A 242,042-nucleotide genomic window follows, 5' to 3' on the forward strand; every position below is an offset into this window, starting at 1 on the left:
ACTATCATAATTATGCTGCATGGCTATATAAAGATCATGACATTTAAAAAAAAAATAATATTGAAAAATATTTTGTCAACACTTAGGGGTCTAAATAACATCATGTTTATAATGTTTTGCGGCTATTTTCCTAAAAAGTTTTTGGAATGCTATTTTCAGATCCGTTTTCTGCCAAACGTTTTGTGTTTGTGCGTAGATACCGGTACGTGTAACTGCGTGCCAAACAAAACTACTCATTGGCACAGCTAGCTAATGCTGCCATTTTACCGCTTTTACCATGTTTAGAGAATAAGCACGCAAATCAATGTGGTTTCTTGTAGGAAATTCCTTCTATCGACGGGGCACCATCAAAGGGTACTAGTTGTATCGGCGGATGTTAAGGTTAGCGAGAGTTTTTCATGCGCTTGATTTCAGAGGGCGTAAGTTCATAACAGAAACAGCCATGCAGAAAATGAACAAGCGTGCATCGGGACGTAGGCCTACTTACAATAGAATATCGATCCACGGTCAAGACATGAAAAGGCTATGAAACTTGGCTTAGCTTCGTGCCCGGAGCTCGGATGCCGGGTGGCACAAGCCATTTTCGCAATTTTCACAAGGATTTTATAAATTTTAAAATTGATTGGGGGCACTTCGTCAAGCTACGCCTGGAAAATGTGTTGATTTTGAATTTATAGCCTTGATATCTTTGATGAAATCAATGCTGATATTCCCTGATTACAATGTAAGGGTAGGCAACAACAACAATATCAAAAAGCAATTATTTGTAAATCGAATTTGGGATGAAAATCAACAAGACAGACTTAGCAGGCCTACAAAGTGAAAAACAATCAATCACGATTCACTGCACTCAGCGAATCAATCAAATAAAACTAAAAAGAAAGGAGCAAGAAAGAATAAAGAAAGAGAGAGAAAGAAAATGAACGAAAAAGAAAGAAAGAAAGAAATGAAAGAAATGAAAAAAAAAGAAATGATAAAAGAAAGGGAGAAAGAAAAGAGGAAAGAAAGGAAGTAAAAATGAGAAAAGAGAAAAAGAAAAGAAAATTCAGCCACACGGAGACTCGAACCCACAAAAATAGTTCATATTAGATTCCCAGTCCAACGCTCTATCCACTCGCCACAGATCAACTTACACAAATTGACTGTTCTCAAAGCGGATGATATAACTATAATTGGATGCAATTACATATGATTACAATCGCGTCCGCATTATGGCTCTTAGAATAAACACGCATGTCGGCGCTGAAATTTTGAACGAACTGATGGAGGAAAACCTCGTTTTTGCAAAACTAGCTTCAATTTGGAGTGAAAATCAAATGGAATAGCAATTGGCAGAATGTTGAGAAATAATGTAGGTATTCAGATGTCTAAATTAACGCTCGTAATCAAGATATCGATAATTTCACAAACCAGCTTTTTCTCAAGCAAATTCTCCAAAATTTTCCCCAAAACGGGCTTTTAAAATTTAATCGGTACTGTATTTGGTTCTTCCCCATGGCAACATTATTTCTTTGATCGATTTGTAATACAATACTGAAAAAGAAGAAAACAATCGCTCGGTGTGGATTTATCGGGAGCGCACATTTGAAAAAAACCTCATGGAACGTGTTTTTGATCTTGTGAACATGGTGGGTAAAAATGCTTTAAACGAAGGATTTTAAAATTTATTCTAATAATTTGTATATAACACACAAAAAATGTTAAGCTACATCCAATGCACCAACATTTCACTCGCTGCGATATTTGATTACTGAGAAAACTCTGTTTTAGAGAACAACTTTATACGTCTTTTATACGTTTTTTATACGTCTCTTTGTGTAACCTTAACAGTGGCGAACCCTGCCGCACACCGTCAACATCCCTATATCTTCGTGTTAAAAATTGCCGTGGTAGTACGATAAATCCTCACGTTTTTCAACAACTACGCATGGTGATTTTGAGCTATTTTGTTCGAGATAGGCCGCATGCGACTCAGGCTATGCATACAATTTGAGATTTTGAGAGCCGGCCACACTGTTTCTATTCTATGTTTTACGATTTTCGCATGATCAGTATATGGCTGGCGTAACCGCCATGGCGTGGAGCTGCTACTGCGTAGCTTACTTTTTCGCTTCATGGAGCTAAATTGACCAATCATGTTAGATCTTTTCATTACGCGGAGCCAGTTGATGCATCATCGTTCCAGAGAGAAAAACTCTTGCCAAAATTAATGTTTACTATGTGGATTTTAAATGAATCGAATCTAAATAAACCACAAACAGTTGTACAGGATCAATACCATTGTTTGATTAGTGTATAGTCAATGTTACCTTGCACGCATGTGCCATGTGTGTGGCGTGTTTGTTTGTTTGTCTACTGTGTCAGGCCAGGATCACTGACACCCACGGTACTGATACTGTCATACTATCACGGTGATCATATTGTTGAATGTTGTTGACTTTAAAATAATCATGATGCAGTCATGTCTACAGTATAATTCACCACGACCTTTGAAGGACTTAAACCCCATTAAAAGCTATTAAACCAAGATAACACTCAATGAAAACAGCTCAACTATGTTACATCAGATCTTCTCTGGTTAAATACACACTGCACTTGTGTCTGTTTTACCTGTGCAATGAACAATGAGCTGGTATTATAGTTTCAGTTGGGTGAATGATTATAAAAGCGAACGCAAAGGTAACAATACTGTCTGGGCTTTTGTTTACTTAAATGAGACAATAGTCTGCTTATTGTTAACCAGCGTTCTTGAAAATGAGAAGCATAATGGTTTGCAGACTTAACACGGTTTAGAAATAATTTGTTCATATTTTTTGGTGTTATCTGTCGTTTACATATCCTTGCTAAAACACGAAAGTACCAATATTTCCAAACACCTAAATTAGCTAAAAATTTAGGAAATGTTACAAAACTATATTTTCTAGCATTTCCGATAATACTTTAAATATTGACTGGTTATTTTTTACACAGTGACGTCATATAGGCAATGGCATAATACTTCTAACATACACTAGGTCACGCGTCAATGGTGAGCGCACTGAGTATTGTGTATAGGAAAACGGGCAGTACCGTAACTACAGTATGTATGGCCTACTACTAGTATATTAAGTAAATCCGAACTGGTTTGCTGAAGGTCGAATTCGCAGGCCACGCCGCAAGAAGATGTACAAATCAGCTCCATTACACTGCAGATCGCAGAATTGTGTGCATGGTTTACCACCACTCTGCCTAGCTATATAGTTGTGTACAATACTGTATGAGTTTCTTGTGAGTGCATGTCCATCTTAATAATAAGTCGGTTCGTACTTTTCATAAATTACTTTTTGAATCATAACTATCGTGACCGAGGATATCTTGCAATTTCTTGATGCTCTTCTGGCAAATTCTTAATGACTAAATTCGCTTCACGTAATGAGTAAGTCGTACTTGATTGGTCAGTTTTACCTCCGAGTAATGAAAAACTCTAACATGATTGGTCAATTTGGCTCCACGGAACAAAAAGTCAGCTACGCCAGTAGCAGCTCCACGTTAATGGCGGTTGCGCCTACCATATCAGTATCCCATATGATATTTCTATTGTAAGAACATTTTATTTGTTGTCACGTAAATCACAGGTTTCGTTTAAATGTACTAACTGGAAATTAAATGTACTAATTAGTGAGGACCGGTATTTTGCTGTGGATATGTTTAACTGCAATTTGCGGGTAAAAAATTTGAAATCCTGGGTAAAAATTGTGATCATATTCAACTCTTTGAGAAATAATAATATAAAGGAATGTATGTAAAATCCAGCTGCAATACAATGTACATTATTGACACACTATCACGCTCTTTATCTTCGTCAATAATAGAATAATCGATTTCAATCGAATTGAATGCATGAGTTTGTAGTTGACTACTGAGCGACCTAAGCGATCGATTGCTAGCCAATCAGATAGAACTCCTTTTCTTGCGTTCAGTGAAATACCACTCGCCTGTCGCTCACTACCACTCGCCCGTCGCTCACCAACGGAGTATTAAATTTATATTTATCGTATAGGACGTCGACGGTGTGTGCCGTCACTTTTTAGGGGGGGGCAGGACTACGTGTGTATTATATCACAGTGAACGTTGCCAGAACAGACATTAGAAATCGAGGACAAAATGATGTTAGTTAAATCTCTAGCATTTAAACACTTTAATGTCTAGCATTTAATATTTAAACACATAACATATCACCATGTTTTGAAATGTTCAATATCTACACACTATAGCGTTTAAATGCTAGTCATTAAACTTTTTAAACGCTAATCTGTTCTCGATTTCTAAAAACTGTTTTTGCAGCATAGTGTAGCTCGTAAAAACGAGTGTTTTTTGCTTTAAATCATCAAAGAAAAATTAACGTTTTCTATTAGCAACTCAGAGAAAGTAAAAATAGCCGAGTTTTGTAAATTTTGTTTCAACTCACCAAAGAACACGAACTGATCAACTTTAACGATAACTCCTGCTTAAAATTGTATACGATAAGAGATATTTTCATTCATTTATATACATTATTTTCGACATGTTAAGCTCATGTAAGAAAGAAGTTAAGCCTGCTACTATTAAAATGCTGCTGAATACAGTGCCCAGGCCCATGTAGATGCGTGTAAATGTTATAAAGTTTATACATAAGTTCCAACTCGTTTGCTTGAGTTCCAACTCATTAAATAATGATGAAGTTATTTTTCTGAAGTGGTGTTTGATCTTGTTTACTCGTTGTAATTTACGTTTCACTTCTGAACAAACAAGCATATAGCTTGCTTGATCAGTTTCCCATCCAAAAACAAAGCTAGCCAATGCAATGCGAAATGTGTAAGCACTCAATTGAACCATAGACTCTGATTCCGAGTCTATGATTGAACATGATTTAATAAGTGTCAATCCATAGACTCTGAATAACGTTATTAAATCAAAACACTGTGGTTGCCGACACTAACATTTATTCGTGCACTTGTTGTTAGGGCAATTAAAAACACAATGTAGACCATAGACTCTGTGTAGACAGAGTATAGAAAACAAGTGCAAATAATACTGCCTACTGAACAGATAAATCGGGGGCTTTTAGAAAGTTAAGTGGTGTAGCATTTAACCATTTTAAAAGGGCATTTCGTGATCCACAGGGTAAATACTAGAACACGGACCTAGATCCGACAACGGATCAACGGATCCACATAAAAAATGGTAAAATCCTAAGTGTTGAATCATCCCCCCACTTTTCTCCAAAAAAGTTGAGATTTTTATAAAATCGAGGAAAAGTTGTCCAAATATTTCTTTAAATATACCCTTTATTTAACCACTGTAGTGTAGCACTGACGCCCAGTTATGCCCGACAGTCACTCCCTGAATCCGCCCCATCACTCACAAGGTTATCCCCGCGCGCGTCCACCATCGACCATCTCATCAAGCAAGTACATGTACAACAACGTGTGCTACCACAGACAACACAATATAGCGGTAGCTCACACCACGATGCATGCGCAATCACTGCAATGCAGTCAAACTTTCCGTAAACAAACTAGCGCGAGCGGTGCTGCTAGTACTTCACGTATTGCGCCCAATGCAGCCTAGTGTGCCGATATTCATTTTTTTACCGATTGCTGATTATTAAAAATGTAACGGTTTGATATAAAATTGGATCGGTTGAGCCCATATTTATTGGTCGAGCTATGAGTTTTAAAATATTTTACAACTCATAGCGAGACCAATAAATATTGGGCGTAAAGCATCCAATTTTATCATTATTATGTTTTGGATCCAATATTATCACAACTTGGATCCATCAAAACATAATAATGACGTAAATTGGGCGGGATGATGACATAAATTAGGCGGGTTGATATGAATCTTCTTTTGATAACACTGAAATCACGCAACGCAATGCAAGTGTTACAATACGAAAATTGACAACATATTTCTAAAAGAAAGAACAATGATGGTAGTAGAATATCTAGTACATTGTGTACATCATCGAAAATAACTAAATCAGATATAAATACGATGTCTAAAATTGCATAGGGAATCCCCGACTACGTCATAGGGATGTCCCAAAAACATAAACATTCGCCCTGCTATTTAGATAGGAAACCCCAACGGTTGGGGTTTCCTATCTAAATAGCAGGGTTTGAACGGTTTGTCAAAGTACTGTACGAGTTTATTTGTTTCTATTTTTATCATCGCGAACCATGTACGGTGCTAATCCTCTCTTTGCTCCAATGTATGTACTGCAAAACTATTCACGATGAAAAAACGGGGGCCACCGCGCCCGCGATTGCTACCAGGCCATGTGCAGCTCGCTAATTGCTAATTGCTAGCCTGCTCAGCTAAGCCCTCAGCTGGCTCACGTAATGGATAAAGTATTATCAGACTGATTTGAAATATTCATAATCGTATTTTTTCAAGGTAACTATTAAGAACCTAAAATAACTGACACATGCACACACCATGATTGATCAGAAGTGTTTTACATCTGATATTTAGCCTATTAGCTTTGAATTGATGCGGGCTTTGATGATCGACATTTTTACAGAATGTCCACTCAAACGCAGTAGGATGATAATAAACATATTACACGTATGTACACATTACATGCATAAACAACAAGTTTCTGAACGCTTTCAAGTCGCCAAAAAAGTGTCAAAAAGTATGCACCAAGTCGCGCCATTTACAGTCTCATTTGTCAAAAATCTTCAGCTTCTGAGGGGGCCACATCATCCCCCCTCAGACACCCCCCTGGCGCCGCTAAACGCGCCGCGGATGGCTGCTTTGCAGCCATATGCTTCGCGGGAAGCATAGGAATCATGGATCTTCTCTTCCACCAACACCTTTCCTTGTGTCTTTCTTGATCACACACACGCATGCATGATACACGTACCTGGAATGAATAAATAAGGAAGTATCAAAATAGGAATGAACAGCTATTCAGGAAAATATAAAATCGTTAATCGTGTTTGAATTACTACGGTATCGTAAAAGGACAAGACGGCAAGGCCTTCGATATCAGGCCATTTCTATAAATGGAACAGCTATCGATGTTACTTTCTGGAATATATAATGGCAGCTTTTATATTTTTTGATGAAGGATTTAATATAGGCCTAAAGGTAAGATTTTTAAGCCAACTACATGCCCATCACGATACTACTTGGTGGTCGACTCGTCGAGAAACGTCAACGGTGATGATGATTCTGTGGTGGGTTTTGTCATAGATTATCAAAAACACGTTTTGATAATCTATGGTTTTGTGGAGAAGAACGTAGAACGTGAAGAAAAAGCTTCATAATTATGCTAATTGATATTAGCTCATGACCTTCTCTTTCCTATCCCACGAAGTTCGTACCCGTGAAGACTGATGAGTGTTTTGGGCTATCGTCGTGACCGGCGATGGACGGAGCTCGGGAAGTCATTTGGTTTAGTTTCATGCTGTAAAGTTTGTTTCTCTCTTCAACTCTGGTAGCAGAATAATCTGGGTTAGACCAGAGAAGAAAGAGAATCACACTGCAGTGTAGGCCTACTAGAAAATAATTAAATTACTTGCAACCACTTGGCTTCAAGTTGACTACATTTAACATCCTTTATCATCTTGTTGACATGCACTTGACATAACAATACATCGATATTGATCAAGAGTCGGGATATTTTAGGCTTTCTCGAAAAATATAGAACCCACGATTCCACGCAAAGTCAACGCAAAGTCAACGCCAAGGTGCCGGTACGATGTTTGGGATACTCGTTGATCATGTTGATTGCCGTCCGTGGTCCGCGCGTTGTCACACGCGTTGATTCTGTAAAACACACGGGTTGATAATCGTTGTATTTTCGCAGTGATTTTCGTGTGATTTTCGTGTGATTATCGTGGCCACGGGTGTGTTTCGTTTAGTTTCTTGCGACCTGTACTGTATACAGCAGCTCACACTGGGCCCAACAGCTATCCATCACAAGAAGGATGAAATAACTTTCAGCAGAATTATATAACGGCTGTAACAAATCGCTGCAAAGAAAGAAAGTTAAATTTCAAAGCAAAGTGTCAAGGATACATCACTGATGGAGACCAAGCCTTGATAATGGTATTGGAAGATGGCCTGCCCAATGCCACAGGCCTGCAGTGCACAATACATTTCTAAAGAAACTGCACATCATTGTTGTGTAAATTAAACAATAAGCCCCATGCCCTTTAAACATATCATGTATATCAATGAAGGAAAATACAGACCATAGCTTGAAATTCTGAAAATTTTTTCTTTGAATTTTTCCACTGGCTATCATACTCCAGATGGTTGAGTGGACGAATTCCAACTTGGCAGTTAAAGGGAAGCGCCTGACCAGCATCGACGAAATAAACGCATGGCTGGGAATAGTGTTGGTGATGGGCGTGGTCAATTTAAATAACCGCGTAGACTACTGGACAACCAACCTTGGACTGCGAAACATGCTGATAAGTCGGACCATGTCACTAGGTCGATTCGAGCTCCTCTCCAGTAACTTGGGATGTTGTGCCAGGATTAACAATCCTGACCTTTGGCCAACCTGCACATCTAAGCAGAGGCAGCACCAGTATAATAAGAGAAAGAAATATCCCACCTACCCAGTGAAGCCAGTATGGGATGAAGTGCTGAACAATTGCAAGACCAAATTCCTCGCCAAGCAAGATCTGGCTATTGATGAGGCGATGATAGCGTACAAAGGCTTGAAGAGTTTTGTTCACAAAGTGTTTATGCCCATGAAACCTACCAGGGTAGGCTTCAAAGCATATTCACTTGCAGAAAGCGAAAGTGGCTTCATGCTTAATTTCTTTCTCCATCAGCCATCAAAAACACCACAGAAGATGGCAGATATCGCCTACAGGGTAGTGGAGCCATTTCTAAACCTCTATCATCATGTGTAAACCAGCAGGGGCAGTATTATGTTGCCGAGTTTAGTAAACTTACCATTGCAGATGTCTGTTCTGGTGAAGAAATAGATGTGTTAGATGGTTTACCAGAATCAACTGGGTCATCAGAGTTTTCATTTGACTTGAAAAATTAGTTATCCAGATCTGTTGGTTTAAGTTCAATCATTGCAGATATTGTGTACAGTGAAACTCTACAGCTCTTAAATAAGAAAGAAGCTCTGCAGATGAAACCAACATTGGAAAGTGGTAAACAACAATGGCTTGTTGCAGTCAAGCAATGCAAAAAAGGCCTATACGAGTTGACGGTGCATACAGAACAATGTGGCTTGCACCTATCAGTTGTCTTTGACTTAAGGGTTCCAGTAGTACCCAGTGAACATTATCTTTGCATCAAGAAATGTTCAATGGTTGATGAACATGTAGAACTAGGGGCTCAAACTCAAAGGAAATATTAAATCTTTCCATGAAAGTGGATAAAACTATCACGTCAAGTCAGTGCGTTGCATGTTTTGATGTCCTCACCATCAAGATTTTCTCTGGTGTTAGTTCTTCCAAAGAAATGTACTGGTCCTCTAACTGTTTCATCTTTGAAGATATAAATAGCTTTCTCCACCAGTATTTGCATGGAGCACAAGGGATAGACACACAAGTTATAAATACAATCAACCTTACACATGCTTTGCCTGTGCTCAAGGAAAAATATGCACATTGTTAAACAATGAGACCATCAATTCACATGCATGCATAGAATAGGGTTGGGAGTGTTGGTAAAAAATCTCTCTCAAGATGAAAACATGGCTGTGTGTCAGAGGTTTGCATCAATGGAATATAAAGACGGTAATTCCATTTGGCTCAGTGAAATATTTTGTGCAAGTGAATAACAATGTTAATGTTGCCATAGTTATCCCCTATGAGATCCCAGCAGCTAAGTCATCCAGCTTCGTTGATGAAAGCATGGCAAGGATGAAGCCAGATTTGGAGAAGATGCGATCACAAAGGTGAAAATGAAATACAACGGTACATGCAAGAGCCAGTCGCACAAGAAAGTGAACATCCAGTGGCCTGGTGGGAGACAGAATGGGCAGTTATCCCATTTTGACAAAGGTGGCTATCCGGTATCTACCAATCCAAGCTACTAGCGTGTCAAGTGAAAGAGTATGCAGCACGGCAGAAAATATCATCATGAAGAAGCGAGGCGCCCTGAACTAGGACACTGTGGATAATGCTGGTTTCTCTTCAAGAAAACTATAAGAAATATCATGAGTAAAATAAAAGGTAACTATTCTGATGAAGTCACAGTTTTTGAATGAGATGATGGGTATCAATGTATGCAACAGCTCACACTGGGCTCATGCAGCTATCCATCACAAGAATGATGAAATAACTTTTCAGCAAAATTATATAATGGCTGTAACAAATCACTGCTAAGAAAGAAAGTTAAATTTCAAAGCAAAGTGTCAAGGATACATCACTGATGGAGACCAAGCCTTGATAAAGGCATTGGAAGATGGCCTGCCCAATGCCACAGGCCTACAGTGCACAATACCTTTCAAAAGGAACTGCACATCATGGTTGTGTAATTAAACAGAAGATCCATGTCCTTTAAACATATCATGGATCTCAACTATGAAGGGAAAATACTAGAGAAGACAGACCAGAACTCGAAATTCTGAAGCAATCGCACATCATCAACAATGCCATGAGTATAAAGCTCGATCCAGCGGAGGAATGCCTATAGGGGAAGATAGCAAGCCTCAAGGTCCACAAACCATTCTGAAAGCCTTAATGATATCCTATCTGGATGCAAGCAGTCTTCTAATGCAATATGTGTAGAGTCACAGTTTCTGAATAAGATGATGGGTATCAATGTATACAGCAGCTCACACTGGGCCCAACAGCTATCCATCACAAGAAGGATGAAATAACTTTCAGCAGAATTATATAACGGCTGTAACAAATCGCTGCAAAGAAAGAAAGTTAAATTTCAAAGCAAAGTGTCAAGGATACATCACTGATGGAGACCAAGCCTTGATAATGGTATTGGAAGATGGCCTGCCCAATGCCACAGGCCTGCAGTGCACAATACATTTCTAAAGAAACTGCACATCATTGTTGTGTAAATTAAACAATAAGCCCCATGCCCTTTAAACATATCATGTATATCAATGAAGGGAAAATACAGACCATAGCTTGAAATTCTGAAAATTTTTTCTTTGAATTTTTTCCACTGGCTATCATACTCCAGATTGTTGAGTGGACGAATTCCAACTTGGCAGTTAAAGGGAAGCGCCTGACCAGCATCGACGAAATAAACGCATGGCTGGGAATAGTGTTGGTGATGGGCGTGGTCAATTTAAATAACCGCATAGACTACTGGTCAACCAACCTTGGACTGCGAAACATGCTGATAAGTCGGACCATGTCACTAGGTCGATTCGAGCTCCTCTCCAGTAACTTGGGATGTTGTGCCAGGATTAACAATCCTGACCTTTGGCCAACCCGCACATCTAAGCAGAGGCAGCACCAGTATAATAAGAGAAAGAAATATCCCACCTACCCAGTGAAGCCAGTATGGGATGAAGTGCTGAACAATTGCAAGACCAAATTCCTCGCCAAGCAAGATCTGGCTATTGATGAGGCGATGATAGCATACAAAGGCTTTAAGAGTTTTGTTCACAAAGTGTTTATGCCCATGAAACCTACCAGGGTAGGCTTCAAACCATATTCACTTGCAGAAAGTGAAAGTGGCTTCATGCTTAATTTCTTTCTCCATCAGCCATCAAAAACACCACAGAAGAAGGCAGATATCACCTACAGGGTAGTGGAGCCATTTCTAAACCTCTATCATCATGTGTAAACCAGCAGGGGCAGTATTATGTTGCCGAGTTTAGTCAACTTACAATTGCAGATGTCTGTTCTGGTGAAGAAATAGATGTGTTAGATGGTTTACCATGTTAGTTCTTCCAAAGAAATGTACTGGTCCTCTGTTTCATCTTTGAAGATATAAACAGCTTTCTCCCCCAGTATTTGCATGGAGCACAAGGGATAGACACACAAGTTATAAATATAATCAACCTTATACATGCTTTGCCTGTGCTCAAGGAAAAATATGCACATTGTTAAACAATGAGACTATCAATTCACATGCATGCATAGAATAGGGTTGGGAGTGTTGGTAAAAAATCTCTCTCAAGATGAAAACATGGCTGTGTGTCAGAGGTTTGCAACAATGGAATATAAAGACGGTAATTCCATTTGGCTCAGTGAAATATTTTGTGCAAGTGAATAACAATGTTAATGTTGCCATAGTTACCCCCTATGAGATCCTAGCAGCTAAGTCATCCAGCTTCGTTGATGAAAGCATGGCAAGGATGAAGCCAGATTTGGAGAAGATGCGATTATTGAGATGAAAATGAAATACAATGGTACATGCAAGAGCCAGTCGGCAGTCGCACAAGAAAGTGAACATCCAGTGGCCTGGTGGGAGACAGAATGGGCAGTTATCCCATTTTGACAAAGGTGGCTATCCGGTATCTACCAATCCAAGCTACTAGCGTGTCAAGTGAAAGAGTATTCAGCACGGCAGAAAATATCATCATGAAGAAGTGAGGCGCCCTGAACTAGGACACTGTGGATAATGCTGGTTTCTCTTCAAGAAAACTATAAGAAATATCATGAGTAAAATAAAAGATAACTGTTCTGATGAAGTCACAGTTTTTGAATGAGATGATGGGTATCAATGTATGCAACAGCTCACACTGGGCTATCCATCACAAGGATGAAATAACTTTCAGCAAAATTATATAATGGCTGTAACAAATCACTGCTAAGAAAGAAAGTTAAATTTCAAAGCAAAGTGTCAAGGATACATCACTGATGGAGACCAAGCCTTGATAAAGGCATTGGAAGATGGCCTGCCCAATGCCACAGGCCTACAGTGCACAATACATTTCAAAAGGAACTGCACATCATGGTTGTGTAAATTAAACAGAAGATCCATGTCCTTTAAACATATCATGGATCTCAACTATGAAGGAAAATACTAGAGAAGACAGACCAGAACTCAAATTCTGAAGCAATCGCACATCATCAACAATGCCATGAGTATAAAGCTCGATCCAGCGGAGGAATGCCTATAGGGGAAGATAGCAAGCCTCAAGGTCCACAAACCATTCTGAAAGCCTTAATGATATCCTATCTGGATGCAAGCAGTCTTCTAATGCAATATGTGTAGAGTCACAGTTTCTGAATAAGATGATGGGTATCAATGTATACAGCAGCTCACACTGGGCCCAACAGCTATCCATCACAAGAAGGATGAAATAACTTTCAGCAGAATTATATAATGGCTGTAACAAATCGCTGCAAAGAAAGAAAGTTAAATTTCAAAGCAAAGTGTCAAGGATACATCACTGATGGAGACCAAGCCTTGATAATGGTATTGGAAGATGGCCTGCCCAATGCCACAGGCCTGCAGTGCACAATACATTTCTAAAGAAACTGCACATCATTGTTGTGTAAATTAAACAATAAGCCCCATGCCCTTTAAACATATCAATGAAGGGAAAATACAGACCATAGCTTGAAATTCTGAAAATTTTTTCTTTGAATTTTTTCCACTGGCTATCATACTCCAGATGGTTTAGTGGACTAATTCCAACTTGGCAGTTAAAGGGAAGTGCCTGACCAGCATCGACGAAATAAACGCATGGCTGGGAATAGTGTTGGTGATGGGTGTGGTCAATTTAAATAACCGCGTAGACTACTGGTCAACCAACCTTGGACTGCGAAACATGCTGATAAGTCGGACCATGTCACTAGGTCGTTTGGAGCTTCTCTCCAGTAACTTGGGATGTTGCGCCAGGATTAACAATCCTGACCTTTGGCCAACCCGCACATCTAAGCAGAGGCAGCACCAGTATAATAAGAGAAAGAAATATCCCACCTACCCAGTGAAGCCAGTATGGGATGAAGTGCTCAACAATTGCAAGACCAAATTCCTCGCCAAGCAAGATCTGGCTATTGATGAGGCGATGATAGCGTACAAAGGCTTCAAGAGTATTGTTCACAAAGTGTTTATGCCCATGAAACCTACCAGGGTAGGCTTCAAAGCATATTCACTTGCAGAAAGCGAAAGTGGCTTCATGCTTAATTTCTTTCTCCATCAGCCATCAAAAACACCACAGAAGATGGCAGATATCGCCTACAGGGTAGTGGAGCCATTTCTAAACCTCTATCATCATGTGTAAACCAGCAGGGGCAGTATTATGTTGCCGAGTTTAGTAAACTTACCATTGCAGATGTCTGTTCTGGTGAAGAAATAGATGTGTTAGATGGTTTACCAGAATCAACTGGGTCATCAGAGTTTTCATTTGACTTGAAAAATTAGTTATCCAGATCTGTTGGTTTAAGTTCAATCATTGCAGATATTGTGTACAGTGAAACTCTACAGCTCTTAAATAAGAAAGAAGCTCTGCAGATGAAACCAACATTGGAAAGTGGTAAACAACAATGGCTTGTTGCAGTCAAGCAATGCAAAAAAGGCCTATACGAGTTGACGGTGCATACAGAACAATGTGGCTTGCACCTGTCAGTTGTCTTTGACTTAAGGGTTCCAGTAGTACCCAGTGAACATTATCTTTGCATCAAGAAATGTTCAATGGTTGATGAACATGTAGAACTAGGGGCTCAAACTCAAAGGAAATATTAAATCTTTCCATGAAAGTGGATAAAACTATCACGTCAAGTCAGTGCGTTGCATGTTTTGATGTCCTCACCATCAAGATTTTCTCTGGTGTTAGTTCTTCCAAAGAAATGTACTGGTCCTCTAACTGTTTCATCTTTGAAGATATAAACAGCTTTCTCCCCCAGTATTTGCATGGAGCACAAGGGATAGACTCGCAAGTTATAAATACAATCAACCTTATACATGCTTTGCCTGTGCTCAAGGAAAAATATGCACATTGTTAAACAATGAGACCATCAATTCACATGCATGCATAGAATAGGATTGGGAGTGTTGATAAAAAATCTCTCAAGATGAATACATGGCTGTGTGTCAGAGGTTTGCATCAATGGAATATAAAGATGGTAATTATATTAAATTTGGCTCAGTGAAATATTTTGTGCAAATGAATAACAATGTTAATGTTGCCATAGTTACCCCCTTGAGATCTCAGCAGCTAAGTCATCCAGCTTCATTGATGAAAGCATGGCAAGGATGAAGCCAGATTTGGAGAAGATGCAACCATAAAGGTGAAAATGAAATACAATGGTACATGCAAGAGCCAGTCGGCAGTCGCACAAGAAAGTGAACATCCAGTGGCCTGGTGGCGAGACAGGCCTGAACTAGGACACTGTGGATAATGCTGGTTTCTCTTCATGAAAACTAAGAAATATCATGAGTAAAATAAAAGATAACTATTCTAAAGTCACAGTTTTTGAATGAGATGATGGGTATCAATGTATACAACAGCTCACACTGGACCCAACAGCTATCCATCACAAGAAGGATGAAATAACTTGCAGCAAAATTATATAACGGCTGTAACAAATCGCTGCAAAGAAAGAAAGTTAAATTTCAAAGCAAAGTGTCAAGGAAGTGAAGCTCTACAGCTCTTAAATAAGAAAGAAGCTTTGCAGATGAAACCAACATTGGAAAGTGGTAAGAAACAATGGCTTGTTGTAGCCAAGCAATGCAAAAAAGGCCTATACGAGTTGACGGTGCATAAAGAACATGTGGCTTGAACCCTTCAGTTGTCTCCGACTTAAGGATTCCAGTAGTGAACATTATCTTTGCATCAAGAAATGTTCATGTAGAATTAGGGGCTCAAACTGTAGAGGAAATACTAAATCTTCCCATGAAGGGAAAGTGGATAAAACTATCATATCAGGTCAGTGTGTTGCATGTTTTGATGTCCTCACCATCAAGATTTCACTGGTGTTAGTTCTTCCAAAGAAATTTACTGGTCCTCTAACTGTTTCATCTTCGAAGATATAAATGGCTTTCTCACCCAGTATTTGCATGGAACACAAGGGATAGACACACAAGTTATAAATATAATCAACCTTATACATGCTTTGCTTGACGTGCTCAAGGAAAAACATGCACATTGTAACCTTAAACCTCTATGTAGGGTTACATAGAGGTTTAACCATTACCATGACATATAGCATGTTTTTGGAATGGGGGGTGGGGGAGGCTCAAACCTGAATGTTCTGATAAAAACATTGATTTCACCAACCATTGTTCTTTTCAAAGTAGATCACATCTGTGACCCCTTCAATAGCAGCTAATAGCTTTCAGTGGTGAGAGTACAGTGTAGTACACTGGGTGTACCAGCAAAAATTTCTGGAATTTCAAAATAACTTAATATCTTACGAGATTCTTCAGGTTTTGAAGAAACTCCTTACAAAGCTTTCAATAGCCCAATAAACCATTCAATGCAGTAGAAAGTGGAGACAATCTACTGACGAGATTCTTCAGGTTTTGAAGAAACTCCATACAAAGCAATCAATAGCCCAATAAAACCAACAAATACCATAAAACGCAGTAGAAAGTGGAGACAATCTACTGACGAGATTCTTCAGGTTTTGAAGAAACTCCATACAAAGCTTTCAATAGCCCAATAAAACCATTCAATACCATAAAACGCAGTAGAAAGTGGAGACAATCTACTGACGAGATTCTTCAGGTTTTGAAGAAACTCCATTCAAAGCAATCAATAGCACAATAAAACCAACCAATACCATAAAACACAGTAGAAAGTGGAGACAATCTACTGACGAGATTCTTCAGGTTTTGAAGAAACTCCATTCAAAGCAATCAATAGCACAATAAAAGCAACTAATACCATAAAACGCAGTAGAAAGTGGAGACAATCTACTGACGAGATTCTTCAGGTTTTGAAGAAACTCCATACAAAGCATTCAATAGCCCAATAAAACCAATCAATACCATAAAACGCAGTAGAAAGTGGAGACAATCTACTGACGAGATTCTTCAGGTTTCAAGAAACTCCCCACCCTCTATAAAAACGCAGTAGAAAGTGGAGACAATCTACTGACGAGATTCTTCAGGTTTTGAAGAAACTCCACCACCCTCTATAAAAACGCAGTAGAAAGTGGAGACAATCTACTGACGAGATTCTTCAGGTTTTGAAGAAACTCCATACAAAGCATTCAATAGCCCAATAAAACCAATCAATACCATAAAACGCAGTAGAAAGTGGAGACAATCTACTGACGAGATTCTTCAGGTTTCAAGAAACTCCCCCACCCTCTATAAAAACGCAGTAGAAAGTGGAGACAATCTACTGACGAGATTCTTCAGGTTTTGAAGAAACTCCACCACCCTCTATAAAAACGCAGTAGAAAGTGGAGACAATCTACTGACGAGATTCTTCAGGTTTTGAAGAAACTCCATACAAAGCATTCATTCCCCTTCTATAAAACGCAGTAGAAAGTGGAGACAATCTACTAATGATATTCTTCAAGATTTGAAGAAGTTCCATACAAAGCCTCTATTTTTAAGCATAAAGCAGCATAATTGGACATACCATTTTATTGGAGTATCTTTAACCATATTTAGTTAACCGATTCACCCTTCCAGCTTTTGGGAGGGTGGGTGGGATTTTTGGTCCATCAAGATCGAAGGAACAATTGCAAGTGCATCACTAGGAGAACTATGGACATAACAAAGGAAGGAAAAAATAAGACAGGAAACCTGAATGGCTGCACACCACTAAAGTGACAGCTGACTGGACAGAAAAACTGAGCTTGTTGCTATAACAACATAACAACAACCCCTAAATTAAAACTGAATTGACCAGGAGACCAAAAACTTTAAGTGTACTTGAGAATGCTCAAGTGGGAATAAGAGGATAAGCCTCTACACCTAGATGCACATGACAGCCTAATGTCCCCTGCTGCTGAGACAATCTAGTTTTTAAAAGATTTGCAACTTTAAAAAACGGAATTATATGTTGTGGCGGCCATCTTGGATTCAGTGTGATTGAAGACATCAGTGTGTTAGATTTGTACAAATTTGAATTCTCTGACCTCTTAAACCTATTCAAAGACACTAAAATCATTATCATATATGCTTTAGAAGCTAAGATACAGCTAATTATATGTTGTGGCGGCCATTTTGGCGGCCATCTTGGATAAAACGAATTCCCCAAAGAGGATTTCTTCGGATTTTGGATATGATGTTCTATGATATATTCTGCTTGTCTGGTGCAAAAATCAGCTTTTTACCAATTTTTTCCGGGTAGCCACTGCTTTTCCTCTTCAACGACCATACTATTAGGGGCTCAAACTGTAGAGGAAATACTAAATCTTCCCATGAAGGGAAAGTGGATAAAACTATCATATCAGGTCAGTGTGTTGCATGTTTTGATGTCCTCACCATCAAGATTTCACTGGTGTTAGTTCTTCCAAAGAAATTTACTGGTCCTCTAACTGTTTCATCTTCGAAGATATAAATGGCTTTCTCACCCAGTATTTGCATGGAACACAAGGGATAGACACACAAGTTATAAATATAATCAACCTTATACATGCTTTGCTTGACGTGCTCAAGGAAAAACATGCACATTGTAACCTTAAACCTCTATGTAGGGTTACATAGAGGTTTAACCATTACCATGACATATAGCATGTTTTTGGAATGGGGGGTGGGGGAGGCTCAAACCTGAATGTTCTGATAAAAACATTGATTTCACCAACCATTGTTCTTTTCAAAGTAGATCACATCTGTGACCCCTTCAATAGCAGCTAATAGCTTTCAGTGGTGAGAGTACAGTGTAGTACACTGGGTGTACCAGCAAAAATTTCTGGAATTTCAAAATAACTTAATATCTTAAATACCGGTACAGATGCATCGAACCTGCAGGGTGAAGTTGCCAATTTCAAAACAGGTTACTTAACATTTTTAAATGCAATCCATCTCAATAAAAAGCGCGCAATATATGTTTTATGTTTTAACTAGATATTACTTGTGTAATTGTTTTTGGTGTTTTTATTTTGAAAATTTGTAAATTTAACTTTGAATTATTAAAAGATTTATGTATATTTTCTTAATGTTCTTATCTGTAAGATAATTGTTTTTAAAATGATCTCTTATATTTTGTAATAACCTGTGTATAATAATGTTCTTTTAGATATCTATCTTTTAACCCTGTTTTCATGTTTATTGTTTAAACCACGGACGTGTGGAAGAACAAAAAAATTTTGAACATATAACCGTGTATAAATAAAGTGAATGAATGAATGAATGAAAGTGAAGGAAACAAAACAAGAACAGAAATCCATACATTTCTTCAACTCTGCAAGAAGCACAGATATCTGTGAAAAGTCTCGTAAGAAAGCATGAAAAAGATATACACACACCATGGGTATGCTTCAGTGATACAGTTTGTGAAGCAATATTTAAATGGGTATGATTTGAACATTCAAATATTTAGAGAGAGAGGCTGAAATGGGTGACGTTGCCTTTAGTGAAGGAAACAAAACAAGAACAGAAATCCATACTTCCAGATATTTCTTCAACTCTGCAAGAAGCACAAATATCTAGCGATTCCATGGCCAGTGTGAAAGGTCTTGTTACCAAGCATGAAACAGATAGACACACACCGTGGGTATGCTTCAATGATACAGTTTGTGAAGGAATATTTAAATGGGTATGATTTGAACATTCAAATGCAGAGAGAGAGAGAGAGGCTGAAACAGGTGAAGTTGCCTATAGTGAAGGAAACAAAACAAGAACAGAAATCCATACTTCCAGATATTTCTTCAACTCTGCAAGAAGCACAAATATCTAGCGATTCCATGGCCAGTGTGAAAGGTCTTGTTACCAAGCATGAAAAAGATATACACACACCGTGGGTATGCTTCAATGATACAGTTTGTGAAGGAATATTTAAATGGGTATGATTTGAACATTCAAATGCAGAGAGAGAGAGAGAGGCTGAAATGGGTGAAGTTGCCTATAGTGAAGGAAACAAAACAAGAACAGAAATCCATACTTCCAGATATTTCTTCAACTCTGCAAGAAGTACAGATATCTAGCGATTCCATGGCCAGTGTGAAAGGTCTCGTAACAAAGCATGAAAAAGATAGACACACACACTGTGGGTATGCTTCAATGATACAGTTTGTGAAGGAATATTTAAATGGGTATGATTTGAACATTCAAATGCAGAGAGACAGAGGCCGAAACTGGACACAAGTGAATTTCAAATTAAAACTACCATGAAAATATTTTTGTTCTTTTCTAAACCTACATGACATTGTATAAACTTGTTAGCAAAATTGCAATTACTTGTTTACTTCTGAAACATCATTCTATCCAATTCCCACCCACAAAGGAATGATCCATTTAATTGCATTTGTAGTGTTCGATTCCATACAAAAAGGATCATAGAATTTTATTTATTAATTTGTAACTTGTTTACTCATTTCCACTGTTTATTAAATGTGGTTGGACGCGGCGAATGAGCCGTAAACTCGGCAAACTTCATTTCGAGCTACATGTGAAAATATATGCAAATCGCGTATTGTGGCGAAGTTGAGATTTTTGGGGATTTGAAATGTTTAAGCTTTCTTCTAAACACATACAAAGTTTTATTTTAATGAAATAAGTGGAAATATGAAATAATCTACATTTTTTGAGGCCCATCTGATGAATGGTCATTATGCTTCCCTAACTTTGAACGCGTTTTTCTCGGTTTCGCTTTTGATTCATGACAACCTATAACAAGCCATAACTTCGCTTCTGATTGTCATATGAAGTTCATTGAGGTGTCATTTAATCCCTGAAACATGCTCTTTGCAAATATGTAAAAAAGTAAAAATGACCAGAGGGGGACTTTACGGCTTATTCGAGGTGTCCAGGCACAAATTATTAATTAAATACTTATTTTCCCTTTCCAGAAGAAATCTGGCTTCTGAATCCAAGTCTGTTCATACTAGCACAGTTGCAAGTGCTGTTGTTCCGGATCTTGACCCTGATTCAAGTCTATCAAAGGTAATCTTTAGTTGCTCATTTAATAAGGATCCTAGTATTTTAATTTTGCTGAACCATGAAATGGTATCAGCCTATACAAGTGTGTACTTGCTAGCTTACTAGGTTACTGACTAACTTTTTGGTCTGAAATGGACATAATATCTCAAAATGCCACGAAGGTATGACGCCCAAGTGGTGTTAAATGAAAGAGGAAAAAGTAAAAATATAATAAAAATATTTCCCCACCAGGGGGCGACACTCATCAGACCCGGGTCATTATTCATATGGGTCCTTTTCATATCTCAAAATGCCAAGAAGGTATGATCCCCGGAGTGGTGTCAAATGAGAGAGAAAAAATTAATGATATATTTAAAATTATTTCCCCACCGGGGTGACACTCCTCATAAGGCCTGGGTCAGTATTCATATTTATGGTCCTTTTCATATCTCGAAATGCCAAGAAGGTATGACCCCCTAAGTGGTGTCAAATGAAAGAGAACAAAGTAAAGAATAATATATTTCCCCACTGGAGTTACCCCAGGGCTAATGTGCTTACTATCGAGCGCTTTTGAAAACATCAAATTGTACCATAGTCCGGTGCTTTACCAAATGAGCCAATGGGGTTGAGACACAAATATAACTATGTGTATCGATGATTTACTCAAAGCCCTTGGGTGAAACCATACTTGTTATTATTATATGATTATTGTTTTTAAAAGCATAAATGAATAAATAATTGTGTGAAATATATCTGATTTGTCACGACTATTATCATCCTGCGTTAGATCTGAGCAATTGGGTAAATATTAAATATCCGTAAGTGACATCAGGAATCAATGAGAAAACAAAAGTTGCTGCAATCATTGCTACCATTGGACCAAGGTGTTACACAATGCTGAAAAACGTCACAGCACCAAAGAAGCTGAAAGAACTGAAATTGGTGAAATCTGTGAAGCCCTCAAGGACTACTACTACCACTCACTGAAACCAACCCTGGCCTGTTGCTACAGATTTGACAGAAGGAAGCAGCGGCAAGATGAAACCATCACTGATTTTCAGGCTGATTTACAGAGGATGGCGTAGAAATGTAATCTCGGACGGCTAAAATTGGCGACATAGTTTTAAAAGCAACTTTTCAAGTACATTGCGATTTATTTGCCTTTTTTTTCTTGGATGTGCTATTTCAGTTGAAATCCATAAACCCCCAATGGAAGACATGACCTTAATCTTTCACAAAGGAATTTCAAATGGGGCTACCTGAATGGGTTACTCCATTTGAAATCTACAACCCATGTGTGGGAGATTAAGGTCAAGTCTTCCATACGGGTTGTATGGATTTCAACCGGAATAGCCCAATAGTAGAAAATCCTGAATATAGAAAGCGTTTTGCAAATACACTGACATTGATCCATTATAAGTGTGTAATATCTTGAAATTTCACATGATGAAGCAAAAATGAGTATTTTGTTTTAAAAACGTTTAAAGGTAAAGCCAAAGGAAGTGATTCCTTTATATTGATCCAACTAATTGTCAGGATCAATATAATCCCAATTTCAGTAAGATTTTCGGTACACTTTTAGCCTGTAAATATGGGAAAGAAAATGTATACATGCTTTTCATTTAACAGATTATCCGTTCTAATGGATCACATTGAATGCTTAAAATGAAAGAAAAATAATGTTACATTATGAGGGTTTGATGCAAGAAAGCCCTCTCTGCAATAGCTGCCTTATAAACTATTTGTAGATTTCTGCATTCTATCTTGTACATATGTGATGCGATTAAGCAAAATCAGCCCGAACTCGGAAATATTGATTTTGAGATATAGCCACACAAAAGAAATATTTCCTTTTGTTTCCTGTTGTTTTGGAAACTCTTTAATTGCTCACATCTTTGGAACTGGTTATTCAATTTCTATGGAGTTTTCTGCAAAATGCTTTTTACTACCCTATAAGAAACTGAAAATTTAATATTTCCGAGTTCCGACTGATTTTGCTTCATCGCATCACATATGACACCTGGCAGTTATTGCAGATAGGTCTTTCTTACACCACACCCTTTTGATTTGTTGATGGAATGTACAAGAATTGCACTAATTATTAACATAAATCAACTACTTGATATGATATGCACTTAAATCTACTCACTGTTTACAGCCAAGAGTCAGAGCCATCTTCATACCAATGCTTGTATTATGTGTACCCTGGCTTTATTCACCTGCACAGGTGCTTTGGAACAACATGGTCGCTACATACATGTAAGATACTTAAAGGGGTATTTCGTGATTTTAGCGCCCTCTTTTGGGAATGGTTCAATAGACAGCCACAAGATTTCCAAAATTTCAAATTCAAATAAGCCGATATCTCTGTCAAGCGACCGAATCTGCAAGTAAGTTTATGCACACATATATTATGTAGTCCTAAATTTCTGATGGAATAAATATCTTTTTTTGAAGTTGGAGGGGGCTGAGGCTGTGGATCACAAAGTGCCACGTGAAGATACATGGTAGCTATAATGCTATCAATAAAACATAGCTCTCTGATCAAGACACACACCCTGTTAATGAGATGCATATAGCCAGGGCTCTTATGTTCCCTTTGTGATGCTTCATAAGCACCTAACACACCTTTAACTCGTTATCGGCCAATCAGATGACCGGTCTGTTGTTACCGTTGTGAAACGGCCAGAACTTCACTTCCGTGTTTAAGCTCTTAAACGGTACGCAAGGTCCAAACTTCTCTGGAAGCTAATGTAACTTCATACTTAAAACCCGATTTCAAAACATTGATGACATTTGAGCATTTCAGTAAACCCGATTTCAAAACATTGATGACATTTGAGCATTTCAGTATACATTTTTGCACTGTTCCATGTAAATTACATCACTACTCGATGATTGGTGATGGATGCAACCTCACTTGGCTATTTTAAGAGTTCAGATGCAAAATCCAATATATCCATTCTTTTCAATTTGAGATATACTCAAATGTAAAGTAAATAAAATATGCGCTGTTTTTGATCAGATCCAAAAATTTACTGTGGAATTTCTAAAGTAGCTGTGTCAATTTGGAGCGAGTTACAAGGCAGATGTTGGTGGCTTTAACTCAAAAGTAGAAGAAAATGCTGTTTATCAGTTTTTGAATCAGAACTCTTCAAATGTTAGGTACAGGCCTTGCAAACAGTGAAGCAAAATATAATTTAAGAAATCATCAAGTTCTGCTGTGTTTTAATTAGCATATTAAACGGCATTATGAATACCATACAGCAGCGGTCCCAACCTTTTCTTTTTTGTAAAGCGACTTCTTGAAAGTGGCACCATGTGATAATTACATCACACGTCCCATCTTACTCCTGCATATGTAATCTTGTCAGACCCCCACTTGGTATTAAAAGCAACTGGCTGGGAATCACTGCCATACAGCGTGAGTCTTCTGCTCCGAGGCCCTCTCTGAATCTGTCAGCCTCCTTTGTTCACCCGTAATCGTTTTCTAACCCAATGCATATTTTAACTTGCGTACACTCACACCTAACATGGCTAAACCAGCCTTCACTTAAATTAACATCGAAGTGGCTCGTCAAGTTTTTCTTCACATTGTATTGATAATAACATTGCCTACATCACCTTGCAAAGCAGTGCACACAACTGCTTACTGATATCTGCAGAAAATGCAATGTCTTTTTCCGGCGCATTGGCTCTCGTCATCCTGTGCTGATGTTGAACTTGGTCGGATCAAATTCTGTCCCCCTGAATGGTGACCCTTCCGCATTCCAGGCCTTCTTCAACATATCTTGTGTTTCCTGGAAAAAGTAGCACATAAAAAAACCACACAATAAATATATATGTGTTTTTATAGACCACTTGACATCATTGTTTATCAACAAAGGCGAGGGACTCGTCTATCGATATGCTCGAAAGAACCGCTACACTATTCAATGACTTTCTTGTGAAATGTGGTGGGCGATTTAAAATGCACGTGCCCTGAGCAAGCTACGATGCGTACGCACACTGCAGGGCAAAGAACAATGGAAATTGCCATAATTCGCGCGCATACTGCCGGGCAATGATGTCACATGCCAAGTGGTCTTTGTATTTTTATAGCACTAACTTGGCAATATTAAGTGATATTGTTTTATATTTGTTCTTAAATGTGTGAGAAAAACATTGATTTGATTCAAAGGGAGTCTCCGGCAAATCATAACATTATGCCTTATATATTAGAAAGTAATTATCAAACTCATATTGAACATAAAAAGTCAACTCTCAACACGCGATATTCAAAATTCCTGCGCCGAAATTGTCTAAATGCAATGACGTAATGGTTGTTTGTGCTCAATTGTCGTCATTGATTACTGGGACATTGTTACACTCGACAATTTCGGCGCCCGGGAATTTTGAATATTGCTTGTTGAGAGATGACTGTTTTTTATTCGTTTTTATGGTCAATAAGAGTTTGTTTTAAATAAAACTATGTGATACATGCTTGATAATTATTTTTCTTACATATAAGGCATAATGCTGTGATTGCCGGAGACACCCTTTAAGACCACAGTCAAAATTACAACTGGGCTTGTATACCTGAGTGCACCCTTGTTCCCAGAACGTTTTGAAAAATATGAGGTGGGCTTATAATAGCCTAAAGTGGGCTTATTATACCCGTGTGGTGCACTACTGAAAATAGATCATGACAATCTTTCACCGTATGCTTTAGAACGTCAAAAAAACTGGATGTCAGCCAACAATTACTTGTGAGCAATATTCATTTAATAAACAAGTAAATTCTCCTGTTGCACAATAATACCTGGTAATGGTGAACTTTATTTGATTTATACTATAGCTTACTATTACCCTTTAATATGATATGAATATCAAGATGCTCAAAATCCAGTGAGTTTTTAAGGTTCATAGTAAAATTTCTGTTGATTGTTTGAAGTCCATAGGAATGATTTTTCCATAGCTGTTCTTGTTTATGAAAAGTTTACACCCTCCGGTTTCCCTAGTTGTGCACGGTGACAGGAATAATAGACAAAGGGATAGGCATCCTAGTCTGCTGCCCTCTTTCGAAATATGTATCCTAGGTCTCACAATAGGCGGATTAGCGGCCATTTTGTCTTCGACATCACGTGTCCTTATATTTTAGTACACAAATATATAAGTTAACAGGTTTACTATTTTAAAATTATATTTTGAGTATACAATATATTCTGTGAGTAAATAGATCAAATGACGATGATTGTTTAGGTATTATATGCTTGATAGAATTAAACTGTTTGACCAGCTAGTATTCTCCTCCGCCGTCAGTGTGATTCCAGTCACTCCACGTGCACGTGTTGCGAAGGTGGAGGAGTCTAAAGCTGTATTGACTTAACACGCATGCGTTAAAAATATGTAGCCTAGGTCGAACAATAGCGTGACATAGTTTCCGGCATTGTTCCTATGCACTTTCACCCTCCTGACGGTGATTCCCAATGCAAATCCAAATCAACGCAAAAAAGGTGGCAAATGTGTTGCAAAAACTACATCTCTATTCCCAGGCGATTTACTTCAATGCAGTGGTAAAGGTAGTAGTAGAGGACTTCCATCTCTGTGAACCAAAACTTCTGGTGTCCAGCCCTTAGCGACATGGGTGCCACTTTAGTTATCATTCATCAGCAGTTTTGTACTATGATTGCCCAAGTTAATATCTCAAACCTCGGCCCAGTGACTGGTCATGTCGTTTAAGATAGCAGACATCGACCTAAGTCAAAAATGATGCTGAAATGGCCTGTAGACACAAGGCCTATTTCCCGATAAAATTTTGAAGTAAAATATGCTTTGAAATCTTCAGACAGTTTTCTGCAATGACTCTACAATGTGATGTTCAAAGATGGAGTGAATTCAAGCTGAGCTACTAATCCCCACTCACTCTTATCAAAACACGCATTAATGAGAGCACAAAGCTTTGTATACTATTGCACCACTAAACACTCATTAACTCATTACACCCAAAACCCAGGTGTACAGAGCACTAGAAAAGTTATCATAAGATCCTAACAAAAAGGACTGAACAACCAAAACTTTGCAATCAATGGTATTACTCAACCATCAATACTAATACAGGGTGAATGACCAATAAGCCCAATCGGCATTGGAAGTTTGCAATGCATTGTAGGGCAGTTTTAGGACACTTTGTCCTTTGACCTTTCAGAAAATTCAGAAATATTGGGTTTTTGTACGTACAAAATATAATCTAAAATGTTTTACAATATTTAAAACAAATATAAACTAGAGCGATAACCGCACCATAGCTGAACCATGTGGCTTCGGCAGTATATTGTGGTAGGCCTATACCACTGTCATCATTGCATTTAAATTTCAGCTCAATTGAAGCATTTTGAAAACTTGACATTTGACCCTTTATTGCCCCTTAATGAACTTAAATGAATTTTAAAATATTTTAAACATGTTTAGAATGTCATAATGATCATTGCGTTTACATTTCAGGTCAATTGAAGCATTTTGAAAACTTGACCTTTGACCCCTTTATTGCCCCTTAATGACCTGAAATGAATTTTAAAATATTTTCAACATGTTTAGAATGTCATAAGGATCATTGCATTTAAATTTCAGCTCAATCGGAGCATTTTGGAAAACTTGACCTTTGACCCCTTTATGACCCCTTAATGACCTTAAATGAATCTTAAAATATTTTTTAAATGTTTAGAATGTCATAAGGATCATTGCATTTAAATTTCAGCTCAATTGGAGCATTTTGAGAACCTTGACCTTTGACCCCTTTATGACCCCTTAATGACCATAAATACATTTTTAAATGTTTAAAACATGTTTAGAATGTCACAAGGATCATTGCATTTAAATTTAAGCTCAATCGAGCATTTTCGTTAAAATGCCCTTTTTGACCCCTGTGACCCATGGATGACCTCCGACGCTTGGAAATATTTTTATTATATTCTTTATGTTTCCCTCTTTCATATGACACCACTCATGGGGTCATACCTTTGTGGCATTTAGAGATATGTCCATTTCAGACCAAATGGTTAGTCAGTAAGCTAGTAAGTAAGCTAGTAAGTAAGCTAGTAACATTCGCTCTTATAGGCTGATACCATTTCATGGTTCAGCAAAAATATTAGTGTTTTATAAATTAATTATTTGGTATTTTTAATGATCAAAATTGTGTCAATAATAAGAAAATTAATAATAATTACGTAAATTTTCCCGATATGTCAGAGGTCAAAGTGTCCCAAAACTGCTCTCAAAAACCGGAAGTTAGAATGGCGATTGGGCTTATAAGGACAGTGACTACACTGGACCTGGGCAACCTATTATAACCTTTGGGTTACAACAAAAAATGCTTTTAAAAAGACATGGTGATGTGCAGGAATAACAAACATAATAAAATGCCAAATCAACTACAGGCCTACTATTCTAATGTGACAATATAAAGGCCATGAAAACATTTTATATGAAAATACATGTTTCAAAAATGTTGTCAAAATATTATTGTAAAATATTTTTTTAAATTGTTAACATTGTTCGTTTTATGCAAATCCAAGAAAAATGTTTAAAAAATTTATATAACCCAAAATTTAAATTGTTTTTTGTTTCCTGCGTAGTTCAAAGTAACTTAAGAATGTTTACTTTCTGTATTCTGCTAGTACTGCTAGACGGCCATCAGCCCGACGACGGTAGAGTGTTTGAACGTTGCGACTTTGCTCACCTGAGCGTACAGGGAGCGCTCTACACCTCCGCCTTTACGCACAAACTCATTGTGTATGCTAGCGCTACTTTTGAATTCGCTAACACACTCCACATTTAACATTGACCCCCATGAACAACAGGCCTACCTTCTGCACTCTGGGAATATACATACCAGTTCTTTGCTTGACGGTTTGCCATGTCTTTTCTGCTCAAAATCATACATGACTCTCCTATAGTCGCTCTGCGATTCCTCATCCATTTCATGTATGTGCTGAGTGTTGTCTATGCTCTTGCCGTCAATATCTGGCTCACCCTCTATGGCATGTTTCCACCATGTTTCAGTCCTTTTCTCCAAGTTTATCTATAAAAAGAAGATATATGCAGGTCTTGAAATTATAAGATGTTTCTCTCAAATTCAGATGCTGAATTAAACAAACATTATTCATACATGCATGTGAAATATGTTTCCACCATAAGACTTGCATTCGGCAATGAATTTAAAAATCTTCACAAGCCTTGAAACATACTTTTTTTTTACTAATAACAGGCTGATATGAATCACAACTTGCATTTTGAATACAATTACATTGCAACAAAAACTAGAGCAACTGTGCTTCAAGAAGCACGAATATCAGGTGGCAGCTTTGATTTTAACATTTGACCATGAGTGACCTGACATTAACCTCTTTATGTTCCCCTCACATCAATAATGCTTTGCACCAAGTTTAAGCCTAATAAAGCAAATTGTAGCATGTGACCTCATTTGACCTTTGACTTCAGGTAACCTCATGTTGACCTTTTTATGCTCCACTTATATCAAGGATGATTTGCACCACGTTTAAGCCAAATCGGGCTGATTTTAGCACGTGACCTCATTTGACCTTTGACCTTGGGTTGATCCTCAAGCTATGGAACAATTTATATTAAGCTTGGGCCAGTGGTTCTTCTGACCATGTTTGGTGGTCATAGCATGTAATTTAAAGGAGTAGCAGCATTTTTAAGATTTTCACTAAATTACCCCTAATATCCGCTATATGACCTTTGACCCCTGTCTGTGAACAACTTATATCAATCTTGGGTCAGCGGTTCTTCTGGCCACATTTGGTCGAAATTGGGTCAAGCACCTTGCACTAGTAGCATTTTAAAGATTTTTACATAATGACCTCTAATGACCCCTACATGACCTTTCACCCCTAATTGGTAACAACTTAGAAGGAACTTGGGTCAGTGCTTCTTGTGGCCAAGTTTGGTCCAGTTCGGCGCAAGTGGCTGGCACTAGTAGCATTTTAAAAGATGGTTTGACGAAAGATATGGAAGAATCAGAAGATTTCCATGCTCAACAATATATCAGTGTGGCATTTCATGCCACCTGATATAAAAAATATCAGCTTTATGTTTGATTTTATGGAAGAAGGTTAAGGGATCGGATAGCAATGTTTGCACAGTATATTTTGTGGGAGCTGAGAGCACATCAGACATATCGAATTGCATCCTGAATATGAGGAATGTCCTTATGATATCAAGCAATTTTGATTTTTTGAAATTGGCGATATGAAACACATTTTATGGCAAATTATTTGATATGTCTGATTTGCTCTCATGTCCCACAAAAATACTGTGCAAATGATTCTATCGGAGCCTTAAAGCACACCTGCACATATTTGCCTGGGTCCAGACTCCACATAGATTCTTCAGTGTTAATTCTACTATTCACTTTTCCTTCTAATAATACAGTAGGTCCTCCTGGTTCTTTGGTTGCCACCTGCGAAAAATCGAGACAAAGGAGTGAGAAGAGAGATGTTTTTTTTTAAATATCAAGACATATCAAAATAAACAGCATTTTCATTATGGTAAAGCTGATGGGTTGATGCCCAGATATAGATGTCCTTATTGACGCTGGCCCATTTCACAATTCCTGGAATGTGAGGTTGGAGCGCATTCCATGTGCGGGCTGTAGATGGATTGAAGGACCGTTAAATACTATCAAGGTTAGATCTTGGAATTTGAACTGCAAGACCATGAGATCTAATGGAGCAGCAAAGATGAAGGCCAGTCTTGAGCTGGTCAGGAACAGCCCTGTACATAGCGACCAAATCGGTCGCAAATGCGACCAAATTTTTACCAATGCGAATATATGCGATCATGTTTCCAAGCAATACTACACTGATCATTATGAAAGCTTAAAAACTACATACAAATCTGTACTTCACCAATTTTGAGTAAGCTTGAAAATTCGTTCCGACTTCCGATAATCCAATTTCCCGAAGCATGATTTACACCTGCAGTACATATCCGTGTATATATCACCTGTGTTCGAAGAACGTGGGAATCGCCTACAGCAGCGTATCTAGTGATGTAGTGGTATTTCCATGACCCCGAAACATGTACAATGCATATCGCTCAGTGTATTATGTACATGTACATGTTAATCCGACTACTTTTGATAGCACCATTCTTGGCAAATTTACTTACCATGTTTATATATATATTTAACATTTAATACTGTAACTGACACCTTGACTGATTTATATACTGTAAAAAGACTTTAATTGATGGTGCCTAGATTTTCAACTTCGGAGCCTATCTGCTTATGGCTACCAAATTATTATTCCTGTGTACAGGGTTGATCAGGAAGTAGTTGGCACAATTATAGCTCCGGAGTATTACCATAGTACATTCAATGGAACATAGTAGTAGCACCAACTGCAGTTTTAATCATGGCATTTGACCTTGAGTACACATTAGGCAGCACAGAAGAACAAACAAGGACTGAACAATGCTGTGATAAAACTAAGAAATAGGAAGTAGAGAGAAAACATGCACCACAATATCCCTTCTATGATATGATGATAGCTGTATGTAACCACTTGTTGGGGGTTATTCCCTAGAAAGATCTGAACCCCATGCCGATTAACTACCTGCCGATTGGCCAAAATGAATATTGTGTCCAATTTTGAACCAATCAAGGAGGTTATTAATAAGATCATCTACAAATGCAAGTTTGACCATAAACAGTTTAAAGCCTAGTCAATTTTGGCAATTGAAATGAGCATTTCAAGTTTAATATCAACCAATCAGAAATGCTGTTAGATAACCAGTGGTGTCCAGGGGGTTAAACTATATAGCTCAATACCTTGATGTGTTCTGCTTTGATATCTACTGAGAGTTGTTTGGCTGTTTTGATGTTGCTAGGTACAAATACTTTGATATCTACATCCTTGAGTGTCTGACTCCAAGCGTAGGCATCCCGAAGTGCCCCATTGTAGGTGTCAGCTGAGGTCAACGATGCTTTGGTTTTGCTCCTGTGTAGTTAAAAAAATCAATCATATTGTGATTGGTAGATATGAAAAATCAGATTACAATCATGGTATGTACCTGTTGCACATAACCGTAATATAATATTCAATGAGGCGGTGCATGACCCGCTAGATCCCCTGCCCATCGCGGGAGATTAAGAGATATCGTATTGACAAGCTGTTCCTAGCAATTTAACCAGATTTGACTCCATGACCCACCTCTGAAATCAAGCACAGCCTACTTGAAGTTGAGATACATAAAAGATGGACACCCATACTTGCTTAGATCAACAGATAACATGTTAAAAAAGATTTATAGCAATTTAACCCTATTTGACCTTCAAAATCTAACCTTAAGATCCACCTCCAAGCTCACCCGCTGCCTACTTGAGGCAAAGCAATACTGTGAAGCTTAGATCAAGACATAACCCTATTTGACCTTCAAATTTGACTCCATTTGACCTTTGACCCATGACACTCTTCCAAACTGAGATACACCTGTGCTGCGAAGATGGACACTCATGCACTTAGATCAAGGGATCTTGCATTGATAGTAATTAGGATTTATAGCAAGGTTATATAGCAATTGGGATTTGGCTACATTTTGTAAAACAGGTTGTTTAATTCAAATAAATTAGTGCCATATTTTTCTGGAACTGGGAGAAAGCACACACTTACACGTCTGTTACATTTTCTTCACTATTCTTCTCCTTCGCCTTCTCATTTAAAACGGAGCCAGTAGCAGGATCTTTTGTTTGTTGAGATGAACCTTCACCTTTGGCCTTCTCATCGGATCCAACCTCTACTTCTTGTGCCATAGATGGTGCTGGCCCTTGTTGAATCTCAGCACTTGGAATCTTGGCCATTTGCTCATACTTCATGAAAGCCTATAGATGCATTGTGGAATAAAATGTTGGGTTTAAACAATGGAGGAAAACTGCAATAGTCGGATATAACTTACTTGTGAGTGTAATGTTGGGTATGACCAACATGGGCACCCTTGAGCATTCAGAGAATATCGGGGTCAACCTTTACAATGTAATTTATGCAGGGATCAAAAAATAAAATTTGTTGCGATTTGGTTAGAACCTATTCAAAAATATTCCCTAGGTGACAAAAATTCAGAAAATGTATAAGTTGTGGCAATTTGACCTTGGATGACCCCAAAATGACCTTGACATTTTTTTCTTCCTACAGTATGGTAGTCGTACCCACCAAATTTTATGAACCTGCAACAATATATGGCCATTTGACCCTGGATGACCCCAAATGACCTCACAATGACCTTGCGATTATGCAAATTAGGTACTTAATTACCATATTTTGCAACAAAAACCTGCTAAAATTTGGAGACCCCCAATTGCCACCCCTCCATCAAATTGCATCACTATACGCCTTACCAGTTCCGAGAAATTGCACTCACAAGCTCAGACGGACAGACGAACGGACGGACAACCAGGAAACATAATACCTCCGGTGGAGGCATAAAAAAGTCAAAGGTTGAAATTTGGGCTCTATAGGGGTCAAACACAGCCAAATTATCCAATTTTGATGAAAATGTTCTCAAAATGTTGGTCATGTTATATTATTTCAGAAAAGAAATAGTTTGCACTATCAACAATGTTCCGTTACTATTCTATGGTCGGACGGACCTTTCGGTTGTTCAGGTGCTTTCGGTCATTTGGGAAACAATTGTAAAAATCTGTAAATAATTTACTTTTTTTTTGCAATTAGTTTAACTTTATTTTGCATTTTGCACGCTTTTTTTCAGTTAAAATAAATCTACTTATTGCCCCAAACAGCTCATTTTACATGCATATACAACAGATTCCATATATATGGTCGAATCCAACCAAAAGTGTACATGGGCCAAAAATAAAAGTCCAAAATAAAAATGCCTCCATATTTTTTTTTTCCTTTTGCCCATTGATTGAAGGCATGTTGGCCTTATTATAGGAACCAAAAGTGCCAAATGTTACTAATCTTGAAAAATAAATCCAGGACGTGTGATAGTAAATGTGACATCATAACCCAATGTTACCTACGAATACCACTGGGATGCTTTCACTATCGCAATAGAGGTAGTCATTGTGACGTCAACGACGCCATCTTGTGGGTACGGAGTGCCTTGTTGCTAAGATCGCCGCGTTGACGCTTGACTGAAGAGGTGCGTCACGCGCTGCGACTTCAGCGTAATCGGGGGCGTAATGTCTAACGCATGACATGCAGAACGGCAATACCCACAAGATGGCGGATCCCGATGAAAAGGCTGATGGCCTCTATACTAATCAATCTAAAACAAATGGTATATTGCCGTTAATGCTTTTTTCGTGTATTGTAGACCACAGGTGTCAGGAAAATGCTAGCTCAACCAGAAAATATTTGTTTTTTATTTTCATAACGCGAACAATATGATCTTATTCAATTTATGCTAGTTTATTTTTGAAAATGAAGTTTACATGTAGGTCAGTTTCTGTATTTTATTTATAAAATGAGTGTGAATCAATTTACATATTATGTTAATGAATGAATAAAATGGTTGTTTTTAGATCTGTTTCAGCTGGTACGTCCAAATGAATAAATGTTATTACATTAGATCAAAAAAATTTTGATGCTTTTAGCAAGATTTTGAACACTTCATTTTGATACAAGTAGTTGAACAGCAAATTTACATACTAAATGATTGTTGAATGAATCTGTATAATGGGTAATAATATTGTCCAGGGGTACCACTTAAAGTTTTTGACAATTAATTTCCATTGGTAGGGACACATCATTACACAATGTCATGTATTATGCTGTATTCGTAAGCAACATTTCAGTACATATTTTTCAACAATTAAGCCGTATTCAGTTCTGCATGGCAGGCATGTATGTGAATTCGAAACTTTCATTGACATATGATTTGATAGCGAACATACGTGCCTTCTTTATGTACCGATATGGGCATTGGCATGAATGGCAGTGTTTTACAATACTGTCATGAAGTCAAATTGTATTTGTAGGCAACATTCGGCTACCGAAAGCTACCTTACTTATTTTGTTAATATCTCAGTTCTAGTTAAATGCAGGCTATCGAAACTTGGTTGTATTAAAGAGTGTATTACCCTGCACCTATTGCTTAAATATTATTTACTATTCTCGCAGTTCGTGGAAATGATAATTTGTTTAATACTTTTAAGTTATGGCCCTGAACATGCTGTGTACACTTTTCATTGGATTCGACCATATGAATGCCAATTTTGGCAAAATAAATGCTGATTTAACATGCATGTATTCAGCAAACTAAAAAAAAAAAAAAAATGTTAAATCTGGATTGGCAGGGCCAATAAAATAATTTTTGCTGCCTTACTGATATTCTGGAATAATCAGCTTGCCCAAATGATACATGACATCAGGAGGGAGAGAGATGATGCCCATAATTCTAGATTCACTTCCCATTTAATTTCCCTGAACATACCTGCATTACTAGTCTGCGTGCCATTCCGGGAGGCAATCCCATAGTATCCCTGTCATCACGCATAGTACGATAGAAATCAGTCCTACACAGAAAAAATCATATAGAAGCAAGACATCATTAATGGGTAAAACTGAGACTCAAGGTGTGCAGGAATAAAGTAAAATCTTTTCTCCCAGTCAGACAGGACTAAAACCAGCATGTGACCACGACCACCAGGGACCGCTATCATTGGCTAAAATAGGTTGTAGCCCTGTATGGTCAGGTGATGGTTTGGGGAGTCCAGTACGGTACCAAAATGTATGGGGTTATTTTTGGCTGCTAGGAACACATGATTTTGGAGGCAAAAAAATGCACCCTGATTTTCCAAAAATGCAAAAATCTGTGATTTCCCACCAAAATTGTTTTATAATTTTTTTTGCAGATTTGGAGAGTCCCTGGACCTAACATCAAGTGGTGTAATCAGTAAAAAATTTTGTACACAAGTATGGTATATCTTAAATAGATTTTGAAGTTACAAATCTGCCAATTTTGATACAAACTTGTAATTTTTTGATAATTTTTTTATACAACCACGAATGAAATGCAAAAAAAAAATGTTTGGAGCCAAAATACCCAAATAATCCAATTGCATATTCTTAGCAGCCCAAGTTTTTTTTCTATGGTCTTGAGAATTTAGACCCGATCCCTTGTTCAGGCAATGCAAAACATTTCACTTCAACTGAACACACAGACATAGTGCGACAATTGAAATAAACACAAGTCATCACAATCAAGTTTATTTTTGAAATAAACACACATTCAAGTAAACATTGGATATTATTTAGATGATATTATACTACGGTACTGCAAATGTTAAATAATTTGGTACTTGCAAGAAATATTTTGATTCCTATCAGGAATCTCTTTGGAGAAATATCAAAAATATTAAGGTAGAGACTGACCGATCAGATCGGTAGCTTCCGTATCGGGCCGATTATTAGCTTATCGGTAGTGATCTGCATCGGCCGATTTTTCCTTCTTCCGCCGATGTAATGCACCGATCACCCAATATCATGAAAGTAATTGTTGAAGCTTAACAAGTATTCATTTATTGGTATATTTCTTTGAATTAGACTAGTTAAATCAAGCGAAATTTAGCAAAAGAACAAGCTTTGTAGGCGATAAACATAAAATCATACCGTGATTCAGGCACGCAGCTGAGATAATCAGGTAATTCCCCGCATGCACATTACAATATATTGTAGTTCTTCCTTCCGGGTTACACACGTGCGTGTCAGATTGGAGAGAGCTACGGGCCGCGTGCAAAACTCAACACTTCCGGGTTACACACGTGCGTGTCAGATTGGCGAGAGCTACGGGCCGTGTGCAAAACTCACACTGACTTGAACGTAAACACAATATTAAAATGGGGCGATCGAATGATTCGATGGACTGGGACATCAGGGGGAAAAGGTAAATTGAGCTTATAATAATCATGGTCAAATTCAGTATTTTAAATGCATATGGGAGTGTGTTTTTTTGTGCTCAGAGCATACATAATTATGGTAATACTTTGCGTACAAGTACCCTTTCAACATACGGGTGAAATTTACTCACAGTGATGGCAGCCATTGTTTACAATTGGCAAACTGGTAATCAGCGATCGGCGATCGAATCGGCAGATCAAAGAGATAATTGATCGGCCAATTCAGATAAGGACCTGATCGGTCAGTCTCTATATTAAGGGACTCCCCGATTATGTGTTGACATAGCATTTGCAATTTTCCACAGAAATGAATAGTAAATTTGTAACAAATAAATAGGGCCTCACTCATTTCCCTTGATCGTGTCACATATATTGATTCCTTAAAACGTATTTCACTCATTCTGAGCATGTGCAGAAAGCGTCACTGCACAACTTTGGACGTCATAATGTAGTTCAGATAAAATTCATCCTCTGGGCGGCTCACAGAATTCAGGCCACAATCCTAAAAAATTTTTGACCATGCTTTATGAACTAAATCCATTTGCATCTAAGTTATGAGATGATACTTTGACTCATTTACCAACGTTAGGGGATTATTTTTAAGATGGATGCGCTCAGGGCTGGAAAAAGTGCACAATTTCCGGGAACATAGTTAAGGGGTACTACACCCTGTGGTAAATTTGTGACTATTTTTGCATTTTTCTCAAAAAATAATAACACACTGGTAACAAAAGTTATGTATATTATTGGGGCAAGGAATCCAACTACTACACTGAAATTTCAGTGACTCAAGACAAGCGGTTCAGTATATATGATAGGAAATGAGGTACATCGTGGCGGTACCTTATTTCTTATCATAACTAACAAATCCGCTTGTCTTGGGTTACTGAAATTCCAGTGTGGTAATTGGATTCCTTGCCCCTATAATATACATAATTTTTGTTACCACTGTGTTATTAGTTTTTGAGAAAAATGCAAAAATAGTCACAAATTTATCGAGGGGTGTAGTACCCCCTTAAGATTTTCCCCCATTTCCCACTATTCCTTATGTATTTCTTTATTTAGAACTCAAACATTTCCCTCCAAATCACAAAATTTCCCTGGAACCAGGTTCCCAAGTTCCCCATTTTTTTCCAGGCATGGATGCGCTGTAGTGCTGGTATTGCTAAGCATTTTCATTGTCGACAATCGACAAAATTAAAAAGCTGACATCGACAACTGTCGACAATCAGGCCTTATTAATAACCCCCAAAATCATCCCACAAACCTGGCAAATTTTGCGACAATCCGGGTGCAAAATTCGACAACCTACATTCTACAACACGCTGCGGGAATACCATGAAAGCGATACAAACTGGCAATGAACAGGCATGAGATTTTTCTTTAAATATGACCCCCTGAGATCAATGTGAATCCGGTGAAACATTAGGGGGGGGGGGGCAATCAATTTGTTTACGAAAACGAAGTTGATGAAAATAAAATACCTGTAAAAATTACAGCGATAAACACGAGTCCTGACGTGTCTCCTCTGATTTCGTCTTGGTGCTCGCTAGAATTTAATATTATATATATATGCTATCATTGAAAATCAGGGACTTTCCCTGTTTGTTTGCCAAATAGTATGCGTGGGAAATACAACTGGTCAATACAAGATACAACAGAACAGGCTTTTCCATACAGTGAACAATTTAAACAAGAAATGGAATCCAATGTAAACATATATCTGCACTAGCGATCTTTAGTATTGATGCTTTCAGGCTTTAAATGATAGCAAGAAATGGAAATCGCCCCAAAGGAAAGATTTTAATCGTGAAATTGATCGCCACATCTTATGGATTCACATTATCCTCCGGCGGAAATGTCAAACTGTCAATTACAACGTCTACTAGTGGACTGGTTTTTAAATCCACTCTCATCAAACTGATCAAAACTGTAAACTACAATTTTATCGAAAAAATCAAAAGATCAATCGAGTCGCCTTGATGGTGTATTTCCGATCATTTTGCAACGTGGCTGAAAAATATTTCCAAGACACAAGTATCGCCATTAGGCATGGCCCGGTAACCTGGATAAAATTTAACGCAATCGATTCGTCCAATCCTAGTTCACCTGAGCATGTGAGTGATCACGTGGTTTGCCGAATGAACGGTATCGGTGTCGGAACAAGGATTGTTACTTGTAAACAAATCGTTTCGCCGGCACGTTTCAAGAAATTAAATTTACGATCTTTTGATAGGGATCGTTTTATTTTAACCTCTGGCATGAGAGATGTGGGTTAAAGATAAACCAGAGCTGTGTTCTCATTTTGCAACTAAAATAGGCTTCTCATAAAGCTTAAATTTGCGGGCCATTATGCTGGCCATCCACGTATTTGAAACATGGCGGATATACCAAGCACCCTCACTACGTTCGGGTCTGTGAGGGTGCTCGACCAGGCATAGCCAAATAGATCGAAAAAGTCATGATGAAAATGCTAAAAGAAACATTCACGAGAACGTCAGGTAAATCGACAAAGATGTAAAGAATAAGAGATCCTGAAAATACCTTGGTTAATTTTTGTTAGGATGTTAAACTTTTCAAGCTTTCTTAGCCAAAGTTTTTGTTTACTTTTTGTTGATACATGCAAAGCTCTTGTCGACAATCGGCAAAAGTGCCAAGTTTTGTCGACAATTTTGTAGGTATCCCAGGCAAACCTTGGTTAACACATTTGCTAGTCAGCGAAATTCGCCGAGACCGGGACCCAAACACAATGCATATTTACATAGAAATTTGAATTTTTTTCGAGAATAGGTCGGGAAAGGAAACAGGTCTACATATTTTATGTTTTCTATACTTCACTTGACCCAAATATATGATTTTTTATGGTGATAATCAAGTTGCACATGGAATTTTAGAGGGATTTTGATAGCAGTTCCATTAAAAAAAGCTGCAATCGCCATGAGACTAAGATCTAGAAACACCCCTAAATGCCGTTTTGGGGAATTTTGCTATCTGAATCTTTTTGATGAAAGTCAATCTTTGACAAGATGAAACTTTGTTACGGAAAGTGCTATGACAAAAATGTTTTCAGTTTTGGCTTTCTTTACTCAAGGGCTTTAATTTGATATGTAAAATGGTGCAGTTTGATGGCAAATTTGAATTCACCTAGCATACCTAAATTTTGTCGACAAAAGTCACAAAGCCTTGTCGATAACGACACTAATGCACTGGGTATTTTCTTTGATATACTTTGAGGTTTGCACCAAAGAAGCGTCCTCACTTAATATATTCAAGCAAAGAGATGCAAACAGTAAGTAATTAGTTTGCATGCACATGTACGACAAGGTTTCCGAATTCGCCGACCATGATTGAGACGCATGCATGTGACGATTTTTTGGACACACTTTCTACGTCATGTAGTAACTTTTTGACGCTCCAAGTTAATGCAAACTAACCTCCTATACAAAAACTCGAACACTACATCGAGGAAATTATCTATCTGTCTCACATTCTGCAAAATATCCCCCAAGTTTTGGTCGAACTGCTGAGCCGACATTTCCACTTCTGTAAAGTTTCGGGATTGTTTACCTTCCCACAATGCCACGCTGCTAATGCCCTGAAAACCCGGAAGTGCATCAGAAAGCAACACAGAAAGTCATGCCGAGTTCTTGATGATGTAGGAGTTTAAAGGTTTTACTTTTGTACGAAATCAACAAAGATTTGATATGTTGTTATTGTGGGGTTGTTTTGTTTTATCTGAATCTTAAGTTGTACAACAAATTCGTGTTTTAATCTTCGGTAAGTGCCGTAATATTATCAATCAAAATAGGCGTAACCTGTCCTAAAGTTCACACAGTCACCAGTGCAGTCATTGCAGTGACAGTCATTGTTGTCAGCTGTGTGTCAGATCAAAATGAGTGAACATTGAAAGATATGGGCTGCTGCAGTGTGTTCTTAATTCCAATACGTAACATTTTAATATACACACCAGGCAGTACAACATGTAGTCACGTATAGGCCTAAATCAATCATTATCTCATGAATCAGGTTTCTAAAGTAGGTATGATCATCAAATTTTCAAGCATGATATTTCACACTGAAATTGTTTTGTTTAGAAAGTGATTATTTAACTTAAAAAATGAGGGGTCAACCATGTCTGTAGGACAAAAATTAGCGAAGTTATGGGCAAATGTATTTTTCCAAATTCTGTGACCATCATTGACGGGACCTTAATTACATGTACAATGAATTACTGTACAAAACAGCAAGCACATGCAACATTTTTCAGCATGGCGATCCATTTTACAGAAAAGCGATTTTATTTTATGATAAACTATCACTGCATGATGACTAGGGTAGTGTACAAGGATAAAGTACCAGTACTTTTAAAACTACGTCGCCAAGTTTCTGAGTTTTTGAGTTGAACGTCGCCCTCTATGATAAGCAATGTGGACATACCTATCGATGACATGTCATGAAATGAATGATATAATATGCTGATCAAAATTCAAAAGCACCCAATAAGTATTGTAATGGATTTATTCATACAGTTGGTCATGTTGGTAAAACAGAACTTCAGAAGTAGACTGCAGAACTCAGTCTTCAATGATAGTCAGTAATTTATCTTTTGGTCGTTATCGAAGACTGAGTTCTCGCATCTGTCTTTAAGCTTGTGTACGCTCGGCGCAGAGCACAGACCACGGAAGTAATAAAAAATTAACTTTCGCATTTGTTTTCAAACCACTTGTGAGCTTTGAGACAAACCTAATATATCAATTGTATTTCGAGAACTGTCTTGTGAAAAACGCTGCACTATGTACATACATACTTTCAGTCATCTGGGAAAAGTTCAAATTGAGATCAATTGAATCATGTCAACCAGAAAAAAACTCACTTTTGGTTAGATGTTATCACCGATCGATTAACCTCGGATGATCCTAAATCATCCATCCACCCAGCTGAAGGTCAAAGGTTATGGCCGTAACTTTGGTGATAACATCTTACCAAAAGTGAGTTTTTTTCTGGTTGACATGATTCAATTTATCACAATGTCTTGTGAAACCTCCATCACTGGTCAGAAGCATCACAAATTATTAATTCAAGTCATATACCATAGTTTGTCTACTATAGATCAGACAGGTAAACAATGTGACTCTTAAGGGGGTACTACACCCCTGCCCAATTCTGTGCCTACTTTTGCATTTTTCTCAAAAATTATAGCGCATTGGTGACAAGTAAGATACATGTATGTATATTATAGGGGCAAGGACTACAACTACTGCACTGGAAATTTTATTCCAGTACAGACAACAGTTGTGGAGTTACAGTCAAAAATGAGGGAAAACCAATATTTGATCAATAAATCAATAACTAAGTTGCCTTGAGTTGCTGAATTTTCAGTGTAGTAGTTGTAGTCCTTGCCCCTATAATATATCTTACTTGTCACCAATGCGCTATAATTTTAAAGAAAAATGCAAAAATAGTCAAAAAAATTGGCCAGGGGTGTACATGTAGTACCCCCTTAATGCGGGTCTACTATTCAGCTTACTATATATATACTATTATTTCTATTTTATTGTTTTATAGCCCAAGAACCCTAACCACCCATTAAAAAGAGTAGAGATTTGGTCATCCTCCAGCAATAACAATGGCACTGAAAGGCACCAAAGCTTTGCTGGTGTGGAGCCAACGTTGTACTGAAGGTTACAAGGATGTCAAGGTGGACAACATGACAAAGTCTTGGAGGGATGGACTCGCATTCTGTGCCATTATACATCACTTCAGACCAGATTTAATGTGAGTACAATGTACAAGTTTAATCTTGAAACATGTTCATTATGTTTGGTAAATTAGAAAGAGTTTTTTAATCTGTCAAATACAGTTGAAAACTAGAGTCAACAGACTCTGAGTACAAGCCGCCGCAGTTGACCTTTGACCCCTAAACTTTGACCTTTGGGGTCATAAATATTATTATCTTTTAACATGTTTAGAATGTCGTAAGAATAATTCCTGTTGAATTTGAGCTCGATTGGACCAATTTTGAAATATGACCTTTGACACCTATAACTTGACCCTTGGGTCACGGATGGGAATCAACTGCTCTTACATTGTGCTTAGGATGTCATAAGAAAGATTCCTGGTGAATTTCAGCTTAATCGAACTTATACATGGATTTTGATTTTTTAAATTTTTGATTGACCTTTTGATCCCCTTAATGACCTTTGACCTCAATGAAAAAAAAACCTTATGTACACCGACAAAATGTATTGTTCCAATTTTAATTAAAAAATTCTAACATGTTTAGTTCTTGAGATAAAAATTCTTAAAGTTATTCAGCTAAAAACAGGAAGTGACCCCTTAATGACCTTTGACCCCCAAAATAAAAATACCATGCATACATCAGGGAACACTTATTCATGTTTGTTGGTTATATTACTCTGGTCTGTTTACATTAAGAGATAATTTTTTTGTGAACATTTTTGATAATTTTAGTTTTTGACCGGAAGTAACCCCTTAATGACCTTTGACCCCAAAACTGTAGGCATCCTAAAGACCCTGGCTAGTAGCGATGCATGTGTGTTAATGGCGACTCTCTGCTATATAATTTGCAAAGACAGTGATTTTTTGAATATTTTTTACAAATTTTTCAGACTTTACCGGAAATGACCCCTTAATGACCTTTGACCTCAATTCTTTTTGATAGGTTTTAAGCACTGCCACATGTTGATTCATATGCATGAGTCACATGATCATTGCATGTAATTTGTGGAAGGAGTAGCATTTTTTTTTTTATCTACATTTTTGACCATAAGGTCAAGGTCAAAGGTCACAGCCAGCTCAAAGTCAAATGGAAGGTTTTGCCTAACCCAGTGGTCATTTGGGTCACATATGGTTGAAATCTGTCAATGCCTGGCGGAGCTAGAGCATTTTGATTGGTTGCCAGAAGAAAGAAAGAAGAAGAAGAAAGAATTGGAAGAAGACAGAACAAGCCGACGTTCGTCGTCGGCTTGTAAAAACTTACTATTTTCTTGCTGACATGCAGTTTCATCAGTGAACCACTTATTTTCAAAGCTTGTTGTTGCCCCGGTCATCAGCTGTTGGATCATCACAACAACAAGCTTTGAAACACTAAATATTAGTAAAACAGAATAGTGGTTACTGGTTTCCAGGTCTCAAAATACATAATTATTTGATTACGAGGGCTCTATTAACAGATTTTTATCAAAAGTAGCCCTGTGTACATACATTTTACAATACATTCATACAATTCTGGATCAACAAACTTCATTCCCTTCAACCCGAAGGCCTTAATCTTATTGAATAGGTTCCCCCCTCTTTTTCACGTGCGCGTTTTATAGATGCGCCTTCACACTGTGTTGTTTTTAAGTCGTGATATTTTTCATGCTTGTTTTTTTACGCGTTACGCATAAATTTTCTTGCTTGTTTTTAGATTGTTTTCTTGTGTCATTTCATATGTAATAAAGCCTGAAGAAGGTACGCCCAGTACCGAAAATTTGCTGTACAACTGTTTCCCGTCTTTGTTTGTTTTATTTTATGTTATATATTTCACGGGAGTGCATCTTTAGAGATCCAGTTAAAGTATGTGTGTTTCGTCAACTTTCTGTCTACAAATTACATTTTACCATCGACACATATATTTTCCCACAGAAGTTAATCTAGTTTGTCAAATTTGGGCTAATGGCCCGTAGTAGCCCTGTGTGATTTGAACCCCGATTTCCCATTCTGTATCAGTTAGGTCCAATATCAAATTCTCAGCGGCACACCCCCATTCTTTGGTTTGGGTATTCACTATAGAAGTGACGTAATAATCGGATTAACTACCATAGCAATAGAGGAAAACTATTTTTGAATAGATCGCACTTCACTACAACGTTCACACGGTACCTATGCATTGAACCATAGATGTCAAAGAAATGCTGATCACTTGCACCAGGGATTATATTATGCTTGCACCTGTAAGATTAGTATCTTCGAAAAGAGCGGTATTGTATTCAATCTATGATTATAATTACAGACATACACAGGTGATTAGTGCAACCTGTTTGTAGTGAAGGGTGATCTATTCAAAATTGTTTTCCTCCATATTGCTATGGTAGTTAATCCAATTATTTATGTCACTACTACAGTGAATACCCAAACTAAACTTCAGGTACCCCCTGATCTGACTTTGTTGCAGAAAGACTGTCAACTACCTTAAAAACTGCATTATCAACCTTGAATTCAAGAAAGGAAAATAGGTTATTTGGGGGGATTTCCTTGGTGAGTGATGACATGAATTCAGGCCTAAATGAGAATTGTCAGGTTTAAACCTGAACTGTTTTCTCTCTTATTAGCTCAACTTTGATATAAATGCACTTTTGAACAGGTGTTTTCATAGTGGTTTTGTGAAACTCTCTTCCATGCATAAAAATTCATTTTAAAAGTGTAATATGTATATGCTTGGGTAAATGACTGGTCTTTGTTTTTGTGATTTGACCGAATCCTAAATGAGATTTTGGCTTTTTCAAAAATCAATTTATAATATTGTTTGTTATATTTTTACCTTCAATTTTATATTTCTAGAGAATAGAAATTTAAAAACTGCATTGTGCATGCAATGCATTGCTCTTTTTAGACGTTCTACTAGAAACAAGACTTATTTTATTTTACATCAGCAGACTGTTTTGATAATTTGAAGTCAAAACTAACTGTATAATTAATGTGCAGTCAAATCCAGAGTCAAAATGCACATTTTTTCAGTCACACATGTTGAACATCAATCATTATCATGATCACCCTTTTGTACATGCAATAATATATGACACAATTGTCTAATTAAACAAGGATCATTTGACACATCATTCATCAGTAAAATATCATATAAAAATATATGCTGTGCATTGCACTAGACTGGCCCACATAAAAATGGGAAACCATATTTGACCTGTGTATACTGTGATAAATTATCATACCCCAGTAACCCCACATATAGATCACAGCCTTGTTTGATTCAGAATTTGTCAATAAATCACTTCCTGGCAAACACAGGAATCTTCTCGGGGAAGGGGGACATTGGGACAAATCACAGAAAATGTTTTGGGCCATTATCACCCAAATTTGCCCTCAGAAAACTCTGGAATTTCCATGCCATGGAGAATGGAAAATTTCCAGTGTTTTTAATTCTGGCCCTTAAAAATGGCACGGTTTGAAATTTACTCATTCCAGAAAATGCAGCGCTAATGTTTTGCGATGAACGCAGTATTATCCTATTTTGTCAAATGAAACATCCTAAGGGACCGTTCATTATTTATAGGGGAGGGGGGGCCGGGAGGATTTCAAAATTGAGTTCATAAAGTTACCCTTACCAAACTTGAATGCATTCCTGTTGCATTCTGCATGCATTCGGCAGCATTGTGGTAGAATGCATTATGAATCCTAACAACCACAACCTATATAACCACAACCATAAGGTCACCATGCTTAGCTTTTGTTGTCGAATGCATTCTGAATACAAAATAGCATTCGAGTTGCCCTCAATATGCACGAAATATTTAAATGAGCTCCGAATGCATTCGAATGCATTCAACGAATGCATTCGAATGCATTCGGCTAATGCATTCGAATGCATTCGAGCATGCCAATACCACAATAATTGCATTCAGTCTCCTGTTGCATTCATGTGCATTTGAATGCATTCGAATTTAATACGATCGAATGCATTCAAATCAATACAATCAAATGCAACTGAATAATATGGGAAATGATGGAAACTAACGTTTTATGCATAGGCCTATGTAGGAAGATTGAGAAAAAGCTTACCTTGTTTTATGCATACGTTTGCTTGATGATGCTTTAAAGCAGGCTTGGGTGATATTTTGATTAATCAAAAATAATTGATTAAAAAATTAATCAATATCTATTATTTTTAACAATCACCCAAGCCTGCTTTTAAGACACTCAAGATCTTCTATGTTTGTTGATCCTATGTGTATTCTCTTATCTATTTCACTTCAAATAAAATTATGAAATAAAAGTACATTTTTGCAAAGGGTGATTCCAGTTGAAATCCATAAATCCCCTATGGAAGAGACATATACCATGATCTCCCATACAAGGTGTAGATTTCAAATGGAGCCACCCATTAATCCCATTTGCAATACAATTCATTTACACATGATTTTCACATTTATGATAATTAGGGATTCAATCATGTTTCACCGTTGTTCATCACCGATTAACAACGATGCGTCCGCACACTGTGTGGCAATCCTCCGCTGTGGGAGGTTTAATTGCCAAACACTGTATGGTGATCCTCCGAGCCCTCGTCCGTCACACACTGTGTGGCAATCACACATGGAGGCTGTGACACGTACATTATCTACAAAATCGAAATACAATTGAAATGTATTAGTAAGGGGCTGTGCAATAACTATGAGCCCCCATGGGGTAAAATTCCAAACAGCGCTCCAAAAATTGCTTGCTCCCCCCCCTCGTCCTGCCAAAAATTGCTTCCCCCCCCTCGCCTGCCAAAAAATCTTTGCCCCTCCTTGCACATCATGCCAAATTTTTGGGATCCCAATTTGCAAACCTTATTAATGGTCTATAGATACATGTTGCGAGCAGGAAAATTTGCATATTTAAGCGTTTCCAAGCGTTTTATTCAAAATGCACCCCATAAATGTGTGCCAAATATTGCTCCCCCCTTTTGCTTGCCCCCCCCCTTGCTTACGTCCCCCCTCTTCCAGCTCGCCAAAACTTTCTTGCCCCCCATTTTACCCTCCCACCAGGGCTCATAATTATATTGCATAGCGCAAAGAACTATACTATAAAGTGTATAAATTCCCACTTACTTGCTTGTACTACGTCGTTATGTATACGTATGTACATACACTCTATATGTACAGCATACGTCAGAGATATGTAGAACAGATACTATACACCTGGATTACATCTGGCATAATATTACAAAACTGTAAATTTGAACAGGAACCCATAGCTATATGCCACAATGACCATTTATATAAGCTTATAAGCTTACCTTAATTATTAGATTCATGAATATTCTCCTCTTGGATCCTGTTGCAATTAATACCATTTCCTATACTAATACTGCACATTGATCTAAAGATAGTCCAGAGCCTTGGTGTGTATTTTATTCACAAAAATCCAAACATTTCCTGTGGTAATATCACAATACCAGCAGCTCACATCAATACAACCAGGAAGCTAGTGGAGACTGTAACTGCCAGTATCAACTGCCACTTTTGTAGCATAATTTGAAAAAAACATGTGATGATCATGTGATCATCATTTGTGGTTGGATTAGAATGCAACACGAATGCAAAGATTTTTGTTGAAAATAGTCTAAGTCCTTAGTTGTCAGATCCGAATGCAAAACTACCACAAAATGTAGATATTGCATTCGAAAGGATTAAAAATTTTGTGGTCTGTTGCATTGAATGCATTCAAATGCAAAATACCACAAAATGCCACATCACTACCACAATGGTAAGATACTGAATGCATTCGAATGCATTCTGAATGCAATAATTGCATTCGGGTTTGGTAAGGGTACACAACCCCCCTATTAGCAGCATCTAAAATTACATAACCCCCTATTGCCGCCAAAAAAATACATAACCCCCCCACATCGAGAAATACACTTTGCTGGTATACCATGGCCGGATTCACCTTTTGATGGCCCCTGGGCATGGCAACATGATTGCCACCTCTGGCTCTTCGTATAGAAGACACCACTCTCCCCACAGTTGTAATCCAAGTTTTTTTCGAAGCTGTCCCCAGAAAATATGCTATTTCAATGCTAAAATTCAATGAGAGATGTATCGGAGTCACCGAACCAGGGAGTCCAGGGACCAGGAAAAATTTCCAAATCGTCCCACTGATCTGCTACTAAAAGAACATTACTTGGACAAGTGCGCTCGAAGCGCGCGGAAAAAAAGCTAAAATGAACAAAATTGAGGACAATATGGGCAATTCCACGGTAACGGAATTACAATTCAGAGAAATTTTGGCCCCAGTTTTAAATGCTGTGGCTTAGTATTATGGTCAAACTGAATATGAAAACTTTTATCAGGTCAGATAATACCTCTGCTATCATATAGAAATAAAATTTGAAACTTCCTGCATGTGGAAAGATCCAAGACCCAAAGAGTACTGGTAACGGAATTACGGCACAAATTTGGGTCTTATTTTTCCTTGACTTTCAAAAGAATTTCTATGAAATCTATCAGGTATTGGCCTTAGGTTGGTTTTGATTTTTATTACCTATGGTGTCAACTATAGCCTGGCATGAATTGTTTCGGCTATATTTTATGGATATTCCAGTACTAGACCTTTTCCCAAAAAGGCAGCGGTAACGGAATTACGAAAAATGGTAACGGAATTACGTCTCTGAAATATACCACAATAAATAACATTTCTTAAACATTAGATTGTCAGAAATGGCTTTGTTAACACTTCACAAGTTCCCAACTTTAATATCGACCATAATACAAGTCACCTGTATTTCAAATTTGGTCATGTGACTTCTGTAGATACGATAAAAACTATATCAATAATGGAAAATACAATATTTCACATATAAATTGTACCCTGAAATGTAATTAACCACTTTCATTGAATTCCTTGACCTCAAAAACATAGAAAACAGCATCAAAATCAGTAGAATAGGACATAGAATAAAAAAGAGACAGAGACATTCGACGCGAAATGGTAATTGTCAGACCCCCCCACAGACCCCCCTCTCCAAATTGTTTTTTGGGCTGCATCAACTCATTTTTTGGCCAATTTCAATGAAAATGGTGTCAAAATGCTCAGGAGATCATACTGCACCAAATAAGCTGGAGCCCTATAGAATTTAAAACATCACCCTTTTTTTTACCCCTATACAGCCCATCCATAATTGATTTACTAAATTTGTTGATTTAGAAAACAACATACAATTTCAAATTAATTATGGTGAGTGGTGATCATATGCAAGTCAATCTTTGTTTGTATGGTGTCAACTAAACCCTGGAAGGATTTTGTTGGGTTACATTTTATGGATACTTCCACGGTCGACCTTTTTCCCAAAAAAAAGGCAGCGGTAACGGAATTACGAAAATGGTAACGGAATTACATTTTCAGACATTTACCTGGAAAAATGGAAATTTTTTAACATTTTAAACATCAGATCATCAGAAATGGATGTGTTAACACTTCAAATGTTACCAACTTTGATATCAACCATAATACAAATCCTGTTTGTCAAATTAAAAACTATTAGGGGGATATACCTCCTAAAAATTGCTTATTTGGAAAACGACATGACACTATTTTTTTTAAATAAAATGGTGTATGATGCCAATATGCAAGTCACTTGTTGTTTGTATGGTGTCAATTATATCCTGGCAGGATTTTAGGAGGTTATGTGTTCATGGGTACTCCATACACAACCTTATAGTTCTAATAATAGGCAGCGGTAACGGAATTACAAAAATGAAAATGGAGTTACATCCTTGTAAGTTTACCTGGGAAAATCACAATTCTTGAACATCAGATTATCAGATATGGTTGTTTTAACACTTCAATGTTAATATCAACCAAAATAGAAGTCACCTGTATGGTAAACTGAAAACTATTGGGAGGATATACCTACTAACAAATTTTGTTTATGTGGGAAAACAATATAAAATTTCATGGTAATTAATGGGAGTGGGCGACATTCATGTGTAATTGTAAGTCAATCTTTGTTTTTATGGTCACTGGTTTCAAACTCTGTAGTCCTGGCTCAGTTTATGGGATAAAGCATCCTATAAATCCTTTACTTGATCAAACTGTAGCCTCCGGCAATCAGGTTGTAATTATGTAATTCCGTTACCAATGTAATTCCGTTACCAATGTTTTAATAGGAATACATTGAACTATTTCAGAAATTGGTGTTTTAGGCTTTAAGTAGACTGATAAAGGAAGAGAATTTACAATTACAGAATAATTCAGCAAGAAATAAGCTCATGAGGAAAACTTCTTTCATATTTCGGTAGCGGAATTACAACAAAAAATGGGCAGATTTGGAAATTCTCTCCTGCAAATACCATAACCACTTGTACAAAGTGCTTTACCAAATAAGATCCCAGGGTTAAAACATGTAAAAGTAGAAAGTATACATAAGAATAAGTTTTTGATTCAAGGATTTATTGAATTTTGTAAAATTTAGCCAAGGGTCCTTAAGTCAAGCAAAAAAAATGTTCAAATTTCAAATCGGATTTTCAGGAAAACCACTTAAGTTATTCCAAAACGGTTTTCAGTTCCTTACAATTTATGAATTTGTCCACACAGGAAATGTAATTTCATAGAGGTTTGATCAACTTTAAATTTTGCTGTTTTTGCCATCTCTCATACGGAATTGCCCATATGTGCCCTAAAATCATTCCAAAAGATGATGCATATAGGGCTTTCACAACTTTTGGTTAATATAGTCCCAGTATTTTGATCCAGTATACAAGTTTTATGCTTTTTCCAAGCACCAGAGGAGCTGCCCTAACACTCATATTTATGATTTACATTATAGAATGGATGGAATTATAACTATCATTTTTGAGATTCGTGTTCAAGTTCACTCGGATGGAAAAAAAAAAACCAGAATTTACAAAGGCATGTCTCGCAGATCTACTCAGAGAATGGTTTTTCTGAGATAAATGCGCGCAGCAATTTGGCATTTTGATACTATAACAAAATGGGGTTAATTTAGGGTCTAAAATAGACCAAAAGGAAGATGCAAATCATAAGTTTTGTCACAATACATCTGTCGACTGAGCAGGGGAGGGAACCGACTTGCCACCCTGGCATATGGCTATTGTGCTGATGAACAGTGGCGTAGATTTCTTTTTGACATGAGGTGGTTGGAAAAAATTTCTTGAAGTATTATGTGAATCCAGCACCTTTTGGTGAGAGAATAAGTTCATGACACAAATGCGTGCGAAGCGCACAAAAATATTGCCATATTGAAGCTAAACTCAAAATACAGTGCAGGAATAAAGTCGCGCGAAGTGCGCAAAAAATTGAGATTTTTGTGGCTAAAATGGCCAAATATGAGGTAAATATTGTAGTGAATCATAATCATAGTGAATAATTTAATATTAAATTTCACCTGACCCCCCTATCAGGAAAAATAAAATCACATAACCCCCCCTGTTTGTTAAAGTGAAAATCACATAGCCCCCCCTACATTTTTCCCGGCCCCCCCTCCCCTGTAAATAATGAGCGGTCCCTAATCCTTTAATTAGTTCTAACTGGCACTTAGAATATTTTAATATTTGGTCAATTTTTGGAAATAAGGGCCAAAAATATGCATTAGGGTGTTTTACATAAACAATCAAGTCCAAAGACTTGTAATATGAACACATTTCTCAAGATCTTTTATAACTACGGTAATTAAATCAAAATGAACATAAAATATTAGACTTGTTATGAACTGTTAAAACTCATAGCCTGTACTATAATTTATAATGTTTAGAGACTTGTGGCAAGTTTTAGAATTTTGTGACTGAAATTGTAAGAAATCTTACAAAATTCCCTGTTTTGGGGCAATTTTCCTTCAAATTGCAGAACTATTAGATTTTGACTTTCATTGCCAGTTAGGACTAACTATATTTTAAGGATTAAGATGTCCTATTTTTTTTTTTTTGTTCAATGGCAAAACAGGATAATATTTTTTAATCCAAAACAATTTGTGCTGTATTTATCTGGAATTGGGAGTATAGTGCCCGGTCACAAAAAATAATTTGCTTCCATGAATCATAATATTGTGAATTCATACAATATCAATTTCCAATAACAACATTTGATCAACATTTCATCATCATATTAAACTGTATAGCCTAGGGAGCCATATCATGAGTGACTAAGAGTTTTGAAAAACTAAAAATGATCAGCCCACTCATAGGCCTACATATAGTAGGCTCAGGCGATTGTTAAAAATAATCGATTTCGATTAATTATTTTTTTTAATCGATTATTTTCGATGTATTGAACAGCACATGACTGTAATAGGTTGAGCATCATTTGTTGCATAGAATCCCACTATTAAACATTGCTGTACATTTTAAGTGGAGAAAGATATGTTTAACAGTTGTTTCACTTGTTATTCTGGTGTAGTTTCAGCTAATAATCACCTATAAAGATGCAACTACTTTAAAAACCACCTATCAGTTGAAAACGTTGCTTTAATAATCTATTTGCTTAGAAAAACAGTCAATTATTTTCGATTAAATCTCGATATTTCTATTACAGTATTTTTAAATAATATGAGTACCCGATTAAAAAAAAGAATCGATTATTTTCGATTAATCTAAATATCGCCTGAGCCTGACATATAGGCCTATGTAACTCTTCTGGTGCAATTTACTTGGGCTGCTTTTATAGACCTAGGGGCACTCATATTGGCACGTATCATGTGCCTGTCAATAGACCCCCCTTTTTCTGCAAATCTGACAACCAATTACCCCCTTTTTTCATCAGCTTGCACCCAATGGCACCTGTTTTTGAGACATTTACACCAAGTCTGCAAATCTTTGCATGCTCATTTTGAACATATTTAACATTTATTTAACAATTTTAGCTTCAAAATGAAAACTTTTTCTCCAAAGCCCTACTCCAGCTTGAAGAAAGTGTTTACAATGTGTTTATAATTGATAATCAAGAAATTCCTTCTTTTCATCACAATAATTTTAGAAAGGGAGCAAATAAGAAAAATAACAAAAAATTTGAAAATCTCCAACTGAAGAGCTTATTTCCAAACCATAAGTCCACAACCCCATGTGTCTCATTTACTTGTGTGATACAATCACAATTACTTTGACAAGTTTGACATTGGCAACAAAGAGTTGTACTGTCAACAAGCTATTATTTACCATTACAATGCGAACTAGTGGCAAATGGTGGTCATAGACCACAAACCTAGCTGGGGTATGTTGGTGTTTTGGAGGTATCTGACCCCTGCAAAATGTTCCAAAAATGTTCCCCTGGTTATGAGGTTTGTTGTCACTGAGTTTGAGTCCCATACTTCTTACAGATGTCCAGGAAATGCAATTTTAAGATTTGACCCCAGATGACCTTTGACCTGACCCCTGCAAAATGTTCAAAATATTTTCTTCTGGTCATCAAGTTTGTTGTCACAGAGTTTGAGCACTGTATTCCTTACAGATGTCCAGAATATACTTTTCTAAGATTTGACCTCTGCGTGACCTTTGACCTGACCCCTGTAAAATGTTCCCCTGGTCATGAGATTTGCTGTCACTGAGTTTGAGCCACATACCCCTTGCAGAGATCCAGAAAATGAAATTATAAGATTTGACCCCAGGTAATCTTCAACCTGACCCCTGCAAAGTGTTCCAAAATGTTCCCCAGATCATTACGCTTTGTTGTCACTAAGTTTGAGCCCTGTACCCCTTACAGATGTCCAGGAAATGCATTTCTAAAATTTGACCTCTACATGACCTTTGACCTGACCCCTGCAAAATGTTCCCTGGTCATGAGATTTATTGTCACCGAGTTTGAGCTCCATACCCCTTACAGATGTCCAGATAATGCAATTGTAAGATTTTAACCCTTAATGACCTTTGACCCCAATTCTGTATGCAAGTTGTAGGCGTGTGGTATAGCCGATGCATATATGCAAATGACATCATTGTACTATATAATATGTGGCAGAAGAAGCATTTTGAAGATATTTGGTTAAATACCGAAATGCCCCCTTAATGACCTTTGACCCCAATTCTGTTTAGACACTATGGGCACTGGATATAGCCAATACATATGTGCAAGTTACGTAATTGTAGGGTGTAACATGTAGGAGGAGAAGCATTTTGAAATTTATTGCCAGAAAGAAGAAGCAAGAAAGAAGAAAGATCGGGTAGTAAAACAGTACCTAGCTCGGGGGGTTGAAAACCCCCCAGCTAGGTAATAATACTTTTAAAATATGTAATTAGTGGCAAATGGTGGTCATAGACCACAAACCTAGCTGGGGCGTGCTAGTGTTGTGGAGGCATCTGATCCCTGCAAAATGTTCCAAAAATGTTCCCCTGGTCATGAGGTTTGTTGTCACCGAGTTTGAGTCCCGTACTCCTTACAGATGTCCAGAAAATGCAATTTTAAGATTTTACCACAGATGACCTTTGACCTGACCCCTGCAAAATGTTCAAAAAATATTCCCCTGGTCATCAAGTTTGTTGTCACCGAGTTTGAGCCCCGTACCCCTTACAGATATCCAGAAAATAGATTTCAAAAATTTGACCTCTGCATGACCTTTGACCTGACCCCGGCAAAATGTTCCCCTGGTCATTAGATTTATTGTAACCGAGTTTGAGCCCCATACCCCTTACAGATGTCCAGATAATGCAATTGTAAGATTTTACCCCTTAATGACCTTTGACCCCAATTCTGTGTACAAGTTATAGGCGTGTGGTATAGCCGATGCATATATGATCCTGCAGTGTTGCCAGTCACACACACTTGTAATTTGCTCTGCATATTTCTCATCAATATAACCTGCAATCTACAGTTACCTATATATATTTCATACTGAGTGAATCTGCTGAACACCAGGAACATTTTGATATAATTTTCTTTCCAGTTGGATATATATATCTTGAATTATTTGTGGATTTGTATATGATATTTGTTCATCTTCTAGTTTGAACTTGTACTACAGTGTATAGTGTGTTGTTGGTAGACACCAACCACCTCATTGATTTATTGATTACCTACATCCTGTCTTGCTCTTTTCAATACAATGCCTACAACAATGGGACTAATGAGTAGGACAATGGACATGGCATCATCTTCTGAAATTGTGAACTTTTCTTTTGCTGGTTTCAGCAGTAGTGATGTTTTTGATGACTCAATGTGGATAATTCAACCCAATTATTTATGAACGCCTAATTACGGAATTTAATACCAGATATGGTACACCAAAAGAGAAAGGGAAACAACAACATGGATGTATTTATAGATGTTGGATTTCAACTACTGAAGACACCTTGGAAAGAGTGACAATCACTTGCTACAAATCTACTCATACCCTATCTATCCAAGGGAGTCAACATTACCACTGGACCTCAACACACTTAGTGCAAGACATTGGGGAAAAACTGAACCTCTTGAACTCTAGTTGCGCAAGTTCAACTGTACCCCCCATGACATCTACGCCGATCACATCTTCTCAACCTAGGCTGCAAGCCAATGTTTCTACACAATTGGACTTGACCCCACATCCTGTTAGCACCCATTCTACATGTAGTATTGGAATACAGACTGATGATACCATCACATGCTCTACTGCCACACAGACTGATATCTCTACCACGTTCACAGCTCCCAGCAGTAGCACCCCCCAGCCTCAGAACCTGAGCGTTATAATTAACATGCCCGATGATGAACCCACTCCCCCCAGCAGAACGGACTCTGTTATCATCGACATCCCTACAAGCAATGTATTTAGTGCTTTGGAAGTTGAGGACATGCCTGAAGATTTCCCACCCCTTCCCCTTCCCTCTTCAAATCCCACTGCCGGTGCTTCAAGTACATTTAGACGGACTTCAAAACATACTCAAAGAACGGCCAGTAGTGAATGTGTTATCAACATGCCTGATGCAGCATCAATTTCTAGTTTCTCTATGCCAGCACCTGAAGCTTCGACTACTACACAGAAATCAAGACGCCCACGACACACCGTTCTAATTTTGGGGGATTCAATCCCCAAATACCTTGATGGAAGAAGAATGTCGCGACGCCTCAATGTTGTAAATGAATGTATTCCAGGCAGCAGAATTGAAACTTGGATTAGACTAGCACCATCATACATTAGGCAGTACAACCCCTCCTCAGTCATAGTCCACTGTGGGACCAATAACATTCGGACTACCCTCCCACAAGAATGCCTTGCAGCGCTTACACAACTTATTCATGGAATTAAGCAGATTGACTCGCAGATCTCTGTCGCAATATCTTCGCTAACTATACAAAAACACAAAGGACGCTTTGCCTGGATTAAGGAATTCAACTCCAGATTATTTGAGACTTGTGAACATTTAAATTTGAACTATATTGACAATAGCAAAATTATTCATAGGCATCTTGCAAAGGATGGCATTCATCTTCGTCGATCAGGGACAACACAGTTGGCTAGCAACTTCATTTCTTTTTAAGACTCTTCAGTATCAAACAAGCTAAAACGTAAAGTCTAATCTTGATGAAAATAATAATATATCTAGTTGCCAAGAAAATATGTTTTGTGGACATTGTAGTTGTAAAATTGGTAAGTCTAAACATATATCTTGCAATAATTGTACTCTTGATTTTCATGCCCAATGTGTTGATAGATCACCGACATTAACAGATACTTCTATGAATTGGTTATGTAATTGCTGTTTTACACGAATTGCTAATGACGAGCTCCTTTTGGTGAATGTTTTGTTGATTTAAAGTGAAAAAAGAAAAAAGGCCTCAAAATGGCTCATTTAAACATTAGAAGTATTATTGACAAACTTGATTATCTGGATATTTTTGTGCATGAAAACAATATTGATGTTCTTTGTCTGAGTGAGACCTGGACAGATAAAAGTATTGATGACTCTGAACTTATGATAAGTGGCTATAATTTTTGTCGTCTAGATAGAAGTAATGGGATGGCTCATGGTGGTGTAATGTGTTATGTAAAAGAACATTTATGTTTTAAAGAAAATGTTGATATTCATGATGATGAGGTAGAGGCAATTTTTATTGAAATCAACTTACCTAACACCAAACCTATTGCTGTAGGTACTGTTTATCGTCCTCCAGATTCTACTGTTGACTATATTGATAAATTGGATGTTTTGTTTCAAAAGTGCAATGATATTTATGATGATGTGTATATATTAGGTGATTTTAATTTGGATGTTCTAAAAAGTGCGACTCTAAAAAGTATCTAATCTTGCAAAAAAATGCCAAATGTCTCAGCTCATTAATGATTACACTAGAATTACTGATAAAAGTAGAACTATAATTGATTTGATCTTTGTGTCTCGTCCAGAATTGGTCCTTTCGTCAGGTGTACATAGTCTAGGACTTAGTGATCATTCATTAATATATGTTGTTCATAAACACAAACAAATTAAATTGCCTCCAAGAACTGTCACATCAAGAAACTTCAAAAATTTTGATGAATCACACTTTGTGAACACAATTCAGAATATTGATTGGGAACAAGTAAACTGTATTGATGATGTTGATGACGCTCTATTTAAGTGGCAATCATTGTTTAATGAAGCATGCGATGAACATGCACCTTTTAAAACTAAGCGTATAAAGGGGCATCTCCCTGAATGGGTAGACAGTAATTTTCTTAAATTGTGTAAGGATAGGGATTATTTTTATGCCAAGGCTCATAAAACCAATGACCCTGATGATTGGGAAAAGGCTAAGTCAGTTAGAAATAGAGTTAATAATATGAAATTTTATTTGAAGAAGAAGCACTTTGAAAGGGCAATTAATGATAATGTACATGATAGCAAAAAATTATGGAAAACACTTAAAAAAGTAATTCCAAGTAAAAAATGTAAGCCAAATGTGCCTCACATTATAAGCCAAAATGGGCATGGTAATATTGCTACAGGCAAAGATACTGCTGACTCATTTAATCAATTCTTCACCTCAGTTGGTGAAGAACTTAGTAAACAATTTGATAATATTGATATCATCTGCCCATGTAATGATGGGAAAAGTAGTATATTTCGATGTAACCATAGTGAGAGTTTTAAATTCTATTCTGTATCCTATGATTTTGTATATAACCAAATATGTAATATGGATAATAATAAGTCACCAGGTTTAGATAAATTCAATGTAAAACTGCTCAAATTGGCTGCACCTTATGTGTCAAAATCACTTGCTCATATTTGTAACATTTCTTTAAACAGTTCCAAATTTCCTGATGAGTGGAAGAAAGCCAAAGTCACTCCAATTTTTAAATCTGGTGATAAGAATAACGTAAGCAATTACAGGCCGATTTCTGTCTTGCCAATTATTTCAAAGATTATTGAAAGAACTGTTCATAACCAATTATATGATTATCTTTGTAGTAGAAATATTCTTTCGGATTCTCAATCTGGTTTTAGATCCAATCATTCTACAACAACAACTTTACTAGATGTTCAAAGATTATATTCTTAATAATATGGACAATGGTTTTGCAACAGGAGTTATATTTTTGGATTTAAAAAAGGCTTTTGATACGGTAAATCATGAAATTCTAATTTTAAATAAACTTGCTGACTATGGTATTAAGGGTAATGAACTTGGTTGGTTTAAATCATACCTAAGTAATAGGGCTCAAGCTGTGCATGTGAATTCTTTTCTGTCAGATTTCAAAACTTATAATACTGGAATTCCTCAAGGCTCAATCTTGGGTCCTCTGCTATTTATAATTTTTGTTAATTGTTTACCTGATGTTGTAACTTGTAAGACAGTAATGTATGCAGACGATACTTCTCTTATGTGTAAAGCAAAAAATGCTGATGACCTAAAAATGCAACTTGAATCTAACCTAAAAACTGTTGCTAACTGGTTTAAAGCTAATAAGCTCACATTAAATACTGATAAAACTAAGTTTATGGTTTTTGGAACTAATCATAAGCTTTATCATTACAAGGACATAACTCTCACGTTTGATGACAAAATTATTGAAAGAGTTGATGTTTTCAAATATCTTGGTATTAAGTTTGATAGTAATATGTCTTGGTCATCACACATTGATTATGTATCTGGAAATATCTCCAAGAGAATTGGTGTTGTAAAACGTGCTAAGTATTTCCTTCCTCATAAAACCTTAGTTATGCTCTCTAATGCTCTTGTAATTCCACATTTCGACTATGCCAGCAGTGTTTGGTCTAATTGTTCTGCAACCAATCAATATCAGCTTCAAGTGCTTCATAACAGATTAGCTAGAACAATTCTCTTTGCTGATATTAGAACACCAGTAGATGACATGTTAAATTCTTTAAATTGGATTAAACTTTGTGATAGATGGTCTAATCACATGATTATTCTTACCTTTAAATGTATCAAAAATATGTGTCCTGACTATTTATGTAATCAATTTGACTTTGTCCATAATGCTCATGATCACAAAACAAGGAGTCATTCTTCTAACACATTGATCATGCCTAAATATAATTCTAATAGTGGTAAACGTACATTTATTGTAAGAGCTGCAAATTTATGGAATAACTTACCACCATCATATCGCATAAACCTTGAAACTCTGTCTTTGCATCAATTCAAGACGAGCATCATTATTTCTGCTAAATCATAATCATTTATTATCATATTGTATGTATTTTTGATTTATATCTGTACTTGAGATGCATTATTTTCTTTCTTTCACATTATTATTCATGTTCTTATATATATTTTAAACATCATGTTATTTTGTAAATATTCTGTAAAAATGTTGTAAATATTGTTGTATGAGGGCCTGCTTGGAAAGCAGTGCTTGCCACTGAAGTAGTTTAAATCCCTCAATAAAGATTTCACAAATCAATATGCAAATTACGTCATTGTGCTATTTAATATGTGGCAGAAGAAGCATTTTGAGTTAAATATTTGGTTAAATACCGGAAATGCCCCTTTAATGATCTTTGACCCCAATTCTGTTTAGACCCTATGGGCACTGGACATAGTCGATACATATGTGCAAGTTACGTAATTGTAGGGTGTAACATGTAGGAGGAGAAGCATTTTGAAATTTATTGCCAGAAAGAAGAAGAAAGATCGGATAGCAAAACAGTACCTAGCTCGGGGGGTTGAAAACCCCCCAGCTAGGTAACAAAACAATATTGACTGGGCCAACTTTAGGAGAGTTTCGAGGTGGATGTTTCATTAATTGTGAATATTTCCACATGAAATTGATGAACTTCAATTTTTAAACTTAGCCTGCAGGGCTGCACGATAAAATTGACAACAATCATGCCATTTGTTATTTAGCTGGGGTTTTCAACCCCCGAGCTAGGTACTGTTTTGCTATCCGATCTTTCTTTCTTTCTTTCTTTCTTCTTCTTTCTGGCAATTATTTCAAAATGCTTCTACTCCTACATGTTACACCCTACAGTTACGTAACTTGCACATATGTATTGGCTATATCCAGTGCCCATAGTGTCTAAACAGAATTGAGGGCAAAGGTCATTAAAGGGCATTTCCGTATTTAACCAAATATCTTCAAAATGCATCTTCTGCCACATATTATATAGTACAATGATGTCATTTGCATATGCATCGGCTAATACCACACGCCTATAACTTGCTTACAGAATTGGGGTCAAAGGTCATTAAGGGGGTAAAATCTTCCAATTGCATTATCTGGACATCTGTAAGGGGTATGTGGCTCAAACTCGGTGACAAAAAATCTCATGACCAGAGGAACAATTTGCACGGGTCAGGTCAAAGGTCATGCAGAGGTCAAATTTTAGAAATGAATTTCCTGGACATCTGTAAGGGGTATGGGGCTCAGACTTGGTGACAACAAACTTAATGATCAGGGGAACATTTTGGAATACTTTGCAGGGGCCAGGTCAAAGGTTATCTGGGGTCAAATCTTCTAATTTCATTTTTGGGATATCTGTAAGGGGTATGGGGTTCAAACTCTGTGACAACAAATCTCATGACCAGGGGAACATTTTGCAGGGGTCAGGTCAAAGGTCATGCAGAGGTCAAATCTTAGAAATGTACATCTGTAAGGGATACAGGGCTCAAACTTGGTGACAACAAACTTAATGACCAGGGGACATTTTTGGAACATTTTGCAGGGGTCAGGTCAAAGGTCATCTGGGGTCAAATCTTAAAATTGCATTTTCTGGCTGGACATCTGTAAGGAATATGGGACTCAAACTCGGTAACAACAAACCTTATGACCAGGGGAACATTTTTGGAACATTTTGCAGGGGTCAGATACCTCCACAACCCCAACACGCCCCAGCTAGGTTTGTGGTCTATGACCACCATTTGCCACTAGTTTCTATTGCTTCAAACAAATATTTTTATGACACACTGGCATGTCATAGACCTCAAGAGAAATTCCTGTGGCATAGTCAGCAAAGTAACACGGTGTGTGTGCATGCTGACTTAGTTGATACATGGTTGATATTGCCAAATGTGATGTGATCAAGCAAAATGAGTCGGATGTCAGGAATATCGATTTTGAGATATAGCCAATAAAAGTATTCAATTTCCTATTTTTTATTGTTCTGAGCAACACTAAAAGTGGCCATACCACACCAAAAGTGAACAATGAATCTAATTATGATGGGGTTTTTCAGCAAAATAAAGCTCTGAGATTGGCTAATAATGAAATAGTAAACCGAATTTTGATTGTGACTGATAGACATCAGACTCATTTGTGATTGCATCACAAATGATTTCTGCTGTTTTTGGAACAATCTTGGCACTTGATTTGTAACATTGACATAGCAGGGAAGGATGGGTGAAATTGATACGTTCATTATTGATGTTGTGCTTTATATGATGATTGGCAGAATTATGTATTGGGTGATGATAGGGGGAAATAGTCACTAAATGTAATATGCACTGTTATTTTTCAAGGGTTAAATTTTTGCCAATTTCATTAGTGTACAGCATAAGGTGTCCCATAAAAAGGTTACATGTTGAAAATGAACCGCATTTTGTGATGGTACAACAAAACAATGTAATTTTTTCAGATATTATTTATTCATCATTCTTGTAACTGTTTGCTAAGTTTCAATTCCATATCTTAAAAGCAACTTAAATTTCGGAGCGCAAGATGACAAGGTTGTCAAGAGTGGCTAACCATCAAAATATCGCACAACAAAAGTTGAACACATCACACACACCTTTGCTTTTTTCTTTATTACTTTTTTATGTTTCTCTTATTTTTCATTGTTGAACTTATTGCACAAACGAAACATATTGAAAAATTAAATATTGTACACTGAAAATAAACCAGTTTTTTGACTCTTGGTGGTAACAAATAAAGGACGATGGTCATTAGAGAAGGACAGGTTTTTGGTGACCTGCACGCTGTATCTCCATCAACATATAGTGAAATGAACATCAATCTTTTGCATTTAGGCCTTGTTTGGATTTTGTTGACTTGAAATCGCTACTGTTTGTTTTTACATTTTGCTTTTCTTAAAATAAGCTTGTTAGTCAGTGACATAATACAGGGATCAGGGGATATGATGAACCTTTTAAGCAGGATCCTTGCCTCCTTCCTTCTACCCCCACCCTTATAATAAGCCAGTAGTTACTGTACTGAAGGGTTTTTTTGGCCAGATTTCACCTTGCATCAATTAAGGAGTTGAGTTTTAAAGTTGTACTATATGAAAAATATTTTCAAGGTTCATTTAAAACCATAACCAGTTGGTAGCCAAAAGGGGACAGAGGGGGATGGGGTGGGGTATGGACCTGTGCCCCTTCGTACCAACAGCCCATAGATACATTGTGACCTGTTGGTACATTTCTCTGTTTGATGGTCTGTTTTAAACCGAGTTTGCGTCAATTTTCCCAGTAAAGTACCGTACTGACTCGAGTATAGTCCCACCTCATTTTAGGGTGAACATTTTTCAAAATTGGGGGGTGGGACTATACTCAAATTAAAAAAAAAAATTCTGGGAGTAGATGTGCCATATTGCTTAGAAATTTTGGAGGATACCCAACAATATAATCGAAATCTTTAAGGCTGTTGGTACATTGCAATTTTGTGCCGCTCTGGTCTTAAAAGCTAGCTACGCCTGCCTGTACACCACTGGCCTTATAGTTTGACCAGCTTCCCAGGATCAGCTTCCTCCATTCATTACCATTAACTCTTCTCATTTCCGTTGATTTAAGTTGACATATCAGTCCGTTTTTTGCAGGGTATGTTCTGAGCAGTAAGAATCCAATAGGCTATTCCAGTTAGAATCCATACACCCCCTAGATAGAAGTCATTGACCTTAATCTTCTACACAGGGAGTGTGAATTTCAAATATGGCGGTGCCTGAATGGGTGACTCCACTTGAAATCTACAACCCCCCTGTGAGAGATTAAGGTCATGTCTTCCATAGGGGTGTATGTATTTCAACTGGAATAGCCCATTTGCATGAATCCACAGAGTTGCTCTTCTTGACTTCTTCAAGAAGTGCAACTGCAAGAATTTGAAAAAGGTTCTCCCCATTCCTGCTGTTTTGTTTGTTTGTTTATTTGTTTGTTTGTTTGTTTATTCAAATGGTGGGTCATTTCAGATCAAATAATATCCGTTTCAAGAGTTCTCATAATCATATGGAAGCCCTCAATCATTCCTGAGTCACAGAGTTACGTCTGGGTGTACATGTATGTAGTGTAAAAAGGAAATACCATGTCTGCTACAAGGGATTCCAAGTCTCAATCCTTCCATGTGTCTAAACAGCGCCTCACATGTGGTGTCAATGATCAGCTATGTGGCAGTGATGGTCATACATGTATGTGACCTGCTACCCATGTGTGACCTGCTACTAGGGGTGTGATTTTCGGTAATTTTGTGCCCGGTGCCCGGCACATTTTTCGGCGGGTAACCGGTGCCCGAAATTGCAACAAAAAACCCTTTTTTTTTTTAAGTTATTTATTTTTTCGGTTTTGTAGTGTCCCTGGACCTAGACCTCAATGCTAGGATCATTCACAGATTGACCTAAAAAAAAAAAATAATAATAATAAATTGCACGATGTTATGTGTTTTTAATATGAAAATTGATACTTTGTTTTCATGTCATACTCTACTAGTGATATTAGTTAAAGTGGAAGAAATTACATTATGGGAAGCGTATCTTGACTATCTTCTTTGGGTTGTGTGTGTGTATTACTTTGGATAATAGAAAGATTATGACTCTTGATCTCAACACAAAAATATTTACCTCCATAATTTTCAGCTGTTACTACTTATACAGCTTACATCAGGTCAGTAGTCCGAAGAGTCATTAGTCTGAAAACCCAATAAGTTATAAACCCTTACCCTAGCCCTAAACTTGCCCTAACCTCAATCTATAACCTAAGCCCTGATCCTAACCCCAAACAACCCAAACCCTAATCCTAACACAATTACCCTATCCCTTGCACTAATCCTAACCCTAATGCTAACCCTAACTTTATCTCTAACCATAATCTCAACATAACATGCCCTAAACCCTAACTTTAACCCTTTTTGGACTACTGACCCTTTGGACTATATGCATTGGTTGAAAAAAAAAGCATCTATTTTCTTGTAAAATAATATCAACATCATATGTGCCATGCATATATCAAGATGTTATCAACATTATGTATGTATTCCACAGTGTATCTATATTATATCAAATGTCAATTGATACATTTACCTTCCAACCATTATCTATTACATTATCTAAAAAGCTTTTTCTTTTCTGTTTATGTTTCAGGGATTTCGCCTCACTTTCCAAGGAAAATGTTTATGGAAACTGTAACCTGGTAAGTTCCAGTGGCCAATTCCAGTTGACATCCATCAACTCCCCCCTCTTGAAGACATGACCTTAATCTCCCTCGCAGGGGGTGTAAATTTCAAATGGAGTCAACCATTCAGGTAACCCTATTTGATATTCACACTCCTTGTATGGAAGATTAAGGTAATGTCTTCCATAGGGGGTGTATGGATTTCAAATGGAATAGCCCATTTATATCTTGACTGGGTGGAGCTACTCTGAGATACTTCATGCGCAACGCTGCTGACATGGCGCAAGCGCCCCTGCTTGCGATAGAAGATAGAAGGCATCATAGTCTGGAGAAACTGAGCTACAATCATGGAAAAAATATTGGACGCTGCCGACATGGCGCAAGCGCCGACTGCTTGCGATAGAATATAGAAGGCATAGTCTGGGGAAACTGAGCTACAATCATGGAAATAAATGTTAGCACACTTGGTTGTCTTCCCCCCTCCACTCCCCAAATTCAATGTTTGGGCAAGCCATATATGGTCATGTGTCCTATGGTGGGGCACATTTGCGTTACAAGCACTGATTTTGATCATTTGCCTTCATTTTCACTTAAATTGATACATGTCTAAAACTATACATCTCACACCAACAAAACCATACATTTTTGGAAAGGTTATGTACCAAGGAATCCAACAATGCAAAAATTGATGTTGGTATACAGGGTGTGTAAGAAAATATATAGGGTGATATCATGAAAAAAATAATTTTACTAGAAAATTGATAATTTATTGCATTTGCTACTGATATGGAATACCTCTAATGTAATCTAATTTTGTGGCAGGCAAAATTATGAGCTTTAATAAAATGTATACTTTTGCTATGTTATGATTGACCAAAGTGGTGATACAGGGTGTGAAAATGTACGTAACTTTACGCACCAAATATTGATTACATTTTTGAAAATATTTTCTTTAGAGTGTATCCTATTATTTTAACTGCATATTTCAATTCCTGGGGTAAAATGCTTTCCAAAAATGTATACTTTTCCTATCTTAGGGTGAATAATTCTCAAGATACACCAAATTTAAAGCCAAAACGCGTGTTGTGACTGAAAATGTAGGCATTTGTGTGTAGAGAATAGGGAAAAATTGTGGGTCTTGTGACTTACGGTTCTCAGTGAGTACTTGTAAACATAAAATAGATCAAATTAATAGTTGAATATGAATAATGAATGAACAAGCTTTGATTTGAGATATGATTTGCATGTATAGCACAGAATTTGGCAATGATAAAATCTAAAATTCATTAAGATATCATGTTTCCACAACATTTCTCATAGAGATTACACATACTCCTCCACCGCTTATCCTCCACCACTTATCCTCCAGGTTTATCCTCGTTAGCATTTTAATATTTTTCACTAATTAAACAAATGATAATTTCAAATTGTGAAACATACTTGAAAAGTAGAAAAATCAAGCTGTATAATGAGCCCAAACTTTATGCAATTGGACAAAGAATAGCTCTGTACCAACAAGTTAAATCTGAAAGAGGAGAGAAAAATGTAACGCCTCCCACTATTTTGGGGTCCCACCATATAACACATGACCATATGTTGTTGGCATGTCTGTGAGACCATCTGGCTTTGAAAGGTGGGGAGTGGGGAAGGATGAGATACAGGGGGAGTCTCTGCTTCACTTACATTGCATGCATGTTTCACCAGCCTCTCCCAATTTTGATAGTGCACACATTTCAATTGTTTAGTACCTAATAGTGGGCCAACTTTTTTTTTTTCTCCAGGATTGTAGTTCTAGGTGGACCCAATTCATTTTCCATCCATTTAAACATATCATAGAACATGAAAGCGGAACCTATTTGTCACCAAGATCCAGACAGCCAGAGGAAGTTGCCATGGGAACATTTCTCAATCATGCATGTTCTGTGGATCTTTTAGGTTTTATGGTGGGTATAAGAGAAGATGTATCCTACCTTTCCCAGAATCCTTTGCAATATGGTGCAGGGCAAAAAAAAATACCAGAGGCACCTTTACCTTGGTGCCCTGCAAAATATGTAACTTTGGCTGTATTCTTTAGCATATACGAGGGGGTATCCAAAAGTTTTTGACATCACCCAGAAGCGAAGGAGCTATATTGATGAAATTTTGTCCGTGTAATTACTGGTCCTTATGTACATTATGGTCCAAAAATGGTCTCATAAGTATGTTTACTTTTTTACAGGTGGCACCAGATGGGCAGTTGGCGCATAACCTGTAAAATGGTGAAAATTGAGGCACGCAGCGTGATTAAGTTCCTGCATTTGAAGGGTTAGGCCTACAATGCTCAGAAAATCTATGATGAAATGAAAGCTATCTCACGGTGATGATTGCCCATCATATGGCACTGTTGATTTTTGAAAAGGAATTTCAAAACTGGCCACATGTCCCTCACAGATGAGCCAAGAAGTGGGCGTCCATCACTTTTGGATGATGCGCCACAGTGAAAAAAATTCAAGAAAGTGGAGGATCTTATCATGAAAAGATTATGCGCCTACTACTGCCCATCTAGCGCCACCTGTAAAAAAAAGTAAACATACTTATGAGACCATTTTTGGACCATAATGCACATAAGGACCAGTAATTACACTGACAAAATTTCATTGATATAGCTCCTTTTCTTCTGGATGATGTCAAAAACTTTTGGATACCCCCTCGTATATGATTGTTTTAGTGCCCTACCAGGCCTTAGCAGAATTGCCTGGCTGCCCTCGCAAATGCCAAAATAAACTTTTCTCCCGGATGGTGCATCACCTCATTTCATCAAATGACACTCCTATTACTTTGTATGTGTTCCATTTTTTTTTATGTTGAGAGTAGATTGGCTAAACATAATCAAGAAATAAACATATTTTACAAGATCCAAATGTGCTCTGTTCATTAAAACATTTCATCACTATCGACCCATATTGAACTATATGTAGATAGCAAATCAAATTGAAATGGAAGAAATGAATGATGGGAAGTATTAGATAACTTAGGCAGGTATATCAAGGAAAATTGACGTAGGGAAAAATGATGTTTACCTGATTTAGCCAATGTATTGAGTCAAAATCATTATGCCATTGGCATGGCTGAGGTAAGAGAAACATGTTTGCTGTTTTAGGTGTCAAAAATAGGCCATAAAAGAGCAGACAGTTCAATTCTTTTAATAGGTACATTGTATGAAATGTCTGTGAAATGAATAAGCATCAAATCATGAGATCGAGGGTAAGAGCAAAAGGCTCTACATGCAATAGCTGCCCAATGGACATTTGATGATTTATGGATTCTATATACATCTAAATATATGACACCTGGCAGCTATTGTAGATATGGCCTTCTTGCACTAACTCCTTGAAATATTCTTTTTGTTGGCAATATTTCAATAGAATCGCTTCCTTGTATAGCAATCCCTAGTTTCTAAGCCTAAAGGAATCCTATCATCGCTTTCTATCCATCTACCATCGTGACTCCCACAACATCCTGACAAAACTGCCACAAAACCTTGGATCTTGTTTGATTGTAGAATCGTACATCACTTCAGGTTCCCCAGATTCTAACTCAACAGGCCACATTGCATGTGACATGGAGCTGTTGTCAGATCCGGTTGTCAGATTCCAACAGAACATGATCATGAATCAAAGGGTATAGTTTAATCAGGCTCCCCAGATTCTATTTCAATAGGCCACATTACATGTGACATGGAACTGTCATCAGATACCAACAGGACATTTGACTCTGGTTTGCAAACACAGAATTAGAGAAGGAGAACCGGGACTCAGCCGCCATCTTGATACAGGCAAATTTGGTTTCCCTCAGAATATGAATGAGGCATTCATTGTCATGCAATCACGACATCGCATGATGGGTGCATTTGAGGGACGCACTTGATATGACCTGCACGCGATACCAAGATGCTAAAGATGAGACGCTGAATTGTTTTCATTCATCTCTGTGCACCGTTGGCAAGGACCGGAATACCCCCATTTTTCTCCCCATAGCTGATGGCACGATTATATGTGGTGGTATAGGGAGTCCAGGTTCTTCTTCTCCAACTCTGTGTTTGCAAACTAGACATTTTCTTTCTTAAGATTCTAAAGGAAAAGAATTGCAAATTAAACCCTTCGATAAACATGTAGGTTCTGTGTGGGGTTACGCTGGAGCCGCATTGACAGTTTTAGTTTTGCTCACAGAAAGTACTTCCTGACCAATGACTTGGATGGTACTATTTGGTGCACTAAAGTAATGATCTATTTCATTGGCCGATAATCAATCACTCAATCTCTTGTCAATCACACATCAGATGCCATTGAACTATGAATTCAGCCAGAGGTGGTTTGACCAGGGATAAGAAAATATAGGGACCTGACAGCCACCTCAGCATGTAGGTAAAGCTATGCTAGCTGCCAGTATCCTGCCATTCCATACCCTGGAACACCACACATTGTACGCCCTGCTGATCGTGTAGTCCCAGCGTGTAGTACATGATGCTGTGGTTCAGGGATACTGGCATCCATCGACAAAGAGGTGGCCAGCTCTCTGGATGGCAGCTCCCATATGTGTACCTAATTTGCAATACCCAGCAATTTATTTTCATTCAGATTCTGTAGCATGCAAATGATAACCAGCCAAATTCAGTCAGAACCCTGGTTAGACTAGGAGGGCTCCAAACTCTTAATAGCTCAATGAGCTTAGCTCATTGAGCTATGAGCTTAATAAGCTCATAGTACTGGAAACACTATGAAATATGATTTTCAAAATACATATCTTGGAACTGGCCAGTGGAAGTGTGCCAACTTGCATGGAATATAATATACATAGCCTAAGTATGAAGTTGCAGTTAATTAATCTCTGTAGAAACAGTAGCCATACACACGATAGATATGACAAAAATAAACTCTTCCTGATTTGCAGCTAATTATAGAATAAGTGTAATTCAAAGTATCATCTTCACAGCCACAAAGTTAGAAGCTTGTTGGCTTTCAACAAAATCAGTTTTGTTCAAGAGCTTCAAGAGATCAGGATGGCAGGTTCGTTTTGCATACCTGCATACTGCATATTTCTAGAGTTTCTTAGTGGCGAGTTATAAGCATCAAATGTTGCAGAGTTACACACCTGATGGCAGAGTGGAGTATATTTGTGCTTGTGGCGTGCGGTAGAGTTGAGTGTGGTTTGTTGATGAGGAGTGTGTGATGGATGCGCCAACATCGCCAAAGTATGCACTCCAATAAAGTAGCTTATACTCGCCACTAAGAATCTCTAAAAATATGCAGTAGGCGGGTCTGGAAAACAAACTTGCCAAGATCATGCAGGATGGGAAACTTTCTCAATGATTTGCTTTGCTAACCCATCCAAAAGCTACAAGAGGCTACATCACAAAGCAACTTCAAGGGCAAATATTCCATGTGATCCAATTGCATCATCATGTGAACCTACACGTATGTGACCTGCTCCCACAAAATGAGCATTTAAAGTCACCAAGGCACTATTCAACAGTCCATTAAATGTGACAAAATTTGATAGAAAACTGGTGGAAATATTAATTTTTGAAGACTAAAGTAATGAACCGTCATAACGTGTTCAGTATGCTTTTAAAAGGAATAAAATAAGGATTTCAAATATGGAATATCTCAGAAAGTTATTTTGTCAACTTTGTGCTCATTTTGTGAGAGCAGGTCACATAGCGCTGACTCTTAACTAGAGTCTGAAGTTTACAGTTTTCTAAAATTCATTTTCCGTGTTGCAATCAGTGTTGTAAAATTTGTAAATCCGTGTCATGAATAAAACTTAAAAAGTATAAACAATGATATTAATGTCGCAATAAAGTGTTCAATATCGCGATCAATATGCTCTGATTGGAATATTCTCACAATAATAGGCCGACTATTACGATGTTTGGAGGGATATAGGGGGTTCATGCCTTGGTAATAAACTTTTATTTCGGTATTATTAAACAGTATTTTTATCATAAAAATTGATATACACAACTCATGATTGTTTTTAACGTTTATTTCTCTTATCTTTTAAAAATTTTTGTCACATCATACAAAAATGTCATTTTCCGTGTTGTACCTCCGATTCCGTGATTTTCTTCCGTTTTCCGTAAAACGGAAAACTTCGGACTCTACTCTTAACATGCACAGGGATGACTCTTTAATGGTAATTTCCATGTAAGCCCTACAATGTACTTCCAAGAAAGTTGACAGATTTGTTTGCACCATTCACAAACAAGGTAACCCGTAACTTCCTCCCACAATGGCAACTTGGTCCACTTTTGGAGCCAAAATTAGAAAATGCCATGGTCCTGTATTCCAAGTTGCCGGTTAATGACATATCGACTGCTCTGTGCCAGAAGTGGGGAAGTGCAATAGCTGCCATGTGTAGATGAGTACAATATACTGTGTGTAAATTGTCAAAAGTTCACAGGGCAGCTATAGCACTTACCCACTATTGGCACTGAGCAGTCGATGTATTTGCCTCTTTGTTCACTGTACTATACACCTGTGAACTTGCTTGCACTATGGAGCTCAAACATCAGTGCTCATCTTCAGGACATTCTTTCATGCTAGCCATAGGATTCACCATGAAAAGTCCCAAGTTTTGAGATATTTTCTCAAAATATTAAGAGCTATCTCAAGAACCACTGAACCAATACTAGGCTTGTTTGTACTCATTTTAATGCATTTGTCATACTGATTCCAAATATGGTCATTCAAATGTACAGTTCTGAAATTTTTGAATTTTTAAAGAAAATTTGGAAATTATGGACATTTGAATGTGTTGGTACTAAAACTCATACTCCACAACTTAGGTCAAATTTTGTCCTACAGTTGCTAAATTAATGTTATTGGACTGTGCCATTGGAGATGAGATTAATTTGACTCATATTGGACTATTCGGGCTATTTCATGTAAAATTCATACCCCGGGATTCATACACCCTCTGTGGAAGACATGATCTTAATTTTTCACACAGGGGGTGTAGCTATCAAATGGAGTCACCCATTAAGGTAACTCCATTTGAAATTCACACTCCCTGTGTGGAAGATTAAATCAAGTTGTTTCTTCCATAGGGGGGTGTATGGATTTCAACTGGTGTATTAAAGTCCATTGTGGGGGGGGGGGGGCGCCCAGAATTAGAGGAGAACCGGGACTCCCTATACCGCCACATCCAACTTCTGCCGTCAGCTATGGGGAGAAAATTGGGGGTATTCGGGTCCTTGCCGACGGTGCACGGAGACGAACGAAAACAATTCTGCGTCTCATCTGAAGCATCTCGTTACTCGCATGCAGGTCGCATCAAGTGCGTCTCTCAAATGCACCCATCATCCATGCCGCGCTTGCGTGACAACGAATGCCTCGAGCGCATTCCAAGGGAAACCGAATACCCCCAATTTTTGCTCCATGTCTGTGTCAAGATGGCGGTCGAGTCCTGGTTCTCTGGTTTTAATTCTGGGGGTAATCTCTGGTGCAGAAATATTAGAAATTGAGTCATCAAGAAAAACAACACTGTTGATAAGGACAGATGCTAGGGATGGGAAATATGACAATTAATGCTCCACCTGTGTGCATCATGTCCCCGGGGTCATCAATTCATGCATCCCCTGGGTCTTATCATACCACCATGGAACAGTACACAAGGAAAAAGGGTATGAAACTAACAAATAAGATCAGGAACCAGAGAAGATATTTTGCCCTTCCCAGAATCCTTTGCAATATGGTGCATCACTTCATTACAGCAAATGACACTCCCATTACTTTGCACAGGTTCCCTTTGTTTTCAATTTGAGAAGAGACTGGCCAAAAATGGCCGACAGTCAAGAAATAAACATATTTTGCAAGATCTCCATGTGCTCTGTTCATTTTTTTGTCACTAGTATATATATCGACCCATGATGCACTAGATAGCAAATCAATACAGACAATTGACCTTTTCGGTAAATCCCATAACCCTTTGCGAGTACACCTGAGAACTTGTCATTTGACGTCACGCCGACTTGCAATGCGCAGTAACGATGTTCGATAAGCGATGTGCGCCTCGGCGCAGAGCGGCGTGATGCAAAATGATGAGTTCTTAGGTGTACTCGCAAAGGGTTATGGGATTTACCGAAAAGGTCAATTGAAATGGAAGAAATGCATTGTGGGAACTGTAAGATATCATCTCGGATTAGGTGATCTATTCTTGCTACCACCAGGCTTTCACTGAATCACAGGGACATACTCGGTCACGTCTCGGGATCGTTGAAAATATTTTGACCATAGAATGATTGGAAAGTGTTTGCGATAAGTCAAATCAGGAAGTGTTGAACATATATCCTGTAAGCCTCTGATTCGGCTGTGGAATCGCTTGGCTTAAGTTCATCACAAAGTGACGTCAAGCCTCAGTTATTTTATAATATCTTCAAACTTGACTTGTAGTAGCATGACTAATAGGGTGACGTGGAACTTAGAAGATGATTTCAACTGGTATGCAACTGTTTTGGGTTGAAAATGAACAGAATATCTTGCCTTTTTATAGCGTTTTAACTAAAAAAGAGGTTGGGAGATTTGTTGTACATAATATTTGGTTATAGGCCTTGATAATATCTGTGTCTATTTCATTTGGGAGTAACCAGTGGCGGCGGAAGCATTAAAATGTACATGTAGGGGGGTTGGGGCGAGCATATTGTGTTCCGGGTTTACTTGGAATTTTTTGCGTGGGTGAAGGAAGATGCACAGGGCATTGCTTAATTTTTTCTTCTATTGTGATTTTTAAAAGGGACGTCCCGCCCTTGCAAAAAAAATAAAGGGGTTTAGTTAAATTGCTAGCACCAGCAACTTGTATTCTTTAATTCACCTCAAGTTCGGAAGTGACATCGTGATTTGTCAATTTTGCGTAGCAAGCATGCTAACAAACCACCCTTGTACATGTGCATGTACGCTCTACATCTGATATCAGATTTCTTTTGATATCAGATTTTGTCTATCATATCACTCCCAAGTTTGCCATTTGTTCACTTTATTAGTACCATTACCATTAGCACATTTAGATGCTTGTCCCAAACATGTAAAAATCTTGAATTTTGCTGTGTTTTGGGAGTTTTGGGTTTGACCAATCACTGATAAATGATAGTTCAAATTAATAATCTCACTCTGAAGATATTTTTTTAATTACTGTAAATGAAAACGAGGTGTCATGGTCTGAAAGTTTGTTGTTGTTTTTTTTCTTTGAACATTTTATTTTGTTTTAATTTTGTTTCATCTTTTTTTTAAATTATTGTTTCATTTTTGTTTTCTTTCATATTTTTTGTCATGGTTATAGTGACCATAGCCAGTAGCAAAAAACAAATAAACAAGAAATTCAAATTACCTGTCCATATATCTCTGTCTGGCCGGATCTCATGCTCCATATAAGTCACGTCCACACACAGAGGGCTTTTTGCTTTAAAAGCAATGTGGTTTTCGAGCAAAAAAATCCACCGTATGAACTATCTTTTAAGTCCAAGTTGTTCTTGGGGGCTTTCGTTGTGTGAACAACCCATTTTATGATTCTCAGGTGTTGAGTTTCTTTGTTTAATCATAATTATTTAATATAGTTTTATTTGATGATCCACTAGAGAGGTTACAGTAAACCTCCAGATGCAGTTAAAGCTGACGTCATCAGGCATCACAAAACTCCATGATTCCAGTCTTCAATGGAGTCGTGTGGACACACAGATAGGGATTGACTTTGGAATCACAATTCTCGAGTATGCCAATTCTTGAGAATTCTATGATCACCTGAACACGCCTATAGACAGAATTGCCCACAGGTTTTTAATTATTGTATAAAAGTTACGAAGATGATGACAGCCTGATATGACAGTGCGATATGAATATTTGACCCCTGGATTTGACCATAAAGTCTGACTTGAAAGGTCTGCATTTGTTTCTTTTATTTTGATTGTTTGTTTGTTTTTTTGCCATTTTTACTTGATCAGCTTATTCCATTTAAAATCCATACTACCGGTGTGGAAGATGTTGCAAATATCTTCCACAAGGGAGTATGAATGTCAAATGGAATGAACACATTGGCAGTTCCATTTGAATTTCATACCCCATATACCCCATAGAGGGTGTGTGGATTTCAACTTGAATAGCCATTTGTCCTGAGGATGTGTGACCCATTGACCCGGACTTGTTCTCTTCCTCTTTCCCTTTAAAACCCTGGGCATGAGCTTGTACATGTAAGTTTCCTCTGGAGTTCAGGGGGAGGTAGTATGCTAGGTTGAACTTTTCTGATATCAGCACTCAACATTTTGTATAATACCAAGTCCAGGTATGATGGATAGTCCCCACCAAATGAAGTTTGGAAAGGGGGCTATGAAGATGAGCTCCAATGTATGTGTGTCTGTGCAGAAAATGTTAACCTTTTGCAAAAATTATGGAAAATGTTGGCAAATTTTTCTAAAAAATGATTAAAAATCAGGAAAGCTTTCCTGATTTTTGGACCACCCCTTCTAACCCATTTTTCTGAAATTTGCAACCCATCAAGTTAATTCAATCGATAAGGCGTTTGACTACGGTGCAAGAGGTTGTAGGTTCAAACCCCAGTAGTGCATATAGCGTACTATAAATTGTGCTTTTTTAACCCTAATCTAAAATCCAAGAGCCTGAAAGTGCTACCCAAATCTGCGGCACAAATCTGCCACACATCCCATACCCACCTTTACCTATGAACCTCCATGCACCAAATCCATTTGACGTTCAGTTTCATGTGTTCATTTATCACACGGCTATAATCTACAATAAACAGATATTTATTGGAATGAGTCAAATCGATACGCGTGGAAACACACACATTGATGGTTTATGATCTTATGTGGACACATTGTATATGGTGACAATGTCTTCCGAGTCTTAGTTAATGACCAAATGAATGACCAGTGATTGGAACGTGACACAAACCTAGGGAATTTTTGTTTGTTTGTTTGTTTGTTTGTTTGAGAGTGTTGCAAAGTGGTTATGAAGTGCACGAGTTCTCATAGGAATCTAGCAGTGATCTAGCATTGGGCACTTTTCACATTAATCAAATGAAAAAAATATGTTTGTAATCCATCAAAAAAACCCTTTTAAATCAATACATCAAAGTGTGGTTCAAAAATCGTATTACATGGGATCGCCCTTATTAATATAACAAAGTTTGGGTGATGGACTTCCATGCATGATGCATGTAAGGTAGAAAACATAAGGGGCTGGCATTTTCTTTGGAAGGGGGTCCCAAATTTACAAAAAGTCAGCGTCAATAAAATTGTGACCCTCCCCTATTTTGGCAACAAAATTGTATGACCCCCCCCCCCCCACTACCGATGCAACTTACCCCTTTAAACAGGCTAAAATTGTATTGAAATCAGTCTTTTTGAATAAAATAAACCCACTATCTGTGGTCGTCTTGTGACTCCCTACATTTTGGTCATCAAAAATTGTTTGACCTCCCCCACTCCTATTTTTCTTTCCAAAAATTTTGGACCCCATTATATTTGGGACACCCCCCTCCTTCCAAAAAAAAACCACCAGCCTCCTAATTTGATCAAATTCGACTTCACACCTTTTATTTAGCCCTTGAAATAATACAAATAAACCACTTTTCAGATAGCAATAGTAATGTAGAAGTCCAATATAGACCACTTGACATGTGACATCATTGCCCGGCAGTAATGCACGCAAATTATGGCAATTTCCATTGTTCTTTACTCAGAGCTGTGCGTATGCATTGTAGTTTGCTCAGGGTATGTGCATGTTAAATCGCCCACCACATTTCATGTAGTACAAGAAAGCCATTGAACAACAGTAGCAGTTCGTCAGGGGTGGAATTTCGGCGGGAGTCCGAGAGTCGACTCTCGCAGAGACTCCCGTAAAAGTCCTATTGCGAGAGTCCATGTGGACTCTCGCTGGAAATGATCGGCTCAGCGAACTTACGTTTAAGTTCAACATGCCTTAAAACTCAAAGCCTGCAAAATATAAAGGAAAAGTCGCCAAAGATGCAATGACATATTAAGTGAGAGTATGATGACACATATATTAAAAACTTAACTTTGTTAGTTTAAGTTAGTTGTTTGTTTGAATGCATTTTACGTGTACACGCCTACATATAATACCTTTTGGACTCCCGCAAGATTGTACAACGAGAATCCATTTACGGAATCCATGGACTCTCATAAAACTCTCTTGCGAGAATCCACTTGGACTCCTGTGGCACTTTACGAAATTCCACCCCTGGTTCGTTCAAGCATATCAATAGACCAGTCCCTCATCTAATTTGTAGACTGTAGAGTTAAAATGATCTGGGAGATCAATGTTAGGGATTTATTTTGGGTGGTATTGAAAGTACTGTCACTGTAGTCTGAGACAACTCTTTAGTAACATGGTCTGAAAAATAATCAGCCTAATATAGATTCTACAAGAATAGTCTATCTGCACATGCTGCTGTAATGATCCACGCCCATATGAAAATTTCAATAATAAAAAAAAAGACCTTTTTTTTCTTCAGATTTTGGGGTTCGAAAAGGGTAATACAAATGTTTTGTAGGTTTAACTTGATGTATTTTCCTTTTCAGGGCCCCCAAATGAAGTAGACTGTGTAACTTGGTGTCTACAATTGAGAAAAAAAGAAGAAACAATTTGACTTTTCGGGTATTATAGTCTAGTCCAGGGCTGCTGTCAATATTACAGATCATCAACAAGAAATGTCTTTAAAAAAGATAACACAGTGATTAAAGGACTCCTTTTTTGAGAAAATAAGACGTTTAAAATTGATATTCCGCAAAAAAACAACTTAAGCGGCGAGTTCCTTCGAACGAGACAGATTTGGCCTAGAAAAACGGTGACGTCATGAAATGAGATGTGCCCGCTGTGAGAAAAGGGACTATAAACGCTCTCAATGGACAGAACGTATACTGTTGTTGTTCACAGAAAAAAATTCCAAATTAAGTATTACAAATGTAATGGTTTTTAAACATATGGATAAAATCAGCCGCTTCTTTTTTTTTATATATTAGACAATTGTGATATTACAATTCATATATATATCAATATCATGAGAAATATTAGGCCTAAAAAATAAATACATAATTTGAGCTTAGAATTTCATCTGAGACTAGCATTTAAACCGTGTTAAGTCCACAAACTCATGGATCTGATTTCCCTGTATATTGCAATGCTATAGTTTCAGTTGGATGAAATATTACAAAGCAAATGCATAGTAACAATACTGCGTGGGTATTGTTCCCGAAAAGAAAACAATAGTGTGCATATTGTTATGCAGCATTGTTATGGTACAACTCATTGTTGCTAATGTCAAACTTGTCAAAGTGATTGTGATTGTATGATGAGAGCATGATAAAGTGCCCGCTTCATTTACCTATGTCATCAGTCAAACGGGGGAAGAACACGTACGCTTCAAACGGGGGAAGAACATGTACGAGGCTGAACTTTACCCACACAATTTCTCCTTTTTCAGGAGAAATACGCACAAAAAATTGCAACAAGTGTCTACTTGTAATGTAATAATTATTCTCTTCGAATAGACTTGTTTTTGCAGTAGACCTGCCCTTTAAGGTATTATAGTCTAGTCCAGGGCTATTAAAAAGTAACAAACAGACCAATATGAGGGGTGCTATTAAAGTTACTGTCATGTTCTGTTTTCTATCTTTCATCAAGGCCTACCATTAAAACAATAGGTTTCCAAATTTTGAGTTATGTTGCTCCAGGGGTTTTGATATGAGAAGCAAAATGCAGAAACATGTACAACAATACTCCATTGGATAGTACATACTTCAGGCTGTGGTTACCACAACGGCACAATTCACAATGCTTTTGTTCACACCATTTAAAAGGGCATTTCGTGATCCACAGCATCATCCCCCCACTTTTCTCAAAAAAAAGTTGAGATTTTTATATGACTGGAAACCTCTTGCTAAATAATGTTTATGTCCAAAATATTTCTTGCAGATTCATTCGTTTAGCAAAGATATCGTGAAATTTGAATTTCGTTCTGGTATACCAGAACCAAATTACAACACATTGTCTATGGAGCAGTGCAATACACATAATCATGCATAACTCGCAAATGCAAAATTGGAATCAACTGAAATTTTGGGAATAAGCTTTTTTCATGGATATCTACTGAAAAATGTCATAAAAAGAAGATGTTAGGATAACAAAATACTCCTCTAAATGAAACATCTTGGGTGTTAAATTTTACTGGGGTAAAATGAGAAAAATATGAGCTTTCATCTTCCATGCAGAAGCACTGGGACTGTCTTTTGGAATTTGAAGGAGAGCATTAAATAGCTCTTCTGGAGCCTTCAAGGAGAGCTGTTTAGAGCAGTTACAATTGAATGTAAGCAGAGAATGGTCAATTAAGGAGAGCTAAAAATCACTCTCCTATATCAGGTATAAGGAGAGCAGTAAAGAGCAATATTACTCTTGATCTCCTCAAAAGGCAGTCCCTGCAGAAGATTTCATCAGCATTGCACTGATCTAGCTGCTGCCCCTCCACTGGTAATCCTCCTTACTCTCATCCCCAGTATTCCTTGTGGTAGCTGGTCATAAACATGATCAGGGTCACCACTAGAGGGGGGTATGGGGCTGATACATCCCCCCCCCCCTTCTTAATTTTGTCGGCAAAACAATAGGATTGTCGGCAAATTACAAGAGTCTTATAAAAATAAAATGTGTGGTTGTTAACAACTCAACTTGGCTGTTGTTAATATTATACAATATTTATTGTTAATGTAAATTTAGTTACTAATGAAAAGAAAATGTTGAGGAAACATTTTGATCCTCACACCACCCCCTCCCCCACCAACTTTTTAGTTTCTTGAGCGCCCTGGCTAAAAAAAAAGGATCTACAATTCACAATTTTATTAGGCAAAAAATATTTCTGTCTGCAAAATATGCTGTGCACACCCCCCCCCCATCCGATTGATCTAGCGACGCCCCTGTAGGTGATTAAATCTTCTGACAGAAGGTGAAATGTCTAAACCAGGGCTCCGCAAAGAGCGGCGCGCGCGCCACCTGTGGCGCGCCGTGGCTTCCCGAGTGGCGCGCGGCGCCGCGTAGATCGAAAAAAATAATAATAAACAATGTGATCCCCATGTTATCCTGGTAAAGACAGGCTAAAATAGTACAAAATGTTTCACTAAATGGCGTCATTTGCACATTAAATTAAAATAAAATCAATAGCTTCAGAGGGGGGTAACCCCCTCTTACTACCCCCGCGAATTCGCAGCCATTGAGTGGCGCTTTGCAGGTTTTTTTAAATTTAATGTGGCGCTTCAACAAATCTATTTGAGGAAGCCTGGTCTAAACTGAGTCAATTACTGGACTTGTAAAACATAATTTAGTATGAAAAATAGTTGTCCTGATGAACTCATTCAAAGAGCATGATGAGGAGTGATTCACCCCTCATGCCAGTACCTTGATGAACTTACACTTTTTAGGGTGCCGGCTATGGCTGGGCTACTTATTTGGCATGACTTTGTAAAAAGCTTCTAATTTCACTCTTGCTAGATTTACTTCGCAATTGTTTTGCTTAAAGTATGCCCAGCTTAGAAATAAAACCACAATTTGCTTGGATTTGTTTTTATTATTGTTTACAAATATGCACAGGATGAAATCTTGTGTGTATATTCTTTGTTTGAAATACAAAATTAATGGACTCATAAAACACCAAATAAACCGAGACCTTTGTATTGCTTAAACCAGTTTACCGCCTCTTAGAACCTGATAGAGAGATGGTGCTATTACATTCGCAGAGTAGACCTACATGTATGATCCAGGTGAAGAGCGACATGTTATTTAAAACAGTTACCTGGTCTGGTCTTTGGGCGACAGAGCATGTACTGGTAATGGGGTCTTTGGTTGACAGCGATGGTGAAAAAGGGGGTCTCCCTACATACGCGTCACCTCCAAAGTGGGAGTGCCCCCCTCCCGAATTTCAGTACATCACGTCAAAGCTCCCATTGGGCGCCCCATTCCTTTTTTAAAGGAATTTTTATTACAGCAAGTTTTTACCTACATTGACCAATCTTATCAAAATTGCCATTTCATTCTGATTTAGGTCAACATTAATTGGACATTTATGATAACCTGTGTGCTTTAAAGTTGGCATGTATAATTGCCTATGGACAGTCTATAGGTCGTCAAAGTCAGGTAGAACTTGCTGGTGAGTGTAAAGTTGGGAATGACAAACAGGTAACCTGTTCTGAGCAGCGTTCGAAATAGGGCCGGTAAGCCGGCCATTGGCCTGTAACTTTTTGGCCTGGCCGGTAACTTTTCTGACTGGTATCTAGTTGCCGGCCCGGCTGGCCGGTAACTTTTTAAGCTCAAGCCCGGCTGGCCTGTAACTTTTTGAGGCATATTTCGAACACTGGTTCTGAGGTGTGTTGAATAAGACTATATAATCGGTGCCCTCTGAGCACTACCCTTGAGCACTCCTAGAATTCAGGGTCAAAGTTTACAAATGGGTCAAAACTTCAAAATGTCAACCTTTGACCTTTCTACTAATTACTGATTGGTCATATAAATAGGTCAAAATATATATTTTTTTAAATCCTTGTGACCTGAAGAACATCTTGGTATAGCTTTTAACCAAAATCAAGCAATTTTGTCAACCTTTGACCTTTCTACTAATTACTGATTGGTCATATAAATAGGTCAAAATATATATATTTTTAAATCCTTGTGACCTGAAGAACATCTTGGTATAGCTTTTAACCAAAATCAAGCAATTTTGACTTTTGACCCCTGTATAACCTTTGACCTCAATTCTTTTATTGTTCCTAGGGTGCGCTCACTGGGCACCTGTCATTTTTGACCTCAACATATTAGACATCAACTTTAAACAAGAAAATGTTAGTCATACACAACTACTTTACACCCAGGGGGAAAGAACAAAAGGCATCTACTAGACCTAAGGGGTTGTGCTATAATTATGAGCTCTGGGAGAGGGTAAAGTTGGGAGCACACATTTTTGGCCAGTCAAAAGAGGGAAAGCAGTTTTGGCAAGCCAGGGGGCAAGCAATTTTTGGCATACATTCATGGGGCACCTTTTAAATAAAATGCTCTAAAAAGGCTTATCAAAACACTGTGAAAATGCCTAAATATGCAAATTGCCTTGCTTGCCGCACTTGTTATTTATCTACTAGACCATTTTAGGTTTGCAATTTGGGACCCCAAAAATTTGGCATGTGCAGGGGGCAAAGATTTTTTGGCAGGCCGAGAGGGGGTAAGTGATTTGGGGGGGCCATGGGGGAGGGCAAGCCATTTAAAAAAATTACCCCCAGCTCATAATTATTGCACAGCCCTCAGCTAATATCACAAAATACAATGTAGTGGTACGAACTTTTAACATGTTGATCAGTCCCTGCACTTGGCCTCATATGAAACAGTCAGTTTTTATGTGTATTTTAAGCAGATCCATCAAAGTTATCACTAATCTGATTAGTTTTACATGAAATAGACATTTATGAGATACCTGTATGCACAAATTGACACGTACACAAACTTGATGATGAATATCATTGTACTAGTAGTTCAGTCAGTCTCAAAACACTGTGGAGAGATGTGATCCGATGATTTGAGCTCTGAAAAATCACATCAAATATTTCATCTTTTCAGGGACTGCCTTTTGAAAATTAGAAAAGAGCTGTAATATGCTCTTCTGGTCTCTTCGAGAAGAGCTTTGGAAGTGCTGTTTGCACCTGTGGCCATTAAAGCGTACAGAATTTAACGAGTCATCTAGAGAAGCTATAAATCGTTCTTGCAAATGCAACTTAAGAAGAGCTGTAGAGGAGTGATTGCTCTCACTCCTCTCAAAAGGCAGTCCCTGGTTTAATATACATGTACCTTCTTCAACCCGATTATCTTTGCATCAAAGCCACCAGGAAGCTTCTAGATCAATTATGACGACCAGATCCAAGCAGTCACAGAAGAAATCTAAGCCAAATTTGCTTGATTCCATTACCGAAGAGACAAATTCTGCACCTCTACTTATCGATCCCATAATCAATACCAGCCCGGGAAATACAGATGATGCATTAGATGATGTGTGTGAGCCTGAAGTCACAGGTGAGATGAGAGAATCACTCGAACAAGTTCTCTCGGATACCAATTTACTGCAGCCACTTGTTTCCATTTTTTCTGCGGTGCTCTTAACGCCGGAGATTTTCAACCCTCTTGTGGATGCAGTATCCAAGGCTTTGACTAAAAAGATTTCAGAAAAGTTAAAGCCTGAAATTTATCAGAATGTTTATGAATCTGTTTCCATGGAGATACTAGATATCAAAAAAGAGATGGCTGCACTCCGACAAGAACTAAACGAGGTGAGAAAGGAGAAAACTCAACTAGAAAACCGAGTTGAAGAGGCTGAACAATACAGTAGATGGAATTGTCTTCTACTACACAGTGTCCCTGAAAAACCTGAGGAAGATACCACAGATGTCACTTTGGAAATCATCAAAGACAAACTGGACATTAACTTCGAATTTCATGATTTCGACTGCACCCACTGGTTGGGAAAACTGAACAAAGACCAAAACACATCTGCGAAACCAAGACCGCATCCGATAATCATGAAATTTATATCATATTTAGACAGAGCACAAGTCTACCAAACAAAACCCAAGTTTAAGCACTCGGCAATGCTTATCACAGAGAACTTAACGGCAACATGTATGAACCTTTATCGGGAAGCACCGCGAATGGGAAAAGATGCTCGCATATCCATTACTTGGACTCAAGACGGGAGAATTATGGTGCATACCAACATGGAACAAAAGGTAACCGTCAATAAGCTGGCTGAAGTAGATAAATTGTAATTATTGTTGATAGCATGTCGTTGTACCTTAAGACAGTTTACTGCTAATAGAACTCATTATTAGTTTGTTTGTCATTTAATATTGAACGATTACCTTTATACTTGATTAATTTATTATGTTACTGGTTTCATGTACTCAGCATTTCATTCATATGCATGATTACTTTAATTTCATTGACCTAGCAGACATTGTCTACATGTAGTCCTACCTGGCATTCTGTCATATCACGCTTGCCTCCTTAACTCTTGGTCAGTATGTTCAATAATATTGATGAACACTGTTCATTCTCTGTTCAAAATGCTCAAAGTAGGCTAAAAATGCTACATTTTGCCTTTAATTTGTATGGAAAGACAAGAGAGAAACCGATTTGAAGATACAGATCAAGGAAAAGAAGGCCTCTCCCAACAAATTTAATTAACAACTTTACTGTCTGCCTTTGGGTCAAGGGAGAGGAGTTTCTTCATCTTATTTAATACAATCTTTAATGAGGCTCTGAGGCATGGGATTAGGTTTAGGATTAAAATCAGTGATAAGGTAAGGGTTCCGTTAGGGGAAAATGTATGAGTACAATCACATATTTTTGCTCTGTATTTTTAAAACCTTACCACATCAGTTTCTTCCTATACTGTACAAACCAGGAGTGATCAGGGTTGCCAAACTGGTGATTTGTTAGCCCAATTGGGTGACCTTTGACGATGATCTTTTTGACTTTTGACAATTTCCTGTCCTTTGAAAATGGTTAAGAAGAAAATTGAACAACTTTTCAACATTTGGTGACCACGACTTTCAGTAGTTCAGTGTCCCATAAAAATGAATGGGTAAGAAAAAAAAAATTGTTGATAATTTGACCCACGATTTGGGCTAATTTTTTAGCAACCCTGGGAGTGATCAAACATTCTGTTACTCTGTTTCCATGACTACCTTGCTACACCTGTGTTAGTCTTGATGATGCAAGAAATCGGTAAAGAGATACCATCAGTTTTTAACTCATCCGTGTTTATGAATTGTTGCAGCGCTTCCTGAAATGAATCTTCAACAACAAGAAGCAAAGAACGTTATTTTTATAGGTGTACCCTCGTCCCCATTATTGACACACAATTTGAACTCGGTTTAACCAGAATGGGCCAGGTAGTACTTGTGTTGTGTCAGGAAAAAACAACAGACTGTTAACAGATGATAGTAATATTGTATAGGATGATGTCATATGTTTACACCGGGGAGGGGATGGGACATTTGCATACATAAGGATATGTCATACACTTGTCAATAGAGACTCCCTTTTTTGACTGCAAATCTGCCTTCAATGACCCACTTTTTTTTTCAAAAGTTTATACCTAATGCCATTTTAGTGCTTGCTGCTTGGATGGTTCACCTAATGACCCCTTTTATTTTTCAATATGACTGGACAATTATTACTTCTGTAAACCCTGTCATTGGCTGATACACAAGATGGCATTTTCTAGTCCAGCAAATGACCTGTAAATCTTTTTAAACCTTTTTAAAGGAAATCTGAGACTGACCAATCAGATAAAACCTTCAAAACTTGTCAATTTGATATTGATTTTGCAGAATTTTTCTAGGCCAGTTCTGAAGACCTTTAAATCTTGTTTGAAGAAATTTAAGAGTGAACAATCAAATTAATCAAGATATCATCATGATCAAGTCTCAAAATTTGTTTTGCTGACATTTCTAGTCCAGTTGTAACCATAAGGGTTTTAGTTTTGATGATATGATATTGGCCTACATGTTGTGTAGTTTATCTGTCCAAGATCAGTGCAACAAGTTGAACTTGTCAAAGTTTTCTTTGATTCAGTAACATGATCAGGCAAGTTGGGAAGGATAAAAACTGATAGCAAGATAGGAGGGGGTATCAAAAACTTTTGATACCCCTCGTATATGAATATATTTGAAAGTTAGAGTTAGTGGTTGATCACTGATACTGACTCACTACCTTACAGAATGGGCTGTACAATTTGAAATCCACGTTCCCCCTGTGGAAGATTTAGCTAAAATCTTCCACAGAGGGAGTATGAATTTCAAAATTCAGAGGGAGTATGGGTTTCAAAATGATAAACCCTGACCAAAAAAAAAAAAAGTGCAGTGATTTATAGTGCGCTACGCACAGGCACAATGCCTAGACGTTGATCCACAAGCTTCAGCACACTTTAATTACACTTGAAGAACATAATCCCCCTGTGGATGATGTTTTCAAAATCTTCCACCGGGGTAGTGTGGATTTTAAATGGAATAGCCCAATTAGCAACTGAGAGAAATTTTGAAAAATTGAAACTTTATTATTTTGATTGATAAGCTCACACTATTAGGCCTCAAACAGACAAACAACAGCACTAGACAAATTAGCTCATGTGACATACAACATGAGAACATGATACTATCTTGTGTTGTCGTTCAGTATGTTCATTATTTTTATTTTACCAAAGTAAAGTTTGGATTCCATTGTCTTTGTATCAGTATATCAGTAATAGACAGGTTAAAAAGTCAAATCAAAGTAGGATGGAGATTTTCAGTGTACTATATTAACGACATTAACCTTTCTCAGAACTTTGCTATTGTCGCCAATCAAGGGTGTGATTACTAATAAATTTTGACTAACTTCCCCTTAAGATTCATGATATAAGTAAGACATCAACTAATTACCGCAATCAAATCAAATAATTAAATAGCATAACTAGTTAACTAGAAAAGTTCTTCTTTGATCCAAGCAAAGCCCTTGGATTAACCTGTTCAACGCAGGTTGGCAGGTGGCGACTGTGGACGACAAGTTTCAATTTTCTTTAAAAATGTCTGAATTGTACAATTTTGTGAATATTTTAAATCTGTATGGAAGATGCAATAAAATGAGTACAAACAAGCCTAGTATTGGTTCCGTGGTTTTTGAGAGTTGATGTAATTTTGAGAAATATCTCAAAACTTGGACCTTTTATGTTGGAGCCTATGGCTAGCATGCAGGGCATTAATTACCAGGGACTTGTGTATTTTTTTCTAGGGGAAAGAACTGGAAAGGTTCATTGCATTCAGAGACTATAGGATGGGGGGGGGGTACTCAAGTTTGGTTTGGGTAGGGGTGTGCCACTGAGAATTTGAAAGTGGACCCATCGATATATACCAAAAGTCAAAATTTTTGGCCAAATTTAACATAAATTGATTAAGTTTTTACAACTTTATCTCCAAAATTTTAGCTACAGTGAGGCAAAATTGGGCTATTTTCTGAGAAAAAAAACACCCATCCATATACCAAAATTGGCTTAGAAAAGGGGCCATTGGTATTCTAAAAGGCTGAAAATGCTACCCATGTTTGTGTCACCTCCCCGTATGTTTAATTGTACTATTAACCCCCGGGAATGCAAACTGTCTAGAACAGTTAAAATCATGAAAATTTTAACACCGCAAAAATACTGCGCTATATGGCAATTGATAACTTCATTTACGTAGGCACTGTCATACTAGAAACTCATAGTCAGCACACAGTTCTATAACCTTGTATAGTTGCATTCATAGAATGACATAACATTTGAATGTGTCGATTACATAAAACTCATACTCCACAGGTTGGAGTCAAACTTTTGAATGACTGTTGAATGGTACTATGTCACCGGGAGTGAGGCTATGTAGGTTTCATACCGGGGCTCACTATATAGCAAGCTAGACGACTGGGGGAAGTCACATCATCATTTTGTATCAGTGTATCACAGTAGTAACAAGCTTGTGTGTGTGATTACTGACAATCATCATGCCAATGATTGCAAGCATCATGCGGAGCAGTTTAAAACTACGGCCAAAGCGCCGTAGTTAAACATGCGAAGGATAATTGGAATATAGTAATGTTATGTGCTAATAGGCCACTGGCTATACCTGCTCGATATCACCTGGATCATGAGGAGGAGGGTGATGATGTGAGTATCTTGCGATGACAATTCTGATCGTCATTTTCTTTGAGCTGGGTGTAGAACTGATTCCAGGTCCTTGGTGGGGTCACATGCATGGCAGCAAAGCGTTCTTCAAGCGCGCAGCACAAGTTGTAGTGCCAGAGAGGGTCTGATATGGTCCCCTCAGCACTTAACAGCTCAAGTTGCGACAAATTTGTAGTATCAGAGGGTCTGTCACGATCGCCTGAGCATTCAACAAGTACTAAGCTGGGTCTCAAAACTTGGATGATGGGTGATGAACGTTTTGAGATGGGTACAGCACTGAAGTTTGTCTATTGTTATGACTTAACATTGTATATTGTACCACCCCATGAGAATAGCATTAGGGTGACGTTTTAGTGTTAGACTTATAGGATTACTGGATTAGCCCTTTTAAGGTTAGATTTGAGAAATTTGGGTTGGGATAGGATTATTTGGGTAAAAAAAAATTGTTTTAGGTCTTAAAAAAGCCATAGATTTATGTACATAAGATCATTGCCCTTTACAAAAAGTCGGTGACCAGTTTGGGCCAACACACACTTTATAAACCAATTAGCATTAGTAGCGTAGCCAGGACTTTTTCAAAGGGGGTAAGCAAAGAGGGGGGGGCAAGGCAACTTTCAGAAGGGGGCAAAATTTTATGAAAATTGTCAAAAATGGATTTAAAAGTACAAAAAAAGCCTATAAACTCTGAATTATTAGGGTGGTTAGCGGGAGGGGCAAGATTTCTCCGCAGGGAGAAGCTGCCCCCTTTGCTCCCCTTTAAGCTACGCCATTGTTTAGCATCATTAAGGGACGTAGCTATATACAGTCACAAACCCACCCTAGTTGGCCCACTTATCAGTGATACCTTTGCAGCTTGGATCTGCTCCCAGAGTTTCATCTGGGTAGACTCTGGGACAGTAAGCAGTAAGTTCCTTTCCCAGGGGCATTTCAAGCTAGCTAAATGCTTTCCCACGAGAACAAAAATAGACACTGTGGGGGCTCAAACTCATACCATTAAGCAGTTGTGTGCCAGTGTATAGCACCTTAGGGGCTGTGCAAGAATTATCAGCACCCCAACCGGCTCGCCAAAAATCGCTTGCCCCCCCCCCCTTGACCTGCCAAAAATTGCTTGCCCCCCCCTTCTCATCCCACCAAAAAATCTTTTGCCCCCCTTGCACATGCCAAATTTTTGGGATCCCAATTTGCAAACCTTAAATGGTCTATATATACATGTTGCGAGCACAGCGAGCAGGAAAATATGCATATTTAAGCATACGGTTTTCCTAAGCCTTTTTAGAGCATTTTATTTAAAAGGCGCCCAAGAATGTGTGCCAAAAATCGCTTGCCCCTTTCGGCTTGCCAAAAATTGCTTGCCCCCCTTTTGGCTTGCCAAAAATTTCTTTCCCCCCCCAATTTTACCCTCCCCCAGGGCTCATAATTATTGCACAGCCCCTTACCAGATGAGCTAACTGGACTCTTGCACTGACAAGCTTAAATATAGCCAAGAAACAGGCCCATATGCAGAGATGCAGAGAGGGTGCGAGAGGTCATCCCATCCCTCCCCCAATTTGCAACAGTGTTAACACAATACGTTAACCTGAAAAAAAACCAGGTATTTATGCTTTTTTGGTCAAAAAAAAGGGTCCAAATTTTTGGAAAGGGTCCACTTTTCACAAAATTGCCCCTCCACTTTTTTCAAAATCCGCACCTCCCCCTAAAAGAATCTTGCATACAGGCCTGCCGGGAAATATAGTAATGATATATTCCCATGAATACACAGTACTAAATGGTGACAGGGTAACGCAAAATTATTTATAAGTAGTCCGTTTCTTGTGTATTTTGTAGTCTCTTTTAAGCACCCTTGCAATCCAGGTTGGAGCGTCTTGCTTGAGTGACAGCCAAGCGAGCAGCACCCAAGCCTGCAACCAGCTGAAATTTTCACCAACCTAGATACTCCCACACATGTTGGTAGTTACCAGTTTCAAAGGCTATATATTTCTTTGAATAAGGGTTGGTGTAATAATCATGTGTAACCCTAGGGTGGTGAATTATAAGGGGGCAAAGATTTTTTGGCAGGCCATAATGGGGGAAGCATTTTTGACAGGTCAAAGGGAGGAGGGGGCAAATGATTTTTGGTACAGATGTTTTGGGCACCATGTGTATATTAGGCCCTAAAGAGGTGTAGGAAAATGTTTGCAACATGTTCAAATATATGCAAAATGTTTCTGCTCGCTGCACTCGCATGATATGATAGACAATTTAAGATTTTAAATTTGGGTTCCCCAAAATCTTGCATGTATAAAGGGGGAGAACTTCAACCTAAATCATGGGTCAAATAATTGAAAAGTCACCCAATCTAATGCTCTTTCTTGCTGAAGTGGAAGGAAGGAAGAAAGTGAAGGGAAAAGTTGTTTTCACCGGTGTGGTTTTACCCCTCGGTCATGGGGCACAGGCTGGGGGATAGCCAGCCATCTGTGTTAACCCTGCCTGGGCAGTGATTTGGTGTGTATGTACCTTTGGATAATTTATTTAATCACATTCATTGCCTGGGCCTTGCAATCGCTTTGTGTGGTAGATTTTGTTGGATAGGAGGGAGTTGGGGCCCGGGAGTTGGGGTTAACCCCAACTCCCTCCTATCCAACCATTGGTTTCTATGGGAATAAAATTATGAAAAGTTAGGGAGGCAATCTTTAAAAGTCACCCAATTGGGCTACCAAATGGGTTTGGCAACCCTGAGTTCACACAGTTACAAACCCAACTCTCATAAGGCCAAAAACAATTGTTTGGTTGTACTCCACCGACCGACCCAATATTTGAGTCTGACCCCGTTTTTTTTTCTTTTTTTTACATAAATAAAAAAAAAAAAAGAAGTTATAGGCCCCTAAATTTCTTTTTATTCAAGGTTGGAAAACAGAGAAATGCTGCTACTAAAAAAATGCTATTTCTTTTTCTAAGTTGGATAAAGTTTTTTGATTACTTTTGCTTCTAATCCGACCGACCGACCTAACATTTTTGGACCAGTTGTAGTACAACCAAACAATTTTTTTTGCCTAATAGGGTACCTGAGGTGATCGGGTATTAACTTGATTGATTAGGTGACCAGATAGTAGAACTCTTTCTATTTGTTACCATTGAAGGTATTTTGCAAGATAATTGATTCTCACAGTTAACAATTTAACAAACCTAACGTCATTATCAAATTTAAAAAGGCTACTAACTTGATTAAGTACATGACCAGATATAGTAAAATTCTTGCTATTTGCTACAAAAGGTACAGGAAGCAAGGGCAATTTATTTAGTTCTTTTACAAAAATTATTAAGATCACAAAAGTAATTACCATTATGATCTGATCAGGGATTGAAACACTATATTCAGTTCCTCTTTTAATGAACTGTAAAAACACAAATTAAGCTATATGCACAGACTTTTGCACAGACAGTATTTTTGAGAGCACATCAGACACACCAAATTGCACCAAAAATCGGCTATTAAAGGGAACAAGCAAAATAGTTTGAAATTGTTATATTGCAAAATCATCTTTTGCAGTTACTGCAAATTTGCCATAAACAGGTACAAAATAGGTTTATCAAAATCTCCATTTTTCTTTGAAAGGTGCAAACAAATCTCAAATGAACAGATTTAATTTAATAAAAACAAGCCAAATGGGTTCTCATTGATTTAATGAACACAGTCATATTCACAAAACTTGGTGACGTAATGTTTACTGCCTTAGAATTGTAATTTTATTAAAGTTTGCGTGTTTTGGCAAAAGGCCATATTTCCATGAAAAGAAGTCATAACTTTCAAACTTAAGTAACCTTACTACTACTAGGTTTGAGGCAAGGACTTATGACATTTGTGTTCTCTATTCATTAGGCCAAGTAAAATAAAAAACATGTTTCACGTCCAGGTTTTTGAAAAAAAGGAGGAAGAGGGGGCTTTTTATTTTTTATCGCAAAATAGGTGTAAATACCCATAATTAGAGCTGTTTTAGCGTATCATGCAATAATGCCTGGAAAAAGGAGGAGGCCTCTTTTTATTTGTTGTTCTGAGAGATAGGCCCCCTCTAACTATCACAAAACCTTATAAAAGTGTTTCTTGTATATTAGCAAGGCTATAGAAAGCATCTATACTTCCTAGACATACTTTTTGAAAAGTTATAACTGAATTTCAAAAAATAAAAATAAAATTGAAGAAACCTCAAAAAAGGAAGCGGGGGGGACGTGAAACATGTTTTATTTTTTATTTGGCCTTATGTTATAGTATGTACTAGTCATTCCAAATTAGTGTGTGCAAAGGTCTGTTTTTTATGGATCAATGAGTTATTCAGTGTAATGCAAAAGTAGTTGTTGGAAGTGGAGATCAATTTTGATGGGGAGAAGTGTGGGATGAGGCTGGCAGTTTGGTCACCCACCTTTAAGTTCAGGATCCTCCTCCTTTAAACAGTGTTACCATAATTGTTTACATCCTTGAAATATCATTGCAAGCCTAAACCAGTTTCCAACCCTCCAACTCTTCTCCTTCCCCATCTATCAATGCTATATAAATGTACCATTTGACCCAATTCAAACAAAATGAGCACGAATTGTAATGCCGGCAATGGTGTACTAAAATGGGTAAGTGGGTATTAAAATACCACCTGAGACTTAGCCTGAAATGCTTTAATTACAGTAAAATGAAAGTTTTTGTATTATATACAGAGCTCTCCGGTTTTATTCAGAGTTCATGGATCGAATGGTGGCTAAACACATTGCGTGCATGTGTATCATTGAATCGGTGACAAATAAACGATGTGCATATTGCTATTCGTCTTACGTCTTCAACCATAAACTGAGCATTTCGCTATTAATTTGAGTCTAAAGTGTGAATCATTTGATTGTGATTCACGTCACATATATAAACGGGAGTGATAAAACAACAATTTTGTCATCATTGACGGCGAATGTGAGGGGCGTAAGTCAATTAGCTTCCTTTCAGTGGGTTGAGGAACACAGCAAACCAAACAAGCATCATAAACATGTATGATATTTATAGTGAAATAGTAAATATAGTATATGATATATAGTAAAATGGTAAGCATAGACTTGGTCAGGAAAGAGATGATCGGTGAGGCATGTTTATTGGCTACGAAGATAAGCAACATTTTGCCATCTTTTTTTTTCAATGTACTTTCTCGTATCAAGCTTTTAATCTTTCCCCAGAGAGGATGATGCAACTAGTTTGTTCGTTACCTGGGTAATATCCCCATGCACCAAATTGATCATATCATTAAGAATTTTTTTTTTAATGTTTTGCCAACAAGTTAATGGTTTCAGTGGGTTTGCTGTCTGCAAAACCATGAAAACTGGAAAAGTGCCAAATGTATCTCACCTATCAAATTCAGGTTACATGTAGGTCTACAACAAATTTTGATTTGATTTTAATATCACCCAGCAATGGCGGCACCAGGAAATTTGGGGGGGCATTGGGGTAAATGGGGGGGCAAAATCAACAAATTTTATGCAAAAATTGCTACAAAACAGTGGAATTGTTCGTCATGTTGGGTTTTTACTGAGGGCAAAAAAAGAGTTCCCCTCACCATGCCGCTACTGTCATCCATTTCAATAAATATGAAGATGAAGTCATAAATACAGGTAAATAAAATATTGAGTATTAAAATGCTAAATGTCAAATATTGCTCACCTGTATGTAGGAAATTGAATCTTCTGTATGGACAAGAACAGTATTATCCCTAACAAGTGTATCAAAGTTTGGACTAGCTCCAAGACAGTTTGTGATGACCATTGGTTTGTGTGTGATAGGGATGTAGGATTTCAGCAATAATACACTTGCATGTCAGATGATGACGATAACAAAGTTGTCAAAAATTGGCCCATGTATAGAGCCTGAAAAAGGTGTATGATTGGCCTGATTTGATCCAGGGTGATCTGATCATGTCAGATCACAGAATTAGAGGAGGAGAACCGAGACTCGACCGCCATCTTGATTCCAGAATGGAGCAAATATTTGGGGTATTTGGTTCCTCTCAGAATGCACTTGAGGCATTTGTTGTCGTGCAAACGTGACATTGGTGATGAGCGCATTTGAGAGACGCGCTTTTACGACCTTTTTGAGTACCAAGATGCTTCAGATGAGATGCAGAATTATTTTCGTTCATCTCGGCGGACTGTCATCAAGGACCCGAATACCACCAATTTTCTCCTTATAGCTTACGCCGCGATTGTATGTGGCGGTATATGCTTTATATATTTGGGGGGGCTTTGGGGCAAAGCCTCCCGGGTAAAAGCCAGGGTACCAAAGCGAAGGGGCGGCGGAAGAAGAAGGGGTGGCAAAAAGAGGGGCGGCAAAAACGAAGGGGCGGCAAAAAGGAAAAGGGCAGAAAAATTTGAAAAAGTACAAAAATTTTAGAAAAAATGGTACTATACATCAAAATGTGTTGCTTTTAGGGCGCTAGCACCTAAAATCCCTAATTATTCAGTTATGTGCAGTGCGCTGGGCGTATACAAGCATAAACACAAAATTGATAAATGATCAACAGTCATGACAACAAGATGGTTGACCCATATGGTCGTTGAGCACATAGAAGGAGCAGAGACTCCACCTCTTTTATGTGCTTGATCATTTTCGCATACCTGGGCATTTATTTTAGTTCCACGATATGTATATGGATATCCAACATATTGGCTTGTCACTTCTAAGAACTAAAAAAGTGTACCTCGATCTGACTCTTCTTAGCAAAGAATAGACTATGCCATAGTCGAATTTTATTAAAAATATGTTATTATTAGTCATGATGAACCCATTTCGTTGAACTCAAAATTATACTGATGTTTATTAAAATTAAAGTATTCAGTAGTAAAATAGTCATAAAGAGTTAAAAATATCAGATGATTAGTGACAATAAAAGTAATTGAATGCAACATTATCTTGCATAATTATAATGGCTCACTTTAATACTGAACAATTCTGATTTTGGAATCTACCAGTTTATTGATAGCGAACCCGAAAATCCGACTATGGACTTTGAATCTTAAGCAGAACTTTACCCCCGGGACTTTGCTCTCTAAAAACACACTGTCAAGCATACTTGTTTATCAGTCCATTATTCCCATTAACCACAAGTACTAAGCAAGGTATTTAGTACAAGACGCGCTAGATGTTTGATGAGAGATTAACTTTCGCGTCAACACAAAAGCGCCGCAAATACCACAGAGAGTTGTGTGGTGACTGAAAAGATCAGATACAGATGTGAAAATCTATCAGTTGCACACAAATCAATATAAATCAGAGTTTTATGCCTTATGTAATAGCCAGAGTATGCAAAATGGGCAAGTGGACTACGGAGCAGTCTAAGCAAAGAAATGAAACAAAAATTGGTATCTTTTAAGATATCAATTTTAAAAACATTATCTTTAACTAATATCACGGGTACTATAATCTGCACAATGCATTAGGCATAGATCACAAATAACCACAAACTTAAAAATCAAAATAAAAGTGCATGCACATTGCAAAACCTTTCGAGGTTCACTGTTTTTTCCCCTCCACAAGACACATGTAAACATGGTGGATTCTGATTTGCACATTTAATTTCTATCAAGAATTTTTGCCGGACTAATTTAAGCTTTGACAATGACATCCAAGGCACAAATTTGTAAAAAGTTTGTTGTTCTGTTTAAGTTGATTTTAAAATTGCTTAAATAACAGTACAGTCAATGATCATTTTGTTTACAATTTAAAACATCAAATTCCCCCAAATTTAAATTGTATGAACCACAATGTGAAGATCAAATAATCTATTGTTTTTAAATCTACTCCTCCTAAGGCAAAAAAAATGTTTTATTGTTGTTTGACTGGAGACTGCAGTCCCAACCATTTTTTAAAGTTTTTTTTAATTTTAAAGAAAAAATGACAAAAACTGAACAAAAAAATCTGCCAGAAAAAACAAACAAATAAAACAGTCATGTGTCTCAACCCACATCTTCAAGCTCCCTGCTTTAGGTACATTTTATCGTTGTAAACAGTTTGTCGTCTAACGGAGGTGAAAAGTTGTCCTTTTGAGTTATTTTAGTCTGTGAATGTTCTACCAGATTGTATTTCTGCAGTATGGCACTGGGATCTAAAGGTATTATAAAACAAAAAGGGAAAAAAACCCAACCCTATGGATCTATGGACAATTAAAGAATTAGCAATAAAATCGCTAAAAGTGACATCTGATTGAAAACATACAAGCAAATGAATCGGCAAACAAATGAATCGGCTGAAAGAAACACCCACATCAATATTTATTGTGAAAAAGGTGTACAAATTTTGACTTTCAAATTTCTTACAATTTTGTTTCTTCTCTTCTTGCCTTCTGTCATTATCTAGGCCTTTGAAGTTGCCGAGAGGGAGCTTGGTATCCCAGCCCTATTGGATCCCGAGGATATGGCAGCTATGATGATACCGGACAAACTCTCTATCATGACGTATGTGTCCCAGTACTACAACCACTTCAAGGATAAGAAACCAGGTAAGGAAATGCTGTATAATTAACCAGCAATTGTGTCAAGGAAGTGTGGTAATTGCCATGGGGCAGGGTGCTACCGTGCTAGACTAGTGAAGTTTGGTTTAGGTAGGTGTTAGAACTACAGTATAACTTTCGGGCTCTGTTGCTTTAGTATACTATACAGAGAGGGTGTGTCGCCTTGGCTCACAAAATTCTATATACACAAGCACTGGTCATCCGTATACCGATGCGTGACCACAAACGTAACCGTCCCGGCTGAAAAATGAATCGAATATGGTACAGCAAGAATGATCACATCACGTACGAAACTGCAATTAGGATAATGAAAACGACTGGTAAGCAAGTCTAAGTATTCTAATTAGAAGTTTAACAAATCAGAATATGATCCTAGTATCCAATTCTATGCAAATGAGTTGAAAGAGGTTATGTTAACATGTTCAGTGGAGCGAGTTTGCCTCCGCTGTTAAGTCTGTGAGGGCCACAGACTACGGCTAGGCATATGTGTGCTGGTGTGCCTTTAAAAGTGGACCCACGGCTATACTAATTTTCTAGAAAATTTGGACCCATTGCTATACCAAAAGTCCCAAAAGCTTTAGCCAAATTTAACAGAACTTACCCGAGGTTTTACAACTTTTCACCAAAATATTTGGCCAGTTTTAAAACTTATGACTACAGTAAGGTGAAAAAACGTCATATACATGTATAGTGGAAACTGGTTGACAGTTTGGAACAAGTCTAAAGGAACACAAAAAGGACTCTGAAACAATTGCGGAAAGAAAGTTCACAAGAGCAAACAGAAAAGAATCAACCATAGAACAGCACAAATCAGCCATTATGGTCCACATAGCTCAAGAAAATCATATCATAGAATGGGAAGGGGCAACAATCCTCGACAAGGACTCAAATGCTTTCAGCAGAAGAATCAGGGAAGCAATCTACATTTGTAAAAAAGAGGACCAATGCAATCAACCGCGATGAAGGTCTCGTAATCTATCGATCACATATACGATCCACTGCTTAAAACAAAACCATCATCACTTTCGGGAAATGTCAACAAGCCGTTTAGTGGGAAAAGCAGTGGACTAAGTCACTTGTGATCAAGCCATCAGCCCAGGGCTGTAGCAAGGTTGAAAAATGTGGGGCGGCCATCACAAATGTGTGGCGGCCAAAATACAAATATATGCCCATTATGCCTCAAAAAGTGGGGAGGCCATGGCATCCCCGGCCGCCCTGCTTGCTTGAATTTTCCATCATGATGTATGTGTCCCAATGCTACAACCATTTCAATTTCAAGGATAGCAAACCAGGTAAGGAATTTAAAGCTCTAGAATTAGCCTGTAGTTGTGCCAAGATCATGATCATGAAGATTATGATCTTCAATTTTTCACATCTTTAAGCAGTAAATCAAGGGGAAGCAGGGGCCCCAAAAGTAGTGGGTATGGAGGCAAAATCCGGGGCACTTCAATTTGCAATGGATATAGGTGTAGGGCTGGCACTTACGCACTAAGGGGCATTTGGTGAGAGCCAAATGTAAAAAATATGGGGTCATTGGGTGAGAGCATGATTTTTGGCATTCGGTGAGAGCAAAATGTAAGAAATATGGGGTCATTGGGTGAGAACATGACCTTTTTTTAAATGGAATCTTTGGGTGAGAGCGAAACAGCGCAACAGAAACCTCGAAAATCAATTTCTAGTTCTAAATGGCTTCAAATTTCTTTGTTTTATCAAAATAAGTGACAAAATCAGTGATAAATGAAAGTTGCTGTTAAAATTGAACTTGTAAGGGTCTTTGGGTGACAGATCAAATGAAAAAAATAAGGGTCTTCGGGCAAAATCTAGATAGGCCTACCTCCATAATCTCGATGTTGTTATTCTTTGCCAAAAGTCATGAAATGAATAGTAACAGCTTTTGGGAAGGATTTCTGGGGTTTGTTTTATGCCAAAATAATGAGATAAAATGAAAGAAAATTCACTTACTATCTTGGCGGCTTAATTATGATGTTCTATGGGGGATTTTATTTCTTACTAAGATATTAATTTAGCATTGTATCCTCAAGCTAAATAAATTTGGTTGAAGCCGATCAGCCAAATCAGCATTGAAATTTGCAATGCATTGTGGGACAGTTTTTGCGCTTTTGGGACACTTTTGTTTTAATTTTCTACAAAGATGAAAGTGTCATATGAGGACTACTTTAAAGTTTGGTTTTTTTTTAAAGGAAGAAAATCACGCCAATAATTTGGGTGGATGTCAACTTTGTTTGTTCAAAATGACCATTTCATTTTTGTTTCATGATCTAAAGCCTATAAGTCTACTTTTGAGACACTGAAAAACCCTAGCAAATGCGGTATTAAGCCGAGGGAAAGGCTACTGAAAGAGTCAACAACTTCTATCAGACAAAGCAGACCCCCAATTCATGAGGGACAGGGCACCAAACAAAATTCAACTGATTTCAATTTGCATCACAACTAGAGAACTATCAAATACTGGTTTTACAGGAAATGTACTAAGGAAACCACAATTTGTTGTTTACTCGAGTCAGCACAAGGGCTTTAAAAATGGGCACAAATAATATCCTTTTTGATAATTTTGCCCTAGAATGACATATTGTCAGATACACTTTGTTTATAAGGGCAAACTGCAGAGTTGAATAGAGGGCAGAGGTAGTGGTTCCTCTCCTTTATGACTGTGAAATGTATTGTGTACTGTTCCAATCTGTCCCACTGTACAGATATTGAAAATCTAAGTGCTGAGCTGTGCTGTCACTGCTGACTAGCAATACTTTCGGGCTCTGTTGCTTTAGTACAGTGACGTAGCGTCATTGGTGCACGGGGTGGGGGGGCACGTGCCCCACGATCTGAAATTTCAAAAAATCCCTTAGGAAAATTTGCCGAAAAATGGCTTGTGTCCCCCAATCAGATCCGTGCCCCCCAATCATGGTCAGTGCCCCCCATGTGATGACCCACGCTACACCACTGCTTTAGTATACTATCCAGAGAGGTTGCCTCGGCTGCTCACGCTCATTAAGTCTGTGAGGGCCACAGACTGTGGCTAACTGCTGACATTATGTGTAGTGCAGTCATCCTGGAGGAACTGGACTGATTCTGATGTCCTTATTTACCGATTGGATGGTTCCGACATATGCAAGGAGAACCTGGAACTGGCAATAGACACGAAAGGAAGAATCATACACATTTTTATACAATTTCCATTCAGGGGTTGATTCAGAAAATAACAGTCACATGCACCACTGCAGTTTTTCCTTGACTATGGGCTGAATATCACAAAATTTTGCTCGCACATGTAACCTTTTACATGCACAGAACCAATGTTACATGCATCTATGCATGTAAAGCTCCTTTAAATCGAACCCTGTTTCCATTCATGTTTGATCGAAATGGTATATTAATGGCTTTAATCTGAGCATAATTAGCCTCGTTGTCTGAATGGCAGTGGCATAACTACACGAGGCGAAGGAGGATAAAGTGTACATATATACATTGATGTACCAGACTAACTGACAGTACCTAATATCCTAACCACTGTTCCTCCCTGTTATTTCCCACAAAATTCAGATCAGCCTAAAAATATAGCAGCTTTTTAAAAATATAATTTGAGTTCTTGCCAATGCAATGACAGAAGGATCTATTTTAGTATTCAACAAAATGTGTGACAAACACTACACCTCTGTGCATCAGCTCACCAGCTCATGTGTCAGAGCTGTAAAAAGATACTGTCGATGTGAGCAGTTTTGCGGAACATTAACTTTCACTCTCAAAACTTTCACTCGCAAAAAGTGTAAAAATAAAAATGCAGAAATATGTTTTTTATAGGTTTATACATAAAAAACATCCTCCAAATTGTGAATTTAAAAACAAGCAAATTATTTCAAAGTTGGGAAAGCACAAAAAGCACACATGCGAAAATGACAATTTTTACAGTATCCTTTGGATAGAACATAGTAGTCACATGCAGTAGTCGTGTGTCACATGCGGGCTACTAGACGGTCACATATCATCTTTCTAGGCGTTGTGTATGTATCTAATACTAAACACCCTGTGAATGTATTTCCTGAAAAACAGTACGAGATAACAAATGTATGTTTGAAATATTGCAGTGTTGTTGGGATCAGGGTTGCTGGTGCCATGGTTATGAAGCCCAATGGATCACCTACTTGACTCTTCTTGCTCTGGGCCTCAAACCTTGTGTGGTGATTGCTGCAACTACTGTATTCAGGGATGAATGTTCTGTTATACATGCATTTTCTTTATGTTTGCAAGTTTTTCCTTTCTTTACGATTGCTGTTTGCTGTGGTTGATTTTCTTTAACGTTATACTCCTAAAGTAATCCACAGTGGCGGTGCCTGAGGGGGGGGGGGATGGGGAAAAATCCCCCTGTTGCCCCTAGTAAAAACCCAAAATTATGAAAATTCCCACTTTTTCTCCAATTTTGCGCAGAATTTGTTGATTTCCCCCCTGAAATTCACCTTGCCCCCGAAAAAAGATTCCTAGCATCGCCATTGGTAATCCAGTTGAAATCCACGTATACACCCCTATTACATTGAAGATGTGACTTCAATCCTCCATACAGGTAGTGTAGATTTCAAATGGGGCTACCTGAACTTAGGAATCTGGTACACCACTCCTGTTGTACACCCTCTGATTATTTTGAGAATGTTGCATTATTATTGAATGAAGCGCAGATCATGTATTTTAAAACCTACATGTAGCCTAAGTCTCCTTCATTCCTTCCTTCCTGGCCTTCCTTTCTTTTTCTTACGCAACCTTCATATATATATTGTATAAAATCAGAATGAATTACATGTATTGAAATGAACAGATCTAGCAACACTTGATGCATTTTATAATGTGCTTCTATTTACGCTTTCTAAGCAGCGCACTGACTGGTCAAATGTTCAACTCGAAGTTATAAATAGCCCCAATGTTCACGAGATCTGCATGCTCTCTTATCTCTTATGACATAAGAATCAGAAAACGCATACATTTGTATAAAATCATGTGAGCAATGATCATGGTGATTTTGCAGTTCAAGTCTTGATAATCGATTGCTTATTGCAATTTCAAAATGTTTTATCAAAGTCATTCAGTGTGAATTCAGATTAGGAATAATTGTAAAAGTATAGACAGCCCAAGACAAGAAGGAACTGGATAAATCTAGGGGGTGTCATTATGTGTATTTCATTAACGTAACCAAGAGGTCAAAAACGGTGTAATGTGTACACACGTACAGTTTGGACCCTGGGTGGGGGGTGGGGGGCACATCATAAATTTTTGGTGGGTATACTCCCTGGAATTTTGAGTTAGTTTGTCTTTGAGAGCTGGGTGTACCAGTTTAGGGGGTCTATTTGAGCTGTGTACAAGTAAAGGGGGGAGGGGTCTTTTGTGGCTGCGAACAGTCAAAATCAAGGGTATTTCTTGGCTTCCTGGTTGAAAATTGCCTGAAAAATAGAAATGTGAGGAATGAAATATTAAGGGGTCTTTTAGAGCTGAAATGATCAAAATCAAGGGTCTTTCAGAGCTCTTTTTGGGTCAAATTTACGGGGTCTTTCGAAGCTGCAAAATCCAAAAAGGGGGTCTTACATACTAGTACCCATATGGTCATTTGTGTTAAGTGTCCCCCCCCCCCCCGGTTCGGACCCCTCCTTCCCAACCACTCATAATGAATTGTTGAAGGTGCATATTACAAAAGCCGATGAGGAAATGTGAAGCTATTCAGCAAATGCTGGACTTGAGCCACTATCTTGTAAGCTCTTGTAGCATGAGACTCAAGATCCAGTGAGCTCAACTCATAGCATAGCCAGTGCTGGTCAGTGCAGCTCTTGATACTGAACAAAGTACTGTAGTACTTTTCCCATGGCTCGTGCTTGAGCTAGGCAGGTCTTGAGCTAGAAGTTAAACTTGTCTGTAACCCATAATAATGACATCATAGTTGACATAAGTAGGTAAAAGATCCAGGTAGCCTAGATAAGATATTTGCCAATCTTGATGTTGAAACTTCAAGGATCTTTAGTAAATAGGCAAGTCCGGTGAGAGTTACTATCTCTGACTTTCTGAGAAAACCCTTGGCAATAACAAGGTTCGTCAGAAAGTGCATCAATATGCCACGTATGTAGGGGTGTGTGTACATTGTAGGTCAACTTAATCGATCTTTCTTTTAATTCTATTTATCATTTTACAAACACATGGGTCACAGTGAGTACAAACTTACCAGTTACACACACACCCACCACACCCTTACAGCGTAGAAGCCATCCTAGTGACGAGGCAACTGCATTGGGTCGGTCATATCGTGAGGATGCCTGATGACAGATTACCAAAAGTTATCTGTGATGTCTGGTGAGCTCACAGAAGGAAAAAGAAAGCATGGATGGCAGAAACTTCAGTATAGAGATGTTGTGAAGCGTCATCTGAAGACAGCTGATTTGGATGCTGAGACATGGGAGATGAAAGCTAGTGATCGGGTCACTTGGTGGAAGAAGATCAAAGATGCGGAGAAAACAGTGGAATGCAAGCGGAAGTAAAAGTACCTTGAGAGGATGGAGAAAGAGGTATATCTCAACCTTGACAACTGTGCTACTTCTTCGACCATGATGGGCATTCAATGATGATGATGACCCACTCATTACACCCCCCCCCACATACACACACACCCCTACTTACAAAAGGTACGTTATGGGGGTGCTCCCACAGTGTTCAGTGTATATTGTATGTTTGTTGGTACAACATGACATTGCTGGGTATAAATAGGTATGAACATGTAGGTACTTTGTGGGGGTACGATGCTACTCCCTTAGTGGATGATGGTGGCATACACAGTGTGTCACTTTGGGGGTATATTTAATACCTACCCCTACCCCCTCTAGAGGCCCTAAAATGTCATTTGCAGATGTCTTCATTGTGGGAGTACACCCACAATTCGAAAAACACCCACAATGTACCTCTTGTAAGAACTCCTACACACAATCAAGCAAGATTTTTTTGCTAAGATATCAAGGAGGATTTAATGATTTCTTCTTGCAGTGATTTCCTGAAACTGTTTGGATGCATCCAAAATAACTCGAATACTGAATCCAATGACAGATATTATCAAAATAATTGCCTGAAGTCAAATAGATTGTTACATCATGCAGCGGAAAAGCAACTCTGACTGTGTTGCCAAATTGCCAAATCATTGATTTAATATATGTAATGCATTTCCTTAGGTACATGCTAATTAATTTGATCAATTATTCAAGGGAATATAATTGGAATTGGCTATTAAAACCAAAAAGTGTCAGAATTTGAAGTGAGGAATGATTCGACTGTCACTAAAAAGAGTAAACTCCCCTTTCCACAATGACTAATTGTATTGAAATTGGCAGTCGAGGCCTTACCTCTGAGAAAAACAAGTGCAATTGATTCTATTTTCCCAGTCTAATAGCACCAAGGGGTGAGCAAAAGAAAAGTTTTTCTTTAAAAAGAAACATGCAATTTTGCTTTCCTATACAATTGTTTACTCAAAGTACGAACTCGACTATTGAATTACCTTCCAGCTGAGAGATACAAACAGTAAACAACAAGGTGAAATCCAGAGCAGATATCGATCACTTCCCACAATGCAGTTCTTCCATTTCAATTTTCTGTACTGATTTGCTATCAATTGCAACATGGGTCAATGGAAGTGATGAAATGTACCTCAATGAACAGAGCACATCCAGATCTTGCAAAATATGTTAAATTCTTGCCTATCGACCCACGGTTTAGTAAGTCTATTCTCAAAATGAAAATAAAGGGAACCTTGGCCAAGTAATGAGAGTGTCATTTGATGAAGTGAGTGATGTATCATGTTGCAAAGGATTATGGGAAGGGTAAGATATCTTCTCTGGGGGAAATCAGGATGGAAAGAAAAACAACCCTATTTGCACTTAGATTCCCAAACTAACTGGGACACATTGCCAGTGACTGGCCCCTATGAAATGACCTGGCTGATCACACACCCAAAAGGAGGGGGCCACCCAATCAAGTTCTTTTCTAACATAGCCTATGCTTCATTGATTGTAAAAGAGACCCCTCTATTGCCCATGGTTCTATGTACGCATGAAGCATGGCTTGAAGTTCTCAATTTGACCATATGAAAAGTTGACATGATATATGAAATGGAGCATATTTAATGTACATTATTTCAAGTGTTGAAGTGACTGGCTCCTATGAAAATGATGACCTGGCTGGTCACACACCCAAAAAGAGGGAGGCATCCAGTCATGCTCTTTTCTGTCATATAGCCAATGCTTCATTGATTGTGAAATACATGAATTATGTCACCAACTCCAAAAAGAGACTCCTCTATTGCCTATGGTTCTATGTACGCATGAAGCATGGCTCAAAGTTCTCAATTTGACCATATGAAAAGTTGACATCATATGTGAAATGGAGCATATTCAGTGTACATTATTTCAAGTGTTGAAGTGACTGGCTCCTATGAAAATGATGACCTGGCTGGTCACACACCCGAAAGGAGGGAGGCACCCAATCATGCTCTTTTCTGTCATATAGCCAATGCTTCATTGATTGTGAAATACATGAATTATGTCACCAACTCCAAAAAGAGACTCCTCTATTGCCCATGGTTCTATGTACGCATGAAGCATGGCTCGAAGTTCTTAATTCGACCATATGAAAAGTTGACATCATATATGAAATGGAGCATATTCAGTGTACATTATTTCAAGTGTTGAAGTGACTGGCTCCTATGAAAATGATGACCTGGCTGGTCACACACCCAAAAGGAGGGAGGCACCCAATCATGCTCTTTTCTGTCATATAGCCAATGCTTCATTGATTGTGAAATACATGAATTATGTCACACTAGGCTGAGCAAAAGTCCAGGAAAAGCTGGTTTTAGTCCAGGTTGCTCCAGGCTAGTCCATATTAGTCCAGGTTAGTCCAGATAGGATTGATTTACAACCCAGGTTAGTCCAGACTCTTGAAAATGAGTACAGACTGATCCATGAAAGTCCAGGTTAACCCAGGAAAGTCCAGGTTAGTCCAGAGAAGACAAGATTTGGCAGACACAAGTTACTCATCATGTCTGGGCCCAGCTACTCCCTTTGTTGTGCAATTCATAAACAGTTGACCCATGAGATAATACTATTGATTGGTATTGATTGGCTATGTGATCATGCATGGCTAGATGCTTTTCTCCAACTGTTATTTTCATATCATGTGCATGTGTTTGTTTTATGTTTGTCTGTCCTCACTGTTACACCCATCGTATGTGTGAGTTACGGCTTTTCACAATCCTTACTCACACACGCATGTACATTAAAAATACATGAATACGAGTTTTGAATTGGTTGTTTTGATATGCTTACCTCACTAATATCTAACCTCAGACAATACTTACACTCATTCGTTTTGCTTTAATGTTGTCACAACATATTAGGGAGCAGTCTTAATCATTTGGTAGTAAGCATCGTTAAGTAAGCGGAGAAAAATGAAAAGAATTCCCGACAAACACAGATTAACTAGCTCAAGAAGCCATGTTTACATGATTCGCACATGATTTTCTTGCCGAACTACAATGACCTGTGAACTTTTATTCCTGAGTCGCAGATCGTTATTAACAGTTCAGAAATCCCGCTAGCCAAGTCCGGGTAGCCAATATAAGCAATTAAACGACGCGAAAGAGGCTAACCCACAAATGAGCGTAAGAACCCATAATATCAATACGACTAAGAGAACTAGATCTACATTATCATATAAGTGCAGTCACTAAAAGGAATAAAAATAAACATGTATTGTAGACAAAATTATATTATTTCATATAGAAACAACCTGTCGTGTTTAAAATATTGCAACTGAATATAAATGAGACATAGAGCTACTGCGTGTAATGATATTGTAGTTCGTGACAAATAGCCACGAAGCGCCACGAAGTTATGAATAGACCAAGGTCAATATGATGCATGATGGGAAGTCAACATGCTGACATAAATAAACAATTTACGAAGGTGTTTGGTGAGAGATGGTGAGATTTTCATCGTTTTTTAACTCACTTAGACTCCGTAAAATTTTACATCCATAGTGCAGGTGGCTTTCCAACACTCGTGTGACCCTCTTAAATCAACATTTGTGTGGGAAGGAATGCGGTAAGATGTAGAAAAAAGTGATGACAATCTGACTGTATTTACGTTTACACATTTTGTACTGACTCTCTGGAGAACTTTTATATTACCTTGTTTGTATGGAGATGGTTTATATACCGGCTCCATACATTCGATGTATGTACCTCACTGTAGTAATGTTTTATAAGTTATACCGCCACGATTAATATGGGGGTACTTAGAACTCTATGGTTTAGATAAGCAATTATGTGTAGAAGTACATCCCTACTTTGGTATTGGTTTTGGGAGATTTCTTGCTCATTATAATTTACATGTGTGTATAGGCCTATAATTATGGGATGAGTAAAAGTTATAAAACATTATTTTATTGGCAATATAGAGAAGTACAGAACTAGGTAACAACAAAACAATAAAATGAAAGCTCATGTAAAACTTGGTATGTAATTGCATTTTACTGGTATAAGAGGATATGAAACTCAGACTTGACCATTATATCAGTGTTAAATTTGTTTTCTGCCTACAGTGTAGGACACACAAAGTTTTAAAACTAATGTATAAGTGGCCAATTTTTGTTCATGTAGTTTTCCACTATTTCTCAATTTTTAACTTCTTGCTTCTAAATTTACATTTTAAAAATTACAATTCCTTACATAGACCATTATGCCCATAGACCTATAGAAAAAGAACATAGTATTATTTTTCATTTTCTATATCAATCAGCCACTCTGATTCAATCAATGATATTTTTACTACTTGAAAGTATGATGGATCCAATCAATACAAATCATCATTCTGAGTACCTCTGCTCTCACCAGTGCATTGTTAGCTATTCTTAAGGTGTTTTAAGAGCAGTTTTGTATTGATTATTTGCTTGAACTGCTTAAACTTCAAAACCATAATTAAGTTAAGCTCTTGAACAGATAAATATTTATGCCTATGACAGAAGTTGTTTAAGATGAGGTAAACAATATTGTTACCTAGTTCTGTACATATCTATATCAATGTTTTATAAAAAAAATATAGATTCTCATGATTTATTCCAACTTTTACTCATCCCATAATTGTAAGCCTATACACACATTTATAATAAGCAAGAAATCTCCCAAACCAATACCAAAGTAGGGACCCAGCAAGCACAAAAACGTTTTTAAAACATTTTAAAATAGGTTATATTTTGGGTTTTGGTTAAGATTAAAACATTTTAATAACATTAAATGTCGGGTTATATAAAGGTCAAGAAAACGTTTTAAGAAATTTTTTATGAAAACACACTACAACAATATTTTTAAAATGTTTTAGAAATGTTATTGTAAAATATTTTTTGCAAACATTTTGTACCCTTTATATGCCCTTTATGTAACCTGACATTTAAACGTTTTTTGGTAACATTTTCTAACCTTTTGCGAATGAAGTCTACAACGTTTTATGTTTATTACTTTAGAAAGGACAAACAAACATAAAACAAACACATACACATGATATGAAAGTAACAGTTTGAGAAAATAATCTTGCCATGCATGATCACATAGCCAATCAATACCAATCAATAGTATTATCTCATGGGTCAACATTTTATGACTTGCACAACAAAGGGAGTAGGTGGGCACAGACATGATGAGTAGCTTGTGTCTGCCAAATCGTGTCTTCTCTGGACTAACCTGGACTTTCCTGGGTTAACCTGGACTTTCATGGATCAGTCTGGACTCATTTTCAAGAGTCTGGACTAACCTGGGTTGAAAATCAATCCTCTCTGGACTAACCTGGACTAATATGGACTAGCCTGGAGCTACCTGGACTAAAACCAGCTTTTTCTGGACTTTCGCTCAGCCTAGTGTCGCCAACTCTAAAAAGAGACTCCTCTATTGCCCATGGTTCTATGTACGCATGAAGCATGGCTCGAAGTTCTTAATCTGACCATGTGAAAAGTTGACATCATATATGAAATGGAGCATATTCAGTGTACATTATTTCAAGTGTTGATACATATATTTAACTAGATATGATAAGCATGAGCGATATAATAGCTGTTGGGATGTTGCCCCACCCCATAAAAATACTGCTGGTCATGGTTAACAAACAGTTAATAACAAACAACTTGTGCAAAAGAAGTGAGTTTTGACAACTAACACTGGGCCGGTATAGTAAATTTGGATTGCACTGACAACTTTTGCTTCTTTAGTAGCCGACTATAGTTAGCACCAAGTATTGACTTCTATCTTCTTCAGCCTATTTCGCTCCACTCCACTGAAGGAGGAATTAAGGCTCTTTACCAATTTTCTTTCACCTACTGTTTCTAAGTCTTTTCCATGCACAGTTGATGTTCTGCATGTTTCTACTCTGGAAAGGTTGGCGGGTAATGGGGTGTAGTTTAGAGTGTTACCAGGTTATGTGCTCAGTGGAAACAGATCGGTTCGGAGTGATGCGGTGTGGGCACCCGGCAACCGTGATCCACCTCTGGACGTAGATCATGGGGTGTAACACCGGGTATTTTCCTCAGTGGAAACATGTTCGGTGTGACGGTTAACAGGTATATCAGCAGTCGATCTTGCAAGGTCGAGTCAGTGACAATGAATGAATGAAATGTGCATAACACATGACGACCTAAGGTCATGAAAACAATATACAGTACTACCGCTCTACACCAGATCACACGATCGTTTAATGGGTAGAGTGTCAGTGGAAGCGTGGTTGTTGGCCATCAAACTGTTAATTTGTTGGCCGGCATTACCCGGTAAGAAATACACAGTGGAAACATGTAGTTTGAAGTCACAACTATGATGACTGTTTGGAGTTTAAAATCTGAATAAACACTGGACGTAACCTAGTGGTCAGGTGGTCAATCTGTCCAAGAACCTTTAAGAGGTAACCTCACGGCATCTTTCGGCAAGAAAAAAGATTGCCCATGCCCATATTATCGCGGTCCATGCGTTACGCAAATAAACGGTTACCGCCCATCCCTAATACATTGAAAGCCCACGTAACTGCACGTAATGTAGCCCGAAATGGCAATTTTTTACATTCTTCCTAGAAGAAGATTTCACAAAGAGGTTGTAATGTTTTAGCTTAATTATAATATTTAAAGTGTTTACTTTACATTTTTTAATGAATCGTCCCGGGGCCAAAAAAAGTGAAATGTATTTCATTCGAGCAAAATACACCATGTTAGGTGGTTTATTGTTTACTCTTGACAGCTGTTTGCAGCTGTTGTTGATTTCACACCCAATTCAGCGTAATTGGGTGTAATATTGCGATAAATTGGGCGTTAATATTCATCGACGACGTTCACAGCGTCGTAACAGTAAACGTATGTGGGTGCACTATGTTCTACATTGGGCGGAAAAAGTGGACACTCGGGTGTATTCAGAGTCCGACTTCAGACGCACATGTGATGTTGTTTCTACGATTTTCTTCATGTAAATCCCAATTGATTCCGTAAGTAAATCACACAATTAAGTAATATATATAGGCTTTTATTGTCTCAAAGTTTAACCATATTACTTTTTGAGCGATCGTGGAGTGCACCAGGCCGGTTATAACGCTTGGAAAAGTGGGACATGTTTATAACTTGTTGACTTGTCCGGAAAGCTTATAATTTTTTCTATTGACAGTGCAGTATCAGTATTGCAGCATAGTCAGTCAGCTGATCAATATTGCAAAACAATCACGGTAAGCTTTACATGATACAAATTACAATGCGCAAGTCTGTCAACTTTTTGGAATTGCTTGGCGTGAGACAAGCGTGTACCGGGATTTGCCGACTCAATGTTCATTTTGTACCATGTTCGAGAATGTGAATAGTGGGGGTAGGAGCAACAAATTATTCATGACGATCGTGAGATTTTGCTCATTTTCCAGCTTTTAGCGTGAGATTTACTACCTAAGCGTGAGATTATACTACCTTGGGCTTGTCGTGAGAAAGTGACCCAGTGCGTGCAGCATGAGACTCATGGCCAATGCGTGAGAGTTGACAACCCTGAATGCGCACATCAGATGTGCATGTGGGAAATACAGGAATAAGATTATGAGAATGGAGTAGAATTTATGAATAACCATTTCATGATTTACAGAAATCACACGTGTTTACTGTCATGACTGTCTTACTTTGTCGATCAACGTCGACCCTGTAAACGTAAAGTCCTCCCGAGTCCTGTACGTCGGCCTGTATCAGGGTAATAAATTTTAATACATATTTTCTTCATTATCTATTATCATGTTCGGATGCATGATGATGTAAGAATTGATCGAAAGACGTTAAGACGCTGCACTCATGAGTCACGTCATTCGTCACTGGCAGGCTGTCAACTCTCACGCATTGGCCGTAAGTCTCACGCATTGGGCCACTTTCACACCAAGGTAGTAGGCCTATAATCTCACGCCTAGGTAGTAAATCTCGCAAAAAAAGCTGGAAAATGAGTAAAATCTCATGCATCGTCAAAATAATTTGTTGTCCCTTCACAGTGTCATGCTTCAGCGATTTCAGCTATATTTCGAATGCAATGGTCTCTAGCCTCGAATGTTATCAGTGAGCAAATTTGTGGCTAGAGTAGACTTTTTGAGCAAGCCACGCCCTGTATGGAAGTCGATTGACAGAGACGGGAAAATTGTTGTTTAATGGGGGGGAGCTCTCTGATCAAGCCTTGAAATAAGCAGGCGCTGGGAGCAAATTTGCTCTCGTAAGGCCACCAATTGCTCCTGGTTCTTGTAAAATTCAGATGGACCAGGAGCAATTTTCTAAAACAAATTGCTCCTGTTGCACTTGATGCAGTAGTACTGGTATGCTGTATTGTATATGCACAAAAGGGTTTACTATTTGAAAATTGCTCTTGTTTGTTCAGAAATTGCTCCTAGTTCTTGTAAAATCCCAGTGAACCAGGAGCAATGTTCAGAAACAAATTGCTCCTGGTTCCAGTCTGCTTATTTCAAGGCTTGTCTCTGATACAAAGATGCCCAGCTCGGCATGGAAGTCGAAGGGGCCTATGGGGATTTGACGTACAGTTCCCTGTAGTTGCCAGGGTATCAGAGACCCGGTCGTACAATTAGTAGCCCCATTGATGTTGATGAGGTACATTGTATACCAACAAAGAGTACAGTTTTTGCAGTTTATTTACCGTAACTATGTTCCATTTGCCACATTGTTATTTTCAGGTGTCATCCAATAATGGAAAGTTATAGTTGCCATTATACCAGAATAGGCCTACTGCAAATTGATGGAGTGTGATTACGACGTTTATGACTAAGTATCGGTATGTAAATGCAAGTTTATAATTAACAATGTGTTGCAATTAAAAACAATAATTCTAGACAACAACAACCAAAAAAAAAACCTGTTCTACTGGGCCAACGGTCCCATGAGATTTTTTGTGGGTAAGAAATATAAAAATCCTGACAGACCAGCCCTACAAAAAAGTCCTTCCGCAGTAGAGCAGGGTTTGTTGATGTTGTCGTCTAGAATTATTGTTTTAAATAGTTTGCAACACTTTATTGTAAACATGAAAAAAAAAAGGTGACTAAGGCATGCATTTTCGAGTTATTTTGTATCTGGGTACCCTACACATTTTTCGGGCAGGTAATCGGGTACCTGAAATTGCATAATTGTGTCCCTGGACCTAGAGCTAAATGTTAGGATCATTCATTGCTGATTGACCCCCCCCACCCCCGCATAAAAAAAAAAATCTACCACAACATTGTTTTTGTCAACCATGAATGATCGTCATATTAACTATTTAGCATAGGTCCAGGGACAAAACCAAGAAAATAAATAACATAAATAATAAAAAAAAACATGCTGCTGACTCTCTTACCTGGGTAGTGAAATTTTGGTTGGGTACCTGAAAACCGGACCGAAAATGCATGTCTTAGCGGTGCCTCAACAATGGCAAAATGGGCCAGGAACATGAGCCTGGATCTTGTCAGGGACTTCAACATGGGGCCAGGACTTTGTAGGGATTCACCATTCAAAGAGTTCATCCTGTTTGGAAGTTAGTGGACAGCGACTAAGTCACTTGGGAAACTTCACCGTGCGCCGGGATTTAGTCGGGGACTTACCATTCGATAAAATGCCCTGCCCTGTGTAGAAGCTGGCAGGGCCTTGTGTTGGATTTGTAAATTTTCAAAATTAACACTGTCCATGTCCCTGTGTTGCCCAGGGGACAATGCAGTGTTACAATAGAGAAGGTGCATTATACAAAGTAGATGAGGGAATATTAATAGAAGCATTAATGAAACTTCCATTGCATTGGTTAGATATGTTTGGGTTCTTACAGTATCGGTTTACAAGAAATTAACCAATTTCCATTTTTATCCTTTTCATTTACACATGATGCAGGTGTCCAGAATTTGATATTGATTCAGCATGAGTGTGGCTTGACATCGCTGTATTCCTGACGCCATTGGGCTCCGATCTGCTTTGTTACCAAAATGGGACTTGTTTGGTCTTTTAACAATACGAGCACAGTCAATTACAATCATGGATGTACATGTACCATTATGTGCAGGATCCATTCAACCAACTACTGGTGTATCAAACACAGAGCCATGTACACACAAATTCCATATTCTGGGCCATTTTTACATCATCGTTGGGCAGGAAAAACCTCATATGTGTCATTGGCCCTGAACATGTTTAAAGCAAAACCTCCTATGTAACCTCTTTGCAGTTTTGTTTTAAACATGTTCAAGGGCCACAAGTACATAGGAGGTTTTTCCTGCCCAGTGACGATATGTAATTATGTAAACATTATAAAAAATAAGCGCCCACCCAAAATGACTTTGTTACGCGCCCTGGGTTGTTAATGGAATGAATATGGTAGGAGAAAATTGTTCACAGTGGACAGATATGGTGGATTATTGAAAATTGTAAAATATTCCTGTTTCAAAGGAAAAATATTATAAACTATTAAAATTCAGTAACAAGTTAGACAATCTGTCTTCAGTTCCAGTTACATCGTACTTTGTGTCGTTCACCCACACGGTCTTTGTATACCATGTATACTGCCCTATACATGTGTGTATTGACACTGTCAGCTATGGGGACTTCAGCAACCATACATTTAGCACCTACAGGAACAGAAGAATGGATGAGAAGACAACAAACCAATTTTATTTGAGAACATTATGGAGAAATAATGTCATATGCAAGTATACCCCAGTATGCTTGAAAAATGAATGTGCAGCAATTTACAATGCATGTATTATTGTACAATGCACTTTGAATTTAGTAAAGGGGGAAATGAACATATCAACATATGTACACATAATTTATACACATACATGTGAACATATTGAGCTAAATCCTTGCTCCACAAATGCATTTAGATGGATCAAAGAAATACTGATACAACTTGTGTCAAAGATTTTTAAGGAAAGCCCATGCTTTAAGGTAACCCACCACATGGGTAGCATCATGTGACTAAATTGTGCCAGCTGTTTTTTCAAAATTCATTTTATTGAGCCACAATCAATGATAAAATTGGAAGACAAACAAATTGTGTATTTGTATCTTTAATTCTTTAGTGATTATTACGATAAAATTGAAATTAAGAATTTGATTTCAATGTTCCGTACCTTTTACGCAAAGCTTTATGAGGCCTAAAATCTCGATAAATTCCTTCATTTATCAAGATTTTAGGCCTCGTAAAGCTTTACAAAAGGCCTAAAATCTCGCTTGAATTGAAATTGAGAAGTTTTAATTGATTTTAATGTCCCGTAGCTTTTACCCAAAGCTTACGATGCCTAAAATCTTGAAAATCTTCAATGTGCCGTAGATTTTACGGAACGTGGACAATTTTATCAAGATTTTAAGCCTCGATTTATTAGGCCTAAACTCTCGATAAAATTGAAATTGAGAATTTTAGTTGATTCCAATGTTCCGTAGCTTTTACGCAATGCTTTACGAGGCCTAAAATCTTGATAAAATCCTTGATTTCAATGTGCCGTAGCTTTATCGAATATTAAAATGGAGAATATTATCAAGATTTTAGGCCTCGTAAAGCTTTACAAAAGGCCTAAAATCTCGATAAAATTGAAATTGAGAATTTTAATTGATTCCAATATTCCGTAGGTTTTACGAAAAGCTTTACGAGGCCTAAAATCTTGATAAAATCTTTGATTTCAATGTGCCGTAGCTTTTACAGAACTTTGAAATCAAGAATTTTATCGAGGTTTTAGTCCTCGTAAAGTTGGCCTAAAATCGAGATAAAATTGAAATTAAGAATTTAAATTGATTTCAATGTTCCGTAGCTTTTACGCAAACTTTACGATGCCTAAAATCTTGAAAAATCCTTGATTTCAATGTGCGTAGCTTTTACAGAACTTTGAAATCAAGAATTTTATCGAGATTTTAGTCCTCGTAAAGTTGGCCTAAAATCGAGATAAAATTGAAATTAAGAATTTAAATTGATTTCAATGTTCCGTAGCTTTTACGCCAAAAACTTTACGATGCCTAAAATCTTGATAAAATCTTTGATTTCAATGTGCCGTAGCTTTTACAGAACTTTGAAATCAAGAATTTTATCGAGATTTTAGTCCTCGTAAAGCTTTACTTGACCTAAAATCGAGATAAAATTGAAATTAAGAATTTAAATTGATTTCAATGTTCCGTAGCTTTTACGCAAAACTTTACGATGCCTAAAATCTTGAAAAATCCTTGATTTCAATGTGCGTAGCTTTTACAGAACTTTGAAATCAAGAATTTTATCGAGATTTTAGGCATCGTATCTTTACTAGGCCTAAAATCTAGATAAAATTGAAATTGAGAATTTATTGATTGTTCCGTAGCTTTTACGCCAAGCTTTACGATGACTAAAATCTTAATCAAATCCTTGATTTCAATGTGCCGTAGCTTTTATCGAGATTTTAGGCCTCGTAAAGCTTTACTAGGCCTAAAATCGAGATAAAATTGAAATTAAGAATTTAAATTGATTTCAATGTTCCGTAGCTTTTACGCAAAACTTTACGATGCCTAAAATCTTGAAAAAATCCTTGATTTCAATGTGCGTAGCTTTTACAGAACTTTGAAATCAAGAATTTTATCGAGATTTTAGGCATCATCTTTACTAAACCTAAAATCTAGATAAAATTGAAATTGAGAATTTATTGATTGTTCCGTAGCTTTTACGCAAAGCTTTACGATGACTAAAATCTTAATCAAATCCTTGATTTCAATGTGCCGTAGCTTTTATCGAGATTTTAGGCCTCGTAAAGCTTTACTAGGCCTAAAATCAAGATAAAATTGAAATTAAGACTTTAAATTGATTTCAATGTTCCGTAGCTTTTACGAAAAGCTTTACGAGGCCTAGAATCTTGATAAAATCTTTGATTTCAATGTGCCGTAGCTTTTACAGAACTTTGAAATCAAGAATTTTATCGAGATTTTAGTCCTCGTAAAGTTAACCTAAATCGAGATAAAATTGAAATTAAGAATTTAAATTGATTTCAATGTTCCGTAGCTTTTACGCAAAACTTTACGATGCCTAAAATTTTGAAAAAATCCTTGATTTCAATGTGCCGTAGCTTTTACAGAACTTTGAAATCAAGAATTTTCTATCGAGATTTTAGGCATCAAATCTTTACTAAACCTAAAATCTAGATAAAATTGAAATTGAGAATTTATTGATTGTTCCGTAGCTTTTACGCAAAGCTTTACGATGACTAAAATCTTAATCAAATCCTTGATTTCAATGTGCCAGTAGCTTTTATCGAGATTTTAGGCCTCGTAAAGCTTTACTAGGCCTAAAATCAAGATAAAATTGAAATTAAGAATTTAAATTGATTTCAATGTTCCGTAGCTTTTACGAAAAGCTTTACGAGGCCTAAAATCTTGATAAAATCTTTGATTTCAATGTGCCGTAGCTTTTACAGAACTTTGAAATCAAGAATTTTATCGAGATTTTAGTCCTCGTAAAGTTGGCCTAAAATCGAGATAAAATTGAAATTAAGAATTTAAATTGATTTCAATGTTCCGTAGCTTTTACATAAACTTTACGATGCCTAAAATCTTGAAAAAATCCTTGATTTCAATGTGACGTAGCTTTTACAGAACTTTGAAATCAAGAATTTTATCGAGATTTTAGTCCTCGTAAAGTTGGCCTAAAATCGAGATAAAATTGAAATTAAGAATTTAAATTGATTTCAATGTTCCGTAGCTTTTACGCAAACTTTACGATGCCTAAAATCTTGAAAAAATCCTTGATTTCAATGTGCGTAGCTTTTACAGAACTTTGAAATCAAGAATTTTATCGAGATTTTAGTCCTCGTAAAGTTGGCCTAAAATCGAGATAAAATTGAAATTAAGAATTTAAATTGATTTCAATGTTCCGTAGCTTTTACGCAAAACTTTACGATGCCTAAAATCTTGAAAAAATCCTTGATTTCAATGTGCCTAGCTTTTACAGAACTTTGAAATCAAGAATTTTATCGAGATTTTAGTCCTCGTAAAGCTTTACTTGGCCTAAAATCGAGATAAAATTGAAATTAAGAATTTAAATTGATTTCAATGTTCCGTAGCTTTTACGCAAAACTTTACGATGCCTAAAATCTTGAAAAAATCCTTGATTTCAATGTGCGTAGCTTTTACAGAACTTTGAAATCAAGAATTTTATCGAGATTTTAGCCATCGTAAAACTTTACTAGGCCTAAAATCGAGATAAAATTGAAATTAAGAATTTAAATTGATTTCAATGTTCCGTAGCTTTTACGCAAAACTTTACGATGCCTAAAATCTTGATAACATCTTTGATTTCAATGTGCCGTAGCTTTTACAGAACTTTGAAATCAAGAATTTTATCGAGATTTTAGTCCTCGTAAAGTTGGCCTAAAATCGAGATAAAATTGAAATTAAGAATTTAAATTGATTTCAATGTTCCGTAGCTTTTACGCCAAACTTTACGATGCCTAAAATCTTGAAAAAATCCTTGATTTCAATGTGCCGTAGCTTTTACAGAACTTTGAAATCAAGAATTTTATCGAGATTTTAGTCCTCGTAAAGTTGGCCTAAAATCGAGATAAAATTGAAATTAAGAATTTAAATTGATTTCAATGTTTATCTAGATAAAATCCTTGATTTGTAATGTAAAATTTTATTTGCTAAGACTAAAATCTTGATAAAACTGAAATGAAGAATTTTAAATAACTTAATAGCCAGCCACCCAGCATTTCCACTGTGTATAGATTAAGCTTACCTACATGCTGATGCTACAGTCAATGTAGGCTAGTGTATAAATCACTGTAGAAGTCCAGATTTAAAATAAAATATATAATAAAAACACTCGAAAATGTCTCAAACGTGTTTATATTACTAAAATTTGTGAAATAGTATGGCTATTCTGACACAAAAACCTAAACGGTTTCAACAATCAGACGTGTTTGTATGCACTGTGGTGGTCTTTACACTGCACCGTAACTCATGGGCTGCGGTGACATGCATAACACGCGCTGTACGTAGATATCTTAATTGCCCGCATACTATAATGGCGATTTCATCCGTAAATACTGAACAAATCATGCCAAATTTATTCATCTTGAAGTTCTGTCCCGGCGCACTTTTTAGTATTATTGGAAAGTGTGTAGTGTTCTTTTCCATTTCCATACCACACATTCATATTTCTTTGTGGTTTTTCTTTAAATTGATGAAATTCTGTACACTATTCTCGGTAAATTGAAAATGTTAATATTGTGCGCGCTTATCGGGCGGAAAACACGTCTGCCGTGGTATGATTTCAACGTACAATTAATAATTTGTTTAACTCTTAATATTTATTATATAGCAATTTTACAGCAAAATAAAGTTATTACTACATGAAAATTGAAACGTTAGGTAATTATTTATTTTATTCTTTGAGTTTGATGCATTTTTCCATCTGCAATTTTGTGCTTTCGTTCGTCTTTGCTTGCGCTGCGGGGTAGCTCTTGTTTACGGCATTTTTTTGACGTCACAGTAGTGCTTTCGCTAAATCCCTTACTTGAGGAAACAATTCACTCACCAATAAATCCAAATACTTTATTATCGAAAATGCGTGTATTGGCGATGCCGTGACCTAGTGGCCAGGTGGTCAATCTGTCCAAGCACCTTTAAGAGGTAACCTAGTGGCCAGGTGGTCAATCTGTCCAAGCACCTTTAAGAGGTAACCTAGTGGCCAGGTGGTCAATCTGTCCAAGCACCTTTAAGAGGTAACCTAGTGGCCAGGTGGTCAATCTGTCCAAGCACCTTTAAGAGGTAACCTAGTGGCCAGGTGGTCAATCTGTCCAAGCACCTTTAAGAGGTAACCTAGTGGTCAGGTGGTCAATCTGTCCAAGCACCTTTAAGAGGTAACCTAGTGGTCAGGTGGTCAATCTGTCCAAGCACCTTTAAGAGGTAACCTAGTGGCCAGGTGGTCAATCTGTCCAAGCACCTTTAAGAGGTAACCTAGTGGTCAGGTGGTCAATCTGTCCAAGCACCTTTAAGAGGTAACCTAGTGGTCAGGTGGTCAATCTGTCCAAGCACCTTTAAGAGGTAACCTAGTGGTCAGGCGGTCAATCTGTCCAAGCACCTTTAACAAGATAACCTAGTGGTCAGGTGGATAATCTGTCCGAGCACCTTTTAAGAGGTAACCTAGTGGCCAGGTGGTCAATCTGTCCGAGCACCTTTAAGTAAGTTAATTTCCCTGGGGAAGTATCATTTATGCTTTTTGAGGACATTATAACGTCAACATTCATCAAAGTTTGCCCCTTCAAATTTGCCTTGCTCCCCCTTTACCCCCGCCCTCCCAAAAAGTCCTGGCTACACTACCATTACAAGTTATAACCACCTCTATTCGGACTTGAGTCATTCAACCCTTATAGCTATTAGTAATGTCCTCTTTTGTTTTGGTCAAAACTCAAAATGGACTGATTTGCCTGAATAATAATTCTATGTAGTCACATATATGACATGATCAAGGGGAATGAGTAGCATGTCGGCAGTTTTCAATTGGAAGTTTTTTGCATCATTTTCTGGCAATTTACAAGTGCTACATTTTAATGCAAACCCCATCAAAATTGTACATCTGGCTACAGAGTTATGAGCAATTTATCAATGGCTGAATACAATATAAAACAAAAGAATTTGAACACTGTTTTTGCCAATATCTCAAAAACAATATTAGCGACATTCAACTCATTATCCTTGATGATGTCACATATCCTAAAGAGAAATATATGAAGGATCTATGCTACAATGGATATATGACTTTCTCAATTTCATTTGTGCGGAAACAAAATTAACAAGTAGCCATTGGCAATCTGACAGTTAACTTTCTGATCATATTATGGCCGATTGCATGACCATCCTCGGACCTTATTGACTTTAAGCACTCCACTAATCAGGAAGATCCTGCCACGTGGGATAGGTAACACGTTTTGTGTTTATGTGAGTGACCTTCACATTTGTCGAGCAATATTGTTTGTTATTGTAGGAATATCTAAAAATGTAAGAAGTTTTTTAAAGTTGAAAAAGTTATTTTAATTGTCATTTTCAAAGTTCTAAACATTATATGAGAAGGTGATTTAATATTTTGGTTAGTTTACATTTGTGTCATATGGTTGGGGCAAAATGTGTTGCTTGTCACAAAAAATCAGTAACATCTTGCTATCTCAAAGGACATCGGTTCGCCATCTCTAAGGTTTGCTATCACTAATTACAGAAAAGGTCCTTTGTTCTTAAGGTTTGATATCACTAATTACAAATAAGGTTCTTTATTTAAGGTTCGATATCATTCAATTTCAAATAAAGCTCGCTATCTCTAATTTCAAATAAAGTTCACTATATCTAATTTCAAATAAGGTTCACTGTCTCAAATTTCAAATAAGGTTTGCTATTTCTAAAATTAGAGATAGCGAACCTTATTTAAAATTAGAGATAGCGAACCTTATTTAAAATTAGAGATAGCGAACCTTAATTAAAATAAGAGATAACGACCCTTATTTAAAATTAGTGATATCGAACCTTGGAACTAGCGAACCTTATTCCTAATTAGTGATATCGAACCTTAGAAGTAGCGAACCGTTTGTTAGCTATAGCGAACCTTTTTCTGTATTAGAAATTTTATCCCCATTGGATTTACATGTTAGTGATAGCGAACCTCAGAGATAGCAGTCATTAGGGATAGCGGTCATTAGGGATAGCGGACCATCGCCAAAATATCATCTCAAGAAAGGAAGTTATCAATTTCTATTGAAGTTTACAGGAACTGCAAGTCCATCAAACTTTATTTGAGTTGTTTTAGCACATTTCAAGAATAGTGAAAGTTTTTTTTTTTTTTTTTTTGCAACTTGCTAAGTTGCCTAGTGTTTGTTTTTACATAAAATTGAAATAAAATATCCAAACTATTTTGAGACTGATGGCACCTGGGAACATTGCATCTTGACCAGTCCAAGAACTCTCACCCCTGGCCTAGGCATTTGAAATATATAATCAACATATCCTAACTAAGTTGTGACCAGTCATCCTCTTCCCCTGTCCTTAAGTTAAATGTCACTGCAGTGTCATCTTGTCATGGTCTTCACTTTGTAGTGATACAACCTCATTGTTCCAGATAATTCAGTAATTACTTTTAAGTATTTAAAATTATTTAAATTATCAAATAGCAGCAACAAAGTGATTGCCAACACCCTTAATTGCCCAGTAGATTTTGTCAGGTTTTTCATTGGTCAGCAGCCGGGGGCAGAGGTATGGGACATATTCCTGGCCATACTGAGCGATATTGTTTGTACTTTAATGTGATGTGTGATGAAGTCCAGTTTGAAGGGCAGTTTTGCTGGGTGTTTTAAGACAGTAGCAGAAGACAGTTAAGGGGTGGTGCAATCATTATGTGCCCCAGGAGATAGTAAAATGTGGGAGACAATATTTTTGGCAAGCCTAAAGGAGGAGCAAGCAATTTTTGGTAGGTCAGAAGGAAAAGGACACAAGCAAAGAAATGATATGGAAACATTCAAATGTGGACAATTATCTGCTCACAATATGCTTGCTGCAGCTATCTAGACCTTTTAGCTTGGAAAATACTTTTGTAAGATCACTAAAAGTTGGTATTTGCAAAGTGGGGGGCAAGGATATTTTGCCAGATGGAAGGGTGCTTGGATTTATTGACATACTGAGAAGGGGGATATGGTACAGCAATATTTAGCGTGCCATTCGGAAATGTTACCTTCCTCCTGGGTTCCATATCACTGAACTTTACGAAGCTTTGTAAGTCTCGTAATCATTCGTAACTTCACTAGACTTGCTTGGATCTTCCCTGTACAAAGTATAGGGAAATACACATTTTCAGGAAATGTTAAAGCAGTTTCAGAAAATGTTGTCAGTGCTTGTTTTCATCCCTGAGACTTGCTTACCAATGGTACCCTTCATAAGTAATGGGAATATACCACATGGACCCTTTGTAAAGTTACGTCTAGTATTGGGTATTCATAACTTTACATACGCTTACTTGAGTTACGAAGGGTTAAAAGTTAGTGAAATGGACCCCGGGCACATTATTATTGCACAGTCCTTTAATGAATGATTTTATGTAACTTCATATATATAACACCAAGTCCGAGAATATTTAACCAAATGATTTTTTTAATTCATTTTTAATTTATGTGTGTTTGTTTTCTGTTTGTTTGTATCCACAGCTGCTAAAGATGGTAAAGAGGAAAAATCCAAAGGCAGCAGCAAGCTTAACTCGATCAGGAGAAGTATGCGGGTAGGTAGCTATTGGTCAGTGAAGACACTTCCTACTGTGCTTGCAGGTTGTAGATCTTTAGTAACAAAAAGTACCTCAATGAACAGGGCACATCCTACTCTTGAAATTATGGTACATTACTGACTAACAACCCCTGATAGCCAGCTTTTTGACATTGGGGGATGGGTTTGGAAAAAATTTCTTGGAAGTATAGTAAATTCAGCACCATTTGGCGAAAGAATAAGTTAATGGTAGAAATGCATGCGAAGTGTGTGAAAAATATTACCATTTTGAAGCTAAACTGTTGAAATATGGTGCAAAAATGGAATACATTTATTATTATCGGTATTTTATTAAATCACATATCGTGGCCAAATGGCCAAATTACATGTAAAATTACAAAGCAATTATACATATTAAAACATTAAAAAGATTGAACACTTAAAGAATTTTAAAAGGCATCAAAAACCAATTAGGCACACAAAATATTAACTTTTGCCAAATATTGCACATCTTTTGGAAAACATCAAAATATACTAAATTTCAAAACAATTATAATAAATATTGACATTTGTGGGAAGTCTGAAAAAATTTGCACTTGTGGGGCTAAAATGGCCAAATATGAGGTTAATTTGGTCAGAAACCCACATACAGGCATCAACATTGGGATCTACGCCTATGATAGCCAGTCTATTCTCAACATAATAAAGGCTTGTTTTACAGGGAGCCTTTGCAAAGAAATATGAATACATGAGGTGGTGTATGGTAATATGTTGCAAAGGATTCTTGATCAACTTAAAGATGTGACCCTCATGTAATTTGTACATGGTGATCAATTATAAAGATAGGCCTAAAGGAGTATTAAAAATCACATAAAATTGCAGTATGTATTGGTCTCATTTCAAGTTGAGAGTAACGCCATATTGGATTTTACAGTGGCAGATTCGAATCAGTGCGATTACGCTGTTGCATTGCCAGCATACGGATGCCCTGCGGGATTGAAATCCAACATGGCGTTGCTCTCAACTTGAGACAGACCATAGTCATGAACATGTTATGTATTGTAAAAAATTTTTAAAGAAATATTTTGCAAGGACGAGATGGGGGTTAGTGACAATACAGAGGATATTGCTTCCTTGATACTACTGTGTAATTTTATGTCACACATACTTGACACAACACAAAAAGAAAGTCACCACACATATATGTAACCCATCCTACACCAAAACCTGATCATGTTATGACAATTTGATTGATACGGTTGTGTGCAAAATTTTGGTAGCTCCAATTTGATACCAAATTTGCTACTATAAACACTCTATATTGACAAAGATTGATACCAGTATATGAAATTTGGTGCATTTTCAAAAGTTGCAAATCAAAACGATGCACGTAGTCGAAATTGCTAAGCATGGTCAAGCTTGCTTGCCCGTGATTGGCCCCTGTTGACTATCCCAAGTGCCCGGAATATTCAATTGTCAATTTAAAATGCATGGATTGTTATACAATGCTTTACTGATGAATACTAGGGCATGATGCGATAAATATAATGACCTAGTGGTTGCTACGGGCTATGTCAATGGTCGCGCTCTGCAATTCATCTCTACATGTCTGCATGCTCCTTTTTTATTTTGCAACTTTTACAAATGTACCAAATTTTATATACTGGTATCAATCTTTGTCAATTTTGAGTGTTTGGTAGTAAATTTGGTATCAAATTGGAGCTACCAAAATTCTGCACACAACCTTATCAATCAAATTGTCATAGCAAGATCAGGTTTTGTTGTAGGAAGGGTATAGTGCGCACTTACTTTTTGTGTTGTGTTTATTATTGGGACAGGTCATGTGACGATCCATCTGTCAACAATATGGGGAATTAATCAAGTTGATTAATTTATCAAACAGTTGCCATCATCCGGAGAAAGTGACAGCCCTTCCGTTAACAAGTAGGGGCTTAAACACATTTGTTATTATATCAAAAATTTACCATCTTAACCAATTTGGTATGATTTCCTTTCCTGGAGGATCACTATTTCTGGGGATTTTACCCATGATGCATTACATGCAAAAATGGTTTGAACTTGATTTCCATTAGAAAGGGTCAAGTGATGTCCCCTCCTTAAGCAATATCAGGGCTTTACTAAATAGTACATATCAGGGGCTTTAACATATTTCTTAATACATTAACAGTGTGCCATTATAACATTATAATTACAAGAATGGGGAATAATAATGGGGGTTTTAACAAATAGGCACTTTAACATGCCATTATAACATTATAATTGCAAGAATTGGAAAGGGGTTGAGTGATGACCCCTCCTTTAATAATATGGGGCTGTAACAAGTAGGGCTTTATTTCTCAATATATCAACAGTATGCAATTATAGCATTATAATTGCAAGAATGGGGAAGGGTTGAGTGATGAACCCCTCCTTTAATAATATGGGTGCTTTGCCGAATAGGGGATTCAACCAACATTCAAAATGAGCCCTATCGCAGTGCAATTTAAAATTAAAACTTTAAAAGGTGTGGTGCAAAATTGCGATATCACATTGTACTGATGTTATCGGTGTTGATTGTCTGAGATTGCTCTGCATCCGAAGAAATTGCACCACAACTTTCAAAATGGGGTGCAAAAGTGCACCCCAAGGTAAAAAAATTAATTAGAAGACTGGATTCAACATATTTCTTAATATAGGAACAAAGTTTAATTATGGGAAGGGGTAGAATGTTGACCGCCTCCTTTAATAATATGGGGGCTTAAATATATTTCTATATAAACTTGCCATCTGAACATAATATATGCAAGGAGGAGCAAAATGTTGAGTGATGGCTCCTCTTAACAATATGGGTCTTTAACAATAGCTAACAATTAGGGGCTTTAACATATTTCTTATTATATCAACACACCTAATATTATAATTGCAAGAAGGAGAAAGGGGTTGAGTGATGACCCTTTCCTTAACAAAATATTGTACTAAAATAAATCATTGGTATTAATTGATGACAGTTACGCTGTTTAGGGTGGCAAATTCATTGACGCCAGTCTGTTTTGAGGGTTGATTAACAAGCATGAGTAGTACTTATATAGTTAATTGACCCCAATGATGACCCCTCCCTGAAAAGAGGGCTTTAATATATATATATATATATATATTAGTAGGAGCTTAAACATTAGGTTTCAGTGACATCCCCTTGTTTTAAACAATGGAATTTCAACAAATTTGCTGTCATAACATTATACAAAATGTGAAAAGACACAAATTTTAGTCTTTTGCGAAACGTTACGCATATCTACAATACAAAAAGTCAAAATTGATGGTCGGCTTTTCCTCCCAGCTACATATACTTTAAATACACATCATTAGATTTATAAAGTGAACTTAGAGAATTGTTAAATGTCAAAAAAAGTTAATAATTTGCCATAAAAAATATAAAATTTGTTATATCGCAAATTTAAAAAAAAAATCTAAATTATTTGATATCAGAAGAACATTCCTCATATTCAGAATGCAATTTGGTAGGTGCTCTCAGGTCCCACAAAAATGCTGTGCAAAGGTGGGCCACTGAGCCCTTAAAGGCCCATTCAGTGATTTGCTCATCCGGACGATAGTAAAAATCATCAAAATTCAGATTTTGGTACCTTTGTCATTGTCATAGATGTGCTAACATAGCCTCAAGCAGTGGTTCAGCCGAAAGCCGTGTATTTAAGACAAAATAAAACATTTTACACGAATCTATAATTTAGATACTGACAATATCTAAATTAGCTACATGTATTTGAATGGGGCTTCACCTTAGTCAGTACTACTGTTTTCTTGTTTTTTTGCAAAATTTGTCATTTCAAAAATACCAAATGACAATTTGAATGACTTGTCCTTCACTTTTGGGTAATATATTCATAATGTAATATATTCCAAGGGTTGGTAAGGGTGAATTGATGACTACTTTAATCTTGCAAATTTCGGTCTGTCTAATCAGGAAGCTGCTATGGTTAATGTGGTTTAGATATATGTCTCAATAAATTGAGATTCAGGGTCCATCTCATATATGCAGGATGTCCCTCCTTATAATGTTCTTATGTTACAATGCTGAAATGTAGAGTATCAATTATTCTTTAAAAAATTAAAAAAGGGAAACAAATGAAAGACGGAAAACTATCTGACCACTACTACATGTTTCCATAGACCCAGCCAGCCATTCCTATTCAATTAAAGCCCAGTAGCCAGGGGGGCTTGAGGGTGCAGTTGAACCCCCCCACCAAAAAAAAAAAATAAGGTCAGAAAAGTAGAAGGAAAGAATCAATATAAAAGAGCAAACACAAAGAAATAATTTTAAGAGGTATGTTTTTGCAGTCATTGTCTATAGTGTTGAACATTTTGAATATAATAATCATTATGGGAAGGAGTATTTATAGACCCGTCAGGTTCTTGATATGTGTGGAATTGATGAAAGAATGTCAAATTACACCTTAAAACTATGCACCAAATCACTCCATTTCCACTATATTTTTCAAAAGTTTCTCGTCCCCCCATAACCTCCCCTGCATAATGTGCAGCGATTATACATCAACAAACCCACCCACTCCCATTGTCCGCTTGTAAGGATGATGAGTTGAGTTGAGCCCCCTAACTTGGAAGCCTGATGGCTACAGGCCTGAAATAATAGGAGTCATTCCAGATTTCTAACATTTGAAGCGTAACAAAATATTCTTACTTTTTATTCGTTTTAAACATCATCCAACTTGGCAATTCTAATATCTATACAACTTCTTTTGTATGAAGAAGCTTTTCCTGTGTAGTAAAATACTAAAACTTGGCAGAGGTATGTTCTGTTGATCAATACATACAGTCAATTGTGTTCCAGTATCTGTGATTTGAAGCACTCCCCTTAGACCTAGCTTCTTCCTATTTGTGACTTTCATTATTTGCAGCAGTGCTTTTAATGTAGAATGCTCATGCATTTAGTTAGTTGAATGTTTTAAGAAAAGTTTTAATTTGAGTTGTCCTTTTGCTGATTCCAGAAACATGCAGAGTAAATATGTGACGTGTCATGTCAAAATCAGACACTTTTGGGCAGGTTATAAATTTTGAGGTTTTTACATATCTTAAATAGAGAGATATTTTGCTCCATAACGACATTTTCCCCAATGAAGTCGGACATTCCTAAGCGAAGATAATGAGTTCGTAAGTTATGGTAATATAAAATTGGAAATTGAGATATCGGCCTTCAAAAATATTATTGACAATGTTGAGAGTAGGAATTACCTTGAAAAATGTCTCAAAAATACAAGATGCCAGTTATATTCCGGTCTGAAACTATCAGACAATATTTTTAACATTAATAACATCACAAATTCAAGCAACAAACCCAAATTGTGAAAAAATCACCCTGGGCAGATTTTTGGCTATTTCTTCATTTACGATCCTGCCCAAAAGTGTCTTCTTTTGACATGGGACGTCACAAATATGTAATAAATTTGCATGAACAGAAAAAAAACACTAAATTAAAGTGATTACTTATTATTATTATTATTAGTTCTTATTTTGCATGGGGAAACCCCATCAGTGCAAGCACTATTTTTCAGGGGTGCGCAGGGGTCAAAACAAAATACACTAAAATCCTTTTGGGGGAAAAAAACCAAATAAATAAATCTGCTGGTATGTCAATCTTAAAAACGTTTACATTTCTGTCCCTTGATTTGAATACTGATATGACTCCACATTTTGCTTCATTCCCAATTAGCATGATAAAGGAATAACATTGAGCAATGCACCAAGTTTATTCGAATCTATAAATATGATTTTGTTCTCTTTTATTTGGAAAACTAGTTCTGCAGTTTTGTGTAAATAGGGAATAGGGTTGTTTCAGGTGATTGGTGATGTATTGACATATGATTTCCTGTGAGTCTGTCTTATGAGGCTATAGATAGGCTTATATAGTAGGTCCTGTAGGAAAACCAATGGCCCAGAAAAATGTTATCAAGATGGTATAGGATAGCTGACAACAAAATATGAGAAAGTTGTGAAAGTGATTTGTCTGTTGAAGGAATGGATTGAATTAAAGAAAGTTAATTTTTATATTATTTAAATGTAAACAAACAAGTGATTTGTCTTAAATGGATTGATCGAATTAAAAAGTTTCATTTTTTGAATTAATTGAAAAAAAAAGAATTATTTCTTGCTACTTGTTACTCATGTTTCTGATGTTTTAACGTCATTATACAAGTGTCTACCCCTTGTAAAGATGCAAACAAGATTTAAGATAAATAGCGCCATCAATTTTAATGTTCAACTTTGCTTAAAAATGAATACAGTTCTACATGCCATCAAACAACCGACAATACCGAATTTCTACCAATACTGTACTGTAAACACTGTAGATTAAAATGACTGCCATCATGCAGACTATCGTGAAATAAAAAATTAGGGTACTGTATGGTATTTTGACATCATTTAATGGAACAGTTTTGTTGAAAAAAGTGGTGGGGGCAATTATTAGAGTGGAGCTTTAACAGAGAATATGGAATATATTGACCTAATCTTCAATTGTTTTCCTGTAATGTAAGCAAGCAGACTACCTCGATTTTAGCAGGGAAATGATATAAGATAATAATCATGTTACTGGTGAATTTCCCTGCTGTACAGGTAGACATAGGATTAGCAAAATTTTACAGACTGAATTGGATGACAAGTCAACCGAAAAGCCATCCAACTTTGCTTTATCTATAGGGTATTATGCGATAAGAAGCTACTGAAAATTGTCATGGCCACCCTTACCAAACACAACTGCCTAATAGACAGTTAATAGGCAGTTCATAGGCAGTTGAAGACAAATGACTGCCTAATCAAACTATCAACAAGAAGTTGCTGGAAAATTAGGCAGTTGAAGGCCTATGACTTAGGCAGTCAAAGAGCTTGACAGATATGAAGGTCTATAATAGGCAGTCACTATATGAAGCGCTAATACTTTGATTTTTTTATCTAATCAAAATGAAGCTCTAATACTTATGATTTTTTCATCATTAAAATGAAGCTCTAAATGAAGCTCTAATAGGCAGTCAGACCTAATAGACAGTCAGAAGCTAATTTGCATAAGTCATGACCTGGTCACATGATCACCAACTGCCATTTCAAATTTGCTGTTGGATTCAACAAGCTGTTCTTTAGATGGTGGTGTTTTAATGGTCTCTTCATACAAATCATTCATTCTTTATGGGGAATTTTATACTACAGATGACTACACCTGTTGATGCACAGGTAAATTAAAGGTTTGCAGGGTTGCATTGCAACTTGCAAGCAGTATAAATGTTATAAGCTTATCAACTGCATGTACAGATAATGTGTGCATAGGCTGCTGAATTTTGCAGTATGCACTTGCATGTATCCAAAATTAGTTTTCTGTGATAACCTTGCTTTCTAGCAACTGCAAATTGGATTCATATCATTGGCAATAACTGATACGTCCAAAAGGGTGGGGATCGGAGGTATAGTGGTACAATATGCCGCAAAGTATAGCATGTGGTGTATATACTGATGGGCCCGGGTTGGCACCTAGGAATCTGAAACTTTAATTATTAAACAAAATTGTCCGGGCCTTGGATTTTAGTTTTGCATTTTACTTTGTGTTATCATGTCATTATATGGTGTACAATTTATGCTTGGGTCTCAAAATCATTTAGTGTTTAATCAGGAACAGGCATGTCAACTTTCACACCTATTCTCGTAGCGCAGTCTAAACGAGGAGACAGAAAAGCATAGTGTACGTGTGAAGTGTATTATGCACACTTTACATACCGTACAAAACAAGGAGTTTTCACGGGAATGTGAGGAGGTGTGTGAGGTGAACTTAGCCCCCCCCCCCAGCTTTTCATATTCTCGAACGCCATGGCTCAAATAATGGGTCAAAATGAACATTGTAGTCGACAAATCCCAGTACGGCTCTGTCTCACGCCAAGCAATTCCAAAAAGTTGACAACCCTGATCAGGAATTAAATGTGCTTTACAGTTTGTGTTAACAAGTAAATTTCCATGTACTGTATTGGGCTCAGGGGACTGATCGAGATCCGCTGGCCTACCGGCAAAAAATACAGACTGAGCTAAAGGCATGCCACGGGATGCTCATATGCATAATTGTTGGCTGCCAGTTGAGGTAGAAAGTTAAGGGCAGTGGCTCCGCCCGGGGCTCAATAGCCAAACATTGTTTCCAATCTTATCTGGGTGTATGGTCACCGTTTCATATGTATGAATGATTTTTTTTTATGTTGTTGGAATTGATGTGTAGAGCATACAGCATATGTTTGATCTCTTTTTTACAGATCTTTGTTTTCAGAAATAAATGTAGCTTGCTATCTGAAAGAATGAATACATGATTGTATGATGCTTGTCTTACTTTGAGTAACACAGATTGAAGTGTACACTGTCAAAATATGGTGACAAGATTTCATGTTGACCAGGAAAAGACTGCAAATTGCTTTAATTGTTGGCTGCCTGCTGAGATTTGAGGCTTCATTGAAAGAAATTATGGCATGATTGATTGTCAGCTGATGCTGCAATCAAACATTCCCCAATAATAATAATAACCAAAATGGAAAGTAAGTACTTCGATTCATGAAAACAAGTTTCCACAGCAAATTGGGAGACGTCCAACGATCTTCCTGTAAAATCACAAGCTTCCGTTTTATTTGAGGCAGTTGACGACTGCAAGGACTGTCTTTTGGAATTGCAGGAGAACGTTTTAGGTCTGATGGAGCCTTCAAGGAGAGCTGTTTTATAGTGCATTTACAATAGAATGTAAGGAGAAAATGGTCAACTAAGGAGAGCTAAAAATCACTCTCCTATTTCGGATTTAAGGAGAGCAGCTACATGTAGAGTGATTGCTCTCACTCTCCTCTAATTTAGAGCTTCATTTGACTGCCTAAATTAGAGCTTCATTAGAGACTGTCGACTGCCTAAATTAGAGCTTCATTTAGGCAGTCAACTGCCTAAATTAGTGCTTCTTTTGAGGTCGACGACTGCCTAAATTAGAGCTTCATTTGAGGTGAACTGCCTAAATTAGAGCTGAAGGTGAAGGTCTAAGAACTGCCTATAGTGCTTCATTTTGCCCATTTTACATGTCTAGGTACTGCCTATGTGCTTTCAGGTCTATATAGAGCTTCATATATCAACAGCTTCAAGTGACTGCCTGTATTAACTGCTTAACAGACTGCCTAATAACTGCCTAATGAAGGCTTTCATTTCGGTAAGGGCAATCATGTAAAAAGTTAACAATTTGTCTCTGAACCACTGGTTTCTGTATGGAACAAAAAATAGTCAAAAGTAGCATGGAAAATCTTTAAAAATCACCCAATTTGGCTTCTAAAATTAAGGTTTGAAAGCCCTGGGTAGACAAAATAGTTGAATAAATAAAGAATGTGATTTATATCAAAACTCTGATAAACCTTAATTTGTGATATGTTCCTGTTCCTGAACCAGACTGTCTGTCTGGTTCATATCTATGTGCCCTTTCTCAATGTTTTTGTTTTTAAGTTACAGGAATGTTATTGGCTCATTTGTGAGTTGATGCACTTTTAATTTTCTCAATCTTGTTTGTGATTTGGTATTCTTCTTTTTTGTTCCATTTGAAATCCATACACCCCCTATGGAAGACATGATCTTTATCTCTCACATCTAGGGAGTGTGATTTTTAAATGAAGGTTACCTGATTGGGTGACTCCATTTCAAAGTTACACTCCCAGTGTGGAAGATTAAGGTCGTGTCTTTCATACACGGCTGTTTGATGTATATAGAATTGGCTTCATTATTAACTAAATGCAAACTATAGATGGCGCTATTTATCCTAAATAATTTTTCTTAATTTGCAAGGGTTTGGTGATTAATACAGCCATTAAAACGGCTGGAATAGGTGTAACAAGCAACAAGGAAATTTTATAAACATATTTTATCAAACAATGAAAGGAATAATTTGTAGTAAAACCTTGAAAGGGTAATTTCCAGTAACTAAATAGCGCCACCAATTTTGTCATCAAAAGATACATTTTATATCCAAAAAAGCTTTAAAAAATACTATAAAAGTGAATAATTTTGTAAAAGGTGGGAAATTAAAGTTGAGAACGACTCAAAAGCATCTGTATACATTAGCACGATATCACTTTTAGCTGTTTAAGCCTAACATTTGGTTATACATGATGTTTTGTTTGGAAAACTAATAAATGATCCCATCAAACAACCGTGCATAGGAGGTATCAACTAGAATAGCCCATTATCTCAATTCTATTTTGATTTTCCCTTATTTTACAGAAATCCAAGGACAGAGACAAGGTTAAAGATAAAGAAGATGGCGCCAGTCCACGTAAGAAAGCCACCATGGGTGATAAATGCAAGATGTGTGGCAAACATGTCTACATGATAGAGCGGCAAGTTGTAGATGGCAAACTGTTCCACCGAGCCTGCTTCAAATGTGACAAATGCTTCACCACTTTGAGGCCTGGATCATATAAGAACACTAAAGATCCAAAGAAGTTTGAATGTCTCCATCATGGAAACGACATGTTTAAACTCAGGTCAAATATGAAGAACCGCGCTGGCAGTCGACTAGCCGGGGCCGACGACGACGACGATGACAATGCCATATGGCGCATGCAGAGATCGGCTAGTCTGGCGACTAAGCCAACTGTTCAGCCACCGCAGCCTCCTTTACACCCAGCCTCAGCAACTCCACATGGTCCAATAAAAGCAACTGCAGCTCATCCACCACCTTCAAGACCAGTTTCAAAACCACCACCTGTCCCATCTACTGCAAAGCCTCCCTCTGCTGCTGCTGTTCCATTACACCCTCATCTACTAGCTGCAGCAGGCGTAGCATCTGCTAGGTCACAATTTGCAAGTGGAGCAACTCCAGAAGAAACCAGTGTGGAAGAACTGAACCAAACTCAAGATACGACAGGAGATAGTCTGTCTCTGAAATCGGTTACCAGCGATTCAACATCAACAACAAGTAAAGAAGGGTTGACAACCAGTGAAGATTCTCTACTTAAGAAAAGTGATTCACCGGTGTCAAAGAAAGATGATGCAGTTATGAAGACTCCAGCTGGACACAAGGATGAGAATATGAACGCTGAGAAATCAGATGAAGAAAAAGGCGTCTTCGCTGCACTTTCAAAACAAGGAGATGACAGCATTGATAAGGTGGGTCATGAAGAGCATGAAAATAAAAAAGTGTCTCCTGTTGAAGAGAAAAAAGATGAAAAATGGGAACGTGCACTCGTGAAAGAGAATGTGCAGGACTTGGAAATTGTTGAAAAGAACGAGGCTGCTAGTTTAGACAATAAAGAGGCGGAAATGAAAGAAGCGGAAATGAAGGCGGCTTCACCTGAACTTATCGTTAATGAAAAACCCAATGCGGTGGATGAAGACGACGACAGTCTGAACCCATTTGGGGATGATGACGACGAGGATGAAAGTGAGAAAATTTCAAATGAAGTTAAGTCTGATGTAAAGTTAGAAATAACGTTAGAAGAATTTCAAAATCAGAAGAACGAATTGGACATTTCAGTGGAGGACAGCAAAAGAAAAGACAATGACAGCATCGCTTCTGGTGATACCGGCAGCAAGGCTGATAGTGATGTTCAAGGTGCCGGCCATGTTGAAGTGGCCAGGCTCGCTGTCCAGACCCAAGAGTTGGGAGATGATGCAAAGAGCGCTAGCAGCATCGACGATATCTACGATAATGAATTGAACCCATTTGCCGATGAAGAGGAGGAGGGTGTTGCTCAGCAACCGGATGATTATAAGAAGGAATATAATCCTTTTGATGAATCTGGTTCTGATCAAGATGAGGACTATGATAATAGTCTGAACCCGTTCGATGATGACGACGGGACGATACTCCGACAACTCCAAATGGTGCTTATAATCCGTTCACTGGTTCCCTCTTAAATCCAAAATCACCAAAATCTGGTAAGAAACCAGACCGGCCACCGCCACCTCGTGCCACACAAGACCAGTCTTCCATGTATCAAGTGAAAACTCGCCAACAAATTCTCCAAGAAATGCATGTTAGTAGGGACACTATAAAACACGGTAACAGCAAAAAGAAGAGACCCGCTCCTAGGCGTCCACCTCCCCCTGGTGAGACGGGTACCCCATCACCATCAAAAGACGGTGGTACGCCATCACCATCAAAAGACGGTGCTGTGGCTCCTCCGAGAAGAAAGAAAACAAAAACGAGGAGAGCGCCACCGCCGCCGCCGACAATGCAAGGTGACAGTCCCCAGAAAACACCCCCACAAAGACCGCCACCTATTACAGTCAGCCCGTCTCCCGACAAAGGATCCATTGCCAAACCAACTCCCTCTCCTAGGTTAAGCTTGTTAGCAGATAATAGTGGGACCTCATCGCCAGACCAGTCCCCACCGACACATCCAAGGCTACATATAACGTTCACACCGGATGCTCAAGTAGCATCTGATGGAGAGGATAGACCGACGCCTACAACCAGGAAAAATAGAAGAGCGACAACGTGTGGAGTACACCCGAAGGTCAGTAATCTTGTTATTAACAGAAGACTTTGGTGGCGATATCTTTGCATGCTAATTTAGAGCTGTAGTTTACATACATGTGTATTACTAACAGGAGATCTCTAAGTAGTGATTTCTTTTTTGCATGCTGTTTTAAATCTGTTAAGGTGGGTCGGATGGCATGGCTATATTTTTTCCAGTTCTAGTCATTTAACTAAAAAACAGCAGAATACTTCTTAATATTAATACATTGATTGTATAGGAAATTAGTCTTGGATGCCAATAATCTTGTGGTTCTTGAGTTAAGGCCGAAAATATACCCAAACTAAAATGGACATCGGGCAGAGAACGCCCCTCATAAAAAACCTTGGGATCACATTTATAAACGCATCCCAAAAAGAAAGTATCCAGTCTGATTTTGATCCATAAAACAAAGATGGGGTCTCAAATCAAGACCTACCAAAAGTATGTTACAGATAAGGTTATTCCGCATAGTTTGATACCTCATTTGTCCAAATCGATGCAGAATTGATGACACAATGATCTTTTGAATGCAATTATCTCAATTTTAAAAATTACACTATTCCTATTGATGTGGTTTTCCTGCTTCTCAAGATTCTTCATAAAGATACACAATAAACGAGACTGTCTAAGACTGTTTGGCTTCACTTCATGTGTTTCATTCAATACAGATACTCTTTTACTCCTTCCTCAATGTTTTACCCTTCACTTTTCGCAGTCAATATCTGGTATTTCCTCCTGCTGCATCAACCACTGCGCATGCTCTCAGCCTTGATCTATCGCTAGCCATATTGAGTAGCAGGACCAAATCAATCGGAATTTACTGCAACTTTTAAAATTGAGATAAGTCCAAAAAAAAAATATTGTTGTGTTGTCTTCAAGTGGAAAAATGGGAAAGTTGGGTCGAGGCGGTCGGATTTTTTTTTTTTTTTCTTCTTTTTTTTTTAACCTTCAGTTTTTAAAAAATTCAAATTAATAAATAATGCTTCTTCAATTAGGGGACATTTGTCAATTTTGACTTCTGGATACCTGGTAGACATCAATTAAAGACTAGTCTGTCAATATAATATTAATTTTAAGTGAAAAACATTGATTTTTTGAACAAATCTGTAAAAATCATCATTCCAAAAAAAAAAAAAAAAAAAATTGCAACCCTGATTTTTCAGGATTTAGGACCGGACGGTTGAGGGCAACACAACAATTTTTTTTTTTTGGCCTAATTGCATTCAAAAGATCACAGTGTCATCAATTTTGCATCGATTTGGACAAATGAGGTACCAAACTATGCGAAATAACCTTATCTGCAACATACTTTTGGTAGGTCTTGATTTAAGACCCCAAATTTTACTTATGGACCAAAATCAAACTGGATACTTTCTTTTTGGGATGCATGTATACCTTTCCTCTTGAGTGTCATCTTTATTTGTCTTAATACTTGAGCACAAGTACTGCTAGGACACACTCCCCTCCTACTCACCTTAATAGTGGTAGTTTAATACTTGAGCACAAGTACTGCTAGGACACGCTCCCCTCCTACTCACCTTAATAGTGGTAGTTTAATACTTGAGCACAAGTACTGCTAGGACACACTCCCCTCCTACTCACCTTAATAGTGGTAGTTTAATACTTGAGCACAAGTACTGCTAGGACACGCTCCCCTCCTACTCACCTTAATAGTGGTAGTTTAATACTTGAGCACAAGTACTGCTAGGACACGCTCCTCCTACTCACCTTAATAGTGGTAGTTTAATACTTGAGCACAAGTACTGCCAGGAAACGCTCCCCTCCTACTCACCTTAATAGTGGTAGTTTAATACTTGAGCACAAGTACTGCTAGGACACGCTCCCCTCCTACTCACCTTAATAGTGGTAGTTTAATACTTGAGCACAAGTACTGCTAGGACACGCTCCCTCCTACTCACCTTAATAGTGGTAGTTTAATACTTGAGCACAAGTACTGCTAGGACACGCTCCCCTCCTACTCACCTTAATAGTGGTAGTTTAATACTTGAGCACAAGTACTGCTAGGACACGCTCCCCTCCTACTCACCTTAATAGTGGTAGTTTAATACTTGAGCACAAGTACTGCTAGGACACGCCCCTCCTACTCACCTTAATAGTGGTAGTTTAATACTTGAGCACAAGTACTGCTAGGACACGCTCTCCTCCTACTCACCTTAATAGTGGTAGTTTAATACTTGAGCACAAGTACTGCTAGGACACCCTCCCCTCCTACTCACCTTAATAGTGGTAGTTTAATACTTGAGCACAAGTACTGCTAGGACACGCTCTCCTCCTACTCACCTTAATAGTGGTAGTTTAATACTTGAGCACAAGTACTGCTAGGACACGCTCCCCTCCTACTCACCTTAATAGTGGTAGTTTATACTATTGGCCATATTAACAGAATCCCTAGTTGGTATTTTCTCCATTGCATGCTGTTATTAGAGTGGTAGGTAGTTTATTGGACTATTCCAGTTGAAATCCATGCAACCCCTATGGAAGACATGACCTTAATCGTATACACAGGTAGTGTGAATTTCAAATGGGGTTACCTGAATGAGTGACTCCATTTGAAATCTACACCCCTTGTGTGGGAGATTAAGGTCATGTCTTCCATTTGGGGTGTATGGATTTCAACTGGAATAGCCCATTGCATGCCAGTTGTAAGTAGCAAGTAGTGACAATCTAAAATTGTAGTGATATATGTATACTTTGTTTTGGTCAGTCAATCCATTGTAACTTTGGGTAACTTTTTCAACCTCATGTTTAGAAAATCTGAAATTGAGGTTCATTCAAAGCAAAGTTGACAGCTATGTGGCCCAGTGGTTGCAGTCTGAGTCTTTGAGTCTGGTGCAAGAGGTACCCGGTTCAATTCCCAGTGGAGGCAAATATCAAAATTGAATTGTTGGGCAGATGCAGTGAATGGCAAAGATCTCACAGCCAGTTCCCAGCAGGGTAACAACTTGCTATCTGTACACTCTACAGACAGGGTAGGGTATACAGAGTGTGCACCCTACCCTGGGCCTCTTGGCAGAACAGTGTCTGACATTGAATGACTTTTACCCAGTTAATTACAAAAGCAAATAAATCAATCAATCAATCAAAAACTTTGAGAGTATCTAGAAAAGTCAAATTGGAGTTGATCAACCAGAACAACTGATTATGCGAGGGGAAAGATATTATTTCCAATAACTTCAATGCAACCATATCAATGGGACAAACTAATGCCTTAAATAAAGCAATTGCTAATGCAGTAATCCTAAACTCACGCAAATAACTATAAATACAAAACTTGTGGCAGGTTTTGATCAAATTCCGTTCCATATTTAGTCTCCTTACACTGTGGAACACAATAGCCTTATCCCAATGGCATAGTTCAATAACCTCAATTGAACAATCATAGTGCAGAATTTGACCTCAATTGTTGCAGAGTATGAGTTTTTGTACCCAAATTTTCAAAGGTCATTCAATGAATGTGCACATGTATTGGGGTTAAAGAACTGTGCCCTGATAGATGAGCATGTTGTGGATCCTAGTGTTAGCATATCATTACACTCTGACAAGGTACAGACCTTGATATTAAAAAATGTGTCATGGCAGTGGTATATAGAAACTGTTGTAATTGACGTCTGTGATATTAAAATGCTAATCCCCACTTAAGACCCGGCTAAGTCTAAAATAGAAAAGAAATAAAAATAAAATATAAATATTTGACAACTGAACATGGAAGAAGGAGATATAACCTGTCATTCTTGGTTTGTCTAACGATGAAGACAGGTGCTGTGTCCTTAAAGGGGTAATCGGTATTTTGCTAAATCCAAAATGACTTTTAAAGCCATAATGTATGATTTGATCAAATTTTAATGTTGTTATTCTTCACTCAAAATGCTGAAATATTATTAGTAATAACTGTCGGGAAAGCTTTCAGTCCATTTTAAACCAAGATAACACGAAAGAATCCACACTGGCTGTTTTGGCCGTTTAATGTGGGAGTTAATTAATGAGTGAGTTATGACATTATGGAGAAATTGCTCTGTTACCTGACAAACAAAATGAATTTGGCTGATTCCAGAATATAGGTGTAAGTTGGGACATGTGTCAGACAAAAAATAAGGTTTGAAAAGAAATAACCAATTATAATAATTTTACCAAAATTGACCAAAATTCTGCGTAATTCTGGTCTGTGTGTTAGATTAGAAATGTTCATGCCAAATGATACATTATTAGCTTAAAACCCATGCAAATGGCGTAATATTGGTAAATACTACAAAGTTAACCCCATGAGCACTACCTGCCGAACTAACATTGCTTCTGATTGGTCAGTTACATGATATTTTCACTTTAATCACCAATCAGAATGGAGCTTTGCAAATAATTCACCCAATTTTGTGTGTGGTAAAATTATTCTAACAATGTTGCTGATTGGGCCAATTGATAATGAAAACTTCTTTTTGGCCAATCGGCAAGTAGTTCTCATGGGGTTAAACATCTGTTAGTGCAAGAATGTGATTTAATTAGTTCTTTAAATGAATGTTCTACTATAAACTAGATGGAAGTTGACGTTTACAAGGTTTTGTCCATGCAATTTTGTGATATCTGACATGCAGCAAATGCTGGCACTGCTATCTTGGATTTGAACCTGGAACTGAATCATATTTTGCGATATTCACCCAAACTTTCAGGCTTTTTTCATAGAAAAGTTGCCTCTAATAAACACCCCCTTTAGACAATATCATGCCACCAGTGTGTTTCTTAGAAACAAAATGGTACTGAATTATTTGAGCAGTTAGATAAACTTTTAAAGTTGTACAAAATATGTAAGCATGCCCCTTTAACTAGTAACATGAATAGAATTCTTCTCCCACTACTTACGATAGAATTATTTTCAAGCATTATCGTAGGATCTTTGGGCATATTTTAAGAAACTATTTTGTACCTTTCAGGAGTACATGACAATCACGCTCTCTCACACTGTAACCACATTATAAAGTTAGTTACATGTAGATGCTGCACGAAATGTATGTGTCGTAATTTAGTATTTATTTATTGGACATAAATATGTGTATTACACTTGTTGGCTTGGTGTGTGTATCTTTAAAAAAGAACTTTTACGAATATGCTGGTGAGTTTTTGATTATTTTGATATATTTTTAGTAAATAACATTCATTGTAGTAATTAACACATTTATTCATTGCATGATTAGAATTTGTTATTAAAACCCAAGGGCGTTTCTTGGGAACAGTGTGTCATACCCTTAATTTAGAGTCCGAAGTTTACCGTTTTCTAAAATCCATTTTCCGTGTTGTAATCCGTGTTGTAAAATTTGTAAATCCGTGTCATGAATAAAGCTTAAAATGTAAAAACAATGATATTAATATCACAATAAAGTGTTCAATATCGCAATCAATATGCTCTGATTGGAATGTTCTCACGATAACAGGCCGACTATTACGATGTTTGGAGGGATATAGGGGGTTCATGCCTCGGTAATATACCTTTATTTCAGTATTATTAAACAGTATTTTTATCATAAAATCGACATACACAACTCATGATTGTTTTTAACATTTATTTCTTTTATCTTTTAACAATTTTTGTCACATGTCATTTTCCGTGTTGTACCTCCATTTCCGTGAATTTCTTCCGTTTTCCGTAAAACAGAAAACTTCGGACTCTACCCGCAATTGCACGAATGAACACCCAAATGATTTCAACTTTTTAAAAATATCATAAAAAGTACAAATGTATATAATTATAAAGAGATGAGCATGTCAAATGTTGTGTCGTAGATTAATTATTTAGAGCATATGGTACCAGTTATCAATATGTGATGCTATCAAGCAAAATCAGTCGGAAATTGGTAATATTAAATTGTCAGTTTCTTATAGGATAGTAAACAGCATTAACAAAGCTGGATTTTGCAGAAAACCACATTGAAATTGATTTACCAGTTACAAAGATATGAGCAATTAGAGAGTTTCCAAAACAAAAGGAAACAAAAGGAAATATTTCCTTTCTTTGGCTATATCTCAAAATCAATATGTCCGAGTTCCGACTGATTTGGCTTCATCACATTATAATAGTTATCTAATCCTGTGTTTATTGGTTATCTAACCTTAAATGCGTAAAAGAATACTGGTTTAGGTCAAGGAACAACAACATTTGGTTGTTCCACTTGAAATGCGTACATACACCCCCTGTAGAAGACATTTCTTCACACAGGGGATGTAGATTTCAAATGGCATCACCCATTCAGGTAACCCCATTTGAAATTCACACTCCCTGTGTGAAAGATAAAGGTGGCGTCTTCCATAGGGGGTGTATGGATTTCAACTGGAATAGCCCATTTATTTACAAGGTGTTCTAAAATGATTAGTACCAGTACATTCCACAAGTTGATAGAAAGTTTGGCACTTGCTAAAGTGTACGTCTTGTTTATTGCGTAAAAAGAACAGAGTCGGGCATTAATCATGCGATGCTACATGGTTAGGTTCACCTGAGACTAGCTAGTATACCTAAAATAAGGTGTCAATGTTTCATAGCCTTTCATGACATGATTCCATCAGCCAATCTGCCAAAAAGTTCAAAATGTTTATACGCAGTGCACATGTTTAAGTGGCGAAAAAGTGCAAAACTTCTCTGATAACTTAAGTTTGTTTGGTTATAATACTAATAGGCAAAAAAATATTCGGTTTTGTTACTGTGCGCGTCAATATAGTCCCAACTCAAGCTCACGTCACACATTATGCAACTCACAACTAGCTTAAGTGCTGCGCCCAACTGCGTGCATGCCATTTTATATCAATACACAGTGTTATGAGTCTTTTTTTTTGCCTATTATAAGCCGCAGGGGCGGATTCAGGAATTTTCAATAGGAGGGCGCTGCGGCAGCTTGGCGCCCACACAAAGTCAGGCGCTGGTATGTAAAAATTAGAGGGCCACCCCCCCACTAAATCCGCCTCTGAGCCAAACAAACTTTGATCATGTGATCATCAGGTAAACATTGTAATACCAATTGGTACAATCATTTTGGGACACTCTGTATACATAATATTTGTCAAAATGTTAATAAGCTTTTGTTTGGATGTATATTGTATGTGTTTCCGACCATTTTTAAATAGACCCGCTGGGATTTCAGCATTGGCAAGTTTAGTTTCAGAATGATAATAATTGTCAAAAATGCTGTCATTTTGATCCTAGTGTAGTGAATCATGTTGTGTCACATTTCTGAAGTGGAACTTAGAAGAAAAAAGACAAAAGCAAACAAAAACATTGATGAGAATTATCATGTTTTCATTTAACTTCTATACTAATAAAATAATAAGCGGTCTCTATCTGTCTATCTGTCTATCTGTGTATCTGTGTATCTATCTATCTGTCTGTCTGTCCGGCTATGCGTTCCGCCGCGTTCCGCCGCATCGAGCCGAAATTTCGGATATGGATAGGTGACGGAAAAGCAAGTTAACCGGTGGTTTTCAAGGGCCCCTCGAGGTCAAAGGTCATCTAGGGGGAAAATACCCCAACTGGATAGCAAAAGCAGCAGCAAGTGGATACAAAGATGTGTAATGGGCAACTCTGGACAAGTTTCATTCAGCTTTTGGCTGTTTGCCCAATTTGAAATGCACTGTAATGTCTACCCAGAATGCATTGCTGCAAAGCTACAGGTGCACTAGCATTAAGAAAATAATGAGCTCTGTGTGTTCGATGGCAATCGTTTCTCCGCTTCCACGCATCATTCCGATATTTCGGACATAGATGGGTACCGGGCGTGCGCTGTTTACCGGGTAGTTTTGAAGGTCATCGGAGGTCAAGGTCAAAGGTCACAGATTTCAAACTTTGTCCGATCGGGCCCAAACTTGGTGGGTGGGATCCTTGATAGGAGGGAATATATGTCCAAAATAAAAGCGAGGTCAACCGAGGTCAAAGGTCATTACGGAGGGGTCAAATTGCAAACTTTGTCCGATCGGGTTCAAACTTGGTGGGTCGAAACCTTCATATGAGGGGAGCATGAAAAACATTATATGGAGGTCATCCGAGGTCAATGGTCAAAGGTCATGGATTTCAAACTTTGTCCTATCGGGTTCAAACTTGGTGGGTGCAATCCTTGCTACGAGGGAATATATGCATAAAACAAAATTGAGGTCAACCGAGGTCAAAGGTCATGTAGGGGCTAAATTTAAACTTTGCCCTATTGGGCTTAAACTTGATAGGTGGAATCCTTCATATGACTGAGGGAGCATGAAAAAATTGCACCAAGGTCATCCAACTTCAAAGGTCATCTGGGGTCAAACAGTATCGCTATCATGCCAGTGCTCTCACAGCATCTGGGCTCTCATAGCCGCAGGTGCACTAGTTATTTATAAAGTTCAAAGATTTGCAGTGATTTTCTTTGATTCACTTAATTCTTTAATACATGGCTTTCATTAAATTAACCACTTGCAGGCTATGCTAACAAAGGTGCAACAATCTGAGTTTTGGTGATTTTTTACAATTTTCCAAAGAGCATTAACCTTACTAAAATCTATTTCATGAAATTTTGGAATCTACATATTACTTTAAATGGGAACAGCCCTTTAGTCTAAAGGGTCATTAGTCTGAAAAGGGTTAAAGTTAGGGTTTAGGGCATTTTATGTTAGGAATAGGGTTAGGGGTAATGTTAGGGTGAGGGTTATGTCCGGTTAGCATTACATGCTCAATCCGAGGCTATTGATGGACGTGTTGATCCGGGGTGTTGATACTACGCTTTATTACACACAGTACGTATATTTCTATAGAGGGCCACACTACAGGCTGTATGCATTGTAATATATGTACAAAAAAGTAGCCTAGATTCGGAACAGTAATCTCAGATCATGCACTGTCTATAGGTTAGAGTGTTAGAATTTGAGTTATGGTTAAGTTTTGTGTTAAGGTTAGTGTTTAGTGTAGGATTAGGGCTTATGTTATAGGTTAGGGTTAGGGTAAGGGTTTTGGGTTATATCTAGTGTACTAAGTTATTGCGTTTTCGGACTAATGACCCTTTGAACTATCAACTTGTAAGCCTTTAAATGACCTTTTCAAAATTACAACTATGTGCAGCGCTTCTTAGAAATACATTGGGCCAATCCATTTGAAATTAACACTCCCCATGAGGAAGATTTTGGTAATACCATCCACAGGGGGAGTATGAATTTCAAATGGAATGAACACATTAACAAGCTCTATTTGAAACACATCCTCCCTCTGTGGAAGATTCAAGTCATGTCTTTCTCAGAGGGTGTATAAAATTCAAATGGAGCTACCTAATATGTTCATTCCAATTAAAAGTCACACTCCCCCTGTAGAAGTTATTTCCAAAATCTTCCACAGGGGTAGTGGGAATATCAAATGGAATAGCCCCATGCCTTTTTAAGACCAAAATCAGTAATGAAGAACATGATAATGTTGGTGGAATGAGAGAGTTATGCATTTGAAACAAGAACCTTTATTTGGACCCTGATTTGAATGCCCTGGTGAATACTGAGTCAGCCATGGAGCAGTTTACTGTGATAGGCTTGTATCAATCTAACATATCTGTGTGACTGTTTCCAAACAGTTTGATGAGGAAATGTGAAAAAAAATGATGATCGTTGATAACAAATCATTCCATTTTTCTCCTGACTCATTCACTAAAACGTGCGCCCACCTAAAGTTCCAAGCTTAATGATTTTGGTAGTAATACTTAGTTGTGCAATTTATATTGTTGTTATTTATTTATAATAATATAGTGTCAAATTTATCGCACAAAATGTATTTTGTCTACAATATCCCCTGTGGAAGATAGTCCCCAAATCTTCCACAGGGGTAAATTTTAAATGTAATAGACCATTTACAACTTACAAGCAATTATAAGGTATTCATACAAATCTGTGCATGTGTGTGGACATGACATTGTTGTTGCTATTTCAAAATTACAATTTTATTAATTTTGTTGATGCAGAGCATAATGAAATAAATTATAAAACTTTTATTGGGATAGAACTTTTGAATAAACATGATAAAAAGGGTGCTATGATAAAGCATATACCAACTGATCATAAAATGCACAAAACCATGTAATTGTGTTCTTACAGCATGATTTTATTACTGGGGGGGGGGGGGGGTTCATGCCCTAACGGTGATCATCAGATAGTCATGAGATTTTTGGTCGTTTTGTGTATTTTTTATTACATGCTCTACTATTGAATAGTATCACACTTTTTCATCTGTTTTTCATTGACTATAATATGTGACCCGATTTGATCTACTCAGGCCAAAGTTGGAAATATTGAAAATATTGAAAATTGAGTTACTACCATTACTAACTTGCTCAGTACCTACATTTATTGATGTTGAATCCCCAGGTCTCTTGAATACTTGATAACAAACATATGAACCTTTTTTGTATTTTTTCCTCCTCACTTTTTACAGGTCTATACTCTATATCTTTGTTGCCGACTTTAGCCTGATTGGATCAGATCTGGTCACATGTAATACCAACTTATCCTTTATATTTTTGTCCCATCAGTTCTTTTTGTTAAAGTTTCTTATGTTACTAACGTATGAATTTTTGTTTCTACTGCAGAAGTCTATTTCACCAAGCAGGCTATCAATGGTTAATAAAAGAAAAGCACCGCTACCTCCTGCCATCAAAAGAGATGTAAGTCTATTTCTATTTTCTAATCATTTTTATGTTGTGTCAAATCTTGGAATCAATTGAATACCTGAGTGGAAGAAGGGCCCAACTCCAATTTTTTACAAAAATGAGTTAGACCCAGCATTGTATTGCCAGCAAACTGTTCTTCCTTGTGTGTGAAAGATGAGCCAAAATCCACTCTCTAAATAGTCTTCCACGTACACTTAATCATGGTTTTTATGGAAGAAAGGCCCAACTCCATGGAGTTGGGCCCTTCTTCAACAAATATTGGGTTAAAGAAGAATTTTGTTCATCCATGAAATCTGCTTTTCACTGCAATAAACTTTCTTGCTAACATATTACATGCTTCTACTTGTGCAATTAATGGATAATTATCAAATTTCTGTAGCAATTTATAACACATCTGCTTACGGAACTGGCACTTGCAGTATATGAGCGGAACAAGGGCCCAACTCCAGCTCCTGGCGGGGGTTTAGGGGGCAGCGCCCCTGGAAGCTCTGGGGTTTTAGCGTTTTAAAAGGCCAAGGAATCCTATTTTGAGGGGCAAATTTTGATGTTTTTGCACCGTCAAAAGTGACGGACTCTTTTCATAAATACTTTTTTCCCAAATGACTGATTTCCCCCGAATGACCAACAAAAGTGGGGGGCCTGTGCCCCCTGCCCCCCCCCTTTGTGCACGCCACTGGCGTGCCACGGGGCAATACCTTGGGCAGCCTTTCAGTGAAAATCTGTGTTTAAGCCCTAAATGCATCACGCAAGTTCCTTGCCATGGCAAAAACGACCCTTTTCATTCATTTTTGTGGTCATGCATTTTCAGGTAACTAAAGATCATGAGGATCCTCAACAAATTCAAAACGAACTGACTGACAATGAGAAACAACAAAGGGAGTTGGAACAAAGGGGCATTGAGTTAGAGAACAAACTCAGGCAAACAATGGAAGGTAAGTAGTAGCCACAGTGCTCGTCAAAAGTGTTGGAACACTTAAAAGGGCATTTCGTGATCCAGCATCATCCCCCACTTTTCTCAAAAAATGTTGAGATTTTTATATCACTGGAAACCTCTGGCTACATAATGTTTATGTACAAAAAATTTCTTGCAGATTAATTTGTTTAGCAAAAATATCGTGAAATTTGAATTTCGTTCTGGTATACCAGAACGAAATTACTACACATTGTCTATGGAGCAGTGTAATACACATAATCATGCATAACTCGCAAACGCAAAATCAGAATGAACTGAAATTTTGCGAATAAGCTTTTTTAGTGGATATCTACTGAAAAATGTCATAATAAGAGGATGCTAGGATCACGAAATACTCCTTTAATTTGAAATTGTAAATGAGCTCCTCATTCCCCCAAACAATGTTGAATCATGTAATGTTACTCATACACGCCTAGCAGTACCCAACATTGATTGGTGGGGAAAGGATTTGGGAGGTTAAAGAAGGGTTAGGCTTGACACCAAATAAGCGGCATTTGAGAGGCAAAGTTCGACTTGAAGCACCAGAAGACGTCGATGCACTGCATGCAACATAAAAAGTCCCAAGTTTTGAGATATTTTCTGAAAATATCAAGAGCTATCTCAAAAACCACTGAAATAATACTAGGCTTGTTTGTACTCATTTTAATGCATTTTTCATGCTGATTCCAAATATGGTCATGAAAATAGACAATTATGAAATTTTTTGATTTTTAAAGAAAATTTTAAACTTGTCATCTGCAGTTGACACCTGCATGGAGAGCGTTAAAATCAATTTATATTTGGGTACATGCAATGTTTGTGCTACATAAATTTTACACTTTCCACTCTCTTTCAAGCATGCACACAAGTTGCAATTGACATAAAAATTATTTTGTGTAAGTTAATGCACAATTAAAAAAAAAGTAAAAGTATTTGAAATTGTTACAGCACACAAAAGGAATCATGTGGAAAAACAATTTCACTTCCACAAGCAACATTACAAAGCAACATTGAACGTGATAAATGTAGGTAAACTTTGCAGCTTCCATCCAGTAAAAATTAGACCAGGCAAGTTTAAATGATAAGGAAATCTAAATAGGAAACCACTAGTGAATAGTTTGTCAGTCAATTTGTTGAACATTTAGAGCAAGGCATGGCCATGTGATTTACAGTGAGTGTACTTTCATATCAATTTGGCTATTGCAGTTGAAATCCATACTCCCTGTGTGGAAGAGAGAACCTTAATCTCTCATGCAAGGTGTGTAGATTTCAAATGGGAGTCACCCATTCAGGTAACCCTTTTTGAAATACATACTCCTTGTGTGGGAGATTAAGGTTGTGTCTTCCATAGGGGGTGTAAGGATTTCAACTGGAATAGCTCCAGGTGCCTGGTGAAGCAGATGATGAAACATTCACACTTGACTGGTAAGGTGATGAAGTCATATATGAAGAGTGCAGGCACATAACGTGATATATGCTACATCAACTGATTGGGGCATAGAAACGCTTACTGCATGGGCTGCCTTGAACTCTTTAATACTCTGTGTGCTTGCCATAGCTCCAAGTTTTATGATATTTTTTCAAAATATCAAGAGCTATCATAAGAACCACTGAACCAATACTAGGCTTGTTTGTACTCATTTTAATGCATTTTTCATGCTGATTCTAAATATGATCATGAAAATTTACAATTCTGAATTTTTTTCAATTTTGGGGGAAAATGAAACTTGTCGTCTGCAGTCGACACCGGCGTGGAAAGAGTTTATAATGATACAAAGTATAAATAACAAAAGGCAGCTATCAGAGTCAAAACTTTCTCCGCATAAACATAAACAAAGTAGGTTATCAGACTATCTTGTAGATGGACATGCTACCTGTGTAGTTGATATGTCATGGGCAATGTTACATCATCATGCATGCATGCAATGGTACAAAGGATTCAAACTTGTCTTAGATGACAGGAATATGGTAATTAGACTTGACACATTTATGTGTCAGCAAATTATAGCAAATTAATAATCATATGTAGGCCTGTGACATTCACACATGCTTACCTGGGTTGTAGTGCCTACATGACATAGCACAGTACAGTCCATATTCAAAAAGAATAATTCTTATATACATGTAATTGAAATGAATAAAGCACCTCTATGGAATATGCACTTTTACATCAAACTAGACATTTTCACCCAGTAGCTTCATAGGCGTAGATCCCATGGGGATGGGGGTGATAAATCCCCAATATTTTGCCAGGGGATGGTCCATACAATCATCCCCCAAAGTTGACGCCTGATAATGGGTTTCTGACCAAATTAACCTCATATTTGCCCATTTTAGCCCGAAAGTGCAACTTTTAAATGCGCTTTGCACGCATTTATTCTACTTTTACACCATATTTCATCAGTTTAGCTTCAACATAGCAACATTTTTCGCGCGCAATTGTACCATAAACTTATTCTGATGCCAAAAGGTGCTGGATTGACTATACTTCAAGCAATTTTTTCCAACTCCATCCCCCAATGTCAAAAAGAAATCTACGCCACTGATGAGTAGCTTACATTCTTTATCGTATCATTATGACCAGTTCGTACTACATGAATGATTAGGATTGAGCTATGTTTCATTTGGCAGAACTTGAATACTTGATATTTTTAATCCCCAAAAATGTGTATTTTTCTGGAATGGGGAGTAGTACAGGAATGTTCCCAGAAACCGACAACCCATGGGGCTAGGAGGAGAGAGCAGAATAGCTAAAATGGCTACCATATTCCATATACATTCTTTATCATATCATTATGACCAGTTAGTACTAAATGAATGATTAGGATTGAGCTATATTTCATTTGGTAGAACTTGATTTTTAATCCCCAAAAAATTGTATTTTTCTGGAATGGGGAGTAGTACAGGAATGTTCCCAGAAACCGACAACCCGTGGGGCTAGGAGGAGAGAGCAGAATAGCTAAAATGGGCTACCATATATGAAATCTGCCACACCCCTGTGGAAGCATTAAGAAAAGTCTTCCACAGAGGGAGTATGTTTTTAAAATTGAATTGGCAAGGGTTAATTATTTTGAAACACATACTCCCCCTGTATGGCTTTACCTATATACTCCGTCTATGGAATACTTTAGCTTAATCTTCCACAGGGGGTGTTGATTTCAAGTAGAATAACCCAATGTGTCCAAAATCACTCCATGGAATACTTTAGCTTTAAATATTCCACAGGGGGTGTTGATTTCAATTTGAACAGCCCAATGTGCCCAAAATAGTGTGATTTGGTATTATCTATACTAATAAAATAATGAGCTCTGTGTGTCTGTCTGTCTGTCTGTCAACCGAGGTCAAAGGTCATTATGGAGGGGTTAAATTTCAAACTTTGTCCAATCAGGCTCAAACTTGGTGGGTGGAATCCTTGCTCGGGGAATATGGCTAAGGTACCATTGAGGTCAACCGAGGTCAAAGGTCATTACGGAGGGGGTCAAATTTCAAACTTTGTCCGATCGGGCACAGACTTGGTGGGTGGAATCCTTGATACGAGGGCTTAACATGGTATAACGAATCCTCAATATGACAGGAACAGGAAGATTTCACCACTCCCTGTGAGGACTGCAATGTCTTCATAGCTGAAAATGATTTCTAAATTTCAAACGGATGTATCAAATAAAACTGAGGTCATCAAAGGTCAAAGGGGATCAAGTCAAGGTCATCTAGGGTCAGAGGTTAAATGGGGTCATTGGGGTCAAACAGCATCACTATCTGATGGTGGTGCTCTCACGTACAGCTACAGTGCCCTCACAGCTGCAGGTACTCTAGTTGTATAGAAAACTTGAGGCCACCCCCTCCCCGACCACTCCAGGCACCTCACTGCAGAACTTGAAGACTTGCCTTGATTTTTGATATTATCACTTGAAAATTACAATATAATTGATGAAACTTGGTCCAAGGTCCATTGGCATACAATTTTAAAAAGGAATTAGTTTCACCCAATTTTTGGGTGTAAAGCATCCAATTGTATCATTATTAGGTTTTGGATCCAATATTTTCACTCACTTGAATTCATCAAAACCGGAACCCATTTGTACACCTGGGTGGTGAGAGGAATTAGGGGTGTAGAGCCTTGTCTCAGTGCTCAACACGTTGGCGCCACAGGGATTTGAACTCACAACCTCAAGGTACCTCGTGATACAAGTCTTAAGACCACAGTGCAGTGTCCATGCACAGTGTGCATGATATTCTATTGCCATGCTCTAGTATCACAGACATAATTAGAGTGTTTCCATACACATAATATGAGCGCTTTGGCAGGAACCTGTTGATTAATCTCGGCACCTTGTGCATTAGATATTACTGATTAGCTCGTCTAGTATAATTTATAGGCTTGTTGTTGCCACTTTGAAACTGATCCATTTTATGATACGCTATGCTCAATATAGCATCATGCTTGATGAAAATGTAGATATATGTTTTCATGCATCATATGTGGCACTTCGTATCTTAGATGTTGCTATTAGAAAATTTAGACATTTTAAAGGCTTATTTTAATAAGCTTTTAAATAGTTAAAGCTATTTTGAGACTTAGGCCTTATGCTCAATCTGATTAGCAAGCTTCACAATACAGATTTTTAAAATAATTTTAACTCTTGCTTAGAAAGGATCCTTCTAATTATACTGGCACCTATGTATCTGATATGATGATTAATGAGGTTAGGAATCCTATAGAGTTACACCATTCGGCTATTTCAGTTGAAATCCATATACCACCTATGGAAGACATAACCTTAATCTTCCACACAGGGAGTGTGAATTTCAAATGGGGTTACCTGAATGGGTGACTCCATTTGAAATCTATACCCCTGTGTGATAGATTAAGCCCATGTCTTCCGTAGGGGGTGTATGGATTTCAACTGGAGTAGCCTGGATCCAACCAGGCCCAAAGCGGCAGTTGTGCAGTTGAGATACCGGCAAAATAGAGTGCAATTTTAAACAATAAAATATATTAGAAATTTCCATTGTAAGAGATGATATGCTTTGGATATATAGCAATAGCCTACTTGCTTACTGTCGCTAATGATGATGACCTTGAGGCCTTTACCTACTTTAATCTATGGCATTCACTCCCAACCAGGGGTTTGAGTGGTGCTATCTGCTTTATGATGATGGTCTTGATTTACCTTGATCTACCTTGATCTATGGCATTCACTCCAACCTACCTTGACATATGGCATCCACTCCCAACCTGAGTGGTGCCATCTGCTACATGGTGTCCTGCTACTTCCTTCCATCTTTAGCACCTAGAGCGTGCTTGCTCAGACCAGAGAGATAATTAGGTAACTGTCGCTAATTAATGATGGCCTTGACCTACCTTGACCTATGGCATTCACTCCAACCTGGGGTTGAGTGGTGCCATCTGCCTCATGGTGTCCTGCTACTTCCTTCTGTCTTAATAGCACCTAGAGCATGCTTCCTCAGACCAGAGAGATAAATACAGTAAATGTGACTAATTGATGATGGCCTTGACCTACCTTGACCTTTAGCATTCACTCCAACATGGGGTTGAGTGATGCCATCTGCTTCATGGTGTCCTGCCATTTCTTTCTGTCTTTTGCTAGCTTGCCAGCACATACCATCGAGATAATATGCACTTTGTTACAGTAACTGTCGCTAATTAATGATGGCCTTGACCTACCTTGACCTATGGCATTCACTCCAACCTAGCGTTGAGTGGTGCTATTTGCTTCATGGTGTCCTGTCACTTCCTTCTGTCTTGAGCACCTAGCGTGTTTGCTCAAACCAGAGAGATAATGTTCACTTTGTTACGGTCTGCTTTCAGGTATAATCACTCCATCTTTTTGATGGTCTCCGTCTTCGGTGGTTGCCATGGATATAGGCCCCAAATGCTAATTAATTTGGGAAAGCATGAAAGTTGATGATAGGAAATAAATTTTCAGTTTTTTAAATCTTTTTTTTTTTTGCCTGGTTGAATAGATTGTGTCATATAATGCGTCTCAAGGCTGGTCTCGAATTGTCTTGGGAATACATGATACACCATGCCCAATCATGCTTGTAGTAATAGTGTTACATTACAGTTATCTGTGAGCTGAAGCAGGACTCTGTAGATTATCTAAGTAGCTCACTTACCACGTATGAAGGCTATTCCAGTTGAAATCCATACACCCCCTAGCTATGGTAGACCTTAACCTCCCACACAGGGAGTGTGGATTTCAAACAGGGTTATCTGAATTGGTGACTCCATTTAAAATCTATACTCCCTGTGTGGGAGATTAAGGTAATGTCTTCTATAGGGGGTGTATGGATTTCAAATGGAATTGCCCAAAGCTGCACCATGTGTATATCTTGAGGCCTGTGATGTGTGTGTAACATGATGCTCCAATGTCGCCATTTCAGTATTTTTTGAGCAGAAATATGCGGCTAAAACCTTTAATTTTTGAGCTGAAATTTGCAGCTAATAACGTAATTTTTGAGATGAAATATGCAGGTAATAGTTGAGAACTTAATTTGAGCACTTACTGATACTGCCGGAATCAAAACATTCCTGTATTATATGTTAGCGATCACGGAATAGACTTTAATTTCCTGTTCCACTTCAGCTAGACATGAATTTAGTTTTTAAATGTACATCAAAACATTCCTGAATGTTGGTGATTATGCATACAGACATTTATTATGTTACAATGGGTATTCCAGTTAAAATCCATACACTGAATTTCAAATAGGGTTACCTAATTGGGTGGCTCCAATCGAAATCTATACACTCCCTGTGTGGGAGGTTATAGCTAGGTCATGTCTTTCACAGGGGGTGTATGGATTTTAACTGGAATAGCCCATTTTAGCTAGACGTGGAATAAGTTTTAAAATGTACATTTATCAAAACATTGGGCTATTCCATTTAAAATCCACACTACCCCTGTGGAAGATTTTGGAAATATCTTCTGCAAGGGGAGTATAAATTTCAAATGGAATTAACACATTAGGCAGCTCCATCTGAATTTCATACACCCTCTGAGAACGATTCAACTTGAATCTTCCACAGAGGGTGGGTGAGTTTTAAAGTGAGCTTCCTAATGTATTCATTCCATTTGAAATTCATACTCCCCCTGTGGCAGATATTTCCAAAATCTTCCACAGGGGTAGTGTGGATTTTAAATAGAATAGCACATTCCTATATGTTGGTGATTAGGCCTACAGACTTGTTATGTCCTGTTACATTTTAGCGAGACATCAAAGTTCCATCACAACTAGTTGACAAAATAAGTGGTAGTCTGCTGGTAGTCTAGACCACAAAATTTTTTCACCAGGCAACCAGAAAATACAAATTTGGTAGTCCGGATAGACCACCATTTGTTTTATTGAAGGATGTTGTCAACTTCATTATCTTACTTTTCCACTGAAAGTCTCAATGGTCACGTTCAATTTGTAACAACTTTCATGCCTAGTAAGAAGGAAAAAAAAGCTCAGAGGTTCGTCTACCAAAAAAGTTTTCAATGATTACTGTAAGCGAGTTAGAAAACATTTGCCCTTGCAACAGCACCCTTTTACAGCAATTTGGGGTGTTGAATTTAACACCATATGTGACGTGATCAAGGGGAATGAGTCACATGTCGGCAATTTTCAATAGGAGTTTTCTTACAACATTTTCTGGCAGTTTACGAATGCTACATTTTAATGCAAACCCCATCAAAATTGGACATCTGGTTACTGAGATATGAGCAATTTATCAATGGCTGAAAACAATATAAAACAAAAAAATTTGAACACTGTTTTTGAACACTATGCATCTGCAGACTATCAAAATCTTAATGACTACCTCTAGGAACCAGGTAGTTCATTCCTTTGAGGGACTTGAACCCCAAACTTCCATGCTCCCATCCAGTTGGCCCATTTTAGGGTGTGGAGTTTTAGTGGTGTGATATAATGCTCAGTTATGGGAGGCTGAAAACACCAACAATCACCAAGTTATTATTGATAATTTTCATGCGATCATTTTTTGTGGTGCAACAATTTAATATATTTTTGCTTGTTTTTAATTTTGCTATAAATGTTAAGTAGTTTTCATAGACTTACACATCCACAAAATAAACAGTTTCACACTTTTTAAATGCAAGAAGATTGTTGAAAGCAAGAAAATTAATGTAGTGCAAAAATGTTCACTCATACAGTGGCTTGCTATCTTAATTCCCTCCATGCTGGTGCCGACAGACGACAAGTTTCAAATTTTATTTTAAAATTTCAAATATTTCAGAAATGTAAATGTTCATGACTATATTTGGAATCAGCATGAAAAATGAGTACAAACAAGCCTAGTATTGGTTCAGTGGTTCTTAAGATAGCTCTTAATAATTTGAGAAAATATTTCAAAACTTTTGACTTTTTATGTTGAAGTGTATGGCTAGCATGCAGAGCATTCATATCTTAACCAAGTTGTCCAAAAGACATCCTCTGATTCACACACTTTCTATGAATTAAATGGGTCCCAACCCATGATATAGCTGATATAAACAGGAACTTTGTACAAGCTACTGAAAGAATGATTTATTATATGTTTTTGTTTTCATCTACAGCTCAACCAGAGGCAGAGTCGGAAAATGAGGAAGTGCTTCTAGAGTGGTTCAAACTGGTAAACGACAGGAACAAATTAATACGCAAAGAAGGAGAATATATTGCACAGTAAGTGAAGATGATTTATTGTGTATGTATTGAAGAATTAAGTGTGACCCAATATGCCAGTGAATACGGTAAATGGGCTATTCCTGTTGAAATTCATACACCCCCTATGGAAGACATGACCTTTGCGGCAAATAGGTGATTCCAGTTGAAATTCATACACCCCACTACGGAAGACATGACCTTAAATCTTCTACACAGAGAGTGTGAATTTCAAATGGGTTTACCTGAACAGGTGACTTCATTCGAAATCTGCATCCCAGTATGGGAGATTATGTTGCGTTAGGTTGTGTCTTCTGTAGGGGGTGTAAGGATTCCAACTGGAATAGCTCGGTGCCATTTTGATATATTCATGCGTGGAACAAGGTCAAACTGGGTCAAATTTATAATAATGCATTGAATGAAATTTGCAATCTATTCTGCCAGGTACAAGGCTAAGTTTTATGAAAATATAAGGAAAAAATTGTAAAATATATACATTTGATGTAATTAGGTAATGTGATTTTCAATTATTCATAACTTTTGAAAGGAAAGCTGTTTGCGTTAGCGCACGCTAAGAGCTACATGAGCAATCCTTATTAAAGCTCAAGCCCAAAGACACAAATTATCGTTCGATTTTGGGCTTTTGCCAATAATGCCGGTGCACTATTTCGGTCTCCATTGGGCTATTCCATTTAAAATCCACACTACCCCTGTGGAATTTTTTTGAAATATCTTCCGCAGGGGGAGTATTTCAGATGGAATGAATTTATTAGCAGCTCCATTTATAACTCACCCTCCATCTGTGGAAGAGCAAGGTTGAATCTTTCTCAGAGGGTGTATGAAATTCAAATGGAGTAGCCTAATGTTCTAATTCCATTTGAAATTCATACTCCCCTTGGGGAAGATATTTCCAAAATCTTCCACAGGGGTAGTGTGGATCTGAAATGGAAGAGCCCACAAACCAAGATGGCGGATTTCTCATAGCATTATTACAGACAGGGCAATTCTGAGTAGGGTCTCTTTGGGGTTAATCTCTCTGGTCCTGACAGGTCATCATGTTTGGAGATCCTGAAATCTGTTCAAGTAGAAAAATTCAATGCTTCCCATACCTAGGAACAATTTGCCTCAATGTTTCGTACTTTGACTGTTGAATTTTGCTCCTGGCTGTAAAAAAGTTCCCTCGGTTCCAATTACCAAGGGTAAATGAGTGCAAAAAATGTGGCCTGTGGTTATATTTGAAGTCTTGCATCTAATGTTTATCAACAGGTCCCTGGTATGAGGATGATTCAATCTAGATGCATGAGTCTTGATACAAGGAGCCCTTAAGCTTTTAACCTTGTATGGCCTCATCACATGAAGAGTTTAGATGCAAAATATGATATATGTAATGGCTGCCCTAGGTAAAATTTAGGCAGGGTATTTGTGTCAATGCACCTTTTTGGTAGATCCCATATTGTGTTTGGATGCAGATTGAAGACTACTACAAACTATTCACAAACAGTCAAAGTCCCTGTGCTTTGTATGCAGTGTATTCTCCCATATTCATGAGAGCCGATCGTTTGAGTGTGCATGTCTAACAATCATGCCAGCATTGCCTGCCTTTACACGATAGTGCATTTCGTAAAAATATGCGGTGTGTACGTAACAGTTTCGTCTGACGCACTACATGGAATGATCGGCCCTCATTAACGGGTGATGGTGGGACTTGACCTGTTTGCGAATAGTCTATAGTAGTCTGTGGTTTGGACCCTTGATGTCATCATGCCAATGTGCACATAGTCACAGCACACCTCACAACTTTCAAATGGACAGTATCAATGTTCGTTAACGATGCGCACATTGTGACGTCAAATGATGACATTAGGATCCAAATGCAAAGACCCATGTGATTTGCTGTAATGGTGAATTCAAAACAGTAACATGTACACTAAAATCTAAATGAACCCCCTGGACACTACTGGTCATCTCTGATGGACAGCATTTCTGATTGGTTGATAACTTGAAATGCTCATTTCAATTGCCAATGATGGCTAGGCTTTTAACTATTTATGGTCAAACTTGCATTTGCAGATAATCTTATTAATACCCTCCTTGATTGGTTCAAAATTGGACACAATATTCATTTTGGCCAATCGGCAGGTAGTTCTCATAGGGTTAACAGTAACTATAAAGATGAAAGTAACTCAAGGCAGCAATGATGTGTATCACATTTGCATCGGAACTCTTCACATTTTGCTGGCTTCAAATGTAATGAGTCATAGAATAACACGTTTTCTTATCAACAACACCAGTTAAAATTCATCAGCAAATTAATTTTGTTTCTTCAAAGTTTCACTTGACTGCATCTTGTTGTCATAGCATCCAATCATCAGTGGGCTGTTCCTTTTGAAAACCTTACCCCCACTGTGGAAGAATTCCAACCAAAGTAAACGGTTTAGTGGAAAAGGTATGGAAGATTTTGGAATTCAAAACAAGTCTAATTTTAGGTCAAATTGTGCAAATTTCAACCAGATTTTATCATTTTTCACACAATTATCCACTGGAATTTCATATAAATTTAGCCAAAAAATTCTGCTGGATTAAACATAAGGTTGCAACTAGAAATGAGATGGCAATGAAATCTTCCACAGGGGGTGTGTTGATTTTAAATGGAACAGCCCATTAGATGAGTCTTGTTCCTGTAAACCCTCAAGTCTTGTACACAATCTTGATCCAACTTGGTACAAAATCGTGGCTGAAGTTTAGTCATACATGATGTGATTATACATCAACAATAACAAGTTTCTTATCAACAACATTGGGAAAAATTCCATTGCGGAATTGATTTTGTTTGTTTAAGATTATGCTGAAGTGTTTTGTGTTGTGACAACAGATGCATAATAATGGAGACTCATGGCACATTTGTTTCAAAAAATAAATTATAAACCACTTGTGGTATCCTATATTACTAGGATCCACACCACTATACTTTGATCAGCTCGTAATCGGTGGGCCTTTGCGGATTAATATCAAAATATTTTCTTTTGAGAATTTTCTTGTGACATCTCGCCACAAGCATCACAAATTGTTATTTCAAGTCTTATACTTTGTCTACATTCTACTTTCTTTAACACCAGTGGCGTGCGCAAAGGGTTGAGGCAGGGGGCACAGGCCCCCCACTTTTGTTGGTCATTCGAAATGACTGATTTCGCCCGTGCCTTACACTCCTAATCAGACTCCATTCGGGGGAACTGAACAACCTGCCCCCACTTTCAATGTGCTGCGCACGCCACTGTTTAACACACAAAATATGGACCAGGCAGGTCAACTAATCGCACTCTTACATGGGTCTACTTTTCGACATAGTGGTAAAAGCCTAATATTTCCTGCCTATTGCCAGCTGATCAAACTATAATACATTCCCCTGTACTTTACTGTGTAAAATGATATTCAAGTGCAAGTTTCTCAGCTATAAAGCAACTGTTTGTTTTAAATGTACAAAGATGGGCTGAATGGAATGACTAAGATCTAGGTAGTCATAAAAGATGAAACAAAAAAGTTTTGAGATATAACCTGTCAAATGGGATCTATGTTTTATAATCTACCAGAACTGAATCCACATTACAGAACTGAATCCAATTATTATTGACCAAATTTGTATCTCTTAAAAGCCTCAAAATTTTTACCCAAAATTGTACTGTGAGGAGATAATTTGACTTAAATAGTCCAGGAATAGGGTCTTCTTAATGATTTGATCACAGGTTTGCACCAGAACACATGTTTTCCCCGGATATTTTCATAGAACATAATTTTTCTCTCAATTTCATTAATGAGGGCCAATCATTCCATGAAGCATGACATGACGAAACTGCCACGCCTGTACAGCATATATTTCACATCTTTTCCGTAAACGCATAGGCACTCAACACTTGATCATGTTTGCACAACATGTTCAGGACTTGTTACGACACTAACCTCTCAGACACAAACAATCTGCCCTCATGAATATTGGAGAATTCTCACAGCATTCAAAGCAGGGGGAATTCACCTGTTGGTGTGCTATCTGCAGATTTTTAATCTATGACTGCTATGCATATACAATGAGTCAGGACTCTGTTTTCATACTCTCCTTGATTAGGGTTGGGTGCATTGATATTTGTCATGTACCAAGGGGGTGACACTAAATTCACGGTTGTTCTATTAGCAACGCAAAACCTATGAAAATTTCCGCTGGTTTACTAGCTAGAAAGTGAGGCCAGTTATCGATCCGTTATGAATAATTCATGGTCGACCCTTTGGATCATGTTAATTGATATTGGCAAATAACAACGTTGTTAGTTTTGCGAACTTTGCCTGTTCAATGAGAGTATAGCGCCCCTCAATACATCTGGGCACAAACCAGGCAAAAACGATCCAGTTTAATGAAATGGCGGACGGGTATTCCCATCAGGCACCAGTGATATGTTTTTTCAAAGAAAGTCTACTAATTTGATATGAAATGACATGTTGCAATTGCAAAGTCAAAATTAGGACTTGCTGTCAATAATATGAAGGAAATATGTGACAGAAGCAAGGTGTGAAATACAAGTAGTATTTAAGTTATAATAACCTTTGATACCCGACCTGACCTTCCATCATGGCGGCTTATTAAATCTTATGTATTTCTATTATGCTCTCAAGTAAAATAAAATACCACTCTGCACTAAGCAGACAGAATGTTACTTGGCTCCCAGCATGAATTATTGATTTTATACGGAGGTAAAGAAATGCACATGTATGTGCAAGCCGTGCATCAATACTCCAAATATTTACGGTAAATCTGAATAGTGGTCACATGTTGATATATCATGTGTTCGGGAAATCACGTGGCAACATTTTAAGATTTCAGGCTTGTTTACTAGTTAATTGCCATTTGTACGCTTTATTATTTATCTTTGTTAATTAACATATATTTTAAATGCTGATAAATCGTGGTTGGCTGCCCATGATATCTGTTAAATTCAATGTTTTATGAATATAATTCTACCACGCAGAGGAGGTCACGCAGCAGAATTTCACATCACCTGACTTAGCTAGATTTTGAAGCTCTGCTCTTCAAATTCATGTAAATTTCAAAGTTTATACATTTAATATATTTAATATGATACTCATTTTTTGTTATAACCAACTGGTACACGAAATATACTAGCTTATTACCTATACAGAAAGGTGATTATCAGCCTCCACTCAGCAAATTGACATGTCCGGCATATGCAGCCATTCTCCGTCCCTGCTCCGTCTGGATAACATGACTGTCGCCCTCAATACGTCTGGGCACAAATTTAAATAACAATACGCTATTTACATATCAATTCGGCCTCATGCTAATTAATGCTGCCCCATCCAGGAGTTCATCTATGCATGTACTCTCCTTGATTAGGGTTGGGTGCATTGATACTTGTCATCTGAACTGCAACAATATTATTCCCAGTCATTAACCTGTAGGCCCCTAATAAAAACTGAATTCTTTTTCATAGGCTCCAAATGCAAGAGCTCGAAGTGGAACACGCAGACATTGAATACGAGCTGCGTATCCTAATGAACAAACAAGAGCATGAGAGAATCGACGCAGACGCAGAGAGAGAGGAGAAGCTTCTTGAGATGTTGGTCGATGTGGTGACGAGACGAAGCTTGGTAGTGGATAGGCTAGAGGCTGATAGGATACGAGAGGAAGAAGAGGATGAGAATATCCGGCAGATGATGGCAGAGAGTGGTAAGTTATGAGTGTATCTTGCAAAGGACAGTTAAAGGAAGTGTCCGGCAATCACAACATTATGTTACAAAAATAATTATCAAGCACGAATCACATGGTTTTATTTAAAACAAACTCATATTAACCATATAAACAAATAAAAACAGCCATCTCTCAACACGCGATATTCAAAATTCCCGTGCCGAAATTGTCTAGAGCAATGACGTCCTAATAATTCAATGAAGCCTGACGACAAATGAGCACAACTAACCATGACGTCATTGCTCTAGAAAATTTCGGCGCAGGAATTTCGAATATTGCGTGTTTAGAGATTGCTGTTTTTATTCATTTTTATGGTTAATATGAGTTTGTTTTAAATAAAACTATGTGATTCGTGCTTGATAATTATTTTTCTAACATATAAGACATAATGTTGTGATTGCCGGACACTTCCTTTAAGCCCAGCGAGCAGTCAACCAGTATAACACAAGGCTAACTTTGGTGATATATCAATATCATGTTGCTATAACCTGTCCCTATATATGTATAATCTGTGAAGTGTTGTGCATGAATTGCCAAGGACTGGTTGTCCTCTACCATCAGTATAATTATTTGGGTTTCATCACTGTGAGAGAACCACAACAATAGACTGCACTATAGTATTCAGCAAATTCCGACTGCCCTATCTGATTATCCCGTAAAAATAACTAGGTCATGCGATGCTATGCAGCTTGACTATGGAATGAGGTGCTGATGTGATGATGAGTTCCAATCGGAACTCCATGCACTTCTGTGTTTACGCCATAAACAGCGCCAAATTGGCAGACCGCTGAAGAACATTGCTGAAAACTATAGACTATGAGTGCAGGTGAACAGACATGGAATGTTGAACATTAATGGGCTATTCCACTTGAAATTCACACCACCCCTGTAAAAGATTTTGGAAATATCTTCCACAGGGGGGTATGTTTTTCAAATGTAACTGGTCCCCCTGTATTATGGCTTTATCCGTATCTTCCACAATTGGAGTGAGTATTTCAAATGGAAGATACCTAATTGTCTATTCTATTCAAAACTTATACTCCCTCTGTGGAAGACTTTAGCAAAGACTCCCACAGGGGTAGTGTGGATTAATGGAATAGCCCAATTGCACCAAATTTACATCCCACATTCATGTACTGCATTGATTTCGTTCACCTAGTGCTGGCCAATGCTTTAAATAATTGTGTCCCTTTTGCCTGTGTGATTAATGTCACTGATCACCAATATCTTCATGATGTGAATGTCTGACTTGAGGACTGAACTGGACATGACCTGTTTTACAGTATGTAAGATTGGGCTATTCCATTTAAAATCCATACTCCCCCTGTGGAAGATTTTGGAAATATTTTCTGCAGGGGGAGTATGAATTTCAAATGGAATTAACACATTAGCAGCTCCATTTGAAACTCACTCTCCCTCAGAGGAAGATTCAGGTTGAATATTTTTCAGAGGGTGTATGAAATTCAAATGGAGCTGCATTATGTGCTTATTCCATTTGAAATTCATACTCCCCCAAAGGCAGATATTTCCACAATCTTCCACAGGGGTAGTGTGGATTTTAAGTGGAATAGCCCATTGCACTAACTTGTTACATAAAAACCATGTCAGACTTTTGAACTCAAGTTAGTAGACCAGTTCAGCTTCAAAATTTTTCTTTGAGACTTCTGATTAAATTAATTGATTGATTGATTGATTGATTGATTGATTGATTGATTGATTGATTGATTGATTGATTGATTGATTGATTGATTGATTGATTGATTGATGGATGGATGGATTGATTGAATTCTGATTAAATTAATTGATTGATACTTTGATTGATTGATTGATTGATTGATTGATTGATTACTTGCTTGCTCAATTGATTGATGATAAGCTGATGGAAATGCCTATAACAGCGAGCACATGACCGCCTGAACTGGATAACAGATATGTCTATTTCAACTTCAATTACACGTCTGTCCAATATACAGATGTTATGGTCCACCATTTTATATATGTATCGATCGGTAAAACCTAGTGTAGTGATGATTGTTGATGTGTTTTTCTCTGTGTAGGTTATGTTGTTCCTATAGATCCTGTAGATCCTGAACCCATACAACGCCATTACTCTTATTAATTACGGTAAACATAGCACCCAATGCATGCATTCTGTGCATGTCTACCTGCATGGACCCGCACTGTATGTTAAGTGCACCTTGGCAGTTTGGTAAATCACTGCGCTTTTTTTATTATAAGAAAACTTTTGGAAATATGATGAGATTTCAATTTACTTTAAGGGATGGGGTATGAGCGTTTGGACAGTATTTATTGTGGGACATTAGAGCACATCAGACATATCGAATTGCATTCTTAATACTGAAGAATGTCCTTCTGATATCAAATAATTTTGATTTTTTTGAAATTACGCAATGTAATACACATTTTATGGCAAATGATTAAAAATTTGATATTTTTGATATTTAACAGTACTCGAAGTAAACTTTATAAATCTGATGATTTATACTTAAAGTGTATGTAGGTGGGATGAAAAGCCGACCATCAATTGAAAAGTTTGACCTTTCGTGTTGAAGATATGGATTTTTTTCCCAAAACACCAAAACAAATTAGGTCTTTTTGGGAAAAAATTCCATTCCAAATTTACTTCAAGACTGTTATATATCAAAAATGTGAAAAATATCAAATTTTAATAATTTGTCATAAAATTTGTATTATATCGTGAATTTCAAAAATGAAAATTATTTGATATCAGAAAGACATTCTTCAGATTCAGAATGCAATTCGATATGTCTGATGTGCTCTCATATCCCACAAAAAATACTGTCAAAACGCTCAAAACGCTCATTCCAGATCCCTTAAACAATACTGCCAATTTAAAAGAGGAAAATAAAAGGAAGGGACAAAAATTAGATAATGAATGATGAAAGTGAAAAGGAAGTATGAAAACTATGAATGAAAGAAATATATTTGGAAAGAAGATGATTAAAATCAGTAAGGTATAAAAGATTAAAGCAAAAGAAGGAAACAAAAGAATGCGGAAAAATGATAAATGGAAGAAAAAGAAGGTAAGGTATTTGGTCATACACTTGGAACAGTTAATTTTTGCATGCAGATTAGTTTTGAATGCATGAAAGACCAATAAATTTATTATGAAACTTGCAAGAATATGGTATACTTTTTGCATTTTTTTTTTTTAAAAAAAAGTTAAAAACATTCTTTATTAGGAAAATTGAGTTTGTTAAAGTAGTGCATGTATAATCATGTCAAATGTTTGTTTGTTACACTGCTTGGCATGTATTGATGTCAGAACTTTTCATTGAACTTTTGGCAATTTATAAGCCTGAAAAGATAAGTTAATGGGTATCAGTGTCATTCAGGTATTAGGGTATTTTATTAATTTACTTTATACTACACTTTGTAGAGTTTAGTAGTGATGCCAGTAATTTTATGCGGTTGCGCCTCAAGCATGTCAACAAACTTCCGTGCATGTGTGCCCACGCAGAAATTTTTATGTTAAATATATATCAAAAGTATATCAAAAATATGTTAAATGGCATTTTGATACAAATTTGATATATCAAAACTATATCAAATAGATTTTGACATATATTTGATTATATCAAATATGTGTCAAAAAATTGAAGTATGTCAAAACTATGTCAAATTTAACTTAGATTCTCAAATGAAAAATCGGCAAATTATGTTAGCCCGCATGATTTGAACCTTTCTCCAGTGAAATATGCACCCAAGTTCCTTCCAAAGTCAAGGTGAAATAAAGTATAATCCCATGTCCAATAAGATAGCTTTTGAGTTTGAAAAATCTGGGCCGTATTTTTCAGAATCTACCCATTTAGGCTATTCTGAACAAGGGTGAAAAAAAATAAGTGTTTCTATCAGGACACAGTTTTGGAAAAAATAGTAAGTCCTGGTTCACATGAATTTAGTCGGGACCAGGACTCACTTTAGTCTAAACAGGACTCACTTTTGTGTTAGTAACAGTCAGAATTGAAGCCAAAATGGTCTAATGGTATATTATACAAATATTAACTGTCTATGAGTGTGATGGTCGAAATAATAATCACGAGGTGAAAGATGGATTGTAACAGTACACGAGCAGGAACGGCGAGTGGAATGGAACAATACATCTTTCACCGAGTTATTATCTTTCGACCATTACACGAATTTAAGACAGTTAATATTTGTTTTATATCACTCATGCATAAATTCTATTACTAAAATACTATTCAAGGTAGGAAATACATTTTTTTTTTATCATAACACCATGTTTGCCGTGATATACTTCACATTTTGGGGTCCACCCATAAATAAATCGGCGAGTCAAGAGTCAGCGCCTGACGGCTTGGCGCAGGCGCACTCGGCAGAGCACATGATGGTAAAGACTATCACACGGAGAGGGTGATAGTAAAAATGATAAATGGTAATCAACCAATGAACTGTCTAGAATTTATGTATGAGTGATATAAAATTTAATAGTCAACTTTCAACAATAATAGCTCAAATTCTGACCTCACCACAGAATTAGAAGCAGAGAACCAGGACTCGACCGCCATCTTGATACAGGCTTGGAGTAAAAATTGGGGGCATTCGGTTTCCCTCGGAATGCGCTCGAGGCATTTCGTTGTCATGCAAGCGCGACATGGATGATGGGCGCATTTGAGAGATGCACTTGATGTGACCTGCACGCGAGTACCAAATCGCTTCAGATGAGACGCAGAATTGTTTTCGTTCGTCTCCGCACACCGTCAGCAAGCACACGAATACCCCCAATTTTCTCCCCATAGCTGACGGCACGATTGTATGTGACGATATAGGGAGTCCCGGTTCTCCTTCTCTAATTCTGTGGACCTCACATATTTCAGCAAAACCCATTTTGGTTCACCATTTTGCATTTCTGAGGATATTATTAATATGTATAGACTGTATGGTGACGGGCTATGGTTCAGGACAAAAAGTGTAGCCTGGTGTTGTGATTTTTAATCCCAATGGGATATAGTAGGCAACTATTGGGCCTCAAGCAAGGCCCGTAGCCCACTTATTTTCACCCTTGATTCCTGAGTGGCCATCAACCCCTCAACCCCAAGTAGCCTGGGCAGGGCCCGTAGCCCACTTATTTTCACCCTTGATTCCTGAGTGGCCATCAACCCCTCAACCCCAAGTAGCCTGGGCAGGGCCCATAGCCCACTTATTTTCACCCTTGCTTCCTGAGTGGCCATCAACCCCTCAACCCCAAGTAGCCTGGGTAAGGCCCGTAGCCCACTTATTTTCACCCTTGATTCCTGGTGGCCATCAACCCTCAACCCCAAGTAGCCTGGGCAGGGCCCGTAGCCCACTTATTTTCACCCTTGATTCCTGAGTGGCCATCAACCCCTCAACCCCAAGTAGCCTGGGCAGGGCCCATAGCCCACTTATTTTCACCCTTGCTTCCTGAGTGGCCATCAACCCCTCAACCCCAAGTAGCCTGGGCAAGGCCCATAGCCCACTTATTTTCACCCTTGATTCCTGAGTGGCCATCAACCCCTCAACCCCAAGTAGCCTGGGTAAGGCCCATAGCCCACTTATTTTCACCCTTGATTCCTGAGTGGCCATCAACCCCTCAACCCCAAGTAGCCTGGGCAAGGCCCATAGCCCACTTATTTTCACCCTTGATTCCTGAGTGGCCATCAACCCCTCAACCCCAAGTAGCCTGGGTAAGGCCCGTAGCCCACTTATTTTCACCCTTGATTCCTGAGTGGCTCTCAACCCCTCAACCCCAAGTAGCCTGTGACTCGTCCTGTTGCATTTTTTCTATGTCTTACAATTTATTGTTTATTTCTGATATTCTCTTTATACAGGTTTAACCAAAGAAACAAATGAAAAAGAAAAGAAAAAGAAGAAAGGAAGTAAAAAGAAAAAAGACAAGGTACCTGAGTCTGATGATAAATCTGATGATAAATAAATTATTTTGTACTTGCGTAAGCCATTATTTTTGTCAGTAGTTCATTTTTGAGAAGAAAAATAATTTTGCATGGAAACACATTGTATATGTATTGTACACAGAATAAATTAGTGTAGTGCAGAGTTTTAATTTTGTGGAAATTGCAAGTTGGAAGATGATGGAATTGTGGGCGAATTCTAATCATGAAAATAATGGCTTTCTCAGTGGTGCTATAGTTTGATCCGCTCGTAATCTACGGGCCTTATAACATCGCAGATTAATATGCATATATTTTATTTGGAGAATTATCTTGTGAAATCTCGCCAGAAGTATTACAAATTAATATTTGAAGTCATATACTTTGTCTACTTTCTTTAACATGCAAAATGTAGACTAGGCAGATCAATAATATCCTTCTTTACGTGGGTCTGATCTACTTTTCGGCGTAGTGGTAAAAGCCTAATAATTCCCGCCAATTACGAGCTGATCAAAGTATATATCAGTATATAAACATCTCAAAAAAAGTAACTGACCCCCCTTAAATAATGACCATTATTTAAAAACGGGTGATTGTATTACAAATCTGTAAAATGTGTTGGAAGCGGCATTTATTTCTGCACATTTTGACACCTCATTTGTAGCAATTGACTAAATATTGACGTCACAGCGTACATTTAAATCAATGTAGCCCAAGATCTGAAAGTTGCAGTAAATTCTATTGATTTTGCATTCAGTGTAATGGAAGGAAATCTGTGTAATGATATGTGAGTGTTTTTTGTATTGTAAAAATTTGTGTGTAAGTGCAACTTTTAAATCTGGACCTCATATTTTATTGTTTTCTGGGCTATCGTATCAAATGAGGTGTCAAAATGCCCAGAAATGAATTCTGCTTCCAACGCATTTAACAGATTTGCAATACAATAGCCCCTTTTTAATTAATGGTCGTTATTTAAGGGGGGTTAGTTACTTTTTTTGAGATGTTTAGTTCAAAGACATTACACCCAGAGAGAACAGACTCCATCATGTTTACGTGTCACTCACAGTGGAGGGCAAAAAAGTGTGTGCTTGCATGTTTTAAAGGGCATGGTTGTTTGCATTCTGACTGTAAAACGTGTCGATAGCTCTAATCACTACAGATGCAAACCTAAAGCTGAAATGCTCAAGTTCAAAAAATGCAAGGTATTGTTCGATATTGGGCTCTTGCCGATAAACGTTTTGGTCTCCATGCACGACAAACCAAGATAGGTGTATTTACCATAGCGTTATGTAAGGGGCAGTTCTGAGTCGGTTCTCTTTGGTATAATATCTTTGGTATAGCTTCAACAAATGGGCTATTCCAGTTACAATTCATATACCCCCTATGGAAGACAATAATCTTAGTCTTCCACACAGGGAGTGTAGATTTCAAATGAAGTCAACAATTCTGGTAACCCCATTTGAAATTCATACTCCCTGTGATTAAGATTAAGGTCATGTCTTCCATAGGGGGTGTATGGATTTCAACTGGAATAGCCAACATGTTTTACAATTTACACTTTTGTTAAAATAAAGTCATGCATTCGTAATATGAAAAGTGAAAAAAAAACACATTTTAGTTTATTTACGATTTATTTTGTAGTACATTTAACAAGGTCATCAACATTTTCATACTTATTTTTGCTATGAACAATTAGTACAAAACCAACCTAGAAAATGCCAAATTGAACAAATGTTTATACAACTCCTAAATATATTTGCATTTCCCTGCTTACTAACTGCATGATAAAACAATTAGCCATGACATAACACACGAGTAGGCCAATAGCATATAAAACAGTGAATATAATTCTGAAGTTTGTATTCTAGAGAGTGGTGTCAATTTATATAATACTTTCATGCAAAGTATGTGCAAACAGCCAGGGGGCAGATTCCACATTCCATTGTGGAAAATCTTACCCCCCCCCCCCCTTTGTGATGATGGCCGCTGTAATTTTGACATTTTTCATAAAATTTTTCCCTGCTCGCAGCAAAAATTCTGGGAAAATCCTGGCTATGCCACTGCACGGCTAAAAGTAGAGAGGCCACTTACTTTCAAAGTTACAGCTGTTTTATGATATATTTTGGTAAAAAAATCACAAAACTGCCTTTTTCAACCTAAATATCTCAGCTCACGTCACTCTTCAGAAATGCCATCCAGGTTAAACAGAAAGATGAGACCCTAATGGTTAATTCTAACCTGACTGGCACCTTTGTCTAAAAGTGTTGCACAAAAATCTTAACTAGAGCAGATCGATGTGGCCACTCTACTATAATGTTGATCAAATTGAAAGCAAAAGTTTTAATTTGGCCCTGGGGTTACAAAGGTTCATTGGATTATATAATATGCATGATATAGACACAATTACATTATATACCATAATAAATCTTCTAATATTATGTTATTTTGTTTGTTTAAATTTTTTTTGACGCTTGTTTTCATTTCAACACTGGGTTTAAAATCACTCAATGGATTAAAAGTAAGCATGGACACTACAGGCTTTGATCTATTTTCAAGTTTCTGCAGTTTATTTCAAAAATATCAATCGCCAAAATTGCTGCATGTTTTATTTGCTACTTCATCTAGAGTACAAAAGCAAAACTAACACACTTCATGTGTAATGTGGTCGAGAAAAACAAGACTTACGGTACAGTACACATCGTTTGGAATTTCAAAACCAATTTTTCCGACAAAGCACTTGTACTGCTTGATCACATCACATATACACCAACCATATATAAGTTATATTTAAGACCATAATCTTCCATCAAATCACTTTTGCACCCTTAACTATTATCATTTGTTCTTTTTGTTTTCTCTCTCTCCTTTCTTCATTTGTGTATGTTATGCATTCACTAAATTTAGACGATATGGCATGTAAGGTAGCAACCCCCCACCTATCCATCCAGCTGTGATGTATTGCCAGATGGTTTGCATGTAAAGCCATCATTTTCTGCTGCTGTCGCTGCCACATATATCTGTATAGGACTAACCTTCCTACCCATCTTAATATTGCTGAATATTGGGCTCTGTGATTCCAAGAAAGAAGATCAGTCAAGCTGTGATGACCACTACATAGTGAAATATTAAAGGGGCATTTTGTGATCCACAGCCTCATCCCACCCTCACTTACTTAAAAAACTGTTGAGATTTTTGTACTTTATGAGAAACTTTGGACTACAAAATGTTTGTGTGCATAAACGTTCTTGCAGATTTGGTCGTTTGACAAAGGCAACAATGTGTTTTTTTCTGAAATTATAACACAGTGGCCTATGGGGCACTATAATACATTCATTTATGTATAACTTGCAAAATTCAACATCCGAATCAACTAAAATTTTGGAAATAAGCTTTTTAGTGAATATCTGTTGAACCACACCCTAAAATGAGGATGCTAAAATCATGTACCTTTAAGTCATAATTACTTTAGATTAGAGAACAATGACTTATTCAATGTTGCATGCATGTGCCTGAATATAAGGCTTTGTGACTCAGAGAAAGTAGATCAGTTGATGTGTTATGACTACTGCCTCGTAAATAAGTCACGACTTTAGAGCACAATAACTTATTCAATTTTACATTTGCCCATGGATCATATTTTAGAATCTATATGATTTGCCCTTTTATTGGGGTTTGTGACTCCTAAGAATGAAGATAAGTTGAGATTTGATGACTGTTTTATAAAATAAGTCATGACTTCAGAAGAGCACAATAACTTATTCAATTTTTGTATTTGCCTCTGATGTATGGGGTTGATACATAATCTGACTCCCAGCTATAAAAGATTTGTCATCTCATCATAAAAATGATGATAAAGCTGATTTACTCTGTACAAAATACAGTCCACCTTCAAGAGGAAACCGTGACATAATGTTTAGTGTTTTTAAAGCAAAGCAGAACTGCATTTCTATTGATATAAACATTTCTTTGGAAGCCACTACTTTCTTGAATTATTTCATCTTCCCATGTGGCATTTTAATGATCAAAAGAAAAAAAGATAAAATGCAAAAATGAATGTTGTTATTGTGGTTCATATACAGGGTTCGAATTCAGTCAATTTTTTTGCATCGCAGTTTGTGCTATGCAAAACACATGTTTGCATAGCAGTATAGCACTTTTAGCTATGCATTTTGGAAAAGTGCATATAGCAGTTGATGGAAATTGCATCGCATTTTGCGATGCGATACCGTCGAATTCGATCGCTGTTCATATAAGATGGCATTTTCTGTAGTATCATGTTATTCTTATTCATACAGCCAGGATATTTTAAATTACTGTATAACAGAATATTTCAGTGGTATTAAATTTGTATACATTCACATTCTTGTGAAGTTTTAATCATATAGCAATAATTTGTTTAGTGGCATTGGACTATTCCAGATGAAATCCATACACCCCTATAGAAGACATGATCTTCATCTTCCACATAGGGAGTATGCATTTCAAATGGGTTACCTGAATGGATGAATCCATTTGATATCTACACTCCCTGTTTGGGAGATTAAGGTCATGTCTTCCATAGTTGGTGTATGGATTCCAATACTTCAAATGGAATAGCCCTTTACATTACCTCTGCCTGAAACTAAGTGTACATTTTCACTTCATTGAGTTCACCCTGAAGTTGTCAATATGTCACTGAGATGACATTCACTTGAGGCATTTGGTGAAATATGGCATATTGTTTAAGGCACATGTAACCTTATGGCATGTTTGTACTTTGTAGACTTGTACTGGAGTAAAAGTAGATTGGAAAGACATAAATGCCTTGCTACGCATGATGGAAAGATTCTATACGCAGTATTGTCTTGGATGCACTCTTTTATCTTTATCTTTATTATGTTTATTAAACCCAACTCAATGTTTGCAAAGATAAAATGTGTACAACTTTTTTATATTATTGAAATGTAAAACAATGGTGATTGTATGATGATTTCTCATTACTATTATGTGACACAGTCTGATTTAGTCAGGCCAAAGGTAGCAACTTTGAAACTGTGATAAAAATTATAGGCCAAAGTAGGGAGGGAAAAAACAATAAAATACTTCAGAGAATTGCCATTATTATATATATATATCAACTTATACACATTGCAACAAAGTACACTAGCATTGTGAGGATTTCCGCAACATTATGATTGGTTACTGAACATGCTGATGATGATCAGGGGCGGATTTAGGGGGGGGGGCGCAGCCGGCGCGTGCCCCCTCTATTTTTTGCCTAGCAAAGGCCGCCAGCCCAACTTAAAATACAAAAAATGAAAGAAATTTTTAAAAAATGAACAAATTCGGCCATGAGCAGCAAACAATGGGCCAAAACTGTTGAGTTTTCGAGGGGGTAACCTTCTTAACACCATTTTTTCGTCGTTGACCAAAAGGCGCCCCCTCTATCAAAAATTCCTGGATCCGCCCCTGATGATAGGGACTCAAAAATGATTCTGAAATTGCTACTTGTGGCCTCAGACTGCGTCACAAATTATAGTCTCCGGCAAAGAAAAACTTGGAATGTTGCATCTGCTTTCAGGGCTGCATTCATAGTCCCATGTATGGTGACCCAAATCAAATAATGTATTAGGTCAATTAAGACGGCCAATCACTTATTTTTCTACTTTGAGTGACGGGTAATGTCAGATATCTGCCGGTGACTGCCTATAAATATGACAGCTTGCTATTCTGAAGCCTCGGTATTACCAGATTCCAGTGTTTTCCCTCCTAGAGGCAGCGTCAGTGCATTTTAGGGGTCGTAACATAACATCACAAGCATTGATTCTGATGTACATGCATGCACAAAGGCAACACATTTAATATGTGAGCTTCATTGATGTTGCTGCCATGCCTTCAGGCAGCCCAAAGTACTACTGTAATCCTACATTATTTGAAATGGGAACAACAGGTAATTTTTATCTTCAGAGCTTCAGAATAGTAGATTTGTGGATTCGGTACACATGTCGATTGCTCAGTGCCAGAAGTGGGTAAGTGCAATAACTGCCATGTGTAGATGAGTACAATATATTGTGTAAATTGGCATATGTTCACAGCGCAGCTATTGCACTTAACCACTTCTGGCACTGAGTAGCCAATGTAAGCTAGCTAGCACCCTGGTGCTTGCTAATGCTTGCTTGCTCCAAGAATGGTAAGGAACATACAGGTGATTTCCTATGAGTGTGTTGATTATTTGTCTATCTGGTGTGTGATATGTCAGTAATGTGTGTTAGGCATACATCCATATAGTGCCTAACAAATGTGCCCCCACCTGTTCATCATGTTCTTGGAGCGAGCAAGAAAATTAATAATCATTGAAGTGATCAAAGGGTACATTTCTGTACATAAAGATTAATCTTATACATGGAATATTTCAATGAGGATGCATCATTTTAAGCGTTGATACTTGTTTGTACTGTACATGCATGTTTTGTAGACCTATTTCCATCTATCCCATCATGCACAATGGGCCAATCCATTTGAAATCACTCCGTGGAAGATTTTTGGAAATATCTTCTAGGGGGAGTATGAATTTCAAATGGAATTAGCACATTAACAAGCTCTATTTGAAACTCACTCTCCCTCTGTAGAAGATTCAAGTTGAATCTTTCTCAGAGGGTGTATGAAATTCAAATGGAGCTGCCTAATGTGTTCATTCCATTTGAAATTCATACTCCCCCCTTTAGGAGATATGTCCAAAATCATCCACAAGGGGAGTGTGGATTTCAAGTGGATTGGCCCATTGTAGTGTGAATTACAAAAAGAAAAGCCCAATTCCAGGATACCAGATAAATGCAGCAGGTAAACTCGGACATTCGAATGTGGATATGAGAATCTCCCTCCCCATTGAACAATGCTCTGTGCATATATGGAAAAAAGGTCCATAGGAAGAATTTTGTTTCCATCAGTGTTTCTATACTATATATCTGTTCATTCGTTGGTTACAAGGTGACTCATTGAACGCAAAGCTAAAAAATTAAGTGAGAATGATCCTTAATACCAAAATTGACCCAAGGTGCTGTTCATGTATGTATTGAGTAGGAAACTATGATATGGTGTCTTGATTGTTGGTGTGCATGTCGTATAGATGTGCATGGTTTTTTAAGTGTCTTATACAATTGTGCTTAATTTGCTTCCGTACATGTAAGATACATGTAAGATTGATTCAATTGTACTTATTTGCAAATATGTATTTATATGAATTATGCTTTTTTTTATAATCAATGCAATAATATGAAATATTAAAAAAAAAATATGTTTAAAAGTAATATAAGGTAATAATAAGAAATCTCATTATTAGGTTATCTATACCTCAACAAAGAAGGAATTTCTAAGTTACGCTTTTTTTGTCTATTCATCAGGAGTGTCAATCCGGTGGGGGACATGCCCCCTTGACTTTTTGGCAAAATAAGCCACTTGTTGTTCTTTTCAGCCACTTTTTGGCAATTCAGGCCAAATGTCCCCCCCACCCACTTTTCCAGGACTGATTGATGCGACTGCTATGCCAGAGGATAAAACAAGTTAAACAAAGGCAGTATTATAATCTTACAGAGTTCTGGTAATTATGCAGTCATGAATATATGCCCTGAGCATAATACACCCATACATGGCCAGTGGCGTACCGATCAAAATTTCCAAGGGAAAAAAATTGCAAAGTCATCGCACTGACCAGCACCAAGAATTACCAGGACAAGTGAGTATGAAACACATCCAATTTTGCTGTTTTAATGCTAGATTGGTGTTAATTCTGGTCTAAAATAGATAAAAATGAAGATGCAAATCGCAAATTGTGGTCAATTTTGTCCAGTTATTTCAGGTCGGGGGCAATTCTCCCCCCATGCGGTACGCCACGATAAACGACTCATGTTGTACATGAAATAGACCAATCAGTTGAATATGATTGCACATTCTTAACACGTGGCAAATAATTCTATACGATTGTGATACCTGCTTTAAAGAGTTGGTTTAAAACAGTGACTGTCTTTACATTTCGTAATACTGGATTATAAACTTTTTTTTGTGTCAATGATATTTTTAACCAGGTATTATAAGTGATAACCTGAAGGCTTTTTTACGGTTTTTGAAACCCCTATATCCACATTATTACATCTTGTAGTGTAGATCTGGTTTTCACATATTTATAGGTTTTTGAAAGCCCCCTATATTCACATCATTGTATCTTGTAGTAGATCTATTAAGTTATTTATTTTTGCAAAGATTGCTAGTTAATAGGAAATTCATAATTATAATCAATATTGATCTTCCAAAGAGGATTTGAAATATTTTATTCTTAGCATTCCAAATTTCACCTTCCAGAATGCTGCATGCGTGAATTACTGAATTATCTTTCAAGGCATTTCTTTGAAGCAAATATATTTTACGAGCTTATATTCTGACCTAGGCTAGCTGATGAGTACATTAAAGTAGTGATGATATGTCATATATATCAAGTGTTATTGTGTCAAGTTTGTGTTTTCGTGTGGATTTGCTACATCAAAACATGGAGTTGTGTTTACAAGGGTGATGAAAATATTTTGTTAAACTTTGTTTTTGTTATTTGAAGATTCATTTGAGTCAACCAACAGGATGTGGTTGTGCTGTTCAAAATGATACATTTTACAAACTATGGTTAGACACAGCATATTTTCAGAAGTAGGAAAACCAGACTAACCCTAGGATATTTTTTTTATATTTAACAAACAATTCAAACCAACCATGGGATATTGTTTCTTGGAAAGAAACATATCCTTGGTATAAAAAGAACTGTTTTTCAATTTTTTAACTTACATTAACAAACTTGTTATTTTTAATGAAAGTTTGGTCAAAATGGGCTATTCCAGATGTATTCCGCACCCCCGCCCCCCATGGAAGACATTTAAAGAAAAATACAATTCCAGCTGGAATTGAGATGTGTCTAGAATTCCAGCAGTCATTTTTAGCAAAGATTCCGGCTGGAGGGTATGGAAGACATTGAGATTAGGTGAAACTCCGCTGCTAAAATAAACGAAAAAAACAAGAGTGGGGATTGTGAAAGGCCATGATGTGCCTGTGGAAGACATTCACATTTCTTAATATTCCGGCTGGAAATGGTCAAAAATGCTCCAATTCCAGCAGAATCTTCACTTATGATCATCATCTCGATTAACCTATGAAAGACATTTACTTGAATTCTGGCTGGAAACAAAAAATGTTCTAATTCCAGCTGGAACCCTATGGAAGACATTTACATTTACGTGAATTCGCTGGCCATATTAGACATATTACCACAATTCCGCAGTGTCTTCCATGGGGTTTTCCTGACATGTGAATTCCGGCTGTCAATTTAGCCCCGAATTCCGGAAGTGTCTTCCATAGGGGGGTGCGGAATACATCTGGAATAGCCCAATGCAGTGAGTTAGACCTAAGAATATATTATGGCAAAGTTTGGCAGAATCATCCCCCAAATTCAACTGCATGTTTTTGTCGTAGTCGTTATTAGTACATTATTGCTTCATTTATGTTAACTGTATTGAACTTGAGATACACTACTGTAAAAACTCCATAGTTAGCATATGTGCTTACTATCGAGCGCTTTTGAAAACATGAAATTGTATCAAAGTCCGGCGCTTTACCAACTGAGATAATGGGGTTGAGACACAAATTTGCAGGTTTACATGTTTATGTGTATCAATGGTTTGCTCAAGCCCTTTACACTTTTGTGGATGGGGCTTTTCATATTTACATGTTTTAAAAACGCTCGATAGTAAGCACATATGCTAACTATTGAGTTTTTACGGTATATTATTATTTGCAAAAATCATGCTATGTGCCTTTATAATTTGACATATGTGTTGATTGGATGCAAGGTTATAATGTGCTTTGTTGTTATTACCACTGAGCACTGACAACCTTCTGTGTACTTTGCTGTCCAAATAGGCAGACTACCAGGAATGGGTTGATCCTGTGTGTAATTATTTTGTGTAAGCTAATCCTAACCCTAACCACATGTAAAATTACATGTAAGGAATAAGGCCAAAAAAAAAAAAAGGTTCGTCTCAAAGCTTTCGCGCGCGTTTGTAAAATCCCACGATTTGACAAAAAACAAATGCGGAAATTTTTTTTATTTCAAAAAAAAAAAAAATTTTTTAGTTTTTTCCAGAAAAATCGGCGAAAATCAGACTTTTTCTCAAAATACTACAAAAAAAAAAAAAAGCGATTTCGCATTTGTTTTAAATTTCTCGTGAGCTTTGAGACAAACCTTTTTTTTTTGGCCTAACCCAGGGTTGCTTTGATATATCCTGGACTGTTTGGATATTCACAATCTATAATTGACGACCGAATTGAAAAGACTAGTTTGCGTATGACGTGCTATCAACCAGACCAAAAATGCCGTATTGCGCAGGTCATTAACCAATCACATCGCGCCTGTGCCCTGACGTCAGACGCAAACTAGTCTTTTTTAATGTGGTCTTCAATTATAAGTACTGACATGGTGTGCAGCGGAGGAAGTAAACAGATTCTGTTATCCATATACACACTAGCTCATTGTGGACTGCTGGAGTTTTTGGGTAATTTACGGGTGGGTATCTGGGGTACAAGTATCGCCACGAATCAAGTCAAAGTGAAGTGGGAAATTAATAATCGCCCAGTGAAAGATGGATAGTTCCATTTTATTCACTGTACCAGCTTGCGAAGTGGAACAATCCATCTTTCACCTTGTTCTTTCAACCGTCACACTCGGAGATATTTGTATATTAAACCTCAAGATTTTTTGTGAAACCCTGTAAAGAGTTTGACCCTAGAGGCCAAAATGGCTCCTGGAAATTCGGGACTTCTTTGCATCAGTCTTATATTCCGTATCTGCATTAATTTTTTACTCATTTTAATTTGACTCTGTATATTTTGCTGCCATTTTGATGTTTCAAACAAGGGTGGATCTTGTTTATCTTTCAGTCACTGTGTAGCCGGGATATTTTCGCACAGGTTTAATTTTCACGTTTTTTGCGGTGGAACAGACAACCACGAAATCTTAACCCCACAAAAATATTTATTACACATTGTATTTAATGTGAATATATTTGGAAACACGAATTAAACACCCATTAAACTGTCCAGAGTTGACAAAATTGTGAAAAATTAACTCAGCGAAAATATCCCATTGTACAGTATGTTGTTATTGTAATCATATAATACGCTATTTATAGTTCTAATTATAACACAAATATCACTATCATCATCATGTGGTGTATCATATAACATTAATTTGTTATGATCATTTCAGTATAAATATGTTATGTTTCATCGGGTAGTTATAGTAATAATACACATTTCCTGTGGATATACATATAGGCAAAAAGGCTCCCGTGTATCAAATTGTTATAACATTATTAAAGGGCACTACTGAATAATAAATACTTTTATTATTTCCGCATAAAGTTAATTATGCTATGTTAAAAATTCACTTTCTTTCAAATTCATCTCAACAAGAACTTTACTATGTTAAAGCCATAATGTGTGATTTGCTTCACAGTGACACCCTCAATTTTACTCGGGATTTCTACTTTTGCAAAATTATAATGCCCAGTGGTGTTCTAAAATACCACATAAAAGACTAAGCATGAAGTGCTTTAATAACAGTAAAATTTAACTTTTTGTATTAAAACCGGGTCAACCCGTTTTTATTCAGAGTTCATCGATCGACTGCTTGCTAACATCTCCCGTGGATGTCAGCTTATGTGTACACACGTCGAGGGCGATGCTCTGTGTAGTATTACATGTTACGATCGACGAGCGTAGTATATATATAGCATATTTATAAGCGCTGGAATGAAATCGGAATATTCTTCGTTATACCTCATTTGTTTGGCTCGAAATTAAAAGGGGATAATGTGATCAGTGAAAATTAACATTTAAATGGGAATCTATTCTTTATGCAAATCACACATTATTGATTTAATTTAGAGGTAATGTCAGAAGGGGTCAATGGGCTATTCTGCTTGAAATTCACACTACCCCTGTGGAAGATTTTTGGAAATATCTTCCACAGGGGGAGTATGTTTTTCAAATGTATTCTGGTCAAGGTTAATCATTTTGAAACCCATACTCCCCTGTATTATGTTTACCTTTATCTTCCACAACTGGAGTGAGTATTTCAAATGGAAGTTACCAATTGTCCATTCTATTTAAAACTCATACTCCCTCTGTGGAAGACTTTAGCGAAGTCTTCCACAGGGGTAGTGTGGGTTTTAAATGGAATAGCACAATATCAGCAGACAATGAATACAACCCATTTTTGAACTTTTGTCTCAAATTTCATTTTTATATTTTTTAATGTAATTCAGTCACAAAAAGGAATCATTAAATATATTTTGTTTTTATTAATAGCTCTTCCTTATTTTGATGGTTTTTTGTTAAAGTAACAGTAAAAGATATGCTTTGTATTTATATTTTTGTACACATAAGGGCGACTTAATATTAATTCATTTTGACATACATGTATGATGTTCTGCGTGGTGAATTTGCAAAAATGGAAATCATCATTTCTTGTACAAGTAATACAGGCTGTATCAAAATGATTATTCTTCATCCATTTTTTGGTGTTTTTGAAATATTCTGCCTCTACCAAATGCAACATTGGATCCATTTGAAATGTCCAGATGTTTAAGGTATTGGATAGTGATGTTTGCACAGTATTTTTTGTGAGACCTGATAGCACATCGGACACACCAAATTGCATTGTGAATATGAGGAATATCCTTCTGATATCAAATAATTTTGATTTTATTGAAATTCTTCATGGCAAATTATTAAAAATGAATATTTTTTACATTTTAAAACAGGCCTTGAAGTAAATCTAATATGTACTTTAAGTGTATGTATATCATTTGAAAATGTTGACCTTTTGTATTGAAGATAATACATTTTTTTCCCATAAGACCTAAATTTTTTGATGTGCTCTCAGGTTCCACAAAAAATATTGTGCAAATGTCGCTATCCGATCCCTTGATTATGAAGTATACAGTATTGATCCCGATCATTTGAATTGGATCCAATGATGCGCTTGGAAGAGGCAGACATTTCAAAAATACCAAAAACAGATGGACAATCATTTTTGATACGGCCTGTACTTGAGTGTTTTCAATGTTTGCAAACTGGATTGTGCTTAAATAGTGTTGTAAACTGTCAGCAGACAATGTGAGCAGCCAATTATCAGTGACGCTGCATAATTATACACTGTATGTTTAATGCTCTGCATGCTTGCCATATGCTTCAACGTAAAAGGCTGAAGTTTTGAGATATTTTCTCAAAATATCAAGAGCTCTCATAAGAACCACTGAACCAATACTGGGCATGTTTGTACTAATTTTAATGCATTTTTTGTGGTGATTCCCAATATGGTCATGACATTTTATAATTCTGAAATTTTTGAACAAAAAAGAAAATTTGTCGTCTACAGTCGAAACCCATGTGGAAAGAGTTGAATTATGCTCATTTTATAAAAGGAATGATGATTTCAAACCATGACTTTTGAAATGTGTGTTTAAAATTACATAATAATTATAATTATAATGATACTACATTTTACAAAACAGTCAGTCTACTCTGCTCAAAACACAATAATGCACTTGAATTGGATGATTGATTTTGTTGGTGGCGTCAAGAGCACTTGGATTTTCCATTTTGTAATCCACACTTCCCCTGTAGAAGATTTTTGAAATATCTTCCAGAGGGAGTATGAATTTCAAATGGAATTAGCACATTAACCAGCTCTATTTGAAACTCACCCTCCCTCTGTGGAAGATTCAAGTTTTGCTCAGGGTGTATGAAATGGAACTGCATAATTTGTTCTTTCCAGTTGAAATCCATATTCCCCCTGTGAAAGATATTTCCAAAATCTTCCTCAGAGGGGGGTTGGATTACAACATGGAATAACCGATTTGGATACCATGGAGTTGGGTCTGCTCAACCAAATGTTGAGAATATGTGATAAAATATACAGCCATATTGTATTATGGCTAGATTTCATCTTTGGCAAAGAAGGACAAGTCTAGAACTAGAATGTTGACAAGAAGAATGTTTATATTATAGTATAACAGGAAATAAGATATGAAAATGACATAGCTAACAGTATAATAAAATAGTGTATATTTTGTAAGCCATTATATACATACTGCAACATGTTGGAATTTTAAATGCCAATAAATGTATTGTATAAAAGGTAAAATTAAGTCCTGTGTAATTTGTTGGCAGTCAAGAAGTATGATTCACAAACTATCTTATTCAATATATTATTGCATTTTATTTATAATACAATTAGGTTCATGCAAGTACAACAAATGAATATACATCAACAACAAAATGTTTACATGTGATATAAACTACATGGCTTTTTAAAGTCACCTTGATTTAATATTTGAACATAAATATTATTACTACAGGTTAAAAACTCATTGAAATTTGACACATACATAGAGTTGCTAACATCGAGGGTTCAGCGCAACATTCTTTTCGAAAACAAATTTTGGTATCAAAATTTTAAAGAATTCTCTTTCAGTAACATAACACACCCTTTTCAAAGCATGGGCCAATTCTTGTATATTATAAATTATATCTTAGAGGGGGCATATTGCCCTCAATGTACTGCTGCATGGAACCATTGGGTGGAACTATACTGAATTAGCCTTTCAACAAGGCTCTGCCTGGAGCACCGTAGTGGGAGCGCCATCTATATTATTCTCGCCTTTGGCGCTCGCGCCGCTCTCCACCTCTAGGATCGCGAGGTCTTTGACAAAGACTAATACTGAATACTATATCCATGGCCAACGCCACTCGGCAGATGCGAGTACTTAAAAAAGATGGCTGCCGAGGTGTTCAGATTTAAGAGCATCGTGTCGGTGTAACTATAACAGCATCTCTAGGTGGTCGTGGTCATAGCCTTATGGCTTTACACAATGGCACAGCAGCCATGCAGTACATGGAAGGTGATATGGCCTGTCTTCTTAAAGGGCATTTCGTGATCCACAGCCTCATCCCCCACTTTTCCAAAAAAAGTTGAGATTTTTACACCACTGGATACCTCTGGCTACATAATGTTTATGTACCAAATATTTCTTGCAGATTAATCTCGTTTAGCAAAAATATCGCCAAATTTGAATTTCGTTCTGGTGCACCAGAACGAAATTACAACACATTGTCTATGGAGCAGTGTAATACACATAATCATGCATAACTCGCAAAATCGGAATCAACTGAAATTTTGGAAATAAGCTTTTTTCGTGGATATCTACTGAAAAATGTCATAAAAAGAGGATGCTAGGATCACGAAATACTCCTTTAAGATATGCAACACAATCTGATCCATGGGGCCAAAGGCGGCAAATTTGAAATTGAGATAACAGCAAAAATATGGAGTAAAAAAACAATAAAATACATAAGAAAATACATGGCACAAAACTTTTGAACCAAGTATGCTAGACCTTTTCAGTATGTGTTTTCAGTATATGGTAGCTTCATGTTTGTGTAAGGGAATAATTATAGTAACTCAATTTTAAAGCATGCCTCCTTTTGCCCCCACGGAGCAGACCGTGTCACAAATAACTTAGTATAACAAGGCCTCATCATACTATTTTATATATAGCATGAGCCAATCTTCAATCATATTTTTTCTCAAAATGGCCAAAAATAAAGATGGCATTTTGCACTGAATTCATGTTGCAGAGATACACAAGAAAAAATAAATAAGAAGTTTACATGTTTGCTACATAATGGATATTAGCCAGAAATGACCCTTAATCTCATTGTATTCTATTCTACACAAACATTTATGAAACACTCTACTGAGAACACAGCCCTTTACAATGAAAAACATATAATTGCAGTAAAGGAGAACAAAAGGGGTGTGCAGCAGTCAATATTAATTCATATAACAATAATTTATTTAGATTTAGTCAACCAAAATGCTCATGGTGCACTAGTTTCCTTGCCTCACAGTGGCGCAATTTATATTGTTTGGTCTGTTACCATGGTTATCTTATCCACATATTTAATTTTGCATGTCCCTTAAGGGATCTAAAATGAGCGTTTATTATGCGTTTACAGTATTTTTTGGGACATGAGACACCTCAGACCTATCGAATTGCATTCTGAATACGAAGCATGTCTTTCTGATATCAAATAATTTTCATTTTTGAAAATCACAATATAATACAAATTTTATGACAAATTATAAAAATTTGATATTTGTCAAATTTTGATATATAACAGTCCTCGGTAAATTATATAAATCTAATGACATATTTTAAAGTGTATGTAGTAGGGAGGAAAAAGTCGACGGTCAATTGAAAATTTTGACCTTTCATATTGAAGATATGGATTTTTTCCCAAAAAGACCTAATTTTTTTGGTGTTTTGGGAAAAAAATCCATATCTTCAATACTGAAAAGGTCAAAATTTTCAATTGATCGTCGGCTTTTCATCCCACCTACATACACTTTTAAGTATAAATCATCAGATTTATAAAGTTTACTTCAAGTACTGTTAAATATCAAAAATATCAATTTTTAATGATTTGCCATAAAATGTGTATTAAATTATGTAATTTCAAAAAATCAAAATTATTTGATATCAGAATGACATTCTTCGTATTCAGAATGCAATTGATATGTCTGATGTGCTCTAATGTCCCACAATAAATACTGTCCAAACGCTCATACCCCAGCCCTTAATCATTTACTGCATTTATGTACACTACCAGATTCCTATAGCTGCCAACCCCCAACGTACACTGCTGCTCAGCTACTTTGTGGATACTTTATCTATAGAGTACAAAGATGTTTTACTTTAGTAAAACCTAGATACGCTTATCGTATACTGATGCATGGCCCTGAACGTAACCGTCCCTGGCTGAAATCCAGAAATGACGTCATTTGTTCTGGTGCTGTCACTTCCGGTAACGCAGGAGGAAGAACATGCCTTTTTGTAAACAAAATGGCCGACAAGTCCCGCCCCTTTCCAGCGAAAATACAACTTATTTAGCCAATGTGAACATGGGGTCATCGCCAGAAATATTTTCCTATCATATTGGACTAACACGTCAGGTATATGGTATTTCACAATATAACAGTAATAGAAAGAAAAGTGGAAGTGTTTGTTTGTCGGATCTTTGACTAAACGACCAGTTCTAATGACGTCACTATGTAAACAACGTAAGCGGTATTAATAATTAATTAGGTAATACCAAATATGGAAACCTCCAAAAGTATGCTAATTTGAAGTTCAACGAATCAGAATACGATCCGCTACCTCCAAAACTATGCAAATGAGTTGAAGGGGGTTACGTGAACATGTAGAGTATTTCTTCTCTTGTTTATAGTGGACCTCTGTGATAAGAGTACCAGCACAGTACCAGTGTGTGTACTGTACATTTGATTCTGGTGGCTGAAGGCTGCAGCAACAGGAATTTATCACATTTAGGTTTAACCAAACACAAAACATTGTCATGCCAATAGTCTGTGATCTAGTGGTTGAGGTTAAGGTCCTCTCACAATTGAGATTCATCTCAAATTACTTGATGTAGGTGACATATTTTGCTAGTCACAGTATGGAATCGAATGAGCAAAGTTAATAGTGCGGAGTTTACACATACATAATACAATGGTGGTTTGTCTGCACACCTGTCACGCAACAGAGAAAGCACTGACGTCCCTACTGAAATTGAGGTGAACCGCATAGTTGTGCGCATGCTTGAAGAGCACTATTGGTTTACAAAATCTCAAATATGCCATCCATAGCATACTTGGGTGCAATACTGACATGACCTCTGCAACGAATCCATTGCTATTTATTGTTAAGGGGGTACTACACCCCTGTGGTAAATTTGTGACTATTTTTGCATTTTTCTCAAAAAATAATAACACACTGGTAACAAAAGTTATGTAAATTATTGGGGCAAGGAATCCAATTACTACACTGAAATTTCAGTGACTCAAGACAAGCGGTTCAGAATATATGATAGGAAATAAGGTACATCCTAGCGGTACCTTATTTCTTATCATAACTAACAAACCGCTTATCTTGGGTCACTGAAATTCCTGTGTAGTAATTGGATTTCTTGCCCCATAATATACATAACTTTTGTTACCACTGTGTTATTAGTTTTGAGAAAATGCAAAATAGTCACAATTTATCGAAGGGTGTAGTACCCCTTAATTGTATTGTTTCTTTAATTGGTATCAATTGTGTCATTCCTCAATTGTGAAATCAGTTGTATTATACAGAACACACCACCCTCTTGCATAGTTCATTTTCACTAACTAAAAGCACAATTTTGGCATCAGAAGCTGAAGCAGTTTAAATAACAAAACAAGTTAAATATATTTCAAGTACTAAAATATGTTACATTGAAAATTGGACGGCCTAAAATTTCATATACTGTAAACAATTGTATATACATATTAGTTTTTCCCAAGTACATTTGTACGCATAACAAATATTTGGAATAAATGAGTTCCCAAATGCGTACACAAATATTTGGAATAAATGAGGCATTGACGGATGTCATTCTAAATGAAGCATTGCAATGGATTTGATGTCATTTCAAAATGACGCATTGGACTGATTTCATTTTGAAGGCAACAAATGAACAACAGTGGTCCACTTTTTGATAATACTTGGGCAAATGATGAGAAAATTTACAACAGAAATGCTGTGAGAATTGAATGATTCATGTGTCCGACCTCCATGAATTATGCACACAACCCAACTTAACGCAAGCAGCCATAGGACTGTCTCCGAGAATTCAATATATGAAAAGTAGTTATGGATAAATATCCCTATCATCTTTCCCCTCTTTCAGACACACTCATTTACAGAAAGTTGACAGCCAGCTACAATCAAGGTAAAATGGCACACTTGCATTTCAAAAGAGCACCATATTGGCTTATTACAGTTGAAATCCACATCCCCTCTGTGGAAGATTTTGGAAATATATTCCACAGGGGGAGTATGAATTTCAAATGGAATAAACACAAGGCAACTCCATTTGAATTTCATACACCGTCTGAGAAAGATTCAACCTGAATCTTCCACAGAGGGAGTTTTGAGTTTCAAATAGAGTTTCCTAATGTGTTCATTCCATTTGAAATTCATACTCCCCCTGTGGAAGATATTTCCAAAATCTTCTACAGGGGTAGTGTAGATTTTAAATGGAATAACACAATTTACAAATGCCAAGTATTTGACATGGACACTCCCCCTCTATGCCCCACCTGAGCAATCATTTGTGACGTGTCATGTCAAAAGGAGACACTTTTGGGCAGGATCGCAAATGGAGATATAGCCAAAAATCTGCCCGATGGTGATTTTTTCACAATTTGGGATTGTTGCGAATTTGTAATGTTATTGAAGTTAAAAATATTGTCTGATAATTTCAGACCGAATATAACTGGCATCTTGTATTTTTTGAGACATTTTTCAAGGTAATTCCTACTCTCATCATTGTCAATAATATTTTTAAAGACCGATATCTCAATTTCCAATTTTATAATACCATAACTTACGAACTTAATATCTTCGCTTAGGAATGTCCGATTTCATTTGGGTAAACGGCGTTGTGGAGCAAAATATCTTTTTATTTAAGATATGTAAAAACCTCAGAATTGATAACCTGCCCAAAAGTGTCTCCTTTTGACATGACACGTCACATTTATTGAAGGGTCTTCCAGGTGTGCTGCCAACTTGGCTCTGCTCAACACGGTATGAGTGTGAGGAGCAAGCAACTGATGTAAACACTGAAAATGTTCCAACAGTATTTTCCTTGATTGTAGCTTCTAATCAAACCTGATATGTTAATAGTAATTCAAATTTCACTGGTTTTCAAATAAATTATGTACATATTCACAACTTAATATGTAACCCCTCGGCACAACTGAGCCCGGATGTCGCCAGTGCCACTATTGAGATATGCTCCATCGAACTTAACAATAAACAATAGGAAACAAAGGATTTATTGACTGTTTTATTGATTTTTCACTGCTTAAATGTCAAGTACTATAGACATGATATACATCATTTTAAAGCCAATTTCAAGCAGAATATTTTGGTTGAATATCTCAAAAATGATGATTGGCGACTTCAGGGCTCAGTTGTGCCGAGGGGTCACATATTAAGAATCAAACATTTAGCGCAACATTTTCTTGCTACAATCAGTTGTTTTAACACATTTTTCATGCACAGCATGTATATAGAATTCTTCATCACACCATCATACATCTGTATAATGTTATCATGGCATGCGTACCTTCAGCTGACATGAATTCTGTAATCTCATTGGTCAAACACCACTTGGATAAAAATCTGTATTACCTACATACAACTCCCACAATACCGGTACTTCACTTGTGGCACAGCTGCACTGTTGTTAAAAAGCAAGGAAGAAATTGGCATAATTTTCGGTAAGAACATCAAACTAAATTCCTTCGACAAAAATGACGATCAAGTCTGACGATAACAGAATTCATGTTTTTTAAAGGATAAAATTGTTACCCCCTGTCTGTTCTCACAAAATACGTACTGGCGTTGTATTCCATTTTTGGCTTTATGGGATATGGCACCAGACCCTAGATATTTTGCTGTATTTCGTGAACAAACAGGGGGTTACTTATAGTATTATTTTTTGAAAGTTTTTTTTTGTATGTGGATGATATGTTAAAATATGTAATGTGATCAAGCAAAATCAGTCGGTCGGAAACATTAATTTTAAGATATAGCCAAACAAAGGAAATATTTCCTTTTGTTTCCTCCTGTTTTGGAAACTCTTTAACTGCTCATCTTTGAACTGGTTTTTCAATTTCAATGGGTTTTTTTGCAAATGTAGCTTTGCAAATGCCTGTTATAATAAGAAACTGAAAATTGTATATGACCAACTTCAGACTGATTTTGCTTGATCACACCATATTATGAGTAACCCCTCCGGGCGTGGGTGGGATATTTGTACAAGGTATTTCAAAGTTTATCTAAATATTTTAATATTTTTCTTCATGAACCAGGTTCTTGTTGTAGCTGTAGTGCTTTCTGAAGTTGGGCTGTCCTTTGTTTGTCAATTATCTCCATTTCTCTCACTTTCTGTATAAACAAAAACAAAAACAAAACAACATTGTAATACAGGCTGTATCAAATTGATTGGTATTCAACTGTGTGGTCTTTGCTGCGGGTCACATTGGGTTGAATCCCTCAAATGAGTTGGTTTGCTAAGTCAACACCCCCAAAAGAAACCCCAAAAGAAAATGTCAACTCAACATAACACCCTCACCCCAGTGTAAAATTGAAAATTGGCCAGGTAAACCCAAAATTTTACCTTTATTTTGGGCAAAAATAGTGTAAAATATAAAAATGGCCTGGTAAAACAAAATTGCACCTTAACTTTGGACTAAAATCATGCTTTGTGTGCAATTATCACAATGACCCTGTTACACCACTAAATACCATGTAACATACTTGGACCGCCCTAAAAGGATTTTTACAAAGACCACAATGGTACCCATCAGTTTCCAGTAATTATGGACCAGACTGCCCATTAAAATGCAATATAATATCCAAAACATAATAGATTAAGAGGGTACTACACCCCAGGCCAATTTTGTGCCTATTTTTGCATTTTTCTCAAAAATTATAGCGCATTGGTGACAAGTATTATTAAGATATGTATATAGGGGCAAGGACTACTGCACTGAAAATTCAACAACTCAAGGCAAGTAGTTATTGATTTATTGATCAAATATTGGTTTTCCCTTATTTTTGACTGTAACTCCACAACTGCTGTCGGTGTTGTAATAAAATTTCCAGTGCAGTAGTTATAGTCCTTGCCCCTATAATATACATATCTTAATTGTCACCAATGCTCTATACTTTTTGAGAAAAATGCAAAAATAGGCACAAAATTGGGTAGGGGTGTAGTACCCCCTTAATGTTATGAAAGATCACAAAATTCTGGTCATTTCAAGAGGATCCAATTTGTTGAATTTGGAAGAAGCATGCTTTTCAATCTAGACTGTCGAGGGATGACTTCAAAACTCAACTGTCGATCAACAGCTGGCACCCTGTCAGTACCAGCAATTAAGCCAGGTCTCTATTGTTCGAAACAATAGAACACCATTGAAAAGTAGATTCTGTCCGGGCGCTCGTGGTAGGATTTTGAAGCTATCAAAGCTACAAAGTTTAAATTTGGGTACAAATAATTTTTTTAATAACCCTATATTATGAGGTCCACCAACCTAGAATGGATTAAGTATAATATGGCAGCACATTTTAAAACACAGCATAAAGACATCACAAAAAGTTACTAGGGCATAATAAATACAGGTTTATTTATGTGCATTTTGATACCTTATTTGCCCGATTTAGCTCAATGTTGACAACACTGCAGTGTTTTTAAATATAAAAAAAATCCTGCTAAAAGTTGCATTTATAGCAATCAATGGTTATTAGACGTAAACATAATTTGTGGCATGTTAAACGTGCCATTATCTATGCACTGAATTCAAATCAATACAATGCAAAACTGAAAATGGGTATTTGTCATCCTCAAACCTACACAATGGTCCGTATGCACAAAAGATTTAGACCGGGTCTAAAGTTAGACCTGGTCTAAGTGGAATTTAGTCTCAGGAGAAAGGACATTTTCCTTTACACATGCTGAAGTTATTTTGTATTATTTTTGAACTTTGCATTAAAATCTGTTCTCACAAAATACTGGAAAATATATACCGTCTGGTGTCGTATTCCATTTTTGGCTTCATGGGATACGGCACCAGACCAGATATTATGTTGTATTTCGTGAACAAACAGGGAAACACTAATGGTATTATTTTTTGAAAGTTTTTTTTTGTATGTGGATGATATGTTGAAATATGTGATGTGATCAAGCAAAAGATTTAGACCGGGTCTAAAGTTAGACCTGGTCTAAGTGGAATTTAGTCTCAGGAGAAAGGACATTTTCCTTTACACATGCTGAAGTTATTTTGTATTATTTTTGAACTTTGCATTAAAATCTTTAGAATTTGCTAGCTACTATTGGAAGAAAATAATAGTAATAGACCGTTCCTGATGGAACTAAATTCCGCTTACACCCGGTCTAACTTTAGACCCGGTCTAAGTCTAACTCTTTTGTGCATACCGACCTAAGAGTCTAAGACCACAAAATACTCTGGCAATTGAAACAAATGAAGTGTCAAAATTACTATAATTTATAGTAATGTATTTCTCCTGGTATTTTCAAGTACCAAATATGGTTAATAGTTATATAGGCATATTTAAAATGGCTGGGTCACCTTATTTATGTGCAGTCTACATACCTGTGAGATTTCTGTTGAGATTATAGCTTTGTACTGCTTATCTTTTCCTAATCTGCGCATGTCTTCTAGAAACTCAGATCGTTCCCTTATTTCTGCTTCCACTGAAAAAATAAAAAAAGATCAAAGTTGATGTAAACAATAACTAACCGTGATTTGTGTGTAAAAGTAAACACTGACAGGAAGAATAAATTGAAACTTAACTAATTTCCTAATTCTTCAGAGTTCTGGGTATGTAATGGTGATCATTGAACACGTAGAAGAGGTGAAGTATCCACACCAATGGATCAATCATCTTGTTGTCGTGGACCAGCCAATCAGCACGACTGGATCACTTCTCCCTTTAACCCTCGTATATGCTCAGCACATAAGAAGAATAAGAAAAAAAAAAAAAAATAACATAAATAAATAAAAAAATAAAATAAAAAAAAATAAATAAATAAAAAAAAAATAAAAAAAATAAAAAAAAAATAAAAAAATAAAAAAAAAAAATAAAAAAAAAAAAACTAAAAAAAAAAAAAAAAAAAATAAAATAAAAAAATAAAAAAAAAAATAAAAAAAAAAAATAAATAAATAAAAATAAATAAATAAATAAATAAATAAATAAATAAATAAATAAATAAATAAATAAATAAATAAATAAATAAATTAATTAATTAATTAATTAATTAATAAAAATAAATAAATAAATAAATTAATTAATTAATTAATTAATTAATTAATTAATTAATTAACAGAGGAAGAGGCTATGATTATATTAGGCTGGCGGGTAAGCATCATTAATTGATCTCGTACACTGGTGTGTAATGTGTTGTTTGTACTGTTCACCCTTGACTGCTCATATCCATAAGTACCAGACTTGAGTCCTGTTTATCAGGGACAGTCTGTGTAGCTCAGTGGTTAGAGCGCCAGCACGAGAGGTCTGGGGTTCAAGTCCCGCACAGGCAGGTATGTCCGGAGTTTTTCTCTGGTATATCTGCCTATGCATGTTATGTTTCCATTTGTAAATTCATGTTTAAATGTGCTAGTGTGCGATGCGTAATTCTTGATTCCCCTGTAAATAAATGAAATGAAATGAAATGAAATGAAATGAAATGAAATGAAATGAAATTAAATAAAATTTTAAAAAATTAAAAAATTAAAAAATTAAAAATAGAAAAATAGATAAATAAATAAATAAATAAATAAATAAATAAATAAATTTAAGTTAGCTCTCTGAGAGTGTGTTTTAGTCATTTTCACAGAATCCTCTGTTTTGTTTCCTCTCGTAAGGTGTCCAATTTGTGAGTGTTGAGCACCAACGATTGTCTTGTCTGCAGCTAATATGGCCAGCTCGGGGGCATTTTCTGATTTCAATAGTTTCCAGGATGCCTCTCCACCCAGGTGTATAAATGGCACCAGGCTTAAGGTCCGTTCATACTACGCCGCAATTGCTTTGCTTTGCGTTACTAATATATCGATTACTTTTTGATGCAACTCAATGCAGCTCGTTGCATTTCCAAGTTTAAATGTATTGAACTTTATTGTGATATCGCAATGCAGTATTTTGCAGTACGATACAGTGTTGCAACGCACCGCAAAGCAATTGTGGCGTAGTATGAACAGACATTTACAGTGGGATTTTAACAGACTCGCTGTGCGAGGTGCCCCTACACAGCTATTGAAATATATACTGAGGAGTAGCCTGACCCTAATGCTTCAAGAGAGATATGAGCACCTGGCCAGTGGACACAGGCATGAACTCTGACCTTTACTTTATCATCTGTACTTACATTCGTCAAATCTATCTGTCTCTGGTGGTGGTGTCTGTATTCTCAGTATTTCTTGTTTTCTTTGCTCTGTGATCGGTGGTATATCTTCACCATATGCCATGTAGTTAGCTAGTCTCTGCTTTTCTTTATCAAGATTTTCTGAGAATAAAAAAAGCGATAGTATTAGATGTGATGAGGTCCAGTGGCAGCACTACGGGGGAGGAGCATTCTACCAATCTTGGACTTTGCCACCCTCCCTTCCCCCAGTCAAAATAAGAAATTGGGAAATGTCAACTTTACAGGCCCAAAATGCTCAATTTTATACAATGTTTTTAAAAATTGCCAACCCTCCTAAAATCTCACTTTCACAAAATCAAATTTTCTTGTAGACTGGTCTCTCGGCATTTTGGTCTACTAAAAGTGACATTAACAAAAGGGAAATAGCTCTCACCCAACTCTATGGCCTTTTACTCAATTCTTCTATAGACACACTCCTTCTGAGACCCGCCCCAGAGAGAGACTTCTGCCCTTGTCTTACTTCTAAGCCCTGGTAGACATGTAGATACTGTGGCCTTTCATCTAGGCACCTGTTTCATCTACAGCTTCTCTACCCCCAAGACCCACACCAATACTTTAGGCCCTGGTAAACATGTATATATTCTGTGGCCTTTCAAAGGTACCTGTTTCTGCTATAGCCTCTCTACCCTTGAGACCCTCCCCAGAGAGACTTCTGCTTCCACCTACTTACTTCTAGGCCCTGATATATACTGTGGCCTTTCATAGGCACCCGTTTCTGCTATAGCCTCTCTACCCTTGAGACCCTCCCCAGAGACTTCTGCTTCCACCTACTTACTTCTAGGTCCTGGTATATACTGTGGCCTTTCATAGGCACCTGTTTCTGCTATAGCCTCTCTACCCTTGAGACCCTCCCCACAGAGACTTCTGCTTCCACCTACTTACTTCTAGGTCCTGGTATATACTGTGGCCTTTCATAGGCACCTGTTTCTGCTATAGCCTCTCTGCCCTTGAGACCCGTCCCAGAGAGACTTCTGCCATCTAATTTACCGCTATGTTGTCGTGATACTGGTTTGGGTGGTGGGGCTGGCTCCTTGCTGGTGGTAGGATTACATCGCATTGGGAGAGGACCACCCCCCCTATTGGTACAAAAAAATCAAAATATCAATTGATGGTTTATTGTTAAAATTATTACAATTATAATTCAAGTTCTTCTAATTATAAGTGGGAGACATGCTTACATGCATGCACTTTGTCTTGACCATGTTAACAATGGCATCATATCATTATGATTACATCACAGCATATTGTTGAATTAGCATTCAACTTTTGTAAGGTAAAGGTAAAGGAGACAATCCTGTATAAACAATGATCATGGTGATTGGAGTGCCCATCTATCTTTCATTGGCGATTGGGCCCCGACTCCTCCATATAAAGTTGCTATAGGGGGATTACTTTACACCTCCTCCATGCAGGGGCCCGAATGTCGGGGGTTGTTTTCCCGTGTTTTTCACTCCCGAGCTTGCAGAAAATCCAAATACATGGGGTGAAAATTAAATCTCGGGGGTGAAAAATATTTTGCAGCGTAGTCAGGCGTAGGAGTAAGGTCCAAAAGTAGAGGGTCAGAGTTCACCCCCGAGCTTGTACATTCCTAATATATGGAGGGTGAAAAATTGATATTTTTTAAATTTAGGGGGTCATTCACCCCCGATCGGGGGTTAACGCTACCCCTGCCTCCAGTGCAGCGAGTCTGTTACCTTCCCAGCCGGTACCAGGGTTCGAATTTGTTTAAAAATTTTGTGTAGCAGTTTTTGGCCAATTCATCATAATCAGGATATAAAAAGCACTATAAAAAGTGCTCATTACTCGTCGAGTGGTCGATAGACGTCCCAATAAATCGGACTTAGTCACCGGTCAGTTCTACAGCATAGATATCCATGGCTAACGATGGTTAACTATGGAAACATGTTAAAGGACATCAAGAAAATTTTCTAAGTTATTTATTTTGAGCTAGGTTTTGTCTGTGACTGCTAATGTGAGGCCGTCGTAGGTCGAACGGGGCTCAAACTCGGTGGGTGGGTGTAGTTCTGTCCTGGCAAGAAGATGCTTATGTTCGTTAAGTCATCCGACACCGGGGCACCCTCCCAGGGGTCATTTGAGGTCAAATGACTAAAAACTGTCATATGGGCATGAAACTAGGTCCTCGGGCGGGCTCAAACTCGGTGGGTGGGTGTAGTTCTGTCCTGGCAAGAAGATGTTCATGTTCGTTAAGTAATCCGACCCCGGGCCCCTCTCCCAGGGGTCATTTGAGGTCAAATGACTAAAAACTGTCATATGGGCATGAAACTAGGTCGTCATGAGGCTCAAACTCGGTGGGTGGGTGTAGTTCTGTCCTGGCAAGTGGAGGGAGCGTAACCAAACTGGCCGCGTAGGAGACTAACTCTGAGGCTGCACTCGCTGTCCTATAAATCCAAATAGTGCGAGATGTTTCGAAAAGTAGGTGAAGTTTATGATGTTGTTTCTTTGCAAATTCCCAATGTTTTTTTTTTTTTTTTGTATTGGGAACTTTCATGATTGCATATTATCATTTTAGAAGAAAAAAAGAAAAATCTAAAAATTTAAAAAGATCGTACATTAAGGCTTTAAGTCATCCGACCCCGGGCCCCCTCCCAGCGGTCATTTGAGGTAAAATGACTAAAAACTGTCATATGGGCATGAAACTTGGTAGGTACAGTCAACATTTAAAACAACATTTTTTGAAGGTCATTTTGGGGTCATCCAAGGTCACCACGGGTCATCTGAGGTCAAATTAGTAAAAACTCATATATGGACATGAAACTTGGTGGGTACAGTCAACATTTAGAGTTATAAGTTTAGGTCATTTTGGGGTCATCCAAGGTCACCCAGGGGTCATCTGAGGTCAAATTACTAAAAACTGTCGTATGGGCATGAAACTTGGTGGGTACAGTCAACATTTAGAGCCAAATTTTTGGAAGGTCATTTTGGGGTCGCCAGGGGTCATGTGAGGTCAAATTAGTAAAAACTGTCGTATGGGCATGTCACCATCAGCCTGGTAATCGCGCCCAGCCGAGAACCGCCAAATATGGTAACCGCCTAGTCTATTTTAAAACTGATGCATCAATGACTATGTTCATCATGTCATTATTGTATCATTCTCACATACATTAGGAAATGAATTTGGAGAATAGAGGCCTTGCATGTGACATATCATCCCGTAAATATGGCGGACTACTCAAATGCATTCAACAAAAGCATGATTGCAATCAAATAGGTTGATGACAACATTTGATTGAATGGACTGCACTCCGCCATAACTACGGTGAAGGACACCGGCTCAAATCCTTTGTTTGGAGCCAATCGATAATTTCATGCAGGGCCTCTATACTTTCTGTTAATAAAATACTATGCTGACCTCACACTCCAGTAATTTCAGATCATTGAGCTCAGTAATACATCAAAGAATGTCTTCCAATTCATGAAAACAAATAGATAATCTGAATATGGGATTAAAAGCTTGAGGCATTTCAATTGCAAGGCTCATTACTTATACACCAACAACAACATAGGCCTACAAGTGTATATAATGTAGCATGTGCACACATTATCATGTTGTGGATGGTGAATCAAGCTGCAGTCCCTACACATTCCCAAATGAATGCAGTGACCACTCATTCATGATGGACGATTGATCATTATGTATGATTTAAACTCATAGGTGTTGTGCGCTAAGTTTGGCAATTTGGGAGGGGTGGGTTCAAAATGACCCCATAGGATTATACTGGGGTAAAAATTTCAAATTGCTCAAATACCCCTTTCAAATATATCAAATTATTTAAATAAATAAATAAATAAATAAATAAATAAATAAATAAATGAAAAAAAATTGAACAAATTGTAGCGTAGCATTAAAATCATAATAACCATTGCTGACGGGCGGATTCGAACCAACGATATTGACATTACCAGTCTGATGCTCTAACACTGAGCTATGCCATCATCTAGTAATGAGGGTCGAGTTTTTAGCGTATACAGTGTTTGTCTGTGAAAATGCATACTGCGTGAAATAAATAAATATAAAATCTCAATTTTTAATTTAAATTTATTTGATAATTTTCTAACCTATGTTTTCTTTAGAGCAGGGACAAATATTTCCCCTTTTATCCAATTTGGCCGCTAAATAAGAATCTACTTCTTTTATTACTGATTTAATTCATGATTTGTTCCATTAAGCAATATCAAAGATTAATGTCAAGCATCTCACAACAGATATTTAGTTGGGTTAGTGGTTTTGCACAGTGCTTTTTAACCGGGTGGTACCGAGATCGATTCCCACCTCTGCCTGCAATTTTTTTTCAAGACTGGGAAATAATAACCTGACATTCGCCGCTGACATTCGTACAGGATTTAGCCACACTTGAACAGGATTTAGCCAAACAAAGACTTAAGCTTTTTAATAATACTATACATAAGTATAAGCTTATTATCCTCTTCAACAATAGGATTAAAGATTGGTGCTTGACTGGAATTACGTGCTAGTGTCATTGGTTATTGTTAAAAGGCAATAAGGTGTGTATTTCCTCTGAATAGGAAAGACTCTCTACATCGAACCATGGGTGTTGGTGGTTCAATTAAGCCCGATCCTGACTCCACTTACAGCGGTATGCGATGCTGCGATGCTTTTCAAACATCTCAGCATCGCGCGATGAAATTAAAATGTACAGGTGGAGTCAGTATCGGGCTTTAGGAGAATGTATCTTCCAAACCCAATTCAAATGATGCGCTTGAGAATTCAACAATATAAATAACGGTAGCTCTATTATAATACACATTAATGTTTTAAGCAGATAAAATTCCAAAATATAATACGTTTTCTGCCTTTGCTTGTCACGTGGTAGGCCTATGTTGAAGTTATGATTATATTTTTAAATAAGTTTCAGATGAATAACAACAACACAAGTGGTCGAGTGGTCTAAGGCGCTAGGCTCATAGAGTACTAAGCGTTGCGCCGTGAGTTCGAACCCCGCCTCTGCCAAACTTTAAAAGAACTAAATTAAAATTTTACTTTTTTTAATTTCATATTTGGGAAATGTGACTGGGAGAATTTATGTATGGTGTGGAGTGGTGTGATAGGGCATGTACTTTAACTGGCCGGCGCGGTCCGGTGACTAAGTCTTTATTGGGCGTTTTATCGGCAGTCAACGAGTAATGATACAAATGCAAAATAGGGTAGCAGCTATTATACTTCAAAATGTGGAGCAAACTGCTATGTGATACGGTATAGCGGAATTTGAACCCTGGCTGGTACGTACCCATTTATACACCTGGAGAGACTCAAGGGCACAACACGATGGTACTGCCTCTTGCCCCGAATAAAATAACAACATTACAAAATTTCCACTTTTTGCGGTAATTTGGGGGAAAATTTGTTGATTTTGACCCCCAACCCCCCAAAAAAAAATTCCTGGCGCCGCCACTGAGTATACAAATCTTACCTTTCATAGCTGTACTGAGTTGTCTTTGCTGAAAACTGGTCAATTTTGATTCCTGCATCATTACTAGGAGGAAAGAAATTAAATGTAAATAGTATTGCTGTCCGGCAATCACAACATTATGTCTTATATATTAGAAAAATAATTATCAAGCACGAATCACATGGTTTCATTTCATTTCATTTCATTTTATTTAGCACTCAATATACATCAAAAATTGCAAACAAAAAGAAAATACAATAGATTGCACATTATGGATAAAATACTTTAAAATCTACTGTACATGTATGTAATTCAGGGTACCAGAATAAACTAGTGCACAAGGTGACAATGGAATAAATACCAATGAGTACCAAGGATAGCCCAAAAAGCCTTCCGAAGAAAGCTTAATTCCATTGGGGTCCTTGTAAGGCAAAAAACAATAAAGCAGCAGCAGCAATGATTAAGGCAGGAGGACGAGCAAAACATAACAAAGACGAAAAACAAACGAGTTAAAAAAGGGCCTAATAATTTTTGTGATGCATAATATCACGCTCAGCTAGCCAAGCCTGTTCGGAAAGGTGCTTCTTGACAGCACGTTTGAATTTCGGCAAATTCCCAATTTCTTTGATTGATTTGGGTAACAAATTCCAATGGTGAATAGCAGTGAAATAAAAAGTATTGTATGCTTGGCCTTTGACTTTGGGGACAATAAAATTGACTGAGCTACCCCTGGTACTGTATTTGTGAATGGACGAAATACGGGTAAAATTGGAATTAAGATAATCTGGGGCGGTACCCTGAAAAATAAAAAAAACGTTATTCATTTTCATTTGAATCACCCTATCTTTCACTGAGAGAAATCAACTCTATCCCGCTCTCTCTGTCCAATATGAGAGCGAGGACCTAAGTTTAAAATAAATCTTACCACTCTGTTTTGCATTGTCTGTAACCTTTTCTTGCAATGTACAGACAAACCTGAAAACCATGAAGAACATGCATAGTCATAGTGACATAAAATCAGGGCAGTGCTCAGAGTTTTACGGCACTTTTCATTCAAAAAAATGAGCATGCCTATACAAGAAAGCCAGTCTAGCGCCAGATTTTTTAAGAATATCACGGGCAATTTCTTCCCCAGATAACGAATCGTCAAGGGTTACGCCTAAATACTTAGCTGAATTAGTAGGCTTAATTTGATTACTATTGCATGTAACTGAAAAATCTTCAACTTGTTTCACCTTTCTTTTTGAACCAAAAATTATACTCTCAGTCTTTCCAAGATGTAATGAAAGTTTGTTATCAACAAGCCATTGACGACAAGTCTCTAACTCTTTACTTAATTTATCAGCAATACACTTTGGATCTTTGTCTGAAACTAGCAGAGCACTGTCATCTGCATAAAGCAGGAGTTTGCACTCGACACTGACGGCCATGTCATTTATATAGCACAAAAAAGGAGGAGTGGCCCTAGGATACTGCCCTGTGGAACTCCACAAGAGATTGGAAGGGGTCAGAATCCACCTTGTTCACGTGGACAATCTGCTTCCGACCTCTCAAATATGATCTAAACCATTCCACCGAGTCAATACCCATGGCCCCAAGTTTTCCACATAGAATGTCATGGTCGACAGTGTCGAATGCCTTCTGGAGATCCAATAAGACTAGTCCAGTGTAGTTGCCTTTTGAAGTTTGACTGTTTATATAATCTGTAAGATGGATTAAACATGTATCTGTTGAAAATGAGTTCCTGAAACCAGATTGATGTCCATAAAGAATATTATTTTCCGTAAGTAGGAATCAATTTGAACAAAAACAGCTTTTTCAAGAATTTTCGATGTTATACAAAGAATACTGACGGGTCTATAATTACCCACTTCAGACCTACTATTTTTCTTGTAAAGTGGCCGAACACGGGCGGATTTCAATTCTTCAGGAACTGTATTAGTTGTTATTGATAAGTTCACAATGTGCGTTAATTGATCTTTTAAACCTGTTGCACCATCCTTCAAAAATCTGGCTGGGATCTCATCAAGGCCAGTACTTTTATTTGGCTTTAAAGAATGGAGTTCTTTGAGGATAAAATCAGAGGAGACTGGAGAAAGCTTAAACCCTTTGTTTGCAACTCCCATTTTCTCATAATAAGATTGAACAGTCTTTGATTTCATATCAAACTTGCCAAGGGAAGGTGGTAATTTTTTGACTAAAGCACTTGCCACGGTTGTGTAAAATGAATTGATATAGTTTGCAACTGTACTAGAGTTAAAGCAGAGATTACCATCAATATTCAGAACTACTTTGGACTGGTCTTTACTTTTGGAGCTATAGCCCAAGGTCTTAAACTGTTTCCAAAGTTTTTTGGGGCTAGATTTATTCTCCTCAATTTTATCCTGAAAGTAGTTAGCCTTAGCTTTTTTACGGCTCTCTGAACCTTGTTGCGTAATCTGCAATATTCTGAATATAGAGTACTGACTTTGGTTTTTTAAATCTATAAAGATAGTCATCTCTACTCCTGATGTCATCAAGAATTGTAGTGCTGATCCATGGCTCAGTGTGACTCTTCAGACGGATTTCTTTTATGGGCGCAACACTATCCAAAATACTACTAAAAATCGTCCTAAAAGTCACCCAAGCATGTTCAACATTACTACAATACACTTCAGACCAATCAGCACTAAAGATAGCATTCAATAAATTTTCAGCAGAGTAATTCTTAAGAGATCTTATTTTGATGACGTTATGTTGTCTAATCTGCCTTTTTCCCGGGGCACAACCTTGCGGGAGCAGTAAGTCAGAATATGATCACTCATACCAATACATATTGTACCTGATTGACAAATCTTGGTTTTGTTATTACAAAGAATGTGATCCAAACAAGTGTTACTGATAAGACGAGTTGGTTCATTTATGAGGTTTACAAAATCAAATAAATTTAGAACCTCTCTGTATTTCCTTAACATTGCACATGAGTTTACAGGCAAAAGATAATCAATGTTGAAGTCGCCCAAGACAACGATCTCGCAGTCAGATCTAATTTTTGAGATCGTTTCTTCAAGATAGTTGATAAAACCATGGTTTCCTTCAGGTCTATAGCATACTCCAACAATGATTGGCTTTGTCCTGGGAAGAAGTATTTCAAACCACAGAGCTTCGTTTTTGTTGTCATGTAAATCAGGTCTAGGATTGAAAGCAATGTCATTTTTAATATAAGCACATACACCACCCCCATTTCTGTTTCTGTCCTTACGAAGAGCAGTGTATCCATCAATTGAAATTTCAGAGTCAGTAAACGAATTGTCCAACCAAGATTCAGAAATACCTATTACAGCGCAGCTGATGTTTTTCTTGCCAGGTACCTTATTTCAGAAAGCTTAGGTGAAAGGGATCTGGTATTCAAATGAATAAAATGCAGACCTCTCCTTTTAAAACAGTCAAATTGATCTTCTTGAGCTTCCGATGGCCTAGGTATTCTAAAATCTGTGTTAGAATTTTGCGAGGGACCTGGGTTCAAGGAGACATCTCCGGATAAAATAATGAGAAGAGTAACTTTGATGTTGCTTTTGTTCAGGTTACGTAAAATACGAGTCTTATTTGATGAGTAAGATGAGTTGGGAATCGAAGCATGTAGTTGGCATATTGCACTTGATAGTGAAAGGTTATCAGTAAATGTTGCTGGAGCAGACCAGTGTTCAAGCTCAATTGAGTTGTATTTCATGTTGTCTTCGAACTTGCTGGGTGATTGTAGGCCTACCCTATTTACAGTAGATAAAATGATGAAAATAAAAGTCATCCATGATGAGCCAAGATATTGCGACATGGTCCTGGTCACTTTCAAAGCAAATGTTACGTATAAAAATATAATTCAGACCGAAGATTCAGAGAGATGATGGAATTTATCAGTCATAGCAGTTATTTACACGTAAAAATCATTTTGCACAGGGCTGACATTTTCTTGAGGCGATGTTGTGTGCCGTCAGGACTGGTGGATGTGAAGTAATGTCAGCCTTGATAAAATGGTTTTATTTAAAACAAACTCATATTAACCATAAAAACGAATAAAAACAACCATCTCTCAACACGCGATATTCAAAATTCCTGCGCCGAAATTGTCTAGAGCAATGACGTCCCAATAATTCAATGAAGCCTGACGACAAATGAGCACAATTAACCATGACGTCATTGCTCTAGAAAATTTCGGCGCGGGAATTTTGAATATCGCGTGTTGAGAGATTGCTCTTTTTATTCGTTTTAATGGTTAATATGAGTTTCTTTGAAATAAAACCATGAGATACGTGCTTGATAATTACTTTTCTAACATATAAGACATAATGTTGTGATTGCTGGACATTTCCTTTAATAGTATAAATATTTAAAAATGTTAATGATCATAGGAACATTTATGTATTATACTTGATTTGAAGCCTTTTTGAAATATGGCGGGCACAAAAGGAGTAATCTTTTGTCAGCTGAGAAGAATACAAAGGATTACTCACTACAAAGTATGCCCTCTCCTTTTGTGCCCGCCATATTTCAAAAAGGCTTATTGATTTGAGATGTTGTTACATACTGCCATTCCAGTTGAAAACCATGATACGTCCAATATGGAAGACATTAGACATGACCTTAATCTCCCACACAGTGAGTGTGAATTTCAAATGAGGTTACCAAAATGGGTGACTCTGTTTAAAATCTACAAATTTTAAATAATGTCACTCATGATTAAAATAAATCCAGTAGACCAGATTATATATATAATTTGTTAACAGTTTTAGGTCATATTTAAAAAAATTGTTTGTTTGTTTCTTTGCTACATAAATATTCAATTGTATTAAGCATAGCACAAAATATAATCAATTCCAGTAAACCTTTGACGAACGCGTACTATTTTGAGCATACATCACGTTACACGTATAATCTGCGTTGGACGGACTTGTCTCTGATTGGCTGCTGAGGCGATCTGCTGTTGCCGAGTGGAAATTTATGAATGAACTGTGCGCCTTACGCGTTGTTAGCTCCGAATTTGCAACATCACTGCAGTCGCGCTCGTCAAAGGTTTGCTGCAAAATAAAGTATAATGAAAGACAAAGATAAAAAGACTAGTTTGCGTCTGACGTCATCTGTCAATCAAACTCGAGCACGGTTTGTTTACAATTGTTGTGATGATGAGTTGCTGAACGTGGCGGTAAAAATGGGTGCCTTATTGTTAATTTTGTACATATAAACATACAAACCATCTCAAAAGTTAGGTCTTTATAGCAGGAAACTTTCTCTCACGAAGGCACCATGTCAACAATGCCTAGAAAAGTTGCTTTTTGCCCAGTTGTAGTAACTACAAATTTCGAACGCTTGAGGACACATGTTCGGAGCCGGGAGTTTCAATTATTTGAACTGCATTTTGCCTTGTAAAAGTACGTAATTTTCTGTTATTCCTTTTCTCCGATCGGCACCAGATAAATCGACCTTCCTTGTACTAGTCCTGCCAGCAAGACTTCAGTCTTTGTCATAAACATAATGCCATCTACTGACCTGAAGTCTTGCAGCGGTACATAGGGATGCACTGTACGTTTAAGAAATCCAAACTTCAAGCATCAAGAAATATACCTTGTATTTGTCAGTTTTACCTCAGAGATGCTGTAGACCCTCTCTACACAGTGTAGAAACATCAGAAGTAGAATGCTGCTCAATATGATAAATCCAAATCATGAAAATCAAGACATTTTGCAGAGCAATATTTTGACCACTTTTGCACTAAGTAAATTACTCCCATGAAGATTGCAGGTTTTGCCAACCCTGGGAATTTTGAACCCACCCAAAAGATGAGATCAATGTAGATCAATTACCTCAACTTTGTGAGTATAGATTAGTACAGTGGGATTAAAATCATCCAAGCATGCCCAAACCCTGGTACAATGGGATTAAAATCATCAGTGCATGCCCAAACTGTCCTACCTTGAGAGAGTTCCTCAGCTACATCCTTAGAGCCCAAAATGAGCCCACATATTGTGATATTTCTTATTTGTGGAATAGATATTTATAGAGAGTACTGTAACTCTAGGTACGACGACTTACAGTTACTGGAACTATCCTTGTACGCGCTATTAACCAATCAAGGATCATAGAGAATTTGATTGACATGTCATTGACATCTAGTCCTGCCAGCAAGACTTCAGTCTTTATCATAAACATAATGACATCTATGGACCTGACGAGTTACAGTTACTGGAACTAATCATTTTGTGCAAAGTTGTTTTCTTTAAACTTCCGTGGTCGTGCCTGTGCGTATCGCGTACACGAGCGTAAACGCAAAAGCAATAAACAATCACGCTGATTGGCTGATCAATGCACTTGACAACAAGCCGGCTGACCCATTGGTCTTCGGCGCGTTGTAGGCGACCTTGTCACTTCTACGCGATCGCAATTCACCAGTGCGTACCCGGACCACGGAAGTTTAAAAAAAACAACTTAAATTGACGTCACACTATAGCCAAAATAACAAATTCTCGATCATGAGAGGATGTACATTCTGTGTCAGCGTACTTTTCATAGAATAACACGATCACGCGACCTGCATGACCGAACCATGACCTTGCCTAGCAACCACCGTGTGATTGGCCAATTCTCAAAAGAGTTTGTGTCGTAAGCGCCGGTCTTTGCATAAAGAAAAAAGAAATGGGGGAAACAAGCAGATCAGGCAACAGAACCAAATAAATAAATAACTCCCGAACCCAAAATATTGCACAAAATAAATTTACACCCAAATCCCATATTGCACATAAAATTACGACCAAAAAGAAAAAGATCAAACTCCATCAATACCTAATGAAAGAACTTTGCTCAGTTCTTATGGCTTGATCCATCAGATGTTTTTGACGGTTTTTTAAATTGGGTCAAATTGGTGATCTGTTTGATGGAATTTGGTAATGAATTCCAATGTTTGATGCCACTATAAAAAAAGGTGTGACTAATAAACATTACCGTGGTTTCTAGGAACAACAAAATTGTATGAGCTATCCCTGGTACCGTAGTTATGCAAAGATTTTGTACGAGTAAAATTGGCACTTAGATAGACCGGGGCTTTTTCATGGAAGATTTTAAAACTTGATTCAGTTTCAACTGAATCACCCTATCATGAACAGACAACAAACCAATTTTGTTCCGCTCTGCCTGACCAATGTGTGCACGAGGTCCCAAATCCAAAATGAACCGCACAACTTTATTTTGCATGGTTTGCAGCCTGTTCTTAAAATGTTGTGAGAGAGAGGAATACCATGAAGAGCATGTATAATCATAATAACACATAATAAGGGCATTGCAAAGTATCTTACGAGTGGTTAAGTTTAAATTACCAGCTTGTCTATACAAGAACCTCAACCGTCGCTAGCCTTTTAATAATATCTTGGGCAATTGACTCCCCATTCAGTGTTTCATCAAGGGTCACCCCCAAATATTTTGCAACCTTGGAGGATGTTATTTTCTGACCACCACAAGAAACAGAAAATGAATTAACTTTCCCGAGTCTTTTTTTTTTACCCAATAGCATGCACTCAGTCTTTCCAAGGTGTAAAGAAAGTTTATTGTCTATAAGCCACTGTCTACATGAGTCAAGCTCTTTACCAAGTCTCTCTGCAATGTGCCCCGGATTTTTATCAGACACTAAAAGAGCGCTGTCATCAGCGTAGAGCAGAAGCTTGCAGTCGACACTGCTGGCCATGTCATTCACATAGCAAAGAAACAAAAGGGGACCAAGAATGCTGCCTTGCGGCACACGCACGAGACACCAAGGGATTAGAGTCAACATCGCTTACATTGACAATCTGCTTCCTGTCACTTAGGTACGATGAAAACCAGTCAACAGAAGATACACCCATGGCTCTAAGTTTTTGGCAGAGAATGACATGGTCAACAGTGTCGAATGCCTTCTGTAGATCAATTAAGACTAAACCGTGTAATTACCTATGGACATTTGACTCCTGATATAGTCGTTGAGGTGAATTAAGCAGGTATCAGTAGAAAATGAACTCCTAAACCCAGATTGGTACCCATACAAAATATTATTTTCTCTCAAATAGGTCTCCAGCTGAGAATACACAGCTTTTTCCAATAATTTTGATGTAACACATAAAATGCTCACTGGCCTATAGTTTCCAACCTCAGAGCGACTATTTTTTTTGTACAAGGGTCTTACACGAGCAAGCTTAAATTCAGTTGGTACAGTGCTAGTAGCTATTGACACATTAATTATATGGGTCAACTGATTTCTTAATAATGCTGCCCCATCTCTCAGAAATTTGGCAGGAACTCCATCAAGGCCAGTGCTTTTGTTGGAATTAAGAGAGCGAAGCTCTTTCAAGATAAAATCACTTGACACAGGGCATAATTTAAAGGCATTAGGTGACACGCCCAGTTTTTTGTAATGGCTCGAAAAAATTGTGGAGTTCACGTTGAACTTTCCGAGAGAGGCAGGCAATTTGTTGACTAATGTGCTAGCAACAGTAGTATACATCTGGTTGATATGATTGGCAACTGTGCTAGGATCAAAACAAAGGTCACCATCAATTTTAACAATAACACGAGATTGATCCTTGCTTTTATTACTGTAACCCAGGGTTTTCAATTGCTCCCAGAGTTTTTTGGGATTGAATCTAAATTCTTCAATTTTATCCCTAAAGAAACTACTCTTGGCCTTTTTCACATCCCTTTGAATTTTATTTCTTAATCTGGAATACTCAGAATACAATTCAGGCTTTTGTTCTTTCTTGAACCTGTATAAAAGGTTATCTCTCAATTTAATTGCTTCTAAGATTTCACTAGTCATCCAAGGTTCAGTGTGATTTTTGAGTCTGATTTCTTTGACAGGAGCCAAGGTTTCAATAATATTTGATCAAACTGTTTTAAAAACACACCATGATCTATTGACATCAGTACAAAAAACCCCAGACCAGTCTGCCAGTGAAATGGCCGATAACAAAGCATCAACGGTGTAATTTTTCATTGATCGTATCTTGACAATGTTGTGATGTTTCATCTGGCCTTTGACAACTTTCCGTACAAAAATCAACAAATGATCACTCATGCCAATATTGATAGTCCCTGACTGGCATATTTTGTTGCTGTTATTACAAATGATGTGATCAATAGCACTAGAACTAGTTGAGGTGATCCTGGTTGGTTAATTTATGAAATTTTTGAGGTGAAACAATCCCAACATATCAAGATACTTTTTCAACAGACCATATGATTTAGGTGCTAATGTGTTAATGTTGAAGTCGCCGAGGACCATTACCTCACAATCAGATCTAATTTTAGAAATAATAAGCTCTAATCGATCAAGGAACCCACTGTCCTTGGGAGGGTGATAACAAACCCCAACAACAATTGGTTTTGTTTTTGGCAAAAGTAATTCAATCCACAGGGCTTCAACATTTGCATCAAGCAGATCTGATCTGCAATTAAAAGCCAAATTGTTCTTAATGTACATACACACACCTCCACCCTCTCTGTTCCGATCAGCTCTGATCACAGTATACCCATTGATGTTTATTTCAGAGTCAGTGACAGAACTGTCGAGCCATGTTTCTGATATTGCTATTACAGACGCCGAAGAGTTATTGGCAAGAATTTTTAGCTCAGATATTTTTGATGTGAGCGACCTAATATTGATATGGATGAAATGGAGTCCCTTTTGTTTGAAACAGTCAAAAAAGGAGCTAAATTGTTCGTTGGAAGGATTGAAGTTAGACGATTTAGAGTTATTGGTACCGCTAATATCTTGGTCTTCTTCAATGTTGGCAAACGGGAGCTCATCAAAGCAACAAATATTGCACAAGTAACTCAGCTCTGCGTTTTCCGCAACAATGATGTCGTACTCTGCATCCGTTAGTATTTGAGTGCATCTGCTATGTACCCATCTATCACAATTATCACATGTAATGGCTCTACTTCTGCTAACGACGCCTTTACTGCAGTGGACACATGGGTGTTTAGGTTTCCTTGCAGTAGTACTAGGGCCTGGGTTAGATGCAATATCTCCAGCCAGGATCATGAAGTGCTAGTCTTACATGTGAGCTTCTGTCGAGTTTACGAAGAATTCTGGATTGATTGGGGAGTAATGGGATGCCATGTTCAAAAGGCACTCGAAACTGGCACATTGTTGATGTTGTGCTCAGATTATCAGTCAGCTCGACGCAAATAACTGTGCATACCCAAGTTGGCTCTCATGTCATGATCGAGAATTTAATATTTTGGCTATTCACTCGGTCGGACATCCGGGAACATTGTCCCCTTCGTCCCCTTTGCACAAGCGCGTGCATAGCAACCAGCTCGAGAAAGGGGAACTGCACATACGTACACTGGTTTTACAAGGCTATTTCCCCTTTGTGACGTCAGCCCGACCGTCCATGCGACCAAGAGAATATAGTCTTTGTAACTTCGTCTTTCATTATAGTGAATTACTTTTTATATTTCATCACCGGAAGAAGATTTGGCATGTGAAAGGGGCCCCTTTTTCCCCAGACCGAGAAGGGGGGACAAGCATTTTTGGCACGTCGTTTGGAAATTTTCCCCCCGGACCGGCAAAAAAGGTTGCCGAATTCATCACCACGGAGCCATCAGTAAAATCGTTTACTAACGTCTCCATAACAACCGCTATTTTTCACGATTTTCAATTCGACTGCATTAGCAAAAATACCAAATATATTCTATTTCAAACGTAAAACACATACCTTTAAGCAATTCCTGCGTATCTTTACTATACGCAGGCGTTTTGCTGTCAAACATCCCACCTTTCGAAACATTTCCTCCTCTTTGCCGAGCCGACATTTTGGTTATTTACATTTACAATGAGTTATCGCTAGATGGCGCCCTTTTAGTTAATTGATTGGTCCCAGCTTGATTGGTCCAGGGATTGGTCTAGATTTAAGGGATGGGGTATGAACGGTTGGCCCCCCCCCGTTTGGAGAGTATTTATTGTGGGACATTAGAGCACATCAGACATATCGAATTGCATTCTGAATACGAAGAATGTCCTTCTGATATCAAATAATTTTGATTTTTGAAATTCGCAATGTAATCAATGATTTCAAAAAACAGAGTCGCTTTTTTTTTCGTTTTTTTTTTCGTTTTTTTTTTTTTTTTAATGTCAGATTTTGATATTTTGGTTTATAATTTCAAAATATTTGTTTTATTTATGCGCCATAAACAAATTCTGAAGAAGTAAATAAGTAAATAAATAAATAAATAAATAAATAAATAAATAAATAAATAAATAAATAAATAAATAAATAAATAAATAAATAAATAAATAAATAAATAAATAAATAAATAATTTGAATTTCATGAAGGAAAAAATAACCTTTCAAGGCATTTATCAAACGTAAAAGGGCCTCATCCCCCTCTACTTTTCTCAAAAAAAAGATTTTTATACCACTGGAAACCTCTGGCTACATAATGTTTATGTACCAAAAATTTCTTGCAGATTAAAGGAGTATTTCGTGATCCTAGCATCCTCTTTTTATGACATTTTTCAGTACATACCCACGAAAAAAGCCTATTCCCAAAATTTCAGTTGATTCCGATTTTGCGTTTGCGAGTTATGCATGATTTACACTGTCACTGCTTCATAGACAATGCGTTGTAATTTCGTTCTGGTGCACCAGAACGAAATTCAAATTTCACGATATCTTTGCAAAACGAATTAATCTGCAAGAAATATTTTGTACATAAACATTATGTAGCCAGAGGTTTCCAGTGATATAAAAATCTCAACTTTTTTTGAGAAAAGTGGGGATGAGGCTGTGGATCACGAAATGCCCTTTAATTCGTTAAGCAAAAATGTCGTCAAATTTGAATTTCGTTCTGGTATAGGCCTACCAGATCGAAATTACAACAGTGGCCTATGGAGCCGTGTCATACACATAATCATGCATAACTATCCTAATGGTCCTCAAAATTTTGCTAGCATTCAAACTAGGGCTAAACCTAATCCGTCATCTGTAAAATATAGATCGGTAAAAAAATAAAACTTTTTTTGGCAAAGCTAAAGCTCCTCGCATGGAATCGGTATAAGATTTGCTAGCCTGTAAATTAAAAATCAATATTAGGGCTGAACCGATTATTAGATCGGTACTGAAGCACGGTGGCCTAATGGTTAGATTGCGGGTTCAAACCCCACCACGACCAGTGTGTTGCGTCCTTGAGCAAGATAGCTTAGTTCCCAATTGCTTCACTCCACCCAGGTGTAAAAATGGGGAGCTGCTGGGGGAGGGGGAATAATCACAATCTAAAGTCGCTGAGTGTACCTCAGTGTGGACTTGGTGAAGCGGAAATGATTCTGATATCCTAATGGCAGCGGAATAATTGTTGCAGTGTGCTGATAATTAAGTCATGCCTAGCTGAAGCGCACCTTTATCACCAATTAATTTTTTTTACCGATATGTGCGTCATCGCTAAAATATTGTATCATTTTTTAATTAGAAAGCTCCTGGCAAAGAATTGATATTTGGCAGGGGTATTTTCTCTGGGTGGTCATGAAAATTTTGCAAGCATTCCTAAGTTGGACTGAACTGATTATCGGATCGGTACTGATTTTTGTGTCATCGGTAAGATCGGATCATCAAAAAGTGTTGTAAAAATTACTGCAATTAGAAAGCTCCTTGCATGGAATTGGTATTTGGCAGGGTATTTTCTCATGGTGGGTATACTAGTCCCTAGATTCGCTAGTCCGAATATTAAAATACAGAATGCTCGGTATAAACACACAGTATGACCCTGACCCTAACTTCGGACTAGTGACCTCTTTTCAATTTTCTGCGTAGCACACCCTTTTTTCCAGAATAGAGAATCATAGGACTAGCAAACAGTCCACCTTTTCCCCCATAATACTGCTCTATGACTCGGATGACTCCTATGAAATCTCAGTCTCTAGCCAGTATAGACCACTTGACATGTGACGTCATTACCCGGCAGTATGCGCACACATTATGGCACTTTCCATTGTTCTTTGCCCTGCAGTGTGCGTGCGCATCGTAGTTTGCTCAGGGCATGTGTATTTTAAATCTCCCACCACATTTCATATAGTACAAGAAAGCCATTGAACAGTGAAGCGGTTCGTTCGAGCAAATGAAAAGACCAATCCCTCGCCTTTGTTGATAAACATTGATGTCAAGTACAGAAATGATTGACTTGATGAAGTGTATTTCTTGTGGCACATCATAATAATGACACAATCATACACACTCTGCAAGTAGATAAAAAGTTTTATTGAAGTCTTTTTTAAAATGCTACTTGACAACATCAAAACACCTGTTTAAATATTTACTGGCCATGTGTTTTGAACCACCTTTTGGCAGAAAGCACATAGAAAAATATTTAAAAAATCCTAATATTTTGCTGAACTTTTGCATGAAACTTGGTGGGATGCAGGAAAAAGTCAGATTGTGTGGACTTACTGCTGGACTAAATCTCATCCCTAGCAAAAATAATTTAGCTCTTGTTCCAATTTCCAGACCAATTCCGGAGTCCATCCAGCGCTGGCCACACAAGTATCCTCAGGAAACTCAGGTTTCCAGCAAAAGCGGCATTATTTCTATTGAAAAACTCAGGCATACTCAGTCCGGAGTCCTACCTGAGCTCTGGTAAACACCTGAGCCTCCAAAATGTCAATCATTAAATGCTTAACAATAAACTCACCAACACATGCTGTCAATCACTGGTTTCAAGTACCATTTTACAGTTAAAATCAATAAAGGTTGTGTGGTTGCTTTCTCATTTTCTCTGCTTTAACCCAGCAATGTTACTGCTGTGTGGTAGTGTTCATGAGATTTTCATATCAGGTCTTTCATGATGAATGAGCTTTCTAGCGATAATGATCTTCACATGCATAAGGAGAATGATCTTCAAGTGCATGCATCATTTACATTGGTAACATTGTTGTTCAAAAGCATCAACTATTTATAACTCAAATTGTGGCAAATTGTGGGATAGGCTTTTACAATGTGAATTCTTAACAATTAGTGGTTGTTTAGCATGTATTGTTGATTTTAGTGTATGGAATATAGTAACAAAAGCTTATTATAGTACTGTATATATTAATCTTAATGACTTTGATGTACTTAAATGTATTTTTTTGTTTTTTTGTATGTGTATTAATTATTGTGAAATTGTTGGATTTAATTTTTCTTTATACTGCTATGATAATTGTTTAAACTAATGAATTGAAATGAATATAATATGATATGATATAATTTGATATGATATGATATGATATGATATGATATAAAATAATATAAATGGTAATTAATCTGAAATAATTGGACAGAGCTCTGCCGTCTGACAGCCCCATTTAAGGAGCCATCGGTAAGAGCTAAGTCCATAAGGAAATTTCAATAGGAACAAAGTACATCAAATGCATGAAACAGTTGAAGTGAAACCCAAAGTGAAAACGGCAACATGTTTAAAGGCTCATAACTTGAAAACTGGGCCACCTGTATACATAAGAAGTACATCATGAGATAGAGCTTTACAAAATAAAGCTTTCCTGAAAAAATTGGACAGAGCTCCGCCGTCTGACAGCCCCATTTAAGGAGCCGTCAATAAGAACTAAGTCCATATGGAGGATTTTTCAAAATATATGAAACGGAAGTATAAGCACCAACTTTAAAGGCTTGTAACTTGGAAACTGGGCCACTTTCGTACATATGAACTGCATCATGGGATACAGATTTTTAAAATAGAGCTTTCCTGAAAAAATTGGACAGAGCTTCGCCGCCAGACAGTACCATTTAAGGAAATGTCAATAGGAACGAAGTCCATGAAATGCATGAAAAGGTTGAAGTGAAACCCGAAGTGAAAACGCCAACTTTAACATGTTTAAAGGCTCATAACTTGAAAACTGGGCCACCTGTATACATAAGAAGTACATCATGAGATAGAGCTTTTCAAAATAAAGCTTTCCTGAAAAAATTGGACAGAGCTCCGCCGTCTAACAGCCCAATTTAAAGAGCCGTCAGTAAGAACTCAACTGCATACATGAGGATTTTTCAAAATGCATGAAAAGTAAGTATAAGCACCAACTTTTAAGGCTCGTAACTTGGAAACTGGGCCACTTGCATACATATGAACTGCATCATGGGATAGAGATTTTTAAAATAAAGCTTTCCTGAAAAAATTGGACAGAGCTTCGCTGCCAGACAGTACCATTTAAGGAAATGACAATGTCAATAAGACTGCCCCTTACCACCACCCCACCAAGTTACATCTCTATAAGCCTCACCAGTTCCGAAAAATGGCAAAAAGAGTTTAAAAAAATAAAGAATATGCAAATGAGGTAGCTTATTTGCATATTTTGCGACAAAAATTGCATCAAATCTTTAGATTGCTCCTAACTATCATCACCCAACCAAGTTACATCTGTATACGCCTCACCAGTTCCGAAAAATGGCCGAAACTGTTTTTACACAAGATAAAAAAATATGCAAATGAGGTGGCTAATTTACATTTTGCAACAAAAATTGTATCAGATCTTACGACTAACCCCTACCACAACCCACATCAAGTTACATCGCTATAAGCCTCACCAGCTCCGAGAAATGGCAAAAAAACAACCAAAAAACAATTTTAAAGTTAAATATGCAAATTAGCTATCTAATTTGCATATTTTGCGCCAAAAATCGCATCGAGTCTGAGGGCAACCCCTTACCACCACCTTACCAAAGTTACACCTCAATACGCCTCACCAGGTCCCAGAAACAACTGGAAGCAAAAGGCATTTAAAGCTCACAATACAAAATGTAACCCCATTACAGCATAAGGCAATTTATAAGTCATTTTAAATGTCTTTAAATGTGACGTATAAAATTTGTCTATAACACAGGGAGATACAAAATGTAGTGATTTGGGTGCTTTTTGTTTCATTTTCACAGAAATTTAAGGATTTTGACCCTTGTTTTTGTTTGTTTGTTTACCTCAGGGTCGCTGAAGCAATTAATAATATTTATTAAATCCCCTAATTACTAATTAATAAAGGACAAAGAAAGATAAAAGCATAAACATGCTTCATTTAGTAAAACAATAGTAACACCGCTGTTGTGTACAAAAAATAAGTCTATACGACAATGCACTATACCAACACCATGTACAAAAGGATGCAGGATCAAATAATTAAATCTAAACAAGTAACTAATAATCAAGTGCGAAGGGCCTAATATAACTTGATATTAGAGTATAGGGCTATACGGCAGCAGTCCAGCATCATCTCAAACGTCATCGTTCATTAATACACATTACACACTTATTACGGAACAATTCACTGAGAAAATAGAGATGAGTTTTTGAACGCAAAACCTGACACATCAGTATAACATGCCAGGATAACATGCATGTCGACAATGGACCAAAATTCATTAATTTATAGGAGCATCCCGGCCAAATGATAGCTGTTAAATAACTTGGCTATGACTCGATTATGTAACTTTTAGTAGGCCCCTAGATGGATGATTTATAATAAAAATTACAATAACCAATATCAGCTGACCGGGCTAGCTACAATGTGCAGAGACAGAGGCCGAGAGGGTCTATAATAGGCCTAGAGTATAATGTTTTGCCCGATTCAGTCAACCTCCGTCAAACTCCGTCAAGCCTCCGTCATCTCTCCGGACTCCGTCAGATTTGGGCTCCTAAGTGGGCGCATTCTTTTGAATATTGCTTCTGCCGGTGACGGAGCTCCGTTAATGTTAAAGCATGCAATGAATGAGCACACTCCGGAAAATTGGGCTCATTTTGGGTGCATCTATTGTTTGTTGCACCGGAGTCTACGGATATGACGGAGCAGTATTGACAAAGTTAAAGCCCCGTTCAAATAAATGTTAAAATGTAGTATATATGCCTTATTTGATCAATATGCCTACACGGCTTTCATAGGTTTGTTATTTTGGGTGTATATATCAAAAATACTATTATTTGTAGATTATTTTCATATCAAAATCATGATTTTAAAATTCGCACTTAGGATTTAAAAATTGTGATATAGACTGTATAATTAATGGGAGACAAACATAAAAACCGCGAGCAAGATATAGGCCTATAAATAGTACTATCCACGTCCACTAATATCATTTAACTTTCAAAGAAGCGATATATATATATATATATGAATAAATAAATAATATTATAAATGATATTAATAGGGGCCTTTACCTAATCATGCACGCATGATACATTTAAGAATGCGCTAATTAAAATGTTTTTAACATCTTTCAACCGGCCTGACTATAAAACAAGAGCATTTGGAGCATGTCTCATATACCTGTTCGGCGCACGAGCTAAATGATATAGGCATAGGGCCTATATTAAACAAAAGATCTAAAAAATAGGCTAAACATACCGCTTGGAATTTGCAGAATTTCTACATGGACTCTAGACATGCTAGATGCTCGACGTTATATTTCGAGACAGTGTCCACAATCTACTCCACAGAATGTCTCTAATGATCTCTTGGTTGATTGTTAGATGATGGATAACATTTATTCCTGGGCATTTATTATTACAGCCACTGATTCTTTCCTGGTAATCCGCGAGTTGGGGTACAACCGGTCATCTTTTGGTTGGATGTTTGTAGACCCATTGCTGATGTCATTGGCTTCGTTGTCAGCCTTCTTTTTTTTTCGTTGCACAACCAACCCAGCTGCCAAACGCTTCATATACTAGGTAGTTCTTGGACCGTTGGACAGTGTGACTTTCCCCAAATGACATAGGCCTATTGACATTGACAGTCTAATGACAGAGTCAGTACAAAAGAGCTATTGATTGATTACGTAATTTCCCAAAGACCACCTTCATCACTTAATCAATAAGGTCAGAGACACATGCATGACACGTTGGTACTACGTATTTTAATATTTCTCTGATCTAAAAATAATGTAGACCTACTGTTATTATTATAATTATTATTTATTTATTATTATAATCATTATTATTATTATTATTATTATTATTATTATAATCATTATTATTATTATTATTATTATTATTATTATTATTATTATTATTATTATAATCGCGGAACATTGATAATAAATAGGCTTAAAAATTGTTCAGATTTTGGTGAAATTTTACAGGAAATTTAGCCTCCAGAGAAAACAAAAACAAACAAAATAAACCAGAACGACCGACCGTACTTGAAAGGTTTTTTTCCGTCACCTTACAATAAATTATAGGCCTACTATTATTTATTTTATTTATTTGAACATACGCCTTTATAACAGCGGTACCCGTCCAACAGAAAAATAAAAATAAAGAAGTGAAAATGAACGTATTAACCGGGGTATTAACAAGAAATAGCAAGACATACTGGTATATGCATGATCTATAAAATTAAGATAATATTTATTTCGGCTTGCTGAGACAGACGCCGTGATGGTCCATAGGGCCTACAGTATAATGTATTGAACGACTCCGTCAAACTCCGTCAAGCCTCCGTCATCTCTCCGGACTCCGTCAGATTTGGGCTCCGAAGTGGGCGCATTCTTTTGAATATTGCTTCTGCCGGTGACGGAGCTCCGTTAATGTTAAAGCATGCAATGAATGAGCACACTCCGGAAAAATTGGGCTCATTTTGGGTGTATCTATTGTTTGTTGCACCGGAGTCTACGGATATGACGGAGCACGGTGACACCGCGATTTACATTTACAATGCCCTGGCCGGGCATGCATGTCTTGTTGAACATAGTTAACGAATTTTGTTAATGGCTTATTCAGTGATCCCAGCGCAAGTAGTCGCCTACCGCTAGGCTATGCATGCACATTAAAAAATTATTATTTGATGAAATAATTTTCTCCTGACTTTTCATGCACATTAATATTTTTTATATTAACTATCTAACTGCTACACATGCTATGTCTTCTGAAGGTATTTAGGCAAAAGAATCTGCCTACAAGATAATTTCTGACTTCCTTTATCTCCGACTTTCGCATGATGCATGCACATTAAAAAAAATTGTATAGGCCTACAAGATGGTTTCCGAAATAATTATCTTCCGTCTTGCAGATTTTTAATGCACATTAATATTTGTTATTAACTATCTGACTGCTACACATGCTATGTCTTCTGAAGGTATTTAGTTTTAACTATTAAGCTCTATTGGTGCAAAAGAATCTGCCTACAAGGCTACAAGATAATTTCTGACTTCGTTTATCTCCGACTTTCGCATGATGCATGCACATTAAAAAAAAATTTCTTCCCACTTGCAGATTTTTCATGCACACTAATATTTGTTATTAACTATCTGACTGCTACACACGCTATGTCTTCTGAAGGTATTTAGTTAACTATGTGCAAAGGAATAAGCCTACAAGATGGTTTCCAACTTCCTTTTACTTCCGATTTTCGCACGATGCATGCACATTAAAGAAATATCTAATAGGCCTACAAGATGGTTTCCAAAACAATATTTCTCCTGACTTGCGGATTTTCATGCACATCAATATGTTTATTAAGCATCTTCATCTATTATAACTGCTACACATGCTATGTCTTCTGGAGGTATTTAGTTAGCTATTTAGGTCTATTTGTGCAAAAGAATAAGCCTGCAAGCCCGGCCTGCAAGATGCTTTCCGACTTTGGTTTTCTCGTTACTTTTACATGGTGCACACAGTGGCACATTAATATTTTTCTTTAACCATGCACATAGACAACAGCTATACATATCCAGTACAGAGTCTTCTAACTGACATTGGCATTAAACTGTTAATTTCATTTTTTTTAAACATGAACAAAACCCGGTGTTAGGCCTACAGGTGTTAGGCATACAGCAGCCGACTGATATGATGATGATGATGATGATGATGATGATGATGATGATGATGATGATGATGATGATGATGATGATGATGATCAATGATTTTCTGAACTGGAAAGTTTTAACAAAGCATGTTTCTAACAACATTAGAAGTAAGGAACACCAACATTTCAAGAAATATAGGTACCAATTTGTTTCCTCTTCATCTTTGATCCAATTTTGTGAGGTCAAAGGTCATATACAAGGTCAAAGGTCGCCTGAGGTCACCAAATCTTTTAATAATCAATTTTAACTGTGCATCACATATCCAAAAATCAGCTTGAACAGTTATATAATTAAGGAAATATGACGACTTTAAGATGGCCGCTTTCATGTAAAGTATAGCAAAGTAGCACTTTCAATGAGTGATAACTCGTAAAGGAAGCATCTTTCTGTATTGATTTATTACTTTGATGGAATGGTACTTTGGTATTGCCAAATGTGATTGCAAATTTTGAATGATTGTTCAATATTTTCTAGATGGCTCTCTCTTGGGAAGACACTACAAAGGCTCCTGGAAAATTGGCAACCACTGACAACCTTTTTTCTAAAGATGTTTCTTTTTTTACTGGGCCTAATCGACACAATGCGATTTTATTCCACTAAGCATTGCTAAGCAGCTGTACTCATTTCATTTACAATTAATGGCCCAGTTTCAAAAGTGACAAATATTTCATCCTTCATGGTTATTTCTGCTACCTCTTGTTACAGGTTCGATATTCAGCCTAACAGATGAATGCTCACTCCGCTGTGATCAATATCTGTGTGCTTCAAGGGAAAAGTCGATTCAAATTTTAGTCAATTTTGAAAAGCTCTTTTTTTTGTCCAAATTGCTATAAGTTACGAAAATAAAGTTGTATTAAAATTATGTATTGATCGTCTACTATATTTTGTCATTTAGTTACAAAATGAATGCCGATTGCCGACCCAAATTTTGCAAATTTTCAGAATTAAAAAAAATTATTGTGCTTAATGTACAGATTTTTGTGATTGTTAGGGTCATTTGCAAAAAAACACACAAAAAAACATATAAATTGAATTCACATGCTCTCAGGCTATTTTGAAAAGAGTTTTTTCCCAGTTTGTATAATTATGTACAAGTTATGTGTTTCATGTAAATTCCAAGTACATGTACATGGTTCCAATATAATTGATTGAATTGATCAAAAGGGAAGCAAACTTAAGTGGTCATCTTTGTAGGCCTATTGTGTACCATGTCTGATTACATATAAACATCATTGACCCATGCTGAGTTTACTGGCAAACCCATTGCAATTTGCATATACCTGTAAGAAACCTTATAATTGTATTTAAGTTGTGGGTCAGGTTTAAGGTTTTATATTGATTTTATATAACCAGTTTGTATTTCCAAAAGTATGTTTCTGAATTGAATTGATGTTTAACATAATTTCAAAATTATTTTTCTCATACTTGCTTTTTCATAAATATTTTGTGAGATTTTAATTTCTAAGCTAGTGACCCAAGCTGGTGTATTTCGCCTTCCAAATTCATTTTTCGTAAATTTCATGTAGGCATGAAAATAACAACATGATCGACTTAATAAATGAAAGCCTATGATAGTAACACATGATATAAGCTCGTCTTCAAAGGATTGTGGCTCTTAAATTTTTTGTCCTGTATGATTGAATAATAATGAAAAATAAAATGAACAAAAAATATCATCAGGAATAGTATGCCAAGTCTGGGCAAAAAAGTTGGCAAATATATTCTTGGAATAGGTAATTAAATATCAACAATTACAAATGATCAACTTGAAACATGTAAAAATATGACCTGAAAACATGTAATCAACATGAACCGGCAAAAAATTCAAATTGAAACGGGTAAAAAATATGAACTTGGAATCATGGTTAAATTATATCAACTTGAAAAAAACAAAAAAACAACAACTTGAAACAGTTAAAAAATATTAACTTGAGTAGTGGTGTACATGTACCATGAATGCTGCATGCAGTAAAGTCAACTTTCCTGAGTACCATGGACTATGGAGATACATATTGGTTTAACTGTTAGGCCTAATCAATAAGTGCCTATTGTGGAACAAGTGAAGCAAAAAGTGGGTGGGAAAGTGGGCGGAGGAAATGGGCTGATGAATGTACAACTGTTGACAGTTATGTCACTGAGTATCTCTGGAATACTCCTGCTAGTTCCTGAGGTGCCTGACTCAGGCTTGAATTTCTTTTGTTATATGTACCAATTTCTAGAGTTAGTTTCTCAGGGCCGGTGCTGGACCTGTGCTGGAACCCATTGTTCTTTACTCTGGACGGAGCTCAGTCCAGAGCAAGAAAAGTTACCTGAGGTTAATATTTTTGTTAGGGATTGCACCGATAACACAAAAAGTATCACCCAGACCATTGGGAGTGCACCGCTCAGTCCGAATCGCCTCCACTCCGATGCGCCGCTAGACCGACTACACAAATAGGGGTGTGTCAGTCTGAAAATGAAAAACACTGCGCTAGTCCGAAAAAAGCATGCCCTCCTCAGTCCGAAAATGAAAACCACTCACTGCAACAGTCCGACATGCCACTAGTCCGAATCAGAATTCACTGTGCTAGTCCAAATCTGAAAAAAACTTCTTCAGAAACTGAAAACCATAGCGCTGATCCGAAACTGAAAACCACAGCACTAGCCCGAATCTGAAAAACACTGCATCGGACTAGCGCAGTGTTTCCCAAACTCAGATTTGGACTAGTAGTGTTTTTCAAATTTGGACTACATGTAGCGCAATGGTTTTCAGTTTCGGACATATCGCAGTATTTTTTAGATTCAGACTAGCACAGAGTCCGACTGAAGGAGCGATAGTCCGAATCTGAAAAACACTGCGCGAGTCCCGAATATCGTACTAGCGCAATGGTTTTCAGTTTCGGACTAGCGCAGTGTTTTCCAGATTCGGACTAGCGATATGTCGGCCTGGCAGAGTGTATTTTAGATTCGAACTAGCGGCATGTCAGACTGGTGCAGTGCATTTCAGATTTGGGCTAGCAGCGTGTTGGACTAGCGGAGTGTCGGACTAGCGGCGTGTCGGACTATCGCCCTGTACCATGGAAGCTATATTCCAATTCCTGGTGAATCACCACATCAACCTGCATATTCTTTGAGCCCTGCTAAACACTTGCATAATATAAATAAATCCAACTCAAAATCAAGAGGTGTTCACCTTACCTTACACGTACGAAATGCAAATTACCAGATCTATACATATTCCAATATATCATATCCTTTGGCTTTATAGATTAATTCTTGATGCCATGAGAATACTTTTCAGGGGGGCCGCTCAAGTATGATAGTGTATGCATGCGTGACCAAATTTTCTTTAAACACCCCTTAACAAGTTTTACCCTACCAGCAAATTAGGCCCTTAAGGTTGATCTGAACCCTGGAATTATGGTAACTTTCGGGCCTCATAACTCTTTAAAATGTTGGTCTACAGTATATAAAAGTATACATATTTAGAATGGCAAAGACTTGATAAGTTCATCTGTGAGGTCAAATTTGGGCCAAAATGCCATTTTGGCCCAAAATCTAAAAATAACGGTTTTTGGCCCACTTCTTTTTCGTGCATCGTAACAAACAAAATTTTGGGCCAACTTATTTTTTTTTTCATTTTTGAAAACTAGATAAAAATATCGAGGACCCGTTTTTTTTATTTTTTTTGAATTTCGACCAACTTTGAGAAATTTGCACCAAAAATGCTGAGTTTTCAAAAAAATCATTAAAAAACCTGATTTTGGCCCAAATTTCAAATATTTTTGGTGAAATTGGTCAAAATTCAATAAAATGAAAAAACTGGTCCTAGATATTTTGATTTAGTTTTTAAAAATTAATTTTAAAAAACCCCGTTATTTTTGAGATTTTTGGCCAAAAATGGCATTTTGGCCCAAATTTGACCTCACAGATGAACTTATCAAGTCTTTGCCATTCTAAATAAGTATACTTTTATATACTGCAGACCAACATTTTAGAAGTTATGAGGCCCGACAGTTTCCATAATTCCAGGGTTCAAACCAACCTTAATATGGTAAAATTTACCCCCTAATGAGTTTTTGGCTAGTAAAAATGAAAAAATGTACCATTTTTGGGCTCGTAATTTACCAAAAATTTGAAAAGGTACCCTAAACAAGTTGTTCAGTTTTAGAAAACTACCCTTATTCTTGAAAATCAGTGTTTTTTCGACCCTAAACGCGTCACTCGGGTAACTTGCCTTGCCTAAAAAAAACCCTTTTCCTTGTTTTTTTCTCTTGTTCCCTTTATTTGGTCACGCATGCATACAGACCATTTATGTGAGTGGTCCCCCGGGCTTAAAAGTGACTTCACTATTTGTAATGTCATCTACATGTATTGATGTACATCAGTGCCGTACTATTACGCTCACTTTCCTATTCGGCGAGGATGACAATTTTGACCTCCTCACCTGTTTACAAACAGAGAGGTAGACAAAAGGCCTGTCAAAACTGTTCCGCTTGTCCAAACACTCAAGTATCAGAAGGATGGTCCACAATAGAGTGATTCACGCAGCATGAAGAGGGGATTAATAAACTGTGAAGTACAAAATGTAGGTCCATGTGCTTCTTTTGTCCAATTTGCCATCAAGATTTCGAATGAAAACAGTTCAGACCCTGAACACGATCATGTCAGAAATTAATATTTTGTTCTGGGACTGATAATTCGGACTAGATGTACATGAACCACAGCGTGTTCATTGCAATCCATTACCCTGGTCCATTACACATACAATTTTCCGCATATGGTAAGTCCACAAATAATTTGCACTGCAAGTATCCATCCGGGGTATCCATGTTCCTGAACTTCACGGTTCTTGACACTTCAGTGCCAGAAGTGGGTAAGTGCAATAGCAGCCATGTGTAGATGAGTACAATATGTGACCATCCACCACAAAGTGGTAGTAAAGTCGGCTCTAGATCATTTTCTGTTTATTGCACATTTTGAAAGAGTGTACTTTCAGCTAAAAAATGACACCTAAACCAGCTTCATCGGACATCCCGAAGTGAAGTTATGGTTCATCAAAGGTCAACTTTCTTATATATTTTACATATAAATCCATATACTGTTTTTGATTATATCTCAAAATGGAAAATGCCGACTTTACAACCAGTCTGTGGTGGATGGGCACATATACTGTATGTAAATTGCCAAATGTTCACAGGGCAACTATTGCACTTACCCACTTCTGGCACTGAGAGCTACTGAGTAGTTGACTTTACAGTGATCTCCTACAGAAAATCATTTGCTTGGACTCCTCATCAAATGAAGCTGAAAGAAAGAAAGTAAATACCAAGAAAGCACAATTAATAATATTTTTCAGAAACTTTTCATGAGAACTCCTCCCACTTGGGAAGGGACCCCAGGTTGAGGTTTAAGGCATCTAATGGGAGTACTGACATGATGATCACAAGGAGTAAGGCAGGCATTTTTGGGTAATTTTATACCCGACTACCCGACACATTTTTGGGCGGGTAATCAGGAACCAGAAATTGCAAAAGTAAAAATAATTTTTTTGTTTTGTTTTGTTTTGGAATGTCCCTGGACCTAGAGCTAATAACTCTAAATTCTAGGATAATTCATGATTGACTTGAAAAAAATAAAAAAATGTTTGTTTTTAATCTGCAGAGTGATAATTAGTGTTCATGTAATACTCTATGATTTCAAAATGGATACAAATTCAATGCATTTTGAAATCATTATCACAAATTATCACTTTGCATATATTAAAAACACTTTTTTCATCTGCTCCTTATTTGCTTTGGCCTTATTGCCAGGCTGCAAAATAATCGCAATTGCCTTCGGTGCCCCTACCTGTTGCCCTATTAATTGCTGCTATTCTTTAACATGTACATTGTAATTGCCTTGTAAAATAGATGTGCCCTTTCAAAATTGCCTTGCAATGGGTGTCCTTCACAATCCTTATTTTGCAGCCTGCTTATTGCATATAAACAGGGATGTAAGTAACCCTGAAGAAAAAATACGGTAAATTGGGGGGGAAAACACATAAATTCGGGCTAAAAAGCTACAAAATTGGCTAAAAATAAAAGAAATTGCGTAAATCTGGACTACAAAAAAACCTGAATTCTGTAAAAATACAGAAAACTTACATCCCTGTATAAAACACCACAGGTATTTGCTTACATTTTTGTACAAGGACTCGGTGAACAAGTTGGTGAGCTTCAGAAAGTGAAATATGATTAAGGTCACCATGTCCTCCATCAAAAACCCAACTCTCATCTGCATCCGTGGTCCACACAGTGAAGAAATATCTGACTAGGGTTGTACCAGAAGTTGTTTGCTGTGTGCCTCACCCTAGACGAAATAGAAAAGAGGGTTAGAAGAGGAATTAGGAATTATAAACTATTGTACATGTGCACATAATGATCAATGTACATGTCAATAAGGTGCCATGGTGGGTGATTCTCTTTAGGCCTAAAAAAATTGTTTGATTGGCGTAACCCGACCTACCCTAAAATTAGGCCAGACCCTAGACTTTTTTCTTCTTTTTTTTTTTAGAAAAAAATTAATAAATAATTTTTTTTAAATGGAAATAAAACTTTAATTTAAAAAAAAAGTAGAATTTAATATCCAAGGCCTAAATTATAATTATCAAACACAATTTACAGCTTTAAAAGTTGCATCAATGTAACTTTTTATCACAGAGAACGTCCTTGAATATACCAAAAAAAAACCTACCTACCTACCCCAATTTGTTTTATCTCAAAGCTCGCGGGCGCATTTGTAAAATTGTAAGATTTGAAAAAAAAAAAAATGCAAATTTTTTTATTTCAATTTTTTTTTTTTAAAGTTTTTTCCGGAAAATTTCGGCGAAAATTATATTTTTTTTTCATAATACCATAAAAAAAAGCCGGGTATAAAATAACCACTCGTGAGCTTTGAGACAAACCTTAATTTTTTTTTGGCCTAATCAAACACATTTTTTAGGCCTTACTTTTGAAAAACATATCATTTTTGTTTTTCATATCTTCCACATTAACATTAAATACCTGTGAAGATTTTTAAATCCAATACTGGCATATTCCCCAAATAATACCAACCCGACCCAACCCATCATGCCCGCTCGATCCCAACTGCTAACTTCATCCCGATCCGTTCTAGCTTTAACAAATCCAAACCTAAGTATCAAATTAGATCCGATCAATGTTAAATGAAAAACCAAGAATGACCATTCCTGAATCCTGAACCGAAAGAAAGTACCCAGGTCTGTTTTAACTCGGTGAGAACTCGCCCAAATCTGGCCTAACCCGATGATAATTATATGCCCTGATAGGTATTTCAATTCAAATCGGTCCGGGGTATTTCGGATTATCGGGTTGCCCTGCACAGCATTATTTAACACCACTAAAGGCAACCAAAGTGGCTCAGGGGTGGTGCAATGTGTACCCCCTAGGTCATGGGTGGTGAATTAAAGGGGGGGGGTGGCAAAGATTTTTAGCAGGCCAAAGGTGGGGGGGGCAAGCATTTTTTGGCAGGTCGATATATTGATTCTCAAAATGTAGCAGTGGAAATATGATAAATGAGTTTATTTATTTAGGGCAGTGCTTCACATAGGTATACGTACAGGACGTTAGTCCAACATGCCGCTAGTCCGATGCCGGCGCCACTTGACTTTAGAAGTGACAGGGATATGCAGACACCAGTTCGAAATTTGGGGTCTTTGGGTGCGAGCCTAGACACCAAAAAAAGATGCCTTTCAGAGATTACAGATTCAGACATGGCCAATTCCACTGTTGTGTTACGGACGTTTCAGATACTAATTGCAACTTTTAAGTGAATAGCATACCGGTACCTTATTACCTGGTTGCTGTTAGGATCATGACACTTTATTTCTTAGAATGATACTTGTAATGTTCAATGAAGCAATTTTGTTTTGGCTTCCTTATAAGGTACAGAAATTAGAAATGAGCGTTACGGACGTTAAGCAAAAGTGCCTGCCTTTTTGACAAATGGCCAATTCCATGCCAAAAGTGCCTTTTGTAACGTCCGTAACAAAATGTTGGAACATTATTGCTCAAAACAGGAGCATTTATTTCAAACTTGCTAATCATGCCTCCATAGATTGATGTCAGAAACATGTGTGCTATTCACTTAAAAGTTGCAAGTTGCATGTCATCTGTAACGTCCGTAACGGTGGAATTGGCCAAACGGTGAATCCTTAAATCTATGTTCAGTTCTGTGTTTGTCTCTTTTTTGTTAACTTAACTATTGAGCAAGCTCTGACTCCATTCTATGTAAACATGAAAATCAAGTTTTAATACTTTGGTATGGGACCTACGCTGTTGATTCAGTATTACCCTTACGAAAATGACACGCTTTTTTTGCAAGCGTGCAGCATGAATGCGCACACATGTCGCACATGTGCATATGAAACACGCATGCACATGCATGCACGGTGCACGGTCTGCACGCTTTTATAGCATGCAGGGCTGCATGCGTGCAGGTGTTGCACGCTTGCAGGAGCTGCATGCACGCGCGTGCAGGAGCTGCACGCGTTGCAGGAGCTGCACGCTTGCAGGAGCAGCATGCGTGCACATGCATGCGGTGCAGTCTGCACGCTTTTATAGCATGCAGGGCTGCATGCGTGCAGGTGCTGCTGCGCTTGCAGGTGCTGCACGCTTGCAGGAGCTGCACGCATAATATACAGATATTGACACTTCATGCATGTCTGCTGAATTCAACAACTATACTTAGACTATATGGTTTCCTGGGGAAAAATAATCATAAAAAACAAACTTTTGAAACTTACGCAATTTGGTTTTTCTTGCAGAGACAATTCTTGATATGCTCAACATCAAGAAGGCAATGATGAAAACCCCTAAAATACACTTAAAACTTAAATTTTCAAAGTTATTAGGAGCTTCTGAGGAGCCAGCACTTCTGTGATTCTTGGCAGTTGGTGACCTCTGACATCCCATACTGCACTGCTGCTTCCTGCATTTATAGCAGTGCAGTGCACGCATCAAGTTTGCGTGCAGAGAATATAAGTGTGCAATCGTGCACTGCACGCTTCAAGTTCTATGCGTGCAGAGAATATTAGGTGTGCAAATGCGTGCACTGCACACTTTAAAGTGCGTGCAGGGAATAATGTGCAAGTTGCGTGCAGCGCTGATTTTATTATGTGTGCAAATATGTGTGCAATTGATACTTGCGTGCATTGCCTGCACGCACATGGCTAGTTCGCACACATGAACACGCTCTTGCTCGCTTCTGCACACTTTTGCACACTTATTTAAGCGTGCAGCACGCTTCTGCACACATATTTTTTTGCCTGCATTTTCGTAAGGGTATGGATGTTACATTTTATCTTACATTTTATCCTAACGTCCGTAACGCTATTACATTAAATTTTAAAAAAATGTCAAGGTGCTTCTTTGTAGGTCTGCTGACATCAATCTACATGTATGGAGGTATGATTAGCAAGTTTGAAGTTTTGAGCAATAATGTTCCAAAATTTTGTTACGGATGTTACAAGAGGCACTTTTGGCATGGAATTGGCCAGTAGCAATGTGTCGGACCAGTGCAGTGGCACATCGAATGGCGCAGTGCATTTCAGATTCGGACTAGCAGCGTGTCAGACTAATGACGTGTCAGATTATTAAATAAACAAAAAATCCCTGACAGGTCAATTTATCCTACTTGGCAAATCTGTAGCCTCAGCCAAAGGTTTTTAATGCACACAGCTGCACAGCTCAGATATGACCTTACTAGCCCTGGTATACTAGTGCTATCATTGACAACTTCAAGGGCAAGGGCTTGGCAAAGCCAAGGTCTACCAGAGGGTCTACATGATATTGATGTATATGTATGCATGTACACATATAGCCGGATTAAGAGGGTACTACACCCCTGGCCAATTTTGCGCCTATTTTTGCATTTTTCTCAAAAATTATAGCGCATAGGTGACAAGTACGATATGTATATTATAAAGGCAAGTACTACAACTACTGCACTGAAAATTCAGCAACTCAAGGCAAGTAGTTATTGATTTATTGATCAAATATTGGTTTTCCCTCATTTTTGACTGTAACTCCACAACTGTTGTCTGTGCTGAAATAAAATTTCCAGTGCAGTAGTTGTAGTCCTTGCCCCAATAATATACATATCCTACTTGTCATCAATGCGCTATAATTATTGAGAAAAATGCAAAAATAGGCACAAAATTGGGCAGGGGTGTAGTACCCCCTTAATGATAGTCGATTGTCTACGAAAAAAAGTTACAGGCCTATTTTACAACACTTTTATTTAATAAAAAAAATTACACAAGCTAGAGTAGAGGTTATACTATAAACTGATTCAGGACTCACGTCTAGCCGGTTGTTTGATTTGAGATTCTTTTTCAAGATTGCTTGGTATGCATCCTCGTTTTAGCACATGAGCAACATCAAAAAATGGAATTTGAAAAATAATTAAGAAGCAAAACAAGTTTGACTCTTTCACTCAGGTGTTGAGTTGTTAGCCTCGGGGTCTCATCATAGTCATACATTAGGGGTGGTGCAATAATTATGTGTACCCCTGGGGGGGGGGGGTGAATCCTCAAAATGGTCTGCCAAAAATCACTTGCCCCCCCCCCCTTTGGCCGTACCAAAAAATCTTTGCCCCCCCTTTCAACGTGCCAAAAACCTTTGCCCCCCCTTTTGACGTGCCAAAAATCTTTGCCCCCCCTTACACATGCAAGATTTTGGGGAACCGAATTTAAAACCTTGAATTGTCTTATCATACAATGCGAGCGCAGCGAGCAGGAAATTTTGCATATTTAAACATGTTCCTAACGTTTTCCTACGCCTTTTTAGGGCGTAATATAGAAACGGTGCCCAAAATATCTGTGCCAAAAAGTGCTTGCCCCCCCTTCGACCTGCCTAAAATCGCTTGAGCCCCCCTTTTGACCTGCCAAAAATGCTTGCCCCCCCTTTCTGGCCTGCCAAAAATCTTTGCCCCCCTATAATTCACCCCCAGGGTACACATAATTATTGCACCACCCCTTATACATGTACAATGAACTGACCTGTTTATACACGCCGCGCCAGACTTCGTATGAAGTAGCAAGCCATATCGTCTCGTGTACATGTAGCATGGCTAGTCATGCTAGTAGTAAGTAAGCTTACAGTAATCTACATTCGGGACCCTACTCTATCGATCAAAGTATCATAGCTATAGGCATGATAGGAAAACAAATATTCAAGTATCTTACCATGATATCAGTGAGGTTTCAAACCTTTTTCGTCACTAGGAAATCGTTCTCGAACATGATTTTGCACTGTCTCTATCGTGGGAAATCAAACTGACTGGACTGCACGTTTCACGTCGCTTGAGGTCACAGGTCATCGTTAATTAGTAAACATTTTCTCGCTCAAAAGTCTTTCAAAGCCCATATTTGGTGTGTTACATTCGTATTGACGAGTTTGTTTACGTCTTGAATATGATCAGCTGTTCAATGTTATTGTTTTGAGCGTCAGCTGTTCGGTCCAGGCATGGGGTACCGGTCGGCGAAGTTTGGTCGCCGCATCATCAGTTACTTTTATTGATAAAACAATGAGTTTTTGGTGTATTTGCGTGCACGACACGTTTCGAAATTTCTTTAAAATTCAGGAATTTTCAAGAAATGCTCAAACCAAATTATGGTAAAATCCAGAAGTAAACTGATTTTTAAGAAGAAATATGTATAGTTATATCGGCAACTGATGGGACTTCTTATCACAATTTTTATATTTCTTCAGTATCGGGAGACAGGGGCGGACTGGCCACTGTGGCGTTGTGGCGATCGCCACATGGGCCGCTTGGTTCTGGGCCGCTCAGGGCCGGTTGCTCAAAAAGGAGAGAAAAGAAAGAAAAGGAAAAGAAAGGAGAAGGGGGAAAAGAGAAAGAGAGAAAAGGAAAAAGAGGAGAAAGGGAAAATAGAAGAAAAGGGGAGAGAATGGGGAAGGAGTATCTTAAGACATATAGGCCCTATATGCCCTAGGGCCCGAGGCATAGGTCCGAGAGCCGAAGGCGTAATGCCTAAGACATAGGCCCTAGGGCTTAAGGTATAGGCCCTAACACTAAGCTTATAGGCCGGTCACTAGTACACCGTCGCGGCATCACCTACAAATGGCCTTTTGAATCGCCTCTCTAGACCGTATACACAGCAAAAGGCCAATACTCTAGACGCGATACAGTAAAAATTTTAAATTTTAAGCCAACATAAAAATATTGGGCTGGCTGTCAATGGAATATTGGTTGCGGCTGCGGAATGAGGCTATAGGGCCGATATGAGCATTTGGTATATAGGCAGACATAGGAGAAAGAAAGGAAAAGAGAAGAAAGGAGGGGGATAATTGAGGGGATGAGTAATATAAGGGCCTACACAGTGTGCCCGCTGTTTGTCTGCATAGTGATAGGGCCTAAAGGCCTGTAGAAATAGGGGCTGATAGGCCTACAGGCACTCGACTTTCGAAGTGACGTGGATGTGCGGAGATGGGACACCAGTTTGAAACTATACATGCTATAGGCATGATAGGGGTCTTTTGGTGAGAGCTTCGACGCCATAATTATAATCAAAAGGGGGTTCTTTCAGTTAGACTGGGACAAAATTTGGGTCAAAATATAAAAGTTGACAATTTTTTGATAATTGTTTTTCAAAAGTCGTCAAAATGGGATTTTTTTTTAGAAACAACGGTGAAAGACTACCAGAAATTTGTCAAAAATTCTTTACAAAGAGAGGTCTTTTTGTGACAGGAAAAGAAAACATATAGGGGTCATTGAGCTAGTGAGGACTCGGAGTTCAGTAATTCAGTAAAATAAAAAATAAAAAAGTGGTCATTGAGTGAGAGGGAGTTGAAAAATGAGGGTTAATGTGGGTTGTGGCCGCACTGCACGCACATCGCTTCACTCATTTTTAGTGAGTGCCCCCCTCCAGGCCTTTGACCTTTTGGACCACCATCAGCTATCAAAACTAGCACGGCTAGACCATCATTCGAAAATCTCTGGGCTGGGGTGCTCCTTGTAATGCAGGGATTACATTACATAATACTTACAGCCACATTACTCAGTTCAATACTCAAACCAATTTCTTTCCCTTTTGATGTTTCAACTCATAGGCGTAGATCCCGGGGGATGGGGGATCAAATCCCCCAATATTTTAAAAGGGAATGGTCCATACAAGCCCCCATATGATGACACCTGTAGGCCTATGTGAGTTTCTGACCAAATCAATCTCATATTTGGCCATTTTAGCCTAAAAAGTGTCAATTTTTTCGCGCTTCGCGCGAATTTATTCCACTGCATCATCACCAGTTTAGCTACAATATGCCAAAAATGTTTGCGCGATAAACTTATACAATAAACTTATAATGTCGCCAAAAGGTGCTATTTCAAGAATATTTTTCCAACCCCAATGTCAAAAACAAATCTACGCCACTGTGGAGTTTTATCACGCTCGCTATGAAATGATCAATGCAATTTTTGCCAAAGCTCACTACCATTCGCTAGATGCTGTGAACTACCAAATCGCAATAGTTTAAAAAAGTTGCTATTAACCTTTACCCAGTAGGCCTAAACAATGTTTAGCATTTACCTTTTAATGATTGAATATATACTCACGATATGATAACACAGTTCTGCAAAGATGTAGGCCTAATTCTATATGTGTGCAAATGAGTCAAAACATAAAACATGCACACTACTTATAAATTGAATAAATGTTGGTTTGATCTTGATTATTGCAAGTGAGTGACAATGGATAAAGAATATTTCAAGTCTGTACAAATGGAATTTGGCTTCAGAAATCGTTGTCAAATCCGGGCTTCCTGACCCCCTAGAATAGCTAAAACCCTTAGTTGTCCGGGGGCTTCGCCCCCTGGACCCCCACCAGGGGCTTGCCCCTGGACCCTACCAGGGGCCCTTACGCGGGCCCCTGGACCCCATGCGCTAGTCGCTACGCTCGCTTCGCTCTATTTGAATAATAGGGCCGGTCTTAATCAATTTGCCACGGCCGCCTAAAACCACCAGTCCGCCCCTGTCGGGAGATGCAATTCTGTTGGGATGCTGCGTAATTTGACATTGATATGCAATGTCGGCAGACTCGTGAAATGTTGATAACAATGTCAATAATATTTTTTTAATATGTTTGAATGGTTCTAAAGAGAGCTACACACAATTTCGAATGATAAAATAATATTCCATTTATTTAAAAGTTTGCTGCTTTTATAAAGGAATCAAAAGAAACCACACACCCATTGAGACAGTGATAACCATGTGCTGTTGGCGCCAGGGTCATGAAGGGAGCCCTCTATTGTCCAAGTTTAGCCATTAAAATTCCTCTCGAAGGGCCGGTGTTAACTCGCAAACGCAAAATCGGAAATTTTGGGAATAAGCTTTTTTTCGTGGATATCTACTGAAAAATGTCATAAAAAGAGGATGCTAGGATACTGCTGATATCGCTATTGATGAAGTAGCTATCTACTGCTGATCTCATTATTAATGAAGTACATATCTACTGCTGATCTCATTATTGATTAAGAAGCTATCTACTGCTGATATCGCTATTGATGAAGTAGCTATCTACTGATATCGCTATTGATGAAATAGCAATTTACTGCTGATATATTGATGAAGTAGGCTATAGCTATCTACTGCTGATATCGCTATTGATGAAGTAGCTATCTCATGATCTAGGCCTACTGTTGATATCGCTATTGATGAAGTAACTATCTACTGCTGATATCGCTATTGATGAAGTAGCTATCTACTGCTGATCTCATTGTTGATGAAGTAGCTATACTACTGCTGATATCGCTATTAATGAATTATCTATTTACTGCCGATATCGCTATTGATGAAGTAGCTATCTACTGCTGATATCGCTATTGATGAAGTAGCTATTTACTGCTGATATCGCTATTGATGAAGTAGCTATCTACTGCTGATATCGCTATTGATGAAGTGGGCCCTTTCTATTTACTGTTAATATCGCCATTGACGAAGTAGCTATCTACTGTTGATATCGCTATTGATGAAGTAGCTATCTACTGCTGATCTCATTATTGATGAAGTAGCTATACTACTGCTGATATCGCTATTGATGAGTTATCTATTTACTGCTGATACCGGTATCGCTATTGATGAAGTACCCCCGGTAGCTATCTACTGCTGATATCGCTATTGATGAAGTAGCTATATACTGTTGATATCGCTATTGATGAAGTACGGTAGCTATCTACTGCTGATATCGCTATTGATGAAGTAGTTATATACTGTTGATATCGCTATTGATGAAGTACCGGTAGCTATCTACTGCTGATCTCATTATTGATGAAGTAGCTATGCTGATATCGCTATTGAAGAAGTAGCTATCTACTGCTGATATCGCTATTGACATGAATGATGAAGTAGCTCATCTACTGCTGATATCGCTATTGATGTAGTATCTATTTACTGCTGATATCGCTATTGATGAAGTAGCTATCTACTGCTGATATCGCTATTGATGTAGTATCTATTTACTGCTGATATCGCTATTGATGAAGTAGCTATATAGGCCTACTGTTGATATCGCTATTGATGAAGTAGCTATCTACTGCTGATCTCATTATTGATGAAGTAGCTATAATACTGCTGATATCGCTATTGATGAATTATCTATTTACTGCTGATATCGCTATTGATGTAGTATCTATTTACTGTTGATATGGCTATTGATGAAGTAGCTTATCTACTGCTGATATCGCTATTGGTGTAGTATCTATTTACTGCTGATATCGCTATTGATGAAGTAGCTATCTACTGCTGATCACATTGTTGATGAAGTAGCTATACTACTGCTGATATCGCTATTGATGTAGTATCTATTTACTGCTGATATCGCTATTGATGAAGTAGCTATCTACTGCTGATATCGCTATTGATGAAGTAGCTATCTACTGCTGATATCGCTATTGATGAAGTAGCTATATACTGTTGATATCGCTATTGATGAAGTAGCTATCTACTGCTGATCTCATTATTGATGAAGTAGCTATTTACTGCTGATATCGCTATTGATGAAGTAGCTATATACTGTTGATATCGCTATTGATGAAGTAGCTATCTACTGCTGATCTCATTATTGATGAAGTAGCTATACTACTGCTGATATCGCTATTGATGAATTATCTATTTACTGCTGATATCGCTATTGATGAAGTAGCTATCTACTGCTGATATCGCTATTGATGAAGTATCTATTTACTGCTGATATCGCTATTGATGAAGTAGCTATCTACTGCTGATATCGCTATTGATGAAGTGGGTCCTTTCTATTTACTGTTAATATCGCCATTGACGAATGATGAAGTATGACATGAATGATGAAGTAGCTCATCTACTGCTGATATCGCTATTGATGTAGTATCTATTTACTGCTGATATCGCTATTGATGAAGTAGCTATCTACTGCTGATATCGCTATTGATGTAGTATCTATTTACTGCTGATATCGCTATTGATGAAGTAGCTATATACTGTTGATATCGCTATTGATGAAGTAGCTATCTACTGCTGATCTCATTATTGATGAAGTAGCTATAATACTGCTGATATCGCTATTGATGAATTATCTATTTACTGCTGATATCGCTATTGATGTAGTATCTATTTACTGCTGATATGGCTATTGATGAAGTAGCTTATCTACTGCTGATATCGCTATTGGTGTAGTATCTATTTACTGCTGATATCGCTATTGATGAAGTAGCTATCTACTGCTGATCACATTGTTGATGAAGTAGCTATACTACTGCTGATATCGCTATTGATGTAGTATCTATTTACTGCTGATATCGCTATTGATGAAGTAGCTATCTACTGCTGATATCGCTATTGATGAAGTAGCTATCTACTGCTGATATCGCTATTGATGAAGTAGCTATATACTGTTGATATCGCTATTGATGAAGTAGCTATCTACTGCTGATCTCATTATTGATGAAGTAGCTATTTACTGCTGATATCGCTATTGATGAAGTAGCTATATACTGTTGATATCGCTATTGATGAAGTAGCTATCTACTGCTGATCTCATTATTGATGAAGTAGCTATACTACTGCTGATATCGCTATTGATGAATTATCTATTTACTGCTGATATCGCTATTGATGAAGTAGCTATCTACTGCTGATATCGCTATTGATGAAGTATCTATTTACTGCTGATATCGCTATTGATGAAGTAGCTATCTACTGCTGATATCGCTATTGATGAAGTGGGCCCTTTCTATTTACTGTTAATATCGCCATTGACGAAGTAGCTATCTACTGCTGATCTCATTATTGACGAAGTAGCTATCTACTGCTGATATCGCTATTGATGAAGTATATATCTAGGCCTACTGCAGATATTGATATTATTAGGCCCTACCTATTTACTGCTGATATAGCTAATGAGGAACTAGCTAGCTATCAACTGCTGATATTCAGTGCCGAATTTACCACAGCAGGTAAGTCCGGCAATATTTGTTTTTCCGTAGTTAACATTTGATAGAAGATAAGTTTCCTAACCCTAACCCGCACCCTAATAGGGTCGTGCGGGATATTTAAACAGGCTTCCTATCCAAATTTTAACAACGGAAAAAAAATTCGCGCCCCGGCCCAGGACCCCCAAATTTTGTGGGCCACCAAGATAAAGATATCCTGTTTTTTATTGTTAATATTGCAATGTCTGATTATAAAAAAAATCATATTTGCCAAAAATCCTATGTTGTATTTAGGGCTCCTAATTGTAATTCTTATCACATGTACAGCATGGTCCAAATTTTGGCACCATTCTCTGCATCTCAGATCCTGTAAATGCCAACAGATTCCGGGGGCTTCGCTTCCCTGAACACCACCAGGGTCCCTTAGGCGGACCCCTGCACTGTTAAAATTTTGAAATTGAAAATTAAATTTGAAATTAAAATTAGTCAAAAAATGGTCTAATTCGACTTATCAAAAATTAGTCATACAAGATAAAATATTGCTATTCAAGAAAAATAATGCTGAAATGATGTATTTGTATTGCTAAAAGAACAGTATAACATTTCACATAAATTTAAATCATTTTAAAATATTTTCATGACTAATATAATTATAATCAATTTGTAACGAATAAGAAATTGCATGTCTATTTACATTCATTCGTAATTGATTACTAACCATGCTAACTGAATGACTAATTAAATGACTAATTATTAATCGAAAATTCAAATTGAAACTGTCAGTTTTGGGTGTGATATTATGATTAAAAACCAAGTTACCTGAACGACGTGTGTTTACAGACAAAATTGCTAAAATGAAAAGTGTTACAATTTAAAATACAAGTACAGGCAAAACAAATAGACAAATATTTCCTTCTGTTGTTAAGATCCATGATGTTGAGTTGTTTGAGACGTTCCCCAAATGATTGATCCCCCTACTTTGACCCAATATGAACCGGGTGGCACGACGTTGAATAGTTTCCAGGGTGTTAATATGATTTTTGCGATAAACAAACCAAACTGGGGGAACAAAAAACAATAATAGGTAAAACAAGAGAACGATACAGTGTGAGGAGGATATTTTGATTTTGATTTCCAACCACAGTTCTAAGAAAACCTAACAATCTATTGCACTTTTTAGTAACATAAGATACATGTACATTCCATGTGAGGTCAGAAGAAATTTGAACCCCAAGAAGACGAAGACTGCTAACTTGAGAAAGCTTAGTATTTGACACAAGATAAATTGGAGATGGCTTATTTTTGCGACGAGTAATACACATAACTTGACACTTTTGGGGATTAAGTTGGAGAGCATTATTCTCTGACCACCATGCACCAGTGAAGTACAGTAATATCATTCTGAAGAATTTCAATATCAGAATGATTCAAGTTGGTAATTGTGCGAAATAAAAAGGTATCATCAGCGTATTGAAATTTTTTGGAGCAGAGGTGAAGATGGAGGTCATTGACATAAATATTAAAAAGTAGTGGCCCCAACACTGATCCTTGGGGCACACCAGAAAGGACAGAAACAAATTTGGACATCTGACCACAGAAAATAACCCTCTGCTTGCGGTTGGTAATGAAAGAAGAGATCCAGTTTAGAAGTGGACCCCTAAAACCGTAAGTGCGATGCAGCTTTGCCAAAAGAACTGCATGAGAGATGGAATCAAAAGCGCGGCTATAATCAATTGAGACTAAGTCAATACGCGGTGTTGGTGATGTATGACGATCCAAAATTTTGTTCCACTCACATACAGCTTCTTTTAAACCAGTTGAAATGGATATGTTAAAAATACGAGCAAGGACTGGGCAGATGAAGTTTGCACACAATTTAAGCATACGACATGAGATTTCATCAGGACCTACTGCCTTGTCAGGGGAGAGAGTCTTGAGTTTTTTTAAAAACCATGTCATCAGATATTTTAAAGTGACATGGTGGGGACATCAAGAACAGGAGAAGTTACCTCCCTGACATGATTGGAATTTGTAAAATAACTGGCAAACAATTGATTGAAACCATTTGCAATGTCTGAAGGGTTTGATGATTGTGTACCATCAATGACAAAAGAACAAGAATCTGGCTGGCACGTTTAGAGCGGACAAACGACCAGAAACTTTAAGTTATCATTTTTAGCAAACTTAACTTCCCAATGAGAATTATATGCTTGTTTCTTAGCATAGGAAAATTCATTATTCAACTTACGGTAAGTTTCCCAATCAACATGTATGTCACTACGTTTAGCTTTATGATAAGCTTTCTGTTTGTTTGTACTCATACGCTTCAGATCATGAGAAAACCATGTTTTAAATTTACGTTTTTAGTAACCTTAGGTATACATTTATTTATATAAGAGAAAAAAGTCTCTGTGAAGGAATCCAAGACCCGATCAATGGGCCAGTCATCAGAATATGCAAATCAATGACGTCATCTTATAAATATGCAAATTAGTGACGTCATCTTATGAATATGCAAATTAATGACGTCACCTGATGAATATGCAAATCAATGACGTCATCTAATGAATATGCAAATCAATGACGTCATATGAATATGCAAATTAGTGACGTCATCTTATGAATATGCAAATTAATGACGTCATCTCATGAATATACCAATTAATGACGTCATCTCATGAATATGCCAATCAATTACGTCATCTCATGAATATGCCAACAATTAGTGACGTCATCTTATGAATATGCAAATTAGTGACGTCACCTTATGAATATGCAAATTAGTGACGTCACCTCATGAATATGCAAATTAATGACGTCATCATGAATATGCAAATCAATGACGTCATCATGAATATGCAAATCAATGGCGTCATCTCATGAATATGCAAATCAATGACGTCATCTCATGAATATGCAAATCAATGACGTCATCTCATGAATATGCAAATCAATGACGTCATCTCATGAATATGCAAATCAATGACGTCATCTCATGAATATGCAAATCAATGACGCCATCTTATGAATATGCAAATCAATGACGTCATCTAATGAATATGCAAATCAATGACGTCATCTTATGAATATGCAAATTAGTGACGTCATCTTATAATATGCAAATTAATGACGTCACCTGATGAATATGCCAATTAATGACGTCATCTCATGAATATCCCAATTAATGACGTCATCTCATGAATATGCCAATCAATTACGTCATCTAATGAATATGCAAATTAGTGACGTCATCTTATGAATATGCAAATTAGTGACGTCACCTCATGAATATGCAAATTAATGACGTCATCTTACGAATATGCAAATTAATGACGTCATCTGATGAATATGCAAATCAATGACGTCATCTCATTAATATGCAAATCAATGACGTCATCTCATTAATATGCAAATTAATGACGTCACCTGATGAATATGCAAATTATTGACATCACCTCATGAATATGCAAATTGATGACGTCATCTCATAAATGTGCAAATTAACGTCATCTCATGAATATGCAAATTAGTGACGTCACCTCATGAATATCATGAATATGCAAATTAATGACGTCATCTCATGAATATTCAAATTAGCTCATGAACGAATGTCACCTCATGAATATGCAAGTTAATGACGTCACCTCATGATTATGCAAATGAATGCATAATGACGTCATGATCTGCATGTCGAAAGGAAAGGAAAGACACGTGACACAATAAAACAGACAGTTATGAAATTGACATGTTGGTTGAATAATATATAGAAGGGGCTGTGCAATAATTATCAGCCCCCCGGGGGGGTAAAATTTCCGAACGGCTCGCCAAAAATCGCTTGCCCCCCCTCTCGGCCCGCCCAAAATCGCTTGCCCCCCCCTCTCGGCCCGCCAAAATTCTTTGCCCCCCCTGAACACGCCAAATTTTGGGATCCCAAATTCCAAATGGTCTAGATGTATGTAGCGAGCGCAGCGAGCAGGAAAATTTGCATATTTAAGGTCCTGTGTCACAACCTGGGGTACCTTTGTGTTACATAGTAAAAAATTGAAATGGTTCAAACATTTTACCTACACATCTCATTTGAAGTGGTTCATCCTCCTGAGCATTTTGACACCTCTTTTATGGAATTCGGTCAAAAAACGAGAGAGTGCGGGCAAAAACAATCACAAAGTAGGGAGGATGTAACCCCACCTCTTTGTTCCACATTTACAATCATTCTGAGCATGTATTGGTCTTTTAAATGAACTTCTGTATTTATTTACTTGGCTTAGATGTCTGGGAGTTCATTTAGACATTTTTTTACTAGATTCAAATTTTTAATGGGGGTTTAAAATCAAATTTACGATATGAATCCTCCCCTAATCCTCCTCCCCTAATCCTCAGCCACCCTTGGCACATTTCATGCCAAACGTCATAAGAAAATAATTTACAAATATTTTAAAACAGGATAAAAACATGAGTAATATAGAATAAATTAGCCTCAATTTCAGACCTAATTGAATCTTCCAAGTGAAGGAATACTCAAGAGACAGTGTTTTGAAATCCAAGCTGCACATCAAAATGTAACAAAACCACCTTTTTGGGTACCCAGTATATGACACAGGATCTCAAGCGTTTCCGTACCGTTTTCCCTAAGCCTTTTTAAAGCATTTTATCAAAAAGGTGCCCCGTGAATGCGTGCCAAAAATCGCTTGCCCCCCCTCTCGGCTTGCCAAAATTGCTTGCCCCTCCCCAGTTTTACCCTCCCCAGGGCTCCTAATTATTGCACAGCCCCTAACATAACATAATGCAAAATATTTTCAACCAACATGACGTTTTTGACAAAAAAGCTTTATTTCATTTTATTTTTCACTTGTGCCCTTAGACCAAAGTACCAATAATAATTTTATATTAAATATTTTATAATTAAAACGCTTTTTGCATTGGGTTATTCCCATATACCCTATGGAAAACACGATCTTCCACACAGGGAGTGTGAATATCAAATGGGGTTACCATCTGGGTGAATGGATTTCAATATAATATAATATAATTTTGTGGTTTCAAATTTAAAGCTGTCATGGTTGTTCTAGGCCTTCATTTATGAGCCAAAAGGCCTAATTTACACAAAATTAAATGCATTTGGCGATATGCACTTAGTAAATTTCCCTAGAATGTTGTGATTTTTGAGAAATATTTCTTTCATATAAAATGAAGTACTCAGTGGCGTAGCGTTATAGGGGCACAGGAGGGGCAATCGATCCGATAGGAAAATTGCCGAAAAACGGCCCATCATGGTTGGTGCCCCCACCCTCACCCACCATATATGATAACCCATGCCTGCCAGGCCCATCTGACGGCGGCAGCTTTAAAGGAAGGTGACCTGATATATTTGGAAAAATTCTTTAAAACTTACGTATAACATAAAATGTCATCCCTTTCAAGCACTCATGCAAAAAGAACATGTTAACGTTTTTTTGTAAACATGACTAATTCCTAATGGAATTACCGACATTTATACAGCGTGATATTGGTAGTCTTCAGTGTTTTTATTAATGATAATCACCTTGATCATGTAATACAATTGATTTCAAGTGGAGGTCTTATTTTTCTCATAAACATATTCAAATTAGAAGTTCCAACTCGGTGTATTTCCGAAGATATCATCAAAAAACTGCCTAATTAGTCTCAAATATGGTATACCATATTTTCGACAGGTTTTTGATGATTTCTTCGGAAATAAGCCTACACCGATTTGGAACGCCAAATTTCAATATGTTTATGAGAAAAATATGAGCTTTCATCCGATATCAAAATCAGCATTTTGATGAGGTAAAGTGGGGGGATGAGATTACCCACCTTTAACAAAAAAAATTTAAATTTGATTTTTAATGTCATAGTTTGGGGACTGCTCTATAATCCGACGCTTCTATAATCCGAAGGTTCTTTAGTCCGAAGGTTCGCTGGTCCGAACATGTGTTCATAGCATTCTCTAGTCCGAATTTTAAAAGAGGTTCTTTAGTCCGAAAAAAATTAAAAAGAGGTTCTTTATTCCGACGCCTCTTTATTTCGAAGGTTCTATAGTCCGAATTTTAAAAAAAGGTTCCCTAATCCGAATATTAAAAGAGGTCCTTTAATCCGAATTTTAAAACGGTTCTCTATTCCGAATATGAAAATAGGCTCTATAGTCCGAATTTTAAAAAGGGTTCTATAGTCCGAATATGGAAATAGGCTCTATAGTCCGAATTTAAAAAAAGCTTCTATAGTCCGAAATTGCAAAACGGTTCTATAGTCCGAAACGGATACCGTGTTCTTTAGTCCGAATTGGTAAACGGGTTCTATAGTCCGAATTTTATTTTCATCATTTGTTTCAGTGTCAAATCATCAATTGTTTTAACAATTGATGATTTGACACTGACATACATATCCGATGAAGTTCAACATGGTTGCTTTTTCTGGATATTTTCAGTAGCATACATTGACGTTTATCTTTATTCTGATGGTATTTTCATCATTTTTTATCTGTTATTCATTCCGTTATAATATTATGTACTAGTAAAAAAATTAAGAGACTCAACACTCTACGGTGTATTTGAGCTCTAGTTTTAATAGCGCTATCCTGCGATGCATGTAAGTGCTGCGGCTTTTGCCTAAAACAAATTAGTTTACAGAATAGTATGATTTTATCTTGCGATTTGAAGGGGGTGTAAAATATCCTGGCTGGCTTTTATCAGGGATGCGAACGGGTAACATGCATGCAATTGGCAGTGATGGCGGCTGGCCCTGGGATTGCCCCTTTTTTTGTGTTCGTTTTCATTCTGTCTTTCATTGTTTTTTCTTTCTTTCGTATACCATTTTCCGAATGTTCTTCTTTTGTTCGTCGTTTAGTTTGTTCTTTAATTCATTTGTTCATTGTTTCATTCTTGATTTCGTTCGATATTTTTTCATTCCCTTTCCCATTTTGTTTGTTTGTTCTGTATTCAAAATGTAGTATACGTTAATGTTATAAAAATTCGGACTATAGAACCTTTTACCAATTCGGACTAAAGAACACGGTATCCGTTTCGGACTATATAACCGTTTTGCAATTTCGGACTGTAGAACCTTTTTTTTTTAATTCGGACTATAGATCTTATTTTCATATTCGGACTATAGAACCCTTTTTAAAATTCGGACTATAGAGCCTATTTTCATATTCGGACTAGAGAACCGTTTTTAAAATTCGGATTAAAGAACCTCTTTTAATATTCGGATTAGGGAACCTTTTTAAAATTCGGACTATAGAACCTTCGAAATAAAGAAGCGTCGGAATAAAGAACCTTCGTAATA

At 37.3% G+C, this 242,042-nt stretch overlaps 3 protein-coding genes and 1 long non-coding RNA gene across 4 annotated transcripts; 1 reads left to right on the forward strand and 3 right to left on the reverse strand.

The window, feature by feature from the left end:
• Nucleotides 1-23,914: 23,914 nt before the first annotated feature.
• On the reverse strand, nucleotides 23,915-40,379 carry LOC140143393 (nudC domain-containing protein 3-like). The gene is made up of 7 exons (XM_072165249.1): nucleotides 40,264-40,379; nucleotides 35,365-35,446; nucleotides 32,583-32,791; nucleotides 31,742-31,910; nucleotides 30,260-30,370; nucleotides 28,781-28,969; nucleotides 23,915-24,710 (listed from the first exon to the last, which is right to left on the reverse strand). Exons 1-7 carry the CDS (start codon nucleotides 40,362-40,364, stop codon nucleotides 24,612-24,614), a joined length of 960 nt encoding a protein of 319 aa, XP_072021350.1. The 5' UTR covers nucleotides 40,365-40,379; the 3' UTR covers nucleotides 23,915-24,611.
• Nucleotides 40,380-40,446: 67 nt separating this feature from the next.
• LOC140143358 (uncharacterized) lies at nucleotides 40,447-170,917 on the forward strand. Its single transcript, XM_072165215.1, has 12 exons — nucleotides 40,447-40,606; nucleotides 42,395-42,604; nucleotides 65,263-65,311; nucleotides 96,429-96,570; nucleotides 122,313-122,383; nucleotides 132,661-133,548; nucleotides 145,487-145,561; nucleotides 146,376-146,499; nucleotides 155,099-155,204; nucleotides 160,679-160,914; nucleotides 166,788-166,855; nucleotides 169,752-170,917. Exons 2-12 carry the CDS (start codon nucleotides 42,456-42,458, stop codon nucleotides 169,770-169,772), a joined length of 1,929 nt encoding a protein of 642 aa, XP_072021316.1. The 5' UTR covers nucleotides 40,447-40,606; nucleotides 42,395-42,455; the 3' UTR covers nucleotides 169,773-170,917.
• Nucleotides 170,918-187,875: 16,958 nt separating this feature from the next.
• LOC140143395 (UPF0193 protein EVG1 homolog) lies at nucleotides 187,876-193,233 on the reverse strand. Its single transcript, XM_072165250.1, has 5 exons — nucleotides 193,196-193,233; nucleotides 192,900-193,093; nucleotides 191,961-192,098; nucleotides 190,192-190,292; nucleotides 187,876-187,963 (listed from the first exon to the last, which is right to left on the reverse strand). The coding sequence occupies exons 1-5, from the start codon at nucleotides 193,231-193,233 to the stop codon at nucleotides 187,877-187,879; spliced, it is 558 nt and encodes a 185-aa protein (XP_072021351.1). The 3' UTR covers nucleotide 187,876.
• A 27,646-nt stretch (nucleotides 193,234-220,879) lies between these two features.
• On the reverse strand, nucleotides 220,880-228,607 carry LOC140143361 (uncharacterized). The gene is made up of 3 exons (XR_011857746.1): nucleotides 228,503-228,607; nucleotides 223,435-223,605; nucleotides 220,880-222,561 (listed from the first exon to the last, which is right to left on the reverse strand). It is a non-coding gene; the product is annotated as an uncharacterized lncRNA (long non-coding RNA).
• Between the last annotated feature and the right edge of the window lie 13,435 nt (nucleotides 228,608-242,042).

This window comes from Amphiura filiformis, unplaced genomic scaffold, assembly GCF_039555335.1.
Source record: "Amphiura filiformis unplaced genomic scaffold, Afil_fr2py scaffold_21, whole genome shotgun sequence".
Lineage (NCBI taxonomy): Eukaryota > Metazoa > Echinodermata > Ophiuroidea > Amphilepidida > Amphiuridae > Amphiura > Amphiura filiformis.

Coding starts and splice junctions, on each gene's coding strand:
- LOC140143393 (XM_072165249.1), bottom strand. CDS start 40,364: ATGTCGGCTCAGCAGTTCGACCAAAACTTGGGGGATATTTTGCAGAAT. Junction 30,371..31,741: donor TCAAAGCAGAACACATCAAG/GTATTGAGCTAT, acceptor GATTTTTCGCAG/GTGGCAACCAAAGAACCAGG. Junction 28,970..30,259: donor ACCCAGGCAAATATGTGCAG/GTGTGCTTTAAG, acceptor TTCTTTTTATAG/ATAAACTTGGAGAAAAGGAC.
- LOC140143358 (XM_072165215.1), top strand. CDS start 42,456: ATGGCACTGAAAGGCACCAAAGCTTTGCTGGTGTGGAGCCAACGTTGT. Junction 65,312..96,428: donor TTTATGGAAACTGTAACCTG/GTAAGTTCCAGT, acceptor GTCATTATCTAG/GCCTTTGAAGTTGCCGAGAG. Junction 122,384..132,660: donor CGATCAGGAGAAGTATGCGG/GTAGGTAGCTAT, acceptor CTTATTTTACAG/AAATCCAAGGACAGAGACAA.
- LOC140143395 (XM_072165250.1), bottom strand. CDS start 193,233: ATGCCATTGTTAACATGGTCAAGACAAAGTGCATGCAT. Junction 190,293..191,960: donor GACAGATAGATTTGACGAAT/GTAAGTACAGAT, acceptor TTATTTTTTCAG/TGGAAGCAGAAATAAGGGAA. Junction 187,964..190,191: donor TCTCAACAGAAATCTCACAG/GTATGTAGACTG, acceptor TTGTTTATACAG/AAAGTGAGAGAAATGGAGAT.